The sequence below is a fragment of the Antechinus flavipes genome, chromosome 6 (genome assembly GCF_016432865.1).
Source record: "Antechinus flavipes isolate AdamAnt ecotype Samford, QLD, Australia chromosome 6, AdamAnt_v2, whole genome shotgun sequence".
Taxonomy (NCBI): domain Eukaryota; kingdom Metazoa; phylum Chordata; class Mammalia; order Dasyuromorphia; family Dasyuridae; genus Antechinus; species Antechinus flavipes.
Window position 1 is genome coordinate 174,325,436 of NC_067403.1, and position 288,358 is coordinate 174,613,793.

Below are 288,358 nucleotides of genomic sequence, written 5' to 3' on the forward strand. Positions count from 1 at the left end.
TTCTTTCTTTTCTTTTTCTTTCTTTTTTTTTTTTTTGTGTGTGACAGTTACATACAATTTGCTAATGGGGGGGGGGACTTAAAATACTTTGGCTATGCGTAAAATGTTTGTGTGATCAATAAGGCTCCCCTTGTCAGTCACTTCATTAGTGAGACTCATTCCTGGAGTGCTTGTTTCAACAACCTTTTCCTGGCAAAATGGGGGAAAGCTCTTGTAACCCCTTCTCCTTCTTTCCACCCAAACACCCAAGGCAGAAAGGAGAGCATTGTCTCCTGATTGACAGAGCCTATGACTGGAAACTTTCTTACTTAGAAAAAAACTGTGGCTACATTACCTCTGTGGGCCTGACTATAACATCCAAGGCTAGCCATTATCTGATTGCAGTTAATTATATGCACCAGCGTCTTTGTCCATCCTTGCCTTTGAGGATTCCTCTTCAATGGGCATGCCACATATCCAATGGACAGTTATTTAGCCATGAAAAACTTCAATCCCAAGGTCGGCTCTTTCTTGTAACTCACTTTTCTCAGCCTTACTTGCATGAAAACAGGAAAAGGTGCTCCTTTTCCCATGCCCCACACAGGATTGGGTAAAAAACCAGGCCAGCTCTATAAGGGATCCTGCTAACTATTTTCAGAGAACAAATATAGTCAACCAGTAGGACATAGCTCAGGTACAACTGTTGTGCACAGATTTTCCTAAAGATTTACTTTTTCTCAGTCTTTGGAATATGAAGCTGGACTGAAGATACTAACTTTAAATATGTGTGTTTGTATATGTATACATAGCCACATATGCATCTATATACACATATATGATACATTTCTCTTGAAGAAAAGTAGTCAGATAAATAATTTTTAAATGATTCAGATCTATCAACACAAATAAAAACTGAAGCAATATCCTAGAAAGTGTTAGTCTTCTTTATGATAGTTTTGTCCTAAAATGAGAATAGCATCTTGAGTAGACGAAGTCCTATTCCTTAATTCTCTCCTGATCCAATATTTTCCAAGTCTACTTTGTAGTCTACTCTATGTGTTCTAAGGATGCAATTTCCAATGCTTTCGCTTAATTCTTTATCAATGTTAAGTTGTTAAAAGGAACTAAGGATACAAGTCACAGGACCCCTGACACAAAGAATATTTTTGGTAGGAGTTTATGTTATCCTCCCAGAAAAAGTAGCCTTAGAATCTTTATATTGCCTTGAAATTTTGAAGGGGTAATTGTAGTAGACCTGACTATGAGAGAGTGGGTTTGGCAAGCACATGTTGCAACCGGGCTCACTGAAAAACATGACCAAGCAAAAAACCCGATGCCATATTTCATCATGAAAGAATATATCTGGGACTACTAGAGAGAGCAAAGCAAAAATAGACTCCCTGGTCAGTAATCTGTAATAATTAAAAATCTAAAAATATCCATTAATATAATGGTCAAAATACACATTTTTTTCATCAAAAGAAAAAATGTTTCAAACAACCAAAAAGAAAGTTCAGAAAACATGGAACCACAGTCAGTATCATCCAAGAATATACAGCAATTATGTAAGAAAAAAATCTATTTTTATCTTACATAGTTGCTGTATATTCTTGGATATATACACAGATATAATGTATACAAACTTATATCTATCTATCTATCTCTCTCTCTCTCTCTCTCTCTATATATATATATATACACATACATATATGTATATACAAATATGTGTATATACATAAAACATACCTAAATGCATATATATGTAAATGTGTGTATAGACCAAAAATCAAATAAAAAATTGGTGACTACAAAAAAACCTTCTATAAATGAAATAAAATCCTACAGTGACAAAAAAGGAAGTTTCAAGAATTTCTGATAATAAATAAACAAATGAATGAATGAATAAGTCAAAATCAGTGCAACTAGTATTAGGGAAAAATGGAACTGCTATACATGGCAGTGGATAGGGCTGATTTCAGTGACATATAATAGTATGAAGAAAAGGGAGGGAAAAGAGAATAGACTGGGAAAGAAATTATACAGATGGAGGAAATTAATATTTCTCATAATTGGGATGTATTCTAAGCATATAGAATCATATTTTATGATGGATGGATTATTCAAAAACTTCACTATTTTTTGATCTATGAATAAAAAAAGATTAAACATATACCTCTACAGTGCACTTCTCACCATGCCCCCATCCACAAACAATTTAATGTAAAAAATACACTAAAGGCAACTAGGGATTAGATAAACACTGGGAGAAGGAAGGGGTATGGATAAGAAGGTAGAATTAAAGGAGAAAGGAAATTTCATAAATGTTGAATTATAAAGTGAATTAGATTTAGAAATGGCAAAATTTAGCAAGTTAAGTCCATGATGAATGCAAAGAAGTGCAAAGGAATAGAATCATATTATTCCAATCATGCATTGCTAATGTTTATTAAAATTATTTTGTTTCATTACCTTCATTTCCTGTGTAATAGGAAAGGGATAGGGAACAAATAGAGAAAATATTTTAAAAATCATATGATGAAAGTAAAAAGACTTAATAATCAACCCATCATGGGATTTCACTTACCTTTAAGTATAAAAGAATATATTTTCAAAAGGACCATCATCAGAAAGAGGTAGATTTTCAAGTCAGTATTATCAAACATTCATAGAACTATGAAGTCTAATACTGCACTAACTATATGCAAACTCCCTCCCCCCCCAAAAAAAAAAAAAAAACATCCTGCAAAATTGGTTTTATAGAACAAATATGGGGAATAGGCCAAGGTGGTTGAGCAAAAGTAGTAATTAGCTTCAGCAATCTCCCAAATCCCTCAAAATACCTCTAAATTAAAACTCTAAACAAATTCTAGAGTGGCAAAACCCAATAAAAGGTATAAAGATATATCTTTATACATACATGCATATATATGTATATATATATGATATAAAAAGATATCTTACAAAAGATATAAACAGCCCAAGGCAATTTAGAAGGTCAGCAGGAAAAATCCTTTGCTCCAGGGTGAGAGAGAAGGTCCTGCCATAACAGCCTTAATACAAGCCAAATCAAAAACAGTCTTTGGCAGCCACTAAAACAGTAGCAGTAGAGATAGCTTCTGGAGCTCTCAGCTTACAGATGGTAAAGGGGTCAAATAATTAGTCATTAAGATATTACAGAAGTCTCTCTGCTAGTCTGAGGAAGAACTCAATTGCTTTTCCCATACTGATATCTGTGTCCCAGTTTTGAGTGGCAGTCCAAGGACAAGGAGAAGAAGTAGCACACTAGAACTTACAACCAGAGTAGAGTGGGAACCCTCCTCACAATTCTAAGGCAGAAAAGAATGCATATGTTTACTCACAAACCAGAGTATAAAACAAGAAAGCAATAAACATTTTGAATTAGATAGTATTATCTTGGAAGAACTGAAAACTTACAAAAGTATCTCTGAAACAGCTACACAAAATCTCTGAAGCTTGGAAAACAGCGTCCTTCACCCTGGAATCAAAGCCTTACTTTAACAAAGAATTAGGAGTCAAGTAATAGACTGGGAAAATGAGAAGATAACAACAACAACAACAATACCCACTACTCTGTTTTTTTTTAATATTTTATTTTATTTTATAATAACTTTATATTGACAGAATCCATGCCAGGGTAATTTTTTTTTTACAACATTATCCCTTGCACTCGCTTCTGTTCCGATTTTTCCCCTCCCTCCCTCCACCCCCTCCCCTAGATGGCAAGCAGTCCTATATATGTTAAATATGTTGCAGTATATCCTAGATACAATATATGTGTGCAGAACCAAACAGTTCTCTTGTTGCACAGGGAGAATTGGATTCAGAAGGTAAAAACAACTCGGAAAGAAAAACAAAAATGCAAATAGTTCACATTCGTTTCCCAGTGTTCTTTCTTTGGGTGTAGCTGCTTCTGTCCATCATTTATCAATTGAAACTGAGTCTTTGTCAAAGAAATCCACTTCCATCAGAATACATCCTCATACAATATCGTTGTCGAAGTGTAAAGTGATCTCCTGGTTCTGCTCATTTCACTTAGCATCAGTTCATGTAAGTCTCTCCAAGCCTCTCTGTATTCATCCTGCTGGTCATTTCTTACAGAAGAATAATATTCTATATCATTCATATACCACAATTTACCCAGCCATTCTCCAATTGATGGGCATCCATTCAATTTCCAGTTTCTAGTCACTACAAACAGGGCTGCCACAAACATTTTAGCACATACAGGTCCCTTTCCCTTCTTTAGTATTTTTTTGGGATATAAGCCCAATAGAAACACTGCTGGATCAAAGGGTATGCACAATTTGATAACTTTTTGAACACCCACTACTCTGATTGTAGACAGTTACTTTGATTACAAGGAAGATCAAAAAAGCTCCGAGAAAAATACGAATTGGTTTCAGACCATGAAAGAACTAAGAAAGGGTTTTGAAAATAAAATAAAAGAGGTAGAGGAAAAATTAGGTATAGTAAAGATAATAATGCAAGAAAATCATGAAAAACAAATCAACAGCTTGGTAAAGGAGACGCAAAAATGCTGAAGAAAATAAAACCTTTTAAGGAGAGACAGGGAAGGAAACAGAGAATAGACTAGAGAGAAATGAGTCAAATTTATTACAATGAGCACCGTTCCCCAACTGATAAATCATGAAAAGCCATAAATAGTCTTCAAATGAAGTACTGATAGCTATCTATAGTCATATAAAAAAAAAGTTCAATTCACTATTGATTGAAGGAATGCAAATTAAAACAATTTTGAAGAATTACATATACCTATTAGATTGGCTAATAGTACAGAAAAGGAAAATGACAAATGTTGGAGGGGATATGGAAAAAAAATAGACATTAATACATTGTTGGTGGAGTTGAAACCTGATTCAACCATTTTGTAGAGCAATTTGGTACTATGCCCAAAGGGGTATAAAAATCATGCATACCATTTTACCTAGCAATACCACTAATAGATCTGAATTTAAAAATATTTAAAAATGAAAGAATCCATACATACAAAACTACCAATAGCAACTCTTTTCTATGGGCTAAAAGAATTAGAAACTCATCAGTAGAGAAATGGCTGATTAAATTGTGATGCATGATTGTGATGTGATACCATTGTACTATAGAAAATAATAAGTAGGATGCTTTTCAAAGAACCTAGGAAGACTTCTATGAGTTGATACAAAGTCAAATGTACAGCATATAAAGTAACAGCAATACTGTGAGATGATCAACTGTGAACGACATTACTATTCTCAGCAATATAGTGATTCAAGACAACTCTGAAAGATTTTTAATGACAAATGCTATCTATACCCAGAGAAAGAACTAATGGCATTTAAATTCAGACCTGAATTTGATCTCAGCATATTCTCACTCTGGGTTTAATGCTTTATTTACCTGTATCACTTAGCTTCTTTTATTACATTCATTATATTAAATGTTATTGAATTTAATAATTATTATTTAATATTATTAGAGAGGGTACAAAAATATAATCAAAAATTATACACTACATCAGGATAAATTTATATCAGGAAAACAGGACCAGTTCAATATTAGGAAAATAATAGGTGAGCAAAGCTAAGATGGTAAAGGTAGGAACTTGCCCAACTTCTCCCCCAAACTGCTCCAAATTCCTTTAAATAATGACTAAACAAATTTTAGAGCATCAGAACATTTACCAAGACTGAGTAGAACATTTTTCAATTTAAGGCAAAAAAAAGGTCTATGACACAAGGGTGGGAGCCTTGTTTGCAGAACCAATGCATGTTGCACATGCACAAACCCAGACCTAGCCCTTGGAGCCAGACATCTGAATGTACTGGTGATTTCCAGACCTCTTAGCCCAAAGACATCAAAGATGGCCTGGTACAGCAGCAGAAAGTGTCTATGGAATCAGATCAAAAGCCCAGCAAGCAATCCCAGTGTGGAATCCCAATTCAGGCTTGGTGCCAGTCCCAACTCCAGCCTAGACCCCAGCATCAGTGAGGCTAGACCTCTGAAACAGGAGCAGTGCTGGATGCTTCTGGACCTCTCTGCCTGGGGACACTATGAAGAACTCAGAATGTCAGTGAAGAGGGTGTGTGGTAACAAAATCTGGGGTACAGTCCCAGCACAACTCCACCATAGTGGAGCCCTAGTCCTGTTCAGTACACTAGATTTTACAGGTATAGTGGAACTACGTGTTAGGAACACATCTAACAACTCTAAGGGGGAAAAAAGAGTGCTTGTGGTCAGATACTTAGAAGAATCTCTGAAAACAGCTGCACAAAACCCTTGAAGCTTGGAACAGTGCACCTTCTCCCCTGCAAACATGGCCCTACTTTAACAAGGAGTTAAAAGCAGAGTAATAGGCTAGGAAAATGAGCAAGAAACAAAAAAAAATTCCTGACTATTCAAAGATATGATAACAAAGAATCAAAAAACACACTCAGAAGATGATAACAAATTCAAAGCTTCTACAACCAAAGCCTCCAAGAAAAATAAGAATTGAGCTCAGACCATGGAAGATCTCTAAAGAGACTTTGAAAATCAAGTAAGAGAGATAGAGGAAAAATTAAGGAAAGAATTGACAGAAGTACAAAAGAAAATACAAAAAGCTAATAAGAATGCCTTAAAAAAATTGGCCAAATGGGAAAGGAGATACAAAAGCTCACTGAGAAAAATAACTCCTTAAAAACTAGAGTGGAGCAAATGGAAGCTAATGAGTTTATGAGAAATCAAGCTACAGTAAAGCAAAACCAAAAAAATGGAAAAATAGGAAAAAAAATGAAATATCTTTTTGGAATAACAACTGACCTGGAAAATTAATTCAAGAGATATAATTTAAACATTCTTGGTCTATCTGAAAGTTATGATAGGCAATATTCAAATCTCACTCTCATCAAAATTGGTTCAAAGAGGAAAGAGCACACACACACACACTTAGTTGGGTATAGAAATTTATCCTAATTAAAAAGGAAATAGAGAAGGAAATGAAAAGGAAAAAAAAGGGAGAGGGAATATTGAAAGGAGAACAGATTAAGGGAAGCAGTGGACAGAAGCAAAACAGACTTTTTAGGAGGGACAGGATTAGAAAAAGAAATGCAAGGATAAACAGAAGAAAATCAGATGATGGGAAATGAATAAATTAATAATTATAACTATTAATGGGATTGGCCAACCCATAAAACAGAAGAAAATAGCATAATGGAAATCAGAATCCAACAATACGTTATATACAAGAGACATACTTGAAGCAGAAAGACACACAGAGAGTTAAAATACAGAAATGGAACAGAAAAGGGGAAAAAAAAAACATGTGTAGCAAACATGATCTCAAAGAAAAAGAAAAAACAGACCTAATTAGAAGAGATAAGCAAGAAGACTAAACTTTACTAAAATATAGTATAGACAAAGTGATATCAAAACATTTTTGCAACAAGTGTCTGATAAGATCTCATTTCTTAAATATATAGGAAATAGAGTCAAATTTGTAAAAATGAGTCATTTTCCAATTGGCAAGTGGCAAAAACATATTAATATGCAGTTTTCAGAAGAATAAATGAAAGACATTTATAATTATATTTTTAAATTATTCTAAATTGCTATTTGTAAAGAAACAAATTATAATAACTGAGGCATTGCCTCTGAGATACAAATGATAAATGTTGAAGGAGATGATGGAAAATGGATACATTAATTAACCATTGGAGAAGTAGTGAACTTGTTCAGACACTTTAGAAAACATTATGGAACTTTAACTAAAGGACTATAAATTGTATATACTCTTTGATATAGCAATATCACTGCTAGGTCTATACCTCAAAGAAATCAAAGGTTAAAAAAAAGGAATTATAGATCCAAAATATTTGTAGCAATTCATTTTTATGGCAAAGAGTTGGAAAGTAAAGCAATGCCATCAATTAAAGAATGACAAATAGGTTGAGGTATATGGTTATGATAGAATACTATTAATATGTAAGAAGTGATGACAGGATGGTTTCAGAAAAACCTGGGAAGTTTTATGTACAGATAAAAAAATGAAATGAATAGAAGAACTATGAGATCCTTGAACACAGTATTTATTACCAATATTGTAATGATGATCAACTATGAAAGACTTAGCTACTCTGATCTGATAATGATTCAAAATAATTCTGAAAGATTCATGATAAAAATTGGATTTTCAATTCTTGAGAAATAAATGAGGAACTGAATGCAAATTGAAATATAATTTTTCAGATTATTTTTCTTGATTTTTATAATGTGGCTAAAATTGCAAATATTAATAAATTCATATGTATAATTGATATCATTTGGCTTGCCTTATCACTGATTGGAGAAGGGGCTAAAGGAAGGGAAAGAAATTGCAACACATTTTTTTAAATGTTAAAATAAACAATGTAACATTTTAAAAACACACCTGTTTATACTTTTCCTTAAAAACTAAATTAAAGGACTGAGTGCAAGATGTCTCACAATATCTTATAAGTTGCTCTACCAGAATAATGGAACTCTTAGTTCCTTTGGAATTTGGAGTATAGAATCCATTGAGCCTCTGTATTGCTTATCCACCTGGAATAATAATTTGACATGTTCAATGGACTCCACCTTGATCTTGGAGGTAGTACTAGTTAGCAGTAAGACTTTGGTGCATGACATGACCTATTACATTATGGTTGCACATTGAGCTAGAAATTGAACTGGAGTAAGAGAACCAAACTTGAATGAATAAAGTAATTACACATCTATTAAACATTTGCAATGGATAAAGCACTGTGCTAAATAATAGGGATCTAGATTGGAAAACAAATATAGCCTTTGTTACCAAAATTGCTGTTGGATGAGGATGTATTTTTCAGCTTTCATTTATGGAATTTAGGGAAGTTCCATGGCCCTTTCTAGTGCTGCCAGATGTAACACATTTTCTTTAATATTTTTTCTATTCATAATGAAATCATATCCCTTTATTATTTTCACAGGTACTAGAGATATATTAGGGATAATTTTCTTTTGGGTCTATAGAGGCTTGCATTTCCATAAAAAAGTATTTCTGAAATTCTGGTTATGTGGGCTAAACTAGGAATAGGATTAATACAGCCTTTGGTTAGGGAAGGAAAAACCAATACCTGGATGTTAATGGTTTGAATTATTCACTTTGATAATTGTTGTAGTGCAAGACTTAAATAGCAATGGTGATCTCAAGGCACTGCTATTGGGTTCAGAACTGGGCTGTCTTCAATGATTTCTGAAGGGTGGTGATCAAAATGGTGACTGTGATTTGACTTAGCACACATTGCCTGGCAACTTTTGTCTCATATTTTTCTGTTTGTGTTTCTCTGTCTCTGTCTCTGTGTCTCTATCTCTGTCTCTGTGTCTTTTTTCATTCCTTCCTCCTTCTCCACCTCTGCTCCTTCCTCCCTCCTTTCCCCTTTTCCCTCTCTTGTTTTTTTCCTTCTTCTCTTCCTTTCTCTTTTCCTCCTTCTCCCTCCCTCTCCTGTCCTCTTCTTTCTTCCCTCCCCATCCCTGTCTTTCTTTGTCTTTGTACACACACACACACACACACACACACACACACACACACACACACATATATATCTTTTATAAATCCCTCATATCACAATAATAAACTCGTATTCATAAAACATAATTTCTTAGGCAATTCTCACTTCATATTACAGGTCTTTGCCACTACAAAAGTTGTGCTTCAAATATTTTTGTGTATGCCCTTTCCTACTTTCTTTTATTCCTTTGAGTTTTTGCCTACTAATATTATTTCTGGTTCCAAGGATATGCCCATTAGTGAATTTGGGGAATAATTCTGAATTGCTCTCCAGAAATTCTGAATGAATTCATTGCTCTATCAGCTGTTCATTAATCTAGTTTTTGTTAAGGACCATGCCTAGGTGAAGGGACAGGTCAATTCTCTGAGAGCCTCCACAGCTGTGAATCATAACACTTGAAGGAGTTGCAAAGCAGCCTTTGCTGATGCAGATGTTGCTTGTGGATTGGGAATGAAATGAACTGGAGTCAAGAGGGAAGAGGAGAGAGGTCAGAGAATCCAACTGCCTCTTAATCTCCTTATATCATCATCATCCTCTCACATGAAGAGAACCATTCTACAGATCTGAGTTAGATCTTCACCAGCCACTGGCAGATAGCTCCCATATCACAACATGGCGCCAGAACATGGGACACAAGAATCACAAGAAGCCTAAGAAATAAAGAAGCAGCAGCGCTCGAGAGCTGTTCATGAGTGGGATCCTCCCAGAGTTCCTTTGGTAACCCATGAGGAAGGAAAGGGAGAAGAGACCCAGTAAGACTTTTTTAGTTGGGGTAATTAAATGAACCAACACATCAAAGGGTCGAGCCAGGCGACTGATTAAAAATTTATAAAAAATGCCTGTTCTGACTATAGTTTTCTTCTTTGTTTGATTTGCATCAGATATCTCACAAGATTCAACACCTGCTGTAGTACTATTTGCATTTTCTAGCATGCGGACTCAGATACCTTAGCATGTAGACTTAGATAATAGCCAATGCATAAACTTACTGACCATGGGTGTGGGGGAAAATATTTACACTTATATAAAACAAAAAAAGGGGAATTGTTAAGGACCATGCCTGGGTAAAAGGGCAGGTCAATTCTCTGAGAGCCTCCACAGCTATGAATCATAACATTTGCAGGAGTTGCAAAGTAGCCTTTGCTGATGCAGATATTCTTTGTGAATAGGAAATGAAATAAATTGGAGGCAAGAGGGAAGAGGAGAGAGGTCAGACAATGCACCTGCCTCTCAGTCTCCTTGTATCATCATCATCCTCTCACATGAAGAGATCCATTCTACAGGTCTGAGTTAGACCTCCAGCAGGCACTGGCAGGTGGCTCCTATATCGCAACAAGTTTTCTTTCCACAACCTCCTCAACAATTGTATTTTTCTCTTTTCATTATCTTTATTGAACTGATGAATGTGCAAAGTATTCTCTGAGTTGGCTACCTAATAATGTATTTATGAAATGCCTACTATGTGCTAGGTACTGGAAATATAAAATATAAATATAAGCAAGATAGTTCCTGCCTTAATTTGGGAAGATATCACATAGGGGCAACTGGGTATAGCATAAAGGGAGTAGCATAAAGCTGTTGTGTGCTATAATTGATTCATAGCTATTCATGGGAGCTAATTGTCAAATTTTCAGGAATATTGAGAGAAAGTTGTTAAATACGGCCAGTATACATTTCAATCAACAATAATGATTTTTATTGTTTTCAAAAATTTGATGTCAATCAGAACAGAACAAATTTTTCAACATACCATCATCTACTTTATATACTTTATATATATATATATTTCTTTACCAATAAATACTTAAAAGTGAAATTAATTGCATTTTGTTCTTATGGTATAATATTCTTCTATAAAATATAATATTCTCTTGGAGCAGGTTTCTTGGGGGGCTTCTGGAGGCAGCCTTCCTTTCAGTTTAATAATCACAAATGCAGCCAGGGATTAAAATCCAAATCCTTTATTATCTCCTTCAAAGTCTTGTCTCCTTCACTTGGGGCTCGGCTAGTTTTTCTTAGAGGCCTTCTGTAGTCTTGGTTCTGAGAGCTTAAAATGCCTTCTCTGGCTTCTGCATCTACTCGACTGAATCCTGGCTGAGGCTCTGAGAGCTTCTCTTCTAGTGGGTTTCTCCTTTCTGGCCCTGACAGCTCCCCCTTATATGTTCCACACTGAGTATATACCAATCATTATATCACTAGGAAACCATTATTTGTTGTAGGACTAAATCAATGCTAAACTAGATTTAACCACTGTCTCCCCAATTCCACTTACTTAGCACCTTGTAAGAATCCTAACAGTATGGTACTAATATAATGTTGATAAGAATGTCTGGAGTATTTATAGAGTTGGACAATTTTCCTAAACTCATCTTTTGGAACACTTTAAAATCATAGGTCATAAGTACCATGTGATTCTTCAGTATCTGAAACAAAACAAGTTAATCATTTTAAAATATTTCTGGATGAAATTTATTCTATTTATCAGTAATCTATAAAAAATCAAACTGTAGCTAAAGCGCATGAAATTATTAAAATTTATTATTGAGTGCTCAGAGTGAGATGAGCATCACATTTTCTATGAGCTTCTCTGCTTTATGGCATGCTACATTCATTTTCCACAATCTGTTTATTATGGTTTGGCAAAGAGATTAGTTAAAATTAATTTTTGTGAGATCTTAGGTCTTTGCTACTAGATAATCTTGAAGAATTTCCATTACTTTCAGCTGCATTACAGTCAAGATCAACTAACAGCACAAAAAATTAATCAAATGCAGCACAAGAGCTTTGGAAAATTGAAAGTTTGATGTTGGAATACATTAATCTCAAGTTGAAGATCTGATTAAGTCAGATGAGTTTAAAAATGTTCCTTTTATGATAAAATAAATGTAATACCCTTCCTAAGAATTTGTTATTGGGAAATTCATCACATTAACTTATGTTATTTATTAGACAGAAACAATGATCAAAGTTGTTTTTTAGTAATTGTTAGTATTTTGATTTATTAGAACCACTTGGTTTTATGAAGAATTAACTACAACATGGACAAGTGATGAAAATGCATCATTTGTGGACATGGCTCTCATCAACAATGAGATGATTCAGGCCAGTTCTAATGCTCTTGTGATGAAGACAGCCATCTGCACCTAGAGAGAGGACAATGGGAACTGAATATGGACAACAACATAGTATTTTCACTCTTTTTCTTTTTTCTTTTTTCTCCTTTTTGATCTATTTTTTTAAATTTTTGTGCAGCATGATACTTGTGGAAGTATGTATAGAGGAACTGCACATATTTAACATATATTGGATCACTTGCCATCTAGGGGGTATGTGCAGGGGAGGGGGGAGCAAAGGGGGAAAAAAAAACTAAAACATAAGGTTTTGTAAAGATGAATGTTGAAAAGTATGCATGTATATATTTTGGAAAAAAAAGCTTTAATTAAAAAAGTCATCATGGGCCATATTTAGTAAAAAAAAAATGCATCATTTAAAGAAAATTTTTAAATATGAAATTTAAATGAGTTTTCAGGATTTTATTTCATCTTTTATTTATTTCCAGTTACATGCAAAACATTTCTTGCATTTGTATTTAAAAAATTGAATTGTTTTCTCTTCTTCACTACCTCATTGAAAAGGTACGTAGGAAGTTATACAAAACATTTCCATAAAAGTTATGGTGTGAAAGAAAACATAGATCTTCCCTCCACCTCTTCATAAAAAAAAAAACCCTTGAGAAAAATAATTTTAAAAAGTATAGACTATCAATTCTTTCTCTGGGTATGAGATAGTTTTTTTTTTTTCATCATAAGTCTTCCAGAATAGTTTTGGGTCATTATTTTTTGTTAAAAATAGCAAAATCATTCACAGCTAATCATCCCAACACATTACTATCATTTTGTACATAGTATATCACTTTGCATTAGCTCATGGAAGCCTTTTAAAGTTTTTATGAAAACATACTACTCATCACATAGAAAAAAGAGTATTTAATCATAATTATGTATCACTATTTATTCAGCCCTTCCCCAATTTATGGGAATCCCTAAAAGATCTATTATACAATATAATTTCAGAAAGGCCTGGAGAGAGTTACATCAACTGATGCTAAGTGAAATGAGTAGAACCAGACGATTCAGTTTAATTCCAATGGGCTTGTGATGGAGACAGCTGTTTACACTCAGAGACAGGATTGTGGGGACTGAGTGTGAATCACAAGATAGTATTTTCACTTTTTTGTTGTTGTTGGTTTGCATTTTGTTTTGTATTTTGTTTTCTTTCTCATTTTTTTCCCTTTTTTATCTGAATTTTCTTGTGCAGCATAATTGTGAATATATATATGTATATATATAAATTGCACATGTGTAACATATATTGAATTACATGCCATGTAGAGGAGAGGGTGGAGAAAGGAAAGGGATAAAAAAGTTTGAAACACAAGGTTTTCCAAGGGTGAATGTTGAAAATTATGCATATGTTTTGAAAATAAAATTTTTATAAAAATTTTTTAAAAAAGAAAAAAGCTGATGTAAACATTTTGATACATATAGACCCTTTTCTGTTTTATAAATCTTTTTTGGGATACATGCCTAGTATTTTGGTATTGTTAGGTCAAAAGGGCATGCATAGTTTTATAACTTTGGGGACATAGTTCCAAATTGCTTTACAGAATAGTTGAATCAATTCAGTTTTACAAAAAATGCATCAATGCCTCATTTTCCCCACATTTCCTCCAAGATTTATCATTTCCCTTTTCTGGCCTATTAGCCAATCTAATAGATATGAAGGAGTACTTCAGAATGGTTTTAATTTACATTTCTTCAATCAACAGTGAGTTAGAGAATTTTTTTTTCATATAGATATAAATAGCTTGATTATTTTATCTTTTTGTAGTGGTGACTAATTGGGAAATTGAGTTGATACCCATTAGTTAGGGAATAACTGAATAAACTATGGTATATTAATGTAATGGAATATTATTGTTCTTTAAGAAATGATGAACAGGCTTATTTCAAAAAAGCCTGAGAAGACTTACATGAACTGATGATAAGTGAAGTGAACAAAACATTGTACACAGTGAAAACAAGATTATGTATGTAATAATCAAGTGTGATGGACTTGGCTCTTTTCAGTCATGAGATGAGCCAAGAAAATTTGCATAAACTTGTGATAGAAAATGCCATCATCATCCAGAGAGAGAACTATGGAGACTGACTGTTGATCAATGCATAGTATTTTCACCTTTTGTTGTTGTTTATTTTTTTCTTTTCTTATTTTTCCCCTTTTTATCAGATTTTTCTTCTGTAGCATTACAAATATGGAAATATTTTTAGAAAAATTAGACTTATTTAAACTCTCAGATTGCTTGCTGTGTTGAGGAAAGGAAAGAGAGGGAAAGAGGAAGAAAAAATGGAACACAAGATTTTGCAAAGATGAATATTGAAAACCATCTTAGTATGTATTTGGAAAAATAAAATATCATAAAAATAAACTTGATTCATTTCCCTATATGTTTGAGAAATAAGGATTTCATTAGAAAAGCTTGCTATTAAATTCTTTTCATAATTACTATTGTACCATACCATTTTTTCTACTTCATCTTTCTTTTCACCCTGTCCCTCCTTAAAAGTATTTTGCTTCTGATCACTCCTTCTCCCAATATGCCTTCTCTTCTATCACCTTTCCTTCTTTCTCATATTCCTTCCCTCTCCTATTTTTCTGCAGGATAAGATAAATTTTACATTCATTTTGAGTGTGTATGCTATTTCCTCTTTGAGCCAATTCTGATGAGATCAAGCTTCATTCCCTCTCCTCCTTTCTTCCTCTTCTCTTCACTGTAAAAGTTTTTCTTAACTTTTTTTTTATGGAAAATAATTTGCATCATTTCACCTCTCATTTTCCCTTTCTTTCAGTACATTCCCTGCTTATCCTTTAATTTCATTTTTTAATATATTATCCCTTCATATTCAACTCGATCTGTGCCCTCTATCTACAAATATATAAATAGATAGATAGATGATGGAGAGATAAATAGGTAGATAATGTTCTTTTAACTGCTCTAATAATGAGAATGTTCTTATGAGTTACAAATATTATTTTCCCACATAGGAATTTTTTATTCAACTCTGATCACAAATGCTTTAAAGTCCTCCATTTCATTGGATATTCGCCTTTTCCCCTGAAGGATTATACTCGATTTTGCTGAGAAGTGATTCTTGATAGTGATTCTAGCTCCTTTCCTTTCTAGAATATCAAAGCCCTCCTGTCTTTTAATGCAGACACTGTTAAATTTTGTGTTATCCTGACTATGCCTCCACTGTATTTGATTTTTTTTCTTTATTTCTGGATCCTTTCAATATTTTATCCTTCATCTGGAAATTCTGAAATATGGCTATAATATTCCTGGTAGTTTCAATTTTGGAGTTTCTTTTAGGAGATGATTGTTGGATACTTTCCATTTCTATTTTACCCTCAGGTTCTAAAATATCAGGGCAATTTTCCTGAATAATTTATTGAAGGATGATATGTAGGGTTTTTTGATCATGGATTGAAATCCATTGTAGAGCAATAATTTTTAAATTATCTCTTCTGGATCTATTTTCCCAACCAGTTGTTTTTCCAATGAGATATTTCACATTTTTTCCTATTTTTGTTTTGTTCTCTTGTTTCTTGATTTCTCATAAAGTCATTAACTCCCGTTCATGCAATTCTAATTTTTAAGGAATAATTTTCCTCAGTGAGCTTTTATATCCCCTTTTCCATTTGGCCAGTTTTGGTTTTTAAGGTATTCTTCTCCTCATCAGCTTTTTGCATTTCCTTTTGAGTCACTCTCATTTCTCTTTCTTCTTTTCCTTCCTCTTTTCCTTTTACCTCTCTTATTTGATTTTCAAAATGTTCTTTGAACTTTTCCATGGCCTGAAACCAGTTCTTATTTTTCTTGGAGGTTTTGGCGGTAGAAGCTTTAACTTTGTTATCTTCTTCTGAGTGTGTGTTTTGATCTTTTTTGACATCACAATAATTTTCTATGGCCAGAAACTTTTATCTCTTGTTTGCTCATTTTCCCAGTCCATTTCTTAATTTTAAATTATTTCTCTTAGATAGTGCACTGGTTCAAGCTTCCGGGTTTTTGTGCAGCTGTTTTCAGAGATCCTACCAGACTTCTGTAAATTTTCAGTTCTTTGAAGGTAGTATGATCTAGGAGAAGATGTTATTGCTCTCCTTTCCTATACTCTTATGTGTGAGTGACTACAAGCACTCTTTTCTGCCCTGGCACTGTGAGGATGACCCATGATCTATACTGTCTGTAAATTCTAGGATGCTAGTGCTCTTCCTTGACCTAAGACTGTGAGCCAGCACTGCAATATGAATCTTAGTATGAACAAAGCAACAGAATTCTGCCTTGGACCTAGCAAAGAGGTCCCTGCAAACTCCTTCTATCAGGTGTTTGACCTGCTTACCTTCTCTAGGCTGAGACTTCTTAAAGCTGCTGCTGCTACCTATGTTTATTCAATGGCTCCCAAGGCCCACTTCCAGTTTTCTGTAACTAGAACACAATAGTTCTCCTACCCTGGTGTAACAGACCTTTGCTGTTCAAGTTCTAAGTTGTCTTTAACTGGAAAATTGTTCCACTCCATCTTTTTGTGAATTCTGATAGTCTAAAAATTGTATAGAATCATTATTTAAAAGTATTTGGACGGATTTGGGGGAGATCTTTTGAGTCCTTGCCTTTATTCCACTATATTGGCTCTGCCTCCAATTTTCAGGATCTTATATGTAATATTGTAGAATCAATGTTCTAATTCCTGAAAGTATTTAAAAATAAATAACGAAGATAGTTAACACTATTAGCAAACAATAGTGTTAAAGCTGAAACAGTTTTAAGTTTAATAAATACAATTCATACTAAAAAGAGAAATAGTTTAATAGCAAATCACATATTAGACATGACAGATTTATGGGGAAGAGAACAGATAGGGATGTGAGTTCACAAATCAGATCATGGTGGAATTAAAATCATAGATTGTGTATGGATCAAGAGTTCAACAAAAATCAGTAATTGTGAGAAAACACACACGTATATTAACCATGTTAGATGCTATTTTCCAAACATGAGTATCATCAATATCCAACTATGAATCCAGCACACAATGCTGAAAAGAGAAGACTAATGTAGATGCAGATAATATCTCTCAAAGACCATATAATGCTAAAAGTTATGGTGATACTTCAAGGGAGGAGTTAAACCTAAAGTGATACCCAGGGAAATGGATCACAACAAATAGATTAGCATATTGGAGAGCTCAGAATTTCCAACAAACAAAAAGCAGCAGTGTACTTGAATGTGGTTTCCTTGAATCAACTTCCATGGTTGGCACCTAGGTGGATCCTCAAAAGGAGTGCTGGACCTGGAGTCAATAAAACCTGAATTCAAATTCAGTCTCAAATACCTATCAATTGTGTAACCCTGGGAAAAATCATTTAACTGCTATCTGCCTCAGTTTTCTCAAGTGTAAAATGGGCATGATAATAATAGCACCTACCACCCTGAGTGAGGATTAAATGAGATAATTTCTGTACAACACAGCACAGTGTCTGATGCATAATAAACAATTTTTGTTATATTAATGATACTTATTATATGCTTATCTCTGTTTTTTTTTTTTTTAATACCATAGTTATCTGAATGACTTATTGAGAGCAGGTAGTTTTTCTTTTTTTTTTAATTGGAGAAGTGACACAAGTCAGCTAATAGCAAACATTTACTAAGAGCTTACATGATCTAGGTAATATACTAAGCCAAGAAACAAAACATAATACCAAATGACTCATGTGCTATTCATAAAAATGATGATACATGTTGAGATGATGACAGAAATAATGTATCAGGAGGGAATTTATGCCATACATCCTGCCAGGAAGAATTTGGTATTTCTCAATTCATACTACTTTATAGCCATCAAAGTGTTACATGGCAACTTTGAATACATGAAGTAAGAAAGGACAATAAGATTAGGTTTAATAAAATGGTTTAAGATATCATCTAATGTCACTAAAATGTTAGACTTTTGTTTGATGTATACAGAGAAAACTGACAACATACATACACATACATGTGCTCATATATACAAACATTTTGTACTTAAAGGAAATTTCAAAAACATATAACATCTTAAAAGGTAACTGAATATTAATTAATTGCATAATATGCTACTGTTAGCGTATTTACAGGTCTATTGATGTATTTTCAATTTCAAATTTTCTGATGTCATGCTTTTTTGCTTCTGTTCCAAGGACATACATGTATTTCTCTGATATATGCATATATGTGTTGCTTTTAACTGAAATATGTAGTTAGTGAAACGTTCTGTTAAGTGATTTGCATGTACTATACTTAATATATATACTGTATATTTGAATGCAAAGCATATCTGATGTCTACTTTCAGTGAATGGTCATCTTAAGATTGTGGGATAATCAGTATTCTCTTAAGTGCTGGTATTTATTTTTGGTGCATCATATGAATGTGCATATTTTGAATATGTGATTTTATTTTTTTAAAGAAATTGCTTTGCTATAATATAGGAAAGTAGTATATATAGCTTCCCAATATTTTCCTATGTAGTAAATGGCATAAAAAGAAAATTTATTTTGTGTGGCCTATTCTTGATGAAATCTTCTGACTCCTCCAAATTATTGCTTTCTTTTTTGTATGCTCACTAATCATCTCTTTAACATTAAGCTTTTGACTTTTTCTAGTTTATTGACTTACATTTTTTTTTCAGATTTTCCTTATTTTTTGAAAGTTGAAACAATATTTGCCAGTCAATAGACTTTTCTCCTATTCTATGTGATATTTCAAAGATTACCTCAAGTGTTTTAACAATCACTTCAACTACTTCTTTCAATTTGGAGTATGGATCATTGATACATTTATTCCTCAAGGACAGTTAAGTAGTCTATCATTATGCCTTTGCTATCTTTCTTTTCAATTATGTATCATTTTTGGTATGTAGTTTTCAGTCCAAAAGTTATTCTTTGTGAAAAAAAAGATAGAATTAAAATAAGATTTCTACAATACCATTTTCATTCAATTGTTCATTATTATTGTCCAATTCACCTTGCTGAGGGAGTTTTAGATCTAAACTGATCTCCACCCCCATAAAATAGCTAAAAATAAGAATTATATCAACAAAATTCTAATCTTTTTTTGTTTTATTTAGTGTCTCCCTTTTGTCTTCATTCTATATTAGGGACCTCTTTGATATATACTTCTAAAATTTTATGTTGGTGCTTGAGTCCCCAATGCATCCAAATTTTTGACTATTCCCTTGAGTTTCCTTAATCAGAATTAACTCTTTCTTTGTGTTTTCATAATTTGATTTTTAAAGTTTCTGCTTCTTTCTAAATTGACTTTCCCTGTAAAACTTTGGTCAAGGGGATATTATCCTTTTCCTTAAGCTTCTGAAATCTATCTCCTCAAGATCTAAAGCAAACATCAGATGATGCTCAATTTTATCTTTACCCCTTTAGAATAAAGAACTTTTATTTGTAAGATCAAGAATCATGGATTGGGAGTTAGTAGACCTGCTTTGGAATCTGATTCTAGAATCTATCAGTGTGATTACATTTAATTACCTAACTTCCTATTATCTCAGTTTCTCCTTTATAAAATGGAGTTATAAATACTAAAACTCCTCTTTCAGAACTCAATAAATTCAACCAAAAGCTAAACAAGAAAAAAAAAAAAAAACTAAGAAGTTAAAATGTATATGAGAAAAGTTATATATGGCAGTCCTTTGGAGAAAACTGAGTGGGGAAAGAAAGAAATATACCTTTTTTTCAGCAGCACATGGCACCTACATAAAAACAGATAATGTAATAAAGCACAAAAACTTCAAATCAAATGTTAAAAGGCAAAACAAATTAAATACATTCTTTTCAGAACATAAGACAATAAAAATCACACTCAACAAAAGGCAATGAAAAGATAGAGTAAAAATGAATTGAAAACTAAATAATACATTCCTGGAGAATAAGTGGGTCAAAAACAAAGCATAGAAATAATTAATAATGTTATTAAAAAGAACGACAAAAATGAGACAAAATATCACAATTTATAGGATACAACCTGTAATATTTTCTTCGCTTGGTTTCTCTCGAGGACTCTGGGAACAGCCTTCTTTTTATCAGAATAATCACCACAATAGCCAGGTGTTAAAGTCCAAAAATCTTTATTGTTTCCTTCAAATTCCTATCTCCTTCATTTGGGGCTTGGCTAGTTTTCTTAGCGGCCTTCCGAAGTCTTGGTTTCAGTGGATAAAATGCAGGATCATAGGCCACCATGGTGTTGTGAGATGAAGTGAGTCCAAGGGTTTGTGCTTTAGCCTCCAGCCACCACAAAGGTGGACAATGGAATGATTCTGTCTCTGCCTTCTGAATAAATCTGGCTGAGTCTCCCAGTTTATATCTCTACACTGAGGATAAACAAATCATTATATCACTAAGAAACCATTATTTGATGTAAGATTAAATTAATCATATTGAACTTAGAGAACTATTAAGCACCATGCTAAACTAGATAACCATTGTCTCATCAATTCCACTGATTTAACATCTTGTAAGAATTCTTGTGTCAGAGTTCTGGCCCATAATATCTCCCACTTTATTTTGTTTTAGAACATAGGTGGTCATGCCCTCCCTGATGCCAGAACTCTGCTGCTCAGCTAGCCTTCTCGTGGCCTTCAGAGGGGATTTGGTTTCAGTGGAAAAAATGCAGGAGGACAAGCCTGCCACCACAGGGTGTGAGATGGGATGAATGAATCTGTCTCTCACTTCCCCAGGAGAGCCACCAGGAGCCTGACCAAAGATGGAATGAATCTCTCTCTCTTTGGCTCTGAGAGCTTGAACTCCTGCCTCCAGTTGGCTTGTCTTCTGTGGCTCTCAGTCCCTGCTTATGCTTCACACTGATTATAAACCAATCATTATATCACTAGGAAACCATTATTGTAAGATTAAATCAGTCATACTGAACTTAGAGAACTATTAATCACCATGCTAAACTAAACAATCATTGTCTTATCAATTCCATTGAATTAGCACCTTGTAAGAATCCTTGTTTCAAAGTTCTGGCCCATAACAACAACCAAATCAGTACTTAGGGAAAATTTATTTTTCTAAAATCTTATATATCAACAAAATGGAAAAGACAAATATGGAAATATGTTTTATTTGATATAAACTATATCAAACTGCCTACCATATTTGGAAGAAAGGAGAGGAAAAGGGGAGGGAAGAAACTTGGAATTCAAAATTTTATAAAAACAAATTCTAAAAATGTTCTTGACATATAACTGAGAAAAATAAAACAGTATTTAAAAAAGGGAATATTAAAAATAATAATAGTATAATAGTACTATGGACATCACAGATTTGTTTTGGGAAAAGGCTTTTGAAAGCCATAAACCTTTTATAAAATGTGTGTATTTACTTGTGAAGGTCATTCCTATCAGTTATACTTAAAGAACTCATTCCTTTCTGTTCTCAGAAACTATCTAAGACTTTATTTTCAGAAGATGCTCATATGTGTTAGAAGATAGAGTTTTCTCTTCTAGGAGTTCAATAAACCATTAAAATCATAAGTCCAATCACCATCCCTTCCTTAAATCAGCAGCAGTGATTAAAATAATGTCTATACTTCCTAGGTCTTTTATCATTTACTTGGTGCTATATAATTCTTAATAATGTTCAATGCAATTAACCAGAAGTGGAAAGAAGAAAGGAAGAAAAGAAGGAAGGAAGGAAAGATGGAAAGTTGGAAGGAAAGAAGAAAGGAAGAAAGGAAAAAAGAAAGAAAGGTTCTAAGAACAATTTATTGGTAAAACTCAAATTTACCAGCTTCCCCAACAAAGTTAAGACCCAAAATGAGGGAGACAGGTCTATATCATAGCTTTTAGGAGGACCAAAGCCAGTATTTGCTAGATGAGAAACAAGTTATGATTGGCGAAAAGAGAGAAGTATTATGAATGACAAGAATCCATGATAGGTTATAGACCTGTGACATAAGGAACAATATTATTGGTTGGAAATTGAGAATGAAAGTTAGCAACATCTCCCTCCTTCCCTCCTGTAACTAAGAAATATTTGTTGTTTGAGTCCATCTACAAGGTTAGAGATAGTAGATCAGACTTCGTTGGAGAGAAAATCAGATATCCTTGAATGATAGCTTGGCAGTCTAAAGCTACTACTTCAGATTCTTTAATGTCTATCTGCATCCCTCAGAGATAACAGATATCCTTGAGGCAAGGATAAAACAGTGATTAACAGGATAACTAAATTTCTGCATTTAACTCATTACAGCTGAATTTCCCAACTAAGTTCAGAGACAAATAGCTATGACTTAAGAAGTCACAGGACAAAATCAATTAACTTCAAATAGGAGTAATTAAAAGATGATACAAAGTCAATCTGAATATTTTAGGAAGTAAGGAGAGGGAATGAATATTAGATTTAGCAAATTAAGAGGAAAATACAAGGCAGAGAAAAGAGAAGAAAAGAAAGGAGAAGAGAAAAGAGAGGAAAAGAAGAGAAGTGGAGAGAAGAGAAAAAAAAGAAAAAAAGAAACATAATTAGCTTCTATTTCAGTTATTCTCTGAGGCTATCCACTATTTGGTGAATAGCCACCTGGATGCTTCTCTAACACAGGCCTACAATTCCAATTCCACATGACTAGGCCAGGAAATTTCTTCTTATACTATTGATTCAATCTTCCATTCAATAAAGATTTATTCAGGGCCTATTGCATTTGAGACTATGTATTGATTATATAGAAACAAAAATTAAGGAAATGGAAAACAAGGTTTAAGCCATAAATCTGAAACATATTGTTCATGTGACCAGGAATACCTAATATTTCAGTGCCCCACATGATTCTCTAAGGCTAGATTATATCCAATTTGCCAGTTTTCATCAATTAAATTATAGGTCTGAACCACCTACCTACTGTCCCAGAAAATGAAAAATTCCTACCTTCAAATTAAGTAATAAATTAATCAATTGATTAATCTAATTCTAGTGCTTAAATTAAATAATCAATAAATGTTTACTAACTATCTACTTATTCTGCCAGGCACTGTGCTACAAAGAAAGACAAAAAAAAAAAAAAAAAAAAACAAAACAGCCCTTGTCCTCAAGGAGCTTTCATTTGTTTGTATGTGCATGTGTGTGCATAAAATTCATATATAAATATTATTGTTATTGTGATTATGCTATCTGTGAGATGATCAGTAACATCAGGGGGTGGAGGTGGGAGGGTGATATAGAGGACCGCAGATATTGGGAAACTGAGAAAAGTATACTCTAGTTCACATATACTTAATACTTAGTGTGATATGGTGATGTAATGGTTCTACAGTTGGCACATGCTCAGTGTGCTATAGTGATATAATTGTATTTAGGTATTTAAGGTCTGAGAGGACTGAAGAGTGAGAGTAAGTGTGTGCTTGAGCTAGATCTCAGACTCACAGACTCCAGCCTCCAGACTCCAGACTCCAGACTCTGTCCCTGACCATTTTCCTAGTGACTTTCCTACTAAGACCAAGGCCTATCTAGAGATCCTCCAGAATGCTAGCCTGGACATTATGTTTTGATTTGCAAGTGAATTGGATTTAGGTGAGGCAGGGTTGTTTATTCATCAGTCTTATTCTCTTCTCCAGACTCAGCTAAGTCCAGTGGCTATACAAAAGTCAGGACAAATGGAAATGCTCCATATGCAAAAAGAAACCTTGATTTTTTTTTTTTTTTTTTTTAAGCTGAGGGCTTTTCTAGATCTCATTTTGTTTGAGATAACACCCATTCAGTGATTTAAGTCTAGGTAATAAATGAGACAAAAGATGGCCTAGTTTGTCTATTCAAAAAACTAAACTAAATAAAACAAAACAAAAACCCTGGTACTCTCAGGTACTGACAAAAATGATACATAAAATTCTCAAATGTCAATTATCAATGTCAGTCATTTTTTAAAAGATCATGGAAGGTGATAGAGATGTCATGAAACCAGAGAAGGGAAAATGTCATTCTACTTTTAAAAATGGGAAGAAAATAAACTCTTTGAACTTACAGACTAGAGAATTTGACTTCAATTCTTGGGAAAATTCTAGAACATATCATTTAAGAGGTGTATAGTAAAGATATAGAAGGGGAAGTGGTTGATCTCAAAGAGCTAGCATGGCCTTATCAGAGTATCAGATTAAGCTTATTTGACAGAGTTACTAAACAAAGAAATGCTGAAGACACTGTTTATATAGATTTTATCAAAGATCTTCATAAAATATCTCATATTATTCTTGCACTAAAACAATGAAGAATTTGGATTAGATAATTATATATAGATGAAGTCAAAATAGATTGAATGGCTAGATTTAAGTATAATTATTAATAGTACAATATTAATATTCTTGGAAATCTATGGTGAAGTACTTTGGAACCTGCACTTGACCCTGCTGCACTGCTTAAGGCTTTATCAATGAATTAAAGTCATATGGGAAATGTTCATTAAAATTATAACAAGCTGAGAGGAATAAGTAACTCATCACATAATAAAATCAGAATGCCTCCCTCAACCTCTGCAAAAAAAAAGACATCTCTATTAGGGTAAAGCATTGGATTTAATCTAACAAGATGTAGTTCAATAGAGACAGGTGTAAAATCTTATACTTGATAGCATCAATTTTTTTTACAAGGACAAGGCAGAAAATATATTGCTAGTTGTTAGCTTTTTTGAAAATGACCTGGTGATTTTCAGATACTACAAAATCAATGTGGGGCAGCTATATGGCACGATGGATAAAGCACTGGGCCAGGAGTCAAAAAGACTCATCTTCCTAAGTACACGTATTAGCTATGTGACATAGATGAATCACTTCACCTGTTTACTTCAATTCCTCGAATCTGTAAAATGAACTGGAGAACGAAATGTCAAATCATTCCAGCATCTTTGCTGAGAAAACCACAAATGAGATCACAAAATGTGATTAAAAAATAACTGAACAAAAAAAAATTAATGTGAGTCAATAGTGTTCATTTGTTTTTTGCTGAGGCATTTGGGGTTAAGGGACTTGCCCAGGATTACACAGCTAGGAAGTGTTAAGTGTCTGAGACTAGATTTGAACTCAGGTCTTCCTGATTTCAGGGCTGGTGCTTTATCCACTGTGGCTCTAGCGGCCCCCTTATTCCTTATTCTACAAGCAAGTGAACAGATCTTATAACAGATCAAGTTTCCCTAGTTCTCATTGGACAGAGCAAATACTTGAACATAGACCTCTGATTCCCAATGCAGTATCTATTATGCTGTCTTCAGTATCATCTTATTAAACTTTATTTTATTGATAAGAAAATTAAATTTTATAGAAATTATTTATCCAAGATCATAGTTCATCCTGGTACCCTGATTCCAAAATCCAGAATGTGTTTCACTATAACACACTATCTCTAGAAGCATGATTGTTGACTGGAAGTTACTAAAATGCGAATTTTGACCTAATATGAGGAATAACCTCCTAAAAGTAAAACATGTTTCCAAATGGAATAGGCTGCCTCATTACATAGAATGGAAGTTGCCCACTGCCTGTGGACTATATAATATAAAGAAGTTAAACAAAATGGCAAAAATGGACCTGTGTCTACTTCCTTCATAAAGAATTAATTAACACTGCAAAATATCTGTGCTGTTCACCTTGTTCTGCCATCCTATAATCACTTATATAGTTAAGTACTTGATGGTATTATCTAATTTTTAGATGTGGATACCTTGTTTCCTCAATGACGTGGAAAATTGTTATGATATTACAATCGAATGATAGAACTATGTCTCTTATGTCAGAGAAACAACATGGAGTACCAAAAATACTGAACTTGCAGTTAAGGGAGACATTAAGGCAAATCTCTTTAACATTTACTAGCTGGCTTTGTTATCTTGCATAAGTATCTTGACCTCTTTTAATCTCAATGTATTCATCTGAACATCATACTTCCATTAAAATAATTATTGATTGATTTTTTAATATTAATTTTAAAATTGATTTTGAACTATCTCCACTCTCTGGTCCTTTCCCTAAACATTGAGCAGGCAAGAAATACAATATTGATGATGAAATCGTGCAGATATATTTCCATATTGTCCAGGTTGCCAAAAAAAAGAAAGAAAGAAAAAATGAAGAAAGGGGAAAAGCTATGTCTTGATTTGCATTCAGACTTTTATCAGTTCTTTTTGTTGGGGGTAAATAGCATTTTTCATAGTATAAACTTAATACTTGTCCTATATTGTTGTGTTAAATAGAATAAATAATTTATTCACAATTATTATGCAGTATTGCTAAATACTAGTATTCTTCTGGTTCTGCTCACTTCATTTTGCATTAGTTTATATAAATTTTCCCATCTCATTTTTAAAAATTTCTTATGATGTAATAATATTCCCTCATAACCATATACTACAAATTGTTCAGCTTTTCCCCAATTAATAGACATCCTCTCAATTTACAATTCTTTACCACTACAAAAAGAACTAATATAGATTTTTTGGTATAAATAATATTTCTCTTTAACCTTTTATCTCTGTGATGCAGACTAGTAGTGATACTGCTGTATCAAAGGGTATGCATAGTTTGATAGCCCTTTGGGCATCATTCCAAATTCTCTCCCAGAATGGTTGCACAAATTCAGTTCTCCATCAGCAATGCATCAGTGTCCCAATTTTTCTACATCTCTTCTAACATTTATCATTTCCCTATTTTGTCATATTAGTCAATGCAGTAGGTATGAGGTGGGATCTCAGAATTGTTTTTAACTTGCATTTCTCTAATCAATAGTGATTTAGAGTATTTTTAATATGAGTGTATATAGGTTTTCTTCATCTGAAAACTGTCTGTAACATCCTTTAACTTTTATCAACTGGGAAATGACTTGAATTCTTATAAATTTGGCCCTTTCTATATATTTAAGAAATAATTAATTTATCAAAGAAATCCTGCAATTTCTCCCCCTCCTCCCAGTGTCCTGTTTTCCTCCTAATCTTGGCTGAATTGTTTCTATTTGTGAAAAATATTTTAATTTAGTGTAATCAAAATTATCTATTTTCCATGTCATGAAGAAATTAGGTATAGTCCAACATCTCATACTGCATATCAGGATAAGATAAAATGGGTACATGATTTAGATATCAAGTCACATCATAAGCAAATTTAGGGAAACAAAGACAATTTTATCTATAAAATATATTGTTTTTTTAATTTTTTTAAAGATATATTGTTAAGGGAAGAATTTATGCTAATAATACTTTGAAGAGTTGATGTGAGGCTTAAATGAGTTAATAATATGTAAAATTATTTGAAAATCTCAAAACACTAAATAAATATTAATTTCACATCATCCCCAGAATAGCTAGCATAGAATTATCAGATCTCATTTTTGCCAAAAGCATTCTTATATATCATCTAGTCTGATTTCTCACACGTCAGAATCTCCTGTGTAAAATTTTGTCTTGTCACAAAACATTTCATTTCTTTGAAGTTCTAACTAAAATCCCATCTTCTATAGGAATCCTTTTCCTTTTTCTTCTCTTGATTTTATCCAATTTATGCTGTACATATCTTTATTTGTACAAAGTTTTTTTGAGTTTTGCTTTCTCATGAGATTGTGCACATCAAGAGCAGGGACTTTCCCCCCCTTTGTATCCTCAGTGCTTAGCACAGTGCTTGGATGTAGTAAACACTTAATATACACTTTACAACCAGTGCTTGTTTCAATGCTACTATTGTAGCATTTTTGATTGGTCATCCAGACCTTCTGGAATCTCTCGGTAGCTTATTCCACTGCTGGAAAAATTCTAATCACTAAGTTACAACTACCACACAGTCATTGTCAAATAAAAACTCATTGAAGTAAAATCTACACGAAACTATGTAATTTATAGTGGGTGGGTCTGGCTTTGGAGTAAGAAAAACTCAAGGTCAAATCCTGCTTCAAACATTTACAATCTACTTGACTCTTGGCAAATTTTAATCTCTCTTTTAAATCTCCCAGTTTCCTCATTGAGAAAACGAGGGGATTGGATTTGATGGTCTTAAGATCTTTTCTACCTCTAAATTTATAAGAATATGATCTCTCCCTCTGAAGATTTCTTTTGTTGGCTTGTATTCATTAATTTATTTGTTTTTACAGATAAAGTGAGTTTTTTCATTTGTTTTGGAATAGTTCTTTTATGAATTTTATTTAATTCAATTGTTTTTCAGTCTTGTCTGATTCTTTGTGATATATGGGGTTTTCTTGGCAAAGCCACTGGAGTAGTTTTCCATTTCCTTCCCCAGCTAATTTTGCAGATGAGGAAATTGAGGCAAATTAGCTTAAATAATTAATCTGATAAGAGGGTCACTTTATTGACTAAAGGTTCTATAATGTGTTTTTTTGGTCTGAGTTGAGAGATTAAGTGACATGCCCAAATAATTAATTAGTAAGTGCCTGAGGCCAGATTTAAACTCAAAAAAGTTAAGTTTTCCTGACTTCAGGAGCAGTTCTTTATTTCTATACTGCCTAGCAGTCCTTTCATTGTGATATACAACTAAACTACTCAGAATGAGATCAACAAAGTAGCAATAACAACCTCACTGTAATACAACAACTTAGATGGATAGTGGTAGAGAATGGATGACTGCAGTCTATTCAAAGAGTGGTCCCTGGACAGACTATGATGGGATGAATACCTGAAGTGGTGATGCTTGATTTCAATACTGGGGCAATAGCTATAAACTGAAGAAATGCCAAGTGCTGCCAGGTGACTTTTCCCCTAAAGTGATGAAGCATAGAATAGCTCCATGAGAGAAAAGCTTCAGACTGTCTCTGAGTCCAAATCACAGCATCACAGATGACAGCAATGTTAGAGATGTCATGTAGAATGCCACATTTTACAATTTATAATAGATAAAAGCCCCAAATAAAAAAAAAAAAAGAAGAGGAAATTGTCTCTATAGATATCTATACAATATCATCACCTGGCATTATAATTTACATATTATAATTATTATCAGTCACATCCATAGGAAGCTTTTCTTCACCCATCTTAATTCCAAAGCCTTCCCTCTGTTAAATAGTTCCTAATTATCCTTTATATAGCTTCAGTTTCCTGGCATGACACTGGTAGAATGTCCAAGTTTCATAGGCATACAACCATGAAGTCAACATAAAAGCTCTGTAGACATTCAATTTGATAGGCAGTCTCGATCTCTTTTTTACCCACACTTACCTTTAGAGTTTCCCAAACACAGAGGTGACTTTGGCAATGCATGTGTCAATCTCATCATCTATGTGTACATCCCTGGAAATACAGTATAGTGTCAAGTTAAGTGAATTATCCATAGCCTTCAATATTTTTAATTTTAGTATTTAATATATTCTTATTTAATTCAGGCATAAAGAATTTTACGTTACCTTAATGAAGAATGAAAATATTAAAAGTATAATAAAAAATCATTAGTTTTACACTTTAAGTGTTCAAAAGTTTAAATAACTGTTGATTGATTTGGATTTATGTAACCAAAATTTAGAACATAGAAAAGTAATGAAAACTCACATTACCATCCATATATTTCTAAATATCTAACTACATCAGTTTACCATGAATCTATTTTGCAGTATAATCAAAGAAGAAAATGAAAGAAAGCAAACAAAAAAAACCTTCTGGGAATAACAGAATTTCTTTTTTTTAATTGAAGATTACTTTGCATCCCATGGTAATATGTAAACAAATTTATTCTGCTCAATGAGTTGTGTCCACTTCCTATATTAAACTGTTAACTGGCATCTGTTGTATAGCATTCGCTTCATTGTACACGATTTTTATGTAGGTAAATATTTCATTCATTATTTTTGCTACATTTTTAAAGTAGCAAAGAGGGTTAACCTCATCTATTATAGTTATTTTTAAAATGAGTTGACTGAATTAGGCATTTGTCATCAGAAAAACCAGCAGCATTTTTTGATGTACTCAAGGTAAGTGTTAACCTAAATCTTAAATACCATCCTGAACAGCCATGCAGTTAAAACAATCTTTGAAGACATCAGTATTCTTTATTTTTCCACTTATTATAACAGATGGTTCCACATATAGATGATGTGTGGTGGCTGGTAGAGAACCTGTTTTATTTGGTATTTATTGTTAGACCAAAATTAGTATAGGAAGCAGAGAAGTTTTCCATACTTTGTTGCATTTCAGTCTCAGAGGTCACATTGAATATGCAATTATCTATGAAAAAGTCATACACCAATTCTCCTTGTACTTTAAGTCTTGGCTTGTAGGCTTTTCAAGTTAAATAATTTGACTTCAATGCAGTAGCAGATGACAGATGCTGTTTTTTGTCCTCTTACAGGTGTTTGACAACTTTGATGATTTTCATCATACTAAAAAGCATGGGAGCAAGCACATGCTGATGCTTCAATCCATTGGTGACTGGGAAAGCTCATTTTGTGTATATTTGTTTGCACATTTTCTCTCCCATAAGATTTTAAGTTCCTTGAAAGCTGAGATTAAGCTCTCTTTTTTGAATCCCCAGCAATTAGTATAGTAACTGAACATAATAGGTGCTTAATAAATATTTGTTGATTTTTAATTATAGAAAGAGTATTTTGTCTTCCTGAGAACCCATATGTTTTAAAACATATTACAAGTTTGTTGGAATCTCTGGTCTCTTCTTTTAAAAAGCATTCTCAGGCTCACATCAGTACTTTCCTATGCAGGCGTTTTCATTTACTGTTCCAGTAATGACAGCAGGCATATAAACTTTAGAATATTAATTTCTGAGTTTTCCAGCCGCAGAAAAATCTGCTGCTTGGTCTTTTTCTATCTCCTAACAAGGCAGATTTGAAAAGACATATCTTTGAGACTTATGAATTTGATGACTAGAATTATTAGAACTACTGAGATTAAAAAAAAAAAAAAACCTGGTAAGAGGGTCACTTAATCAACTAAAGGTTCTATAATGTATTTTCTTGGAGAAGTCTGGATTGAGAGATTAAATGACATGCCCAAAGTTAACAGTAAATTTACATGAGACTTGAACCCAAATGTTTTTAATTCCAAGGCAGCTAGGAAGTATAAAGAGACTTTAAATAAAAAGAGCTCTATGTTTTTCCAGGTATTTCCAGGCTTTTGTTTTGACTCTCCCAAGAGTTAAGAGTTAATGTCAGAAGTATCATGACAATGGTAATCATTAAGACATTAGAGAGAAAATGTATTGTGGAATACAAGTTTGACCTTGGAGTCAGGAAAACCTCTTATGAACTAGTCCTATGACACATATAGTCTGTGTGACTGGGCAAATCACTACTTTTCAGGGTTCTGGGAAGTAGTAAAGGCTGCTGTTTATACAGCTCCTTAAAGTTTGCAATATCCTTTATACATATTTTATTTCATTTTATTCTTTTAACAACCCTGTGAAGGAGGTGTGATTATTGTCCCCATTTTATAGAAGAGGAAACAAACAAAAAAAGGTTAAGTGACTTCCCCTTTTCCCCATTCCATCAAATTGGTATCTAAAGCAGGATTTGAATTCAGGTCTATCTAATTTCCAGTCGCATACTGTTTACCACCCCACTGGCGACTTGTTGAGGCCATCCCTCTAGGACCATAAGCTGCAGAATGGGTACTATTCTGCATTGATAGACCCATGGAGGGCCTGTGACCTGAACCCATGCTGAAGAAATAATGGAAGAAATAGAACCATCAAAACAAAGAAATAATAACAGACAATGCCAAGTTTGCTAGAAGAAAATTGTGGTTGGTGAGAACAAAACTCCAAGGGATTTGATGCAATTCTGTTAGAGTAATCAGATACATACAAGTTGGAAAAATAAAAATGTCAAGAAAAGCATGAGTCACTTGGCTATCCATTTTTTCCCTTCAGTTTTGAATATTTCTTTCTACAAAAAATAACCATAGAAATCTCCTAAGACAAATAACTTGGGACATAGTGAAGTAAAACAGAAAATTGAAAACACTAAAATCAGAAGGCTAAGATCAATCAATCAATCAATTAGTTGTCAAGCATTTATTAGGCACTCACGATATAGCAAGCACTATATGAAACGATCTCTATTCTCAAAGATGATATATTCTAAGCACAATGTTTTGCACAGAGAAAGCTTTATATGAATGTTAGATACCATTATCTTACTTATTCTAATGGAAAGAGGAGACAACAGGAAGCACATATGCAAAAATTTACTGAAAAAATACAAAAAAGAATAGCTACAAAGCAACTAAATAGGAGAGTTCTCACTGTTGGGAATGTCAGGAAAGATTTCTTTCTATTTATTTGTTTGTTTGTTTTTATAGGCATTTATTTCATTCTCTCATTATCAACCTACCCACTGAATAATTCCTTTTTTTTTCTGATTACACATATACATTAATTTTAAATACACATTTCTTTATGAATCATGTTGAGAGAGAAAAATAAGAACAAAAGGGGAAAAAATTGAGAGAGAAAAAAAACAGAAGAAAAAGAAAAAAAATGAACATGGCATGTGTTAATTTACATTTATTCTCTACAATGTTCTCTCTTGATGCAGACAATGTTTTCTATCCAAAGTTTATTGGGATTGCTATGGATTACCGAACCTCTGAGAAGAATCAAGTCTGTCATAGCTGATCATCATACAATCTTGTTATTGCTGTGTACAATGTAATCCTGGTTGTACCTGTTTTGCTCAGCATCAGTTCATATAAATTTTTCCAGGCCTTTCTAAAATCAGCTTGTACATTATTTTTAAGAAAGGCTGCTTATAGCAGATGGCATGGTCAGCAACTAAATGTGACAGAATGCACAGAGTGCTAGGATTGGGCTCAAAAAGACCTCATTTCAAATTCTGACCATATTTATTAGCTGTGTGACTAAGTCACTTGATATTTTGTTCCTCTGTTTCTTCAACTGTTAAATGGGAGTAATAATAGTACCTATTTCCCAAAATTGTTATGAGGAGAAAACTAGCCATTTTTGTGAAATGTTTGGCACCATTTTTGGCATGTAGTAGGTGTTATATAAATGTTAGCTATTATTGTTATTAGAGTTTGATCTGTGTCTTGATAGAAAAGAATGATTCTATGAGTTGGGAGTGAGAATGGAGGGCTGGGTTATAGTTATTACAAAAGTAAGGCGATAAAGATAAAATATTGCATGTGAGGACTTTTGGGTTGGATCAGAGAATGGGGAGTAGTATGGGTAGAGTACTATCTAATGATATTTGGGGGGCCTAGGTTGTAAAGTGTTTAAAAAGCTAAACAGAGCAGATAAGATAATTTGTCAAAGGCAGTTACTAAATCATTGAAATATCCCAAGTTTTGCTGATCAGACTGGGACTTGAACTACTGTCCCTTGATCAGCATGTGACATACTTTATAGGTTCTTAGAACACCTGGGCTCACATAAGACCTCCAACTCTCAGCCTCAGTTACCTTTTTCTGAAATGTCGCACTAGGTAATTTCTGATGTTCTTTCTTCCTCTATTTCCATTGTCTTTTGCAATACTTGTGAATTAACATGTGAAACTCTCCATGGAGAGATTTTGTAGTCATATTAGAGTAATGCTCATCAGGATAGGGAGAAAATGATCTAATCCTATTAATTAAAGCATAGATTTTGCCAATGCAGAGAAATCTGATGACACTTTCTGCAATGAGCTGGTATGGGTAGAGCCATGGCTTCCATTTCTGAACAACTCAATCTCATTTTCAATAGGCACTGAGCAAATTATTTTGTTCAGATGAGGAAATATCCCAAGATTACCAACTCTTTCAAGTGCCTTAAAGAGCAATAAAATGGAGAGAGTTATGTATTTGGACTTGAACGACCCAGATTCAAATTTCATCTCCATTTCCTTATGCGATTTTGGAGCAGATCACTTCACTTATCTGGATCTGTTTCCTCATCTAGAAATTATGTACGTGGTCATTCTTTGCTCCAAATTTAAAATCCCATACCTTTTGAGCTATAAATTCAATTGTTTATGTCTCAAATGTTGACTAAATTATTTCCAAGATATTCGTTCAGGCTGACACATATTAGGTGCTTAATAAGTGTTTGGTTGATTGATCAATTAGCTGAAATGGATAACTATAATGATAAATAGGCATTCTTACCCTGGAGATCCAATAAAACTGTATCCTCACCCCTTTTGTTATAATCTTATGCATTTTATTTCAAATACTAAACACTACTACTCTGAGAAAAAGTTCATTAGCATCATTGCTTAGTGGGTTCATAATATGAAGTAAATAACCCTTCAGTTAAAGAATATATGAAAAGCTGTTTGATTCCACTGAAGAAATACCTTCTTCCAAGTTTGTCTTTGTCTTACTAGATAACTAATAGCAAGTTCTAGAAGACAAAAAAACAGTCTTGCCCAAAATCACACAATTAATTTATGTCTGAGGCAGGATTGAACCTGGTCTTTCCCCCTTCAATCTGAGTCCTTTATCCAGCAATCTAAGTTGCTTCTAAATGTGAAACATGCACACAAGAGAGTTGTATGCTTTCTCACTGAGAAAAACTTTCACACTTTCTTACTGACAAATTTTTAGTTTCAAAATATATTTTTCTTTTTTCCCCATTATGTCCCACTTTTCCATACAATCTTAAGATCTTCTAAATTCAGTGCCACCCAGTAGTTTGAATTCTCTTAGGAAGAGAAATGAACTTGAGGCTGCTAGGTGGAAAACACTTATATCCCAGGGAACCTTTCCAATTTCAGTGAGTTATCCAGACATTTGGCCTTATGGTGCTTGGGATATAGAACTATCCAGGCTTTTGAAAAGCCTGAATATGAATAAAGGCAAATGGATAAAGCTCCTTGTGAGAGGAATCTATGGAACATAGATCTAGTATTTCACAGATCCCATATGCATATTGATCAAAGAAGGTTTCCGTTTAGTGCCCTACAATGAGGTAACAGCATCAAAAGTAATAGAAGAAAGATGAATACACAAAGAAATATAACTTAATAAAACAGAGTAGATTCAATACACAAAGTATGAAGCAGTCTCCAAAATTCACTATCTGTAAAGTCTAGAAGCCAAAGAAATTGATTTAGATGGCTCCCTCTAGAATCCTTTATTAATTTGTGTAGTGTGTGCTACTGGAAGCCTTTTGCCTGGAAGAGAAGAAGCATTTTTCAGACATGAATGATTTCCTGTTAAATGGTGGATCATGGTCCATTTCAATTTCTTTATGACTATTCTGCCAAAGTTGCCTTCAGTCTTTTTTTTTTTTTCATTTTCCATTTATTTCAAGACTTTTCTCAAGAGTTCATCAGCTTTCCATAATGAGCATATCTCCCCATCACATTACTCACTGCTATTCCCTCCCATGCTCTTGCATTTTGTAATATCTATATGAGCTCCCTTCCTCAAGATGGAAGGAAGGAGACTTGTACATACATATAATGTAGCTGAGTCTGCTGAGGTCTGCATTGTAGTAACCACATTTTTTGTCTGACTGGTAATTTCCCCAGACTGGTTCCTGGCCACAGAGTAAAACAACAACAAACAACAGCAACAACAACCACAAGGTTCTGGCCAATGATGTCTTGGACAATGGGCACATGAAGGATGAGGTGGATGATAAGTCTTCTCTGGAAGACGGGAACATTGCTCCAATCAGTGTCTGTACCACATGGCCGTATGGCTTCAATTTGAAACCAGGAACTCAGTGACACTGCCAAAGAACTTAATACATTGTCAGATATTTTATTTGGGCTTAGAATTGTACACAGATTAAGATCCCAATCATCTGCCAGAATGGAGCTATGTCTGCATTCTGTCCTTTGTTTTTCGTTATGGGATTGGGAATTTGGACAAATTAAATTTTAGAATAATAGGGCTGGGAAAGGGACCTCTAGAGATCATCTGGTCTTGTACTCTGCCTTTAAGCAATGTGTAAATCATCCAGGAAACATGGCTGGCTTTCCCAAAGATCTTCAGACATGGAGACTCTTCCAGTGCTTTTAGTAGCCTGTCCAGTGAGTCTCTAGTGTTTTTAACATGAAGGCATGATTCTTGAGGAATGCTACAAACCAATTATTTATTTAATATGCACCATATGCAAGATACCATTTGAGATGTAAAGATTAAAAAATGATATCTGCTCTCAAGAAATTGACAGTCTTAGGGGAGATATAACATCTATGGATAACTACTATAAAAAACATTATGTGATCAGTGACATAATAAACCTTGAAAAACAGTAATATAAGAACATGTATGGAGTACGCAAGTGACAAATCAGTTTTGGATTTGAAAGCTTGGGATAGGAACATTCATATGTCTTAGATTCGGGAAGACCTTAGAAGTCATCTAGTTCAAACCCTCCATTTTACAGATGGGTATCCTAAAGTCCAAAAAAGAGAAATTGTGTTGTTCCAAATTGGATAGTTAAAAAATGATAACCTTAAATTCCAGCCTAGTTTTTTTTGGTGTTTGTTGTTCATTTGCTTCTTTTCTTTTGTTTCCAAATTGCTCTTCTAATTCAAATACCTGGTAGCTGAGTCTCTCTTAGAAAATGAATAGGATTTATTTACATAAGTAGAGATGGCAGGGGAAGGATTTCCAGAAAGATAGAATAGCATGAGTCAAGGCAGAGGGGTAGGAAAGGCAGGGGAGGGAGGGAATCAATTAATAAACATACATTCATCAAGTACTTATTATGTAAGTCATTTGGAAGAGGGATAGGGAATAATGAGTTCAGTTTTGCACATGATGTATTTGAGATGGAGATTTGCAATGTTTAGGAGGAAGTTGATGATATAGGACTAAAGCTTAGGAGAAATATTAGGACTGGATATTGATATGGGAATCATTAGCAGAAAGATAGAAATTGAATCCATGGAGACTGTTGACATTACTAAATGATTATAGTGTAGTGAGAAAAGAATAGAAGACTTAGGTCACAGCGTTGGAGTATACCCACAGTTAGCGTACATGACATTGATGAAGATCCTTTAAAGGAGACCAAGAAGAAAGCTTTGTTTTCTAGAGAGCTTTCCAGAATATTCCCAGGGAGAGGAGGAGATGAAATGTTGATATATACAAGGAATGGTATATAATACAGTTTGACTGGGACTTCGTGCATGTGAAAAGGTAATGTGAAGTAGCCTGCAATCAGAGTCACAGAAATAGGAGGAGAATGAAGAGAAAACAACATCATGAAAATTCAAAGAGGAGAAAATACTCAGGAGAAAATCAATTATAGTAACAAAGACTGTAAGGAGATCAAGAATGTTGAAAATTGAAAAAAAATAGATTTTTCAGTTAATAGATCCCAAGTAAGTTTGAGTCTGGAAGTCAGATTTCCAAGGGGTTAGAAGAGAGTGAGAGGAGAACTGGATACACCACATGTAAACAGCTTTTTCAAGGTGCATAGCTAAGAAAAGGGAGGAATGAGGTAGTTGGATGGGGTATTCAATTCTATTTTTATAAAGAGGGAAGAGATATAAATATGTGTGTTGGGAGCAAGGAAAGAGTCACTAGATAGGAAGAGATTGAATATGAGAGAGTAAGGATTATCATAGGAACAATCTGCAGTAGAAAAAATAGAAGAAGAGGAGAAAGATGAAATGAGGTTTTTTTTTTTTTTTGTGAGAAGTAAATGCTAGAGAGTGCTGAGTAGAACAGGACATTTTTAACAAAACATTATGAGTTAACTAGTATTTTTATATGCCATATCTTCCTTAAAATGAAAAATAAATCCTTGACCTGAAAGAATTTATAATTTACTGGGTAGATAGCTAGGTGTGACCACATTTGTCAATATAAAATGTAGGAATACTAAACAGGACCTGTTACATCGCTACATTTACATTGATAAATGGAACTTTTCAAAGGAAGAAATTTCCTCTACCAATGCAGTCAAGCATTGCCCTGTGCCAAGTAGCTTTAGAAATTTATCTAGAATATTGAGATGTTAAATGTATTGCCCTTAGTCACATAAGCAGGATGTCTCAGAGACATAAATAGAATTTAGTTTTCCTGGTTTCAGGGACGTTTCTCATGTAAATATATACAGAGTAAATGTAACTGGTTTGAAATTGTAATTTGGGTACAGAAAAGAATATTAATAACAGAGAATCAGGAAAGATTTCCTATGGAGGGAAATGAGCTTAAGCTTTATTTTCACAATGGTCAACTATGAAAGAATTGGGTCTTCTCAGTGGTTCAATGATCCAAGGCAGTCTCAATATACTTTGGATAGAAAATGCCATCTGCATCCAGAGAGAGAACTATGGAGACTGAATGTAAATCAATATATGTTATGTTTACTTTTTTTTCCTCTTTTTTCTTATGTTTTCTTTTCCTCTCATGGTTTTTCCCTTTTGTTCTGATTTTTCTCTAACAATATGATTCACAAAGAAATATGTGCTTAAAAATTATCATACATGTAAAACCAGAAAAAAGGAAAACAAAAAAGGGAGAAAATTTCAAATTGAGGGAGGAGGCTAATGCAAAAGTGTTTAAATATCCAGTCACTTTCATACAATCCAGTCTTGCAAAAAAAAAAAAAAAGTGATAATTAAAAATTTGTTTGTGTTAAAAAAAAAAAAAAAGCTTTGTTTTCTAGAGAGCTCAGAATATTCCCAAGTAGAGGAGGAGCTGGAATGTTGATATATATAAAGAATGTTATGTAGTCTAGTATGACTGAGACTTCGTGTATGTGAAAAGGTAATGTGAAGTAGCCTGCAATCAGTTTGGAAATATATCATAAAAATTTTAAAATATTAGACTTAATTTGTATTCTATACATTTAAAGCACAGAACATGCCTGAAAAATTGACTTGAGGAATAGAATATTTGAATTTTGATTATAAGTAGAATTGTTGATAATATTTCTGTTTGAATTTGCATCATAGGATTATAAAGCAGCTAGATGGTGCAGTGAACTTGAATTCAAATCCAGTCTCAAGCACACAGTAAGCTGTGTGACTTTGGGAAAGTCATTTAACCTTGTTTGCCTTGGTTTCCTTGTCTTTTAAATGAGCTAAAAAAAGGAATGGAAAACCATTCCAATATATTTGCCAAGAAAACTCCAAATGGGGATCATGAAGAATCCGACATGACTGAAAATAACTAATCAACACCAAACAACAATTATAGGTCTGGATTGGAATGAACCTCGGAAATCATGAAGTTTAACCCCATTATTTCACATATAAAAATATTTGGTCTTTGAGAAAAAAAAATATAGGGATCATATTTAGAGAAAAATTTGAAAGAAAATTTCCTGGGTCTCTTAGAATCAGAGTTAAATGCAAATAGAAAAAAATCTACTAGCTACTTCCTGAAAGAAAATGTAAAATAAAAACTTCCAGGAACATTAGCTTAAAATCTAAAGCTTTCATATCCCAAAACAAGCAAACAAACAAAATCCAAATAGTCAGAAAGAAAGAATTCAAGTACTGAGGAGAAAGAAACACATACCATTTATTAGCTCTCCTTCTGAAGGAGTGGAGAGCTTCAAATACAATATTGAAAGGTAAAAGATATAGCTTAAGAATAATTTACCCATCAAAACTCAATATAATTTTTTAAATATATTTTCTCTAATTTTGTGTTAAAACAATTTTAAAACTTTTTTTTAAAGGTTTGAGCTCCAAATTCTATTTCTTCTTCTCCTGCCCCTTACTGATACTCTAAGTAAATCAGATATAGGAAAAAAAACTGAATATAATCATAAAGGGGTGAAAACAGAATTTTAATGAAATAGAAGATTTCTAAGTATCTTTAATTTGTGATTTTTTTTCCCATGATCACACACAGGTTACATATAGAAGAACTGAGTTTGAAGAGAGTTCTCCTGGCTCAGAATTCATTATCGGTTCCAATTATTACCCTACACTTCTTCAATTTTATATTGTTCCTTGAGTTCGCTTTTAATGACTTGTTGTGAGGTAGAGGTGACTATGGATTCTCAGAATTTTAATGACAAAGTAAAAGTTTATATATATATATAAAGAGAGAGAGAGAGAGAGAGAGAGTGTTTCATTTTCCTTCCATATATTTCCTTCCATCTTTCTCCCTATTTTCAATTAGCATTATTTTAACCACCTCAAATAAACAACTTATGTCTTCTCTGATCCTCCTTTTTCCCCCAAAATTGCTAAAAACAAAACAAAACTCTTCTTTTCCTGTTTGTAATATTGTAATATTCTCTCTACATTTGGGAAAGTCATTTCCCAAAGAAATGTCCATTTCTCTCTATAGCTATACTTCCTTCTGAGTTTTAGCACCCTCAAGACTAACCTGGTCTCTGTGAAATTTTCAGCCATCATCATCATCATCATCATCATCATCATCATCATCATCATCATCTTTTAGTTATTTCTTTTGAAGCCAAACACAATTCTAATTGGTTTTACAAGTTAATGTTCTTCAAATATTTCAAAAGCCATCATGTCATTCTTTCACATGGTTCTCCCATGTCATGCCCCATCAACCCCAAGTATTTTTTTTTTCTTCTCCTGGCTAAACACCCCCAGTTCCTTCAAGCATTCTATTTCATGTGATTTTGTGACTCTTCACAGGCATTCCATTTACTCACCTCTGCCCATTCCTTAACCACAGTGTGGCATCTGGAATTGGATTACATATTTCAGATGTGGTCTGATCAGCACATTGGAGCTATGTCCTCCATGTTGAGGGTGCAGAATAACATTTTTCACTGTAATGGTTTGCCATTATTTAAGTTCAAAAGTGACTGAGGGCAATTTATAAAAAATCAAGCCATTCTCCAATTGATAAATGGTCAAAGGATATGAACAGACAATTTTCAGATGAAGAAATTGAAACTATTACCACTCACATGAAAGAGTGTTCCAAATCACTATTGATCAGAGAAATGCAAATTAAGACAACTCTGAGATATCACTACACACCTGTCAGATTGGCTAAGATGACAGGAAAAAATAATGATGAATGTTGGAGGGGATGCGGGAAAACGGGGACACTGATGCATTGTTGGTGGAGTTGTGAACGAATCCAGCCATTCTGGAGAGCGATCTGGAATTATGCCCAAAAAGTTATCAAACTGTGCATACCCTTTGATCCAGCAGTGTTTCTATTGGGCTTATACCCCAAAGAGATACTAAAAAAGGGAAGGGGACCTGTATGTGCCAAAATGTTTGTAGCAGCCCTGTTTGTAGTGGCTAGAAACTGGAAAATGAATGGATGCCCATCAATTGGAGAATGGCTGGATAAATTGTGGTATATGAATATTATAGAATATTATTGCTCTGTAAGGAATGACCAGCAGGATGAATACAGAGAGGCTTGGAGAGACCTACATGGACTGATGCTAAGTGAGATGAGCAGAACCAGGAGATCATTATACACTTCGACAACGATATTGTATGAGGATGTATTCTGATGGAAGTGGATTTCTCTGACAAAGAGACTTAACTGAGTTTCATTGGAGAAATGATGGACAGAAACAGCTACACCCAAAGAAGGAATACTGGGAAATGAATGTGAACTATTTGCATTTTTGATTTTCTTCCCCAGTTATTTTTACCTTCTGAATCCAATTCTCCCTGTGCAGCGGGAGAACTGTTCGGTTCTGCAAATATGTATTGTATCTAGGATATACTGCAACATATTTAACATATATAGGACTGCTTGCCATCTTGGGGGGGGGGAGGAGGGAGGGAGGGGAAAAAAAGAAACATAAGTGATTGCAAGGGATAATGTCATGTAAAAATTATCCTGGCATGGATTCTGTCAATACAAAGTTATTATTAAATAAAATAAAATTAAAAAAAAAAAAAAGAAAAAAAAAGTGACTGAGGGCTAGGGAGAGTTTATTGGATTAATTACAATTTGAAATCAATGGCAAATCTGGACTAAAGACTATCTTTGTTTTTCTTACTCCCTCTCTTCCTGAAGGGATTAAAATATATTTGTTTTTATCTTCACTTGGCAGATGAATGATTGTTGATATTTTTGACAAGTATGGCAAATGACATTCACTACGCTACCAGAAGCAAAATCATCAAGAGCAAAACATTGTATATTAGTATTTCTTTTAATAATTGAAGATCTTTCCCTTCCCACATATCACCTGTCTTCTCATACAATTGTTATAAGTATTAAACTCTAATTTATGATCATTTTTGATATAGCATTATGGTAGGATGGAAAAAATTCTTGTTTGAATTAAGAAAATCTTGGTTTAAATCTTATTTCTGCCCATTAGTTCCTGACTGATTTTGGAAAGTCAATTAATCTATTTGTGCCTCAGTTTTTTCATCTGTTATATAAAACGCTTGGTCTCAATGCTCAAAAATCCTTTCAGCAATAAGTTTAAGTACCTATAATGGTGTAGTCAATGCAAGTAGCCAAGCATTGGGAAACCAACCCCATCAACAGTTTATATATAAATAAATATGTTATATATATAATTTTATGTTATTGTTAATTATATTTTATATATTAATTGTAATAATTATTTTAATAGGCATTTTATGATCAATAATGTTTTTCTATAGATTTTCCTATAATAGGTATTCAGATTAATGAGATTATTCACTTATAGATATATTAATTATAATGAGAAACAATATTAAACAGTGAAAAACAATTATGTAGCTAGATTGCCTTAGGATTTACATGGCAATTTCCTTATCTGTAAGATAATAAGTTTCAATTGGATGATATTCAAAATTCCTTCTAGTTCTGTGCCCCGCGTGCTTCATACAATATTACTTCATGTGACCAGAATTTTCTTTTGCATAGCCAACATAAGTGAAATAGCATGAAGTCAGATTATCTCAGCTCATCTATTACAGCATATCTTATTGCAATTCTTGTTCTCTTCAGGTTCTCATATGAATTTTCACCTAGAGCTTGATTGGTCTAATTGTTTTCAGAATATCTCTAGTGAGGTATCCATTGAGATGAAGCAGTATTTTCTCAAATAAGAGTTTGAAAAGTGTTTATCCCGATGCCTATAATTTAGTAAATGCTTAATAAGAGCTTATTTTATGTACTTCCAAAATGAACAAACAATACAAGGGGACTGACAGTCCATTACATAATAGTATAGGGACACAATTAGAAGTCTGAAGCAATATGTGAGAAATAATGTCATCTCTATGCCACTTTTTTGGGGGGGAGGATGACAAAACCTGTGAGAATTCATAGGAACATAGATTTAGAGCTAAAGGAGATTTTAGAGGTTATTAAGTACAACCCACTTATACAAATGAAAAAAACTGAGGCACAGAGAAATTTAAGTGATTTAATTTAACTTGATAGGATCAGATTGCTAAGAAGTATCTCAGGCAGAATTTGAATCCAGCTCTTCCAAATTTCAAATTTTGCCCTTTATCCACTTCACCACACTGCAGGGCTATAATTACCTAATATGGAAACTCTTTCCATCAAAGTAGATCCATGACTTACCTTCAACATACGTCTTAGAGAGTATTACTACAGAAAACTGAGGATTGAATGATTTGCTCATAAAAAAAATTGGTAAGACCCGAGTCCATGTCTTTGTGACCCCAAGGATAGTCATTTCATTACTATTTGATGCTAATGAAAATTCAACTTTACATAGTCCTTTAAAATTTGCAAGGGACTTTATATACATAGAGGGTTCTAAAAGTCTTAGTGCTGTTTGAAGCTTTTAAGGTCAATGATTGCACCAAGACTATTATAATACCTTTTGCAATACAATTTGAAAATCAAAATTCTTAAAACAACCTTTTGATGGGGTATTATTATAAGCCCATTTTACAGATAAGGAAACTAAGGCAGAGAATTTAAGTGACTTTTCCAGGGTCACAAGACTAGTAAGTATGGGAAATTGGATTTGAATACTCAGATCTTTCTGCCTTAAAATCTATACTTTTCAAGACCTTATTGCTATCTAAGTACATCTATCTATAGCTCTATTTTAAAGTTTACAAAGTTTGTTGCTCTCAAGCACCATAGATGATTGGTAAACATCAATTATTGTCTCCATTTTATCAATGAGGAAAAGAAGGAGCAGAGAATAAAGAACAAAACTCTTTTCATTTCTCTCATTTGGAAAATGAGAATGTTGGACTAGATGGTCTTGAAAGTCCCTTACATCTCTAAATCTATAATCTTGTGGCTTCACTAGCATTCCATAGATAATCAATATTTGAGACTGGATTTTATTTAGAGAGCAGGATGCTGTATATGTTTAATAATGGGCTTTTGGGGTTGGGGTAAGGGATGTATGAGTGATATTTTATCTCTTTTTTATTAATTAAATTTTAAGTTTAATTTGCTTGAACATTCTTTGCATTATTTTCTTAAATGCAGAAATCAACAAAATAATAAATCAAGCTCTGATTTTTAGGTTTTCATGGTTTTTGAGATATAAATACTTGAAATGAAAATTTAACAATTGGCTCTCCCAAGCCAGTATAAGCTGGCTCCAGGACATTCCTGGATTCTTAGCCAGCTCCCATACAAATAATGTTTTCTATTATACCATATGGCAACAGAGGGTGGTACAACCAATCATTTCTTCCCAGAGCTTTTAACAATCTGTGAAGACTGCCACTCTTATTGATATGGTTACATTCATTTAAAAAATGCCCTCAAACATACATGTTTTCTGAGCTAGGCTTGGTCGCCCTCATTGATAGATGGAGCTCCATTCTCTTGTGTCCATCCAGGCCTTTATATCACGTGTTTTTTATTTGTTCTCCGTGCCTCTGACATGGCTGATGACAAATGGTTCTCTTAGTTGGAGGAGGGAATTGCCAAGCTGGTCTGGGGGTGGACTAGAAAGAAAGTACTTGGTCTTATTCCTAAAATCTGCCTAATTAACCAAGGGAATTGTGCCTCTCAATCCCCAAAAAGGAGCCTCTGGGGCTATAAAGATCATGTTTTGGCAGCAGGTACTTTCTCCTAAGTCTTGGACATGATCTGGTTTATCATTTTGCATTTAGGTCTGTTCTTAATCATGGATATGAAATCCTGTAGAATCCTGGGATGCTGTGGAGCTACTTGAGAAGAATGTTTTCCCCCCACTTTCTTTCTGATTTGAGTTATACTAACCATCAACTTTATTCCCATATTTGGAACATAAGTACATGATGCTCAAATTCATAAGGAAATATTGAAACATGTTGGCTCATTATAGGCGATGAAAAAAAAAGAAAATTAAGTTAGTGCCTTACAAATGTTCAGACTCAAAACCACATGAAAGCAATACTGTTGACTTAGAATAAAACCAAACTATATATCATTTGGGAGAGGAGAAGGGGGAACAAAATAAACTGATAATCTCAGAATTTTTAATTGACAAAATACAAACTCCAATGTGTTTTGTGTTAATTTCAAAAGATTTTGTTCACTAAAGCTTTTGCATATTATGAAAAATTACTCTTGGCTGTGGTAAAATCAGCATTTGAAGATAATATTCCACTCATGCTTGCAGGTCCTTGACAGATGTTTAATTACATCAGGTTCTGAAGATAATTTGTATACATCCTAGGATTACAAAGGCAATACTTTTGATATTGATGGGTAGTATTCTGGGTCATTAATCTCTACTAACTGGTTCCATTATTTTATGGCAGCTTTGAAAAACAAACTTCTCATAGGCAATAGAATATGAGTTTCTTTTGGATATCGGAGATGGGTCAGAGGAGAGTGACAGCTAACAACTAGAAGTTATATAGGATTTTAAGTTTTCAACATATTTTACAAATATTATCTCAGTTGATCCTTAGAACAACACTGGGAGATGGGACTATTTTAAGAATGAGGAAACTGAGATAGAATGAGATTTAATAAATTGTCCGGCAACATTCAGCTAGTAAATGTCTAATTTTGAACTCAGATCTTCCTAACTCCAGATTCAGTGTTATATCCATTGAATCAACTAGATAATTTCAGCTTGGCCAGTAACTTAAAAGGAAGGAGTATATGGGAAAATGTTCTATGGGAATCCTTCTATTCTGAATATTTAGCATTAGAAAGTACTGTAGAGATCAAGCTGCCTCAGATCATGGATAAGGAAATTAGGAGTCAAAGAGTTAAAGAAATTTGATGACGGCTACAGCATCAGATAATAGATTCAGAGCTGTAAAGAAGTTCAGAGGCCATCTAATCTAACTTCTTCACATTACAGATAAGGAAAATGAGGTTTAAAAATATGAACATCATGACTTGCCCATGGTCACATAACTAGTAAATAGAAGAGGCAGGATTTGAACCCAAATCTAACACTTTTTCTACCACACCATTTTGTGAATTCTAATTGAACAGGGGAAAAATAATGGGATTAAGACTTGAACCCTAACAATTTGGCTCCTAAACTAATATTGGGTTCTTTCTGATGAAGGGTTTTCCCTTCATCATTCTAAAAGCATTTCAGGCTAATTCCCTGCAAAATACCCCCAAAAGGCTTTGTTTTTTCATTTAGTTTTTCATTGACCCTGAATAATCATCATTTCTACATTTCTACAAAATTTCTACATGCCACAAAAACACTCTAGAAGAAAAACTCCAAACAATTGCTGAGTTGTTTCGCCATATATCATATCCCTCAGGTCTAGTCAGTTCATACTTCCATTTTATGGAGAACTCCATGGTCATTGTACCTTCAAGTAGGTTTCTGAGCTTCCAATAGGAAAGTCATTTCTGTTCTCACAATACTCTTGATTGGTATTTTTGAAAAACTTTTTATTGTTGTTCATTTAGGTTCACAGGATTTAGAACCAAAAAGGAATGAGAGATCATATTGTGCAACCCCATAATTTTATGGATAAGAAAACTGAGATGGAGAAGAGGAAGAAGAAATTTTCTCAAGCTCTTGTAAACTCAGACCCAGGTACTCCAACTCAAATCTCATTCTGTTGACTAAATTACACTTCCAGGCTTTTACTCACCTGTTGGCATGCAAAGAGCTTCTGCTGAAGGGCAAGAAATTTATATTTTAATATCCCAATAGACCTACCATCTTGCCAGCATGGCCATTCCCTCCAACTATCAAGATTGCAATACATATATGTCTATGAATTCCATGCATACAAATATATAATGTACTCAATATAATAATAAAATAAAAATATCTTTAAGAAAGTATTTTAAATAAATATTTAATTCTATTATTGGCATTTACAAGTAGAAAGCATACAGTATGTTACAATTATCAAATGTGAAAAATATGAATGTTACATAAGTAACAAATGTGAAAAAGTACTTTTCTTACTTTCCTGAAAGTAAGAAAACTATTCAGCATAGGAAAATATCAATATCAAAAACACAGCTTAAGTGTAAAAAAAAAGTTTTTTACACAGTACAAAGGATTTCCAAATGGACAGGGGGAAAAACAGTTTTTTTTTTTTGCCGGATTTCTATTTTAATAAATTCTACAAACATGGGCTATTTGAAAATGTGAGTCCACTAGAAAGCTCCCTTTATAACAATTCTTTTTTTTTTTTGAAGTCAAGAATGCAGCACTTTTTTTTTTTACAATAAATAATCTTTGAAAAAATGATCATCTGAAAATGCTGTACTGTTGAGAACAGTGCTCCCCAGTCATGGAGATAGATGGCAGTACTCAGGGGTGACTTCTACCCAAGCTCTTCTGGGTAGAAGACATCTCAGGGAAAGGAGGGATGGAATAAGTACCCACAACAGTTAGCAATAGAACTTGGAAGTCTTGACACAAATCCTAAAGTGCTGACCAGAAAGAACAAATTGCTTCTAGCACCACTTCCATGGAGAAGATCCATGACCCTACTACATGCAAACCATCCAATATATTGCTCTTGGACTATGCAAACGTGAGTTACAGAAACTGGACTTTTAAAGAGTGATTAACACTGCTCATTCCTTCATTCAGGCATTGGAGAACTCTTTTCTAGATTTCAAAGAGGAAATGAAATCCTCAATATTCTGGCGATTCAAAAAAAAATGAAATTATTGAAATGGAAACAACATAAACACTCCACCGTTGAAACACAAATTCATTACCAGAACAGGATTAATTTTAAAATCACCAACCAAATAGCAGTCAATAGGAATGAAACCCTCTTCAAATTCTGCATGCTGAATATCTAGTTCTAAAATGCAATGCATGCAAGAGAAACCAATTCCTCATTCAGTTAAAAAAATTTAAATCTGTTTCAGCAGCATAATGGTTATTTATTTATTTTTAAGGTGTCCCTTAACCAAATGTTGATTATGGCCTGTTGTAGAAACATGGGCCATCTTGTAACTGTAAGCGCAGAATGGTTTGATTGCATCTGGTGTTGCATTTTTGTCCTGCCAGTATATAAAGTCTATACATACTGCTCTGCTTCCCCATCTTTGGAGGCAGGCTTACTGGTCCGACCACTGCCTTCTTCATTGGCTGTTGTTTTTTCTGGGAGAGATGCCAAGTCTTTAAAAACATCTACATAATGCCCAAAACCAGGGCCCCAGTTTAAAAGGTTGTCCCAGTTGAAATTTCCTGCTTGCTGCCCAAGTTTCAGGGGCAATGTGTTTTCAGCAACGTTCATTGCTGCTGCTGTCTGTGTGCCCATGGACCCTCCCTCAGCCCGGCGGCCAGGGTACCTTCGAGTCTTCAATCTAGCCCCATAATTATCTTCATCATCTGCATCAGATTCATTGACTTGAGATAATTTGGGCATCCGGGAGGTGTAGACCATGGGTTTTTCCCTGTCATATTCCATCTCAGAGCAAGTGAAGGACTCATGAGAGTCACTATCAGATGAGGATTCTGGAGCTGGAATGCCATCAGCTGGGTTCCTTGTTCTGGACAGGGGTCTCCTACAATCCTCCTCTGAAGAAGACCTGCCATGGTCTGCGCTACAGATGCTTGGATTTCTAGGGCGAGGAGTGTTTAGTCTTTCAACCTCCTCAATTGAGAGTCCCACTGGAGGAGTGGATTCCAGAGGCATCTGTCCAATTGGCTGCTTTAGGCGGCTTCCTGGTCTGGAGCCAGTTGCCATGGTCTGTGGACTCTTGCTTCTCCTCCCTAGCCTGGTCGCATAATTGAAAATGCCAGGCTGGCATACATCACCATGCATCTCCAAAGGGCCCCCTTCCCTTATGGAAAGGTGCAGTTCCCTGGCAGGACTATTTCTGTAGAACGTTGAAGACTTAGAAAAGGGAGCCGGACTGTGACGAGAAAGGGGGTTGGGAGTGGGGCAGGCAGAGTGGCTCAAGGAACTGGTTCTTAGACCCTGGCTATAGGAAGGCTGGTAAGTCAAACTGCTTGCTCCCAAGGGCATGGGGGATTGCCTTGCAAAGCCCAGTGGGCTGTGTCTCTGGATGGAGAACTTGGGGGTATGGCTGCGGAACTGCTTGTAATGCTGAATGATGTCAGCATCTGAAGGGGCAATGCTGCTGGCGTTGTCAATATCATAATGTTCAATCTCCTGCTCAGGGGAAGCTAAGGGAGCACTGGGGATGGTTTCAGTGTTGGGAGGAAGGTCTGTCTCGTCATAAATCAGGTAGGGATTTTCCCTTTCAATGATGTCAGGCTTGGGGTTTCCCTCTGGTTGTTTCCTGACTGTCATATCATCACCATAAGGAGGGATGTTATCAGGGTCATCAAAAGCCACATTCTCACTTCCTTTTTTCTTCTTCTCTTTGATTTTCTTCTCTTCCTTGGGTGCTTTGGCCTTTTTGCTTCTGCACTGATTACACAGAATCAGGCTTAACACCAACAGAACAAGAAGTGTGGCACAGCTGCCCACAATTGCAGGGACGGCCCACAGTGGCAGGGAGATCTCCTCTGGGACCTTGGTCAAGATACAAACATGGCCCCCAGCACTGCCAGCTTTGCATATGCTTCCCTGGGGACACTGGACACCAAGGCAGGCCACCACTGTCTCACAAGTCCTGCCAGTATGGGACTCTGGGCAGCTACAGGTGAATCCAGAGTATGAGACTGGTTCACAACTGCCACCGTTCTGGCAAGGTTGGGAGGCACAGTCTCCAGGAGGAACACACTTATAGGCAAACCACTGGTTGATGCATAGTAGATCACCCCAACAGGGATTGCTGGCACAGATGTTGGGGCCTCGGCAGCCCAGCTTCACGGAAGGATCTGTCTTGGATATTGTTGCCAAGCTGTGTTTCCCACCAAACGGAAGACTCTCACTTCCATAAATCACAGAGGCTATGCAGCCATCAAAACCTGCTGAGAAGACAAAAAAAGTTTGTCAGCCAATGAAAGTCAGGCTAGAAGTGCCAGGGGACTGAGAGTCTAGAGGCTAGAAATACCTTTTTATTTTACTGCCATGGAAGAAGAGAAAATGGGGACCTTCTGCAGTCCCAGAAAAGTTACAAATTCAGAGGGGAGGCATAGAACCCAGGCTCCTTTGATTTTGGCAATACTGGATGTGCTAAAAACCCACAAAAACTGATTAGAACATTTGAGCATGGAATCATGATTCCTAGATGTGCCAAATCAGCAAGGCAGAAACCAAATTAAGTGGGTACTTCACTTCTTGGGGAAGTAAAATAAATGAAAAAAGTGTCAAGTTATGTGCTTTCATACATCAAAAAAAAAAAAAAAAAAGCAGGGCTAATACCACATTGATAAAGATTCCTAAACAAAGGATACAACATTGATAACAAGAAAGTAAACTTCTGACATCTCTAACAAACAGAAGACTATAGATGAAGACTGATGGTTCTTAGAAGAAAGGCTATTCCTAGAAAGAGATGGAATTGCAAAGGGCGGAGGATATTGTAGAAAGACTCTTCAGAGGGTCAAAGTATACTGAACTACTTCTTAAGAATGTCCTATGCTGATAAGTATTTTTGTAGCAACTGAACAAGCCCTTCTTGAATAGTAGCTTTTAAGTACATTATGTGATATTTCTCTTTTAGGTTATTCTTTTCTCTTTTGTTCATTGATAATTTTTATGCCTGGTCCTGCACTGTTTCCTTTCTTATTCCTTTTCCAATTTCCTCCAATTTCTCAAGCAAATAACAATTCTTTTATGGTTTCATATACAAGAGATGGATGGGGAAGGAAGAACAAGGTTCAACATTTAATTATTTTATCTTAAGTCTATTTGCATTCTAGGAATAAATTTTTATAGCTCTTCCTTTCTATAATTCTATATACAACATCTTTGAATTAAAAATTTCAAAGTTCATACAAATCTTACATTTTTCAGCTTGAGGAAATGATAAGATAGCTAAGTAACAAAAAGACAATGGAATGGAACTTCTAGTTAGTTCTACACATTGTAGCACACAACAAAACATTAAAAAAATTAAGTACCTTGAACTGAAGCAAATAAATACAATTTCAACCATGTGGGTGAATTGTAACCTATCCAACATAAGTCTGTCTGAATTTAGTCAAGGGGAAAGTTTTTTTTTCCAAATTATGCAAAGGAATATTAGTTAATGGGGATAAAAACATCAATGTCCTACCAATCTGTATTCTTAAAAGTTCTTTATATTAAGAAATAATAATAATAATAATAAAAGAGTAAAGTACATTCCCTCCTCCTAACCCCCACCACATTGAACTTCAGAATTCACTATGGGTCAGAACTTCTTGACTCGCAGTCTGTGAACTTAAAAAAAAAAGACTTTAGTTGTAACTGTATTTTAATAAAATAGGTTTCCTTTGAATTTCTACATTCTTTTTAATGCCTTTAAAAATATAATTCTGGAAAAGGGTCCATGAGTTTCAATAGACTGATGCCAAATGAATACATGATAGGGGAAAAGAAAAAGTTAAAACCTTAGACCCTCAGTCTCCTCTTGACCTTTATATTAATAATGAAAACTTCAGGTAAGTACACGTTGTCACATATGATAAAATTACTTGAATTATTTGACAAAAGTACCTTAATTGCTTATAGTTAAGCTGATTGGATGTCTCAATCACAACTCATATCTCTTAAAAAGGTGTGATGGCCCACCAGAAACCTTTTCTATGAATATCTTCCATGTCTATCAAAAAGCCTCCTCTAATACAGGGAAAATTGAGGAAAGACAGTTTACCATCCACTACAATTTGGCTTTCCACAAACAGGATTCATTTCATGAATCAGTGACTGGTTTAAATTTTTTCTGGCAAAGTTTTGGGGGTATGGGTATCCTGCCATTAGAGTTTTCTCTAGGAAAGAGGCCACAGCTGAGTGTAAGGGCCTCCAAAGATGTCTAAATATTTAAACTGGGTTGCCATTGATAAATGAAAAACATCTTTCTTTGTTATATGGTAAATATTAAAACATCACTTCAGGAAAATTTATATGTGTAATATTTTTAGAATGTTACAGAATGTTGGAGTTGGAAGGTCTTTTGAGATCATTTAGCCCAGTGGTTCCCAGACTTTCTGAGAATGGAGGCCCTTTTTTGATGTCAAAAAGTTTCTTGGAACCAGCCATGTGATATTTCTTGTGCTGTATCTGCTGACTGAGAAAATACATAATTATAAAAAGCTCCTAAGCATTTAGTAAGATTTTCAGTGATCTTTTCCTAATATAACTGCTACTACAACAACAACCATTAGCCAGCATTGCTATGCATTATGTTAAATGTTGTACACATATTATCCCAATTGATATCTCATTAATTTCCTTTGATCCTCACAACAACCTGTGAAGGTAAATGCTGATTATAGTTGAAGAAGCTGGGGCAAATAGAGAATAAGTTTCTGTATCTTAAGTAGTACAATTGCTTAAGTATCTGAGGTTGGATTTGAACTAATATTTTCCTGAATCTAGATTCAGCCCTCTCTCCTTCTTTATCTAGGTTCCTCACTAATCATAATAATATTTGCATATATTTGAAAAAATAATAAGAAATATAAGAAAAATAATTATAAATATAAATAAAAATAATGAATATATAAATAACAAATAAATATAGGGAATGGACCTGCAATTTAATTGCTATAGAGAACTTCTAAATGAGAAAACTCCCTTTACTAATCCATTTCAATACCTTATATACAATTTATAATTCATAAGTCCACTGGGGAGGAAGGGTAATGAAGAAGAGCTATTTGGGAGTCCATAGGGAGATTTTCAGAGGTCTATGAGTTTGGATGAAAAAAAAAATACTACTTCACTTCTCTGACCTTTGCTTTCTTTTGTAATTCAATGTATTTTATTTTATGCATATAACAAATGTTCTGAGATTGGAAGGGTCCACAGACTTCATTAGATTACCAAAGGAGTCTTTGATACACAATAAAGTCAAGAATTCCTTTCTTAGAGAGATTCCTAAAGGACTAAAAGGTTAAGTGGCCTGCTCAGGATATTATAGTCCATCAGAGACAAAACTTGAGCTCCAGTCTTTAAGTCTTCCTAGGTTCATGAATAGCTATGTATTCACCAGAATACTCTAGTTATACATATATGTGGTAGATACAATATTGTTTTTCCCTCTACATGCACCCCTTACCCAAACTTTCCTATTTCTGTTGAGAGTGCCACTATCCTCATATGAACCTAGTCCCATATAAACACAATCATCTTAATGCTTCATTCCCCCTGGCACTATAGCCAATCCTATTAACTTTACTCTCTATATATTTCTCATGTTTATCATTATTTTCTCTTCACTCATGAAGTCATCAATCCACCTCCTGTTCTCATAATCTCTCTTGAGTATTTTAATAGCATCCTCTAGAGGGAAGACACTAGATTTAATGTTACATCTAATAGATTCGGCTTTTCTCAGCAATAAATTGATTCAAGTCAATTCAAATAGATTTAAGATGGAAAATACTATCTGCATCCAGAGAAAGAGCTATGGAGAGTAAGTATTGTTGAAGCATATTATTTTTGCCTTTTTATTGCTGTTGTTTATTTTCTTTTTCTTTCTTATGGTTTTTCCTTTTGTTCTGATTTTTTTCCCACAACATGACTAATATGGAAATATGTTTAAAATGATTGTATACATATAACCTATATCAGATTGCTTGCTGTCTTGGGGCAGGGGGAAATAAGGGAGGGAAGAAGAAAAAATTTGAAACTCCAAATCATACAAAAATGAATGTTGAAAACTATTTTTATGTGTAATTAGAAAAACAAAATACAATTGAATTTTAAAAAAAGATAAAGTTAAATCTGAATTAAAATACTGACTGCCTCTTTGTGTGTGTGTGTGTCTGTGTGTGTGTGCCCATGCACCTGTGTGCACATGCTCCTAATTTGTTTTTCCAGCCTTAATGGACACAACTTCCCTAGGCAAATTGGGTTTTTCTCTACTTCCCAGTTTGTCTCCTATCTCCGTTTTTTTATACTGGCTAAACCATATGTCTACAATGCACTCACTTCTCATTCCTCCTTCATAGAGTCCCACTTTTCCTTTACATTATTCAACACCATCTTATATATGGAGGCTTTGTGGAACTCCTATTCCCTACCCTAAATGCTTCTATTCTTTCTCTCAAGCTATAAGCTGTATTTAACTAACTTGTGTTTATCTGTATTTATTCCATGAGGGAGGAAGAGAGGCAGAGAGACAAAGAGAGAGGCAGAAAGATAATATAGATACAGAGAGAAACAGAGAAAGAGACAAAGAGAGATTGACAGAGTGCTAGGTCTGGAGTCAAAAGCAATTGAGTTTAAATCTAGCCTCAGATATTTGCTAGCTAGAAGACTCTGGGCAAGTTATTTAATCTCTGTCTGCTTCAGTCTCCTCTCATACAAAATTAAAGAAAACTCTTCCTTCCAGGACTGGTGGAAGGATCACATGAGATAATATTTGGAAAGTTCTTGGCAAACCATAAAGCTATATAAAATTTAGCTCTTATTATTGAACTGATTTATTTATTTAGTCTTTAAAAGGTCTGTGATCTTATTTGACAATTCCCAAATCAAATTCAATAATTATGCAGATTGTTTCTCTCATTAGCTTGTGAGCTTCTTGAGAACAGGATCTGTCTTTTGCCTCTCTTTGTGCTTAGTACTTAGTATAGTGCCTGATCCATACCACACACTTAATGAATGCTTATTGACTGATTTCAGACATAATTGTTGGGAACCATTGATTTAGCCCAATTTCTTCATTTTATGGATAAGAAATTAAGACCACAGAAATTTGGAGTAGAATCTAGCTCTCACTTCTAATTCAGACTCTTTTAATTTTGCCATTCTCCCCTAGGATTTGAAACACTTTTTTCCCCTTGTGATTCCTCCAATCTGGCCATTTAAAATGCTGTATAATTAATTTCAGATACCCTTTATTGTAAATGCTAGACTAAATAATGTAAGACAACTATCAAAATTTTGCAAGAATCATTGAGGATTATGAATTTTGATTGTGATTCATACTAATATCCCTTTTAAAAATAGAAAATAGAGTGTAAATTTTATTGAAAGCAATTTTCTTTTTTCCCCCTCTTTGCCTGTTCCTGTTTATCCTAAATATGTCTTTTAAAAAATACATGTTGCTTTCATACATAATTGAGTCAGTATGTAGTATAATTTTGAAACACATTTTTTGTGTTTAAGTATTTCTTTTCTGAGTGTTTAAGTATTAAGATAAGTATTTTGATGCTTTAATATGACATTATGGTGAAGATAAAAAACATATTTTAAATGTGGGCATAAAACAGACATTGATCCTCTGCCCTAAGATTGTTGTTAAAGTGAGAGACAATGGGGTGTAGTGGAAAACATGCTGGCTCTGAAATCAGAAGCTAAAGTTTGATTCCTGACATTTGTGCTTGTTACTGATGAACTTGGGAGTCATGATATTTCTAAGCCCATTTCTTCACTCATAAAATGAAGGGTTAGAGCTAGGTAGTCTTCAAGATGCATTTCAGCCTGAAAGCTATCTTTTGTGATCTTGGACCTCTTCCTAGGACAAAGTCATAAAGCAGAAGGTAATAAAAGATGACTCTCAAAGACTTTATACTGCTCACAGACCTGACAAGGACTTGCTTTATAAGATTAGGTCATACAGCTTTCTAATGAGCCACAAGTTAGAGAAATTTGAGTGATGAGGGTTTTGAATTGAGCCTAAAGGAAGATGAGGGCTTAAAGAGAAGTTACCATTGCTATATATCATCAGATGACATGGATTCAGAGTCATCATGGGAACATGATACTACAGCTGGAAAATATCTAGTCTGATTTCTTTATTTTACAGATGAGAAAATTAAGGCTGAGGGAAGTTGTTACATTTTAAAATCATACAATGAGTATCTGAGGCAGAATTTAAACCCAGGACTTCTAAATTCTAGAACATTAGCTACAATATAGTGTTGTTTCTAAATGGACATTTTGGGGACCAAGGAAGGCAGTAAATATAGGGATCTAAAATTAGCTAGGGGTTGGATGTGGTGGAGTGAATTGGGAGACAATATGGGTCAGTTGTAGGAAGTTTCCTTTTTTAGCTAATGTTTCTTAATTATTATGTGCTAACTTATTTGTTTCTATGGTCTTTATGACATACACTCCCTCAATTCTGATCCTGCAGATTAAGCCTCAGTGCCGTTACCTAATTTTACCTAGAATAGAAGCCAATCTTAATTTTGAAGGGAAGAAAGTCATTGATTTGTCTACTTAGCTTAAAAACACATGTATACATCAATTTTTCTAAGGGGATATGTCATAGTTTGAGAAGCCAAATCATTTTGTTATTATTTTTTAATTTTCTTTTTACAAATGTTTCTTTCTATCATTAAAAGAATCAGTTTAACTAAAAAATATGAGTACCCTGTTGTCAGACCTTTTGGTTTTACCTAAATAATGTAAAATTTTTTTAATATTGGTGTTCTGTGCTACAAATTATTTACAGGCATCCTCAAAGAAACATGACACAGGATCATGGATTCTCAAAAGTCTTCACATGCTGAATTAATAGTAAATCCTCAAGGATATAATATTACGGTTTCATATGTTTTGGCTTTGTTCATTTAAAGTTGGTTCATAATGAAATGTTGGAATATTGAAAAAATAGATTAATAGACTTCATCCATCATAGCTTCACAGAACAAGCTAAGAAGAGGAAATCATGCTACCTGTTAAATGGCAGCTTGCCCACTCATATCCTTTATAGATGAGAATACATGGCTTGCCCAAAGTCACATATGGAAGTAACTTTTAGAGGCCAAAGTCTTTAAGGTCTTTGGCTCCCCAGTTTATAAATCGGGGCTATATCACTGTATCTTGGTAGGTAGAGTGGTATGTAGATGGAGCACTGCTTTTGAACTCAAGCAAGACTTGAATTCAAATCCCTTCTCAGACACTTATTAGTCATGTGAGCTTGGACAAGTCTTTTGATTTCTTTTCTCAACTCCAATTTGATCCTCAATAAAAGAAAGCAATTACTTTCATCTCACAGTGTTCTTTTGAGTATTGAATGAATTAAATTCTGCATAGTAATTTACAAAGTTCTTTGTATTTATGCAATTATACTACATAAGTATATACATATGTAGGGTATTCCATGATTGTTAGTGGATTTTTAAATTATCAAAGCTTTACTCTTGGATATCCTGCACGTGAATATATGACATGAATTAAATGTCATACAATTATACATAATTTTAATGTATAGTCTTATATATATATACATTTATTACTTAGTTAAATGAGTTAATATTTGTATAATAATTTGCATAAAATAATACATTTCTATTATAGAATATACATATGTTTATAGACGTATACAGTTATGTATATGCATTTACATGTATATATGCATACATACATACAGTTTAGCAAATCACAATGCATTGTGTATATATATATATAACATATATATATATATATATAAAACATGTGTATATATAGTTATATAATATTTACAAAAAATAAAACCCTTAACATCCTTCCATATTTTAAAAGAAGCTAAATATTTAAGAAAAGAAAGTTAGTCCATGGCTAGCCATAGCCCTTTTGTCTTGATTCCTTCACCTCTAAGCAAAAGAGGTTATTAGGGGTTTAAAAGAAATGGTCAGAAACTATAAGAAATGATTGTAAATGGATTCCTCTAATCTGTCCGAAGTAGTAATCTTTTGATACTTCAGTAAAAGTGGAGTTCACTACTGCCAAGATCCCTGCAATTATCCAAGTGGACATTCATTCCACTGAAGCAGATCATAGTCCCTCCTTTCTTTAGCAGATTGGCTTTATGAATTATTGCACCCAAAGGCCAACCTCCAGGTGAAAAGAATATGAACTTCATGAGAGAGATAGTCAGATGATAGACCTACATTATTTTCTCACCTGGTCCACATAAGTTCTAAATAGCTGGCTATGTAGAACATACATGAGCTCTACTAACATAATTTCTAAGAACCAATGGAAATTTTTGATGATTTGTGTCTTACTATTGTTTTTTCTGATTTTTTTTATTTTAAAAATGATACACATTTATGTCATCTTTATGTTCTAATGAAATATTTGGTGCAGGACCGATGTTTTCAGAGAATATGAAGTTTTGATTGTATAGAAGTCCTGCCACTTTTTTTTTTTTGAAAAGACACATTTTGTTATATCTTTACCATTCTACTGCATCTAGTTATATCTTTTTCACTCTAATTTACTTAGCCATCAACTTTCTGCTATCTAAAGTATTCCTTCTTTTTGAGGGTGGAGGAATCATATATTTGGCTCTATCAAGGCAATACTGTTTTATAAATCATAAAACTGAAGGAGATGAAGGGACCTTTTCAGAGTCACACTGCTAGTCAGGAACAGTTTTTTCTTGATCTGAGTCCAGAACCATTTCTATTGTATCACTTGTATCATCATTTTTGTTAAACAGATGTTTTTACCTGTATCTGTATTCCGAGGGGCTTGATTGGGTGGGATTCCACCAAGAGAAATAGTAAGCACATCAATTCCACCAAAATCCTGAGTGGGGTGCAAGATATCTCGACTATATATTCTGTCTATAGACAAAACGGTGGAAGAACCATTTTTTCCCATCAGGAGAGAATGCCAGTGACCATCAGCAACATAAACTTCAGGGATATGCCTCTCAACTTTCCCAGAAACTCCAGCGTCCGATGTAAAATGGATTTTGCCATTCTTTATCTGTAAAACACATTGAGTATTGGGTGAACTATCTGTAAAAACAGCAACTATGTTTAACAAAAAGAGAAAAAAATAAAGAGATGGATCATATAAGCCATCAAAGTATTTAACAGTTTTTTCAAGTTTATAGCTCATGGAAGAGTTGGCAAACTCTTATTAGACCATGCATCCTCTGATAATGTTTGTATAAGGCCATCTTCTTAGTGAATAGCCAAATAATCAATGTTTGAAAGAAGAAACATTGGCTATCTGTGCCATTTTAGAGAAGTCACCTAACATCTTTAGACCATAGTTTCCTCATCTATAACAAGAGAATAGTCTCTGAGGACTCTTCTAGAACTGTAGACCTGTGAACCTATGATTAGCCCCAGAATGTAGGGACAGGGAATGAACTTGAGTTTATGGAACTCCTGGATGAGTGAACTCCCTGTACTAACTTGCCTAGAGCAATGAAGGTTTAAGAGACACATTCAATGTGTGTCAAAGATAGTATCTGAATCCAGATTTTGTTGGCTTTGAGGTGAGCTCTCTATTTACTATAGTTTCTCATTACCAGGAATATCTATATCTATATCTATGTTGATATAGATTTGTTGTTATTATTCCATCATTTTTCAATCATGTCTGATTCTTTGTGACCCTATTTAGGATTTTCTTGGCAAAAATACTGTGATGCTTGGCCATTCCTTCTCCAGTTCATTATACAGATAAAAAAACTGAGACAAAAACGGTTAGGTGACTTTCCTGGGATTACAAGTACTAAGTGTTAGAGACTGGATTTGAACACAGAAAGATGAGTTTTTCTGACTACAAACCTGTAACTCTATTCATTGTGCCACCTAAATGCCTATGATTTAGATATCCATACTGATACTGATATCAATATCTGTCTCTATCTCTTTTTCTTTCTATCTTGATCTTTATCTCTAGCTACTAAAATATATATAAATAGATGCAATATATGTATGTATATTTAAGTATATATATTTATATACAATTATAAATATATTATATATGAAATATATGTATAAATTTATATTCATGCACACACAAATCAAAGATAACTATTTCTATGAGCATGTACATACACTTACATACATACACATATGGTTAGAAAAATGACCTGGGATTCTTAGTGGACTGCAAGTCCAATACCAGTCAGCAATGTGAAGTAGCAGTCAAAAAAGTGAATTAAGTTTTGGGTTGCATTAAGAGTTAGTGATGATCCCATGTCCTCGTGAAACATGGTTTAGAATTAAAATGCAAATACACACACACACACACACACACACACACCCCAAATATATATATATGTAATGTATATGTATATTTCCTTGATATCTATTATACTCTAACATACATATAGATGATCTATAAGTATGTACATATATGTATCTGTATTACAAATATATTATGTATAAATGTAGTGTATGCAGACTAAATGTGAAGAGAGGACATTAGAAATGTGGTGAATCTGTAAAGGTTTTAAATAGAAGAAAGTACTTCAGTGCCACCTTGAAGGAAAAAGAGGAACTCTATGATGCTATGATATGAATTGCAATCCAGGCATAGGGGACAACCAATGACAGTTGTAGAGACTGAGTAATAAAGTAACTGAGATTAATTAGATTGAAAAATGTGGAAAGGGGAATAATATCCAATGAGACTGTTAAGTTGGGTTAGTACCAGTTTGTGAGAGGTTTTAAAAGCTAAACAGATTAGCGATTAATTGATTAGAGGTAATAGGGAGCCTCTGCAAGTTATTGAGTCAAGGAGAGAATATGGTCACTCTACCCATGAAAGAAAATTGTTTTGCTAGCATTAGGGAAGATGGCCTGAGCATACACAAAAAAGATCCCTGCACTAAATCATTAAAAATGGGGTTGTTCAGCCTCCATTTGAAAAATGAGGCTCTAAGAGGTTATAATCCAATTGTATGTACAACCAGTAATGGATGGTACTAAGACTCAAACTCCAGTATTTTAACCCCAAATCCTAGGCTTCTTCCACTATATCATGCTGTTTCTCTTTTTTTGAGAATTATAGGCAGACTGAAGCATGCGGTTTATTTATATACTTTGCTGAAATGTGGAAAATTTGATATGTAAATGGTGAATTTTTAATAACAAGTCTGGAAAAGCATTAAGCTGGCCTGAGTGTTCCAAATTTTTGAACCATTCTATGGAGCTGGTCACACTTTGCCTTTTGGAGGCCTGGGTTGCAGGATTGTCCTGCTCCAGTTTTGAGGGCCAGCTCAGGGCTCTGGGCAGGATACAGGAGGAAGGGCAGAGTTCCAAGAATGTAATTCCATCACAACTGCCAGACAGTGTTGATGTCTTGGCATGAAGGTAGAACTCAGGGAACAGCTACTCAAATGACAGAAATGGAAAGACATAGCCATATATTTTGCCACTCAGACCTGTCATTTTTTTTAATGCAACTGAATCATGTGTTAGAATTAAAATACAATTAATATCTTTTCCTGGAAATACTGCCCAACAAATCTATAGAGTCATTAAAGAAAAAATAAAACAAAATAAAACAAATATCCTTCATTTCTCTACTGTAGAGAACAACAGATTTACACAATCTTCTTATATGTCACTAGTATTCAATGTACATGGCCTCACATCCGAGACAATAGCTAAGTCTATATGGTCTGTCCTACTCCCTTGCTAAATGAGAATTCAGTAGCATAGATATGGCACATCCCTGTTATATATTAGGGAATGGCATCTGTAGAAAGAAAACATAAGAATCATGAATGGAACCATAAAGTAGTAGATTGTCATAGTCTTTTCAATAGGAATGGTAATATTGATTTTATTATTTCTCTGAGCAAGAACTAGAAAAGGGAAGGGAATAAAAAGAAGAAAGGTAGACTTTTCATGTTCACTAGTAGCAGGGAAAAGGGCCAGATGCCCACCTGGAAACAGGATGAGTTGGGTTTAAATAGTATCTCATATGCTTTCTAGCTATGTGACTTGGCACAAATCACTTTATATCTCTCTGCCTCCATTTTTTTTTTCATCTGTAACATGAAGGAAGGGATCACATTCAAAGGGCTTTTATGATGGTTTCCACTTCAAAATTTATCAATAAGATCTAGAAAGGAATTCAGATCATTAAAGTCCAATGCCCTGATTTTTACACATAAGGAAACTGAGTTTCTGATAGGTTAAATATATGAAAGATGGAATTTGAACCCAGATTCTCTCACCTCTATCCTTCCACTGTAAAAAAAAATTGATTCTCCCTCCCCAGGAGAGACTTTAGGAAGTTCAGCTAATCCACTCATCATTGGGACTGACCTAGTTAGATCTGCTCTGGATTTTGGAGGGTGAATGAATCCTTTGTCACCTCAGTCCTGTTTCAGTCTGGTTCCAGATCATATTCATCTTATCCAGACATCCACAGGGACATAGGGCCTGGTCAAAGTGGGCACCTGGCTTGGGTCCTGATATTAGTGAACATGAAAAGCCCTCCTTTCCTCTTTCTCTTCCCTTCCCTTTCCTCTCTTGTTCAGAGAAATAATAAAATTAATATCACCATTCATACTGGAAAGACTGATGACAACCTACTATTTTATGCCTCCATTTGTTTATGTTTTCTTTCTCTAGATGCCATTCCCCAAGATGTAGCAGCATGATTCAGTGGTGTGAATCTTGGATTTGGAAATAGAGGCCCTGGTTTCAAATCCTGGCCCTGACACTTTTACTTGGGTGATCTTGAACAAGGCACTTCTCCTTCCTGAGCCTCAGGATCTTTATCTATAAAATGGAAGGTCTGAACAAGATAAAATCTAAGTTCCCTTCCTACACTCAATATTTGATTTACTAGTATAATGTAAACTCCTTGATGATGGAGCCTCTCTCATGTTTATATTGGTACTCCTAACTACTGGAACATAGTTTTTTCTTGTTTGGTTGCTAAAAGCATGTCTGACTTCCTGACCTCATTTGGAGTTTTCTTGGCAAAGATACTACAGTGGTTTATTAATTTTTTTCCTCCAGCTTATTTTACAAATGAGGAAACTGGGGTAAGTATGGTTAAATGACTTGTCCAGTTTCATGTGGCTAATAAGTGTCTGAGGATTTGAATACAGGTCTTTCTGACACAAGGTACAGCACTCTATTCACTGCATCACCTAACTGCCTCTCCTGGCACATGATAGGTGCTTTATAAGTGCTTGTTGATCAATTGACTCTGTTTAGAATTATGCCCTCCTACTTGTCTTCTTAATCCCTCATAACTTTTTTGTGTCCTTCATCTTAAGGTATTTCTCACCTGTCTGGAGATATAAGAAGAAAGTTTAGGGAACCAAGCTATTATTCATAGACATGTCTTAAGAATGTTTCCCTTCTGCCTTCCTTTTCTCCCACTATCCCTCAAAATGTCCAACAAAATTATCTCTTTTTTTTTCTTACTCTAACACTTTTTAATGGGCCTCATCTATAGAACTTGAAGTTAGGGACCAATATACTTCTAAAGTCTATTCTAGATGTAGTCATATTATCTCATTCAGAATATCATCAGCTTACTTTATTTTTATTTCTTCTCTCTACATACCTGTCCAGCTTTCCTTACTACTTGTAGGCATCTAGTTGATGCAGTGGATAAAGCATTTAGCTTGGGATTTAGAAGACTCATTTGCATGAATTCAAATCTGGTCTCCAACACTTTACTAGATGTGTGACCCTGGTTAAATTACATAACCCTGTTGTTTACCTCAATTTTCTTATTTATATAAAATGATCTGAAGAAGCAAAAGTAAATCACTCTTGTATCTTGGACAAGAAAATCCTAAAATAAAGTCACAAAGCATTAAACACAATTGATTAACAACAACTCCTTACCACTTACTCTCTCTAAACACTTCTCCATCTGTCAGGTCTCCTCTTCCCACAAAGTCATGGTTTCACACTAGACAACTTTACTCTTATATATTGTCATAGTTTCAAACCTAGACAACTGAATTGTTGGATTCCATTATTTGGGATTTATTTTTTTTATTAATATACTCGTTGATTTTCTATGACGGGAACCTTCTGATTCAGAAACTTACTCTAATGAATAGGGATAACTGGAGCATCAAGGCAAGTGAAGACATTTGACTAGGGTCCCGGAATCAGCTTATATTAGAGGCTAGACTCAGGTTCTCCTGTTTCCATTTGTATGAGAAGATTGATAATAAAATGCCCATGGAATAAATATGAAGTGACATTTTTTTTTTTTTTGTGAGAAAGATGGATCCAGGCATTGCAATTCTGGCATGAGGAAGGGAGATGCCATCTAAAATTTCTCTAATCCATTGAATTATACCTTAAATTATCTGCTTTATACAGATTATAAACTGAAATATTCAAAATTCAGTGAACTGGTATGGGGATTTGAAAATAAATGCATAGAAACTGCACAAATTGAAAAGCAAAAAGACAAATTCAATCAAAAAAATCAAAGCAAAAACATCTCAAACCACACAAACAAGGCTTTATGGTCTTTCAAAATTTTCTTTGAAAATATTAATTCTCTTATTTCCTCATTCTTTATGTTGTACCTAATGTAATATGTTTTGTAATTTGCCCAATTATCTTTTTTTTGTTTTACTTTTTTTCCCTTTTCTATTATTTAATAATCCAATGCATTAGCATGATGAAATGGAGCAATTCTGAAGAAATTAGGTTCAAAACATTTTCTGATACTTTTTTTCTGTGTGATGTGAACTTGTCTCAATTTACTTATCTGAAAAATTAAGATGAAAATAGTGACACTTCATTGAGTTGTTGTGAGGATAAAATGAGTTATTGTACATAAAATAATAGTTCTTCTAGAGGTTTTTAAGTTCTTCAAGCATTTTACATATATTAACACCACTGTGAGGGATGACCTATCATTCCCATTTTGCAGCTAACAAAAGTGAGGATGAGAAAAGTTATAAATACATAGCCCAGGGTCACATTATTAGTAAGTGTCTGAGGACACTTCATCATTTCCTATTCAACATTAGAGACACAAATGCTCAGAAGAAGTTTTATCTCAGTATATTTAGGTGATTCCTCCAATGATGCAAGTAAGCTGGCATTAATGTCCATACTTCTTTTATAAGGTTATGCACTGAACTTCCTCAGGGCCTTCTTTGCTTTTTTAATACATTGCAAGGATATCAGTAGTTCACTCCAGTGGTCCACTTCCTAACCATCATCCCTATCATGACACAAATATGACATTTTAACTGAATATTTAATGACATCCTTTATTCGTGTTCTTTGAAGTTGTTTATTTGATCACCTATCTTTTGCTTCTCCTATGCTCTCTCTACTATATTGTCAACAATAGAAATTTTTCATCCACTTTGTTTTTCCTTTTTAGATAGTCAGACTCTTTGGAGTTGAAGGCATCCCCCTGCTTCCCTCCCCCCCCAAAAAAAAAAAAAGACTGCATTATTCTGAGGCTTGGTAAAAGTAATCAGCATAATGTTAGGCTATGGTATCTCGTGATGTCATCATTTTAGGGAACTCCTTTTATTCATGAATATTAAGAATGCTTCTGTAATTTATAGCCTTAGAGAATCTTCCAATGTGATAAAAGACTAAATAACTTAGCAAGGGCTCAGAGCTAATATGTGTCACGGGCAGGACTTCAATTTTGATTTTCTAATCGGAAGACTAGCCTTCTATGTAGTAAGTCACACTCTCTCCCTATTCAATTAGTTATTCATCATTTTATTCTAGAATCGTTGAGCCCTGGGGACAGAGCACATGGGATAGAAGCCATGGAGAGAATAATTTTAAAGTTGGCACTGAAATTGTCTTTCAAAATTCTATATTTTTGAGGTAAGGAAAATGAAGTTCAGAGAGATAAATTAAAATGTGTCAGGCCTCCTTACCCATGGTTTCCCCCTTTCTTCCAAGACTGTTAGCTATCATTTGTAGATATGCTTTTGCATAGAATCGGGTAATTAGCATCTTGGGGATTATCAATTTTTAAAATTTATTTTGCTTTTAAATCACTTTACTTGGCTGTTGTTTATTCTGCCTCATAGATTTATAATCTTCCTCATTTTTATATAACCTTTCTAAATCATTATCTCTCATTTCACTTCTAGTGTTTCCCAGAAGTGATTCAGGAGGAAGAATTTTAGGGGATTGTGGAAGTTAAGCTTTTGCAGAACTTGGATGGAATTTTTAGAATTTTATTTAGGTCTGTTCTTGTCATAAAGGCCAAATCACATCTGTAATATCACATCCCTTCTCTCCTCTCACCCCCACTTTGCTCATGAATCTATCAATGACCTAGGAATCATTTTGCTCAAAGGAGAAATAGAACTCAAAAGATCTGGGCTCTTCCATTGAATTTACCAGGATTCATGACCTATAAAACACCACAAGAATATGTTTTCTGTCTAAAATTACATATGTGGAAACCAGACTGGAGTAGCTAGGCAAAGAAGCTAATAGTCTTATAGATGAAAAGTATTCATTGGATGACTTTTTAAAAAATTGTGGAAATTAAGGAAACTCCAAAACAATGCTTTGTTTCAATTAGTTGATATCTTCAGTGATACAAGGAAGGCAAAAGAAATCACTTCAACCATTGGATTCTTTTAGGTAATTTCTATTGAGCATTCTTGTTAGAGATCTCTTGGCCAATCTTTCAGAAAACCTGATTTAATTACAAATTTTAAAAACTTGAATGACATCTCTATCTCAATGCAATGAAAGCATTAAATTTTGTCATATGGAACAAAAAATGAGATTAAATTAAAAATTTTTTTTCTAACTGCTGAGTAATAACCACATAATTGGATATAAAAAAGAAGTAAGGAGATATGTCCCTCTACTTCATTTTTACACACACATATGCAATCATACATACACATATACTCTCACACAGTTCATATGTGTTCATTCTGTGGAGAGGAAAAAAGAAAAGAATGTAACACAGAATGAAAGGAACATAAACTTATTTTGTAAAATAGACAAGGGGAACAAATGCAGTTATGCTAAGCTAACAGTAGTCATTTTTCTTAATTTCAAATAACATACTTAAAAACTCAGTCTTTCAGACCTTTGTTACTGAAATGCATGCCTGGGGAATAAAAAAAGACAGATGAAATTGGACAAATGCCCAACATTCAACTAAGTTTTAATGGTTTGTAAAGAAAAAGGGTAGAACTTATCGGTAAAGTGATTTAAAGGATTACATTGTAGACAGTCCCATCAAATAAAGTCAGTATTAGTAATTTACTTTTACCTTCACAGTAGTGTAATTGCTGCTCTCCTGGATATGAATTAAAATCCCATTTTCACTTCTTGTTCTAAATTTCACTTCGAGACTGTTGACACCAAAAGGCTCTATCACATCCCCTCGGATGTTCTGTTTTAACAAATATTCCCACTTTCGACTCTGGCTCATATGGTAGTCCAGTCGTCCTTTGCCCTCTAGTGACAATGCTGTGTCAGGAGTCATTGCTGAAGGCAGAAAAGAGAAAAATGAACTGATTTTTTTTTTTTAACAGATAAAAAATCATAAGAAAGGTCAATGAATCCAAACCCTTTATCTTACAGTTGAGGAATCTGCTGAAGTGATAGATTTTGAAAAAGAACAAAAGACTAACAGAACTTTGCCAATGGAACAAAAATTTCTTTAGAAGACCCAAACAATATTTTTTTCCACCTTTGGATTTGTGTTCGTTTAAATTCTTGAATTTCTTTGCCTTGCAATGAAAAGCACTTTTAAAAGGGTCATCATTCATTGGTGAGATAGTCATTAAAATAATTCCAGAGATAAATCACTGACATTTGAAGAAGGAGCCACCTGTTGGGAATCAGTAGTGATTAAACTAGGCTGCCCCATGATTTATTAACATTTTTGAATGTCCCAGCTTGACATGTGGTTTCATACTTAATATACTTTGGGAACTCTTGATAGATTCCCATCTGTTTAAAGTATGTACAGAGAGGTATCTGACAAATACTTTCAGTTACCCACCACTTTATCAGTAGGAATCCTCCAGGTGTGAACACTATATAATCTCAGAATATCTACTTAGTTGTGAAACAAAGGATCCAAGAAAATAATAGGCCATTTTCCTAGCATCAATCAGGACATAAACTGGAAGGTGAAAATCAGAGATTGTAAGTATTGCATGATGACTGCACTTAAAAAGTTATTAGGAAATGGATAAATTAATGTTTTTCATTTTGTTGTTATTTTTCTCACTAGCTCATCTCCCTTTCCAAGGTAGTTGTTTAATCATTTTTCAATCATGTCTGATTCTTTTGGCCCCATTTGGAATTTTCTATCAACTGGACATCTAGCCCCAAGATAGAAAAGACTATGTTCATAAGTCCTCATTAACTTTTTACAAAGTAGGGAGCAACATATACTTTCTATTGAGATGTTGTAACCTAAATAATTAAGCCTAATTACTTCTGTCATAACTCAAGACACTTGATGACATAGGACCTAATTTTATCAAGGAATTTCTCTTTGTGTTTTGCATGAGTTGCCAATTCCTCTCCCTCCCAATTTCTGGTGGAATAACTGTGCTGATTTAATCACCAGAGATTAGCCACTAAATGGTAACATTAGTCATCAGCCCCACTCTCTCTTCTAACCCCAGTAAATAGTGATGAATGAGGAATGGGGTTTAAGAAGGCAAAGAAATTATTTTAAATTTAATTAAATGACTTTGAAAGAATAATCTTAATATCTTGAAACTGAAAAACAGGTACATTGCCAAATTACTGAAAAGGCTATTTAAAAATCCATTAACACAGTATTTACAACTAAGTAATTCATACCCTTCTGGTGACAATATGGGTTAAAAAGCTCAATGCTCTCATTTGTAGAATTTTCCACCAGACCTGAAATGTACACTAAGTATACAACTTCCATTTAGAACTTTGAGTTTGAGAAATCCTTCTTCTAAAATATAAGACAACCCACCTAGAACTTAACAGATTCATCTTGAAGAGATGTCTGAGGCTCTGGAAGGATACATGATTTTCTAAGGATTAAAGTTATGGAAGATATCAGAGGCAGGATTTAAAATTAGGTAGGTTTTGCTAGCTTCAATTCCAGTACTCAGTCTCCATTATACTGCTTCTCATCAGTTTATTCATTCGTCAAAAAAGCATTGTCATTTTGCTTGCAGATATAACATTACATTTAAGCTAATTATTATCTTATGGAAGAAAAAGCACTTTGTTAAATGTGACTCCATAATTAAGTGCTTAACCAAAAGAACAATCTGGTTTAGTGCTAAGTCTGGTTTGATGCAATCAATCAAAAGTCTAGGAATATGTACAAAGATATTGCCATACATACATTTCTCACAGTATTTCCCAGTCAATCCTTCTTTGCATTGGCACTGTTGCCATGACCAGTGGTCCGTACATGTGCCTCCATGTTGGCATGGACTGTTAGCACAAGCTCCTTCCAGTCTAGGACACCTAAAATAAAATGAAAACAAATCCTCAGGACCAAGAAATCAGCCTTGTTTCCCCTCTGTGATAAGATCTGCTAGCAAAAGTTTCTAGTTCTAATTAGCAGGGGCAACCTTCTTGCTCTTTTGACTAAAGATCCTCTGCCTCTTTGCACAAACATTTGAAGAATATGTAATAACCCATAAAGAAGAAGAAAGAACAAGAAGGAAGAAGGAGGGGAAGAAGGAGGAGGAGGAGGAGAAGAAGAAAAGGAAAGAGGAGAAGAAGAAGGAAAAATAGGAGGAGGAGAAGAAGGAAGAGGAAGAAGAGGAAAAGGAGGAGTAACAGCAGTAGCAGCAGCAATTTGTCTAGCAGAGTAAATATCAAGGAATTATTTAAGTCCTTATTTTTTAGTAAGTGGAACATTCTGAAATAATGTATTAAAATCTTAACTTGCTAGAATAATAATATTTTAGCACCTTATAGAATCTGGGGCATGGAAATATCTTTAGGCAATAAAACTCAGGAACCAATGAATGGGAATTGGGGTTTCATGCTTACTACTCTTAGTAGTTATATAAGAGGGTGATACTAAATTGTGTAATTTCCAATAGACACTTGATAGGTGGAGTCTTGGGCTCTGTCACTACAACTGTACTTTATCAACCCAACTGAAAATTCAGATGGGAACCAAAGATTTGATCCTCCTCACCCATGCATGGCTATTCTGCTACCATGATCACATTTTCTATTGTATTGCATGAATGGCAAACTGGACCATAAGTCAAGTAGAGATTGTTGTTAATCCCATCTGGGGATCAGTTAAAGTTCTGATTTGAAGTAAAATAGCTCTCTACTCATTGCACATTTTTTTTGGATCAAAACACTTCTGGTAAACCTTACCCAAGAGATGAATGAAGAGACAGGATAAAGTTAAAGGGTATCTAGTCCATTCCTTTATATATGTAGTAATATCACTTGCTTAAAGTTTATGCAAGCATCAAATGCAAGAATCTAGATTCAAATGCAGATTTTCTATTCTAAATATATCACTCTGGCACTCTAAAATTTTGCATGTTGTTTCCATAGAACTGTTTAAAGACACTGCACCATGTACATACACATGTAGTATATATCAAAGGAAGGATAGATAGATAGACAGAGAGATGTATAGATAGATATGCAAATACAGACATATATTTATATATACATATATAGTTATATATAGATACATGTGTATACAATCAAGCATATAATTTCCCATATTAAGATAAGTAGTTACAAAATAGCTCCAAATGCATGAGGAGTAGAAATGCACTGAAAAGATAAAATATGCATTTCTAGCATAAATATTAACTTAGTTTTAGATTTATTGTTTTTTCAATTTTGGAATCTTTGAATATAACAAATGAACTGGCCCAAAACTTGTTAAACAAATATAATTTCAAATTCATTTGAAATGTTTTCTCTAAGCAAAACCCATAATGATAACTTAAGCAAAAATCTAAAATGAAATGAAAACATTTATTAGAGATGAATAAAACAATAATGACAGAGATAATGAGTCTAATCTTCCTGGTAAGAATTAAGTCAATCAGTCACTTCCTTTCTTGAAGATACTGTTTCTTCCCCATCCTCTAGGAAACATTTAATAATTTTCTCCCCATGAAATAAATGCTACTCTAGAAGTGAGAGACATTCATGTTTTCAAGAGCATGCTATGTCCCTCGTTAATAAATGATCAAAATGTATGAACAGACAATGTCCAGATGAAAGAATTAAGACTATAGATAGTCATATAGAAATGCTCTAAGAAATTACTGATTAAAGAAATTTAAATTAAGGTAACGCTGAGGTTCTACTTCACATTTATTAGATTGGCTAATCTGACAGAAAGGAAAATGATAAATATGGAGAAGATATGGGAAAATTGGAACACTAAAGCATTGTTGGTAGAATTATGAATTGATCCAACTATTCTGGAGAACAATTTGTCATTATGCCCAAAGGACTATAAAATAGTGTGTACCTTTTAATCCAATTATACCACTACTGTATTTACATCCCAAAGAAAGGATTTAAAAAATGGGTGAGGTGGGGAAGGACTAACATGTTTGAAAATATTTATAGCTCCTCTTTTTTTGTGGTAGAAAAGAATTAGAAATTTAGGTGATGTCCATTAATTGGGGAATGGGTGAACAAGCTATAGTATATAAATAATATATGTATATAATATTAATATTGTGTTATAAGAAATGATGAGCAGTCATTTCAGAAACAATCAGGAAAGATTTACATGAACTAATGCTAGATGAAGTGAGAAGAACCAGCAGAATAATGTATACCATAGCAGCAACATAGTGTGATGATCAACTATGATAGAACTGGCCCTTCTTAGCAGTACAATGATCTAAGACAATTCCAAAAAACTTATGATGGAAAATGCATCCACATCCAGAGAAAGAATGATGGAATCTGAATGCAGATTGAAGTGTACTATTCTCCCCCCCCCCCTTTTTTTTTTTCTTTTTGATGGTTTTTCCCTTTTGTTCTGATTCCTTTTTTTTTTTTAACAATATGATTAATGTGGAAATATATTTAACATGCTCGTACATAAATGGCTCATATCAGATTGCTTGCTGTTTGGGAGAGGTGGGAGGGAGAACAATTTGGAACAAGAAATCTTATAAAAATGAATTTTGAAAACTACCTTTATGTATAATTAGGAAAAATACTATGGGGGGAAGATTATGCTATTTACTTATAACAGGTCAGAGATATCATTTGTAACTATAACTGAATACATATTCCCAAACATACAAATATAGCATTTCTTTGTTGTTGTTGAGCATAATTGAGTACAATTATAATTTCTACAATTTATTTCTCTCTCATAAAAATTAGAAACACAGCCAGCATACCGATCAAGGATCCCATGAGCTGCCAGTGCTTGACTTGGTTCCAAGGGGCGTCCATTAATGGCAAACTCCATTATGCAACCAACAAAATCATAGCTTTCTACTTGTCCTTTCCTTTGAAGCACTGGCTCCAGAGACCTGATGCCACCAACTGTAACTCTGTTTGGCTGCACATCAAGAGTCCTAAACAACAAAAAGAAAAAGTAATGTATTCTAAATGTTCACTCAATCATTGTACACCGAATAAGCAGTTTATGAAAGAGCATGTGTGTATTTTCTCTGCATTGTTTCATTATATTTTATAGTCACTTTGGGTCTAAATATGTAATATCCCAACCAACAAAAAGGATTCATTAAAGAGTGCTAAAGTTTGCCAATACTTTCTAATTGTGGTTGATGTTTAAATAATATCACAATTCTATGATGATAATAACTACATTTTAAGTAACACTTTAGGGTTTACAAAACTCTTAATGTATATTAATTTCATTTAGCCAATTGATCAGTGAGTCAGTAAATATTTATTGAATACCTTTGATGTGCTAGGTACATGGTGAGTGGTAGGGATACAAAAAGAGACCAAAGATAGTCAATAACCTCACAGTGAGGAACTCTCCTATGTTTACAAGAATTAGTCCAGGTGGAGGAATTCCACTATGGGAGATTCTTTCACAGATGAAATCCCAAATGCATCTATCTACACCCTATAGCCTCAATTAAAATCCAGTATTAAATTAGATCTTTATTTAAGACATTTCACTCCTTAAAAAAGCTTTTAAAAAATTACCAGTAAATGTAGCTTAAATGAAATAATAATTATAAAATACATATCACAGTACCTGGTTTATACTAAGCATTAGATATATGTTAGTCATTATTATAATTATTAACATTAATTTATAAAATTGATTCTGCTGCCTCATAAGGACCTCCATTTTCCCTTGACTTCACAGATGACCTAGAAAGTTTAATCTTATTAAAAACTTCTATAGTGATCCAATTTTAGTTGATGATGGTGTTGCTTCTTTTAATAGAAGAGATACTCTACTCTTTTTGTAGATAGAAACAAGAGATGAGATTTCATGGATCAGATGAAAAAATTCCTTTTGTCACTATAAATTGGTAACTTTTCTACAACTTGTAGTGGAAGTTGCCTAAAGCCAGAGAGATTTGATGATTTGCCCTTGCCTGGAATCACAGAACATAAGCAGGATTTAAATCTAGATCTTTCAACTTCTGATGCTAGCTGTCTAGCCAATATACTGTAGCTGTCATAAGTAAATACAGGATCATAGATTTTGAGCTGGAATTGAGTCTCAGAAGTCATCTCTTACAACTCTTTCATTAAAAAAAATCTTTACAACTTTTTCATAAGGAAACTGAAGCCCAAGGACATAGTATCAGAAGCAATATTTGATCCCAATTCCCCTAATACCAAAATTAGTAAAAAAAAAAAAAAGTATTTATTAAGTTTTATTATAATTATTATTTTATTAAGATATATTAAACTTTGTTTATTATTTATTGACAATATATCAGACTCTGGGGACATAGGCAAAAGTAAAAAGACAATCTTGCAAAGAGCTCTTATTCTAATAGGGGAGACAATGCGCAAACAACTCTATAAAAACGAGATGTAGTTTTTGATTGTACCACACTGTCCACTATTACAATTTAACTATTAAAAGCAAACTTGTTTTATAAATAAATATTATGGAAATCTTAACCATTCTTTGAGATAGCTCAAGTTCTAAATCCTTCACAGACATTTCACAATCACTGTTCCATCAACATCACTCTTTTCTAACTTCCTTTTCATTTTTTTAATCTTTGTATCCATGGTGTCTTTTTCACTGATTACATTAAATATATCCATAAGGTTCTCACTCAAGGAGTCACACATTCCACCACTTCCACTTTTCACAACACTTACTTCATTCTAGGCATGGAATAGGACTATAATATATATTTATTTAATAACTTTTTATTGTAATTGTAATAATTTATAGGAAAATTGTAGATTTTCTTTTAAAAATATAAAAGAAAAAAGGCAAATGCAATAAAAAAATCACCTCACCAGTCATCAGAAACAGCCATAGTACTGACAGTGCAGTAGCCTGGTTCTTGATCTTCAGAGCAGGAATCTACAGTTAGAGATGCTGCCTATAAAGCAGGGAAAAGAAGTAATTAATTTTCCGATGATTCTTTTTGTTATTGGGATAGTCAGATAGTTCAGGGATTTATTTCATGTAAAGATAATTAATATTAGATATAATTGTTTCTACATGGTATAGATACAACAGATTATATATAACTACCTCTACATGATGTACATATAACTATGTAGATATAACTAGGGGTGACATGCTTTAATTCTTAATGATATGACTTCACATCTAAAAGCACACAACACTGCATCTTTTTGAATGATCTGTATAAAAATGAAAAGTCAAAGTTCAAAGATTTTTCACCTGCCCTTCCATGAAAGTGGAGTTTCTCTCTCTTCAAAACATTATTTGAAGGAGCAATACAACATCACTGTAATGCTTTATAAAATATGTGGAACTTTCACTGTATTTAGACAGAATAAATAAAAGTCCTTTATTTGAATACTTTGAATCTTTTCAAGATAAAGAAGGCAATTTTATATATAAAGTTATGTTGGAAAATGACCTGTATATAGATACACCCCTAGTTTGTCGTATTATCTTGTAAGCCCCACTGATATTCAATTGAACCTATTTTAATAAATGATTAGTGTTTTGCATGTACAATAAACAGCTACTGATAACAGAAAAACAATGTGAAAAACAGCCTTTGATTTTTAAGTTTTCATTCCATTAGGAGTTTGGTACATTTGTATCCTTTTCACTTAACACAGTGATTTTTTTTTATTTTTATTTTTAATGAATACTTGTTGAATTTAAGTTACTAGATACTTGTTAATGTGAACTAAACTGGTGGAAAACTAAGGGTTTGGGAGATTTTCAGCTTCAGGTTCCAAATAGATGAGCTACCATGAAGCTAAAGGAAACTATTTCACCATTCTGGTTAATTAGTGTTTCTGACTTTTCAAACTGTTTTTTATATCTGTAACCATCTTTTATTCTCTCTCTTTTTTTATTATATCTTTTTATTTACAAAACATATGCATAGGTAATTTTTTCAACATTGACCCTTGCAAAACCTTCTGTTCTAAATTTTCCCCTCCTTCCCTCTACCCCCTCCCCTAGATGGCAGGTAGTCCAATACATGTTAAATATGTTAAAATATATGTTAAATCCAATATATGTGTACATATTATACAATTATCCTTTTATTTTCTCAAATCTGCAAAATAGATCTATTTCTTTTCAAACAGTCTTCCTAATTAAGATAGTAGGTGTGGTAGAATAAGTTGGTGATGAAATTAAAATATAGATCTTCTGGCTCTTTCATCTCATGTAAATATATATATATATATATATATATATATATATATATATATATATATATATATATATATATATATATATATAAAAGCACCGATATTGGAGGAAAGGTATTTGTTTTCAAATCCCACCCCTTCTATTGGGTGATCTGGGCCAAGTCATAATTCTTATTTCTTACAGATGAAAAATAAGGTAGATTCAATGATATCTAAGATCTCTTCTAACTCTAAAGCCTATAGTCCATGTTTATTAATAAGCCCGTTGATAGTAATCCATCTTTTCTTTTTCCATTGTTCTAGGTGTTTTCCATCTAATTTAGATTGTGAACTCCTTCAGGGCAAGGAATATGTTTTATATTTTTATATCCTTAGTGCTTAGCACAGTGCCAAGCACATAGTAGGTGCTAAATCAATATATATTAACTGTTTTTAGAAATGAGAGGATTGTAAAAATATTTTCTAATAGGAAATGTGCAATTCACCAGATTTCATAAATATCAAATCAATTTTTGTAGACATTCCATTTTATTAACTGAAATAGATTTTTTATATTTTTAGTTGATCATTATATTTCCATATAATACATCAGATAGATTTTTTTAAAAATGTCTTCTTTTCAGGAATATATTGTATATGGTAACATTTGAGGTAAATATTCATACTTTAATTTCCATGATAAATGACTAGGATCTCATCTACAAGTCTTTTTTAATAGACTGCACCCTTATGATTTTTTAAATGTTGCCTTAGTGTTCTGAAAAACTTAATGTGCTTCCCAAATATAAGTGGCATTTTGTCCTCAATGGCAGGATTAGGATGCAATGATTCATTTCCCAAAATTCTTAAACTGACTATATGCCTTGATTGATGAAGCACTTCTTTTGAATCTATTTTCAAAATGTAAGGCTTAAATCACATCTCTTCTTATGAAACAAAGGTAATACCTCTTCTGGGAAAGATCACTATGTTTTCTAAGAACATCACCCTCTGGAGTCTATGGAACATACGCATGTAGTTAGTTTATAATGATGCATTAAAACATATTTGTCAAGAGAAATAAATGATAAAGAATCTCAAGGAAAATGATTTTTTTAAGGTAAGTAGAAAGAATGACAGAAAGAGAAAGAAATGAAAACATTTTAGAATTCATAGGATAGCCATACATTTAAAAGGAAATAGAAAAGTGGAATAAGTGGATGAGTTTATCATATACATAAAAAGCTATGTGTAATGGAGATGCAGAATTTCATATATAATCTTTTCTGTTATCCTATGTATATCAAAGTGTTTATATTTAATATTATTTGTTAAGTTCAAAATAACTAAAAAAACAGTGTTTTCACAAGCATAGAAACACACACACATATATACATATATATATAACATGGAAATTACCATTTTAATTTTAGGTCTTCAAGTAATTCTATTTTCCTCAAAATTTAATCTTTATTTTCTACATTCTAAAAGCACAATGGCTGTACTTTCATCCAATAAAGTAGATATTTGAGATCATAGTCTATTTGGATCAGAGTTCCTATAATTTAATTTTTTACAGTCAAATATTCCTTCTTCTTAGGTTAGCATTTCTCTACAATTACTTCTTTGAGTTTAGATATTTCTATTTTGTTGCTGCAATATTTCAAAAGTGAAAAGTTAATGACTTTACCATTTTCCAACCAAATCCCTCTACACAGTAAGACATGACAGATGCAAAATCCAGTAGGATTTTTATTTTCTATGCCTTTTGACAAAAAAAGTTTTGGGGGGTGGGGAATCCATACTCCAGAAGTACGGAAGAGTAGGACGAATCTTTGCTTATTTTTCACTGCCAAACGGCATTTGGCAGCAGATGATAAAGAAAAGGGTGGTAGGCCTTCCTGAAGAGGTATTTTAATTTTTCCTTCTTCAGTTCCTCCACACACACACACACACACACACACACACACACACACACATTTTGTAGAGTCTTGGAAGCTGAGAGATAAAAGAAGTCATGGAGTCATCGAGTCAATTTTTTTTTTCACTTAATGAATTGACTCTTTCTACAATACATCTGATAGACAGTCTCCTCTTGAACATTTCTATTGGTAAAGAGCTCTAGAGTTAGAGGCAATCTAATCCATTTTTAAACAGGTCTAGTTTTTAGAAACAAAAGGGATCAAAGAAACACAGATTTAGAGCTTGAAAGTTCCTAAAAATCACTAGATACAACCTTCACTTTGTATTGATGAGGAAACTAAGTCATGGGGAAGTTAGATGACTTTCCTAAAGTCACATTTAAATAACTAAGGTGTGATTTGAATTCGTATCTTCCTGGTTCTAGATCTAGTGTCTTATCAAATATGCCGTATTTCTCTTGGGCTATTATTTCAGATGAACCTAAAATCAGCTAGGCTGTACTATCAATTCAATATTCTTAATGCTGATTTGTGAAACAATTTTGAATAAAATGTTTCCCTCTAGTAGAAAGAAATTTCTACAATATTTAATGATAGATATCACTCCATCTCAGTTTAATCAACATGCCAAACACTCTCCATTTTTTCAGTCATTTCTTATATGGCGTAGCTGGTTATCCTCTTCTATGTATGATTTACTGTATCTATGTCCTATTTAAAATATGGTCTTCTGAACTAAAGCCAGGATTCTGAATGCAGTTTGACTAGGTGAACCTTCAGAAGGATTCTTGATCTTATTGATCTAGGCTCTTAGATTCTATTTCTGCTTTTTCAACCAGTATATGATTTTATAACAGCTGCACCCAATTGCTGGCTCATGTTGACTTTGGAACTAATTAACATGGCAGGTCTTATTCATTCCAACTACCTTAAAGACAAATAAAACTCTCTCTCTCTCTCTTCTCTCTCTCTCTCTCTCTCTCTCTCTCTCTCTCTCTCTCTCTCTCTCTCTCTCTTTCTCTCTTTCTTTCTCTCTCTCCTCCCTCCCTCTCTCTCTCTTTGTTTGTCTCTCTCTGTCTGTTTCCCTGTCTTTACCACTTCATTATCCTTACTCTTGTTTAAAGACATTTTCAAAGTACTTTCCACACAAGTCTGTGAGGTATATTTGGCAAACAAGTGAATGAGAAAAGTTATGTCTGAGTTTACCTCTCTTAAGAAATCCCACAGAAAAGATTTAAAAGGATTGCAAACAAATCAATGATCAATAAAAGGCAAAAGAAATACCAGTAATCTTCTTGATCTAGTTTGGAACTTGCCTAGTTCCAAAGGCAAGGTAGAGCAAGAAGTATTTCTTAAACATTTCCTGAATGAAGGTATCTAGCTCAGATGCCTGGTCTTAAAGTCCTGAGTCAGGAACAAAAGAATGAAAGCAGGGAAGCTTTTGTTCCTCCAGTTCATAAATTAACCAAGCAAGAAATATTTATTAAGCGCCTACTATGTGCCAGGTACTATTAAGAGGAGGCTCCAGAAGGAACTCACAAAATAGAGAGAGGGTTGTCTTTTCAGAGGAATAGTCCACGTGAATGGACCTGGGAAGGTGGTAGAGTGTTTCAGAGTGAAAAGGTCACAGGCACTAAAGGAGTTTCCAAGAGGAGCCAACAGCGCAGAGAGCAAGGTTTTAAAGTACAAAAGAAATCAGGAATAGAGCACACTATACGAGAAGACATCCAGATGTCTGTGGCCTCCCTAGTGAAGGGATCCCAGATGAACCTGAAGATAGCACTATTTGGCATGAGAGGCCCTAAATCTAGCAAGATAATGAATCTGCTCTATTGAAGCTGCAGCAGAGAATAAAGCCTGCTCTTGGTCACTGGACAAGAGGACAGAGATGGGAAAGATGTTCATGGAGAACAGTGTATCCCTGGGGCCATCTTGAATTCAATACAATCTTTGATACTCTGGCCAAGTAATAATAGGGAATAAAGCCAGTTCCCAATAGAAGACTGCCTGTACAGACAGAGACGGGGCAGAAACAGCTTGGCAGCTAACCCAATGGGGGGGGTGTTCTTTAAAAAATGCCTGAAACCATCACTACTTTCAAAATACTGGGGCCACAAGAGAGGACTCAAGGTTTCTACTAGGACCTGAAGCTAGTATGGTCTCTACTCAGGACTAGTCAGAATTTGAACTCAGCTCTTCTTGATCCCAGGCCCAGTGCCTTAAGGATAGAAAAGACATAACTTGATAAAAATTCATGTGAAAATATTCTCTCTGACCCCTTCCTCTGAACATCCTGACACTTTCTCTGCTCCCTTGAGAAACACCTAAGGTTGTATTTTCCCTATAAAAAGATGTGCCCATAATGAAAATCTTTGCTAAGTTTTGCAGGTCTAAGACCACTATGAGGTTCTCTCTCTTTCCCTCTCTCCCTCCCCTTTCTCCCTCTAACTCCCCCTCTCCTTTCCTGACCTCTCTGCCTATGTCTGTCTCTTTCCACCTCATAGTGCCTTCCCTTTAATGGCATCTCTCTCTCTCTCTCTCTCTCTCTCTCTCTCTCTCTCTCTCTCCCTCTCTCTCTCTCTCTCTCTCTTTAGATAGCTCAAGTTAAACTCTTGCTAAATCCTTCTATGGATTGAACCTCCATGTCAATAGCATATCCAGGTCTCATGACATATTCCTTTAATTGATTCTTTCAAATTCCTTTTGTTTTTGATAATAAACTCTATTACTCTCCCAACTCTATTTTATATTTGTCACTCCTGGTGCCTACTTTACCTCTATTTTGTCTGTAACCTCTTCTCCAAAATAAAGCTACTTTTTGACAAAGAAACAAAAAAAGAAAGTTCATGTGAAATAAAATAGAGGGAAATTAGGGGACGACAAGCTTAATAATTATTAATTAATAATAGTTAATAATGACCCCAGAATGTCTTTTTAAAAAAAAAGCAAATGTAATCTTAAAATGAATTAAGAAAAGCACAGTGTCAAAAAATGGGGAAATCATTTTTTCTCTAGTAAGACAACACATTGTAATGTAGTTTAAGAAGAGTGTTGCAAAATTGGGGTATGTCCAGAGGTCTGTGGGCAGAATGTTGCCAAAGATCCTGGGTACCATGTCATGCTAGAATTGCTGAAAGCAGCTAGTGATATTCAGTTTGAAATAAGGAAAATTTCTCTTTTTAGGACATACATCTTTCTTCAAAAATCTGAATAGTGAATCTTTGGAAATGGGATTTGACCTTTCTGTTTGAGCCCAGAGGATAGAACTAAAAACAATGAGTGAAGGATTCAGAGGGACAGATTTGGGGAAATTCTTTGAAAAAAATATCCTAGCAAACTGTCTAAATGTGGAATGCACTGCTTTGGGAGATGTGAAATTATTAAATGATTATTTGTCAGGGATACTATTATAGAGATATCTGTTCAGATATGACTTGAAGTATATGGCCTTTGAGATTCCTTTTACATCTGAGATTCTGTTATTCTTGGTACCTTTGGGGAAATATTTCTTTCAAAGTCACATGCTATAATTTTCCCAAATTGGCACTATAGTGAATATACCCAATTTTATGAAATTCATGTGAATCTTGCAGGCCACACAGATCTGGGAATGCTTTTATGCTTCATACAGCAGTGCCTTCATCAGAAGGAAAAAAAAAAAACTGCCCTTGGGAAAGACTGAAAACAAAACAAAAAGGAGATGGCAGGGGAATGAGATGTATAGTGTCTCTCTACCGTGAAAACAACAAACATGAGTTTGCACAAACTTTGGGAGATCCATGGGATCACAAAGAGTTGGATATAATTGAACAACTGACTAACACACCAATGTCTTACCATTCCAGCTCTTCGAGCAATCACAGTGTGAAAATGTCCATCAGACACCTTTTTCATAGTGGTCAGTTTGTATGTACCACTGCCAATGTTATAGGAGAACCTCAGTCGCTCTTCTGCTATTTCCAGGGCCAAGAACTCAGCCCGTTCTCCTGTCTGGTTGTCATAGTTATACAGGAGCAAGGCATGGCTTTTTATGGTTGCAAACTTCACATATATATAATTGTTGTTGGGGTCCAAGCTTGGAAATTCCATGTATGACAATTCCTCAAATCCATAGCTATTCAATTCACAGTGTTTTCCAAAGACTCCTATAGTTGAGAAAACATATAATCAATGAGACAGTTTGAACACACTAATCTGAGTCTGAATAAGTTTTTTTTTAATGAGATTATATTCAAGAATACTTTTTTTGCAGAATTGTGATGGAGCCGACTTATAAAGTTGCATGACAGCTCGTTGTTAAAATTTTAGTGTGAACATTTACACCTTAAAAGTCAGCAAATTTTAAAAATCAGGACTTAATTTATTATTTATTGATCATATAGATTTAAAGGAATGGAGAAAACATTTATTTTTGTTTTTGAAACATTTTTCCCCTAGGGTCTTAGTTCTTAGAAATTTACCAGTATCTCCCCAGATTCACATGGCTAAATGAAGACTTGTGATTGAAGAAATCAGTCAAAACATGTTTGCTAAAATCTGCTACTATGGGTCAGGCAAATAGTTACTTTGAAAAGTCTCTATTGTCAATGAGATTTTATTCTAATGATGAAGATAATGTGGACTCTAATAAATCTTTTGGTAACATGATAAAGTACTGAAGAATTTTTATCTGATGGTCGGGATCACAGAAAATATTCCCTGAACACTCATTTTTACACTTTCTCACTTAGGTCACTAGGTGGCACACTGTACAGACTACTGAGCATGGAACCAAAAAGAGCTAAGTTTGAATCCTGTGATCCTGGGCAAGTCACTTAATTTTTGTAGGACTCAGTTTTCTCATTTGTAAAATAGGAATAATAATAATAGTATCTACCTCCTAGAATTACAAGGATAAAATGAGATATATTTGTAAGCACTTTGCAAAAAGCTCTTTTATATATATAATATGTGTGTGTGTGTATATATATATGTAATGTTTATATTATATATAATATTAATTAAATAAGTGAAATAATATATAATTAATATTACGTATTATATAATATACACATAATACAAAATATAAAAATTACACATATAAGCCATGCATTCTAATTATATAAAATTAATATTATATTTATACTATAAACATTATATAATGTTGATTGTTATTAATATTTATTGTTTTTGTTATTTCACCCTTTATGTTTTCTTTGGTGTAGTTTCCTTGTCCTAGCCCTTTGATTGTAACCCCTCTATTGCTTTAGAGATTAGATACATGAGCTGCTATATTTAAAGTCTTTGTTCCCATGAGGCCAGTGTGGCTTTTAGCATCTTTAAATTTAGCCAATCTTGGGTTTAGCAGATTAAAAGATATTCCAAGATGGGAAACCTTTGCAACTTGCTAGCATTTGAACAAAAGGGGGGCTCTTATAATATAATTTTCCGTAACCCAAAGGTTTCTCAAAGACATGATGAGGTATGGTGATTCAATGATAATTTGTGGATGTGCCAGATAGACTTCATAATCTTCAATTCACTAATGATTTCATTTTATTCAAGCTGCCATCAATGTATGCGTTTTACATTCTCCCAATATCTTGAAACACATCTCTAACATGAATATTATTTTGTGGAGCAGCCAGGACCAATCTTGAAAATAACAACAAAAAAAGACAAGCTATACTTACCAAATGGACAATGACAGTAATAGGACTCAATTCCACTCTGACAAGACCCTCCATTAAAGCAAGGATTACACTCACAGTAATTGACAGAAGACTCACACATTTTCCCTGAAGTGGCAAAGAAAAAAAGATTTTAAAAATATGGAAATTGTCCTTAAATTATTTTGCTATAATCAATTAGAAAACTTTCCCCCCACACCTTAAGCTAAAAAAACGTATCGTATACCAAATGTCTTAAAATTCTTAATGCAGTCGTAAGCTGTATTTTAAATTGCACTAAAACTTTGAGGACACCAATTATTAGTTTAAAAAAAGAGGGGGGGAATTATTTTGTGAGATATGTTTTATTTAATATTTAAAATGAGATCTATTTATTAATTTCTCTATTTATGCATTTATTTATTTGAATAAGAATTTTCTATTGTATTTTGGGGAAAACATTTTGACTAAACCTCATTACATTTTAAGACCAACTGTAAAGTAAAGGTACAATGTTTTTTTTAGATCTGAGTTCAACCTTTCTTCTATCATGAGTAGGTTAACTGGATAATTCCCTGAACCTGTCTTAACTTTATGAGGTCTGTAAGACAGGGGCTCAAAACTGTCTGTTTATCATGGCCCCCTTTGGCGGTTTGGTTAAGACTACAGATCCTATGTATTCTTTAATAAATTGAAAGGAAGGCTAAGTGATGCAGTTAGATTATGCAGTGGATAGAGCAATTAGTCCTGGAGTTAGGAAGATATGAATTTAAATCCAGTATGAGATTTACTAACTGTGTGACTCTGGGCAACTCGAAAGAAAGAAAAAAAGAAAGAAAAAAAGAAAGAAAGAAAGAAAGAAAGAAAGAAAGAAAGAAAGAAAGAAAGAAAGAAAGAAAGAAAGAAAGAAAGAAAGAAAGAAAGAAAGAAGGAAGGAAGGAAGGAAGGAAGGAAGGAAGGAAGGAAGGAAGGAAGGAAGAAGGAAGGAAGGAAAGAAGGAAGGAAGGAAGGAAGAAAGAAAGAAGGAAGGAAGGAAGGAAGAAGGAAGGAAGGAAGGAAGGAAGGAAGGAAGGAAGGAAGGAAGAAGGAAGGAAAGAAGGAAGGAAAGAAGAAGGAAGGAAAGAAGGAAGGAAGAAAGGAAAGAAGGAAAAGAAGGCAGGCAAGCAAGATTTCAGTTAAAAGTTAATGAAAATAGTTACAACTTTTTTTTTCTCTCCAAGTTCAAAGACCCAAGATTAGAACTTTTGTTCTTAGATATCTACTAAGTTATAATTAGGAGGGTGTCCCTTCTAATCCATAATGAAAATCATAGATCCTCAATAAAAATAAAAAAATTTGAATGTCAAATATATCAGAATTTTGCTATGATCTCATCTCCTGCCACATTTTACCTCCAGTCTGGGGAATGTGCTGTGTTCTTTGTCCTGAATTTTTTTTTCTAGACACTGAGATTTTTACATTATCCACAACACATTCATAGACCAGATTCACTCTATCTGCCAAACATTTCCCTCCTTAGATTCCAACATTTCCAGAATCACATAAACTCAGTGCTAAACTCCAAGCAATTACCATGCATCTTCTGCTATCAAATATATTTTCTGTCACTTCTCCCCTCAATTTCAATTTGTCATTTAATCAAAAGGGGAGGCTGATTCAACTTCAAACACCAGAAAATGTCTTAAGTTGACTTTTGTCAAATTTTTGTTAATTTGGCTTGACTCATCCCTAGAACATCAACAAAAACATATAATGGACCATTCTAAAGACAAAGAAATCATAGAAGAAAAAGTAATCATAGGAGATTCTTTTAAAATGACTTTTGTTGTGTTTTCTTGGAACTGGGTCTACAGTGGAACTATTGGGCTGATTTCATCAGTTGTGTTTTTTTTTCTCTCACATGACATATGATTAGCACATTTGTTTCACTCATTTAGGATGGTCACTCTGTGTCTTGACATAAACTACTTTCTAGTTTTCTAATTTTAACAGTGGAGCATTTCAAAAGACTCCTTTAAGCCAGGCTAGCCCTTGAAGGCCACAACTGTCTCTTATTTGTACTTTTATAGAAAGTAAAAATCATTGTGCAATGTACTAATTTTTAAAATGCTCATTAGGTTAATTAAGTGACTTATTAATGAGTCATTACAAAGCTTGCTTAATAATAGTTCTTTATCTCAAAGACTTACAACATGTATGTCAATATAAGATCATATCTACTGAATCATATCAATATGTTTTTTTAAGAAAAGCTAAAAGATTACACTCTCTACTCCACAAGTGACTTTTTCATTTTTTAAAATATTTCTGTGTAAAGATATAAGTCAAGCTCTGTGGATCTCTCATTCTATTTTTATTGTTGAATCCTGCTGTCATGAGAGATATGATTTTAAATGAGGATAAGTCACAACTCAAAACACTTCACTAAACAAATCAATTTTGCCCTCTTCTCTCCCTCTCCTCCTTCCTCTTGTCCTCCCTCCTTCCTTCCTTCCTTCCTTCCTTCCTTCCTTCCTTCCTTCCTTCCTTCCTTCCTTCCTTCCTTCCTTCCTTCCTTCCTATCAATTTCCCAAGTTGAAATTCTGATCTGACTCTATCAGCTATCCTATAGAACAGGGTATGGAAGTAGGTGGGAGAGTGGTTTCCAGTAACAATGCTTACCTGTATTTTTTAAAATTTAATCAAAATAACAATGTATTTGTATTTAAATAAAACACATATAAGAATTTGTATACAATAATATTTATCAAGAGAGCTTGCATGATGTTGAATGGGGTCAGCAAACTAGGGCCTTTTCTTATAGACTATGAGTTTAAAATGTTCTCCATATTTTTTTTTTTATTTTACATTTTAAAATCCTCCAAAAAAACCCCAAAAAGAAGTATAATTCTTCATGACACATGAAAAAAAGATATAAAATTCAAATTTCAGTTTCCATAAGTCAAGTTTTATGGGAATGCAGCCCTCTCATTTTTTATGTATTTTCCATGGTTTCTTTCAATCTGCAATGGCATAGTTGAGTAGCTGTACCAGAGATTGAATGTGGAGCTCTCATCTCTTTCCATTTAATGCCCAACAACTACAAATTGCAACAAGGTGCTCAACAGTGTTTAAAGCGCCAGATATATTGCCATACTCTACCTCAACTTAAAAAAATTTATCAGTGCATTCCCAACATGTCTATATAAAAAAGAAGAGATAAAGCAAAGGTTTTATGATGACTTTTTTGATTTCAGAGCCAAAAATGACATTTTTGTGAAGAAAAGGAACCACTCTCAATAACTATTATTGATTGCTGACTGAATGGATTTGGAAATTAACTTTTAACATTATTTGTTCTTGTTTCTTAATGACTTCAACCTAAAATTACAAGGCAAAACAGCAGTTATATGTGAAACTTATACTGTTATAAAATTAATTCAATGACAATTTAGTATTATTTGAACCATAAGCAATATCAAACTGCTTTATATATTTTCCATGTTGTCATGTTGTCAGAAGTTAAAACAAAAAGCAAGATCACGATTCTAGAACAAATGTTCAGAGGATATATTTTTCAACCTCGTACCACAATGCAAGCACCTTTTTTTTTTTGGAACACAGCGCATGTGCAAAAAACCCATATTTCAGTATCATTTTAACAGTGTAATTTAGTAGCTTCCATCTAACTTCAATTGGAAGTGATTAATCTTCAGTGTAATAACATGCTAAAAGGTAAATATTTTCAAAAGAAATGAATCAGAGTTCTATAAATGTCATGTAAGCAACGAATATGGTCAATTAAAATTATATGCTCATAAATTATAGCAATATATCACAAATACAATATATGAAGACCAGGTAGGAATCATACCAGGAATGCAGGGTTAGTTCAGTATTATGAAAATTAAAACATAATTAGCCATGGCAAGAACAACACAAGTAAAATCATATAATTATATCAAGAAATGCAGAAAAAAATGGTAATGCTGCTTTTAAAACATTAGAAAGCACAGGAATAAATAAAGCCTTTCTTAAAATAAAATATAATTTATCTAAAACCAAGAGCAAGTATTTTCATGAGGATAAACTAGAAGTCTTCCCATTACAATAAAGGGCGAAGTGAGTATGTGCATTACCACCACTATTATTCAATATTCTATTAGAAGAGCTTTTTATAGCAATGAGACAAGGAAAAGAAATTGAAGGAATTAAAATACAAATAAGGAAACACAATAATCACACTTTGCATATGATAGGATAGTATACTAGGAGAGCACTAGAAAATGAACTAAAAACAAGTTGAAACAATCACTTTAGCAAAATTGCAGGATATAAAATAAATCTAAACAAATCATCTCCACTGTATATGTTTCCAAGAAAAATCAACAGGAAAAGATAGAAAGGAAAAAAAAAGTTTTAAAGTAACTGCAGATAATATAAAATACTTAAGAATCTGCCTGCCAAGAAAAACTCAGGGACTATATGACCATAATAACAAAATGCTTTTCATGCAAATAAAAAGAGATCTAAATAATTGAAAAGTATTAATTCTTCATAAGCAAGCTAAGCCAATTGAGTAAAAATGACAATTCTATCTAGGTTAATGTACTTGTTCAGTGTGATGATAATTAAGTGATTAAAAAAATTATTTTATAGTGATAGAAAAAAATAACAAAATGTATCTGGAAGAATAAACAAGGAAATCATTGAAAAAAAGAATTTAGGAATGAAGCCAAGTGATACAGATTTCAGACTATAGTAAAAGCAATAATCATCAAAACAATATGGTATTGGCTAAGAAACAGAATGATGGATCAGTGGAATAGATTAGGTATATAATATAAAGTAGTGAATGACCATAGTAATTTAGTGTTTAATAAACACAAAAATCCAAGCTTTGGGAGCAAAAACTCATAATTTGACAAAAGTTGCTGGGAAAACTAGATAGCAGTTTGACAGAAACTAGGCACAAATCAACATTTCATACTTATACCAAGATAAGGTCATTTATCTAAAATGGATAAAAGATTTAGACATGGAAGGTGATAAATAAGTAAATTGAGGAGTATGGAAAAATTCCCCTGTCATATTTATGAATAAGGGAAGAGTTTATGACTAAATGAAATAGAGAGGATCATAGGAAGTAAAAAGTATAGTTCTGATTACATAAAATTAATAAGGTCTCATTTCTCATATATTTAGATAATTGAGCTAAATGTATTTAAAAAAATAAATCATTCCCTAGTTGATAAATAACCACAGCATATGAGCAAGCAGTTTCCAGAAAGAGAAATCAAAGCTATCAATAGTCACATTTAAAAAATGCTCTAAATCATCACTAATTAGAAAAATGCAAATTGAAACAAGTCTGAGGTACCATCTCACACCTATCAGACTGACTAACATTACAAAAAAAAGAAAATAACTAATGCTGAAAGTGGTGTAGAAAACTAGGTATGGCAATGTGATGTTGATCTAGTTGTAAGCTGCTTAAGTATTTTAGTTTGAAATTTGTTATTATGCTCAAAGGGCTATAAAAGCATATGTACTCTTTGACCCAGCAATACAGCTAATAGGTCTCTATCCTAAAAGGTTCAAAAAGAAAAAAAAAAAAAAAAAGAAAAAGGTCCTATTTTTACAAAAGCCTTTATTTCAGCTCTTTTTCTTTTTTTTTGTAGTGGTAATGATTTGGAAATTGAGAAAACACCCATCAACTGGGCATTTATTCTTTATTCTTTTTTCCCTCTTTCATTCCTCCACTTCACAGTTAAGCATAGATACATTTATATAGATAGATATAAATTCACACATTCATACCCATCCACAGACCCACACACATATACATATATCTATATAAACACATACATAAATCTACAATTCCTCATCAACTGGGGAATGACTGAACAAGTTATGTTATGTGATTATAATAATATACTATTGTGCTATAAGAAAAAATGAAAAGAATGGTTTCAGAAATACCTGGGAAGCCTTATATGAACTGATGCACACTGAAGTAAGCAGAACTAGGAGAACAGTGTACACAGTAACAACAATATTATGTTGATGACCAACTGGAACAGATGAACTCGGAGTACCCAGTGAAGCATACTGTTTCACACTTTTTTCCTTGTATTTGATTGTTTGTTCTTTTGCAACATTTCTAATACAGAAATATGTTTTATATGATTTAACATAAATAATTTATAGCATACTGCTTAGCTTCCAAGGGCTAGGAGACAGGTGGAAGAGTAGAAAATTTCAAATTCAAATTTAAAAAAAAATGAAAACATTTTAAATGAAATTTAGAAATATTTAATAAAATAAAAATATAATTAAAAATTACATGCTCATGGTTTGACATGAGTATTTGAGTACCTATCTTGATGATGAAAAGTTATTTTAAAAGAAGAAACATAAAATTTCATGACAGATCAACATTAACAGAAAAATGTTGATAGATTTTAATAAAAAAGAATACTAAATTTAAGCTCCAATTAGGTGAAATGATTTCCCTCAAAAATATTCCATTCTTCTCATTATTAGGTACATAATTATTATTGCTATTGTATGAATTTCAGCAAAAAATTGTGGGAAACTTTGTTTCCTCTTTTGTTTATAAATACTTACATATGTCCTATATTTTGTCTCTGTCCACAAAGCCTAAGATTTTGGGTTGCCCATTACAGGAAACATTCTTAAACCCTCTAGACTAGAACATAGAAGTTCTATGGCAGATCTTGGGATAAAGAAGACTTGGGTTGAAGTTTTGCCTCTGACATGACTGTAACCATCAAAAACTCACTTACCCCTTCAGCAATACCAGATAACTTTCTAAAACTTTCTCTTGCAGATGAGTTGCTATTATAAATTACTGAAAGGGGTTTTCATATGAGGAATTCCCCATTTAATGAAATCTTGGATAAGCTAATAAACATTCATTAAGCATTTGCTACGTTAGGCATAGTGTCAAGCACTGAAAATAGAACAAGGGGCAAAAGATATCCCCTTCCCTCAAATAGCTCAAAAGCTAATGGGAGAGATACAACAAATATAAAAATGAAACTAAAATGAATCATACATTAGGAATCTAAGGTTAATGTGAATCTTCTTATTGCATCAACATAATGTTTTTACTTGGTGGTGAACTGGCCCCATACTCATACTGTCATTTGATCTCAGTTACTATCTCTTTAACTTCTCTGTCTAAAAGACTGTGTCACTTTTAATTTCATATACTTTTAATATATACAATAGACCAAAGAGTGAACCTTATTTTTAAATGAATATGATGCTATTTTTATTTTTCAATTTATTGAACTAAATACAAAATAAGAAAAAACAGAGTAGAAAAAAAGAATATAAAGAAAAACAAAAAGAAAAACAACAAAAAATAAAATATTGTCATGTGCCCAGCAGAACATCAGGGAGAATTCATAATATATAAAAATAAATTACCATTTCAAGAAAGCATATATATTAATGATTACATTTGAGTGTTTATTCTTTCTTTGCTTCCTTGTAGATTATTCTTTTGTTCTCTGCTATTCACTTTTTACTTTATTCTTTTTTCCCTCTTTCATCCCTCCACCTCACAGTTAAGTACAGATACATTTATATATATATATATATATATATATATATATATATATATATATATATATACACACACACACACATATATATATATATATATATATTCACACATTCACACCCATCCACAGGCCCACACACATGTATATATAAATATATACATAAATCTACATGCATACATACCCACAGATTTTCAGACACATATATACCCATATGCATTTACCCATATGTAAACATGAATCAAAAATAATAATATAGTTGACATAAAATCTCTCTTGCTTGAATCTTTAAGTTTGACTTTGTCTAATATTAATGATTACTAGTCTTACTTTTTTTGCTCATGTTAAGTTTCTTGAAATTAATCTTTGATATTGACTCTTATATGTTAAATTTTCTATTAAGTTTGAGTTTGGTTGAGAGAAAGTTCTGAAAATCTGCAAGTTCATTTAATATCCATTTTTTTATTCAATAATATGGAAATTTTTTCTGAATATGATATTTTTAGCCACAGGCCTAATTCTTTTAATTGTCAGTATAAATGATTCTAGGACCTATGTCCTTTTATTGTGGCTGCTGCTAAGTCCTGTACAATGTTATTTTTTTAAAGTTTGCGGTTGCTAAATAATGCATTAGAAGGAAGACCATATACTGGGGACCAAACATGCACCCTGTAAACACTCGACTATCCAATTATCAAAAATGAAATAGTGGAAGAAATTTTTCTCTATATGTGATGATTTTTCCTATCAGAATCTAAGTTCCTTGAGGGCACTGACTAAATTTTTTTTTGTTTGTTTTTGTTGTATCCCCCAGTATTCACTACAGAGACTGATATACAGTAAATATTTGATAATTTATTTTTTTCTCATTGATTCCATTCACTCTTTTATTAAGGGCCTACATCCACTAGTTATTTTAGAGGATGTCCAAAATACCTTCTAAGCAAAATAAATTCCCAAGTGTATATGTCTCTTTTAGGATGTTCTTTAACTGGATTAAGACATACCACCTGGGAGGGATAATTTGGCAGAGAGTTGTAGAGATGATTAATCCATGACAACTACCCATGTTAACTAGCAAAGACCAAAATACTGGAGTAGTAATGAGAAACAGACCTGAGAAATGAGCACTGAGAGAAGAGAAAGTCTATAAGTCTTTGCAGGAGGGCAGGAGGCTCATTTGGGTAAGGGGAATGCCAAAAAGGCATGGGAAAGCACTAAAGACAACATTTATCTATTTGATATTGTTTCTCCCACAGGCCAGGGCTATTCAGGGTTCTACAATCTAGAATCCCTGATTTTCCTCTTTAATTGAAACTCCTCACCCCCATTACATGTCCAATTTTCCAATAAACAGGTAAAAGATAAAATTATTGTATCCAATGCTGTGTCTTTTCTCCCATATTAAAGTATAAAATAATAAAAATCAGAATTCTAGCCATGTATATTTTACATAGAACTTTCCGATTTTCAAGGATTTTTCTAAACTCATTTGAACTTCATTGAAAGCCTGAAAGAATGTAAAATACAAAAATCTGTCTTTTACCATCTTCTCTTTTGCAAAAGTCTTTGCTTTGTTTTACTTTTTATTGTTTGCATTTTGCATTTTCTCCAATCCAACTATTTTTGAGGTACCAGGTGGCATAGTGGATAGAGAATTGAACATATAGCCAAGAAAATCTGACCTCTAATAGCTGTATGATACTGGACAAGTCACTCAACCTTCTCAGAAGTTTAGTCAACTCTCTAAGACAGGGACTCTTAACCAGGAGTCCAGGTTCTGTGGACAGGTTTCAGGTGTATTTATGAACATAAATGGGATAAATACATCTTTAAATTCACTAACTTCTGAGATTTAGCATTCTTTTCAATTATTTAAAAACATTATTCCAAGAAAAATTCCATAGACTGATTTCACAAAAAAAGTTAATCACTTATGTAAAGCTATAAGTTGGCCAAAAATACCAGCCTAAATTGTAGAGGTTGTGAAATTACCGGTTGAGACCCATCCTTATGCCTAACATTTACACCTGAGTATGAGAGCTAGGCCAAATCCAGCTAGTGACTACTGTACTAGAAAGTGGCTGAGGTCTTACAATCAAGGTGATACTGGGTTCTACTCAGAGAGGGATGGCCTCCAGGAGTAAAGGGTTGATTCTTTTCTTGTCTCTGCTCTGGTCAGAAGACATTGGTAGCAATATGTTCGATACACAGTATCATCACATTTTAAGAAGGGCATTGATAAATTAGAAGGCATGTAAGGGAGTGCATTCAACATGGTGAAAGGGCTAAAAATCATGTCATTAGAATATGTTGAAAAATTAGGATGTTCAGATTAAGGAAAGGGAATAAAAATCTTGGGGTCAGGATAACTGTAGGGCATAACTCCTTGCCTAGAGATATCATTTTTGAACTTGGGAAGAACCACTGGATATTAGTATTTGTTTTATGCATGAAAAAGTCTCACATGATCCTGATTCTTCCAGCTTTCATGTGGAAGTTCCTTTTAAAGTCACCAAAAATCAGGATTATTTGAAACTTCTTCATGCATAACATATATACTAGCAATCCAGTGGTCCTCCCCAGATTCAAAAATGATATCTCTAGGCAAGGAGTTATGCCCTACAGACAATTATCCTGGCTCCAAGATTTTTGTTCCCCTTCCTTAATCTTAACATCCTATTTTTTCAACAGATTCTAATATTCCTGGAGGCTCTGCTGACTAACTCCAGGTGGCTTGGGATTACCTTTGCTTGATAAGATGAGCAAGTGGGAAGCATAGTAATGGTCCATGGCCTCTGTTCAATCTGATGATTATGAGCAAAGGCTAGAAACAAGAGGATTCTAAAATCATAGCTGAAAATCTGAAAGAGACTTTAGAGGACATAAGTCCAATCACTATCTCCTTTTACAGAAGAAAGAAAAACTGAATTTTAGCAAGGAGAATGTGATTTGCCCAGGGTCACCCATTAATAAATGTTTGAGGCAGGATTGTAGATGAAGTTCTGATCCAATACCAGCAAGAAGTGGGTGGAACCTGGACCTATCAGAAAACTAGACAGCAGACTAGGCCAAAATACACACAAATGGTTGCCAGGAATCCTGTCCATAGCCACTTTATTTTCCATTCCCTTTTCTTGGAGCACTACTCAAGGGATACCATGATCCCCTTTATTTGTCTGATCATTTTACTTCCCATTATTCAGAGGGTGAATGAGGAGTGGGAGGGCAAGTCAAGCTGCCCACCCCCCTGACCTTGCCGGGATCTCCACTGTTTGTGTTCCTTTTTAGGGCTTATTTATGTGCATATGCTATTTAAAGTATTTGAACCTTTACAATGAGTCCTATCTATCAGCATGTGATTCGATATAGAAGGAGAGGAATAAACCCAAAGGGAAATGAGTTTTTTTTTACCCAATACAGACTTGGTTGGGGGAGAGCCAATAAGAGAAATTTACCACATTTTGAATAAATTTCAACATATTAGACTCAGTGCTCCCTATGAACCTGGAAGTGACTTAACAAGGAAAAGAACCTATAAGCACATTGGAAAGGATACTAAAAGGATGTGTCCTGACATATTTTGGACACATTGCTCTGTATTAACACAGAACCTGGAATGTTGTAAGAATCTAATGAATGTCTATATGTCAATCAATTAATCATTGATCAATCTGTCTATGTATCTTTGTATCTATCCATTCACCTCTCCTTCTGTCCATCTGCCTATTCATCTATTTGTCTATGGATTGGTCAAGCTGTTTTTCTGTCTGACTATCTGTTTTGGGTCCTAGATCTGCTTGATGTAGGAAGATTTCTACAATCATATATCTTAGACATACTTACACTTCCTCCGCCCCCTAAGAGGAACTCCCTTCATCCTTGTTTTTTTATTATATATATATATATATATATATATATATATATATATATATATATATATATGACTGGACTGAGAGCTGTGTTATAAATGAGCAAATTAATGAGAGAAAAAACAAAAGGAGTGTCAAGAAATTATTTTTATCATTTAGTTGTGTCTAAAAATGGAGCTAGTAGATCAAGCAAAGGTTGCATAACTGTGTGTTAAATGTGATGTGAAGGGGCTTCTATTAGGAGGTAGTTGAGCTAGATGGTGTCCAAAGATGCCTTTGAATATTCAGATCTTTTGATCTTATGAACCAAAGTGTAAATACCTTGGAGTTCCACATTATTGGAACATGAATTTTTACAGGGATAAGGTGTTTGCAAGAAACTTAAAAGTCTTGACACAGGTCAATTGGGATGGTTCATTTTTTTAAACAATGCAAATTTATTGGTATTTTTCCATTATACTTGGCATGAAAAATAGCCCTAAATGCTGATTTTTGAGGTCCAGTGATTATTATCTGGCTGGAGGAAAGCTATGTCCATTTGCTCTATGCCCATAGACAAAAATCATTAAAAACTCAGTTCCACTGCTTTCTTAGAAATGTCTCTATTTAATTGCACTGGTAAGTTTGGAGAAGTTTGAAAAAACAACACTCCTCAGGCAGTCTTTTTTTTCCCCCTTTCCCTCTACACGATCTCACAGCTTGTAGATTAAGAACACATGTATCCTGCTGCAGAGTTAGATGAGCAAGGATGCTGATTGGCCCAAGGAATCCATGTTTGTTTACATTTGGACCTGAAATTAAACATGGTGCCAAGTGACTCATTTTATAAACTTTCTCCCCCTTCAGAGTAATTCACCTTGTTTGAATTACCTCTCCTAGCCAGGGGGTGGATTATTTTTCATTTGAATACACAATATAAAGAGAGGTTAATGTCAACTTTACATGCTTGGGAGCCCCAAGATACCAAACATAATGTACACCTAATGTAGTTGTTCTTTTTTCCCCCCTAATATAGAAATGTAGTTTTATTTTATTTTGGTTTTTTAAAGGGGAAGTAGAAGGCTTAGAAAACCAGAATTCCAGTTATAGTCAGTTTTATCTTAGTAACTGTCACTTATTCTCATAAAGTCTTATATTTTTAAAAATCTATAAAAAGGGAATCAAAGTTTTTTTTTTTTAAAAAGTGTGCTATCTACACTATAAATACTTAAACTACAATAAAATGTAGAGATCACAAAATATTTCTTTAAATCAAAATGGCTCAACTAGATCATATCATAAAATGTTACACTTGAAAAGATCACTTTTTTAGAATTTATAGTCTTATCATTACTTTAGCTAATTTAGCTATGTTCATTGAGAGGGAGTTACTCCTTATAGTATGTAAAACCTCACAGAGAATGTGGCATAAAGGATAGAGTCCCAGACTATAGTCAAGAAGATCTATGATCAAATTCTGCCTTTTATGCTTATTAACTATATGACCATGAAGATGTTATTGAATTTTGGGCCTCGGTTTCCTCATTTGTAAAATGAATTAGATGACTTCTAATGTGCTTTCTAGGTCAAGTCTACATTCTTATGTTCTACTGCCCAAAATGATGAATATTATCACTTTGTTTATGAAATTTTGACTCTACATGCTGCTTACCACTCGACAAATACAAATTTGAAAAGGATTTTATTCTCAATGAATGTGGAGTATTCATGAGTAAAAAGATAATCACTACAATTTGTGACAATAGAAATCTATGAAGTAAAAAATGGAAGTGAGCAATCAAATAAGAGATATACTTTGAAGTTTTTGATACTCGAGAAAAAAAGTTGGGGAATTCTGAATTTCAAATACTTCAATACTTTCATCATACAAAGAAATGGCAACTAGGATGGAAGATTTTAGAGGAGGACAGAAAAAAATACTGTAAGCCATCAAGGATTCCTCATATAAAGTTATTTTTTTCTGCTAATTAAACAATTGGCCAACATTTATACATACATTCTATAAATATGTATATATGAGCTACATATATATATATCATACATATACATTTATGTATCTATACATAGACATATGCTACCTAACATGCGCTACCTAACTGTTTTATATCTATATCTATATCTATTTATCATCTATCTATCTATATTAATATATGTACATATTTATCTATATAACATATATGTATGTATGTATGTATATATAGATATGGAGAGAGAGAGAGAAAGAAATCATTTTCAAAATGTTAGTGAGGTTACTCTGAGGCTAATTTGTTTTTTTGAAGCTGTATGTTAAAAGGTTATGATATCCTACTATCTGATGTCAACTGAAAAAGTTTTATTAAAATAAAATAACTTCTCCATGATTTCTGTTCTGATGTAAGTCACGGTAGTGAACAATAATTGAAAAGTATTTTTAATGTATGGATATATTCATTAAAGTAGTATAGATCTAGAATTTCCTATTGATGAACACAGATCATTTATGAAATTAATAAAAAAACCTCTATCTTTTGCAGTAACTGTAGCAAATTTTAATGCCAATGAATAGTCAATAAATCTCAATATTCACAAGATTTAAAACAAAGTATAATTAAACATTGTCTTCTGGACTTTCTAATGATTAACAAAAGATAAGTGATCACATTTATTTATGACTACTAGGATGACTTTATTCAGAAGCAGTATGACTGTATTGTGGTCGGTGATAACAATGGAAAGCATTTATCAGGATATTTTCTTAAGACATCAAGGCTATGAAAAATTGGACATGACTGAACAATAACAGAAACTAAGGAGGATTGGATTAGGTAAACTCTAAGATTCCTCCCAGGTCTGTGATCCAATTAATCTTAACTAGATTATACTAGAGAATTGACAAAAATTATATCCAATGATTGATAATATGGTATTAGTTAATGGACAACTGGAATACATGTGCATACCAAACTCTTTCTCTTTATTGTTTCTGTTATAGCATGGAAACCACATGTTTAGATATTTCTGTGAATTATATTGCACTAATAAATCAATTGATTAACAAGCATTATTACTTCTATACCTACTCTTTACCATGTGCCTTGCCAAGGATTAGAACTTCAGAGACCAAGAATGAAACAATCTCTATTCTCAGAATGATTACATTTTAATGGCGATATAGTTATTAATTCTAATATTATGAATTTCAGCTCTCCCATGGATTTCTGTCTGTCTTGTGAGATCCTCAGCCCTGTTGATCACAAATCTACTATAGAGGGTGTATGCAAATTTGGGGTACCTTTATATCTCTTGGTTTTATGTGGATATACTAGGAAGTTCCGTGACATTAATAAAACCATCGACATCACTGAAAATTTTTTGCAACTTACAAGAATGAATATGCTCAAGATGTCATTTAAAATCATCCAAATTTGCTATAGAAAGGTCTGTAGAAGAAAAGAACTTCCTGTAAACAAGAGTCATTGTTTTCCGTTTAGTCTTCCAACATGATGGTAAAAGGGACAGAGGGCAAATATTAACTAGTTTAAATGGTAAACAATCACAAACAATCAGTGAAGGTGACTAACATTCCCAAAGGAATAGAAATGATAAAGAGATGAAGATATTAAAACACTTAAAGGCTTTTTCAAAAAGCTTTGAGAATAGTGACTTCCCTAAAATGTTTCCAAAAGTTATCATTGATGGGAGAAATTCTTGTTGGAAAGGTAGAAGCCAGTGTGGTCAAAAATACAGGAAGAGCAATGTCCCCCAGACCACCTCTCTGCAGCAAACTATGAGGAAGCCCTGGAAGCATGGGAGCAACCTGTATAAAGAAAAGACTCACTATCCCAAGCTACTTCAAACCTACTGAGAAGATGAACCAACTTGGCTGAAGCAACAAACAAATTCAACAATCGTCCATCTTCTTTCTCTGACCTAGAAGGAGATAGTCCAGGGTCTTATGCTGATCCCTGAGAATAGCAGCACCATCCAGATCATTAGTATTACTTTCATTCCAGTACTTGCAGCCATCATCCAGGGAATGAAACCTTATAAAGATACGACCTAGTATCTTTTCTCCACAGGTGCTGTTGTCCCCACTGCCTCAGCAACCATAGTGACTGAAGATCCAGAAAAGATCGTTCTGTCCACCAAATTCCTTCTATGGTTCAACATCAGAAATGTCTATGTTTATGTTTTAATCAATGAAAATGTCAATAAAAAAGATGTTTAACTATTTGGTTTGCTATTTCATCCCAAGCACCTTCTGACTTACAGTGAAAGGCTCTTCTATGTGCTGTTCTTTTCCTAGGGCATGCGAGCTCCTCGAGAGAAGGAATTATCGTGTTTATCTAGTTGTGTCCCCAGTGTTTCCTTTACATAGTGCTTTGCTCATAGTACATATTAAGCACATAGTAAGTACTTAATAAATGTCCATTCATTCATTCATTTATGAGAATAGCCTTTCTATCCTTAGCAAAATAGAGAAGACTGTACCATTGAACTGACTAATTACTGGGTGGAAATTGGAAGGGAAGAAAATGAAATAAAGCAGGGACAATGACCTGGGAGATTACTGAGGGGTGGAGAGATTGGAGGTCAAGGTGAAAACAAAGAATAGACTTCAGAAGAGAGCAGCACAGAGAGAGATGAAATGACAGGAGGTCATTTAAAGGAGCCCTAAATCCCATGACCTGTTGTCTCTAGTACCAAGGAGACTCCAAGAGCTACAATCATTCAGTGGATTAGTGATCTCATCAATGTAGGTCTTGTTTCACGGGTGTCAATCAAAGCCTGTCTGCGCCTTTTCAGTCTGAGCTTCTCTGTGTAGAAGCCTTTCCCTAGGTCTCTTAACATTCCGTGGCTATAAATGCTAGATTGCAGCTGTATGTCTGTTCTTTCTTGCTCTGGCTACACAAACCCATCACCTCATTTTCCCATCATGCATCTCCTGCATGCCTTTGTTATCACTGCTAATATTTCATCTCATCTGCTAATATCCTAGTTACAATACACACCAACTGAGACAAACACACAAAAGTGGGGAAAATGTTTTTAATTGAAAGTAAGCAAACAAAAATCAGATCACAATCTTTGGCGGGAGGGGGAAAGGCGGGAGAAGGAGGGGAACTAAAGCTCAATTTTCCTGAAGAATCAATCTCAGCACAAAATTGTTTTGGGGTTATTCATAGGAATTGAATCATGGCCTCTTTACTTTAAGTAGCATTTAATATCAGATACTGGTAGAAGAAAATAATTTGTTACTTGTTGCTAATTGCTTGGCTAAGTCAGCTCACTCTTCTGGGGCTAGTTTTATCAATCTAAATGATATGGTCTTTCCCACCCCCCCATTTCTGAATTTCTGAGTCAATGAGTGATAATCAATCAATGAGATATAATTTACACATCTTTTTAATTCACTTTTTGATTAAAAATACACTTATGTTATTTACTGTTTCAGTGTTACAGCCAGGTAGAATAGTGGATAGGTAGAGTGCTAGACTTAGAATCAGGAAGACTCTTCTTCCCGAATTCAAATCTGCTTATTACTAGGTTACCTTGGGCGAGCCACTTAATTCTATTTACTTCAGTTTCCTCATCTGTAAAATAAGCTGGAGAAGAAAATGGCAAACTAGCACCTTTGCTAAGAAAATCCTAAATAGGGTAGAGTCAGACAAAACTGAAAAAAAAAGATGGATAGAGGGCATGGAATCAGGAAGACCTGAATTTGAATCCTGTTTCAACTACTCACAAGTCTGTATAACCCTGGGCACATCACTCAGCCTCAGTTTCCTCACCTGTAAAACAGAGGTAACAATAGCATGTACCTCCCAAGATTGGCATGAAATGAGAAAATATATGTAAAGTGCATCGTAAATCTTAAAGTACAATATAAATAGTAGGGATGATGATAATGATGATACAAATCACAAGGCATATGGGGTAGAATGCTGAACTTGAAGTCAGAAAAACCCAGTAGTAAAATTTAAATTCACATATTTTCTAATTGTGTGACTGGAAATGTAACTTGACCTGAGTCTCAATTTCTCCATTTGAAAATGGATCACAATTTGTTTTGGGTGATCAATGAATTAAGTTAGTTAACTGCTTTATAAATCATAAGGTAATATATAAACAGGTAGTATTATAGTTAACATTATTGCCATTATTATTTCATTTTTATTTATTATCTAATTAATTATTAGTTATTTAATCATTAATAATCATTTTAGTTTTCAATTATAATTTAATTTAAAATAGCCACTATCAAGTATTAGTTAATTGGTTAATTAAAAATTTAGTTCTTATTTTTACTCACATTATTTTTTTTTAAAATTCATTTAGAAAATTGTCTTAATTCTAAAAATACTTTGTAGAGCAATACCAGAATAGTGCTTACAGTGATAGCGCTGTATTTCACACAAGCAATTGGTTTCTTCTAATGGTGACAACTATGTAAATCTGATCCTTGGAACAACCCAGAGAGATTAGTACTACTATTATCTCTTATTTTATAAATAAAAAAACTGAGGCAGAGAGAATTTAGATGATTTATCCAGGGTCATACAGCACTTAAGTCTTAGGCAGGATTTAAACTCAGGACTTTCTGATTCCAAGTCCAGGACTGTACCCACTTTGCCACTTAGCCTTCATAGAATCTATTTTAATTTTTTTGGTAATTAAATGGGGTGACCCCTATGGATATTCAAAGAAAATTTATGCTGAAAAGAATTCTTTGGGAAAATTTAATGAGAGATTTTTTTGTTAATTTTCCAAATTGGAAATATTTTCCCTATTTAAAAAATCCACTAGGTGATTTGGCTTAAAAAAAAATTGGTTCTTGTATCCTTTTATTAGGTTGCTCAGACTTAATAAAAAGAGTTATACACTCTCTCTTCACATTGCCATAATATTCAGTAACCAAACTATTATATGCCATAAGATTGCTTTGAATGACTCCACAGGAAGGCAGACTATATTTAACATTATTTGGCTTTGTGGGCTAATGACTTAAAGAGTTTCAGAGGCTGTAGAAGCTGGAATTAGCCTGACATACTTTTGGCCACAAAATGTAATGTGTTGCTGCCTTGTGAAATAAAATCCTCAGATCATTCACTTAATTAGATCTGCCAGTCAATTAACAATAACTGTCAGTGACCTGAGGCTTTAAATTATGTGGATAGTATTGGCTCTGCCTTTTGAACTCAAGAAGCTCTTTGCAGGGAACATATGTTAACTTAGGGAGCTATTTGGAAGTAGAGAAAAACAACAAGGGGATCTCATTGCTTTCACATCCATCAATTTGTCTCATTGACATATGTTCCATCTGTGACAGGGAACAGGGGAGCTAAGGGAATTTGAGATCTTAGCACAGTGGGGATGCTAAAGAAATCTGAACAACTCAAGATTCAATTGCATGAGAAATGCAGAAATTGGCTTGGGGGAGATCAGCGAAGTTGTGATTTGAGGATTAAGAAGTGCTCTAATTACATTTATGGAAGTTACTTCCCATTTTCACCTCTCCATCTTGAAGCAGTTGCAAACATTCTCTAATGATTTCCTAAAACCTATAAGAACACTTTTAATTGGCTCCTAAACTGGACTCTGAAAATATTAATGGAGTGATGCTATCTAGCTGATCTGTTGCTTCTTGCTAGTAGACAGGATGTTAAACATATAGTCAAACATGGATTCAAATCTGATCTCAAACATTTAACTGTTTGTTCTTGCATAAATCTATTACCCTTCTTTGCCTCTCAGTTTCTTTGTCTGTAAAATAAGAAGGGATTGGGATTAATGATTTTTAATTATATGATACTATGATCTACCAGTCCCAGCTCATCTATTTTCTATAACTATAGAAAATGAATTCCCTATGGGAAAATTTTGTGATGACAAAATGGACAAGAATTACACTGGTTGAAAAGTTACACTGGTCACAATATGACTTATAGGAAAGAGTATACAAGACTATTAAAGAAAATAACAATTAAATTATATTACAGGTACATGAAAATTCCAGGAATTCCATGGGTACACTTGAAGATTTCTTTTTGATATCTTCAAATTACCATTTATACCAATTAAGGTCCCTTACTGACTAAATGTCAACTATTTTCTTAGCATCTTTGGTTCCTACAATAAAAATTTCAATTCTGGCTTCAGACATTTACTATCTATGTGACATTGGGCATTCTTTCTCCTTCAGTTTCCTTTCCTGTAAAATGGGGATAATAATAGCACCTACTTGCCAAGGCTTGCTATGTGAGAATTAAGTGAAATAATGTTCATGAAGTTCTTTAAAAATCTTAAATCAATCCATTAATACAAATTATTATTTCATTTTTTTTTTTTTTTTTTTTTTTGCTGAGGCAATTGAGGGTTAAGTGACTTGTCCAGGGTCACACTTTATAGGGAGGTATTAAGTATCTGAGACCAGATTTGAACTCAGGTTCTCCTGACTTTAGGGCTGGTGCTTTATCCACTGTACCACCTATCTGTTCCTCAAATTATGATTTTAAATATTATTGTCATTATTACATGGGGGCGGAATAAAAAAGTGGGCCTTGATGAAAAGTAAAACTTATCACTTTGACACTTTTTTGATTATGCTTCCATGTGTTTCTATTTTTTATAGTCCATAACCTCTATCATGATTTAAATCATAGACCTGTAGGAAATATTCCTGATTCCTAATGCAAAATGTGTTTGCTCTGTCTTCTGATTTGTACTGTATTTATTTATATGTTTAAATACTATATCTCCTTTTCAGGATGTAAGTTTCATGAAGACAGGAATTGATTGTATGTATTTCTGGCCCATTTTGACTTTGCACAATGACTATCAATGGTGAAGCATAATGTTTTTTTAAATTAAATTATACATTTACTTTATCCTCCCACCTAGATCATAAATTATTTGAGGGAGGAACTATATCTTTCTAAGACTTTGTATATCTTATGCAATTTCTAGTATAGTGATCTATGCATAGAACATAATGGGGAAATTCTTATAGGAAAAAAAAATTAACATTCAGCAAAATCCCCCCACCCTTACCTCTATCCCCTCTAAGCATTCCCAACGAAGTAAAAATGAATTACTTAGTCAGATTACTATGTAAAGAATGTAGATATCTTTTTATGTCTGAAAAAAAAAGAAATCCACATTCACTGTCAAATAATGCAAAAGTGATGAACGGCCAAACAGCCTCCTTCTCTGAAATTTCAGGGCTTACTTTAGTACAGAGGAAAAATTCTTTATATGGTAATAATCCTCTGGCCTTACTCCTGATACCACACCTAAAACATATCCAGATGTGCAAAAGTGAATGGGAGAGGTTAAGCAAGACTGTGGAAAAACTCTGTTAGGAGAAATCCACTATAGAAATAGAACTTTTATACACTGTGCCTTTTATGAGACAAATTGTGTCTTTGGAAAACTTAACCTTATGGATGAGATGATATATGTAAGTTAAGATATATGGTGCCATGAAGCCTAGGGCTACAAAGAATAGCCTTATCATTATTACTATTACCTCCTCTATTATTATTTGTTAGTAATTGACACACACAATATGTGAAAAAATGATATATCTTTTTTCATTTGGAATTCACAACAATCCTGTGAGGTAAGTACTATTAGTATCTCTGTTTTACAGATAAGGAAATTGAGACTTGGAGAGATGAAGAGAATTATTGAAGGTTATAAAGTCAGTAAAAGAGAGAAATAGGATTTGACCTATTGCTTATCCAAGACTGTCCTGTACTACGTTGCCTCTCTCATTAAATGTTATGTCATACTTTCATATTTTAGATTTTATTCAAGATCTGGAGAGGTCTATTTTGGCTGATATTTTGTTATTCTCCATATTTGTTCACGAGTTACATAAGAGTCATCTTTTCTTTCAGTTAATGGGTCCTTCTTCAGGACCATGGAATTATCTGAGTTTTTGTGAAATTCTGAAAAGTTGGAAATTATTATTTTTTATCTGTCTCATGTTGACTAAATAAAATCAGGTTTCCCTTTCAAAATCGTCTGCATCACAGCAGATCAAAACTCAAATTTGAAATGTCTAAGTTACCCATCAACCATATGAAAATAATCTTTGAAATATGAATCAACCCTATTTAGAATATTTGGCTTTGGACATTTTCCATCCCCTAAGAAAATCCATTTATTATAGTTTCTTATTCTGACATTGTCCTTAGAAGATGTGATCTAAACATTAGTCTCAGAGGAGTTACTTCCTCCCAACCATTCATTCATTCATTCAGCAAATGTTTATTGAGAGCCTAACATGTGCAAAGCCCAATGTAAAAGGAACTGTATAGTGGGGAAAAACATATTTAGGATTAAACACTAGAAATATTCTGATAGTCAAATCAAGTTTACCCTCTTTATAACTATAGGTTTTTAGTTTCTTTTGGTTGTTGTTTTTGTTTTTGTTGGTAATTTTCCAGTCATGTCCAACTCTTTATGACACCATTTGAAGTTTACTTGGTAAAGATATTAGAAGTGCCATTTCCTTCTCCAGTTCATTTTACAGATGAGGAAACTGAGGCAAATAAGATTAAGTGACCTGCCTGGGATCAAATAGCCAGTAAGTGTCTTAGGCTAATTTTTAACACAGGAAGGTAAATCATTCTCTCTCCATGCCTAGAACTCTATCCACTGTGTCACTTAGCTTTTAGTTGTGATTATAGCATTCAACTTTATGTTTCTAAGTAGGTAAAATATGTTTCTAGTTATTGGTAGAGTATTTCCTAACAAGATTCACAGACCTTTAGTTACTAATTAGTTATCAATGGGGAAAATTCATCTTCTCTAAAATTGCAATAGATGTTAAAGACATAGACTTCTTATTTTAACAAAAGAAAAAAAGGAGACCAGAGAGAAAGTAGATATAGAGTAGAGGTGGGTTCAGAACTCAGCTCCTGTAGGTCCCAATTCAGACCCTTTTTTGTGTCAACTGCTATTTATCCCAAAGCCTTTCACTGTCTTCTAACTCTAGGGAATCTTTAGTCCTTCTTGTAGTTCTACTATAGATATTAAAGTTTGAGAGTGGCACATAGAATTATTTCAAACAAAGGAAATATTTGTCTCGCATAGGTCCAGATTGTAAAATGGAGGGTGAGTGAAGTCATGGAAAAAAAGCAGACAACTTGTAGTTTGAGATACGTATTGATTTGGGCAACTTAACTTAAGCTCTAGTCACCTTAGCTCCCTTCCTGAAACATAAAGATGATGTACTTATTGGCTCTAATTCTATTATTTGACATTCATAGATGGAATACTGCAGATTTCTACAATGGGAGTTCTCTCAAACAAGAAATTCACAGATCTAGACAAATACAAACAAAAATAGCTCTTTGACAAAATTAAAGGAACATTGTGGGTGACTCCAAGACACTAATCTATTACAGTTAAAAATTGTGCTTGATGCAAGGTAAACAGAAATAATTTATCTACATTCATGCTGTTTAGGGTCCAAGATTCACTAGAATCCAATAATCTAGCCCATTCTCCCTGAAATCAAACCTATGTAGCATTAGTGGTTTTTCAGCTCTATGGTATGAGGCATACACACATGTGTAAGTATGAATTATCTGTGGGGTTCAGGAAATTATTTCAAGATGTTGCATCTTATTCACTCAGCCTTCCTGAATCAGGCTTCTCCAGCTGAGAATGACTTGAAAGAATAACTTAAATGTCCCTTCAGGAATTCCACTAAAAACAGCACAATACACATATAAAGAAATTCATAACAATACATTCTTTAGTCTATGAATTAACAACTCTGCACCCTGTATGTTCCATGTCTCTGAATATTGATAGGATCATATCTCTAGAACTGGAAGGAATCTAAGAAGCAAAGTAGTCCATTCCTCTCATTTTTCAGATAAGAAAACTGGGGTCCAGGAAGATTAAACAATTTCCCAACATAGTAATTATTAGCTGTGGGATTGAAAATCAAGTCCTTTGACTCTAGGGTGGATGTTCTTTCCACATATACTTCCCTTCCTCGTGATTTTTTTAGTCTCATGATTCTTAAAGTCAATGCTGACTAGGATATATTTGATTTAATTAGAAAATATGTCTATTTTTTTAAAAAGGAGATAATGATTACATTAAAATGCTATCCCTTCCAATATCATTACATTCAATATTATTAAATTCAAAAGATATTAATTGTTGCATGTTCTTGGTACTGAGCATGTAAACATGATGTTATTATTTAGTCAAATCCTGTCTTTGCAACCCTATTTGGGGTTTTCTTTTCTTTTTCTCTTTTTGTCTATTTTTTTGGAAGGCAATTGACTTTAAAGGACTTCCCCGAGGTCACACAACTTCTAAGTCTGAAGTTGGAATTTCAACTTAGGTCCTCCTGACTCCAGGCCTATTGATGGTTCTATCCCCTATGTCACCTAGTTTCTCCCTCCCATTTGGTATTTTCTTGGCAATGATCCTGGAGTGCTTTGCCATTTTCTGCTCCCTCTCATTTTATAGATGAAGAAACAGAGCTAAACAGGATTAGAAGACTTGTCCATCGTCATAGAACTAATAAGTAACTAATGCCAGATCTTCTTGACTCCAGACTGATACTGTCCTATACCTTATCCATATGATATAGACATATGGACATATATATATATATATATATATATACATATACATATATTATGTATTATAATATGTATATGTGGCTTTATATATGTATATGTATATATACACACATTTTCTTTAGCTTTGAATAAAAACCTATTCAAACTAGATATAAAGAGTGTGAACAAGGCTAACTGAAAAAAAATTATGAAATTAGAGATGTTTTTGTTTGCAAACTTTTTGTAAAGTCATATTGTGACACTGCTTTTACTTAGAATGTACCTCTCCATATCCTCTATCCCTGTCTTTTGAAATCCTGATTGTCCTAAAGGCCCATTTGTAATGTCACTATCTCCAGGAAAATGTCCCATATTTCCCCTGGTTACAAGTAAATTGTTCCCTCTGGTTCTTTCCTAGATGCTTTTTGATAGCTGTCCTATTGTTTTTCCTATAGAATATTTTCTATTTTAGTATTTGCATATATCCCCGCCTCTCCTATTAAGAAATAGGCTTTTCATAATCAGCATGCAAGATTATTCATCTGTATCTCCTCCCCTCCCCACAACCACCTCCTTACACACAACTAGAAAGTTTTCCCTTCTCATCTCAACCTCTTAGAATATATGGTTGCTTTCTGTTCATTTCAAGCACTACCTTCTACGTGATGCTTTTCTCAATTTCCCAGCTATTGATGCTCCTCCCTGTGACATTACCTTACATTTCCTTTGTATGTTTTTTTTTTTTTTTTTTGGTATAGACAAATATCCACATATTACATATCAGCTCCTTAAAGGAAGGAAGTGTCTGATTTTTGTCTGTTTTCCCAGAATCTAACAATAGCAGATAATTACTTTTTTTAAACAAATGATATAAAATGCTTCACAAATTTTAAAGTACAATAAAAACGTTAGCCATCATCAGCATTTTGACTGATAGACTAATAGTACATACTATGTACTTAATAAATTATTATTTAACCTAATTAAAGCTGGCACCCTCAATCTCTTTTTTCTTTTCTTTTTGTCTCTGCTCCTGAAGGGGCTGATATCTTAAAAATAAGTTCATGGCATCAACATCTTTGGAGCTGCCAAAGAGATCAACAATAGAAAATAATATGGTTTTATTAGAAGCAATTACATTAAGGAAGATTCATTAGCATCTGCTTGCCATTATATTTCTAGGACATATGGGCCCTGAGCCTTTCTATGGGACTTGAAGCTGACATTGTTTATTAGAATGAGAGTCCCTTGAGAGCAGGGACTACCTTGCTTTCCTATTTTCAATCCTACTGCTTTGCATCTAGTAAGCATTTATGAAATGTTTTTTTCTTTTTGTTCTTTCATTTTGTGTCTCACTTCCTTGGTGGTACATTGCTACTTCCTCTCACTACTAAATGATATCTCTGCTCTCTGTCTCTTTTGCACTCCCTCCTCCCCAATATCTGCTCTCAGGAAAGACTATAAAAAACAAACAAATTCAATTCTCACCAGGTAGTAAATCGATAAAGCTTTATATGTGTTTTCCTAGGGGTACTAACATTTTACTAAGATCAATAACAGACCTTTAACTGTAAAATTTTTAGAACTAGTGAACCAATGGAGAAACCATGGGGGAAGGGAGAACTGGGAAAAGACATTTTAGCACTCCTGAAATATCTTAATAACTCTTAGATGGTTATTTTCCTTCAGCTACTTATAAAGCTCATTTGGGGCCTTCATCAGACTTCAATATTGATCTTGTGTTTTTTAAGGACTATGTGGAAAGCTTTAGTTCCACCTTTCAATTCACTTATCAGGCAGGTCAAATTTTTACAAACATTTCAAACTTTTCTATAAAATAACAAAACATCTCAAAATTATGTAGCACTTGAGGTTTTCAATATAATTTAAGTGTGTCCTCTTATTGAAGCAAGGATCTTACCTTCATTTTCAGATTGCCTATCAGATACATTTTTTTTGAAATGTGGCAGTATCCCAAATGATGAAAGATAAGCAAACTATGGCCCAAGGGCCAAATCTGGCTGATCCCAGTTTTTGTAGATCCAGAGACCTAAGTGTATTTTTTTTAAAACATTTTCAAATATAACAAAACTATTTTAAAATGTGAAAAATGCATTTCCTAACTCTTTGATTGTACAAAAAGACATGGAAGGCTAGAGTGGGCCAGAGTTTGTCAGCCCCCGTTTATATATGAAGTCCTAGGGTCAGAACACCAAGAACAAGCATTGTCTTTCCTGTGGGGAATTCATACTTAATTCTATATGATCTCCATGTAAGAATCCCATCCGCCAGAGAAAATGGAAATTCAACTATGATTTAGAAGCTAAATTAATAATTAGCAAACACCAAAGGCTGTTGAATTCTCAAATCAGTTCAGAAAAAAAAGAAATGATGACCCTACCTGTAAATCCAGCTTTGCAGACACAATTGAAGCTCCCAGGGAAATTCTGGCAAATAGCCCCATTCTTGCATGGCTTGGGCAGGCATTCATTGATGTCTCGCTCGCAGGCCCGTCCGGTGAATCCTTCTGGGCAGCTACAAGAAAACCCTCCCACCAGATTGTGGCAGGTGCCGCCATTGTGACAGGGAGATGGCAGACATTCATCGATGTCTGTCTCGCACCAGCTCCCAGCATACCCTGGCAGACACTTGCAAAAGAAAGGCTGGAGAGGCTCGTTGGTCACAATGATGACTGGGAGACTTTCGTGGCTCTTCATGGTGGGACTCACTGCCAGCCTCCTGAGACAGCTCCCTCCATTCTGACAAGGGCCATGGACACACGGGTCATGATCGACAGACTCTACCCTCACTCCGCTTTGCCGGAGAAGGATTTCCTTAATGCTCTCAAAAAAGGTGGCCACACCACTTGGATTCACATATTGGTTGGTATTTCTTTTCACAGCTGCCAATAGGAAGGTCCTATTGTTCTCCTCATAGGCTCCATACAGCTGTACAGCAGTCCCGAGACCCGTCAACTGGGAGCTGGCAATGCGTAGAAAATGGAGGTAGTGGTTGGTCAGAAAATCCCTCACGGTTGGCACACTGAGGCGGAGGAGGATGCTGTTATCCACAGTAGCATTGGTAAAACCAGCAAAGAAGACCCGGATGTTACTGCTGACTGCACTGTGCAAGCCATCATTACTAAGGACCGTCAGGTCAAAGGTGCCATCTGTGGACCTGGCTTGGGAATTCAGGTCACAAGTGCCACTAGGGATGCTAAAGAGACTTGTTACTCCAGAAGTCAGGGAACAGTGAAAACTGTCCAGCACATCTGGATCCTGAGGCTTCACACTGCCTAAAATCCCACCGGGAAACAAGTTATTGAAATAATGCACAAAGATTTCGACAGTTCTTGGTTCGGATGGATTGTCATTCTGGTCTATGATTCGGATATGGACAGTCCCTGTGGAAGACATCTGAGGAATGCCAGAGTCTCGGGTAATCACTGATAGATAGAAATCACCAATTTGTTCTCTGTCAATCTCTCTGGTCGTAGTCAGAACTCCCGCAGTGCTGAGACTAAAATAGCTGGTGGCTGGTCCTGTACTAAGCAAATAATATGTAAAGGGACCTTGATTTGGAGGGAGATCAGGGTCTATGGACTGGAGGGTCATCACCAAAGTTCCTGCACGCTTGTTTTCCATGACCTCACCTTCCTTAGTAGATAATGTGGGTCCATTGTCATTGATATCTTCCAGGGTTACCAATAAGGAAGCACTTCCTGTAGCTGAGGGGGTCCCCAGATCCACAGCTAAGACAGTTAGATTATAGACAGGAAGGGTTTCTCTATCAAGCTCAGCAGTAACGGTAATCTGTCCTGTCTGAGGATTAATGGAAAAGACACCATTTTCATTCCCTGAACCAATAAAATAGGAAAACCTGCTCCAGCTGGGTACAGAGTCTGAGTCAAAGGCACTTACAAAGGTCACATGTGTTCCTATGGGCACACCTTCACTGATTTGTACATTATAGATCTCCAGACTGAAAACAGGTGGATCATTGGCATCCAGGATGGTAATATTCACAGTTACTTCATCCACATCGGCACCACGGATACTCCCAGAATTTTTGGCCAGGACCTTCAAAGAAATCCTCTCTTCTTTTTCTCGGTCAAGAAATCCAGATACATAAATCTGCCCTGTCCTTGAATTAATCTGAAAACCTTTCTTTCTGCTAGTACCAAAAATCAAGTAGTGGACCTCCCCATCAACTCCCATGTCACGATCACTAGCAAACACTTCTCCAATGACAGTCCCTTTGGATGCTGCCTCAGAGACTTCAAAATAATAGAGTTTTGAAACAAAACGTGGTACATACTCATTGGTTCCTTTCAGCTGGATGTTCACCGTCGCAAAACTGCATCTCTCTTCATCGGGGACATTGAAGGCTTTGACTGTAAGATGGTAACTCTGCTTTGTTTCATAATCTAAGAATCCTTGAGTAGTGATGACTCCAGAGTTGGGGTCAATGACAAAGAGGTCACTATCTGAAGACTGCAAAGAGTAAGCAATCACAGCATTACTACCCGAATCAGCATCTGTTGCATTGAGGCGCATGACTGTTGTTCCACTGGGGGCATTTTCCAATACTGTGGGAGAGTACTCCTCTGGAATGAATATTGGAGAGTTGTCATTCACATCAAGGACATTAATAATGATGCTGCAGTAGCTGGTCCGTGCCCTCCATCCTCCATCTGTAGCACTAACTGTCATTTCATGTTTCTGGTGTAGCTCGTAGTCTAGGGGTTTCGCTAAGGTTAATGTACCTGTGGACGCATTAATTGCAAAAAGGCCATTTTCATTTCCTGAAGAAATATGGTAAGTGATTAGGCCATTCATTGCTGCATCTCGATCACGAGCAGATACAGTTCTCACAATGGAACCAACACTTTGGCTCTCAGGGACTGTTGCACTAATGTGGCTTTGAGAGAATTCTGGGCTGTGATAGTTTTCCTCTGTAACAATGATTTGAACTGTGGCTTGAGATGAAAGTGGAGGGTTTCCTTTGTCCCTGGCAGTGACCGTCATCAAAAAGTTTTGGTTTAGATCAGACATGAGAGAAGAAGCAACAGAAACCCACCCTGTAGTGCTATCCAACTTGAATTTCTCCACAGGGGTTTCATTTGAAATGAAGTATTCAATTTCAGAATTTAACCCAAAATCTTTATCATCTATGGCAGTGACTTTGATGAGTTTTGTCCCAACTCTTACATTTTTGGTAACAGGAGTGAAATATTTACTATTAAGAAACTGAGGGGCATTATCATTACTGTCTACAATATTGATGGTAACAGTTGTCTCACTTAGCAAAGAAGGACTTCCTCTGTCTGAAGAAGTCACAATAAAACTATGTCTATTTATATTTACATTACTGGAACCAGTGACATTTCGGTATCTTAAAGCCTGCTTATTGAAAATTTCTCCTGTGGTGGCATTAATCCTGAAAAATTCAGATTGAGATTTAATGAAATAGAAAACTTGGCCATTGGACCCTTCATCTGGATCTGTTGCAGAGACCTGAGCCACTTTGGCACCAATTTCAGTGAGCTCAGGACAGTCCAAGTAGTAGGATGGCTTCTTGAATCGTGGGGCATTATCATTGACATCTGTCACAAAGATAGCAACATCTGTACTGACCGTCCATCCAGAGTCATGGGCAGAAACTCTGATCCTGTAACGATCAGTATCTTCCCGGTTGAGAGGCCGACTGATGATGATGTCTCCTGTGCTAGGGTTGATGGTAAAAGGAAGACTTGTATCCGTTATAGAGTACCTGCTAACAGCATTCACACCGATATCTTCATCTGAAGTCGTGACTCGAGTCACCGTATAACCCAGGGGGGCATTTTCAGGCACAGGGGCAGTAAAGATTTGAGAGAATCTTGGGGCATTATCATTTTCATCTAAGACATTGATGATAACTTTCACTGTGGTACTCTGGGAAGGAGTGCCTTTGTCTGAACATCTCACCGTGAGTACATATTGGGATACTTTTTCCCTATCCAAAGACCTGATACTTCGAATTTCTCCAGTGCTGTGATGTATACTAAAGCTATTTTCAGTATTACCATTGACTATGTTATACTCTAACTGCCCATTGGGTCCACTATCCTTATCTATCGCAGAAACAGTGAGTATTGTACGAGGGGAAAGATTTTCTAATATTTCTGCCACAAACGGGTCATCCTTGAAGACTGGTGCGTTGTCATTGACATCTAGCACTGCTATAGCCAGTTTCTCATATGATGAGAAAGGAGGGAAGCCAGCATCCCTGGCTTCTATCCATACCACATATTTCTGTACTATTTCAAAGTCCAGCTGTTGACTGATGGAGACTTGTCCAGTCAGTTGGTCAATGTGGAATGCACCTCCAAGATTGCCACTTGCAATAAAATAGGATAAAGGTTCCCCTCTAGAAGAAGACCCAGTAATGGTGGTAACGAGAGTGCCAATGGGTTGGCTTTCAGGGAACAGAAACGTGTGTTGTTTAGCTCGGATTTTGGGGAAATCACCTTTATTCCCAAATCGAACAGTCACTGTTGTTGAATCCATCTTTGGAGATAAGCCACCATCTTTCACATGTACAAAAAATGTCATTTCTGAGGCTGTATTTAGGAGTTCAGCTGCCATAATTGCACCACGCAAGGGGTCAATGTGGAATTTTTCAGAATTTCTGCCAGTAAGGGAATAATGAAGTTCAGAATTGGGTCCAGTGTCAGGATCAGTTACAGTAACAGAAAAGACAAATGAACCTACAAAAGAGAAACTAAAGTTACTGTCAATGCCACACAAATTGAACATTTTAGGGGTAAAATATTAGGAGAGTAAAATATTGCATGGATTTCTTGAATTTAATTTTCCCAAGGATAGATGCTCTTTTCTCTGCCTGGTTATTCTGGGCTCCAAAGACAAGAATACATCCTAAAGTGGGGAGAATGTGTTTGGTGGCCCATGTTCTCTGCCTTAGATTTTATGAAAGTTAAAACTCTATTTTCCGAAAAGTCACTTTTGCTTTTACTATATATAAAGCCTACACCTACCTAGGCCATTAGGTGAATATATTTAATGGCCTCTTTGAAGATCCTTGGCAATCAAAATTTTTGGAAGACTATCTTGGAATATTTAGCTGTCCACAAATAGAACCTAAATGAAAAATTGTTCTGCTCAGGGATTCAAATACTTCTGAAAGTCACTATGTTTGCATATGCATAATCTTGATGAATTAAAATAAACTACAACAATGATGCAATATCATTCATTTTCTCATTTGACTGAGTCAAATCATTGGATTACCTGAAGGAGTAGGTGATGGGATATGAGTGACATAAGGATGATGCTGGAATCTCGGTGGGTTATCATTAACATCTGTTACAGTGACAGAGACACTGGTGGAACTGGAAAGGGGTTCTGGGAATCCACCATCACTGGAGACTACTATCAATGTATAGTTCTCTTTTGTTTCTCTGTCCAATAAGGCACTGGTGATGATCTGTCCTGTAGATGGATTGATTGTGAATTGGGAATTTCCACCAATGAGTCTATAGCTAAAGAACAAGAAGAAAAAAAAAAAAAAAGAAGCACATTCGTCACATAATTTTTCAACAATAAAAGTCCTATGAAATCCTGTCTCCAGCCTCCAACAAATATTAACTATTTGATCCTTGCCAAGTCACTTTCTGCTCAATGTCACAGTGAACTCTGACAACAAACCAATTGCTGATCCGATCCATGGAAGGGATTTCCATAATGAATTTCCCTACCTTCCATCTCTGCTGAAGAAATCATAGATAAAGATTAAAAACAAAACTTAGAATTTTAGCATGGTTCTTAAATGGGCATAAGAAGTGCAAGTTAATACATTCTAAATGCTTCAAAATATAAGAAATTGCATACAAGCGAAGACTATGAGTATAAGAAAAAAATTCTTAAAAAGAGATGATACATTGAAAATCTTTATTCAGAAAAGTCTAATGTCCTGAGATAGGATTTTAACCAAGTTATGAAGTGTTCTAAATTGCGAAGTACTTAAAAGTGAGTTTATTAAACATGTTTAATAAAATTAGATTAAATGTAAGCATGTATCTGTGAATTCATGATTAAATTAAATATATAGTTTCAATTCTGATTTCAAATGTTTATTTCTTAAATGAAAATAAATTATTATTGATTGCAATGAAAAAAATTGCTGACCTCCTACAGGGAGACATGGGTTAAACTGCCATTTCTGAGATCTGGGAACACACATATTGATTGTGTGATCCTGGGCAAGTCACTTAACTTTCTTATTGTGGTAGGCAATTCTCTTAGAGTCTTAGAGAAGACTATAATTTATCTATTTTTTATTTTAATAGCATTTTATTTTTCCAAATATATGCAAAGATAGTTTTCAACAATTGCTTTGGCAAAACTTTATGTTTCAAATTTTTCTCCCTCTACTCTCCCTTTATGCTCCCCAAGAGTGTACAATCCAATACAGGTTAAACATGTGCAGTTTGTCTAAACACATTTCCATATTGTAAGAATGTAATTTATTGAAAATGTTCTAGCTTATACTGGTGAAGTGAATTTTTTCATGGAGATCCCCATATCAGTGAAATCTTGTCAGTTCCTATCTCTATCCAACAGCAGATAGTTATACAGTTCCAGAGAAGATGCATTAGAGTTTTATCTGTAAATAACAAAGCACTCTAAGAAATGTAAAATTTAATTCACTCACACAAATGTATTGATGGTTACTAACGTCTTCATTTATCATCCTTCTATTGACTTCTTATTATCAAGAAAGGTCAAACATCTTGTTATGCATTTTCATATTAAGCAGATTGCTGAATTAAGTTCTAAAGTGGAAGACTTTTGATTAAAGGTGATTTTCTTGTTTATTGTTTAAGAAAAAAAAAATTACTGTTCTAAACTGATAGGTAGTTCATGGAGCATGGGGAAAAAAAAAAACAAAAACAAAAACAAAAACAAAAACAAAAAAAAAAACTTGAGAAAAGAGTAAAGGAAAAAATCACCAGTCTGTAAAATTTAAGTTATGGCTATAATGATATCTTAAAATATCATTTTCTTGATTTTTTTTCTTTCAATTTATACAAATAAATATTTCTTCCTATTTCACAAGCTATAAATTGTCATGGTTGTTATTCAGATGCATTTTAGTCTGAATTCATAGAAAAATGGTAAGACTAATCAATCATCGAGAATTTATAAAAAGATCTACTATGCACCATCTATTGTGCTACCTGCTGGGCACATATATAAAAAGGACTATGCATTTTCTATTCGCAACTTCAAAGAGCTATGAAAATTCCAGTCCTTATCATATTGTTGTTTTTGTTGTTAGAAATTTGTCTATAGGATAATATATTACTTTTGCTACAATCACAAACCAAGAAGATTATAAGCTATTCCATTCACTCTGCATTGAAAAGGGGAATGCCCACATTGATGAGATAACAAATTCAGAAGAGTATTAACTGCTTATTAAAACTTGGGTTCTTGCCAGTGATATGTTAGTCCCTTGATCTCTCTCTCCACTCTTGGTGATCAAGGCACTAGGAAAGCAGTTATCATCCCAGTGGTATTTCAGCTCTGTGAACACTATTACAAAACAGTATGATACAGATTTGGAAACTGTCCAATAACTTTAAAAAGAGAGAAAAACATTGATTTCTTGCATTAGAACTTTCATCACAACCTTTAATGATAAGATCAAGGTCTAATCAGAACTCAAGTGCTGTAAATAGTATAGCAACTTTTTCTGTTTACAAATTAATCTGAGGAAAAGAAAAATCAAGCCAAGTGAATGCTAGCCAGGGTCATTTTGAGCTATTTTAAAATTAAAATAGTGATAAGCATGACACAGCCCAGAGCTGTTTTAGAGGTTTAATGACTCCCTGGATAAATGAAGATACAGTTCTTCAAGGTCCATTAATCTCCCATAAAAACCCTATTATCAAAAAAACATTATCAGCTAATTATTTTCTAGTGCATTAGCCATTGCATTCCCATTTTTACATGAAACTGTTGTAGTATATTAGAGGGCATTCTGAAGGAGAGGTCTCAGCCTTAACTCTGTCTACTAGCTGCATGATTTTAGCCACTTGCTTTCCTCATTTGTAAAGCAAAGTCCTCTGTTTAGTGTTTAAAGCTCTTCATCACTCACAGTATTTGAAGTTTACAAAATACTTTTCAGACATGATCTTATTCAGGCCTTCAAACACCCTGACTTAAATAAAAACTTCTATCTCTAGAATTACCAATGGTCTCTCAATTGATACATGTGATAGTCTTCTCCAAATTTCAAACTTACTCTCAACTACATTTGACACTGTTGATTCACCCTTTGCTCTTGAATACATTCTCCTTTCTGGATTTCCATCACTCTATTCTGTCTTGGTTTTCCTCTTATTTCCCTTCTGAGTCTCCTGTGTTGGCTCATGGTCCAAAGGATACTCCCTAATTGTAGTGACTCCTTAAAGTTTTTTTCTAAGACTTCTTCCCATCTTCCTCTGTACTTCAGGAACTGGTAAACAACAGTTTCCATGGGTGCAGCTATCACATTACAACTCTTAATTCTATATAAACAGCCCATCTCTCAATCTCATATCATCATTTGTCCAATCAACACTTCAACTTGGCTGTATCAAGAATATCTCAAACTTAACATGTCCAAAAACTGAATCAATTTTATTCTTTCCAAAATCTTCACCTCTTAAAAATTTCCTATTTTTTGGCAAAGATCCCAGATGGATTTTGTAGCAGTCTTTTTTAAAATTAAATTTCTTTCCTTTATTTGTTTGTAGACAATTTGAGTTGTGTCTTGTCCTCAGTTACAATTAATAAAATGAATTTAGGTCTTCCTAGCTCCAAGTACCATAATCATTGTGCCATCTCCCTATCCCTTTTCTTAGATTTCTAAGGTATTACCAAAATATATTTTAACATATGATTAAAGGCATATTTTCAAAATAACCACTTCACGTCAATCTACTCTTCAAGGATCTTTTAAAATAAATATTTAAAAGTTTGAGCTGGTTTGAATGGATAAATGGTCAAAACATTAAAAATCACATAGACTTTAAAGCTTTGTTGCTTCTGAATTTGAAATTTTTTCTTTAATCCTGCCCATTTCCTAAATGAGCCCTGCTGAGGTCATCTTCATTCCCATCTTCAGAAACTTTTGTTCTCTTTGCTTATCATGGTGTCCCATTCTTCCTATTTGCCTCCAAAAGCTGCCTTTGAATTTCAAATTCTAATTCAGAGCACTTTTCCTTCAGAAAGTCTTTTTAGCTTGTGCCATACTTGAAATGCTGTCTGAGAGATGGGCTAGCTTTTCCTTACAAAAGGCACATACTTATATATCATTCTATATTATTCTTTACAAGGTTCTTGGTCCATAATAAGATTATAAGCTCTTTGATAGTAGGACCCTGACTTGTATGTCATTTATGAGTTTTATTCATTCATTCATTATATTATACATGTTTTATAATATATAAATATCATATATTTACATATTGCATGAATATAAAATATAAATATATTATATAAGTATAAAAATAATATGTAAACATAGATTATGCCTTTCATTCTCCCTTATTTAATAGCAAACTCATTGAGGGCAGTTTCAATAAATATTTTTGAATGAATGAATGAGTGACACCCACAAATACTTAATATACATTATAATAAGTATATTTTTAAAACAAATCCCATACTTTCACAAATCAATAGATCTATTTTATTACAATTGTGCCATGAAGGTGATGAAACATTCTAGGATCTCCTGGTTCAAAGGAGAGGGGGCAAAACATCCTTTTAGGATACTTAAGGAAGGCTTCATGGAAGAAGAGACATTTGAAGGATGGATCAGATTTTAATAGGGCCAGCAGTGAAAGAAAAAACTATGTAGGAAGAGATAATGAGACATGACAAAAGACCCAGAGACAGCAACAGCGATATAACATAGTTTGGAGAGTAATATGCAGATAGAATAAAGTAGATCTGTAAAGTAATTTTGGGGAAAGTATAACCTTGAAAAGAAGATAAAGAATTGCGTACTTTATGTGTTTTCTGATCTCTCAGTCTTTGCTGATTCCTGTTATTTCCAGAATGTCATCCTCCTGTTTTTACCTAAAGTCTATCACAAATATCACTTCCTTCATGTAACCTTTCCTAGACAAATCATCGAGAAACTTCCTTTCCAGAACTCTCATGACATCTAATGGCACTAATTTAGACTTTGTAATTTTCTTTGCACTATAATTTTTAATTCTTTTATTTCCTTCCTTCCTTCCTTCCTTCCTTCCTTCCTTCCTTCCTTCCTTCCTTCCTTCCTTCCTTCCTTCCTTCCTTCCTTCCTTCCTTCCTTTCTTTCTTCCTTCCTTCTTTCCTTCCTTCCTTCCTTTCCTTTTTCCTTCCTAGAGGAGGGGAGAGTTCTGTAATTTCCCTTCTTTATTAACTATTAAGTTTCTGAAGGGAAAGTATGTTTTATTGATATTAATACTCATCTTCTTCCATCATGACAAACACTCAGTAGTGTTATTTATTTTCAGCTTGAGACTTTGCAACTTAAATGAACCTTTCCAGGTAGATTCTTGGAGTAAATTGGTGAGATTTGAGAAACTTTATTATTATCCATTTAAATAAATGTGGAATATAGATGGTTTCCAAGACATATAATTTTCCATAGCCTCAGGCATTTTATTTTACCTTTAACATAATTAAAAGTAAGACTCAGTGCCAGGTGTGGTAGCATATGTCTGTAATCCCTGCCACTGGTAAGGCTGAGGCTGGAGGATCTCTTGGGGGTGGGAGTTCTGAAGTATAGTGGGCTAAGCCAATAGGTGTTCACATTAAATTCTATCTTATATAGGGAGTTGCTTTGAATAATGGGGTCACCAGGTTGCCTAAAAAGGAACTAATTGGCCCTGGTTGGAAACAGAACAAGTCAAAGTTTCCATACCAAAGTGGAACCAGGTGTATGAGTGACTTTTGTACTTCCAGCCCAGGGGAAATAGAGAGACCCAAAAGAAAGGAGAGGAAAAGAGAGTGGGAGAGAGAAGAGGAAAAAAGGCAAGGATTGAGTTGGTGATGGATATTAACAAGCTATTTCACATTTCAAATAAGGATTCTGCAGGAGAAGCTGAGTAAATTATATCATCAATGGAACTTTATGTGCAGAAAGGTTAGGCTAGTTGAGATTAAGGGATAAACTGATATATTGTTTAGGGGCTCCATTGATATAAATGTAATAGCAAGATAAAGAGAGAAAGAACCTCATCATGTTGGGTGCTCCCCCTGTGTCATAATTTTGGAAGGACAAGGAGAGGAGATACATGGGGTAGACAAATATGGATGGACTATAAAAATATCTTAGTTAATGAGATTTCAGATCCCCTTAAGTCTTAGAATACTATTCTATCATGATCTTTGGTATTATCTTAGTTAATGAGATTTCAGATCCACTTAAGTCTTAGAATACTATTCTATCATGATCTTTGGTATTTTTCACCAATATTTGTGAATTCTAAAAGTTCATATCCTTTAGAAGAAAGAAAGTGGAAAAAATGAGAACGACATTTTTGACTACACCATGCTGGGCTGTTTTCTGCAGGACTGAATTAAGCAGCATTAATAACTAATGTAAAGTCATTTTGAATTCCCCAAAGAATTCATCAGCTCACTGTGGGTAACGCTGAAGCTGCCACTACCATTTACTGTCTTCATTATGTCTATCCAGAGAAAGGTTTGCTTCAAAAATAAAAACTTATCTAAAAAAACTAAACTAAACTAAGTACAGAAAAGAATCATATTTTGGTAAATAAAATTAAACTGATGTCTTGTGATTGATTTCAGAGGAAACCTATAGTCTTATTTTGGCTTTTTCAGTTTTGCATCACAACTCCTAACTCTGGATATTACCATGGAGACTTGATGGAGCAGGACGGCTTTTGGCATTATCCTGAATTTCTCAGATTGTCAGGGCTTTTGACCTAGGGGGAACTTCCTTCTGCTGAGAAGCTCTGTGGGAGACATGCAAAGAAGTCAGGCTTAAAGGCAGAGAAAAAAAGGAAGGCTATAAGTCCACTGGGCCTTCAAGCTTTTCTTTCTGGCTCAGTAGAATATGAGAGGGAATAGAAGCTGACTTTGCAAAAGAAAAAACAAGGAAATCAAGTGGAACCAAGAATTCATGGCTTGGTAATGCATGAAGGGAGGGAGAGACTGGAGCGCCAGCAAGAGTGTACTAGAGAGGTAAGCAGAACATTTGAAGAGAAAAGAAGTATTAATGAGATTATTAGAATCTAGCTTACAGTACCTGTCTTTCCCTTACACTCCTGGAAATCTTGGAATTCCCATACACAAACTACCCTTTGCCTGTCTGTTTACTTTCTGCCCTGCTCTCCTTCTCACAGGTAAAAAGAAGGAGGAAAGGAGAAGGGAAAAGAAGAAATTAAACTCCTCTTGGCTTCATATAAAATTCAATCCTGTCTTGTTTGCAATGATTATTCATGTTCTTATTACATTTAAAATTGCCATTTGAGTACATTGGATGTAACCATTAAAGTTATTTTAATCCAAGCCTAAAAGCCTTGCAATTTGAAATTGCAAGATGGAAAGCTAACCCAGAAGTAAGAAATGATTTTCCCCAGCTCACAATGAGGTGGGCATGAAGTTTAAGCAGGGGGATAACTGCAATTGAATTTATTTTAATTCATATCTCTGTTTATATTCCCAGACAATTTATGAAACTAAAGAATGATTTAACGAGAAAATGAGCCAGTAGCACAAAGAGGTGGAGACTGGTGTGTTTGTTCAGATAACTCTTTTGCAAACATCACCCCCTGCCAACGATACAATATGTCTCGATAAATGCAAGTGTAAAATTTAAATCTCCAGTAATCCAGCAAGCTGTGAGACCACAAAAACTGATCCATGTGGAGACCTGACACAGAAAGGTGTCTGAGAGCTCCATCATAGCCTGATATCTCCATGCTCAGGGATATTACTTTCCATGCCTAACAAAATTGGGTGATCCCAATATAACCAAGTCTTTGACCTATTTTGGATTAACAAATGCTAACTGAAGTGTTTATCTACAATAATCACTTACACTAAGGTATTTCTGATAATCTTTGAAAACAAGTGAAATATCTGTTCTGAAACTATAGCAAAAGAGAAAAGGAAAACTTTGGAATTATGATCAGTGCATTCAACAATTTATACTGACTTTGCTGATGACATAAAGTTTGAAGATAAAAGTTGCTATGATTATATTACATGGCACAAGCTGTCTTCTACCTCACATGAACTTAAACAGTATTTTATATGGTTTTAGTAAAACCAAGATGCATCTATCTGGACATCTAGTTTACAAATTTTGAATTCTATTTATGATACATGAAATACTGTGCTCTTAGCTCATACCTCAATTGTATTTTGTGCTTTCCTCCCTTCCATTTTCATGTCTTGTAAATATCTTGTATAGACTGGATTCAATTCCAAATAAAGAATTGTAATGATGAATTAAAAAAACAAACAAACAAAAAAATGCTGACTACTTGCTAATTATAGCAACTCAGAGTAGATCATATGTAATTGGAGTTAAGTGACTTGTCCAAGGTCACACAGCTAGGAAGTATTAAGTGTCTGAGATCAAACTTGAACTCAGGTCCTCCTGACTTCAAGACCGATGCTCTATCCACTGCCCCACCTAGCTGTGTTGATCATATGTCTTTAAATTATTTAACATATATGCATTAAACATGGCAGACATTGGCATTAGAGGATAGCTAGTAAGCTAAATAAGCTGTAGTTGTGTCTTGAATCTGGGGTTAGGAAGACCAAGGTTCAAATTCTACCTCTACCCTCCAACACTGTGTTTTTCTTAGAGAGAATGTAAGATTCTTGAGGACAAGATCTATTCTGTTTTTGTCTTTGTATCTATTACACAAAACACAATATCAGATACATAATAGATTTTTCATAAACGATTGACTCTGTGTGCATGGGCATGTGTAGGTAAGTCACATTTGGAATCTCAATTTTAAAATCTTTAAAATAAAGATTATATCTGTAATACCATCTCATATGATTGTTGTGAGATTAAAATGAGCCTTTAAGGTGCTATTTAAATATTGAAATTTTATGAATAGTTATAAGGGAAAAACGACTTAATCAAATTATATTAGTCACTACACATAAAAATGATGTCACACAAATGAGATAATGGGTATAAAACTTTTGCCAACATTAAGACATTATAATCCCAATAGAGTTGGGATGTAAAGTTTCATCCATATCCAGAGATAGAATTAGACAGACTGAATGAGGAGCAATTCTTGGTATTTTCATGTTTTGGTTGCTTGTTTTTTGTTTTTCTTTTCTTTCTCATTTTTTTTCCTCCTTTTGATCTGGTTTTTCTTGCTCAGCATGATGAATATGAAAATACATTTAGAAGAATTGCACATGTTTAACTTATATTGAATTGCTTGCTGTCTTGGGGAAATGGAATTGGGGAGAAAGGGAGAGAGGAAAAACTTGGATAACAACATTTTGCAAAGGTGAATGTTGTTTTCAATCTATCTTTGCAAATATTTGGGAAAAAAACCTATTAAAACATTAAGGCATTATGTAAATATCAGCTATTATTATTATTGTTGTTGTTGCTATTGAAGTCATCTCATTCTTCTAATTTGCTTTAATGGAGAACAAATAGAAATTATCCAGGATTGCTATTATTGTTTTGTGCTGAATGTTCTCTGAATATTTGTGCAGGAGGATAAAGAGACTATGTTTTTTCATTTGAATAAAACATTAATATAAGTGTTTCTTCTATCATTTCATTGTAAGCAGTTTTAGGACTCTTCTAGTATTGGACAGGATGATAGGATGACATGTGCTATATCTTTCTCTGACATGATTTTAACTTCTCTTAGGTCTTTCTGTTTTGCGAGATTCACATTCCACATTGACTATTTGGCATAGCGATAGCTAATAGGGTTTTTAATGGATTATTCTGATGTCTTGGCCACTGTGGGCATGAATTCTATTAGTAGTTTATTTTTAGGCACATATTTTAAGCCTATGTGTGTAGTGTAAGGTTTTCTTAGCAGTTTATGAGACAGTAATATATGATTCTAGACACTATTTTGTGTTTTGTTCAGTAAGTGCTAAAAGTTTATAGCCTGTAAAGATAAGTTGCATAGTTTCCATCATTACCTTGAATAATCTGAACTGCTTATTCTATCTGTACTCCCTAAGAATTACCTTTTCGTTATGATGATGTTAATTATGATTTGTAGCTGGAGATACAGAAATATCCCTTGGTCTAGACTTTCTTGTATTACGAGGCCAATCTGCTTCAGAGGAACTGTAACCCTATTAAATGTGTTGATTATTGTCACACAACCTTAGTTGACATTTAAAACTCTTATTAAAGAGCTTTGAAAGGTTATTCTCTATATTATTTCTTCTGCCTCTGAGCCTTTATGCAGGGTAAATTGAATGTTCTCCTTCCTCATCTTTGTGCCTTATATTTCCTTGCTTATTTCAAGACTCAATTCAAACACAAACTCTTACGGGAAGTCTTTCCTGATACCTACTTATTAATTCCTATATTTACTTATCTGCATAGAAGGTAACCTAGGTGGTACAGTGGATAGAATGCTGGGCCTGATATCAGAATATTCAGAATTCAAATCTGGTCTTAGAAATTCACTAACTGCGTAATACTAGACAAGCCACATTATTCTCTTTCTCTCAGTTTGTCATCTATAAAATGAGCTGAAAAAGGAAATGGCAAATCACTCCATTATCTTTGCCAAGAAAACTCCAAATGGGATCATGGAGAGTTGGACACAACTGAGACTGAAATGGCAATGTCATATCTACTTCTTAATGATGATTTTATCTCTCTATTGTTTATTTCTGATTTGTCCAGTTTAACTTGTTTGCACATATGGATTTGCATGTTATCTCTCTCATTAGATTATGAACTTCTTCTAGCCTTTCACTGTATCCCTAGTACTTAACACAGGGTCTGACATATAGTAGGACCTTAACAAATGGTCATTAACCAAATAGCACACATAAGATTATAAATTTCTTGAGGATAAAGACATTTCCATTATGCCTTTGAATCCCTTATGCCTAGCATTGGATCTTCCCATACATTGGGATGATTAATTAATGTTTGCTTAATTGAATTGGATTTATAAAATATTTTTATATTTGTGTTTTATAATGATTTTAATATTACACTGAACAAGAATCTAGTTTTAAATGTAAGCACTATCTAAGTAGTAGATTAAAGGTCTAGGCTTTGTGTTAGTCCTAGTATCAATGAAGAGAAGAAACTGGCCTTTAGTTTTTCTCTGGAAAAGAATGTGCTTTGCTCACCTCCAGCTAATTCAAGGCCATTTAATTTCTATTTATGGAAAGAATAAAAATAAAATTTTATCAAGCAAAAAACATCCAGAGAAGGGAAACCCAAGGGGCCTTAAGAGCATACCACAGGAGGATTAATTGAATGAATAATGAATGGTTCACCTGGAGGAAAAAAAAAGATTTGATATGTACTAGGAAGTGAGTTAGGGTAGACAAAAGCAGGTTAGAAATCTAATATTGTTGAGAATCTGTAAGTGGAAGAATTTCCCTTCCTTATCCCAAAAAGCAGGAATAAATGAAATGGCTCAAATTTGTGTTTAGCTAGATGAGAATCAGATTGAGACAAGGTCAATCATTCAAAAAATATTTATTAAGAGGCAGGAACTTATCTTCCTAAACCCCTCCAAAAACCTTTATATAATGATTCTAAACAAATTCTAAAGCAACACAACCTTAAAAAAGATGAAGTGAAAAATTTTCCAGCCCAAGACAACTTAGAAAGTCAGCAACAAAGGTTCATTGCCCTTAGTTAAAAGTGAAACACAATCCAGCACAGGCCCTCCAGCACATCTTGGATCCCAGCAAACCAGAACCAGGCCTTGGAAACCACTAAAATAGTAGCAGCAGAGATTGCTTCTGGTGCTCCAACCCACACATGGTAAGAGGGTCAAACAACAGAGATTACAGGGGTCTCTTTGCACTGAGCAGGCCTCTATTGTTTTGCCCATCCTTGCATCCAGATCACAGTTCTAGATAGCAGTGCCAGGGTAAGGGAGGAACATTGGTACACCAGAGGTTGCAATCACAGTGGGAAAGGGACCCTCCTCATAGTTCCAGGGCAAAAAAAGAGTGCATGTCGTCACTCACAGAGCAGAGAACAGATCAGAAGAGTAGACCATACCAATTTAGAAAAACTGAAAACTTACAGTTCCTATCTCTGAAAACAACTGCCCCAAACTGAATTTTTTAATTTGCATTTCTCCAATCAATATTGAGTTAGAACAATTCTCACTCATACCTATCAGACTGGCTAATAAGATAGAAAAGAAATTGACAAATGTGGAAAAAATGAGACATTAGTGTGGTGTTAGTGGAACTGTGAACTTATTCAACCATTTTGTAGAATAAATTGAAACGATACCCAAAAATGCAAATTCTTTGATCTAGCAATACCATTACTACTTTGTTATACCATAAGAGATTTTTTTTAAAAAAAGGTGTGAGGGAGAATCTTTGCACAAAATACCTAGAGCAACTCTTTTCTGGGGCCACGAATTGGAAATTGAGGAGATATCCATCAATTGGGGAATGGCTGAACAAATTTAATAAGTGATTTTGATGTAATATTATTGTATTCTAAAAAATGAGGAGTAGTATGCTCTCAGGAAAACCTATATGAGCTGATGCTAATTGAGACATACTGTGTGCAAAGTAACAGTAATATTATATAATGATTGATTAGCTGTGAATGACTTAGCTATTCTAAGCAATACAATGATCCAAGACAACTCTGAAGGTCTTATAATGAAAATGCTATTTATCCCCAGAAAATAACTGATAGTATCTGACTACAGATTGAAGCAACTTTTTCTTTCTTTATTTTTCTTGAGGCTATTTTTAGTCTAAATTTTCTTTCACAACATGACTATCATGGAAATATTTTGGATGACTACACGTCTACACATTTTGGATGACTACAAACTATACATTTTGGATGACTAAGAAAGTGATGGGAAAATGTTAATAAAACAGATTCAACTTGAAGGGTTTTTTGTGCACATTTCTCCTGTCTCCCTGCCCAGAGAGCTGGTTATTATACACATATCAGAATACCTCTGGTAACAAGGGATTAGAGGGAACATCAAATGACCAATAGAAAGATGTCCTACCTGATGACTGCATTAGTTGAGGCATCTGCATCTGAGGCACTAACAAGCAGCACATCTGACCCAGTTGGAGCATCTTCTGAAATGGTGGCAGAGTATGTCTTATGGGCAAAGGTAGGAACGTTGTCATTGACATCACTGACTATGACATTCACAGTGCCAGTGCCAGTGAGGGCAGGAGATCCTGAAGGAAAAACCCAACAAAGGCAAGTATTAAGGCTAATATAGTATATTGATAATGCTAAAAAACTGTCTTAAATGAGATGACAGGTAGTTTACAGTCACATGAGCTATTGGCTCTTTTCTATGGAGAACATTTTCTCTCCCATTTCTACCCTATATTATCTACCATGTCTGGAATTCACTTCTTTCTTTCTTCATTTTGGAACCCCTATCACTCTATTAGGCCCAGATAAAATGTCACTTCCCAAATAATGTCTTACCTCATTCCTCCAGTTGTTAGGATTTCATTCCCAACCCCTCTAAATAAATTACTTGAACTTATTTTCCATATTGTTTATATTTTTTCTCACTTTACACATTATTTCTCCCAAAAAAACTAAATTTCTTGAGGGCTGAGGTACTTTCATTTATTTTTTCTTCCTATTATTAGCTTCTAATATAATGTTTGACACTTGGCAGACACAAATTATTGAATTGAATTCTGTGAATATTTAATCTGTAGATTAAAACACAAGTGAACCAACCTATTTATAAGAGACTATATGAAAAAAGAGTGATGAGCTGGAACTTAGGAGAATTAAATCAAATCAAGTCAATAAGCACTTATTAATGATCTATAACAATAAGAATAGAATCACCATTCAAATATTTGTAAACCAGTATTCCCTTTAACCAAAACATGGTCTCCTCATATATATATATATATATGTATGTATGCATGTATATAGATATAGATATGTGTACACATGTATTTATGTGTTGATTTATAAATTCATATATGTATATATGTATTGATATATAAATTCATATGTATATAGATAGATAGATAGCTATTAGAATTAGTATGACAGGATGCATGGTATAATAGAGACAGAACTGGCTTCATCATCAGGAATATAGGGATTTAAATCCCACAACTTCTGTGAATATGTTTGTATATGGTGTATGTGCGTATGTATGTATTTGTTGGCATTCAATTGTTTAAGTTGTGTCTGTCTCATTATGACTCCATTTGGGGTTTTCTTGGCAGAGATAGTTCATTTTACTAAAGATTAATTGAGGCAAATAGGGTTGAGACAAGGTCACATAGCGGGCAAGTGCCCGATTTGAATTTGCATTGATGAGTCTTCCTGACTCCAGACCTAGAATTCTGAGTTACCAGGCTGCACATATGTATGTATGTATGTATAATCATGTAATACATGTGTATATGTTGATAGCATGCGTATTGGTGTGCAAACAATTACGTATTTCCTCATGGAGAATTTCCTATACCAATAAAGCCACAATTTGGCTAGCCCCTGAGAGTGGGTCAAAAAATGGGAATAAATAAACATGAAACAAAAATTTCCAGTGTGCTCTGAGCCAAGGATTGAAAGAAATGATACCATATGTAAGTTTATATTTTCTCTCTCTCTCTCTCTCTCTCTCTCTCTCTCTCTCTCTCTCTCTCTCTCTCTCTTCTCTCTCTCTCTCTCTCCCCCTCCCTCCTTCCTTCCTTCTTTATGTCTCTTGGTGTGTCTCTCTCTATCTTTCTGTTCTCTGTCTTTCTCTCTCCCTGTCTGTCTCTCATTTCTCTACTCATCTTTCTTTGTCTATGCCTGCTTCTGTCTGTCTCTTTTTGTATCTCTGTATTTCTTTGTTCCTTTCTTTCTGTCTCTCTTTCTCTCCCTCCCCCTCACTTTCTTCTTCTTCTTCTTCTTCTTCTTCTTCTTCTTCTTCTTCTTCTTCTTCTTCCTCCTCTCCTCCTCCTCCTTTTCCTCCTCTTCTTCCTCCTCCTCCTCCTCCTCCTCCTCTTCCTCCTCTTCTTCCTCCTCCTTTTTCTCCTCCTCCTCTTTCTCTTCTTCCTCCTCTCCTCCTCCTCCTTTTTCTTCTTCTTCCTTCTCTTTCTTTTTTTCTTCTCTTTCTTCTTCTTCTTCTCCTTCTTCTCCCCCTTCTCCTTCTTCTTCCTCTCTCTTTCTGTTTCTTTCTTTCTGTTTCTGAGTCTATCTGTCTCTGTCTATCTCATTTCTCTCATATCCTTCTTTGTCTGTGTCTGCTTCTGTTTGTCTCTCTCATTCTTAGGGATTAAATACAGTTAGAAGACTGTATGATACTTAAAGAATCAAGCCCCTAAATTAACAGCAAAAATTATAATTTTATTCAAAATAAAATATTTCATCCTACTATTTCTATTTTCTTTGCTTTGGGAATTTTATTTGCAAGCAGGATTGTGCCAACTGATGCAGCCTGGCCCTTAAAAACATTTTAAAATTCTAATCCTTCTTAAGCAGCAGCACTGTTACGCATTGGGTATTGAGGAATGCTAAAGCACACTATAGGTTTTGTTCTTTGAGATGGCTCTCATACTGAAGTACTAATTTCTGTAAGGCTGAAAATTTCATCCAGAAATAAGGCAATGGAGGAAGAGTAAGCCTAAAACATAGGTTAGTGATTCAGACAACAGAGGTCAAAGGTGTAGAGACAGTTGGTCATTGTAAACATGAGGCTCTAATTAATCCCAAGTCACTTCTGGTGAATCCCAACATAATTGAGGGCAATGTTCAGCTTGGGTGAATCTGATCATGATGGATGACATGGGTGGATGCCTGTTAGGGAAGGATTATGTAGTTTCATCTGGGATTGATTTACAAGAACCAGATGCAATCAGAAAGAAGGGACAAAAGGCAGTGGCGTAGCTGCGGTGTAGATGGAAAGTGAACTCACAAGGAGTATAGAATGTCAAAAGAGCAGCAAAACTTGCCTGACAGCTGTTGAAATGTGAGTGACTGGGTTAATGCAAGAGAAAAGGAGGACAGGAGAGAAATGGGATTCAAAATTTAACTATAGCATGTGGGTGGATGATGAATTTTGTTGATATGCCTCGACTAAGCATGTAAGAAAACCATGGTGACAATTTGCTACAATTGATAACAAAAAATTTACAGTGTATATAACTTGTTAGTAGAAAGGGGATTAGAGATAAATTTGTATACTTGTATAATAACAATAGATCACATCTAAATGGACCTGTAATGTTTTCAAAGATCTTTACCTGTGTAACTTCACTTCATCATAGTTAAGAACAATAGCTAATAAAAATTAAAGCACTTTACATATAAAGGGTGTCCCAAAAGTCTTGGTGCAGTTTAAAGCCATTTTATAATAAAATAGAAAATTCATTAAGACTTTTGGGACACACTACATTATGTCAGAAGATCTTCATAACAACTTTTTGAGATAGTGCTATTATTATACCTGTTCTGCAGATAACAACTAATAGCAAGTATTCACGTAGAGCTTTAAGGTTTACAAAACACTTTCTAATATTATTTCATTTGGATTTCATGAAAACCCATGAAGGCAGAGGCTATTATTATTCTTCTTCTCCAGTCAGGAAACTACCCCAAATCACATAGCTAGTGTCTGAGTCAATATTCAGACTCAGGTCTTCCTGACTACAAATTTAATCTTCTGTCTATTGTGCACCTAGATTCCTACAAGTGTGACTATAATGAGTCTGAGAGACTAAGGGCCTTCCCTACCCACATCACATAGTGGATGTCTGATAAAAAATTCAAACTCAGGTTCTCCTGACTTCCAATCCAAGATTCTATCTGCTACTTATATTTCCCCATAGTATTCATGCTATAACCCTTGAGTTATTTCCATTGTACCAATATACTTCTAAATCTTATATAGGTAATAGTATATAATTATGGGAACATTCAAGCCATTGCTCCCAGTAAAGGCTAAATTTCATGCTTTCATATGCTGAATATATAAATGCAATTCAATTTAAAATATGTTTTGAGGTAACAAATAAGCAGTTAATAAAATCCAAAGAAATATAATTAAATTAACATTGATTCAGGCCTATGATTGGTATGAGGTGAAGTATCTTTTGCAACACAAATTCAAATCACAAACAGGAACTTAAAAAGAAAAAAAAAGACCAATGTGGAGAATTAAATGTCCATCCAAGATAAATATTGCAATAAGAATAACCCAGGAATGCACATCTGTCAGCTGCCTGGATTGAACTGCTAGAGGCAGAGGGATTGGCATTGCTTTCTGGGACTTGGGCATAACTTTGGAGTGATTTGTCTTCTGTAGTCACTAGATTTTATGCAAGGCTACAAAATATTTTTCTAATGGTGGATCATTGAATTTAATGCAAGCATCCTTCAATCCTATGCAAATACTATTTTAAAAAGTGAATCTTCCAAAGGCAAAGATAGGATCATCAGTTTAGATAATGAAGGATCCTTACAGTCCACTGAGTTTAATCAGCTCACTTTATAAATGAAGAAACAGGCTAGAAAAAATAGGTTACCCTTAACACTACTTTTCTTCTCCATGCTTTTGAATAATTCTCTTCTAGCAATACTCATATCCAACATAAGGACTCTATGATATGTTGTCCTTCCTTAGGTTTTAGTCCTCCAAATCTCCATGCCATACAAGACAATGTGAAGCAGTAATTACAAAAATGTGCCTTCACATCAGTACTCAATAAATCAAGGCATGATGACTAGTTGGAAAAGCTTTTAGTGAGGACCTTTGCAGAAGTATCAGCACCTCCCTCCCCCATTAAACTGCAATTTCCTTTAGCTGCTCAAGGCCAAGGTTGACCCTGGTCCTGCTGGCAGATGTTCAAAGTCTCTCATTATAAATGCTAATGAGTGAAATTTCTCCCTCATCTACTGATCATGCTGTCATAGAAATGACCTTTAGTATATCAAATTGACCCCAAATTTCCAACAGAACAGTTCAGCAACTCTTCTGCCAAGCATTAAATACACAAAAGAATCAAGGAAGATTGAGTAAATGAACAAACATAAATTTTATATGTGTGTGTGTGTGTGTGTGTGTGTGTGTATTTATGTGTATTTGTATATGTGTATATTCATATCTATGTTTATATATATGTTTGTACATCTATATCTATCTATGTGTGTGTATTTGTATATATATCTGTGTATGTACGTGTATTTATATGTTTATATATGTATATGTGTGTATATGTATATTTATATATCTACATATGTATGTACACAAACATATATCTACACACGCATATAATTTTATATATTTTTATCATAGAAGATCATTGAACTTGGAATGAAAAGACCTAGCTATAAGTCCCAACATTGTCACTTGTCCAAGTATATGATTTTTAAAGATTCAGCTAGAAAGTGCATTCAATTTAGAAAGAAGTTTGATTCAAGTTTAGTTGAGCACTTCAGTTTCCGTGGTCAGTAAACTATGGCCCAAGAGTCAAATATGGTCCACCACATGTTTTTGTATGGCCCATTAGAGAAGATTTTTTTACACTTTAAAATAGAGCTTTATTGTATTTTAAAATGTAAAATACTTATAAAAATGTCAGCTGATTTGGCCTTCAGTTAATAAGTAGCTTGCCAAATTCTGCTTTAAATCTCTGATCCAAAGACCCAGGGCAAGTCCCACTATGAAACTCAATTTCCTCTACAAAATACTGATTGAAATACTTTTTACTGAATTGATCCCAGGATCTTGTGGGGGAAAAGAAGTACTTTGTTTACAATAAAGTTCTAAATGTGAATTTCTATTATCATCATTATTATTATTGCTGTCATTAATTTTATTCTTATCTTTTTCCATGGAACATAGATTAAAGGATATTGGAGGAAATTGCTTTTCTGGTATGTGTGTGTGTGTGTGTGTGTGTGTGTGTATGTGTGTATACTTAAAATTCTGCAGACATTTTCACAGATAGATAAAATAGCTGCTTTTTGCAAATGAATAAAAGTATTAGAATAAAAACACATTTTGTATGGGTTCACAGAAAAAATCCTTGATATAACAATCCTAGCAGACAAAGCAGCAGGATAAATTAGATTTCATCTTGGTTTCACATGATTTTGGCTTTTTTTTTTCTAGGTATCTACATTCTGAAACCTTTTCATTCTGTAATTTGGAAATTGTAAGAAGTTGATATGGCAACATCTGTTAAAATATTGTTCTTAATTGTTTGTGGGTAAGTATTATGTGAGGGCAATTGCGGGCAATAATTATGACTGTGTTATTGGTCCACTTTTCATAAAATTTATTGGTTGAATTCTATGTTTATAATCCAGAAATTTGTCATCCATCAGCATGTAAGAGATAGCAAGCTTCTGACAAATAAATCTAGCCTCCAGATCATGTATTTTTATATCTTCAGTGGGGACCATATTTTTATAGCCTTTATCCATGGCACATTATCACCACCATTTCCTTGTATGATCCACACTGATCACTAAGTTTCAGATCCTTAAAAATAAGTACTGTTTCTGCTGGGAAAGATTTTTTCCTACGTTACCAACTTAGAGGGTGATTTCCTCCTTGAAGGGTGGGTTTCCTCCATTTCCATGGGAAAAAAAAAAAAAAGAAGAAGATTCCCTGGAACTTAGCTATTTGCTAGATGCTTTAATGTCAAAAAGCTAAATACCTGGGAAGATAATTCGGAGCATACAGAATATGATCAAATGATGATTATAGTTCTTACAGATTTGTTTGACCTATTTAATATGTACTTTTAAAAATATTGATCAATGCCCTTTTTCCTCTTTTCCTGTGGAAATATTAACTATTCTAATGAGGCATAGGTTTCCTGAATACCTGATTTTTTGGGAGGGAGGGGGGATGCTATCCAAATCAGTTATCATCTATTTTAAAGATCAATAGAGAACAATGAACTATTACAACCACTAATTCTGTCAATGGATGCACATTCAAAGCCTTCAATGTCTATTTTTCTTTGGTGTATCTTATGTATTTTATAATCATTGAATCCAAATGACATTTTGATAGCAATAGAGAAATAGTCTGTTCAGTATATTTTGACTGAATGACATAATGACAATATCTATTCATATATCAAATTATTTATAAGATGTGTTGGTTCAACTCCTTTCATTTGGAAGTCATATTTACTTTTACTGAAAAGATAACAAACTCTAGGCAAAAGCACAGTGAGCTTAAATGATTTCATTGAAAAATATCATGTATTTACATGATTGCATATGTATAGCCTACATCAGATTATTTGCCATTTCGGGGAGGAGGAGGAGCAGGAATAGAAAAACTTGAAACTCAAAAATGAATGCTGAAAATTGTCTTTATATGTAATTGGAAAAAAAATTTTAAAAACTTAAAAAAAAAGAAAAATTTTAAAAAGAGGAAAAAATGTGTTTCATATCTCCTGTTTTTGCTGTGTTGTATGGTGACATGGTTTAAACAGAGAGCATTTTTTCCCAACTGGGAAATTAAATATTATAAGTTTTTCACTATATTTGAGTCTTTTTTATATATTTGTACAACACGAATGGGCCATGGGTGTGGAACAGAGCCAAACATTTTACAGCAATTAATAAAGTCAATAGTCAAATGCCATAGAGCTTTTGAGTAGGTTGTTAATACTTGCCAAATTGATAGTCAGTTGTTCTTTACACCCCTGAGATTTTCTGGCACACCTCTTTTGATCCTTGGGAAATATATTGTTTTCTTGTAAATGTTTAATAGATTTTTAAAAATAATGTAATCTGTGAATGCTTTGTACAAATAAAGTACATAAAATGTAATTAGTCTATTTTTGGAGAGAGCATTGGTGTTATTGTTTTTATTATTATTTTACTAAAGTGGATGTCTCATTGTGGTATAAAGGTGACCCTATGATCTTGACAGTTATCCCAGGGGTTCTTAAATGTTCTGCCAAGTTGAAAAGACTTCATGTGTGGAGGATTAGGAATAGATTTTATGACTGTTGTCCAAAGGGTAATCTAATTGAATGCAGATTGATTCATTCCAAGAAATTAGTTTACTAAGATAACAGATTTTTTTCAGTTGCAAAAACTTACATTAACTACTAATTTAGACAATCATCTCTATTGCTGGAGGAGTACCCATGAATGAAATCATATATTCCTTTTTTCCCCCTTAGGCAATTGTGCTTAAATGATTTGCTCAGGGCCACAAAGCTAGAAAGTATTAACTGAGGCCAGATTTGAACTCAGGTCCTCCTGACTTCAGGGCTGATGTTCTATCCACTGTACCACCCAGCTGCCCCCAAAATTATATATTCTTTAAGCATAACACTAAAGAAGAAAATAGTAGCTGTAGCATTTTTCATGAATTTCATTTGGTGTTAGTGCACTGATAATTAGAGAAATATTCACTGATTAAGTTATTGGAAAACATATATTGGAAAACATACTGATGGAAGCTTATGATTGACAGTGTTTTAAAAGAAACAAAATTCCTCAACACTATTCCAAGAATACTGAAGAGAGATGTAGCCAGTTTCTCACCATGGACCTGCTTTGCTAATATAAATAAGAGTTGGGAGAGTGAGTCCAGAGTGTCTATGCAAAATATACATGTAAATCCAACTCATGAAATACAATAATTTTGTAGGGGACACCAGCAGTGGGGGGATTTAAAGGATTTTTAAAAGTTTCTGAAAGGCAGAGGTTTGGGGGATAGTTATTGCCAAGGAACGAAGATAGAATATAAAATGTGAAGAATATTAAGACCCTTCAGTGTGGTTCACAAAATATGGTTAAAGATAGTACTATAAGACTGGAAACATACATTTGGATTGCTTTGTGAAGATTTTTAAAAACCTAAAAGGAAGAATTTATTTTTGATTCCAAGTGTCATAGGGAACTGTTGGAGTTTCTCAAGTAGAGGAGTAATATAATCAGAGTGAAGATGAGAAGGAATAGAACTAATAGTAAGGGAAATCTGCTAAATAAGATAGGATAGGAGCAAGTTTGCATGAAGTTGGCAAGGAAATAGGTCATGAGAGAAAAAGGTGAAGAAAATTGTGGGAAAACGTGTTAGGCAATGCAAAATGAGGAGGAGGTTAAAAAGAAGGATTAAAAAAAGCTATTTTCATGGCCAGATCTATCACGGGCATTTTCATATTATGAATACCATAAGGATCTTAATGAAGGATACACAATCTCCCAAGCTCTCATGCCTACCAGCATTAATCTAATACAACTCTTATATTCCTAATTACTTAACATTTAGAGTATCTAAACTTTTGTTTATTTTCAGTGTACTTTAAAAGAAATCTAACTATAAAATTGAAACTTTTCTAATTTTAGTCTCATTCCTAAAAATCAGTGCTAAAACATTTAGTTATTGGGTAAAATAAAAAAGTAATATTTGTTCTTTTCTTTTTCATTGGAGTCATAGGGAGGGTGAAATGTGGTTTTGAACCAGGGATTCATTAATATAGGCATCTTCCAACATAAAACCATCTTCACTACTGTGGATCAGCAATTTATTGATAACATAGTGTATTAGAAAAAGTTGTCTGAGGCCCAGTAAGAGGTTAAATGACTTGCATATGCTCATATGGCTAGGATGTGTCAAAAAAAAAATGTGGTGCTTCAATATTCCAAGGCCAGTCTTCTAAGGCACTATGCCATACTGCCTCTCATTTGCCCACTGGTGTGTGTAAAATGTGGGAAATGACTTTTTAAAAGTTTTGTTCTGTTAAAATTCATGCCATATAGAGAAAGGAGGCACCCTAGAACCTAGGGAAATGTCATCCACGAAAGACACGATGGAAACAGCCCTGGGATGGGAATTCAAAGACTTGGATTTTCATCTTGGCTCTGCCATTCAACTAGCTGTGGGAGCTTTGGCCAAGTCACTAATACCTGAAAGGTATTGCCTGGATGGCTTCACAAATCTCTTCCAGCTACTAAATTATATGATTCCAGACCATCTGCCTCTTTCTGAGTTTGGGTTAGGCTGAAATTCTCATTAAAAAATTCTTTTTATTGAATTATTTTTAAAATCTATTCACCTTTCCAATTATTAACACACACACACACACACACACACACACACACACACACACTACAACCTCCTTACACACCACTACCAATAACTAGTGCTTGCCATATGGCCTTGTTTTATGGGTCTTACTCTTGTAGTTAAACTTCCTAAAATTATAGAGGTTGAACTGCAAAATTAACTTGCAAACAATGACTTTATAAGGTGTTATATGCTGTTTAAGTAAGAGTTTACCTCATGACTGGAAATTTTTATTATTACTTAGGAAAAAAAAAACTAGGAAAATATATCTATTTAACATTATGTCTCATTTCATAGGTTCATAGATTTGGAGCTGAAAAGGACCTTGGGGGCCACTGAGTCCAACTTGTTCATTTTGTTCAGTCATTTCAGTCATGTCCAATTCTTTGTGACCCATATGTGGTTTTCTTGGCTGAGGCACTGGAGTGGTTTGACCCTTCCTTCTCCAACCCATTTTACAGATAAGGAAACTGAGGAAAAGAGGTTAAGTGATTTGGCAACAGCTAGTAAACATTTGAGACTGAATTTGAACTCAGGCCTTCTTGACTCCAACACTGGTGTTCTATCTGCTGTGCCACCTAGTTCCTCATTCAATAGATGAGAAAACTTAAGTCAATGAAATGATTCCCTAGCAGTTCTAGCATCTGAGGTGAGATAGGCTTTTCTGACTCCAAGTTCAAAGTCCACATTCACATTCAAGGCTGCCACATGCTAGAAGGTGGAATAAAAGTTAAAAACGAACAATAATATTTCATGGAGTTTTCCTGAATAAAGCGATTATATTTTGAATATATTAAATCAGATACATTTTCCATTTCCTAAAATTTGGTATCCAAAACTGAATGCAAGCCTATTACATTATTTCATTTCAGATTAAATTTCACCATACAAAATTATTAACAATCTAAAATTTTGAGAATGGGGATGATGGACGGTGACCATTTGATATAGAAGCCCTAGATAAAAAGAATCCTCTCCCTAAGCCAGTTGAAAGATATTTTCTTTGGGATGACTGGTCAAAGAGTTAGCATTCCTCAAGAACATTAACTCTTTTTTTGTTTCCCTGCTGAATGTGGCAATTATGAATTCAATTAGAATGAAGTGGGCAATAAAAAAGGATAAAAATGAGATCAAGAGGCCACATTTAAAAATATCATCAGTAGAAAGAAAGCAGAGGAAATCCAAGGGAAGACAAAGGAATGTTGCTAAAACCTTTTATTTTTTTCTCTTAATCACTCAAAATTAAATCAAGTTTATAAAATGCTTCAAAGGGTCACTGCTTCCTAACGTATCCCGCTGAACATATCCTATCTCCCATTAGACACTTTAGACTTTAGTAAACTATCAAAGGGGGTCTTACATACAAATACACATACCACACACACACACACACACACACACACACACACAGAGAAAATCCTGGGCTAAAAAGAACTCACATTGGTTCCTCAAAGGTGATATGCAAGATTGAGTGGGGGGATTGATGAAATTTTTCTGTAAATGCTGTAAATAATAACAAATAGTGGAAAGAGTTTTAAGCTTGGAGCTTCTAGACCTTTTAAATGAAAGCTAACTTCATAAATCATCTTTTTTTCTATTCTGATAATAAACATTCAGAAATATACATTTTCCTCTGAGAATGCTTAAATATTATCATTATCTTTCATGTGATTATTATTTCTATGATTTGCTCCTTGACATGATCCTAATTTTGTTTCCATTTTGGTTTGCATCTTTTATTTATATTTCCTTTTTCCTTTACTCTTTTAGTTGTATTTTATATTTACATGACTAAAAATAGAAAATTATATATTAGGGATTAATAATTAACAATATTATAACATAAATATAACAAATTATATAAATATATTACCATAATTTATTGTATTGATTATATTTAATTGTCTTCATATGATATAATTATAATTTCTAATTCTATATGTTTGATTATGGCTCCATTTGGGACTAGCACATTATCTTTTTTGCATGTATGTAACACAGATTTTGGATATATGGGTAATCTTTAATATTTCCATTTGTAAATGGACATAGGTCAGTCAAATCTAATGCTTCCAACAATTGTTTGATATTTTCCTTCTTGTTTAAATTTTTTTTAGTCCTCTCTGTGTATCAACTCTTATAGGTCAACTGTTTCCTCATTCCTGAAGGAATTAATACTACAATATATGTTCCTGTCCTTAAAAATTTGATCTCTTTATAAATAAGCTCTCCTCTTCCTATCATTTGGGGTAAAAACATACCACACATACATATTCACAGGAATTTATACAAATTTAGAACTAGAACAGACATTAGAGGCTATCCAAGTTAATTCCCTCATTTTACAAGTGAGGAAGCTGAGATCCCAAAAGAGGAAAAGTTACTTGTCCAGGGTTATAGAACTAATAAATATCAGAGACTGGACCCAAGTTGTTTGTTGTTTCCTATATATTTCATGTCCACTACTCTGACCACTGTGCCTGCTACATATATTCTCTCTCTACCCTGTTCCCTCTCTCTCTCTCTGTCTCTCTCTCTCTGTCTCTCTTCTCTCTCTCTCTCTCTCTCTCTCTCCTCTCTCTCTCTCTCTCTCTCTCTCTCTCTCTGTCTTTCTCTCTCTCTCTCTCTCTCTCTCTCTCTCTCTCTCTCTCTCTCTCTCTCTATCCTGTTCCCTCTCTCTCTCTCTGTCTTGCTCTCTCTCTCTCTCTCTCTCTCCTCTCTCTCTCTCTGTATATATATACATACACAAAGAGCCAGAATTTTTTTTCCCTCATGGTGGCTATGAAACTAAATATGCAAAGTATATATAGTATATATATATATGGATAGATAGATATAGATATAAATATCGATATAGATAGAGAGATATACACACACACATATATATAATGTGTTTGGAGGAGTAGTTTGTGTGCCAAGTGTCATCCAAATTTTCAGTCAACCAGGCTGATGGTATAATAAAGAAAAATTACTGCTTTGCGATGCTTGAGAAAGGTTTTACACAGAGGATTCCCTACTGTAAAAAAAGCCACAAGCTCATACTAATAAACCTATGCATAGCCAATACATTTTCATCCTCAAGTAGTCTAGCTTTTGTTTCTCTCTATTCTCTCTGCTAGAAAGAAGGCTCTTTCTTTCTGGTAGAAGTATGATTTTTGAACTCTACAAGAGTTTGCCAGCAGAGCATATTATTAAGTCCTTGAAAGCTAAAATGATTGGTCTTTCTGCCTATCACCTGAGCATCAACCTGCCTAAGTAGGATGCAGAAGTAGATATTTTTCAGTTTTCACAATTGTTGATGACCACTTTCTAAGGTGTAGAGAGCTGACGGTTATCAGTAGAGGCAATATTTACCATTAATCATGTAGGTCCTTGAATTAATAAAATTAATTAATAAAATACCTATTTCACCTCTATTTATATTCATTGGGAAGGGGAGCCAAATACCCAAATTAACAGAACCTGCATAACCTCTGGCAAGATCTTTAGTTGCTAAAATGCAAGAAAATCAATCTATAGCAGAAAAAATAACCTTTCACAGTCTCTTCCTTGCTTTTACAGATCATTCTTATTTTTGTAAAGCTGTGACTTTTTAAAATCAAGTACATCAGAAAGACATCTTTTTAAAAAAAATTTCATTTCCTAGAATGCTAGGGATTGAAATGCTAGGGAATATGACAGAAAGGCAGAATTTTTTTTTCTTTATTATCCTGAAACCTTTTAATGCTTTGAACATTTTTCTGGAGAAAATACTAGCTTTCAGCTATCCTAACAATTATATTTCCACGTTGCATGCAACTATGGGAAGATTTCATTTTTGTCTTTTCATACTTCCATGAGCCATTGCTAACTATACTATGTCAAGTAAGTAAAACCAAGTGCTCCAGGGCTCACAAGCAGAACCACAACTGAACTTCTGTTTCTCTCCATGGATGTCAACTATATAAAAGAACACTAATTAGTAAAAGGTTACAATAATAAATTGAATATGGTTGATTTCATGTGTGATCTTGCTATAACTGACATTTTTTTCTGTCTCTTACATTCATGCTTTTATTACCAAAGAAAAAGGTCTTGCCTTCTTTAACATAATCACAAAAGACCAAATAATTGAACATAATATATTCCATGTCCTAATTAGTAGGTTATTGGAATTTGCTGCTTCGCATATTTAGTTTCATAGCCACCATGAGGGAAAAAAAATTCTGGCTCTTTGTCTTGAGAGCATTGCAATCAAAATTTATTAAATCTTTAAAGAAAAGTTATACTTAGTAGAAGACAAAGATTTCTTTCTTTTTTAAAAAGTAATAAAAACTAGTATATATGAAGATTTCCAGACTGCTCTCTATATATTATACCATTTGATTCTCACAACAACCCTGGGATGTAAATGCTGTTATAATCCCCATTTTACAGATGAGGAAACTGAGGAAGAGAGAAATTAAGTAATTTGACTACTATCACACAGCTATCAAATATTAAATTGTCTTTCTGACTTCAAGTCCAGGAACTTTCATTTATAAATATTTATATTTCATTCAAAGCTGCTGGAGCTTTTTGAGTGGGGGAATAGCTTGGATAGATAGACCTTTACTCTAAGAAATTCATTGTGATAGCTGTCAAAGAGGGATTAGATTGAGGATAAACTTGAGGCAGGAAGACCATGCAGCAATGTGATTATGATATCAGAGGAGAGAAGAGGTATATAGGAGAGATGTCATTAAAATAATATCAATTGGCAACAGATTGCATATAATGAGATAGAGAGTAAAGTATTGAGGAGGTGACTAGTAGGATGATAACCTCCACGCTAATAGGAAGCTGGGTAAGAAATGATGAGTTTTGTTTTGGACATGATGATTTGAACATGTCTATAGAAACTCACAATATGACCAATTACTTTCATGCCTGATTTCACTATTATTATCAGGACAATATCATTCACCTCATTTCCTTGTCATACTAGACTCTTTTCTTTTCCTCATTTCCCACCTCCCAGCAGCTTCCAAGGTCTATTCATTCTGTTCTCAAACTACCTTTAGTGTCTGTCCCTATTCTCCAGTCCTACCCACTCATAATCCATGGCAATTTAAGCTTATATAAGAATTTATCCACCTTGGACAATCCTGCTTTCCAATCAATCAATCAGCATTTATTTAGTACTTATCTGATAGGAGCCATGCTTAAATGCTGGGGATGCAAAGGAAAGTAAAGATAATCATTTCTCTCAAAGAGCTTCTATTTTAATGGAGAAGACAATTAACAGATAGATACATAGATTGAAAGGGGGAAGCTCTACTATTCAAGGCTTTCTGTAGACGATGGGCTTTAAACTTGTTGAGGTTGGGAAGGGACCCCAAAAGATTGGAGGCTACACCATATCAAACTGAATATGGAAGCCCATAGCCATTTTTGCAAAAGTATAAAGATGGGAAATAGAACTGTTTCAAAAATAGCAACTAGATCAGTATGAATAGATCAAAGAATATATGGAGGAAAGAAAAATGTATAAAGAATGGAAAGGCAGGAAGGAGACTATGATGAATTTTCAATGTCAACCAAAGTATTTTATATTTGTTCCTGCAGGTAATAAAGAACAATTGAAGTTTACTGAATAGGGGAACTAACGTGGCCAGATCTAAGTGAAACAAATATTTGTAAAGAGTAGAGAGGAAGCAGGTTGACCAATCAGGAAGCTATTACTATCTTCCAACAAAGGGGAATGAGGGGCTGCTCTAGGGTGAAGACAAGGGGATCACTATAGGGTATGAAGGTGGGTTCCAAATTTCTGAAACTCGGACTCTCTAAGCACTCTCCAGATTTTTCAACATACATCCCAGGACAGCAGCCTGAAGTGCTTTGTAAATTAAGTGTTGTTAAATCAGGGAAAGAGTATTCAATAGAATTTCAAAACAGTAACTTATTAGAAGATAAAGAATATCCCATACAATAGGCAAGAAAGTTCAATGTCCTAATTACTGCCTTTCCCACAGGAGCTGTTTTAATAATAAGAATAAGATCATGTGCAAGTAGCTGGACTTGGCGTTAGAACAATCTAAATTCAAATTTCACCCTTTTCCTTTTCCATGTAAATTGCTAGCAAATCATTTTATGAGACTCACTTTGCTCATCTCTGAAATGGGGACAATATTAGTGGTACTCATTCATCTGTAACTCCTAGGGTATTGTGAAGCTCAGATAGGTTAATTAATACGTTACAATGCTTTACATAATTTAAACTGTTATAGAAATATCTGTTCTGAATAAATGTTTGATTGATTGTAACGAGTTGAATTAAATTACTAACAGATAGTAAACCATAGCTTCGGAAGTACTCTGCCATATCCTATTTCTTTCAGTGACAGAGTCTAGCTCACTATCTTATCCTTGCATGCATTCTAGATCTTTCTTTCTTTTTTTTTTTTCTTTTCCTCACATATGCTAATATGTGAATTTGTTTTATTTGACTAAGTATATTTTGTTTTCAGGATTTTTTTTTTTCCTTCCCCCTCTTCCCAATTTTTCTTTTTAAGGAAACACTAGGGATAGAATCACATTCAGAAAAAGAAAAAAAAAATCAAAAGAAGAATTGCAAAGAAGAGAACAGAAAGTTCTCTTTCTGTAAAGTCACAGATAAGGATAGCTATATAATCTTATATAATTGACTACATTATTTTATTTAATGTACTTTTTTTACTATTTTGTTATGTGTAGGGAGTTTCTGGTCAATTATGGATCATATGTGGAAATGCTCATTTGAATTTATTTTTGGTAAGTAAAGACGAAAAAAGAAAGAGGAAAAAAGAGGGCAGAAAGGAAGGGAAGAAGGTAGAGAGAAAGAGAGGAAAGAAAGGAGGAAGGAAAAGAGGAAGGGAGGAAGAAAGGGAGAGAGAGAAGAAAGAAAGGAAGGAAGGAAGGAAGGAAGGAAGGAAGGAAGGAAGGAAGGAAGGAAGGAAGAAGGAAGGAAGGAAGGAAGGACATTTTATGGAGTCAGAGAATCTGGAATTAGATCTTGCCCTTGATATTTACTGGCTGTGGGTTGTGTGATCTGAGACACTGGATTTCCAGTTCATCTAGAACATGAAGGGACTGGACAAGATGATCTTTAAGATCTCTTCCAGCTCTAACTTTTGATCTATGGTGACAATGACGATATCATAACACCTTGGCCTGGAAGGATCAAGCTTCCAAATCTTCTCCTACAGGGGAGTGTATAAGGAGCATGGAAACAAAATGGAGTGACATTCATAGAGAAGTCCATGCGCTAGTTTTTCTAGACTTGACACAGGCTCCTTCTTGAGAAAAGAGCAGTTTTGGCTTCTTGCTAATGGAACATTCATTGTCAATTCTTGTGGTCTCTGAAAGAACTTTAAAAAATGGAAATGCTGAATCACACTAAGGGCTGTTAAAGAAAATCCACATTCCCTCAAGTTTGACTGCCTTCAGGGAAAGCAACACACTAGGCCTATGAAAAGACAGCTCAGTTTTTTTAGTTAGGCCCAAATTTCTTGTGCCAAGAAATGTTTACAGGGCCAAGGATCAACTGAAACATCTCCTCAAGACTTGTAAAAATTTATAAGCTTCTGGAATATCATTTTTAGGTTTCCTAATATTAACATTTCAAATTTAACCAGATTGAAAGGGAAATTAGTTTGTGTTCCTATATGGAAAGAAAAAAAAAGATAGAAAAATTTTAATTCAGCAGACTTCCATTAAATGAGGAACTTTCAGAATGATTCACCTGAAAAAAAGCTACAGGAGAACTATCCATGTAATGACAAGAGCTCATATTTCTCTAACCCTGGGATTCTTAACTTGTGTGTGTGTGTGTGTGTATGTTTGATGGATGTCTGTAGCAATCCAGTGAAGCTTATGGACTGTTCTGAGTTTAAAAGCTATCATTTAATGTTTACTAAGCATTTTACATGTGCTATCTCATTTGATATTTGATCACAACCCTTCAAAGATAGACACCATTAGTATTCCCATTTTCCAGGTGAAAAAAGTGATGGACAAACAGACTAAACTGTTAAACACAAGAAGAAATGGGAACCATTAAATCACATAAAAGTATGCCTGCAAGCTTCAGTTTCCTCATTTATAAAATAGGGGCCTTGAACTGTTGACTTCAAATTCCCTTCCAGCATCAGATCTATTATCTGAGGGATCTAAGCAGTCCAATCCATCTCTTCACCCATAACGAAGACATGTCTCCCCTTCTGATTTTAAACAGCACTGTTGGACCTCTAGATTGATGTATGCATTATCCAATGCCAGCTGCCTTAGCTACTTCTTTTACTCCTTTTAATCACTTAGATCCATAATCAGTTAAAATTATTCACCATTAGGGAAGGACTCAAGGGCTTTTCACTCAATGACCCTTTCCCTAATAGGAACAAAAGTTTAGACAGAGGAGGATTCTGTGGGGTGAGAGAGTTGTATGATTGGCAATCTTAAAAAATAATTTTATAGTTAACCCCCTTATAAGTCAGGGCTTGGCTCACATATTTCCTCCTACCCTCATGAGGGTATTCCTAGGGATTCACTTGGGCTCATTAATACATATTTTAAAATACAAAGTCTTCCCAAGAATTAAAATGCATATACAACTTAATGTTAAATATGTTCATCAAACAATCTCCTCCAATCTAGCAGAATCTAGCTGTTGAACCAAAGAATAATAGAGCAAGAAGGAATGCTGATGACCACCATACCAGAGAATCACAGAGCTGAAAGAGACTTTAGAATCCACTAGTCCAAGTTCTCTCTCCAGAGTTAGCATGGAAAGAGCCATGTTCAGTGCCAGCAATGAGAAAACTTGTGTTCAAAGCCAGGTCGACACCTTTCTCTGGACCTCCTCCATAGGCAACTTCTTAGAGGGCAGAACTCTCTGAGGATTAGGTACCTCCTCTGAGAAGCACTTGGATTGCTGACTTCATGGTGGCTACATATATATATAGCACTGTATTGCCCTATACAAATGTAAGGAAGGGTTTTTAAAGGTGTATATCTTTTTTTTTTTTCACTTAATAGTATTTTATTTTTCCCAGTTAAATGAAAAAAATAGTTTTCAACATTCATTTTTGAAAGATTTTGAGTTCCAGATTTTTTTCTCCTTCCACCCTTCCCAAGCCAGAAAGCCATCTGATATAGTTTATACATGTATGATCATTTAAAATATATTTCCATATTAGTCTAGTTGTGAAAGAAAAATAAGGACAAAAGGGAAAAATCATGAGAAAAAAAAAGTGAAAATATTATTCTTTGACTTGCATTCAGTCTCTGTAGTTCTTTCTCTGGATGTGACTGGCATTTTCCATTCCAAATTTATTGGAATTATCTTGGATTACTGTATTGCTGAGAAGAGCCAAGTCTATCACAGATGATCATCACATAATCTTGTTGTAACTGTTTACAATATTCTCTTGGTTGTACTCATTTTATTCAGTATCAGGTTATATAAGTTTTTTTTTTTTAAAAAATCTTCTTGATCATCATTTCTTATAGAAAAATAGTATTCTGTTACATTTATATACCACAGCTTATTCAGCCATTCTCTAATTGACAGGCATCCTTTTAAGTTCTAATTCTAAAGTTATATCAAATAGGGAAAATATCATTAAATGATACTGAATATTTTTAATTTATGCATTTTAATTTATATCAATTCAGTGTGGGGAACAATGGATTTAACATTAAAAGGACTTGAAATCTGCTTCTTACTTCCTAAAAGTCATTTTTACCTCTCTGACTCTCAATTTCCTCCCCTCCCAAAGGAGAAAGGGTGGAATCTTTCCAGCTCTGATAAGCTGTGATTTGTTTGTCTGTGTGAATTCAGACTAACAACTTGCCAAAAAAAAAAAAAAGAACATTGATTATTATCTTAAAGATAAATTGAAGCTTCATTTTTCTCAAATAACAAATTAAGCAACTTACACAATTACCTGCAAATCTAGGACTGGAATGAAAATTCTTCATAATAACTTGAGATCCTTGAAAATGTATACATTCTGAAGAGACCAGAGAAGGGAGGGGGTATTTGAGAGTTGGACCAGAGGTAATAGTGTACTGGAAAATGTTTAACAATCAGTTCTCAGAAGAAAAATAAATACATCTTATAATGTAATTGGGGAGATAATTGGGGTTAAGTAACTTTCCCTGGGTCACACAGCTAGTAAGTGTTTGAGGTAGATTTGAACTCAGATCCTCTTGACTCCAGGACCAGTATTTTATCCATTAACTAGATGCCTTGTCAGGACATAATCTTAAATTTAATCTGTATTATTTACATTTTACAGTAGCTAGATAAAATAATAGATATAACACCGTCTTATAATCAGGAAGACTCATCTTCCTGAATAAAAATTCAGCCTTAGACACTTATTATCTTTATGACCTTGAACAAGTCACTTAAGCCTGTTTGCCTCAGTTTCCCCCTCTGTATAATGAGCTGGAGAAGGAAATGGCAAACCATTCCAATACCTTTGTCAAGAAAACCCCAAATCAGATTATGAAGTCCAGAATGACTCAACAACAACAACAAAAATTACATTTTCTTCATCTAATTCTTGAGATTACAAATAATTAAAATAATAGATTCATTTTGCTGATTTGTAGCTTTGATGATTTTTGAATTGCAAAAAATATACATATACATACAATACACACAATCATGTACTTTCTGTTTTATTAAGAATGTGTCATGCAAATCACATAATATTCACATCAAAGCAAAACAAAACACTTTAATTGACTTTGTTATAGATCAGATAAAATTAGTGTTTTAAAACAACATTAAAAACAATGGCTTGGTTAAAACCTAACTGATCCCTTTGGACAGACAAAATGTAGTTATCAGAAACCATCTACATGCAAAATAATAACACTTCAATTAAACATTCTATTAAAGTTTGGCTTAGAACTGAAATGCTTTTGAGGTTCCACAGTAATTGCTTTGGCTTTCCAATTACTTTTAAATCCATAATAATATAATCCTTTATTGGTACTTAAAGAATTATACTCTAATTATAGCAGCCCTTCTTGTGGTGGCCAAGAACTGGAAATTAAGGGGATGCTCATCAACTGGTGAATGACTGAACAAGTTGTAGTTTATGAATGCAATGGAATATTATTGTGCTATAAGAAATGATGACCTGGAAGATTTCAGAAAAACCTGGAAAACTTACATGAACTGATACTGAATGAAATGAGCAAAACCAGGAAAACATTGTACACAGTAACCGCAACACTGTACAATGATTATTTGTGAATCATTTAGATGTTCCCAGCAATACAAAGACAATATAATTCTGAAAAGTTTTATGATAAAAATGTTATCTACCTCCAGAGAAAGAAGTGATAGAATCTAAATGCAGATCAAAGCATGTTATCTTTTAACTTTCTTAATTTTTCTAATATAGAAATATGTTTTACATGACTGAACCTGTAGAACCTTTATCAAATTGCTTGCCTTCTCTATAAATTGGGAAGTGATGGAAAATAAGAGAAAATTTGGAATTCAGACTTGTAAAAAACAAAATTAAAAATTTATTTATATTTGTAACTAAAAAAACAAACTATTAATTTTTTTAAAAAAAAGAATTACACTCTGAGTTGTGAAATGATTTTCATAGGTGAATAATTCTTAACCTTTTTTTTTTTTTTTTTGTGGCATGGACTCTTTTATTCATCCGGTGAATCCTATTTCAGATTAATGTGTTTTAAATGTACAAAATGAAATATTACAAAGCAAACCAAGTACATTGAAATACAGTATTAAAATATGAAAAAAGTTCATGGATGTCAGATTAAGAATGCTGGTTTAGGTAATTCATGTATCTTAAAACAGTTTTTTATTGGTTGTTATCTATATAATATAGATTTGGATCAGAAAGACCCTCAGACAACCCCTCATTTTGCATATGAGGAAACTGAGGTTCAGATGGGTTAAGAGATTTAGACAAGGTTATAGAGCCAATAAGTATGTACTGCAGGATTTGAATGCATTCCTGACTTCAAATCCAACATCCTTTCCACTATTCTCCTTTTTAAATTAAAGAATAAGAAAATCATTTTAGAGAATTTGAAACAGGATTATTTCAGGAATTAGGAAAAAATTAGAATCTATAATACTGGCTATAAAAAAGTTACAATATTCTTTAGTTATTCTTTTTTGTAGGGGAGGGAAAGGCACTTGGAGATAATTGAGTCACTCAGGATTATACAGTTAATTAATATCTGAGGTCGTATTTGAACTCAGGTCTTCCTGACTTCAAGACCAGTACACTATTTACTGCACCATCTAGTTGCTCTTAGACATCTACTGTTTTACTCCATTTTGGAAACAAAGGAACCCATCTGAAATATCCAAATATGATTAAGATGAATCACATTATGAACTTTGATTATTATCATCACTTAAGAAAAAGCACAGATCAAATAATGGCTATAGCCTACTGCTAGGAACAACCTCAACAGATTTCTTCCCCAAATTGTTATCATCTGTTGATGTAATGTCAGCATGGCAAATAATCCTATAAAATTGAAATTAGGGCCTACCATGTTATATCATTGCCCTTCTCACTCTGCCCCCAAACCTAAGAATATCTACATTAATGCCATAAGTGTATCAATTGTCTGATTACATTAATAATTTGAATTTCCATGTCACATCAAGGTGTATAAAACAAAAAAAGATTCTATAAAACTTATACTGTTAAGTATTATTATACCACTTTGAGAGAGAGGAAGGAGAGAAGGAGAGAGAGAGAAATAGAAAGTATGTATGTATGTACATTATTTTCTGAAAATGGATTTTGATCAAATGAGGAAAAAAGCTATTAGTTATAGTTATTATAATTAAAATTAATTCATTTTTGTTATTAGGAATTTAGTGAAAATTGTAAAAGGAATAGATCTTCAATATCTCTTACATATCAATGAGTTTGTGGAATAAGGTAGATAAATCTGGAAATGCATTCTAGTGTCATCCACTTACCTGAATCAGTCGCAGTAATCAATAAGATGCATTTCTCCTTTGTTTCTCTGTCAAGTCTCTGTCTCACTTTAAGTTCCCCACTGGCTGAGAGAATGAAGGCATTATCTTCATTTCCACCAATGAGCGTGTATGTCAGTTTGCTGTTGGAGCCTTGGTCATCATCTCTTGCTACAACCTACCAGAAGGAACCACATATAAGACAGCTAATTCTGAGGGGAAGAGGGAGTGGAGGGAAGGAAGTAGAGAGGAAAAGAATGTTATAATAGATAATACAGGAGTCTATCCTGAATGAAAAAAGAAAACAAACATTATAACCCTAGGAGTTGTGAGGCTCAAATGAGAGAATGAATGTAAATAAAGCACTTGGAAAATTTTAAACTGCTGTCTTAATACCAGATAATAATGATTATTATAATATTATTAATTAATTCTAATTCTAAATTAATATTGTTAGTTAAAAATGTTAATATCATTCTCTGAGTCTTTTACTGCCCTTTGAGCTCTGAGCCCAAACTATGTTCATGGAACAATACCCCACTTTGAATCTGCTGTTGGTTTTAACTCCACAGATCAAGCAGTCCCTTTCAGAACATTTCATCTCTGTAACTCACCAATGTGCTGCTAACTCAAGTGTTGATTGACATCACTTCCTTCAGCCTCTGAATGTCTGGAGAACAGAGTATCAAACTCCATCTAGTACCCTTCTTTATTGAAGGCAAGAAACTGGACTCTAGATTACTTTTTTTTTTTTTTTTTTTTTTGCTTTTGCTTCTCTGTCTGGTTGAAACTCCAAAGAAGAAAGTGCACTGCCTAACACTTTTAAGTAACTCCTGTGGAACTTTCTGGGGACAAAGTACATACATACTCTTTTAAATTTAATTTAAATAATTGATTTTTAAAATCTATACAATCAACAATACAATAAATCAAGTCCTGATTTGTACCAGTTACTAATTTCTGAATTGTAATGCTTATGCTAAAAGTTTAATAATCAGTAGTTAGAGATAATTCTCTTATTTAAACCTTATTTAAGCACATGCCTTATTTAAACCTACAAACAAAAGTGCTAAGTATTTTCTAACAGAATATACATTCCTTGAAGGCAGGGATTATTTCATTTTTAGCTCTGCATACAAAGTACTTAGCACAGTTTATTCTGAAGAGTAAGTGCTTATTATATTTTTATATCTGTTAAATTGAATTTGTTTTGTTTCAATTAAACCTGTTGTTTGATTTGAAATTCTAATCTGTCATTTTCAACAACATGCAGTTAGACAAATATGTGGGTATGGATTATGTGTGTATATATATAGATATGTGTGTATACACATATATATGTGTGTATATATATAATAAAGAGTGAGAAAAAGAAAGTATGAAGGATGTGTAAATAACTTTATAAAAAACTAATTCCTCCTGTCTCGCATAGGATGAAAGTGCAGCTTCAGTTTCCTTATTAATTGACATGGAAGCTTTCACTTGATTCATTTCATAACCAAGCCAGTTCACCCCACCTTAGGCAACCTGCTACCCCTTCACTCTCAGGGATTCACAATATTAATGCCAAACTTAATCCAAACCCCTGATTGGTTTAATTCTCTTTAATTCAAAATACCCAAACTCAAGAGGCTGCAGCCTCTCTAATAATTGGGTTTTTAAACCTTTGCTAATCATGCACGACACAAAAAGATTTGGGGAGGGGGTGTGTGGGGAAAAAATTGCCTTAAGATAAAAATAACAATAATTGCTTTATTTCAGAATACTGACCTGAAGAATTGTTTTTGGCAGGGCTTCTAGATTCTCAGGGATATTAATGGAATATGGTGATAGCTCAAATACAGGAACAAAATCATTGATATCTAAGAGAATAATGTCCACTTTGGTGGTGTCCATCCTGGGGCTGCTGCCTCGATCTGCTGACTGAACAGTTAATGAGTACATTGCTTTCTTCTCTCGATCCAAAGGCTTAGCTACGGAGAGGATCCCTGTCACAGAGTCAATTCTAAACTCCTGGTTTTCATTTCCACTGAGGAGGGAATAGCGAACCTGTCCATTGGCCCCTTCATCTCCATCAGCAGCATAAACTTGTACTATGTCCGTCCCAGTTAGTGTGTTTTCATTAATTTCCACTTTATAAAGGGCCTTTGCAAAAACAGGGTTATTGTCATTGATATCAAGGATGATGACGGCCACTTCTGTAGACGAAGAGAGAGGTGGTTGACCTTTGTCAGTTGCTACCACAGTGAGAGTATAGTTGGACACCTCTTCCCTGTCTAGCTCGCCAGTAAGTCTCACTTCTCCATCAATGGTCCCAATACTGAATCTGTTTCCCAAAGGGTTCAGTAGAGTGTATTCAATATAGCTGTTGGGGCCACTGTCTCGGTCTGTTGCTTGAGCTTTGAATACAACAGTATCAGTGGGGGTATTTTCTGGAACATAGGTCAATTTGGGGGAAATGAAAGTTGGAGCATTATCATTGACATCCAGTAGAATGATAGACACTTGAGCAGTACTGGTATAGCTAGAAGTTGAAGAAAGTGGCATATCATGGACCTGGATAACCAGGTTGTAAAAAGATTGACTTTCCCTGTCCAGAGTCTGCCTGATTTTTAAAATACCATTTTTGTCAACAGTAAACTGACCGAGACTGTCCCCTGAAGTGATGCTGTATGACAACTGGGAGTTAAGCCCTGAAAGAAAAAAAAAAAAGAAGAGGAAAATAAAATTACTTTCCTTCAAAGACATTAAGGTCCTAATAAATATGTTGGCAGTTACTTTTGCATTCTTGTTAAATTCTGAACTAAGAAAAATAACAGATTTGAACTGAGTATTTCTAGTAAATATATTCATAAATAAAAGTAGTTACATGTTATATAGTGCTCTTAAAAGTTATGCATTTTTGTTTCATTATTCATTTTCTTTCCTTTTTGATCTGATCTTTCTTGTGCAGCAAGATAATTATACAAATATGTTTAAATTTATTGGAACTAACATATTTTAACATGTATAACATATATTGAATTACTTAACATCTAGGGGATGAGGTTGGGAAAAGGAAGGGAAAATTTGTAACACAAGGCTATGAAAGTATCAATGTTGAAAAATTATCTATGCATATGTTTTGAAAATAAAAAGCTTTAATAAAAATTAAAAATAAAAAGATATGTATGACAGCTCTATATATCATTCTCCATATTGTAGTATTAAAACACTATTAATAATTTCCAATAAATAAAGGACAGGGGAACAAAAGTGTCCCAGAATAAAAATATACTAACTCCAATCTTCTTTAGTTCAATGACCATAGAAAAGCAACTTAGCTTTAGTTTCCTCATCTACAAAAGGAGAATAAAATACCTGTAGTACTAATTCCATACGTTTATCATGAGATTCAAAAAGAGATAATATATGTAAAATATTTTATATAGTTATCAGCTATCCTACAACTTCTTCAGATCCTAGTTGTTAAGCAAATGATATAAATATAGCATGTAGCAACTTCAGTAAGTTCAGTCTAACACATTTTCAGAGATGGATAACACAATTTTCTGATGTGAGGCATTAGTTCTGGATGCTTTTAAGTTTTTTAAACACTTGGCTAAGAAAAGGTTTTTGAGAAACTTTTTTTCAAGCTAAATTTTATAAAATCAAACCATTTTAAAGGTCTTCTTTGAATGAAACGATAGTAAAATTATGCTTTTCTTTTACTTTAAGAAGCTTCTATGTTTAATATGATTGCTTGTTAACTTGTTACTATTTAGATCACATTACAATGTGTCGTTATGTGAAAGCATTTCAGAATAACTTATTTTATTTCAAATAATTTTACAAATGATAGTTATAAGGATCTGACTGATGCTTCCATTTGCATAATTTGCCCAAATGGGAAAAATCCATCTCTTACTGAATCTTGATATCTTTTCTACAGCTGAGTCAATGCCTACAGCATTGAATTTGAGTGACTTATCCAGGGTCACAGAGCTAATATGTATTACATGCAAGACTTGAACTCGGGTCTTCCTGATGCAGAAGAGAGTTGTCTATCCACTATGCCTTAGTGGCTTCTCTTTTATAAATGAGACCTAATTAATATTGATAGAAACACCAATGAGAGCATAATTCATCTTAATTCTTCCGCTAAAAATGGAAGTATTTTGTCAAGTGAGAGGATAGTTGAGGAAGGAGATACTATGCAGAAGGAAATATACAAGACTTGAGAATAGATAATCTGAGTTCAAATCCTCAGTATGCTTTTTATAGCTTATGTCATCTTTGGTAAATCACCTAGCTTTTCTGTGCCTCATTATCCCTCTCTTTAAAAGGGATTTAGTTAGGAAACTTCTAAGCTCTTAAAGACTTAAAAACAGGAACTAATGGAAACACTGAAAGGATGAGCAGTTAATTTTTCTTTCTTTTTTTAATAGTATTTTATTTTTCCAAAGACATGTAAAGATAGCTTTCAACATTCATCTTTGCAAAAGCATTCTGAAATGCTTTCAAATAAAGATACATTGTGATGTGATCTAAATAAGAACTTAATATATTCCAAATCTTTCTCTCTTTTCTCCTTCTTCTCCATCTCTGCCCAAGATAGCAAGCAATACGATATAGGTTAAACAAGGGCAATTCTTCTAAATCTATTTTCATATCCGTCAGGCTATAACAAAAATATCAGCTCAAAGGGGAAAAAACATAAGAAAGAAAAAAAAAAAAAGACAAGCAAACAAACAAGAAGAAAAGGTGAAAATACTATGCTTTGATCCATAGTCGATCTCTATGATTCTCTCTGGATGCAAATGGCACTTTCCAAACCAAGTCTATTAGAATTGTCTTGAATCATCTCATTGTTGAAAAGAGCCAAGTCCATCATAGCTGATTATCACAAAATCATGTTACTGTGTACAATATTCTCTTGGTTTGAGCAGTTAATTTTTCAATGTACATTACTAGTATGTACTGAAAGCAAAAAAAGAAGCCTGGCCCTTTCACACCCAAGGCCAAATTTTTCTTTTGAGTTTCTGAAGCCAGAGGTGCTTGATCCTAAGGATGAAATAGAGTTTGGCATTGGGTCTTGAACTATGGCGATCATACCAAGAATAATAGCTCTAAATCCTAGGAAATAAAATCCAATCATTCATACCTACCTGAAGGGCAGATGTTGTTAGTATTCTAATACCCATTTATCTTTTAAATACCACCTTAAACCAACAATCCACTCCAAGTAGCATTTATTAAATATCTACTATATACAACAAACAATGGAATCTGGACAGACAGAGATGAGATAGATTAAATTGTCCCTTCCCTTACCACTACTTACATTCTAATGAGAAAGTGATATAGACATGGAAAATGAGTGATATACAACATATAAACACAAACACAAGAAAATTTAAGGATAAAGAAACAGCTAACAGCTTGAAGGATTAGAACTTTTAAAACGTCATTCTCATCTCTGACTCTATTTTTGTCCATCCTTATGGCTTCTTACACACTTCACTTTCTAGCAGGTCATGCCATTACACTTCATTTTCTTCTAGTTTGGAGTTGTTTTTAATTTTTACCAACTCCCAAAACTACTTCTCTGGCATCCTTTCTTTCCCTAATACATAAACTAATTGTTTTTCCCTGACTCAAATACACCCATCTTCTTAACAAAATTTTGCCTGCTCCTGTACGTATATACATGCATACATGTGTGTATATATATAGATATATACATATATATGTAGCATGAATGGAGTAACATATACTAAGATCTCTGCCGATATAAGTTAATGCGGGTATTTTTTTTTCCTTAAAAAGTTAATTAATGTGCCCTTAGATTGATCTAGGGGACTAAGATTTTGGTTTTGATGTAATTTTTTTTTTTTTGGCCTATGAAATGATAGAACCTTGTGTCTCAGGCTGACCATCATGGCAAACATAAATGTAGGTAAGTTCAGCTTGGCATTACCCATTATTACATTCTTACTGGGAAGCCATTTCCTCTTAATATATCCTCTTCTAATCACTAGATGATCTTTAGGCATTTCATTTTACTACAATTTTGTACTTGAAGTAACAGAGCCCAGGTCGTGACATCAAGAAGATGACTTCAAATCCTACCTGGGTACATTTTACCTGTGTGACCCTGAACAATTAACAACTTTTCCAGGACTCAGTTTTATCCATAATATTGAGAAGTTGGATTGGACAGCTCTATGAGCTCTTTTTGCTCTAAATATATAACTCTATGAGTCTCTAATGAATCAAGACACAATCTATCTTACAACTGATTATTGTATAAAATGATCTGAACATCCAATTTCATGTCAAAGTCTTGGCAATATATATTTTCATACTCTTTGTTTTTTCATTGTGAATGGTTTGACTAAATTCTTTCCCACTGTTGTATATCTGTGGAGGAGGATTTGAGAGAATTTCACCATTAAAAGACAATTCATCTTTTGTTTGAATTATGGATGGCACAAAATTATGGGAGGACAGAGTTTTGAATAAAGAACCTTAACAATGAACTAAATTTTATCATTTTTTTAAATCTATGAAATCTAGAAAGATGTTGTTTGCCCAGAATGCCCTATATAATAAGCTTCGGGAATCACAATTCAAATCCAGGTCCAGTTAACTACATATCTAGCCCTATACCATAGTCCTTGACCGTTAATCTTTGATCCTCACAGTATGTATTTTAAATGTTCAAAGGGAAATGCTTCCTTTTTTTAACAGTAATCTCTCATATAGCTAATAAGAAAAGAATCTTGGAATGTATTATTTAAGAAAAATTTTCAACATTCCTAATGATCCCAAACAACTCTAGATCACAAATGAACACATTGGTAGCATCTTTATTCTCCTGCCCATGTTACATGATTGCTACTTGTTGAATGACATTATTTTGGAAGAATCAAAACTATGACATCCAAGGGGCAATAGAAGCTCATGGTAAGTGAAAATCATGTGGAGGTAAGAGGGAGAGATTTCTAGCAAGGGAACACACATAAGCTTAGTTGTTGTTTTGGTCATGTGGGTATATGAGTAATTTAAAATACATACTATGAGAATCAAAGATTAATGGTCAAAGACTATGGTGTAGAGTAAAGAAGGTTAGATATGTATTTAAGTATGTAGTTTAAATTTCTCAGTTGTACCCATGAACTCTATGACTAAAGCCAAAACTCTAAGATCTTTTCCTTATTTATGCATGCTGTACTGATTGTAAAGGGCTACTAAGGGTCAAATGAGAAAAAATAAAGCATGTAAGGCATTTTGCAAAACTTAAAAAGCTATAAAAATGTCAGCCATTTATATTATTGAGGCAGGAGAAGCCTTGGACAGGAATCCCCAAGAGAAATAGCAACACAAAAAGAAGCCCATTTAAAAGAAATATATTTCTAAGTTGTCTGTGTATAGATGGGTGGTTACAACTTGTCTTCAGAATTGATATATGACCATTAACTATGAAAGAATGTCCCACCCTGACACACACATAAATGAATTCATTTGGAACCCTCTGATAGACTGATAATATTTCTATTTCATCATTTTACTTCAGTTGTATACTAAGTTTCTGTTGTGACAACAAATAATGAATGAGGGGGAAAAAAAGAAATTGTTAATGGTATTTAAATCAACTGGGGTTGGATCCTGGAAGACAGTGCTAAATACTAGGGTAAAAAAATATATATAATAATGATGACAACAAAAAACCTAACAACAACAAAACAATCCCTTTCCTCAACAACCTCATAATCAAATTGGGGAGACAATATGCAAACAACAACGGAAAACCAAACTATAAACAGTATAAATCGGAGATAATTGACAGAGGGAAGTTCCTATGGTTTATTTTTTTTATTTTATTTTTTAGAGACAGTTAGGGTGATATGACTTCCCCAAGTTCACACAACCAGTAAGTAGATGCGGATCATTTAAACGTAGGTCCATCTTGACTCCATGGCTAGCTCTTTATCCACTGTACCATCTACCTACACCTGGATTTAAAACTATTAAAAAAATTAGAATGAATCTAGCCCAACTTCATCACTACACTGAGAATCAAATTAGCATCCAATAAGATTGGGACCTACTCATGGTCACAACAAAACAGGTAATGATGACAGATTTAGAAGCATCTTCTGAGTCCAAATGGGGCTCTTTTTAACTAACTAGACTATGCCGAAAATGACTTAACTAGTATTTCTAGGCTTAGCAGCAGACCTGCTTATAGTAGAATATCACTGACTTGAACTTTGAACCTCTTTGCATCTCTACTGTTATGATCTTCTAGACCGAAGTTACTTAATCTCTTTGTGCCTCAAATGTAAAATGAAAGGATGAGAGTCAGTCTTTATGATTCTTTCTGGTTCTAATTTTATGATCCCATGAATCCAAGATGGTAGCCATTTTTAAGGAGTGACAAACTGTCAATCTGTTTAAATTTTAGGAGTTAGGAACCATGTCATCACTTAGCAACTTTGGTTATGGAATCAACACATGACCTATGTTGTACTGGGCAAATCATCTTTCCATTATAGGCCTTAAATTTCTTAATTGTAAAATGAGATTATGAGGTTTAAGAAAGGTCCCTTCACATATCATATGTCAAGAATGTAATCTCTACTTAATGGATTCTCTAACTTCTTTCAAAGCTCAGGTGTTACCTGCTCTGATACATCTTCCCTAATCTCTACTTATCTCTATCTGGAAAATATTTCAGATACAATTTTTTTAAAATGGCATATAAGTTTTATTCTGTCAATAGAATATAAGCTCCCTGGGGGACTCAAACTGTTTTGTTTTTTAATCCTCAGGGGCTGGCTTGGAGCCTTGTCTATATGGGGTATTTACTATTTTTAATTAATACTTACATTTTGCTAAATTGGATGAATATGATAGCATTCAGCAGATCAAAGGATAGAGACATTTTAGAACAAGGCAAAGCAGTCATGCATGGAGTTAGAAATTGCTATTTTGCTTAACTTGGGGTTACATTAGGTTAAGAATACAAACACCAAAATAAATGGCAAGGGGAAAGGAATTCCCTGTGTTTGAATCACATTTGTTCAAGCAAACAGCTTTAGAAGCTGTACTAATTAAAGAAAGAGAGTCAGAGAGAAAGTTAACCAGTGGAGAAAGCTTCATAAAATTCTACATTTCCATATAAGGAAGATTCAACAAAGGCATCGAATGAACAGTACTTATCCCATGACTATAATTGAACCTTTGCAATTATAGGGCATAAAGCCATCTCCTTGTTCTTCTTTTCTTTCTTCTTTCTTCCTTTCTTTTCCTATTTTCTCCTTTCCTTCTCTCCCTCCCTCCCTCCCTTCCTCTCTCTCTCTCTCTCTCTCTCTCTCTCTCTCTCTCTCTCTCTCTCTCTCTCTCTCTCTCTCTCTCTCTCTCTCTCTCTCTCTCTCTCTCTCTCTCTCTCTCTCTCTCTTTCTCTCATCATTCTTTCTTAAAGAAAAAAAATTAATTTTCTTTCCTAACAAGGTCAGTTAGTGATTCTATACATATGCTGTACACCTAGAAAATATATGTTGACATTTTAAAAAGCAGAATTACTTATGAAAATTTGTGTTATCTTTCAAGAAGTGATGAAGTGATGCTTAGAACCAATTTTCTTTGTATAGAATGTTCAAACCACAGAGTAAATGTATTATTTTGAAATTCTATACTTTGTCCATCTATGTTGGAATATACATTTAGTGGGGTTTTATGTTCTACAGTGCCCCACTAAAAACAATCCAGTATTCTATACTTGCTGGTCAGCGTACTGAAAATGTTCCCACTGAATGATCATTCTAATACCTTTGGGTTGTATATAAAATTATAAGTAAGCAGCTATGGCACATTTTATTATAATTCACACATAGTAGCTTTTAAGACTTTAGACTTATAAAGTGGTTTGCTTTGATGCAAATGGTATAAGTATCTTTATCATCTCCACTTATACAGGTAAAGGAAAGTGAAGAGAATTGAATAAACACTTATTAAGTACCCATTGTGTACCAGTCAACATGCTAAGCACATTAATTCTTAACAACTTAGAAGAAAGAGGTCATTATTATTCCAATTTCACAGATCCAGAAACTGAAGCAGACAAAAGGTAAGTGATTTAACTATTGTTAAATAACTAATAAATGTTTGAGGTAATATTTGAACTTGTTCTTTCTGACTCCAGATCCAGTGCTCTTTAATTGAGAGCCAAGAACTTCAGAGGCACTCTAGCCAAAGAAGTAGTTGAACAAGAATTCTCTGCAAGTGGTTTTCTACCTATTCCACTGTTTAGAACTGTGTCATACAATCCATTGAATGCTAGATAAGGGTAAAGAATTCACATTTCATCTCCAACACACCAACAGATATGATATTAGGAAAAGTTATTCAGCCTTTCTAAGCTCCATTATATTTTAACATTTACAATGAACTCATCATATCCAGTCAATTATATGATTTATAACTGACAATATGGGGAAAAATGAATGAGTTTACCTGTATTATCTGGTTATTGTCATCATTTTTAAAAATCCATGAAATCAAACCAATTTACCTCCATTACATTTCTGTTGACTGCCAAATGTATAGGATTCATACACTTAGCAATGCTAATGAGGGCCATATATGCAAAGTATTCTACCTCAATAACTTGGCTCTTCCATATCCTGAAATGTATACGTGTTGACCTCTAAAGTCTAATATATAAAGTCTAGAAAGTCACTGCAATGTTTAAAGACCCTCTTGACTCAAACCAGCCCACATCTCTGAATTCAAATTCCACCAATGACACTTCCTATGTGATCTTGGGCAAAGAGTGTAACTTGCTGGATCTCAGTTTCCTTGTTGATAAAATGAGAATGTGGACTAATATAGTACAAGTTCTCAAAGAGAAACCATGCTGATTAATATAACTGAGTGGTCAGTTTTTAGTAAACAAGCTTATCAAAATACTTTTTTTATCATTATTTTTGGATAGTATAAAGAACAGGAACTCTGTCTTATAATTCAGGTCATTGGACAGGAAACTATTCTGATAAAGCATTCAGTACTGAAACAATGACCCATTTATCCAACAAATAAATGTATTCCTCCAGGAACTATTCTGGGACTTTTTGTTTTCTTTCTTTACCTTCTTTCATCTGATGATCTCACCTTCTCCCAAGATTATAATTATCTCTACATAGGTGATTCCCAAATTCCTATTCACATACTTCATATCTATATCTATATGTATCCTAAACTCTTGTTGCATCTCCAAAAGCCTGTTAAACATCTTTGTGTAGATATCCTGATAGTTCCTCAATCTTCCATGTCCCAATAAGCTTATTATTGTCACTCCCTACTCACAAACTTTTCTCTCTGTTGATTGAATTTTTCTGTACCTGGACATATAGGTTTATAATTTTAGATGACATCATTCATACCCATGATCTTCTTTACATACTCAAATGTCATTTGTCATCTCTCAGAGTAGTTAGTTAATAGACTTGATTAATGTCACAAAACTTATGTCACATTGTAAATCTTAAAATATAATGACACCAAGTTTTCCTGACTCCAAATCATTCTTATTCACTGTTACATAATGTAGTGATTTTTATAACCATCAATAAGATAAAAGAAATCTGATCTTATCTTATATGAAAACAATATTACAGAAATTACCATCATCAGCATCAATGATATTAAATATGAAAAAAAATGGATCTGAGAAATAGGTAATAGAAATAGGAAACAGAATAAATAGAATATTTGGATTCCCTCAAATCATTTCTTTCTCCCTCTCCCTTTAATCTACACTTCATTGAAATGCTAAAGCTAGGTCTGACCATAACATTTTTCTGCTCAAAACTTTTTTGTGGTTCCCTACTGTCTTCTCGAAAAAACTGAAATTTCTCAACCTCATATTTACATCCTCCATAAGCTGGATACAAATTACCACTTGAGTAATACTCTTACACATTCTGTATTTCAGAAAAATTGGAATATTTGCTCTTTCCAGAACTTGGTATTCCATTGTTTACTATCACATACATGTAAAACACTTCATTTTTGAATTTCAGAATTTGTCTTCTCTTAAGGATGCCGATAAGCCCAGTTTTCAGTAATATCTTCCAATCTAAATTTCTTTGTCTGATCTCTCATATGTTCTCATAATTTTCTATCCTTTATTACACTTATTAGGGTACAAACAATAAAATATATCTTTTTAGGAACATATATATTCCTCAAGTATAGGCCATTACTTTTGCCTTTATATTGTGGGACCTAGCATAGTGTCTGCATTTAAGGGCTGTGTATTTATATTGAATTAAAAGTTTTCAGTACACAACAGGTTATATTGATGGAGGAAGATCTGAGATGAAATCCTATTTCAGGTATTTATCAGTTACATGACCCTGAATAGTTATATAACCTCTCTCAGATCACTTTTTTAAATCTATAAAATAGGGGGATACACTTGATAAGCCCTTAATCTTCAAAGTTATGAAAGTAGGATTAAATTCCACTTAATTTAAATTCTCATTTTGCAAATGAGAAAACTAAGATCTAAGGAACATACATTTTTTGCCTGAGTTATCATGTCAAAAATGGAAACTGAGTCAATTAAAGAATAATTTTACTTTGCCTCTCTACCTTCCTCTTGGGAATATTAAAACATTTTAAACATGTACAGATTCTTTGATTTCTTATTGTTCTACACCTCTGTCCTTTCTTGCCTTCATTAATTATACTGCTTTCTAAATAACACTTATAACTGACCCTGAGAGGAAATAGCAAAGCACAAAATAACAAAGATAGAGTACAATAGTGAGATTGCCTAAAGGTCATCCCAATCCACACGAGGCAAAGCAGTCTAAGTTATAGCTGATCCTGCAATATTTAGAATATCCTGGGGCTCCATGAAACCTGTTAAGTTCTTTCTAGAGACTGAGCCTCCATTAATTCTTACTGGTGCAGGATTGACTCTTATAATATTATGAGAGAGAAAATAAGCACCTCTCTTCTCCTTGACTTAGAGAAAGTCAAAATATTTGCATGAGATATCTAAACTATCTTACTCTTTAGCATTGTGTTTATTTTGCTGGAGAATGGCCAGTGAAGTTAGGTGTCAAAATTAAATTTTTAAAGTTCATTTGCAAAGACCTCAAAAAAGATGAGATTGTTACAAGTCATAAATTTTGGAGCTGGGAAAGATCTGTTAAAATCATCTTTTCCAATCCCTTTCATGTCACAAATGAAGAAACAAAGCACAGATAATTTTTATGGTATAGTAGAAAGGGGGCAAATAACTTCTAGTATCAGAGAACCATGGTTTAAATTCTACCTTCAAAGTTTAAAAACCAATTTGGACCTCAGCTTCCTCATTTGTCAAAATGAAAAGGTTGAACTGGATAAACTTTGAGAGATCCCTTATAGTTTGAGATCGGTGATCCTATGTGAGTTTCATAAAGTAACATAACCAGTTAAAAGCAGAAATAAGATTTAAACCCAGATCTTACCTAAAAAATAAATGATAGAATTAGACTTGGTGGTCTCTCTTCCAGTTTTAAATCTAGGATACTATTATTTCCTAATTCTAAACAGGGAGGTCTCATTATTATGCTAATGTGCTGAATAATTCAAAGGTACACAAAATCCCAGAATATAAACTCCTTGAGGGCAGGGTCACTTTGGTTTTGTCTTATATCCCAAGTACCTTACATAGTGCCTGGCACAAAGCAACTCTTAAATAAAGGCTTGCTAGATTGGCTTAAATTGAACTGTTAGCATTTGGACTCTAAAAGGACAAAGAACATGCTCAGAACCAAAGGACTCATATTTGAGAAATGATCATGAAGGTGAACTATGTTCAAAAGTTCTGTTATTTTCCTAAGGATTTTTAACTCCCAGTGGTAAAATTAGGTATGGATTTGCAAATATTTATTTTTAGGCTTTCTCTTTAGCCTTTATTTTTTGAGAACTTTATTTATTTATTCTTGGTATTTTATTTTATTTATTTATTTAATTTGCTGAGGCAATTAAGATTAAGTGACTTGCCAGGATCACACAGCCAGGAAGTATTGTGTCTAAAGCCAGATTTGAATTCAGGTCCTCCTGACTTCAAGGCTGGTGCTCTATCCATTACATCAACTAGCTGCCCCCTTGGTATTTTATTAAACAACTCCAATTTATAGCATTTATAGCTGTCAGAAATCTAAACGAAAGTTCATAATTATAACTTCTACCTTGAAAAATGGAACTCCTGTAAGTATGTGTTACAGTAAGTCCACAAAAGAAAGGAGAAATACATTTTAATGAGCATGAACAAGAAGAAACTATTTTATAACAGCTAATAACATACCACAAGCAAAGCATAATGATATACCAATCACTCACCATCATCAGCATCAGTGACATTGAATATGAGAATTGTGGATCCAAGAGGTAGATTCTCCATTAAGGATGTGCTATATGAAGTCGAGCTGAAGACTGGTGGATTGTCATTCACATCAAGAATATTAAAATAAATGCGGATGGTCATGAATTGTCCTCCCCCATCTTCTGCACGGGCAGTGAGGATATAGTATTGCCGTGTTTCATAGTCTAAGTTTCGAGTCAAATTAAAGACTCCAGTAACTGGATTCAGGAAAAATATCCCATCTTCATCATCTTCGCTCACAGTGTATGTAATTTCTCCATTCACACCAGAATCATCATCTGTAGCTAAAATGGCAGCCACTAGAGAACCTAGAAAAGAATTTTAAAGTCCCCTCAAATTAATTCTCTAAGGATTATTATTTTTGCAGAAATGAAATATAAATCTGTGATTTCATCAGTGTGAAGAACGCCATAAGTGTGGAAATTCCATCAACTCAGATAAGTCATCTGCCAAAATGTATTATCATAGAAAATTTAATAGAAAATTAAGTTAAATGATTTACCTGCAACACTGGCTTCTTGATGTCATACAAAGAAGACACCTTAACTCTCAGCTCAGAGATTTTTCCTGCCTATCCCCCTGGAATATCATTTTTCTTTTCTCTGTTTACTGCCTTCCCTGACTTCCTTCAGATAGTAAATTCCATCTTCTCCAAGAAGCCTGAACCAACTCCACTTAATTCTAGTAGTCTCCCTCTATTAATTATGCTCTGTTTATCCTGACTACAACTTGTTCATGTATATTTATTTGTTGTCTCCCCCAGGAAATTGCCTCTTTTTGTATCCCCATCACTTAGTAGAGTGCCTGGTTCATAGTCTTTGCTTAATAAATGTTTATTGATTGATTGATTGATTGACTGACTGACTGACTTGAAGATACTGAGTTGGCATTCAATTCAACAAATGCCATTTTAAAAAAATCATTAGGCACCTATTATACTTCAGATGATGTGCTAAGTACTGAGTAAAAAAGGCACAAATGGAAAAAGCATCTGCTCTCTAAGAGCTTATATTGTATTAATATGTGTTAAAGGTTATATTTGAAACTGGGGTTTCTGGAGTACAAAACCAGCTGGTCTTCTTACTACTTTACTACACTGATTGTTGGCAAAATGAAATTATCCAAATAATGAAAGTTTTTAAATGAAGTTTTAACTAATATTAAAGTCCTCACTCCATCCTAGGAAGGAATGTGTATCTATATCTAGTGTAAATATGTTAGCTAACCAACACTCATTCTGTAAGCATCTAATGTATTAGTAGAAGTAGGTGATACAGGGGATAGAATTCCTGAACTGGAGTCAGGAAAGGCTGAGTTCAAATCTGACCCCTGACACTTATGACTCTGGACAAGTCATTAAAATCTATCTGTCTCAGTTTTCTCAGCTGTAAAACAGGGAGTACCTACTTTTCAGGATATTTGTGAGGATAAAATGAAATTATAACAATTATATAGCACCTACTATGTGTCAGACACTAGGGATGTATATATTATGTAAGCATTTTACAAATATTTCATTAATTAACAAAGCATTTAACACAATGCTTGGTGCACAGTAGTGTTTAATAAGTACTTATTTCCTTCATATTAATAATATCTCAGTATTCCTAAATTGTGCACAAAACATAATATATCCATATCAAAACATGGATATATATTCAAAGAGCAAATTTAATCTTTGTAAATTATGGAAAGCATTCTCTTTGGCAAATAAACAAGATGAGTCATATATGGTGTTATTTCTCATATCTTATTATCACAATATAAAATGGAAAGAAAACTTGACTAGGAGTCCGAATCCTTGTGTTCCAAGACAAACTCTATCATTTCCAACCCTATGACTTCAAATGAACTATTCAATTGATCTCAGCTTCAGTTTCCACATCTGAAAAATGGAAATGAAATTATTAGAACCTTCCTGACTCACCTTTTGTAATTATTAGGAAAATCTTCACAATTTGGCTTCAACCTCCCTTTTGCCTATACTTATCTCAAATTACACATTTTCCTGTATTCCATATAACAACTAAACTGTAATCTGTCAGCTCCTCTTCTGTTTTAATCACTTCCCTAGTCTTGTTGACCTTCTCTGACTGGATAGACTGGATAGATTTGTTAAGGTCCTTCCCTCCTCTTAGAGACAAGTCTTCCCACATGAAGCCTTCTCCTAAATACTCCCACTTCCCTCCAACTCTCTGTCTAGAAGAAAATGACTTCTCTCTTTAAATATCTCTTAGAACTTTTCCTTTATTTATGCTTGAACTCATATCATGACATGATCCCTTGGATCGATGATTTGTGTACATGTACTAACATTTCATGGGGAAAAAGGATAAATCCTATGTACTGCTGAAGTGGTATCAAGAATGCTGTCAGTAAATATACAGGGGATGAGTTAGCAGAATAATTTTTATTGTCAAACCTTTTTAAATTGTGGGTGGCAATCCCATATGGGATCATGTAATTGAATGTAGAGGTCATGAAATTATTATTTATTATAATTAAATGTGTGATTTATATTTTTATTTTATATATCAATATACCTGTAAAAAATGTTTTGGTCATGAGTTGAAAAAGTTTCAGAAGTTCTGGTTTAAATCCTGTCTGACTCTTTATTACCTCTTGGCAAAGATTCTGCAGGTGTTGGACATTTACTTCTCCAGCTCATTTTACAAATGAGGAAACTGAGGTAAATTGAGTAAAATGACTTGTCAAAGGTCACATAGCTAGTAAATGTGCAAGACCAGATTTAAACTCAGAAAGATGAGTTTTTCTGACTCCAAGCACAGCACACTATGCACTGCACCACTAAGGTGACCATAATACTTTTAGTCAACAACAAAGAGCAGTTGTTTTATATATCTATACAACTGCTCATAAATCATTAGACTGCAATGACAACAGGAGAACAACTTATTCTAGGATAATTTTTGCCTGGATCTTATTAAGAAAGATGAAAGAAAAATAACAATAAATGACCTAGACTGAATAGGTTAAAGTTTGCAAAAGATCTTATGTAAATTAATTCATTTAATTCTCTAACACTAGAGAATGAATGTTCCCTACAAAACACATACTCAGTCATAAATATTGCTATATAAAGCATTAAAACATTTTAAGAGTTGTTATGAAGAACCTTGTGCTTTGTAAATCTAGAAACCTCAACTTTCTGTGTTGCCAGAACTTACAATTCTGTCAAGAATTTTCTTTTATGATTTAGTCCAATCTCATCACTTTGACTTCATATTGTTGTAATAATCTCATGCTATGTTGTTAAAAGTAAAAGTGAAATTTCAGGATTTTTAATAGGTAAGACACAAAATTTCTATTTAGGCAAATAACTCAATTTCCAAAATAAAAGTAACATTAGTCACTATCTTCAAGTAGAGTCTGATAAATTAGTGTGTGTGTGTAAGAATAATTCAAAACATCAAATCCATTTCAAACTCTCTTCTAAGAGATTAGATAAATTTGACTTAATCAGTGTTACATTTATTTTAGATGGAGTAAAATATCAAGTGACTTTCATACTAACAACAAACATTTGCATTGCTCTTAGTGTTTTTCAAACATTGTTTTCTGGAAAAAAAACTTTAAAAATATTATACTTACTAATTTGTAATCAATTTTCTACTGGTAGTACTGCACAAAAACTATGACTCAACACAGTCACCAATACAAACTAAGGCTATACACTAATATTCTTGTGCATAGTATCATCATAGTAGAGGGCTAATCCAAAAGTCCTATAAGCTTTGTCAGCAGAATACAAGCTTTGGAAACTTCTACCATGATGAAAATAGTAGCATGACTGGATAATTAGTTTTCTCAACTAAGTGATAACCTTGATTAAAATGGAGATGTTCATCACAAGTTGCCTGTAGAAGGATAAGTACTCTTAGTTATGGCCAAATGAAAAGTTAGTCTTAGGATATAGAAAGACATATAAAATATATAAATATGGAATATTATGAGGAAAGTTGAGGCTGTGGCAGCAAATCATAGAACTCTGAACTATATCCATAGTAAACTAATAAGTAATTTAAAATCTCAAACACTTTTGTGAAGGGATTCTGATGGAGGCATAATGAACTAATAAAAAGGAGAATAATCCCAGCAATTAAGTAATTTCCCAAACGATGTGTAGTCTTATTGATCACGCTACTTTTTGACAAAATTTCATCATGTATAACCTCAAGCAAAAATTTGTCTGTTAGAAAATATAACATATATTTTATATAGTAAATAACTAAATGATATTCTAGCTTTCATATAAACTCCTCTAGAGCAAGGATAATTCATATTTTTCTTTTAATTGTTATTGTCTAGGATAGGCTTTATATATCATAGAAACCTAACATATTATTGCTAAAATGACCTTTAAAATTTTAAAGATATTCTGAATTATCCTAAAGACAGGAATTGAATATCCAAAAAAGTGATTATTATCATCATAATTTATGCAATAATATATTGAAAAGCCAAACAGAATTTTGGGATAGGTTATAATATTCATGAGAAATTATTGTGGCTCAATGGCCAGAAATAATTTTATGGCAAGTAGTTTGTAGCAAATCTTAATTAAAATATATTAGCAATAGCAACTGAAGAAGTAATGACAAGGGTCAAAAAAGGTAGCTACAGAAAACTGAGAGCTTGTCTATCACTTACCAGGTGTGGTATCTTCTGGGATGTCAAAAGAATACACAGGTCTGGAGAACTTGGGTATATGGTCATTCACATCACTAATGGTGATGTTTATCCTCATATCTGAAGACTGCAAGCCATCATCTGCTCGGACCAGCAGGGAGTACTTAGAACGGCGTTCTCTGTCCAAGCGCTTGGTGGCAATCAATTCTCCTGATTCAGGGTCAATATGGAAGCTGTCATCGGCACCACTAATGATTGCATAGGTGACAAGAGCATTGGCACCCTAGAAAAGAAAGGAGAAGCCCTTAAATTACCCATGAGAGGAAAAAAAAACTTCTTGTGATTAAGTCATCACTTTCAGACTTTGGCTAATGTATTGATATCTTGACTTGTGCTTGACTTGGATTTAAGTGAGGTAAAGCTGCACAAAGTCCCCAGTTCCAATCTCTCTTCCTATGGATTATCAACATCCCATAACAAGACAAAACTCAAGGAAATGGCCTGCATGCAGTTGGTGATCTGGACACCTTCAATGCCTAACCAAGCTCTAAGCTCTCCATAGTACCTATTTAAGCTGCTTTCGTGGCTGTTGGAACAATTTGTTCTCATTTACCCATCCTGCTGAGGAAAGTCTTCACATGCTTAGGGAAGACATCTCTCTAACTCAAATGGAACTGATGGTTATTTGTTACACTCAACCTAGGTTAGGCTGTCTGCTGAGACAGTTTTACCAACCAAGATGTGGTTGCTGAGAATGATATAACTAGTTGGAGCCACAGTTGAGTTGGGTGAAGAGGAACACCAAAGGTGAATAAACAGCCCTGAAATGGGCTCAGCAGCTCTCACACCAGAAGTGCTAGTTTTCTTGAATACCCCATACGCCCCTTAAAATGTCACACTATGGAAACAATGGATGATTACTGTTTCATTTAATTAATAAAAAATAAGCTTTTAAATCATGTGTTAACACTTTTAGACATTCAACAAAGATATTTAGTTAGCTATCTATGTCACACAGTATGTCTTGAAGGCTACTGTATTGAACCTGGAGTCAGAAATACTAAGTATCTACTATGTGTCAGGAAATGTGATAGACCTTGAAGACATTAATGCAAAACTGAGTCATCTCCTAACAACCAGGACTTTACACTTGATGAGACACCATATTCACAGATAGGTATTTATGGAAGATATAAAAAATAAAAGGTTTTGTTTTGTTAGGATGGGGGGAAAGTTGAGTTCATCAGTAGAAAATAGAAAGAAGAGAGGACCCATGATAAAGCCTGGGAATACTATCAGTAGACCTAAATTTAGGTGTGAAGTATAGAGAGAAAGTATAGAATACAGAGAAAACGGAAAATGATCTGCCTAGTAGGAAGGAAGAGAATTCCATCAAGGCAGAGCCATGAAAATTCAGGATATACAGCAGATGTAAACCACTAAGAAATCAAGAGAAATGAGCAAAGATGATAATTATCGATAATGACATCATCAATGGCTTTGGAGGAAGCAGTTAAATGGAATAAAGTGGACATGAGTCAGATCACAATGATTGAGAAGGAAATAGGAGGTGAGAAGATAAAAGGAATGACCTTAGAGAGCTGCTTTTTTCCCAGTAGTTTGTCTTTGAAGGAGAGAAAAGGTTTAAGATGATAGCATAAAGACAAGATAGACTCCAGTGAGGGTTTTTTCTTAAAGGATAGAAAAGTCTTGAACATGCCCAGAAAAAGCACAAGAAAGTCTGTGGATCAGGAGAGGGTGACAGATAGGAAGAAAATAATGAAAAACAAAGGAGCAAGCTCCAAGGAGGTTGTACAAAGATATAGGATGAATATGCAAGTAAAGAGGCCAAAATTGTCAACAAAAGGGACCACTTTATTCTCTGAGAATGGAACAAAGGAGAAATTCAAGGGATAAGTGGGGTAGGAAGGACTTAAAGGGTACATTTGGAAAGGACCAAGTGATTGAATAGGTGGCAACAATGGATTGATTATCGGACTTGACTGAGGAAGACATCAATTTAAATCTAGCCCCAGAATTTATTAATTGGATAACTATGGGCAAATAACTTATCCTCACTCATCCTTCATTTCTGCTTTTGTAAAATGGGGATAATAGTACTTTATTGGACTATTTTGAGTATCAGAAGAGGTCATATAGGTAGAATGCTTTGAAAACCTTAAGGATTTATATATAAATGCTAGCTATTATAAGAAAGAGTGACCGGCAAATGTTCTCAATTTTTTGAATGAAGTATGAAATAAATTGCTCTGCCAATTAGTCAGAATTAGGGGATAGAGTAGGTAAATGGAAAGGAGGCTTGGAAGAATTGGATTCAAATGTGTAACTACTGTCCAAGTTGCTTAATCTCTCCTATCCTAAGACAATATAATAGACAGGGTGGGAGCTACAGAAGTAATTCCAAATCCTATGGAATCATATGCTATTGATGGTTCAGATTATCCCAAATGAGTATCTATACTAGTGGAATGATAAGTCATTGACATCATAATCCATAGGTGAGGTCCTTGACATTAGTGATAGACAGATAGATAAACAGAAAGATAGACATACGGATATAAACATAGATATAAATAATGATACCTATATTTGTGTGTATATATGTATGTCCATGTATATTTACATACTATATTTTTCAATGACTGAGGGCATGGAACACAGATAAGATCATTATGTGTATGAATGTGTGTATATGCATATTTGTATTGTGTACATATGTGCACATGCATGCATACATATTACAAATGTATGTGAGATTATATCTCTAAATTCCTTGGGCCTGGCATATAGAGAGTTATGTGTTCATTGTGCATTATAGATGCATGTAAATATTTATATATATGTATCAATACCTATATGTATGTATGCATGTAAGTAATTTCAAGAAATGTATAATTTATGGAAAGAAATAAGTCATACATATGAAAAGATAATTAAAATATTAATGAAAGTCTAAGTATCAAATGAGTAGTATAAACAAGATGACATATATAATGGGGACAGAATTCATGGAAAGGTATTATCTGGGTGAAATTTTAAAGGGTGGGTAGTAGAATTTAAAGGAGCAGAAACATGGTATGTTGTATTTGCATGGACCTTGCAAGGAAAGAAAGCAACACGAACAAAGTCAAGAAGCAAAGCAATTAGACTTTTCATGTGGAAACAAGTCTTAATTTAGGGTAATGGTAGGAGACTGGAAAAGTTGGTAGGCATTTTTTTGTTTTTGAGAACAATGAATATCAATTTAATGTTTCATCTGGGGCAAGTACAGGGTCTTTAACATAGTAGGTATTTCATCAATATCAGTTGAATGCATGAAGTCATTATTTCTCTGGACTCTTATTTCCTCATCTGTAAAATGAGAGAGCTGAATTAGATGATCTCAAAGGTTGCCTCCAACTCCAACATGCAAAAGTCTGGACAACATTATTTTGAAGACAAATCATAGTTACTAATAGATTCTGAGACTAGGGCTGCCAAATGGACATATGTACTTTAAGATGGAGGAATGATATCTTAGAGTGAAAGGATGTGCAAAATAAAAGAGGAAGAAGGGAATTCAAAGGCTTCTTTCCTTATTCTAATACCAGATGATACAAAAGATTATACCCTACCAAGTAGTTAGTGTTTTTTGAAAGTACAGTTTTGATACAAAGGAAGCCAGGTAACATGGCTCTTCAAGCTATTACATCAGCTTCTATGGTTACTGATTTTTAAATCAAAATCAAGTCCTCAGCAGTTCCATTTTTTAGTTTGTTGTTATCTTTATTCTCCTTAAGTAATCACATCACAGTGCTCTTAATATTAAAGGCTTTAAAATCAACTGTTGTGTTTTGCTGACCTCCACAAGTAAAATCAGAAGATTAAAACAGATTTGTAAGACATCTATCTCAAGATTCCTCTGTAACTAGCTGTTAATGATCTGGATTTGTTCTGGTTTCACTAATTTATCTGGAGTCAGTGATGCTTCCAAAATCTTGATATTGTCACAGCCATAGCAATAAAAGCTTGAGAGGAGAAAATTCTTGCCACCAAAGTTCTTGGCTCTGTCAAATTGTTCAACAACAGAAACTGTTATTTCATCAGTGGGAATTACATGACAGAAGGGCTAGGACCATCTGCTTTGCTGCTTACCCCTAAGGACCATGAGACCTTTCCATTTGACCTGTAGCTGAAACTGTCCATGTATGTTATCTCCCTTATCAGATTTGATCTCCTGGAGATTATGAGCTGGCTGCCTTACTTTTCTATTTGTTTTCCCAGTACTTTACATGTCATAAATGCTTAATCAATGCTTCATTGATTAATTCATTTACCCTCACGTCCAGAATGCTTTTAACTAGAAACATGTAGGAAAACAAAGCTTAGGAATTCTCAAAAGTTAATTAAACAAAACATGGACATTTATGGAAATCTAAATATAAATTAAAGGCTAAACTCATAATAAATAATTTAATATCTCATAGACATCTGATCCATCCACCATGTTAAATGTTCACAAAGATCAGATATTTTGAAAACTTAAAAAACAATTATTCAGTATTTTAAATGGTATTGCTTGGAACATTTCATTTCATTCTCTCTTAGGCATTCACTCTACATTCTATCTCTTGTCATTGTGGTTCTGTATAAGCTCATGCCTAGAATGCTCTCTCTCTTCACCTCCACTTTTTGGAACCTCTCAGTTCCTTTAGGACTCTACACATTAACGCTACCTCCAAGCCACATCCATTTTGATATTTGTACCTTAGAAATCATTTCATATGTACTTTAGATTAAAGCTGCATTAAGACTTTTTAGATTCTCTGTCTCTTTCTTTATCTCTGTGTCTCTGTCCCTACCTATATATATGCACATATATATATATGTATATATATATATATATATACATAATATACTTATACACATATATACATAGATATACATACACATACATATATAATAATATATATTATAATATATAATATACATATGTGGTATAATATAATTATGTATATTATGTTATATATTATTAAATTACATATAATATATTATATGTAATTATTATTACATACATATAAATGTACATATTTGTGTGTATTGTGTACACACACACACACACACACACACACACACAGACATACACACACAGAAAATGTTAATAATATAGAAAGAGCTTCCTGGAGGAGAAGATCAAATCCAGCAAATTTTGCTTTAGAGATGACTTGGTTGGGTATTGAAGGGTGATTACTTTGACTAGTCCTCAAGTCTGCACTGGTACACCTGACTTGATCATTATGCAAGACCAGGGATTTCTCATGTATTCTCCTGCTGGCTCTTGCTTAGAAAATGATAATTACATCAACATTACCTTTACTTCTGTAACAATCTACTGTTCTAAGATTCTTGAAATTTTGAGTTGTGAGCTGCTTAGGTCAAAGTTCCTAGACTCCTAGATCCCTCATAATCTTCTATGTTAGTCCCATCTTCCTCATGTCCCTTCTCCTGGGGCAGGAGGTTGAGCAGCTGGTAAAGGACAGAGTAGGAGAGTCTTCTGTTTTTCTCTCTCCTTCCTATTTTCAAATGTGCTTTGAAGTGCTCATCCTTGCTGGATTCTTCTTATGTCTGCTGAAACCTGATTTTTGTTATTAATAAGTTGATCTTAACATTAGACCCATGGAAATGAATGTAAACTGCTTGCATTTTTGTTTTTCTCCCTGGCTTATTTCTACCTTCTGAATCCAATTCTCCCTGTGCAACAAGAAAACTGTTCGGTTCTGCACACATATATTGTATCTAGGATATACTGTGATCTATTTAACATATATAGGACTGCTTGCCATCTAGGGAAGGGGGTGGAGGAAGGGAAGGAGGGGAAAAATCAGAACAGAAGTGAATACAAGGGATAATGTTGTAAAAAATACCTTGGCATGGGTTCTGTCAATAAAAAGTTATTATAATTTAAAAAAAGAAAAAAAATTAGACCCATGATCTCCCCCTAATAATTACATCTTATATTCTATGTATTAGGAATTAATCTAGCATGGTTTGTAGATAGCCATGGTCAGATCCTCAGATCAGAATCCAGAAATGGAATTCGAGTCTCACCTCTTAACACCTACTGTGTGATCCTGAATAAGCAACTTAAACCACTACTCCCTTATCTAAAATTTCTAGAAGAAACACTCATCTTCATTGGTAGAGAGAATTTTCTTATCCAGAATTTACAGACCCAATCTCTACCCCTATATTTTATATTTAGATGTTCTTGTTTATATTGTTACCCCAATAGCATGTAAACATTATGAGAGTAGAAACTTTCATTTTTATCTTTGGATTCCTAATACCTAGTTACATGTTGATTAAATAGTAAGTGCTTAATATATGCTTACACAATTGGATTGAATTTAATTGTAATATGTATGTGTGTGTGTGTCTGTATGTATGTATTTTAATTTGTGACAATCCTTTTTCAGTATTCCATAGGATGACCTATCCAGCAAGATGAGTATCTCAAAGCACTTCTGAAAATAGGAAGGAGAGCTAAAAGCAGAAAATTATCTTACTCTGTCCTTCACCAGCTGTGTTTAACCTTCTACCCCATGCAGTGCTTGTGTACTCAGGTGTATCTGGGGCACGCAAAACACTTTTCTCTAATTTTATGGCTAAGCTAAAACATTCAATGAGAATTTTAGATTTCTGAGCTGATTGCATTTTTAAAAAATCATTAATTGCATTTAACAAGATATTTCACTTTTATTTTAATCACTCCCAGCTATCAAAGCACCAGCATTCAGGAGTGATTGATAAAACTGGTAAGCTGTGAAAATTAGGTAAAATGCAAAGAAAACACAAAAACCAAAAAAAATGGTACTACTGAATACTTTTTTTTTTTTTTTTTTTTTTTAGTTTTGGAAAAGCCTTGCCTGCAACCTGACTCAAAGAATAAGGAAACTTCAAGATGTCCAATAATTAATGCATATGAGAGAAGGATGCTGGGGAATATGAAGGTGAAAATTTCTTGTTCTTTTTTTCCCTCCTTTCTTTCCTTTCTTCCTTTCTTTTTTCCTTCTCCCCCCTCTCTTTCCTTTTTCATTTCTTTCTTTTTTTCCTTCCTTCCTTCTTCCTTCTTTCTGTCTCTGTCTGCCTCTGTGCCTGACTTGTCTGACCCTGTCTTGTCTGTCTATCTCTCTGTCTTTTTATCTTTCTGTGTGTCTCTGTCTTTCTTTGTGTCTCTGTCTCTCTGTGTCTCTCTTCCGTCTCTTTCTTTTTTCCTCTTTTTATTCATTTTTCCATACCAAAGGACAACTAATGTGGCAAACTAAAAAATGTTTGGTGGATGGTTGACAAACTTCTGGGCAGGAGCAATGATTTAATTAGCTCTTATGAAAGGTCTCCTTATTTATTTAATATTCCCCAATACACAACATCAGCAATACCGCAAGAAACAAATATCACGTTTCTCTGGCCAAGCCATGGAAATAATGTTGCTTGAAAACATTCTGCTCTCCAGAGGAAACCCAGAGACAAAGGCATAGGGGAAGGAATTCTCAAAGTAAATAGCTATAAATTGCAAATGCATTTTACAGCTTTAAGTAACATTTTAAATAACAAGTCCAGCCCTAGGAAACACAGAGCAATCAACCCAGTCCAATCCATTAGGGTCTGAATCATTCTGTTTATACAGAGATACCCAAAAAGTCACATGCTTCCTTAAAGGGAGGGTGGGAGGCAGAGTGAGGTGGGGAGGGAATCAGTATCCAACACATGTTTCAAATGATATTTAAATGAAGCTCCACATTTACACTTTGCAAATCTAAAGCCATAATTCTTTTCCTTTGGGATTCTCCTAAAATGACTTAGATATATAAGCTTCAAAGACTGAGAAAATCTATATCTATAGTAAAATGAAAAAAACAAACAAAAGTAAAAACTTGTCAGCACTGATCTCTGGAACTGTTGTAAATGAGCATTGCATTATGTAATTAGTAATATGTAACAGTGCAGTCATGTCTACACTTTTTTGAGATCCTTTTTGGAATTTTCTTGTCAAAGTCTTGCCATTTTTTTCTATAGTTCATTTTATAGACAAGGACATATGACGTTAAGTGACTTGATCAGGATCAAACAACTAGTAAATGTCTTAAGCTAGATTTGAACTCAGGAAGATAAGTAATCCTAATTCCAGATATAGTGCTCTATCCACTGAGTCACATAGTTCAAAAATGATTTGTAGATGGAAGAATTGGGTTAACCATGGATATACTATAATGCTATAACAATCTCCATTTTGCAGATGAAGAAATTGAGGTTGAAATGGGTTAAGTGTCTTGTCTAGGCTAAAGCAGGACACTAAAATAACACTAAAATAACTTATTTTTTTGATTCCAAGTTGAGCATTCTGATAAAAGCAAGCTTCCTTATATTTAAATATAAGCTCATTTTATGGCAAATCTTGTTTCATTTTTTTCTATTCATAGCTAGTATAGCTTAGCACAGTGTCTGATTAATTAAATTGACTAATAATTACCGAAATCTCAGTCCTCCAACAAATATTGATTCTATCATAAGGTCCCTTCCAGCTTCCATTCTATGGTCCTAATGTTTCAGTGTGTATAAGTATACCAAAAAGAACACACATGAATATTTGTACAGAATAAAAAAGAAAATGGTGCAATAGGTAGCTCTGAGCATTGCAAAGAGTTTACAATTATCTTTTAAAATCTTCACAACAAGCCTGGGAAAGAGGTGTCATTTTGAACTCCATTTTTAAAATGAGGAAATATATAAAACATGTATTTGAACATTCTCTCCATGGGTCCACACATCTAGTAAGTGTCCAAGACAGAATTCAAACTCAGGTCTTCTTGAAAACATAAATATTTCCCTTTGAGTTTCTACATGAAAGGCCTTTTCTTTCTTCCAATATGTCTTCAAAGACAGCTTTGATGCTGAGTTGTGATTGCAGCTCTATCTCCAGTTCCCAAAGGAGCCATCTAAAATGAGCTGCCTCCATTTTGCTTTCTTGGAGCTGTCCCATACAGAAGACTACTTCTCAGTTCTTCTCTTTCTTTGGTCTTCAAAGGAATGGATTGAAAAAGACATTGAAACCCCTTTGAGGTTATTAATTTGAATAGGCAGGATAGGGAAATAGAGCTAGAGGTCCATCTACTCCCATCCAAACACTCTTTAATGCAAAGGGTCAGAAATACTTTTCACTTTTTTATGCCCCACCTCAAATGAATTTGTAATGAGGACTTTTCCTAGCTAAGAACTTTTTATAGCTTAGCGATGTTTTTGGTAGGCACATTGCAATAATGAACATTGTGCCCACATAACAGACTATGATAAATTTGTGATTTATACTTTTAATTCTAAGCACTATTTATGTTTGACATCACTCAACTGAGCCTCAAAGTGGCCAAACATGGCTTGTATTTGGGCAGGCTGTGCTCCTTCATAGGTTTCCCTTTCTTCCAGTGTGTCTTCAAAGACAGTTTTCATGCTGAGCTTTGACTGTAGCTTCAACTCTAGTCTCTGAAGTGTCTATCTAAATGAGAAGCCTCCATTTTGCTTCTTTGGAGCTATCCCCTATAGAAGGTTTCCTTCTCAGTTCAGCTCTTCTGTCTTGCTAGTGAACTAACCCACAGCATCTTTCCTTGTTCTATCAGTTATAACCTTATATTGATTTCTCATGTCAGTAAGTTATTCGGACAATTTGATGCCCCTTTGTGACAATCTGGTTATCCATTTGTCTATTCGGTGCACTCATTTCCTCCTCATGGTTGTTTCTGAGGAAGCTTTAATTCCTCCTTCAAAACTTTAACCTACCAGACCAGGTTCAGCTCATCCAGTACCCCAAACTGCTGATGTCAGCCTCCACTCTTAGGTACAGAGACTGCTTAGACTCAAACTGATTCAGAATAATCTGTAGAACAAATCTGGAGTGCTTAATAATAGCAGCAATCAAGCATCTGATCCTAGAAGTCCTCAATAGCCAGAGCAGTGGCTATGGTCCTGGATAAGCCCATTATCTTCAGTTCCAAGTTCCCCTCAGTCTCCTCCAGAGCACACCTTTTCCAGAAAGAAAGCCAGGCAGTCACTAAACATTTCTTTGTAAAGGGCAGGAACACCTCCAGAAAACTAACCAGAACATTAGTCATCTTCTCTTTGCTGGTGAGAAGCCTGCTGGAATCCTCCTAGCCCACACTGAAGCTGCTACTGCCATTGCCCCAAGTAGTCCTCACTCACTTTTAAAGAGAGAAACCAGAATGGACAAACACTCCTGTCCTAGAAGGCCTAGGTATTCTGTGTGCGTTGTGTTCATTCGGGCCTATAACACCAAACATTGAGATGGAAGGAGAATTAGAGACACAGAGAATACCGGGAGTCAGGACAACTCGAGTACAAGTCCAGTCTCAAAATGTACGAGCTGTGCAATCCTGAGAAAGTCACTTTATCCCTTTCTGCTTCATATTCTGCGGCTGTCAAATGTGCATCATAATTGCATTCTTCTCACAGATTTGTGAAAATCAAATTGTAAGGTGTTTGGCAAGCCTTAAACTGCTATATAAATGCTAGATATTATTATTAGCTATTAGTCCAACCCTCACAATTTGGAAATAAAAAATTAAAATTCAATGAGGGGAAGTGGTTTTCCAGGGCCACCTATGTTGGGATGGGAAGAGAACAAACATTAATTAAGCAACTACTATGTGCCAGGAGCTATGCTAAAAGCTTACACATGGAGTAAATAGCAGATCTGGGGCTCCAATCCATGTCTTCTGACTCCAGATTCATTGTTCTTTTTACTGGATTATTTTGCCATCCATTAGCATTTGTCAGATTATGCCTTAGTTATTAACTTTTATTAATGAAATGGAATCTAGTACACCATGAGATTATGAGTTCTTTCAGAGCAGAGATTTTTTTTTTTTTCCCTTTCTTTATATCCCCAGTGTTTAGCAAAGTGTCTGGCACAGAATAGTCCCTTAATAAATGCTTGTTGATTTAACTTGCATAGGAAAAATAAACATTTTATAAAGCTATAAACCCCTAAGGTACAGAGAAACATAATGAAGGTTCTAATTCATAGCTCTTGTGTGCACGCAAGCAAAGCAGATTCCCATAGCATAAAGTTAGCAGGCACAATTGTCCTTGTTTTTTGAAAATAATAGTAATATGAAAAGAAGTGGATGCAAGCTCACAGTGAACTTTGTCATGGCCAGTGATCAAAGAAACAAGAAATGGCTTTATCTTTATTTCCAATCATAGGCTTCTTCCATCTGGATTCAGGAATTAATGGTCTTTGGGAAAATATGCCCAGTCCTTAACCTTAATGAACATGCCCATAAGTGGTTCAGACCATTAATTACATGGGAACCTTAAGAATCAAACGTAATGCTACCTCATCAGCATCCATAGCAGTCAGTTGCATTATCCTGGAGCCATCTCCAATATTCTCTTCTACTGTCAGATCAAGTGTATCTGTTGGAAATACTGGTGGATTGTCATTGATATCCTGGAGTGTTATTTCTACCTGTAAGAGAATAAATAATGTAATAATTAATATTTATATGACAAGTGTACTACTTATTTTATGAAATAATTACAATATATTTAAAACATTAATACCACATTAAATATCAGATTAAACATGCACACCCAATGAATGATCCTAATTTGACAAGAAGCACTCAAAATGTAACCTTCCAAAGGAATAAAAACCTTCAGCAGAAACATCCCTGGGAATAGTATTAAAATCTCCAAAGAAAAATCCCAAAGAGCCTAAAATTTATACTATATAAAATTCTTGAAAGACCTGGAATATTTGGTCTGGAGAAAGAAAAATTTGAGAGTAAATAGCGACTATTTTCAGGTAATTGAGGTTCTGTGATGTGGAGGAAGCATTGGACTTGTTCCACTTAGCCTCAGAGACCAGAACTAAGAATGACATGTGAAAATCACAGAAGTAAATTTATTCTTAAAGTAAGAAATACTTCCTAATGATGAAAGCTATCTGAAAATGGATATACTTTCTCAGGAGGAAATGGATTTGATAACATTAAAGGACTTGAAGAAAGGACAGATGAGTACATTTCAAGAATGTTGACAGGTATGGATCAATAGATAGAGCAAGCATTTATTACATGTTTACATACCAAGAAATGTGCATAGTATTGGAATATAAATGTAAGCAAAAGAAAGTACCAGACCTCCAAATAGTTCTAAAGATTTGTCTCTTTGTTTTTAATTGTATACCATTCCTTTATTATAGGTCTTTGGTTAAGATAACTATTTAAAAGGGATGAAATATGAAAAAGGCTAAGATTAGGTTAAATGGCTTCTGAAAGCTTCTGATCTGACACTCTGTGACATGCTAATAAGTGTACTCTGACATGTTTCTTGGAACTGATTTAAATGATCTTTCCAAAGAAGTTCTACTTATAAACTGTCATTGTTACCCCTTGTTTTGACCTCAGTGAAGAACCACTGAGACTGAAAACTATGCATCCTTTAAAGGCACATAATGTAAAATCTTCTCCAAGATGGCCACTCATTGGCAACAAAGTTCTGGGCAAAGAAAAAAATTCACATTTTTAATGGTTGAAAAAAAATCTACATTCTTTCCCTCTTAAACAGCATACCTCAACTTTGGAAAACAAAACAAAACAAAACATTTTCCTTTCCTCTCTCCTTTTTCACTTCCATCTCCAGTACTGATTTTCAACTCAAGCTAAACAAACATTCCTTTAACATGTAGTGTTTATAGATTTTTACAAATATTAGCAGCTTTGTTTGAGTGATCCTAGCCAGGGTTATTTGCTTGGTGCCCTACCTAAGCAAAATTGTTTAATTCAAAAGATTGCAGAAGTCTGAGTAAATACTGAGAGACATGTGCTTCCTCTTGGAACTTGTCCCTAAAAATTCAAACCATAATGGGGGGACACCAAGCTGAATTACTGATAAAAAAGCAAAAGTTGCCCAAGAAAAATAAAAAAAAATATGATGGCTCAAGATGTTGCTTTGCTGAGTTCCAACCAGACACTTTGTCCCATGAACTGAACTGAGAATCATCATATGTAACACAAGCACAAATGGATTCAAAGTTTGGAGACCTAGATACAAACTCCAGCTGTGCTATTAAATACATTTGTAATCTTGATCAAGTTAGCTCTCCTTCATGGGGCCTCAGTTTCCCTGGGTGGTCCTCACTCTGAGTTCTCTCATCATGTTTCTACACTCTCCTGGTGATGTCTTCAACTCTTATGGTATTATTATGAGTACCTCTAAATCTAAATTTCTAGCCTTTATCTCTCTCATGAACATCCCTAAATGCTTGTTTGAAATCTGCACTTGAATTTCCCTTAGGCATCACAAATACAGCATGTTCAAAACAGAAATCCTCATCTTTCTCCCTAATCTTATTATTCCTCCTAATGTTTTATTCTGAGGAATCACCATAGTCGACTCATTTTCTTATCTATGTATTCTCTAGATGAATGAAATCATAGATCTAGTCCTTTGTCTAAAACTTATTTAAACTTCATTCATGTATGTATATGTATGTATGTAGCCAATGGTATATGTGTATGCACTATAATCACAAATCAAAATCCAAAATCCAGCTCTACCCATTTTTGCTAGAGCCTCTCCTCTAAGATTAGCTCTCTATACTCTATATATATCATTTTTATGGACATAATTATTTCAATTTCTTCATATTTTTGCCTTTTTCCTAATATTCTGGTTGTGACATAAGGGTAATCAAGATACAGCCAAGAGCAAAAGAAAGGAAGGTAGGTATCAGAACTAATTCAAAGGGCTTGGAGATCAGAATGAAAGTGCTGAAAATCTCTGAGTCAGTGAACAGTGAGTTGTATAGTAGTAGTTTGTCAAAAATTAAAGATCCTAGTGTCAGTAACTTTTGCAGAAGTAACCAGGTCTTCAATAGGTCAGCACCAGAATCCAAATAATTCAAAACACAATAGGAATAACAACTATAACCTCATAGTTATCTTAGTCTCCCATATATAACTGATCACCAATATATAATTAGCATATTTCATGTCCTAAACATCTCTTACATCTGTCATCTTCTCACTTCTCCCTTTTCATCCTTTTCTAGGTCTTCATTCCCTATTGTCTAGTTTCCTACCTGAATTTTCTGTGTTGAATAAATAAGACTTTATTCTAACACATATATTAATGCTCTCTCCATTGATAAAAACTATTTATTCTTTAGTAGACAGTTTCTGTGAGTTTTTTCCCCTATGTGGGAGAGACAATAAATTCTTGAATTTGAGTTAATCCTCTGATACTGAGCTTCTCAGAACTTCCCTTATTCTGCAGAAATCAGAAACACAGTCAGGTCTGGGTCTTTCATACTCGTATGGCCTACTAGAAACTGAGTTTCCTAACATGGATTTCTAGAACCCAAGTTTACTGATCAATCAATCCATAAGAAGTTATTAAATACTTTATATGTGCCAAACAGATATTTGGAAATATAAAGACTGAAACAATTTCTATATTCAAGCTTATGCTCAATTTTCATAGTGATGTCTTGAAGAAAAAATAAAAGAACAGGGGGTTGCTATGTGGTGCAGTGAATAGAGCATTAGCTCTGAAGTTCAGAAGACCTGAGTTCAAATGTGACCTCAGACACTTAACATTTTCTAGCTGTGTGACCCTGGGCAAGTCACTTAACCCCAATTGCCTCAGCAAAAGCAAATAAATAAAAGGAGACACCAATTCTATCAGATGAAAACAAATTCTCAGTATCCGAAATGTTTGTGGCACAGCACAGACTTCTCCAAAAATGGTTAATATTTGATAGGTGTGGCAATGGAAGCGTGATTAAAGAAAGCCTTCATTAACTTAGGATCTGTTCTTCTCTACTTGGAATGAGTTTTTCTGCCTTGTGGTTTCCCTCAATGACCAAATTCCACCTTCTGAAAATTTTATTTTGTCCTCCCGCCCCCAACTCCACCCACTTTCGCTAAGCCTCTACTCTAAGATTACCTCTCTATACTCTGTATATATCATTTTTGTATGTACATAATTATTTCAATGTTGTCTCCTCCCATTAGGATGTGAGCTTCTTCATTACAGGGATCATATTTTTGCCTTTTTCCTAGTATTCAGCACATAGCAAGTTCAAATAAATTCCTCTTGGCTTACTGACTAGTAACCCTAGAGCCCAAGTTCTTCTGTGCCTTATATATAAGAACCAGAGCACAGCTGGAGGTACTCTGTGTCCATTAGATACTATCTCTTTCTTCACCCATCACTTCTTAGTTTCCCAAGTCCACAAGAAGTAGAAGGTCAAAGAGCAATCTCTGATGTAGTATTAGACTCATGTCTCTGTTGCTATTGTATTTTGAGTTATTTGAACTTACTGGATTCTGGTGTTGATCTGTTACTTCTGCCAAATTTACTAGGATCTTAAATCTTTGACAAACTGCTTATGCTATCTAACTACTCACTCTATTCACCAATTCCCTGATCATCAGCACTTTTTTTTTGTGATCTCCAAGCCCTTTGCATTAGTTTTGCAACCTACCTAATTTTTCTTGCTTCCTGACTGCATCTTTGTCACAACTACAGCCAGACTTGGGTATTTTGTCTTTTGATCTTTGTACCATTTGCCACACATGTATACAAATACACATGAATGAAATTTAAATAAGATTTAGACAAAAGAATTATAATGCAAAAAAAAAAAAAAAAAAAAAAGACTAGATCTATGATTTCATTCATCTGGTGGATACATGGATAAGAATACTACCTCAACCAGCACAGATCAGGCCTTCTCTCCAATGTTTAGTCTAGGAGAGTTGCCGAGATCACAGAGACGAGTGACTTGCCTACAATCACATAACAATATGTGTCAGAGGGAAACCTCAAACTCAAGTGTTCATGGCTCAAAGGCTGCAGTGCTGTGACTGCCTCTTAATGAGACAGCACCATCTTAGAGGACTTCTTTAGCTCGAAACTTGTTTTCTTTAAGAATATATACAAAATGAATCATTGAGGTTCACTTTGAATCCCTGGAATGCTGAAGCAATGCTTAAAGCTTTATAAGAAAATTTAAACTTCAGACCATGGGTCACATGCATGACATTTTTGCAAAGGCAAAAGGGATGAAAAAGTAGACTAGTCTTCATGACTATTAATCCTCTGTATATGTTTGCCTGTGGGGACCAAGCACGCAGGTTTTCTGGAAGGAATTTGGGCATTAATAGCATGATTGACCAACTGGCAAGGGAACAGATTGTAAAATTCAAAGGTTTCTTTTCACTCTTTTACAAGGATGGAGATGATCCTAAAAGAACAATGGAATTGGAGACTTTAATGAAGTCACTTAAGTAGAACTCTATATTGATTGAATTAAAGGCTTTGATTAATGAAGAAGGTGCTCATATCATAGTAAAGGGAAAATTGACTTTCAAGAATTTTTGACAATGATGGTAAATGACACAACCAGAAAGCAAAGAAAAATTGAAGAAGCAATCATGTACCTTATAAAAATGGCAATTGCTATAATTCATGCAGTAGAACTTTGCCAAATAATGAAAAATTTTAAAGAGAAATTAATAGATAAAAAGGTTGATAACAGAAGAGAAATGACCACCATAGTGTATTTGAGCAAATGATGATAGCAAAGTAAAGAAATCTTACTGAATATATTAAATTTCTTGTACAAAATTATCTTTTCTATGTAATTTATCTACCTTTCTCTCCCATAGATGGTAGTTAAATCTTCATTTCTCCATGATTTTCTTCACTTTTTCTTACCATCATTATCTGCAAATTCTACTTTGGGAAAGTGAACAAATTGCATTCTATCATGTGGCTGGTTCTCTCTCACTCTCTTTCTGTGTATATGTATATACACATATGCATATATATATATATTTAAACTTAGGTAGAGTTTGTTAAATGAAGGAATACCAAGCTATGTTTTTTTTCTTTCTTCCTTTTTTCTCCCTCTTTTCTCTCTGTCTCTTTCTTTCTGAGTAGCAATACTATTTTGGATCAAAGACACTCAAAAATATATACTTTAGGTTGTACTATTTGCAAAATGGGTCTATGCTCATATACTATTTTTGTATTGCTATTTCTGTACCAGAAAACATTTTCTTCTATTGTCATTTATTTTTAAAACTTTAGTTACCCACCCACCCCAATTTTTAAATGGCATATTTCTAGAATAAATTCAAAGTTGTATGTTTTGATTTAAAAGTACAATTTTTAAAAATCTTCTATTGAGCTAATTAAATATACTTGCATTAATGGTGGTTAAATAAACTTATATATTTGCATATGTACATAAAATATATATATAAATATATATATATACTATTTATATTTGTATGTATGTATATATATACACATATATACATATATGTGTGTGTGTGTGTGTGTGTGTGTACGCGCGCGCTATTGTGTGCATATACATGTTTACATACTTGTCCTAAATAAATTTAATCTTGGAAAACATGTTTCTCATCATATGACACTATTTGGGATCCAGGCAAAGTAGAGAACAAAATGTGTCAATAATCCACTAACAGGTATCTCCCAAGGAGTCATCAGTCTAAAGCCCAGATAAAAAACTTATAATTGAAAGGTTGTGGCAGATTGGTAGTGGTCAGCCTGAAACATTCTCTGTAAGCCCGTGATGGGAGTCATAAACAGACGTACAAAGATGGATTGCTGTAGAATGATAGATGAAGAAAGTGGCTAACCTGGTCAGCCGCAGAGAGCTGTGAAGTCAACATTGCAGATGGTAGTCAGTGAGATCCCTTTTCCACCTTCTCTATTTTAAAGCAGGAAACTGCTTTTGTTACCTGCCTCTCCCATCTTCCCTTCTAATAGTGAGGTAATAAAGGAGATATAAAGAAACAAACAAAAAATACTTTTGCCCTTTCAGAGTAAGTAACAAAACAGCTGGCATTTGGAAGCTCCATTTATAATACTTCTTCAATTTCATTTCTCTGCTATTTGATTTGTTTTAATGAAACTAGATAGCAACCAAACTTGATTCTCTTTATGTATGTATGTGATGTGATTAAGAAAAGAAAAGCTAGAATCCGATGGAAGGTGATTTGGAGTCTTCTTTTCTCAGTAAATCAGAAATTGATTGATCTAATTAGGGATAGAGTTTATGAAATTTATAATCATACTGTAAAGACAATCCAGACAGTAGACATTTTGCTTTAAGTGGTTATGAGAAAACAAACAAATAAAAATGAATTTGGGGGATCGAGTGGGGTAGGAATGGAAGGATCAGAGTGAAGATGAAAGCTATTTCTCCTTATGGGATCTGAGGTAACTGGAACTTGCTGCCCCTTTTAAGCTAAGAATACTTTGGCATTAGTTGCTATTTCTTACTGTTGACTTTGACAAGGCAGAGGGATGAAGTTATAGCACATATCTCTGCTTTGTAGCAGTCATGGTTGGCTAGTTAGCTGACTTTGTATGGAGCTAAGGAGTCAATTCAAGCATTCTTTAAAGTAAAAAAATACATTCTATCTAAAAATTTTGTCATCTTATTATATGATCATAACAACAGGTCACATTTCTCTATCCCAGAAACATTTATAAATTTCTTTCCCTTCAACCAGCCTATCTATCATCCTGGAAGTAGCTCTTTTCTCAAGCAACAAACAAAGACTAATATCCTATTATATTAGCTCATTTTTAGTAAGAATCAGTAGCATGCATTTAGATTCAGTAGGATGCAGATCACATTTATATATGTCAAATACAAACCACTGAAATCCAAATCTCAAAGGGAATTTCAACATTTTATCATTTAAGATTTAAATCATCCCAGTTTCTTACCCAAAATTACTTCATTTGCTATAAAAAGTGTCATAATTTGTATCTTTCCTTATTTTTATACTCCTCTCACCCTCTTTTTCCTTTTAAAAACCACTGGACATTACTTTTTCATGGGCTTCAATTCACTGTTTCAGCATATCCAATACAATCTTCATGTACCATAGCCAGAATCTATTATGGTTTTCAAGTGACTCATACTTCTGCTATGAGAAAGCCAGAATAAAGAACACTTACATTTTTTTAAAATGCCTCAATGGTCAGTACAGGTAATTTGATCTTGGATTCCAATAGGTATGTAAAGGATTTTGAATCCAGCATACTCCTACACATTATTATCTTCCCATTGATCTAAAAGGAGGGCTACCTCAAGGGAAAAAAATAAAACATTTGGGGGAGGGGAGATTGTTTGCATGGAGCCTCTGTACAAAAGTTTGGGTAATTTGGGCAAGAACTGTAATTTTCTACCAAGAAAAATAAATAATGCAACTTCTCTCTGAGGGAAGGAATTCTTTGGAACATGCACATATGTATGTTAAATAGAGAACTAAGATTTCAATATGTGATAGGAAATGTATTCTATCCAATTCAATAAGCATATATTAAATGCCTATTATATGTCAGGCACTACACTAGGAAGTGTAGAAACAAATTCGCAGACAAAACAGTAACTATCCTCGAGGAGTTTATGTTCTATTTATATTTTATCTAACACAAAATCTTATTTTCTTTACAAAACTCCAGATAGTTTTATTTAAATGCCAGGCACTGCCTTAAATTCTAGGAATACACAGAGAAGCAATGGACACTGCCTACTCTTGGGGAGCTCACAGTTTAAACCATTTATAAACATGTCATTGCTTAATGACTGCCACCCAGCAGTTTTTATATTTTCTAAGACAGTAATCCAAACTTTTAATCATGTTTTATTAAAGGCAAAATCCTCATTTTTAGGATTTTGATATATAATTTTGTAAATATCGGTAGATTATAATGCCTTTATCAATCAACAGAGAAGCTTTAGACAATTTCCTGATCATTGAGAGGGTAAGTGTCTTCACCAGGGTTATATATAAAGTAAAACAGATTTGGAATTTTTAAACATTTAGTGTAGGAAAGCAAAAACTGGTATGGACTGGACTTAAAATCAGAAGATCTGGACCAGATAGGTGACATAATGGATAGAATAATGGTTCTGAAATCATGAAGATGTGAGTTCAAATCTCTCAGACACTTGACATGTACTAGCTGTGTGATCCTGGGCAAGTCACTTAACTCTAATTTCTTTGCAACCAAAAAAGGAAATAAATAATTCAGAGGATCTGATTCTAATTCTGCTTCTTTCTTTATTATATAGCTTTAAGCTAGGTAATTAACATCTCTAGGCTTCAAGAGGTTGAAATAAATAAACTACAAGATCCTTCTACTTCTAAATCTAAGATCCTAAAATTCCAAGTCAGTTTGCCTCAAATAATATAACTTTATATATATATATATATATATATTATATATATATATATATATATATATATATATCCAATTTACAAATGAATAAACTGATGCTTAGAGGTATCAAGTGACTTGCTCAGAGTCACACAGCTTAGAAGTATCCAAAATAAAATTTGAACTCTTAACTCCAATTTTATCCAAAATGCCACATAGTTATCTCCACAAACATTAATTAAGAAACTATACTGATTAGCTGTACTATTACTGGGATACAAATTAAAATAACTCAGTCCTTCCTTAAGTAGTTTATGTTAAAACAAATGACAAAAGATATATTTTAGAACAGATCATTCATCTAACTTTCATATATGTAATAACTATGACAAACTGAACAGCATTCTCAAGTAAAGTCAAAATGTTTCAGCTTTCTGGCAGCCAGCAGCATAAGCTCATGGGATTTTAGTATATTTATACCAGGAAAGAACATATGAGCAACAAGCAAACCTGGAGAGAAGCCAATCATTATAATAATGATCAGAACTGAGAGCAGCACACAACTCCACTTCTGATAACCAAATGTTTGTGATGGGGAATCTGAGTGTGTGATGACATAAGAGATTGTGTGCTTACTATGTTGTTCAAAAGTTAGAACCAAATAAGAATTTTTATTTTTGAAAGTAGAGACAATCATGTGCAGCCACATCAACTTTTTTCATGAATCAGCATTGTTTATGTGTTGTGTAATTGATTCTGCTTTAAAAAAAAAAAAAAAAAAAAAAAGACAAAGTTTTCTATTGTAAGCTAAGAATAACAATTAAGTTAAAATATGCATACTATGGGGAAATTTGTGGAAGTTATGACACTGTACTTAAAAATACACACCCCAGATTTTGTATAAAAGCCAGAATTCATTTAAATGTAGTGGACTTGTTTTCAAATGCAGAACATCTTACAAGAATTAAAATGTCAAAAAGATGTCCCAAAAGTTTGTTGTAGTTTTTTTTTTTTTTTTTTGGGGGGGGCAGTGATTCTTTCTCCCTCTTCTCCTATCTTTCTCATTCCCACTTTCTACCCACCTACCTTCTTCCATTTTCTGTCTCTGTCTTTTCCCCCTCCCTTTTTCCCCTTTCTGTCTCTGTTTCTGTGTCTTCTCTAGTTTTCTCTCTCCCTTTCTCTTTCCTTCTCTATCATTCCCTTCCTCCATCTTCCTTCCTTCCTTCCGTCTTTCCTTCTTTCTTCCTTCCTTCCTTCCTTCCCTCCCTCCTTCCCTCTCTCCTTTCTTCCTTCCTTCTTTCTTTCCTTCCTTCCTTCCTTCCTTTCTCTTTTCTGTAATTTCCCTTCTTCTACCATCTTTAAGCCTGTTCTAATCTTCTTAATCTCAAAAGAATTTTACTTTAACAGTATATACTCAAGCTCCCATCCTCCAAGCAAAGCCTCTATTTTCCCTCAAAACTAAACTGGTGTCATATAACAAAGATCACCGAATTTGAGAATAGAATCCAGAAGCTTGAATATCAACTCTGCTACTTATTAGCTTTGTGGGTCATCTCATCATTCTGATTCTCAGTTTCTTCATCTACAAACTCAATTAGATGCCTTGTAAGGTCACTTTCTACCCTAAAAAAAGGATAACTCTGGAAATGGTAGTCTACAAACACTATTTGATCACTTAACCCTTTTTGCCTCAGTTTCCTTACCTATAAAATGAGGTAGAGAAGGAATTGGCAAATCACTTCAGAATCACTGACAAGAAAATCCCAAATAGGGTCTTGAAGAGTTGAACACAATGAAGAACAACTGAACAATATGATAATGAAGTATTTAAATGATAATGAAGAAAGAAAATTTCTATTTTACAATTAACAAATTTTAATTTTTGTCTGTTTTACTGATCTATATTAAATTAATAAGAAGTAGAAGTCTTAAGATATTTTACTTTAAAATCATTATTTGCCATACAGACAAGATGGATTAATATGAATAATTAACCCTTGAAGAGAGTTTATACTATGTTAGAGTTTATACTATTTGAAATTATAATTTTGTAAAATATCATAATTGATTCCAATCAGTGAAAATACACAGTGCCAATCCAAATTATGTGACCATATAAGAAAGATTTCTTATTCACTCTAATCAGGACCTACCTAGACCAATTAATTGGTAAGTACAAATGTTAGGAGGTACAGAGTGGGATTATAAGCAAACATGACACTTATTTTTTCAAAAAAAAATGCACTGGTCCTCAACTAGTGATTTTTTTTCAGTAGTTTAGGATTAGGTTTTTTCATCTTGAGGTCAGGGAACTGCTATACCCCCACATGTGGCCAGAATCAGATTAAAATATATTTTGAAATGTTTAATAAAATAAAATATTATACAACATGGATAATGTTAATTTGTGGTTTCTCATGTAAATATGTAGCCCACAGAGATGTATTTCTATTTGAGTTTGACACCATTGATTTAGGGAATCCCTAAGAAGGAAATTCCCTAATGAGGAAATTCCCTCTATCAATGCAAATTGCCAACCATTCTACAACTTATAATTTTAAAATGTTGCCCAAGGCACTAAGAAATTAAATGATATGCCCAGGTCATTTAAGCTAATATGAATAAAAAATACACTTGAACCAAGATATCTTTGACTTCAAGACCCACAAACAAATACAGTGATAAGAAAGGTGCTACTTCTTAAAATTATTTAATAATCTATGTCTGTTTTCTGGCAGAAATGACTCTCTCCTGTGATGATATAAAGACAGTATAAAGAAAAAACTCATGAATTAAATAATAATAATAATAATAACAAATTTATTAAGCAAATGTAGGCAAAAATATTTTTTTAAAACTTCATGGATGGTTTTCCAAATAATCTCACATTGCTAATTACCATTTTCCAGGCTTATATAATTTATTAATTATTGAGATTTCCAACTTTCTCTATGTATAAAATTATATATATAATCATTTAAGGAAATCGAAGAATTAGAAACCACAAATCCCTCAGGTCTGTGAAAGCTAATGAAAAGAGGAAAAAATAAACATAATAGTTCCTTTCCCTTGACTGCCTTTGGTTAATAAAATCAGTAAGCTGACTCCTTTTTATCTAGATGTTTTATTGGAATATTTCCAAATAAGTTTCTTTAATTACATAAAAGCAGTTTCTTAATCCATTAAAGCTATTAAGAGCTGTTGCTTGCTGATTTTTTTAACTGGGAATAAAATGAAAACTCCCCCATCCATTGATATCCATCTCTGATAAAACATGTACAAGAGTAACAATTATGTTCAACCCCCTTATTGCCCCAGGTACTCCTTTTCATCCTTAGAAATTATTGAAGATCCTCCAAAGAACATTTTTATTTATATGGGTTAGAATTATTGATATTCACTGTCTTGGAAATTGAAGTGTTTCTATATTATTATGAAAATAGTTTTGACCTCAAACAACCTTTGTAAAGGTCTTGGAGACTCCAGGGATCTTATTTGTTGTTGTTTAGTCATTTTCAGTCATGTTTGATTCTTCCTGATGTCATTTTAGAGTTTTCTTGGCAAAAATGGTTTGCCATTTCTTTTTCCAGCTCATTTTGCAAATGAGGAAACTGAGGGAAAAGGGTGAAGTGACTCCCCCAGGGTCATACACTAGTAAGTTTTTGAGTTCTTATTTGAACTCAGGTCTTTCTGACTCTAGACCCATCTAATCACTGCACCACCTGGCTGTCCTAGGGGGTCCCTAGATCACAATTTGAAAAACACCTATACCATATAATAGAGTTAAGCTTAAAACACAATATAATAAATAATTGCAACAAAGTCTTTTTTTTTCTTTTATAAAACATCAGATCTTTTTAAAAAGTATAATCTTATCTTTTGTAGATTTTGATTATTTTCACAAAGGCCTAAATTTTTCAAATAATTTCTTCATTTCATTAAAAAAACACATTGTTAATGTCTACAGTGATGTGATATCAATTGATTCACAAATCAAATATTGAGGCAATATGAAAAAGTGGATAAAAGGCTAACCTTAGAAGGGGAAAGGATAAAGAAAGAAGCATTTGCACATAGCTATAATGTGCCAGGCACTAAACTATGTATTTTATAAATATTATTTTACTTGAGACATAACACCTGATAGATGCTATTATTATCCCTATTTTGCAGTTGAGGAAACTGAGGCAAATCGACTTTTCTGAGGTCACACAGGCATTTACCCTCACAACAACTGAGGGAGGTCACTATTACTGACAGTGGGAAAAAGAGTTTAAATGACTTGTCTAGAAACCCACAGTTATCTGCAGTGTTTGCAATTGGATTTTAATTTATATCCTCCAGATTTAAACAAGACCTAGTGTTATAGCCATGTGCCATCTAGTTACCACTAGAAAGATCTGAGTTCAAATCTTGCATGAGACACATACTAACTGGACAAAGTTCTTAATTTCTCAGTGACCTTAACAATTCAATAAGAATGTAAATTAGAGGAACATTATTAATCTGTCTCAGTGGCAGAGTTTGAATTTAGGTTGCTCTCTAAACTCTGAAGCAAAGGTCTAAATAAAACAATAAATGGAGGAAGGGATCTCTAGGGATATGAGAAGGTTCTCACTGAGATTTCTTTTCACAAGAATTTGAAGCTTGAATATGTGATTGTACTGTGGATGAGGTCATTCAAGAGATAAATCAATAACGATGATCATTCTACTATCAATGGATAGAAGAAACGCCATAAATACAAGCGTGCCCCCTGCTGGATAAATATACGCAGTATTACCTTTAAACCTATAAGACAGCTCTCTGACTGCATACAAGTAAAAGAAAAAATAAATAAATAAAATGCTTTAACCCGAGTATAATCATAGTTTCTCCATTGATGTGTATTTTATATGCTGCTTGGTTTTTGTAATAAAATATAATTGGGGAAAAAGATGGGATACTTAAAAATCCCAAAGTATTTATTTTAAGATTGTGACTTTTTGATGTTATATATATCTTTGTGACAAGAGTCTGCTAGGATGGAGGGATGACAAGGAAGACCTCCAGCTCATTAGTTGAATCTTTTGTACTGAATATATGGAAGGCTATAAACAACCACTTAAACAGGATGGACAGACATGGATGAGTTGTGTGATCTAAATCATTGGAGGTAACCGGTCTAACCATCAAGATCTACACATCCAGCCTCATCTCCCTCCCCTCCCCCAAGCTTCCATCCCACATCACCAATTGCTAATTGCACATTTGAAACAAAACGTCCCAGAGACATTTCAAATTCAATTTGTTCAAAACTGAAATCTTAATCATTCTTTCCAAATTTTCTCTCTTAAAAGCTTCCCTCTTTCTGTCAAAGGTGATATCATCTTTCCCATATTCACAACTTTATATTCAAATACTGCCTTTTTTCTCTTTATAGAATTTCTCTTCTCTAACTACTTGCCTCCACTCACACAACTATTGCCTTGATTTCAGGTCCATATTTTCTTTCACCTAAATTATTGAAATAGCTTCCTAATTGGTTTCCTTTCTGCAAGTCTCTATGAACTTCTGCTGAAGTGATTTTCCTTAAACATTAATGTAATCGTGCTGTTCTTCTACTTAATCAACTTCAGTGATTCCACATTGCCTTTAGGGCAAAGTACACTTTTCTGTTTCAGCTGTTAAAGCTCTATTCAACTTTGCCCCAACTTATATTTCCAGACTCACTAAACTTCTCCCACACTCTCCAAATCTGCCAAATTTCCGGATCTTCTCTTCTTCACACAGGACATTCCATTGCCTATCTTTCTGCCTCTGCATTGGCCGTAACCCATGTCTTAAATGTACATTGAGATTTGAGCCCAAGCATTCCTTAGTACAGTTCAACCCTCTACCTGCTACATGATGTGGCACTCAAGAGATCAAAGAGAATTATATTTGGAAGGGACATTAGAAACCATTTTCATTAAGGCATTAAGTGACTTATCTAGTATCATATAGCTAACAAGGGTCTATGGCAGGATTCAAACTCAGATATGTCTTCAAGTCTAGGATTCTAATCACTGAGTCACCTAAACTCAGAAGTTCCTGGTTCAAATCTCAACTCTTCTCCATACCTCCTCTTTGGGAGACCTCTAAAATTTTCTGGGATTGCTGTTCCTATCTATAAATTGAGGGAGATAAACTTTGGTGGTTATTTTCAGTTTTCAGGGAAGAAAATAAGAATCATTTGAAATGAGGGACTCCGATTTGTAACTGGAGTTCATTTTAGGATTAAGTAATCTTTGGTGAAGTAAACAAATTGATTTCTTTCTTTTTTCTTTTCTAGCTTTATTTTTTTTTTTTTTACAGAGGTGAAGAGGGAGTTGAAGATGACTGTTAGCCCCAGTATAGTGATGAACAAGTTGTTTTGCTTTTTAAAAATAAACATGTATATTCTCAGATAAATACCCATTGATAATAAAAAGAAACTACAATTAAAAATAGACCATTTCTTAAGCCATCCATCAAAAATAAGGTGTAATCTTTTAACACCTTTAGCTAGAGCCATAAAAATTCACCGGAGGCCTCAGTGCTACTGGGTGGCCAACAGAGCTGACATTTGCCTTCCCTGCAGTTGCTGAAGGATATTAGAACATTTTATATTGACTAGATAGAAGTGCTGATTGACAGAGACTTTCCAGATCACTACCCCAGAGGAGAGACATACAATTTCCAGCTGGGCAGTGAGAACTTAAGAACTATTCTAAAACATAAACTTGCTGGGAACACAAGGACAAATATTAGGGATTTATTTCTAAAGGAATTGGTGTTTGTATTGTTTGTGCTGAATAAACAGTGATTGTATGCATTGATAGAAGCATGAGTCTGGCCAGTATAGTTTGGATCCTGATCAGCATATGGAATAATACATTGCTTTTGGTCATGAACTGTGGATTTAACAGTTTTAGGTCCTTATCCTATTTATGTACATTCAAAAATTTTATAAAGCATGAAAAGGAATTTGCTTCCAAATAAGAAAAAAATAGAACAACTTAATGTGTTATTGTTGTTATTATTTTGTGGAGATAAAGATTAAACAGTTGATTAAGTAACACAAAATGTAACTTTCAAAATTCTCCTCCAAAAAAAATAAATCTTGTGTATGTTTTCAAGTTCATGCAGTACTCCCTGAAAAATTAGACCACAAAGACAACTTTCCCCATTGAAACACTGATTATCAATATCCACTGAGGCATAAAGCAGAGGGAAAGAAGAAGTGAGTCATTGGGATATCCAACTCCAAGTTTATATGAATAAGTGAATGCCCTGTGGAGGGTAAAAGCCATCAGATGCCCCTAATTTGGGTTGATTCTGGAAAGAGTATATCAAGGCTTAGACAATTTCTGAACCTTTTAAATGAGATGCATCAATCATTTTCAGGTATTCAGTCTAATTGTCCATTTGGGAAAAGAGCAAATGGATACAGAATGTTTATTGTCCAGACTCTGACACAGACTTCAATGGAAAGTCCAAAGAATTGATCAATTTATATATATATATATATATATATATATATATATATATATATATATATACAGATATAGATATAGAGATAGAGATAGATATATAGATAGATAGAGATAGAGATATAGAGATAGATATATAGAGATATAGATATATAGATATATATATGTATATATAGATAGTACAAACAACACAGATGTACAATACATTGGGCCAAGTTAGTAAGCGGGAGAATTGAAACTCCAATCCAAAGTTCTGCCTCTTGTTCTAATGTTCTTTCCACTAAATCATAAACTGAAGAGATTATATATATATATATATATTTGGAGGGGTCAATTTTATCCTCCGAATAATCTTTCTTTAACCAAAAATGTTGTCTCCTTTACACAGTCACATTCTTAATTATGTCAGGTCCCTTAAAAGTCACTTTTCACTGTTGTTCCTACTACTACTGCTGCTGCTGCTACTGTTACTATTACTGCTACTACTATTACTACTACAACCACTAGTGAAGATGAAGATGGTGATTTCAAATTCATAATAATTATTATTTATATAAAATCTTAACCTTAAAGATATCTTTATAAATATTTCATTAAATTATGACAATTTTGTTTTAAAGCTCTCCTACCTTGTTACCACCAATATTCTCAAAACAATCAGTTTTCAGTTAGGAGTCCTATTGCAAAAAAGCAGTTGGTTGGACAGAGAGCTATAGGACCTAAAAATCAGAAGGAATTATCTGGAGACTATGTACAAATAAACGGGTAGATTTAATCAGATAATCAGATTTCTTCTTTTTAGTGGGTTTGGTTGCTCCTGTCTATGAGATAGACATTGGGATAAGTTCTGGAGAGCAATAGAATCAACCAATACACATTAATTAAACACCTACTATGCTCCAGACAATATGAAAAGCAATGGAAATTTTTTTAAAGGCAAAAGACATTACAAGATAGTATTAATGACAAGTGAGGGACAGTTAGATTACCTGCCCTATATCCCCAGCAACTAAGACTTCAACAGATTTTGTAGTAGGATTTTACTATGAAATGTATCATAGGAAAAAAAAAAGAAACTAAAGACTTTTTCAGTCAGTAATTTTTTTTCAGTTCTGTTTTGGGGTTTTCTTGGCAGATGCTGAAGTAGTTTGCCATTTCCTTCGCCAGTTCAATTTACAGTTAAAGAAAATCAGGCAAATAGGATTCCAGGGAATATAGCTTATGAGTGTCTGATTTGATGATGAAATCTTCCTGCCTCTAGATCCAATCATCTTCTGGCTTCAAATAAATGTGAGAAGCAATAATTTTGCATTATATTACAAAGGCTGGGTTAGGTGATCTAGTAAGTAGCATGTTAAACTGGAAGTCAAGGATAAGTCAGTTCTAATCCAGCCCCAAATATTTCCTAGCTATAATTCTTTTGATAACTCATTTCACCGTTCTCAGCCTCAGTTTCCTCATCTGCACAATAGAGATAATAGTAGCACCTATTGCATTAATTGTGTGAGGTAAACTAACTGATTCTTCTGTTTTGTCTTAGAGCTGTGATCTACAAAGTAGAATAAGTCTACTTTATTGGAATTTCACAGAAGATTGCTATAAGGATCATTTCATAAAGCATTTTGCAAATCTTAGAAAGCTGTGAAAATGAGGTGGTTCTCGTTGTTCATGTGGTTATTGTTGACGGTAGTGGCTTTGGTGGGGATATTGGTGGCAAGCAGCATATGTGTCTGCAGACAAAAAAAGACTGATCTCTAAATGAGAGCATAAGGTAAGATGGCCAAATATCTAAATCTCTATCCTCTAAAAGTAAATTACTGATCATCAGAGTAAATTAAGATTTCTTAAAATAATGGATGAGGTGATTCAAGGAAGAGCACAGGAGAAACAATGTAAAAAATAAAACTTTCTTCTTTTTCAGTAGATTGGAGAGTAAGTGAATATGACATAAAAAGTAGAAAAAAGCAGGAAAAAAAAAATATTCAGAAAGAAGAACTCATCTCTGCCTATAAAAGAGAGAGTTAGACCATCTCATACCGGAATCAGCTCCTGAAGTTCCAAGGTATGCTCCTGTGGCTCTACAGATGCCATTGGGTCAGAGGCCATTCATTAATGGCCAGAAAAAGAAGAGATGAGGAGTGATGATTGCCCACTCCCCACAGAGGGGCACTGATGCAGCTGACATAAACAATAAATGGGTCTTCTGCCTTCCAGGGGCATGCATCTGCTGCATAACCAAGGGCCTGCTGAGACTTGTCAAACTTGATGAACACTATCCATTCCCAGTAATTCATTGGTGAAAAATGGAGCCCTCAGGAAAATCCTCGGATGGGCTTCTAGGGCCAGAGGTGGAAGCTGATTGAAGGGAAGGAAAGGAAGAGAACAGCAGGCTAAGAAGATGCCATCTGAAAAGGGAATTTGGGTTTCTGGACCATAGCTGGCTATTGTCCAAGGATGAAATTCACATGATAAGATCAGTATTTTTCTTCCTAGAGCCTTAAGAATCAGAGGGAGGACTTTAAAAGACAAAAAAGAGAAAGGAAGCCATCCACTAAGGATCTGCCAAGCCACATATAGAGAGAAGAGCTGATTTGTATATCCTAATTAAAATATTAACAAAAGAGAGAATTAACAAATCATAGCACACAATATTTTCCTGAATTACTTTGTCATTTAGTAAAATAAGGTAGACTTTCACACTATGTTTGAGCGAATGTGACTCATTCACTGCCCCTGGAAGAAATCTAAAATGCATTATTAAGAGAGTAATGTGTACTCTCAGAAAAGGAAATTGTGATTGCTATGATCCAATATGGGCTCAGGACAAACTGTAGCCAGTCCAGGGGAGGGTAATTGAGATGGGGAGGGACTCAAAACCACAACATGTGAGGATCATTTGAAAGAAGTGAGGAGAGGGTTAGAATGCCCAAAGTAAGATTTATCATGGAATAGGTGGGGAGGTTTCAATTTAATTCAACAAACATATTAAATGCTTATTCTATGTTAGCACATGACGCAGCTATCTTCAAATAGGTAAAGAACTGTGATGTAGAAGACGGATTGGACATGTTTTGCTTGGCCCCAAAGGGCAGATTTAGAACAATGGGTGGAAGTTACAGAGAAGCAGGTTTTAGCTAATAGTAAGAAAACACTTCCTAGCAATCAGAGCTATTTCAAAGTGAAAGGCAGTGCCTTGGTAAGCACTAGAAGGCTGGACAACAGGATTTTTTAGGGAAGCTGTGATCTCTTAGAGTAGTCACCATGGCTGTTTGTTAAATGAAAACATTAAATGATTTTTATTTAGAATTAACTTCTATTACAGGCCTTATCTAAGATCCTTCAGGTTTTTTTTTTGTTTGTTTGTTTGGGTTTTTTTTTGTGCTTATTGTAAATGTGTAGGTGACACAGTAGGTAAAATGCCAGATCTGGAGTCAGGAAGACTCATTTTCCTGAGTTTAAATCTGACCTCAGACATTTACTATCTGTGTTACCCTGGGCAAATCACTTAACCCTATTTATCACAGCTTCCTAATCTAAAAAATGAGCTGGAGAAGGAAATGACATACCACTCCAGTAGTTATGCCAAGAAAACCCCAAATGGGATCACAAAGAGTGGGAAATGACTGAAAATAACTGAACAACAACAAAGTATATGTATACATTAAGATAATATATGCATGGCATGGCATAACAGAATAATAATAATGTAATGCAATATAATGTGACACATGAATACAATATGATATATTATAAATTATATGTGTATATATCCCATTATATGAATAATGTGATATAGTACAATTACTATAATATTATATGAGATTCCCCACACTCCAGTGGTATCCTGCAGTCTGTTTCCTCTCTCTCTTTGTATGCCCAATAACTAGCACCATTCTATCATATAGAAAATATTTTAAAATGTTAATTGAATATAATTTAAGTGAATTAAGCTAAAGTAAAAGAATAAGAAATGACATCATCATCATAGCTAGCATTTACATCGTACTTTAACATTTATAAAGTGCTTGGTAGAGATTATCCCATTTGATCCTTGAAATAACTCTGGGAAGTATGTACTACTTTATTGCCATTTTACAAATGAGAAAACTGAGGTTAAGGGAGGTTAAGTGACTTTGCCAGAATGTTTCTGGGGCTGAATTTGGACTCAGTTCTCCCTGAGTCTAGGCTTGGGTTTCTATCCAATGCATCACCTAAAATGTTATTTCTGCTTAGAATATCTTTAAAATATCAGAGGGAGAAAGAGATCATAAAAATAGGAAAAGGACTCAAATGTGTAAAAATGTTTGTTGTTGTAGTAACAAGGAACTGGAAACTGAGTAGATGTCCACCAGTTGGGGAATGGTTGAATAAGATACGGTATATGAATGCTGTGGAATATTATTGTTCTATAAGAAACAATCAGCAGGATGATTTCAGAAAGGTCTAGAGAAACTTGTATGAATGGATGACAAGTGAAGTGAGCAGAACCAAGAAATCATTGTAAACAACAACGTCAAGATTATGTGATGATCAACTTTGATAGACTTGACTCTTTTCAACAATGAGGTACTTCAGGTCACTTCTAATAGACTTATGGTGAAAAGAACTATCTGCCCCCAGAGAGAAGACTGTCAGGACTGAATGTGGATTACAATATAGTATTTGCACCTTTTTAATTGTTGTTAGATTTCTTTTTTTTCCTTTTATTTCTCTTTTTTCACCTTTCTGATCTGATTTTTCTTGTGCAGCATGATAAATGTGGAAATACATTTAGAAGAATTGCACAAGTTTGACATATTGGTTGGATTGCTTGCTGTCTAGAAGAGAGTGTGAGTGAAAGGAAGGAAGAAAAACTTAGGACACAGAATTTTGCAAGGGTGAATGTTTAAAACTATCTTTGCATGTGTTTTAAAAATTAAATGTTATTATTAATTTTTTCTAAATCCCAGAGGGAGGTGATTCAAGGGGAGGAGATAGTATACACAAGAATACAATCTGAAGTACAATAACCTGCTCAAGAATCCCTCATTTAAACAAACTCTGGAGTTAGTTTTTAAGATTGTTGTTGTTATTGTTGTGAACTTGATGAGTGGAGAAATTCATGACTCCCTTTTCAGAATTGTGTCACAAAAAATGATCTAACCATTCTGGAGAGCAATCTAGAACTATGCCCAAAGGGTTATCACATTGTGCATAATGGCACTCTGCAGTGCTATTACTGGGTCTGTATCCCAAGGAAATCATAAAGAAGTGAAAAGGAGCCACATGTGCAAAAGTGTTTGTAGCAGCTCTTTTTTGTAGAGGCAAAGTATTGATGAGTGGATTCCCATCAATTGAGGAATGGCTAAATAAGTTGTGGTACATGAAGGTAACGGAATATTATTGTTCTATTAAAAAATGATCAGGCTGATTTTAGAAAGTCCTGGAAAGATTTACATGAATTGATGCTGAGTGAAACAAGCAGAATTAAAAATACATGGTATACAATAAAAGCAATAATGTGTGATGATACACTAGGAAAGGCTCAGGTCTTCTCAGTGCTTCAGTGATATAAAGCAATCCCAAAACCTTTGGTCAGAAAATGCCATATGCATCCAGAAAAAGATTGAATGTAAATGAACACATGCTATCTAGGTTCACTTCTTTTTTTCATTTTTTTCTCTCACATGGTTTTGCCCTTTTTCTCTGATTTTTCTCTACCAACATGATTCATAAAGCGATGTGTATTAGAAAGAAATATTTTTTTAAAAAATTAAAAAAAAGAATTAGTGGCAAAATGCACAAAATAAAATATATAAGATTTGCAGAGGAAATCATACTGAAATAATGTCATGTTTATTTTTAGGAAGTACGCAGACACAGCATAAAAGCCCCTATGCTCATGATTCCTTTGATTTACAAGTGTTCCTTTCAGACTTAAACTGTCCCTGTAATGTTTGGGCAAGGGGCAGGAGTTGGGGGGAAGAACTACATGAAAAACTAATCAAATTTCATTTGGGATCACATTCAGGCATTTTAAAAGAACCAGATATAAAGAAGTCTTTTCAAAAGTTAAAATGATTGATGATTTGACTCAGGGCTTTGGCACAGAAGCATATCAGACTTTTCTCTGGTGCTACTGGCCAGTCTCTCCATTATATTACACACACTCTAGTGCCTTTGGGGCTAGGACTGACTAATCATCCAGGCAGGGCACTGGCCAGTTGGGAATTATGCAGAAAAACATGACCAGGTTACAGATGATTGAGGGCCGTGCCAAACCTGAATTTATTGAAGGAAAACAGGATGATAGAATCAGGGCTAGAAAGGGGCTCTGCAGACCATTAAGGTCAATATGCATATTGTGTAGATGCATGTGAATGCATATATTCACATCTTTCCTCAGATATGTCACATATGTGTGCATATATATGAATGTATCTGTAGACACATACATTCCTTGTCTCAGGTATATATTGTGTTAGTATGTATATGTGTGTGTATACAATATAGATATAGATTAATATATAGATATAAAATGATATAGATAATCAGATCTACAACTTCATTATGTTAGAAAGTGGTGACTCCTGGTGTGAAAACTCCCTCCATTCATTTTCTATTAAGAGTTATTATAGAAGTCCTCAAACTTTTTAAATAGGGGGCCAGTTTACTGTCCCTCAGACTGTTGGAGGGCCGGATTATAATAAAAACAAAACCTTTGTTTTGTGGGCCTTAAATAAAGAAACTTCATAGTCCTGAGTGAGGGGGATAATCGTCCTCAGCTGCCTCATCTGGACCGCGGGCCATAGTTTGAGGACACCCTGTACTGAAGGACAGTAAGTATCTGACTTGTCTACAATCCCAATGTCCATCATTGACAGGACTTGAATCCAGGTTTCCTCACATGCTCATTAGCTGTGCAACCAATAACCAATTACTTCGAATGCTTAAGCTTCTATTTTCTTATCAATCAAGGAGCTGTTTGCATGTTCTGTAATCCCTAACATGATCTTCAGATATGAATTTATGCTTATTGTCATCCTTATTCCCCAAACTAAGGTTCATTTCTACTACACCACACTGTCTTATGGCAGGCCAACTCTACATCTTTCCAATTTGTTTCTAAAGAAGAAAAACTTCTTTGTGAAGTGAACAGAACCAAAAGAACATTTTATATAGTAACAGCAATATTGTGTGATGATCTATTGTGAATGTCTTGGCTATTGTTAACAACACAATGATTCGAGACAATTTCAAAGGATTCATGATGAAAAATGCTACCTACCTCCAAAGAAAGAACTGCTGAAGTCTAAATGAAGATTGAAGACTGAATACTATTTTTCACTTATTATTTTCTCCTAGTGGTTTTTTGGTCTGTTTTCTTTAACAACAGGATAAATATGGAGATGTGTTTTGCATGATTGCATGTGTATCATCTATATCAAATTGCTTACCATCTCTAGGAGAGGTGAGGAAGGAAGGGAGGTAGAGAATTGGAAACTCAAAATTGTGAAAAATTAGTGCTAAAATTGTTTTTACATATAATTAGGAAAAATGACATATTATCCAGCTCTGGGTTAAAAAAAGAAAAGACTCTGTTAAAGAACAAATGCATAAATATTATCACCAAGTCTTTCATTTCATTATGTTAATTTACATAAGGTAGAAAAGTGATATATTCCCTTTTTTTTTTTTCTGCAAAGAATCCCTACAGGTAATATTGTCTTGCAGAACCACAAGATCTAGTGGGAAAAGTTCTGCATTTGAATCTGAGTAGTCTTCCATGCTACAAGAGTAACTAGATAGGTTCCATTCACTGCTCTAGACCGCAGTTTGTTCATCTGTCAAATGAGTGAATGACTGCATAGAACAATTCCAAGGTCTCTTTAAGCCTTGAATCTTAACTAATCCCAAGAAAGTTTTATTGGATATATTTAAAACATTGAAAATGCAAATGATCAGTCATCTTTATTTATGGGAAGGGGCATGAAGTGGGCCCTGCTTTCTGGGGGAAGTGTTCCATGTTCCAACTCTGGATGCCACAGCTGGCCTGAAATGTGTATGTCTCTCAGAGAGATGATCAGTTATGGGACCCAGAGAATAGCCTTTAGTAGAAGTCTGTTTGGATGCCTGAGCCTGGAAAGTACATTAAAATTCAAAGATTCCCAGCAGGATTAAGGAAGGCAGTGATATATGAGGAAAGCAGCTTGCCTGCCTCTTTGTGCTCAATGGCAGGAATTTTGGCTTCTACACCAAAAGCTCACCTGCATGTGGATGTAGCCCCAGATTCAACACTGATTCTGTTACCTCACTTAAAATGAATTCAAGTAATGTACTTCAAGGAAGTGTCCTGGGGGTTATATTGGAAAACATTTTCTCAAAACATATACACTTCAGAAGGGAAGGAGCTAGTGAAGAGGAAGATTGATGAGGGAGATTTTCAGGGTCCGGGATGGGGGGGGGAATGTTGGTGTTTGTGTGCATGTGTGTGTATAAGGATAAAGGGAAACACCTGGTATATAAACAAGTCAATAATAAAACAACAAACATGTTCTTTGAAGATAGGGCTTTTTTTTTTCGATCTTTGATAGTGATTTTTTTTTATCCTCTGTGCATATAAAAAGTGCTTAATAAATGCCTATTAAATTGAATTTGTATGGAATTTCTATGGGTAAGGCACATTTAACAACATACACACACACACACACACACACACACACACACACACACACACACACTGAGCCTTCCTTGATAACAAGTAAAAATATTTAATCAAAATTTTTTTTGACATTTTATACTACCATCCATGTTCATAAAATTCCCAACTCTCTACTAAGAAAGGGATGATTTAGCATGAATTCAAGAAGTTTACATTCTACTGGCAGATACAAAATGCAGAATTATGCATATGTGTGTATATCATCTCAAAGAGGGTAAATGTCCAGCTTGTGATCTCGAGAGGTAGGACACATGTATATGTGTCTGTGTATACATGTATTTTGTATGCTATATTATTAAAATTAAGATGAAATTTATTAAAGTAATAGCATTGAATGTCATGATGCAGCTGTGTAATGAAAAGCCTAATAGAAAACTTGTAGAAAAACTTCAATTAAGATCTGTATGTTCAGATGAAGCTCTCTTACATAGGCTGGAAAATAATTTGTACCTAATTTTCTTAGTTATAATAAAATATATTGCTGAAGAATTATATATATATATATACATATATGTACATATGATACATATACATATATATAAAATGCAATGTATATATATATATATTTTTTCTTTTTCTATATACAGACAAACAGAGATACAGAGGAAGGAAAAAAAAACAAAACTAAAAACCATGGAAAACAGGAAAATCTTCCCCAAGGAATTGGTACTTGTGATGTGTCTGGAAAACTGAGTGTCAAGGAGAATATGAAGGAAGCTTGGAAAGAATGTTTAGAGCTAGATTTTGAGGGTTTTCGAATGCTATGTTGAGGAGTCATAGTGACAATAAGGGAGCACTGATAGAAATGCCATGTGGTAGACAGAGAATGGTATGAGGTTAGTAGAGTTCTGATTATTATTGATTCTGTCCCTGAAATCTGGGTATCCATAGTTTAGACACATCACCTCCAAAGCCCTAATAGCAGAGAGCTTAGATGAGAGAGTTCATCTAAAGTTATATAAATGTTAAGGCTCCTTTAATATCATGAGACTATGATTTCAAGGTTCCTGAATAGGGTCATGACATTGGCAGTTTTATCTATCAGCTAGATGGCCAATCCTGAAGTGAGGAAGAATTGAGTTCAAATGCTGCCTCAGATACTTATTAGTTATAAGTGCAACTACAACTGGGCAAGTAATTTTTATCTCATTCAAATGGATTTCTCATCTTTAAATGAAGAGCATACTTCATAAGGTTATTCTAAAAATCAGACTGAGGTAGCATATGTAAGGCTCTTTGTAGACTTTAACAGGCTATATAAATGTTAACTGTTATTGTTCTTCAAGAAAATAATTTTGCTGATATAGAGAGGTTGTAATTTATTCTATACATTCAATATAAAATCCTCAAAGTTTTTGAGATGGGAATGATATCAGATTGCACCTTAGGCAAAAATAAATAAATCAATGCAGCATGGAAAACAGATTGCAGAAAAGGAGATAGGAAGTGTTAAAACCAATTAGGCACCATTACAATATATCCCAAATAAAAGTAATGAGGGACTGAACTGGAGTAATGTCCATGTAAGGGAAGACAAGGGGTCAAATGAGAAAGAAAGTTTGCAGAAGCAGAATTAACAAGACCTGGAAATTATCAAATATAGATCAGGGTTTGTAAAGGAGAAGTGTAAAGGATGACACCAACATTAAACCCGAGAGTCTGGAAGGCTGGAGAAGTCCTTAACAAACATAGGGAAATTAAGTTGACAAGAATAAATAGATAAATAAATGATAGATAGATAAATAGATAGATTAATGATATATAAAGATTTAAAAACACACACATGTACACTTGTATATTTATATGGGTGTGGATAGTTAATAGAGATATACATACACTCTTTTGGCTATTATCAACTGTGTGTACAACTCTCTCTCTCTCTCTCTATATATAAAATATATGTACATATATAATATATATATGTTCATATATAAATACATATATAATTTATTTACATATATATACACACATACACACATAAATATATGTGTGAAATCAGCACCCACAAAAAAAAAAATAATCATTGAAAATTTCTAAGAAGAGAGTGGTAACTGCTGGTTATTCTGTATTGAGTGAACTAGAATATCAGGACAGAAAATGCAGTTCCATCTCTGATTTTAACTGCAATTCAAATTGCATCACCTTCTCAATAACATGATTTTCCATTCTTGAAAGGATAGATATTGCAGTAGGAACTGTGACTTCAACTGTACAGGTAATTTACAAGGATCTTACCCTTTTAAAGCTATGGTCTTTCTCAGGTCTCAATTTGTCTGAGGAAATAGCCGTTCAGGACTAGACAAGGTTAATTAGACTTGTAGGCCTGTAGTGACTGTTTTCAAGAATTGTATACGATTATATACCGTGGATATGGGTGTCATTAGCACTCCAAGGTAAATATCTCTAATTGCACAAATACCATCGACCAAATTATGAAGAGTATGTTTTCTTCTTGTCCATTTCAAGACATTATCCATAGCTTCACCATTCCCTAATGAATTTAGGCAAAATGGTCATTTAACTAGTTAAGTTAATGTAAAAGCTAATTGAATTTCTACTTATACTAAATCGAACCCCTGCAGATATGACCTGTATCAAGAGAGCCTCCTGCAGAACATGAATATTTAAGTGCCCTCTTCTTTCTAAAAGTTCATTTAAACTTTTTAACAAAGAAAGAGAGTGTTTATGTGGAATCACCCACAGATAGGGCCCTGTTGTACCACACACTGACAGATAGGATTCTGTGAACACAACAGGACATTCTCTTTGCCGTCTTACTTCATGAAGAATTTTTGAGATTGCACGATGCCAAGCATAATATTTTCCTTTGTCATCATGCCAAAATCAAACATCCCCATTGAAGTCTAGGAGGAAAGCACTCATCAATAAAGCATAAATGGATGAGTGCTCCTGAGAGGAATGCTAGGGGCAGTCAGTGATTGGAGCAAGCATGGAGAACAGGATTACCTCAGAGGGTGCCGCTTCCAGAAACTCTCATAAGAAAGCCTCAGCAGGAACATGGCAAGAGTCCAATATTCCCTCAGGGATGGGGGATGAGGGGAGTTGGGGGTTGGAAGGGCTGGAAGTGTTCTTATCTTGACATTTTAGAGAGAACTAATATACAACCAAGCATACTTTTTTTCATTTTATTTTGCTCTTGGCTGTTGACTTTTGGATCAAGTTATATCTTTTACCAGAAAGAGTTAACTTTTTTTTTCTTACAATAGAAAAAAAAATTGCAGAACTAACCAGAGAAATATCACAGACTTCTTGGATTCCCTCCCAAAACTTTACCAACCAGGCTCATTGGCTTAACTCCCAATCTGACTTTCACATTTTTCCCCCCTCCTTTCTCTCTCCTACCACCTCTACCCTAAAAGGCACTAAAGGTTTCTGATTGGCCCTTAAAGTAATTCAGGTAAGACTCAACTCTGCTGTAATAACACATTCATAAATGCAAAGAGGGATTTTTTCATCCCCTTACCCATTCTATGCTACCAATAACAGACTTTTCACTAGCACCAACTGAAGCTTTTTGCTTCTTTAAAATGCTGCTTCAAGCTCCCAGATAAAGTGCCAAATTCTGTCTATAAATACTTAACACTTCATCTTGGCTCTAAAAAGAAGAAGAAGGAAAATATTCAAAAGTAGGCAGAAAGACTGAATTGACCATTTAGAGACTCCTGTAAAAAGCTGGACCAGAATGACAGAATCATGCTGGCATATTTAGAGAGTTCAACACCTTCACACAGGAAATTTCCTTTTCCTCATTTGTCCATGATGCCTACCTACCTGAGGCAAGATGGAACTTTTTTTTTTTTTCCCCAAAAGACAGGACATGGAAGAAAGAACTGGTTAAATATACAAACATATAACTTGATGCATTACAAACATTTGTACAAGCCCAGTAGTGAAACTCCTTAATATTGATTTCATGATGACTTAAAAGTCTCTCTTCATAAAGAACTTGCAAATAGTAGTTTGCAGCCTACATTAATGTGTTAATTAACATCTATTAAGAGATCATTTATTATTTAAACTGCTAAGGTATTTCTTAACTTGACCAGATAATTTGGCCATTTCTGTGCACAATTTTGCTATCATATATCTACCACATATCCATGGTTTGCACATAGGTGCTCTTTCTCCAGTAAGAATTTAAGATCCTTTGGGGTAAAGCCTTTATCCTATGTTTAACAGGTTTTCTGATTCATTAACAAGTCTTTCTAATACTCTAAGAAAAATTAATTTGAAATAGAAAGACTTTGTGGGTCTCTCTTTTGATACATTTAGACTTAATTCAACTCTATTCAGCAAACATTTATTAAAGGTTTTACTCTATGCCAGGCACTGTGCCAGGTAGGGGAAAATAAGAACAAAAAACTGCCTTTTAGGAGCATTTAATCCATAATATTCTTTCAGGAGATAAAGAGTGCATAGTCAATAAAATTCCGTCCTTGGAGGTAGAAAGGCTAGGCTTCAGACTCCATCTTAATCACTTGCCAGCTAGCTAAGTGACCCTGGTAAAGTCAGCGCCTCATCTAGAAAATGAGGGTTTAGACTCAAGGACCTCACAGACTGTTTACAGCTGTAAATTTGTAGTCTAAGTTTATATTATTTTTTCAACTAAAAACATGCCTTCTATGGCTAACTATAGATTTTTTTTCTACCATTATAAAAGTTCACCAGACTACATTTTGCTATTTCATGCTTTGGCTGACAAGGGTTAAAGAGTTGTCGGATTAATAACAACCTTGTGACTTCATTAAAAATGAATAAAATAGAATGTGTTTATTTCCCCATTGTCTGGGAAATGGTCGCTATTTCTCAGTGGTTTTTACATATATGTATGTATGCATACATGTATATATTCATATATGCAAATACACAAACAAAAAAACCCGAAAAATAAGGGAGAGGTTGAAAGGGATAGACCTATGAATTCTCTAATATGGAGAACTTCTGGTAAGAAAAATTTCTCTTTCAAATTGAGGTCAACAATTCAATTCTAATTCAGACCTGTAAAAAGTCACCCAGGGAGTTGAAAGTTTTAGATTCTTGCTTATGGTAACACAGCCTTCATGGGTAAAAGGCAGGACTTAACTTCATCATTTCAACTTTAAAGATCATTCTTTATCTATTATACCAATCTTCTCTCCTCTACAAATAATCCAGTTATTGTAAAATTTTAAAACAATACTCCATTTTTGAAGAAGGGATAATTTACTTGCAAATATTATGGGAAAAAAAAAGAATTCTTAAGGAAAAAAAAAACTTTTTAATTTGATGTAGTGAGTATAATTCTAGACTCGGACTCAGAAAGACCTATATTCAAATCTCACCTCAGACACTACCAAAGTCACTTTACAATTTGAACCTTAATTTATTCATCTGGAGATAGGAAATGAAAATAAATGCATTAAATGGTATTAGTATACCTGCTTCCTAGGGCTATTGTGAGGATCAAATGATGTAATATACATACATACATACATTTGTATATAGGATTGGTTGCTCTATCTACTGACCCCTACTTGCCCCTATGGTGCAATAATTTTAATGTACTTTGTAAATTTAAATGTGCCATGTTAATCTGAGCTGATGGTGGTGGTAGTAGTAGTAGTAGTAGTATATGATTCAATAGTCCTTCCTATGAGTTAAATAAGTAACAATAATTAAAAAGTTCACCAAATTATTGAATCATTCATAACCTTGGAAATCTTTCATGCCTGCTAAAATACAAAAAATGAAATAAAATAAAAAATCTGCCATGTCTAAAAGTTGAAAAATCATTAAATTATATCAAAATCTTTATTTATTCTATAACTTTAAAATAAGTTTACTCTTCTTACTCATCCTCCCTGTATCCAACCCCCCTATATACATACACACAACGAAGAAAAAGCCAGAAGTTCCAATGGAGCATAAACTAGTATATGGGCACATGCTGTGGAAACCCCTGCTGATGTATCAGCTTTCTCAGATTAAGAAGGTCAAACAATGCAGGCAAAAGCTTCTTATTTCATTCACATAGTTGAATATTCTTTTATTATATTCCTTTCCTTCAATTGAAGTGAGGTGACCAAGAAACTCACATCAAACTTTGATAAAACAACCAGTAAATATTCATGCATATATTTATGCATGTGCACATTCTAGATACATATAACTATATAGATACATGTGTATGTATGTATATGTGTTGGTCCAGATTCGCAAATTTAATTTTTTAGGAAACTCCTAGAGAGAAAATTTCCTCTACTGATACATAGTGATAATTCACTTATAATAACTCACCAAGTGCAACACTTTGTTTTGTTTTGTTTTTCCTCAATCTTTATTCTCTTTGATTGTTCTGTAACATTGGACACTACTGTTACCACTTCTCTTTGATATTCTTTTCTCTCAAGAAATCTATTCTGTCCTAGTTCTTCTTCTCCTTCTCCCTCTCTGACTGCTCCTTCTCTGTTTCTTTTGCTGGATCCTTCTCCCGATCACACCCTCTGACCATAGGTGTCCCTCAGGGTTCTGTCCTATGTCCTCTTCTCCTCTCTCACTCCTACTTTATTTGTGATCTCATTGGTTCTTATGGATTTAATTACCATATCTATCTTGATATTTCTCAGATCTGCCTTTCCTGCCCAAACCTCTCTGATGATCTCTAAACTTGCATCTCCAATTGCCTTTCAGTCATATCAAATTGAATGTACAATAGATATGTTAAATTCACTATGTCCAAAACAGATGTCATTATCTTTTCCCCTAAATTCTTCCTCCCCTTCAACTTTGCTTGTTACTGTAGAGGTCAACACATCCTTCCAGGCCCCCAAACTCATAGCCTAGAAAATCATCCTAGATTCCTCACTATTCACATACCTCCATTATCCAAACTATAGCCAAGAACTATTGATTTCAACTTTGCAATACCACATGAATATGGTCCCCTTTTCTCCTTTGATATTGCCACCCCTCCCTAGTGCAGGCCTCATCATACCACGTCTGAACTTTTCAACAGCTGCTTGATCATCTACCTATCTTAACTCTATCCCTACTCCAATCCATCTTATATACAACCACCAAAGTGATTTTCCTAAAACCCTAATCTGACCATGAGATTCCCCTATTCAATAAACTCCTATGATTCCCTGTCACCTTCAGGATCAAATATAAAGTGCTTTATTTGGCATTCAAAGCCTTTCATAATCTGGTCCCTTCCCATCTCTCCAGACTCCTTATCTCTTATTCACCAAAATGATCCAATGACATTGGTCCCCTGGCTGCTCCATGAATAAGAACCTCTGTTTTCTGGCTCCTGACATTCTCTCTGGCTGCCCCACCACTGCTACCACCACCACCACCACTACCACCACCATGCCTGGAATGATCTCTCTCCTCTGCTCTGATTACAAACCTCCCTGTCTTCCTTTAAGTTCCAGTTAAAATCAAAAGTTTTACAGGAAGCTTTCCACAGCCTCTCTAAAATCTAGTGCTTTCCCTCTCTGTTAATTATATCCTATTTATACAGTATATAAATTGTTTTGTAGTTGTCCACCCCATTTGATTATAAGTTCCTTGAGAGAAAGGACTGCCTTTTGTTTCTTTTTTGTATCCTCAGTCCTCAGTACGTTATGTGGCACATGGTAGGTGCTTCATAAATTTTGATTGAATGATTAATACAAAGTCTTTTTTGGAGCTGAGATTAACCCTGAGAGATTAACCCACTTTCCCATTATTACAATTAGTGATATAGTAAAGGGACATTTGGGGTCAGGAAGAGTCATCTTCCTGGGTTCAAATCTGGCCTCAGAAACTTACTAGCTAAGTCATCTTGGGCAAATCACTTAATTCCTTTTGCCTCAGTTTCTTCATCTGTAAAATGAGCTGAAGAAGGAAATGGCAATTCATCCCAGTATCTTTGCTAAGAAAATCCCAAATGGGATTATGGAGAGTTGGACACAACTGAGAATGAATGAACAAAAACAATAATAAAAATAAACAAAAAAACCAAAAACAAACAAACAAACAAACAAAAAAAACAAGTTATAGAGGTAGGAATGAAACTTCTCCCTTAGCTGTCTCCCCATGAGACAAGCTTCATTCCTTCCTTGATTTATTTTGAAGTGAGACTGAATGCAGTTTTCTGGGAGGTAAATGCCATGGGTCTGATATTCTGGAAACTTCTCTGAGACTATGAGATACTGAAGGAAACCTTCTAGGATTCTGCCACCTTCACAAGGAATCTCTCATCCCGTAGAGAACTGTTATTGGACCCTCAGACCTTGTAGCTTCCCAGAGGCTTCCTCTTTGGCTCAATATCTTGGGAAGTGGGTGGCTGTCTATCAGGGAGTATTCTCTTGGGAGATCTCCTTTGGGAAGATCAACTGAGTCCATTCAAGTAAGAATATGTCAAGGAATCTTCAGACTCCAATTCTGCACCTTTAGCTTGAATGGGGGAGGGGAAATAACACAATTTAAATTGATTTCTTGGTTTATTTGTTTTGTTTTGATTTAATTATAGACTTGGAATTGAAAGGTACCTTCCAGGACTGAGTACAAGCCACTACTTTTAAGAGAGGAGAAAACGATGTCAAGGTGAGGTTATGTGACTTGACCGGGTTCACACAGCTAGCAAGTATGTGAGATGGGATTTGAACCTAGGCTTTCATGGCTTCTAACCCATTGCCCTATACACTGTGATAAGTTGCTTCACTCTAACAATTGGCTCAGGTAAAAAAAAAAAAAATCTGGAATGAGTCACTTCCAGATGCTTCCTGTTGGCGCTCTCTTTTCAAGATAATTCAATGCCCAGATCCCTAGAATTCTAAAGGATTTGGTCCTTCAATTGTTTTGTTTTGTTTGTTTTTATCTTGGTCTCTGCTCTACCCAATTTTGGCCTCTGGTCAGAGGTTCTCATATAAAAAGTTTTCTTAACCTCCATTTCATGTTCCCAAGGCTACAATCTCTTTTCTCTCTGAACAATAGCATCAGCTAATATTTATATAGCATTTTAAACTTCTGCAAAGCATCTCATTTGAGCATTGTAATAACTCTATGAGCTGGGTATAATGGACCGTATTATCCCTTTTTTTATAGTTAAGGATCAGAGTTGAAATGACTTGGCCAGAGTCATACATTGGTAAATATCAGAAGGGGGGATTTGATTTCAGGTCTTCCTCATCCAAACTCAGCACTCTTTCCTTAAGCAACGCCCCCCTTGTTTTCTCCCTTCCTTTCAACTATCCTCTTGTCTCCTGCTTTTAATTTTAAATATTAGATCATGCTGCATTATTTTTCCTTTTGAAATCTCAAAGGGTTTCCCCAAAATTTTTTTTATTCTCAACATTTTCTCTTTTTCCCATTCCAACATTACACTAGAATTTTTGTCTCCTTATTAGAAACCATCACATTTCTCTTTCAGAGTCAAAGAAAACCTTCCATCAGACATTTTTAAAAAGTTATATGAGCAATATTTGCATAAACCAGTAGCTCATCTGCATTTAATTATAATTCAGCTGCCCTAATACCAGCTGTGCTGGTAACCTCCAAATCTATTATGATGTGGATGGGTGAGTGATGCATTTAAAACCCTTCACGGTCTGCTTCCAGTCTCCTCTTCCAGGTTTATCTCTGTAATCACTCCTCTCCACTTATTCTTCATCCTGAACAGACTCATTCATTTATTATTTATCATTTAAAACATCCCATATTCTGTGTCCTTGCCTCTGCGCAGGCTGCTTACCATGGTGGGAATATATTCTCCTCTTACATCTGCCTCTTGGAGTTACCTCTACTGCCCTTTAAGATCCAGCTCAAATGGTGCCTCTTTCAAGAGGCCTTTCCCTATCTCTCAAATCATTTAGCGCAAGCCTCCCACCTGTGTCAAATTACCCTGACATTATTTCTAGATATACTTAGATGCATAACACATACTTACACATTTTCTTCCCACCATCAAAATGTAAAACCTTTGAGGGCAAGCACAGGCTTTGTCTTTGTATCCCTAGTACCTAGCATGCCGCCTGGTATGTGGAACTTGATTATAAACTATGCAGTTATTGGAAATGGAAATCTCTAGGTGAATAAACTCTATGTACTGATTTAGAGCAAAACCCTCCAGTTCCAGAGAGTTGTCCAAAGCGCCAAGCCCCTGAATGGGTCACACATCAAATCTGAGTGAGAACAAAGCCTGGAGTCCCTGGCTTCCAAAGCAGCTCTCTATACACCAAAGTATGACCTCTCTTTGGAACATTTTAGGTCCCTAAAAATATACTTGTTGAACTGAATCCAATTTGAACTGGAAAAAAAAGACTCATTGGAGCGTACTTTTAGAGCAAGATCTAAGAAGATCTTGCCCATCATGGTTCCTTTCCCTTATGATATTAGAGACATAACTGACTAACGTGAAAAATCGCCCATATATGGAGGTGATAACTTCACTTAATTGCAATAGACTATCACTACAGTGATCACGAATGGTCTCCCTTGCCTACAATTTATTTCACTCCCAATCCACAAGCAATATCTGAGTCAGAAAAGGCTGGTTTGCAATTCCTTCAGAGGTGTGATGATTCACAGAGTCATCTTTCAGAGACTCATCTTTCAGAGAGTCATCTGCTCCTTCACATTTAGGTGTGGTCCTTAATTTCTTTCCAAAAGAGTTACTGTCCATTCACTGCAGTGACTTCTCTGACCTTATGCCCTGACAATGTTTGGTCTGCACAATGACTTTGTGCCAATAGTGGTATGGGGAATGTGATAATCAATTATAGTTTAGAAGCAAAGACTAAAGGTAGCTTCAAGCATGATGAAGACACCAACTCCCATTTTAACATAGATTTAAAGAGATCCTTGCAGAAGTAGTGTGAGCATCCAATACAAGTATAATTATCATGCCTAGTTTATGGGCAAGGGTACAAAAAATCCAGTTAGAAGGATATAGTAGCAATTCAAGCAAAAGATGAAGAGAAGGGAACTGATTGCAAAATAATAGGAAAATAGAATTCATAGAATTTAACAATTGCAATAATGTGGGAGATGGAAAGAGTGGGAAACCACAAAGAGGTCCCTAAAGTTTTGGGATCAAGTGATAGAGCAGATTTCCAGAATAAAAGAGTTTGCAGGGGCAGCAGACTCCTACTCCTTATCCTCTGTCCTCCTACTCTGAAAAAAGATCCACAATCCTCCTGGTTAATTACTCATTGCTTTTGGACAGAAGCATCCTTAAATGAAGGAACCAGCATCCCACGTCTGGCAATGGGATCAGCTAGAATACCATTCTCTCCAAGGAGGAGCTATGGGGGAAATACCACATGGAGAAAATATTCTGCCTAAAGAGATGACTAGCCAAAGCCAGCACTATTTTTTATGAATCTGCCTATGAATCACAGAGTGATATTTAAAGTTACCACTTCTTAGTATACCATTGGATAAAACTGAGGTGACACTGTAGATAGAACCTTGGAAAATATGAATTAGAGTGTTGCCTCAGACATTTAGTAGTAGTGTGACATGAAACCAATTACTTAATATCTCTCAACCTCAATTTCCTCACCTGTAAAATGGGGATAATATTGCACCTACCTCTCAGGGCTATTGTGAGGACCAAAGGAACAATATATGTAAAGCAACTGACCAAACTTAAAGTAACATACAAATTCTAGCTATTATTATGATTGTGAATGAATGAAAATAGTATATATTAAATGCTTACCATGTGCTAAGTATGTAGGAAATGCATCATTTGGGAAGCTCCCCCATCCCCATAATCATGACAGCATTTGTATGTAAGTAGAATTTATTATTCTCTATTGCCTCATCCAACTACAATTTATGAAACCATGTCATTTTTGTTGATGATAAATGCCTGTATCTTCACAAAAAGGGGAAAAGAATAGTGCTGATGGGTGATCATCATGAGATAAGCAGAGTCATTTGGGGACAATCCAAAGACACAGTAGCAGCATCCTCGGAAATCTCTCTGCAAATTCTCTTTCTGACAACCATGACAACAACATAAGATTTTAAAACATTCAACATGACATTTCAAATGTAAAAACATTAACTTCACTTTTGCAATTTTGTGAGGATTGTCTGGAGTCATTTTTCAGTTCTATCCAATTCTTTGTGACCTCCTTTGGGATCTTCTTGGCAAACATGCTGGAGTAGTTTGCTTTCCTTTTTTAGCTCGTTTTACATATGAGAAAACTAAGGCAAACAGGGTTAGATTACTTGCCCAGGGTCACACAGCTAGTAAGTGTCTGTAAACAAATTTGAATTCAGGAAGATGAGTCTTTGAGTCCAAGCCTGGTGCTCTATGCACTATGGTGCCGTTTAGCTACCCCTATAAATTAATAGGAGAGGGTTAAGAATGGAGTCCTATAGGAGGCAAACTTTGAGTTTGGGCTTTGAAGGAAGACAAGGATAATGAATATAAGCATGGATTCCAAACAAGAACACTGGGTTGAACTCAGGAAAAACTTGGATTTGCTTCCTGGCTCCTATGTTTAGTTACTATGCAGTGTCAAATGCATCACTTCATGACTTCAAACATTGGTTTCCTTATCTGGAAATGGTGATTAAAATCTGGGAACCATCTACAGGTTTGTCATGAACAAAGTACTTTGTAAAGGATCAAATAATACAGAAATGGGTGATCCTATTTGCCACGGAAGCAAGACTATTGCAACTTGGCCACTGGATTTTGAGAATTCAGATCCCGATTAAGTGTTGGAATCAAAGCCAGAAAGGCTTAACTCCCACTAAAACCTCATTTCCTTTTTGTTTGCCCTAAATAGACCCTCATAATAGTAGCTTTGCCTACTGATCTATTTTGGGGGGAAAATACAACTTCTTTGGTACTTAATATATTTAAAGAATAAATGACTTCAAAAGAAATTAGTGTGGGATAAAAGAGAATCATCTCTTAGCTAGAACCATGTAAGCCAGATCACTGATGTTTTCATGAATATTGGAAAACCTTAAGCTTGGCTGATTCTTTCACCAAGTTTATTTAATAATCACTGTCTAGGGACTTTCTAAGAATCTTTTCGGTGATGGAAAACAGTGTCCACAATGAGTGGCAGCTCCCCTTGGAGGCAGTAGGTGCCTTTTGCCAAATTGAGTTGCAAACAGATCAGTGTGATAAAAACCAGTGTTCAACAGGTCAGGCTTTTTGTCTGACTCAAATCCTAACTGCAAAGCAGAGGAAAGAAAAGGAGCTGGATGCTCATTAGGGAAAACATTCAAACCTGTGAAGGGTAGATTTCTCTTAGAATATCCTCCCTGTTTGTATTGGAAACCCTAAATGTGTTGAAGATTCACATAGAAACTGATAACACAGGAATTTAAGAATCCAAATTCAGCCCTCCTTCCATTATATCTTGACGAAGTTCCCTTACTGACAAAATCATATATATATATATATATATATATATACATATATTATATATATAATATGTGTGTATGTGTATGTATATATTATATATATGTGTGTATGTATATGTGTATATATATATATATATATCTGTAATGCTCAGCAAATAGCTTATCCTCAACCTCTCTGGGCTTGAGGAGCTGGGACTCAATGACCTTGGAAGTCTCTTTTCATTACCTATGATCCTGGGTTCTGTAATTAGAGTAATTTTTAACATCATTCATTCTTTCTTTTAGATAATACTAACACAGAATCATAGGGCATATGGCCTCCTCATGCTAGCAGCTGAATTTGCCAAATCTTTGACATTGGTCAGCTAACTTTGTCCTGTCACTGAGTTGCCAAACTGCCTGGATAATGCAAAATTTCATGGAACTTCATGGAACTAAGAATAATCTGGATCACAGGAAATATTCTCTGACTCTGACTTCTCATTTCACTATTGTCTATTTTTGGTCCCAAACCAAATACTAGAAACATACACACACACACACACACACACACACACACACACACACACACACTAAAATCTAGAGGAGAAGGAATGCCAGAGATTATCCAATCCAACTGTCCTTCATTTAACAGGCAGAGAAACTGAGGGTTATAAAGTATGAGTATTCTGTAATCACTTAACAAGAGTGACAGAATCTGGGTTGGATCCCAGGTTTTCTGACACAAAATCCAGAACTCTTTCAACTAGGTCCTGAAATATAGCATGATATATCCACATGGTTCCAAGATACAATTCTGTTATACTTTCCTTAAATGGGTTTTTGTTGTAGACCAGTTCTGCGCCAAAGGGGTTTGCTTTGGATTTCAGTTGAATCACTCATCATAGGCAAAATATAAGACCCTAAATTGCTTGAAAACATAGCACTGTATTATAATACAAGACCAAGTTTCATTCCCAGAGCAAAGCATCTGAAGGGGATGACAACATATATATTGATGATATTGTGAACTCTCATGTGAAAAGAAATCTTTCTACCAGTTCAATTCAGGTGGGCAGCTAAGTGACTCCACACCTGGAGTCAAAAAGACTCATCTTCCTGAGTTCAAATCCAACATTAGATATTTACTAACTATATGAACCTGGCCAAGTCACTTAAGTCTGTTTACCTTAGTCTCCTTATCTGTAAAATAGCTGGAGAAGGAAATGGCAAACCACTTCAGTATCTTTGCCAAAAAAAATTTCGAAAAGAGGTCATGAGTAGTTGGGTAGGTCTAAAAAAACAACCTGAAAACAATTTTAAAAAATGGTAGCCCCTTCTCTGAAATGTATATTTTTAGAGAATTGCCTTCAGCACTGAAAAGTTAAGTGATTTGCCCACAGTCAAACATTAATCTGTGCCAAAGGGAACACTTGAACTTAGAACTTTCTGATTTGGAGTTTAGCTGTCTTATCTACTTTATTTCTGCCTTTCTTTCTTATATAGATTAGGAACCTGAGACACAGATGAGTTAAGTGGCTTGTCCAGAACCATCCAACTAGTATTTGAGGCAAGATTTTAACCCATGTCTTCCTAGCTATACATCCATTAATCTATCAATTACAACATGTTTTTTTTTTCTTTCTTTTATCCTAGTTAAAAATTAGTCATAATTTGCCAAGCTGGGTAAAAACCCTCATTAGCCAGACCACCATTCTCAAGTGAAAGATTCTTCATTTCTCAAGATTTAGAAGTGAAGAAGTCCAACTGGAAATAATAAAAACTAGTAGGAGCTTGCTGCTATTATTCATTTCCACAAAGGTAGGACTACCGTAAGGAACCTCTGTGAATCTGGATCTTGCTGCTTTTCCACTCTTTGAAATCATGCAAATCAAAAACTCAGCAGGGTCTGACTTAACCCACTAAAGAGAATGCTTATGGTATGCTTTCAGACAGAAGACCAAATGCACTCCTGGCAAAAGGCCGACTACTCCCAAGACATCCCAAGGATGTCAATCAAGGGATTCAGTTGAGAGAGAAAAGACCTTGAATTCAACTGTGTCTTTGGTGAGAGACAGACAAGGTAAAAGTTGTGAACCAGGAGGCCATCCTTAGTCCAGTCTATTTTCAGCACACAGTAGTAATATACAAAAAGAAAACAAATTTTCTGGCTCACTGTACCACTACTACTGTTACTGCAACTAATAACAATAATAAGAATTATTATATAAGTGATAAACATTATTAATAATCATTCTTTGGTATTTCAAAATTTGTGAAGAAATTGTATGGCATATTAAATAGAGGATCAGACACGGAGCCAGGAAGATGAATACAAATCCCATCTCTGATTCTTAAGAGTTCTGTAATTTTACACAAGCCCTTGTATTTCTTTTTGCCTTGGTTTCCTCCTCTGTAAAATGGGACTAATAACTGTAGTATAATCTCTTAAGAGACCTAATATGAGACTCATATGAAATAATGTGTTAAGAGCCTTGTAGACCTCAATACCTACATAAATATCAGTTCTTATTCTTCTCATATGTTATTTGGTAGAATTAAAATATAAAAGTTCTGGGACAAGTTTTTATTTTACTGTCATTCACATAGAAGACTATGGAATATAGATTTAAAAAAACACTGGAGAGGAAAAGGAAGCAGGAATGGTGATAGGTTGTTGTTTTTTTTTGGGGGGGAGGGGGAGAGGCGTTGTTTTGTTTTGCAATTGAAGAAAATTGTTGGTATATAAAGCAATCTTCTCTAATCTTACTAGAAGCATCTTTGGGACAACTTCAGTAGCAGATAAGATGATAGGGGTCATTTATGCTTCATTCATTTCACACCTATTGTATCAGAAATCAGCTCTGATTTCTTCCAGATCTTGGTATTATACAATCTTTTTTATCCTGTGTAGTTTGGAGATTAAGAATATGTATGATTATACACACCAAAAGGAATTTTAAGATTTTCTAGCTCAATGTTTCCAACATTTTGTTGGCCATAATGTTTCAGGTTTAGTGCCATCTACTTGTCGTTAGAGGACATACTGGGATTTGAATTTGAAAGACAAGGATTTGTCATTTATTCACTTATAAAACAGAGAGTTTCTAGTGATAATTCTGGCCACTAACTCCTATCTTACCAAGTATATTGATAAGTGGTAAATTTTGGCAACTCAAAATGATATGGTGCAGCATCTACTGCTTGCTTGCAAAATCCATGTTAATCAATAATTTGAACTTCTTGAGAATGACTTTTCTGTAATTTCTGATGGTAAAGACCTATTTTAATCACTGTTATAAGTCCCTCTATTTCTATAAATAAATTTCTTATTTGGGGAGATGAATACTTCCTTGACACTTCATTATTATCATTATCATTTTTATCATCATCATGTTGTTACTATTATCATGTTTTCATTTTTTTCTAATGAAACTGAGATTTGTTCTGGAATACATTTCTATATTTCCCAGATGTTGTTGTTTTTTAATAGCCAACGGAGATTTTTTCTATAGTCTTTCCCATTTTTCCATCATCAAGTGCAAACTCCTTGAAGAAAAACTTCACAAAATTTTGAGCAGCAATGATACACTTCTCAATTACCACAATAAAATCTATCATTTCCAACAGCAAATTCAAATGCCTTAGCCATTTGTTTGATTCTCATTTGTTGACATATACTTGGCTGAGCTCATGCAGATGTCACCCATGGAGGGTCTTTTCATTCCATTTTTGGAATTTGGCCACTTTATTGGATAACCATTTTCAATTGTATTCAACAAATTTAATATCATGTAGCTCCTTTCAGCCCTTATTCATCCCCACTGAAGAGATATCTGATTATTGCAAAATATTCCTAAAGGTTTATTTATTAATAGTGGGCTCTAAGAATATCTATCAATCTCCTACCATTTTGGTGAGGAAGGACTGATGACAATATCATGGTAGCAGACACCACTGATCCCTACTACCTGATGAAGGTGAGAATGGAAGATTTCTTGAGTTTAGGAGTTGTGCAGGCTGGATGCCTGAACAAAATTAGGTAATAATTTGTAGATACTAGGAAGAGATAGTCAACAGTTTGTTGAGGAGTGAACCAAATGGGCTAAAAACATAATAGGACAAAATTCTAACATTGATCAGATGAGAACTGGCTCTTGAATAGAATTGGGCAAGTTGAGAACTAATTTAAAAATAATAATAATATTTGGTAGCTGACAAATGATTATAGAACCTATATGAAATTTTTATTATCAGGCCTCATTTCCAAAATATAGAGAGAACTGACTCTAATTTTTAAGAAATCAAGCCATTCTCCAATTGATAAATGGTCAAAGGATATGAACAGACAATTTTCAGATGACAAAGTTGAAATTATTTTTAGCCATATGAAAAGATGCTCCAAGTCATTATTAATCAGAGAAATGCAAATTCAGACAACTCTGAGATACAACTACACACCTGTTAGATTGGCTAGAATGAACAGGGAAAGATAATGTGGAATGTTGAAGGGGATGTGGGAAAACAGGGACACTGATGCATTGTTGGTGGAATTATGAATTCATCCAGCCATTCTGGAGAGCAATTTGGAACTATGCTCAAAAAGTTATCAAACTGTGCATACCCTTTGATCCAGCAGTGTTTCTACTGGGCTTATACCCCAAAGAGATACTAAAGAAGGGAAAGAGACCTGTATGTGCCAAAATGTTTGCGGCAGCCCTGTTTGTAGTGGCTAGAAGCTGGAAAATGAAAGGATGTCCATCAATTGGAGAATGGTTGGGTAAATTATGGTATATGAATGTTATGGAATATTATTGTTCTGTAAGAAATGACCAGCAGGATGAATACAGAGAGGCTTGGCGAGACTTACATGAACTGATGCTAAGTGAAATGAGCAGAACCAGGAGATCATTATACACTTCGACAATGATATTGTATGAGGATGTATTCTGATGGAAGTGGATCTCTTCGATAAAGAGAGCTAATTCAGTTTCATTTGATCAAGGATGGACAGAAGCAGCTACACCCAAAGAAAGAACACTGGGAAATGAATGTAAACTGTTTGCATTTTGGTTCTTCTTCCCGAGTTATTTTTACCTTCTGAATCCAATTCTTCCTGTGCAACAAGAGAACTGTTCGGTTCTGCACACGTATATTGTATCTAGGAAATACTGTGACCTATTTAACATGTGTAGGACTACTTGCCTTCTGAAGGAAGGGGTGGAGGGAGGCAGGGGAAAAGTTGGTACAGAAATGAGTGCAAGGGATAATGTTGTAAAAAATTACCCAGGCATGGATTCTGTCAATAAAAAGTTATAATTATTAAAAAAAAATAAGGGAAAAAATAAAATAAAATAAAAATGGAAAAAAAAAATTTTATTATCATCATCATTATTTTGATTATTTCTAGTGGTATTAATATATTTGAACCTGTAATCATCAGTCACACCAAATGAAAATCTCTGATTTATTTCATTGAACCAAGTCAGATTTTTAAAAGAATATCAAGCCTTTAAAGAGAGAAAACTTCCAAATTTTGGAATCATGAGCATGAATGCTCCCTGTGATGCTATACACTATAACCATCCCAGCCTTCCACCTATCTTGTGAATGCTTTTCCATAAATCTTTCACGGAGGATTTGTTTAATCTGCTGATATTCCTCTGCTTTGGGAGAAGACCTATACAACAGATGAACTACTCATCTATTAAGTCTTACTCTTACTAGGTGTCTGTCACATTCTTGCTAGTTATATACATGCATACACACACACACACACACACACACACACATACAATGGGTATGGGTTCTATAATGACTATTCTCACACAATGCTTATGGTGACACTACATTACAGATAAATGATAATGCCAGGTTTCTTTTGTGGTGATATATATGGTAGGTGGTCCACTTTCCTTTTGCGTTTTCTGATGCAGTTGCCCCACTAAAATGAAAGCTCTAACTACTTTTCAGCTCACTCCAAACCTTTATCATCTTCCATTTTCTGAAAAAGACTAGCATGCATTGGGATCGGCCTCAAAAATTCATTCTATGATGTGATGAATAGTGAGTGGGAAATCCTCTGAGGTCATGTGCTCCATCTCATATTGTTGCCAAATAATCTCTCAATTCTACAGCACTATATCTTAATTCATCTTAATAAATAAATGAAATAATCATAAAATAAATAATTAAATAGTGCATACGTAAATACATAAACAAATGAATGAATGAACAAAGAAATAAATAGACAATATGAATAAATAAAATAATTATGTAATTTTTAAAAAATCATACAGTACTTTAAAAAGTATTTCTTTGGGAAGTTTTGTTTTTACCATTATTTGTTTTAACAAATACTTATTAAGCATTGTGTGTCATGTAAGAGTAGGTAGGTGGGTCAGTGGATAGTGCACCGGGTTAGAGTCAAGAAGACCTAAGTTCAAAGCCAATCTCAGATATTTACTATTCGTGTGATCTTGAGGAAGTCATTTAAACCTTGTTTGCCTCAGTTTTATCATCGCTAAAATGATTTGGAAAAGGAAATGACAAACCACTTCAATATCTTTGCCAAGAAAGCTCCAAATGGGGTCAAGGAGCCTAGGAAAAAAAAAAAAAAACTGTTCCCTCTGTAATGTCAGAATGGGTTAACATTTTGCTTATTTTACTGGATTGCTCTCTCTCTCTCTTCTATCTGTCTCTTTTTCTCTTTGTCTCTGTCTCTATCTCTGTCTCTCTGTGTTTAATTGAGTTTTTCTCTTATTCTTTGTTATAAGAAACAGCCCTCTGTGGAGGAAAAAAAGGATTTATTTAGAAATGAAAATGACATATTATACACACACATTTCCCTATATACATATATTATATAAAATATGTATGTAAAAGTTGAAATTGCTTACAATCTCATCAAAATTTCAGAAGATTAATTCTGTTTTAGTGGAGATGATTTTCCCCGCTGGGAAGAATTATACCTGTCTTGTCCAATAAAACTATTATAACCCAGTGAAATTTCAGTAAATATACACCGGTGTGTAGACTAAAAGCCACTAATTATGTAGAGGATGCAAGCAATTGACCCAAGTTTAGGAGGTGAGGGAGAAGAGAGTGATGGAAACAATTGGAGCAAAACCAAATATTCAAACAGTAATTTCCACACGTCTAGCATCTGTGATTTCTTTGGTAAACCCCTTCCCCCCTCTATTGCCACAGCTCATGACCCCTGCACAACCCAGCAGATGGTCTACAAGATCTGTTGTGATTGGAAATCTCACCACCCTACTGCCAATCTCGAGTAACGCTAGTGACAAATAATCTATAAATTTCACATCCTTGAACTAACTTTCCCCTACAGGCAGATGAAGCAAAACAGTGAGAAGAGACAAAAGAATATATTCTGATTTTTATCTGCAAAATTATTGTTAGGCTAACATGACATTATTTTTACTTTAACTCCAACTTCATGAAAGACTCAGAGGCTTATATTTATACCATACAAGGGGAAACATTGCAATTACCCAGTGAATTTGGGCTGGGTCAAGAGTCCCACCATAATATTTAGATTAAAAAGTTCTAGGTATTCCAAATTCCATGTAGCTAATCCATACTGAGAATCATCTCTTTGTAAAAAATTGAACACTGAATAGACTTTGTTCTTTATTACTGAGTCTCCCCTAAACTTATGGCTCAATATTTTATGGAATGTGGAGATTACCCTGTATTTTTAAAAACCATGCCAGTGAAGGACAAGTCCAGTCATACATAAATTACAAGATGAATGGATTTCAATGAATGACTCATAAACAGACTCAATAACCAACCTTACTTTGTTCAAGGATGCTCACAGTCAAGAATTTAATGACAAAATAAAGAATGTTTCTGGGCTTAGCAACTCATGAAGAGTGTTTACTAAAGTCTAGAGGGATAGTGCTCTGGGTTGTAGGAGTTTGAACATAGATAAAATCAATGGACTTTGAAATATTGCTCCAAGAATTATTATACATATACATATGCCCTATATGGAAATGAAAACTAGAGGAAGAGAAAACTGCTTGATTTTTTTCCTTATCTGGGCAAGACACTGTTTATCTCAGTTTTCTTAAGTGTAGCACCTCCTTCAAGTTGCATTATCTTCTGGAATTCGCCCATTTAGGCAGTTAGGTAATGTTGTAGATAGAGCATAAGTAACAAGATCTGAGTTCAAATTCTACTTCAAATACTTGCTAACTGAATGGCACAGGATCTGCTTTTCTTTTTTCATTTATAAAATGGAGATAAAAATAGCACTTTCCTCCCACAATTGTATATGAGGATCAAATGACACAATATTTCTAAAGAACTTCGCAAACTTCAAGATTCAAGGCTAGCTATTACTATTTCTCCATAGTCTTACCAAACTGGGATGAACTGGGTCTTGGCAATGACCTGTAAATAAAGAATAAGATCCCTTGCCCAGAAAAGGTCATGGGCTTTATGCTGAGGAAAGGGAAGAGAGTCATACTAAAATGACTCATGAGATCAGACATGTAAGAAACTTGACCAAAATTCCAGACCAGTGCTGGGGCCAAACCTCCACGTGACTGGAGATAACATCAGAAAGTTATGTTACCAATATGAATAATCATATGTAAAACCTCTGAAATGATGAAATAGGGGATGTTTGCTAATAATAGGATTTTTTTTTTAAATCTGAGGCAATTGGGGTTAAGTGACTTACCCAGGGTCACACAACTAGGAAGTGCTAAGTGTCTGAGATTTGATTTGAACTCTGGTCCTCTTGACTTCAGGGCTGGTGCTCTATTTACTGCACCACTTAGCTGCCCCAATAAATAGGGCTTTTAAAGGAACTGTATCATATCCCAAGTACACCAACAACAAAATAAATTAGGACACTCAACAAAGACCAACTCTTAACATATCTTAATATTTTACCTATCTTAACATAAACCTAACTCAGCTAGATATTTATTTCGGGATATGCATGAGAAACAGACCTCATAAACTCCCCCTTTTCATTTAACTCACTATGTAGTTTAACTTTTATGGAAAAAATCCCTATATATTCTTGAATAATATCATAGACCCAAAGTGCTTTGGATAATGTCAGTGTTTTGAGTCAGAACATATTTGATTGCTAATGTTGCTGTTTGCTTTTTTTTTTTTCTTTTAATTTAGGACCTGCATCTCTGACTCCATCAGCCTGGGAAACTGTCAGTGTAGGAACCCATTCCATTGAAGAAGATCAGCAACTGAACTGTAATTTACAATTCTAAGACACCTGGGGCACTGAGATGCCCTGTTCATAGTCACATAGAATATATCAAAGATAAGATATGAACATCAATCTTCCTGATTTCAGCTACCCCTCTAGTCACTGCTCTTCTGAATTTCTCATTAAGTAAATAATAAAATAAGATTATCTTCCAACTGGATCCCTGAAAAGCAAAATGATAAAAACAACTTACTGACAAGCAAAAGTCTGAATTTACTCTGTAAAAAAACATTCACAAGTACTAAGGATAGAGGATAAAGTGATGGATTTTGGAGTTGGAAAGATCATAGATTTAAAATGAAAAGAAAACCATATTTATCAGACTAGATTTAGACTTGAAAGCAACCTATAAGGTCATTGAATCCAGTTTCCTCATTTCAGAGATGAAAATGTGAGAGGTTAAATGACTTTCTCAATCATGTAGCTAGTAAGTATATAAAGCAAAATGTTAACCTAAGGCTTTCTGATTCTAGGATCATTGTTCTTTCACTACACAAGCAATCTTCATTTAGTCCAACTTCTTACATTTTATAGATGAGGAAATTGAGTCCAAGACAGGAAAAATTAAAAATGAATTCAGAAATGAATAGGAGGAGAGAGAAACCAGTTCAGAGAGATTTTGACACAGAGAACTTTCAAATTTCAGTACTTAGCACAGTACTTGGTACATAGTAGGCATTTAATAAAAGCTTGATTTACTGAATGATGAAGTATTTTTTAGTACAAATAGAAAAAAGTAAAATAGTCAATGTCTCTATCTTCCTTACTTCAAACATTCCAAATTAATATTCTCTCTCCTAATTAGTGTACAAATCAGTATTTAAATATAATTTAATCTTAATGTTGTTCCCAACGTCACCTCAACTCAAAAAAAAATGTTTTTTTTTTAAGTCACTATAACTCTGGATCCCAAGTGAAGGCTAATTAAATACAATCACAGTATAATCTACAAGCTGAAAACCCAAGGATGATTTTGGCCCAGAAAATCTGATGTAATTCTGCGATCTCGTTCCAGTACACTAGAAACAAGCTGAGATGACCTGCCAAATGGTGTCAGCTCTAACAACAAGAATCCTCCTCCCAAAACCTCACTCCCATCCCAGGCCCTCACATCCAATAATGGTCAGGATTCCAGCAGCCCATCATTCCAATGGTCAGAGTGGGATGTATGATGAACCACCATGGATCAAGGGTCAGACATTCCTCTTCCAAAATCATGGTCTACATAACCAAGATAGAAGAATAGACACCATAGCCATCTTTGTTCTTGGTCTCTGTCCCCAGTAAGATTAAATGGCCCACTGGGGAGTTTGAGGACAGAGAACTTTCAAGGAAATCAGCAGGAGTTCTGTAAGCTCACTGGGTTTTCCAATGGATGACAGCCAGTACCCATTTCTGCAAACTTGTAAGTATCCAAGCCTTCCTGGAGGCCAGCACTGTGGACAAAGGTGCTTCTCTAAAGCCTGTTATAGATAGGAACATTCGAGCTGAATGAGAAACACAGTAAACAAAGGCAAAAATTACCAGCTAGAAACATTGCCTATACAACACACACTTCCTTCCTCGCTTTTCATGCTGCACAAAGACCAAACTGGATTCATTCTGTTCATAGAAGAAACTCAGTCATTGAGCTAGAGGAGGGGAAAGAAATATATATTCAACATAAGTAACAGGATTTTTGAAAGGTCATCTAAGTAAATGAGGCCACTGCTCTGCACTTGGAAAAGCGAGGTTCAAACAGAAAAGATCACAATCAGTTCCTCTCCTGTTTTCTTGCCATCTTTCAACTGATGTTTCATTGAACGGGTTGGGAGATGAGGTGGGGATGGTTAGGGAGAAACTCAAAACCTTGGGAATCAAGATGAAGAAAAGGAACAAAAGTGTCATAACCACTTATAGAAGGAAATGATCTGTTTCCAAATACCTTATTTCTTTTTAAATGTAAATTTCAGGCATTAAGATATGCTAATCTCCTTTGCCTTACCAAGATGAAAGGGTAGAGTAGAAAGGGGGAAAAAAGCAAAAAACAGAAAACAAAAAGATAGAGTTGAGAATTATTCATCATTTTATGAAATTCACATTATTTCAGAAGTATCATGCTGTCTATCAATTGAAAAGTTAGTGAGGAAAGAAATGGTTTGGATCAACAGATTTTTAGGTGGAACACTGGCTGATATTTGTAATTCATAATTACAAATTCATCATTGTGGAAGACCAATTCCATTTGTCAGGATCTGAGTTTTTAAAGCATCTTAAATTTTCATGTTATAGGGTTTTTTATAGTAATCGCTTCACTTTTCCCCCCAAATCCTAATTGACTAGAATTTTCTTAATATAATCCTTTTTGATACTTTTTTGAATAACTTTCCTGTGATAGATACATAGTAAAAGATTAATTAATTAATAGCTTTCTATGTGAATTCTCGTGTATATTAGTACAATTAAATTCCTGCTATTCTATAAAATAGAGTAGTTGTTATTTGTGGAATATGATATATGCCATATGTTCAATATTACTTTTATTCATCTTCTAAAAATTGCCAGCAGGACTACCATCTGTAAAGTCTACATTAGGAGAGATAATCTGGAAACATTTATATCCACTATCCATGTGACACCATATTTTGTCTCTTCCTTGGCTTCTAAAATATTTTGGATATGCATTAAAACTTAATTAATAAACACATTTAAAAATTTTGTGATTTTATTTTTATTTTACCCTATGGTACTTCTAGTTATAATGGGCTGAACGTTAATTATACAAAATATAGTGCAAAGACCACAATAGGAAGAATGTGGGTTTGTAAAATGTTTTACATATACTTTCTCAAGATAGAGACAGGGATATTAGCATATAATAGGAACTTAATAAAAATGCTCATTGATTGAGTTAGTAAGTATACGAAATCTTCCTAATTCCAAATCCATCTTTCTATATACTATATGACATTGCCAAGCCAATATCAACATCCTACATTAATTGCATATCTTCTTTCTGCTAATGTGTCTTTTTTACAACAGGAGTATAAAGAGGCATGATCAAGCCTATAATGTTATGAGGCCAGTTCAAATAAATATTAATCAAATATACTCAAATTTTGTTTTTCTCTTCTAATAAGATTTTCTTTATTCTCTCAATCCCACCTCCTCATAATCCTCTTTCTTCTATTATCTTGTTGTTGTGTCCTGCTTTCTAGAGCCCCTAAGTTGAGGTGAAAAATGTACCATGCTTTCTAGAGCCCCTATACCAGGGTGATTAAAATATCCTGCTTTCTAGAGCCCCCAAACTGGGTGACAAAACATACCATTGCTTTCTAGAGCCCCCACACTGGGGTGATTAAAATATACCTTCCTAGTGGAGAAGTGATGAGGTGGGACTCCATTTTTCTCACCATCTTCAGGAGTCCCGCCTCATCACTTCTTTACTAGGAAGGAACATTTTAATCACCCTGGTGTGGGGACTCTAGAAAGCAATGATGTTACGTTTTGTCACCCAGGCTTGAGGGCTCTAAAAAGCAAAACTCAAGATTTTAATCACCCCAACTTGGGGGTTCTAGAAAGCAGTACACAACATCTTGTGACATGGCTCAATTCAGCCTTCTAGTACTTTTTACAGCATTCCAACTTTATCAACATTCATAGATTTTTCTATTTTCTTCATGAAAGGAAGTTACTAGCAGGTAGAAGATATCTGTAGCAGTCTGATTTAGAAGCTTGTCTACCTGTCTGTCTGTCTCTGTCTCTGTCTCTATATCCCTCTCTGTCTGTCTCTTTGTGTCTGTCTGCTCCCTCTCTCCTTCTCTCTTCTTCTTCCCTCTCTCTCCCTCCCTCCCTCCCTCCTTCTTCTTCTTCTCCTTCTCTCTCTCTCTCTCTCTCTCTTTCTCTCTCTCTCTCTCATACACACACACACACACACACACACACACACACACACACACACACACATTCAGGTCTATTGATATAAGCTACCTGACTATTCTGCCATTCTGACTGAGCTGGCCAAACACTGATCATATCACACACTGACAAATGAATTCAAAATGGTAAAGCTCTTTGTGTACTTATCTGTCAGAGGTCAAAAAATGAAGATAAAAAAGTAAATGTTATATAGGGGACAAAATGCTGATCCTGGAAAATCTGGTTTCAAACCTACTCTTTAAAATATATTAGCACTGTGACTATTTTTGTTGTTCAGTCATTTTTCAGCCATGTTCAGCTCTTCATGACTACATTTAGGGTTTTCTCATCATTTTCTTCTCCAGTTTATTTCACATATTAAAAAACAAAAAAACAATCAGTATTAAGTGACTTGCCTAAGGTCACAAAGCCAGTAAGTATCTGAAAATAAATTTGAAATCAAGAAAAGGAGTCTTCCTTGATACAGGTCTGGAATTCTATTTGCTGTGTCATGTAGCACGACTATTAGTCAGTCATTCAACTTTGTTGTGTCTCAGTTTTCATATCTCTAATGAAAGATGATCACTCTGCTGCCTAGATTATTGGAAGACCCAAAAATGCTTATGCATATCATGCATTTTTGCAAATTTTAGCACACTAATCCACTTGTAAAAGATAATAGAATCATAAATTTAGAGCGTTCCTCTCTCTCTCTCTCTTTCTCTCTCTCTCTCTCTCTCTCTCTCTCTCTCTCTATATATATATATATATATATATATATATATATATATATATATATATATATAAATTTAGAGGTTCCTATAAGGAACCTTAGAACTCATCAATAACAACACCCTCATTTCATAAATGAGGAAACTGAGGGCCAGAGGGTTTAAGTGACTTAGTCACATAGCTGATAAATAACTGAGCTGTATTCAAACCTGTTTTTTTTCTGTCTACAAAGCTGGTGTCCTATAGGCCTGCCTATGTTGTTCAATAACAAATCCAATGTTCAAAATATACATATTCGTATAGAATGTACTCACTAATAATAAGAGAAACTTGCATAATGCTTTTTAGTCTGCAAATTATGTGAAATTCATTGTCTCATTTGTACAGCATGATAACCTATCTAAGGTCAGTCCTACCCATTTTACACTCCCCATTTTGTGAATGAGGATTTGAGATCTAGACAGGCTGTTATTTTCTGTTGGTTATGCAGCAAGTAAATATTTGATGTGAGATTTAAATCCCATTGTATAGCATTGCCTTTCTAAACAATCAACAGAATGTCAGTCTTGTCCTACCTGAGGGACACAGGCACAGGCTTAGGGAGCTCTGTGCCAGAGGGTCCCATAGCATCAAATCAACCATGTGGGAAAAGGGACAAAACAGGGAAATTAAACACCTACCAACTGATTCTGCCTCAAATAGAAACAACCACAAAAAGAGGATTGGAAAAAATTATTCTTTTATGTTTTCAATAAAAGCCATCTCACTTCTCCCAACTGGAGGAAAACACTTTCACCAAAATAGATACATTTGCAGAGAAAATCCAGGCTACCAGATTATAACTCACTGGATGTAAAAATATGCTTCATTTTGGCAGAATTCAGGAATTCAGAATTCAAGGGAAAAATCAACCTGGATATTTGTCAGGCATTTTTTAAAAAATTATTCAATCTGCTTGTATGAGCTTCTTCTACCTGAAATCCTGAAGCAAATCCAGATGGAGATCTTTCTCATCATCCAGAGCGTTGGTACTTTTTTCAGTTATTTCAATGGGAAGAATGACCATGAATCCGTCATTCCAATCTTTCTCTTTTCACAACTATACTATTTTTGAAACATTTAGCTCTCATATATTTACCAGAATTAAATCAGAGACATAAGAGCCACAGATAGAAAGAGACAAAGCAATGGAGATGCATACATATATAGCTATATGAACAGATATACGCACAGATGTACATTGATAGATTGATAAACAAATAGGTAGGTAGATATATACATATATACATCCATGCAAAGATAGACACATAGCTAGGTACATAAATACATGGAGATACATAAGTAGAGATAGATTAAAAGGCTGAATATAAAGAAAAATATATATCTTTTCATTTATTGAACAAATATACATTACCTATTACATGCAAAGCACTGTGCTAGGCATAGGAGGAAATATAAGGATGAAATAAGAGACTCCCCTTCTAGAGCTCAGAGTCCAGTAGAGCTAACAAAAGAGATAATTTTAACACCATCTTTTATCACATGGTGAAAGCATTGGAGATTTTCTAAACAAAATGCTTTTAAGTTCACAGCACCTAAACTTGAAATATTTATTAGCTTTTTTTCCCCCACGTGAATCAAAATAACTAAGGACATAAGTATATCCACAAATTGCTGAAACTATGACTTCGGAAACAGAGCCCACAAGAATCCCACACTTTAAGAATAAAACCATTTCATTTGTGAAAACCAAACATGAATTTCAAGTGTTTCGGTAAGGTCCTTGGAGACCAATGGAGCAGCCTCTCTCCTGGCTCTGCCTCTCTTGTGCCATTGGTAAAGTGTTTTTGTCCTCACTTTATTTTCTTTCAATGAGGGTAAATGCTTTCACACACGAGTCACTTAATTATAACTTAAATATTTCTCCTACCACAGTCTTCGCCCTCATTCAGTGCAAAGGGGAACACTTTCATGAAGCCCCAAAGAGGACTAGCCAGTCAGCTCTGGGACACAAGGCTCACTGTTTCCATTCCATTCAGAGCTTTGTTTTAAATTTCCCCTTGTTTTTTCTCAACAAACCATGGCACGATGCTGCTGCCGGCTCCCCTCCCCAAACCACAGCTGTCAATACTGGGGTGTTCAGTCACTGAATATGCGAGCAGGCCAAAGTCAGTCTTCCCATGAAATCAAGTCAATGGCCAGCCTCTGCAGCTCCTTGTGAACTAAAGAAGGGCTGTAATTTTTCATCCCCTCCATTCTCACGTGTTGTCAATGTTCACTCAGGGCAGAATCCAATACAAAACACGTTAATTCCTCCAATGTGAGTTTACCATGAATGATTTAATTACCACCGATTAGACATACTTTCCCACTAAGACCTTGGAAAAAATAAATAATTCAGAGAATCCCAAAAAGTTTGTCATTCAAAACTATGTGATCTGTCTTAGTAGTTAATCAGGTGGAAGGGGAGAGAGCCTATTTGTTCTCTTCCCTGACTTCTCTAGGAGGCTACAGGAAAGTTAAAGGTTTTCTCCATCTTTGTTGATATGCTCAGGCCCTTGGGTAGCCTTTCCACTTCTCAGCTCCCCCTGCTGCCTGCCCAGAGCCCCTGAAAGAAGAAAATCTGGCAGTAGCTTCTTTAGTTTTCTCCAAAATCTCAAAGGAGTCAAGTCCCCAGAATCATACACTGACTCTTCCAAGATTTGCATTTAAAAGATTGCTTCTAGGCCTCAATGCCCTGGCTTCCCGGTGACCATAGAAACATCCCAAACTGTTAGAAACCTTAGAAAATTCAGTCCACCGGACTGCAAATGACTTGATTAAAGTGTCACTAATCAGTGCCCAAAGACATAGGGTCTCAGTGCTCAGAGCACCAGTGAATAACCTTCCAATGTCCAATAGTCTCAAAGGAACATGAGTATAAAAAGGAAAAAAAAAAAAAGAAGAAGAAAAAAACAACAAAACAAAACTCTTGTCCAAAGCAAGTGAAATAAGAGAACCTCCACTGCCCTCTCTAAAAGATTAATCTTATACAGATAACAAGGGCCCAGCTGAACTATGACTTGAAATACAATACAGTGTGGTTGATTCACTGGAGAACAGCCATCCCTGCTTCACTGATCAATCCAGCATATGCCCAGCCACTAAGAACTTATGTTTATATAGCAGTTTCAGGTTTGGAAATATCTAATGTGCACTGTCTTATTTCCAATTTGCAAAACTCTTGACAGGTAAATACTATGAATATTATCTATTATCCCTATTTTCTAGGTGGGACAACTAAGGCTCATTTTTTTTTTTTTTTGCTCAGACCCAAATGTCCAGTAAATGACTCTAAGGTCTTTGTACACCATACCATATTGTCTCTGAGATAAATAAAAGGAGCTTTAAAATGGTCGTTTGTTATGGGAAATGCTTATTTAAAGTGCAATATGAATTTCTAGAAAAAACAAACAATAGGTTTATAATTCAGGGATCTGGGTTCAAATTCTAAGTCAAAGATTAATTATCTGAGTAACTTGAGAAGAGAGGAACCACTTCATATTCCAACCCTAAATTCATGATTTTAGATAAACACCATTTCACAGAAGTTCCTGAAGATGCCATCAGCTATGGGCTTAAACTATGAATTTCTGGAATAAGAACCAAGACATGCCCACCTGTAGCAACAGAAGGGGAAAAGTGTCAAATGATTCCCTACTATATTCCCATCTGGCCACTTGTCTGAATCAGAAGCAAGAAATACCATCCAAACAGACTGGACACTGAAGAATTTATTTTTCCCTCCAAGTCTCTCTGCAACATGAAATAACAATCAATGAAATATATGTTAAACTTTAAAGACTCCAAAATATTTATCCCTAAGTGTCTCATTTGAACGATACAATAACTTTGCTTTAAAAAGTAGTACTACAGGTCTTGGAACCAGGAAGAGATGTGATCAAGTCCTTATTCTAATCCATGTTGGCTGTGTTATTTACTTTCTCTTTTTTAAGTAATAGCTTTTTATTTTCTTTCTTTTTTTAATTATTAATAATAGCTTTTTATTTCCAAAATACATGTAAAGATAGTTTTCAACATTTATCCTTGCAAAACCTCCAAATTTTTTCCCTCCCTTCCCCACATCTCCTCCCCTAAATGGCAAGTAATTCAATATATATTAAACATATATAATTCTACTATATGTTTCCACATTTATAATACAGTGCATCACTTACTTTCTGCATAATTCACTGAAATTCTCAGTATTCCAGGCAGTGTTATAGGACTAGAAGTTTCAGAGAAGGTACTGGTGGTAGAAGTATCCCACCTGACAGTGCCCTCTTTATGTCAATTAATTCACAACTTCATTCCCTATCTTTATCTATACTTTATTTATTGTCCTCCTCATTTTACAAATAAGAAAACTGAAATTCGGAAATTAAGTGAATTGCCCAGGGTCAAAAAGCTAGTAAGAATCAAAAGGAGAATTCAAACCCAAGTTTCCCTGACATTAAGGAAATTTAATTAATAAGTAAACATGTATTAAGTACCTATTATGTGCCAGGCATTGTGCTAAATACTGAAGATACAAAAAGAGACAAATATTTTTCAAGGAGCTTACAATGTACAAATAAATAAATACAAATATAGACATGCAGATACATAGACAGATAAACAAAATAGGCAGGAAAATAAAAAGATAGATAAGAGAGAGGAAGAGAGAAGGGGACAGAGAGATGGGGGCACAGAAAGAGAGAGGGAGGGAGGGAGAAAGGGAAGAAAGGAGAGAGAGAAGGAGAAGGAGGGAGGGAAAGAGAGAGATAGAAGAGAAGAGGAGAGAAAGATGTATAGAAAATAATTAACCAAGGGAAGCCATTACAATTAAGAATGGTTAGAAAAAGCTTCCTGTAGAAGGTAGGGTTTTATTTGAGATTTAAAGGGAAGCCAGGGAGATCATTTGTCAGAGCAAAGGAGAGAGAGCATTCCAGGCATGGCAGAATGACTAGAGAGAATGCTGGAAGTAAAGAAACTTGTTCTTGAGGGACTCGTCCATGAAACTGTTGGGAGTCTAGTGAACCGGAATACATATTGGAGAGTAAGGTGTCAGAAGACTGGCAAAGTAGAAGTGGACTAGGTTAAGGAGACCTTGAGGACAACATTATCAGTGTGTGTTGCCTCAAAATGAGGAGACTTTTCCAAAATGACTCTTTGCAAATTCAGGGACTGTGATTATGGCACTCCTTCAGCTGTCCTCATTTCTATTGTTTTTTTGTTTTTTTTCTGAGACCAGGGAAGTCAGGGGGGAGAGATAGAAACGGTGTGCAAATCCATATGACAGAAGAGGAAAGGAGTGTATTTTTAATTCCTTGTTTGACCAATAGCCAAAAGCATTCGTTTCCTTTCCCACTTGTTTGGGCCTATTTTGATCTTGGCATTTATTTGTCCGTTGCACTCTTATGTTTTGTCCTATTTTGTGCTTCTTCCAAAATTTGGAGAATGGTTGTGAGCACACTACACAAAGAAGACACAAAGCCATCCACAAGTAGCAAAATAGGCAAAAAAGAAAAAAAGAAAGAAATCCTTCTTTTCTGCCGCTCACAAATCCCAAGCGTGCCCCACACTGCTTGCCTACAAGAAATATCACAATGCTTGTAACAAAGAGAACCAATGAAATCTCTCTTGGAGAAAAGCCCTTTAGTTCTTAAGAGATTCTACCTCTCCAGCGGGAAATTCACAAAGGATGGAAAGCCCCCTTTTGCATCAGCCACTAGCAACTCTGGCAATCCTGAGCTCATGTTGGCAGAAGAAAAAAAAAATCTGCCTAACAATAAGTTCTTCCTGAATCCCTGAAAAATTACTATGTATAACTGGGCAAATACACTTTAATGATCTGGGACTGGGGGTGTGGAGGATGGTGGGGAACGGTTGATGCTAAGCTTGTTTAAAGTGCACTCTTCAAAACTAGTGATCAAAATGAAAATATGCTGGCAATAGGGCTGAAGGCTGGAGAAAAACAATGGATACACTCAGGCAGCTGGGTAATAGAGATTAAACCTCAAGCTTCTGCTAATCTGCATTAGGTAGCTGCTAGGGTGGATAGATAAATCCAAATTCCCCTTACTAAAATTTAAAAATCCATAATCAGTTTGAAGCTTCATTTTTTTGCCAGCAAAGACTATCACTCATCACCAACCCCAGGATTTAATCCAAAATTCTATTCCCAAATACCCATATTCTACTTATTTCTGCCTTTACTTGCTATTCATACTAGCCTATTCCTTCCTGTCAACCAACATAAACAGAAATGTTGACTCTAGAGACTTACTTGATTCACTTGGGGAAAATAGCTTAATCTCTCTCAGCTTTTGTTTCTATCTGTAAAATGAGGGGTGATGGAATTGAACTAGATGGCTTCTGGATTCCCTCTCAACTCTAAATTTATAATCCTATGATCCTAAATCACTTAACCTCCCATTGTCTCAGTTTCCACAAATAGAGTACAAGGGAAATTTTCCTGGTTCCTTAAAACTCTAGATCTATGATGCTATAATCCAATGGGATGGTGTTTGAATTTATTAAAACTAAGAGTTTAAGTAGTTTAATGAACACACAGATTTAACAGTCTTCTACTTACCAAAAAAAAAAAAAAAGAATGAAAGAAGGAAGGAAGGAAGAAAAGAAAGAAGGAACAAAGGATCGAAGGAAGGAAGGGAAGAAGGTTTTTAAATGTGAATCCTTCACTAATAAAGTTAATTAGCAATTTTAGGTTTGAACAAAATTTTAAATATCCTTAAAAGCTGAGAAGGCCTTCAATTCAAAGATTCTATCAGGACTTCTTAAATGCTCTTAGAATTTTTATATTATTAAAAATGTTGAAGATCTGTCCAAAGAGTTTTAATTTATGTGAGTTTTTCTATTATAGTGGGTTATACATATTAGAAATTAAAACTGATTTTGAATGTTTAGACCCTCTGAAAGGGATTCAGAATGCACCAAGATCCCCTGGACCACACTTTGAGAACCCCTGGACTATATCATATTGCCATTCTACTTTCATGGAAGATATGCCAAAATGAGTTTTTCTATTGAGTTATTCTCTATTTTTTATCCTGGAAAGCAATGGAAGATATTTTAAAAAAAAAGTCAAATGTTATATTAGAAAAGGAAAATGCTGAACTCTGATTTGATTATTTCTTTCTGAAGGGTATGATATAAGAATATCAAAGAACGAGGCCGAAATATGAACAAAACCAGATGAGATTTTAAATGAAAGCTTTTCATTTTTAATCCAACAGAAATTATCTGTGGCCTTGCAAACTAACTGGGCCTTGGGTCTGAGACAGAAAAAAAAAAAAAAACAGTTTAGTTCAGGCAGAAGGGTGAACTTCCATCAGATGCGTCTCTTAGGAGTTAGAGGATATCTGGAAAAAAAAAATGTAACTGGGAATCACAGAAGATGAATGAACAAAGAGTAGAAACAAGTGGCCTCAACATTGTTTTCCTTCTGGGATTCCTGATCTGAACGTTTTTTAAACATTTCTCTTCATGTGCTCTTAGAAGGCTAAAAATTGAAGCCAGTTATTGAATGACAAAGTAATATTGTAAATAACAATATGCTATATTAGTGTATATATTCCACTGAGGTAGAAGCTGCCATTCGCAGGCTTGTGGGCTCTACTCTATATCCAGGATAGGCAGACCTGGGTGAGATCTCATACCAATCAAAGCCAGCCTTGATCTAGATTTTTGTAGAGTAACTCCTTTTATTCATTCAACAAAATTTTAAGAAATACTCTCATTTCAAAATAATTTAAAGATGTCTGCATTATTATTACACAAGAGTGGGGAATAATGAATTAAGCTAAGTTACTTTTAAAATGCCTTCTATTATGATTATGGTAGGTAAAGGGGAATGTCAGCTTTTCCTAAAAAGATGAATAGATTCTTATATAAGAAGGAAGGGGCTGGGCCTAGAATCAAGAGAATCTGAATTCAAATTTGGCCTTGGATACTTATTAGCTGTGTGACCCTGTGTAAGTCATTTAATTAACCCCATTTGACTCAATTTCTTCATGAATAAAATGTGCTGAAGAAAGATATGACAAACCATCCTACTATCTTTACAAGAAAACTCTAAAAGTTGCATTTGACTGAAATGACTGATCAATAACAAAAACACATGGTGTGTAAATGTCAGAGGAGGAACTTCTGAAAGTGAGAAATTAAAAATGATCCAAAGATCATAAATCTGACTAACTAGAAGGATGGTGGTTCCTTCAACAGAAATAAGGAAACTGGGTGGAAGGGAAGGCTTAAGAGTGTGGAAGTGATGATGAACTCTTGAGTTATCTTGATCTTAAGAGACCTGTAAGGCATTTACCTGGAGATATCCAAGAAGTAGTTTAATTTGTGGTATTTGGGATGTTTGGCAGAGACAATAGTGCTGAATATAAAGAGCTGGGAAGGCACAAAAAGAGGGAAGAGGAATTAACAAGACCTTCAGTCAAAGAACTTATACTCTACAGCAGGGTCACCCCGTGCAATCAGAGAAATAATGACAGGGTGATTAGGAAAAGGAAAGGGTGTGACTAGAACCAAAAGGAAAAATGTTCAGTAAGAAGCACCATATGAATTAAGCTTAAAAGGAACCTAGAATTTCTAAAAAGAAGAGATAAAGAGAAACAGGGAATTATAGAAATGGAAATCAGACCATGTGGAAAGCTGAGTCTGTATAATATTTTGAAAAGCTACATCCTTAATTATACAGAATTATAATCCCAAAATGGCAGTAGCCTGTGGTTTTTAGAGCTCAGGAAAGCTTCAGTGTTATTTTATATATGTATTAAGGGAAAGAGTTAATACATGGGAGAAATGAGAAATAAATAACCCAAGTCATTGCTGACCAGATTTTGATCACAAATGATAATATATATAAAATACTTTCAAACAACCTTACAATGAATGCTATATGACTGTGAGCTTTTTTTGGGGAGGGGGAGGAGTTATTCATTTTTTTCTAGTTTTTCAAGTGTGTATATTAAAAGCATGTATGTATGTGAGTGTGCATGCATATGTATGTATATACACATGAAGATCCATATTGTATATGTGTCTATACATATTATATGTATATGTGTGTGTCACAAATTTAATGTAGTTTTAAATTTTAATAGCTAGAACTTTGGGGACACCCTCTGTATGTTTTATGTTATTATCTTTAATTCAATGTAAGGAAACTCTCAGCTGAAGAAACTTTCAGCACAAATGATGAGGAAATTAATGGAGGAATGGATAGAATACTAGAGTCAGAAAAACCTGAGTTCAGATAATTTTTCAGACATATATCAGATGTGCCCTATCAAATGTTATGAACAAGTGACTCTTACTCAGTTTCCTAAACTATAAAATGGGGATCATAATAGCACCTACCTTCCAGGGCTGTTGTGAAGATGAAGTGCAATCATATTTGAAAAGTGCCTGGCATTTAGTTTTGATCAGCACCTTTTCTGCAGCTTATAATTGATGAAAGGAATCTTGGCCATTGAAATGATACATGACCTGCCAATGATCACACAGCTGGTGGATGTCACAGGCTGTCCTAATCCCAGCACACCTTTATCTTCCCCACTACCTTATCATCATCATCATTACCCCCATCAGCATCATCACCATCATCATTGTCACTACATTTAAAATATGTGAAAAATAAATGATTTCCTCAATAAAGAGTTCTCTCAACAAAATAAGTCGCAATTTGTCTATGGTCTCTGACTTGTTAGTTATGTCCTAAAAAGTTGCCCCAGGTACAAACATGTCGCATAATTTTTCAGGTTCATATAGCTAGTGTCATAAACAGGTCTTCCTGATTTCAATGCCCAATAGTCTATCCCTTCCCTGAAACCTTTCTCTAAATATCTAAAACTTTTCTTAATTAATAGTCAAACGAGTGACTATTCAGGGTACTTCAAAAGTTTTATTGCAGTTTTAAATTATTTAAATTAGAAAAACTTTGCCAAGACTTTTCAAGACTTCACATAATGAATCAAAATCATTTCTGGTCAGGAAGTCCAGAAACCTTGCTTTTCCTAAATGATATGGAGAGGATCTATGATTTCCTTGATATAAGAACCTCCCAGAAAAGAAAGAACTCTTTCCCAATACAGTTTATCACCTTCTCTGTGTAATATATAAATTTATAGTGATACCTACTATTTAGTAACTAGTATTTGTTGAAAGCAGGACTGGAACCTATGATATGTTGGAAGCAGCTCTCACAGGCTCTTGAAAGTCCATCATTCCAAAATAATCCCAATAAACTTTGTATAGAAAACACCATCTACATCTAGAAAAGAGAACTATGAAAATTGAATGTAAATCAACACGTGCTATTTTCACTTCTTTTTTCTGCCTCCTTCCCCCCTTTCCTGTGTTTTTTTTTTTCTTTTGTTCAGACTTTAAAAAGTGATGAGAAATGTTAATAATGAAAATTAAATTTTAAAGTTTCTCTGGTATACATTTCTATTCTCCCCCCCCCCCCAAAAAAAAAAAAAACAACTTATCGGTACTTGATAGGATTTACTCCTGATTTGAATCTATCTCTTCCTAGCTTCAAGGGTATATCTCTTTCTATTCACGATATACAACACTGCCTTCCAAAAAGAAGAAATGAAAAACAATAAGTTTTTTTTGGAAAAACAAAACAAAACAAAACAAAACAAAAACACACATTTTTCCACCATATCTTCTTTAGCTACACAATCAATTATATTTCCCACCAAGTATTTTTTTTTTCTCAATTAGATGTCTCTGTTTCAATGCTGTTCTGGACCCATTAATAGTGATGTCCTCAGGTGAGGAAATTTTGTTTTACAAATGAATGCTTTGGATGAAAAAAAAAAGAGCTTTAAATTCTGCTCTTTCACCCTATAATGACAGCTTAAATAAATGGGGGCTTCTGTGATGAGGGCAAGTTTTTGGAGAGAGGAGGGAAGAGGGGAGGAAATATTCATGAAGCATATGAAGAAAAGATTTATAATGTTGATTAAAATTTATTGCCTGAAGCAAGAAATCAAATCATGGAGAAAAGAGACAATTTGACCATCACTCAGTAATTCTGAGGACATTCTAAAAATCAAATGGAGCCAGACAAAACCTAGCAGCCTGTAACACAAATAGGACTCAGAAAACAAAAAGGCAGAGCCCAGAATCCTTCATTGGCCTTTGAAAGTCTCAAGGAACTCACAATATCAGATAACAAAGGGGAAGGAAAAATAGGATTTCTTCTTCTACATATAAGCTCCACAGTGTCCATGCTTTAAAAATAATCTCTAAAGGTTTTTTCCTGTACTTTTTCTTTATCTTGATTTTTGCACATTCTAGATCACTGCAAAAAAGTTAAAACCACAGAAAAAAAGCATAAAAATAGAATCTGTAGCACATTTTTTCCCAACTCCATGAGAAACTGTGTCAATGAGAAATCTAACTGCATTTAGAGTAACTAGTAATCTTTGGCTAGAAAGATTTCTGTAACTGCTCTGTCTACATACAAAGTGTTTTGTATTGTGAGTGTCTGAGTAGATTTGTGTAGGGTGGGGAGAGGTGGTGGTAAGTAGTGCAGGACAATTAAGTTCAGCTGAGTAGCTAGTTATTTGAAAAAATAAGAATAACATTTTAATTGAACCAAGAATGATTGACTTCACTGAATTTGACCATTTGCTGATGGGAGAAGGGAGCTTATGTGTTGTTACTGTTGCTTTAAATAACCACTCTTAAAAAAAAAATAATAACCTCCTTTCCCTCTTCCTTTTCCTCCTTCAATGTGTAAGCAAAACTACTGAATTACCTTATAATCAAATTCACAAAATCTCAGTTCCAATGGATCTCCACTTTAATTTAATGAAACACAAGCTTATGCACATTTATACAATATCATTTATAAACTCACAGGTCTAGAACTAAAAGGACCTCAAAGACCAATTAGTTTTATCCCCTCGTATTATGGATATGGCAGATGAGTCACAGAGAGGTTAAGAGATTTGCCTACAGTCAAGTGTATCAGAGAAGGGGTTTAAATCTAATATTTTTCACTCTAAAACTAATCCTTTTTACTTAAAAAACATAAACTAATTTGACTAATTTATTTGACCAATAATAAATATGCTTACATAATTCTTTGTGGAGGCACAATGGATAGCCTCGAGTCAGAAAGATGTAAGTTCAAACCCAGCTTCAGATATTAACTGTGTAATACTGGACAAGTCATTTAACTTCTTATTACCTCAGTTCTGTCACTTATAAAATGGGGATCATAATAGCGCCTACTTCCCAGAGTTGTTGTGAGGATTAATTGAGGTAAGATTTATAAAGTCCTTCATATAGTGCCTGGTATATATTAGGTGCTAGATAATGTTAGCTATTATTATTATTAGCTCTTTAGATCAATTATTATTCTCTCTTAAGGTTTACAAACCAAGTGTTATCTGCCTTGGTGGAAAAGATTCCCATACCAATTAAATAAATCATGGAAGCTTGAAATAATGACTAAAGTGCTAACACACCAACACCAGTGTTTTTCTAAAGTATTGCTGAAAAAAAGTTGCTATTCAAAAAGATCATTATTTATTGCAAATGAATATATGCCTGGTTTCTATAAATTTCACAATAATGAATCAACAAAAATAAACAGACTTTTTGTATGTACAATTATGATGATGTTGATATGTTTTTGTGTGTGTGTGTCCAACTCTTCTCACCCTAACTTGGGGTCGACACTATCTACTGCACCAATTAGTTTCCTAAGTAAGTTCTTTTTAAAAAAATAACAGCTCTTTGTTTTCAAATATATGCAAAGATATTTTTCAACATTCATTCTTGCAAAACCTTGCATTCCAAATTTCCCCCCCTCCCTTCCTCACCCCCTCCTTTAGATAACAAATAATACAATATATGTTACAGATGAACAATTCTTCTATACATATTTTCACATTTATCATGCTGCACAAGAAAAGTCATATCAAAAAGGAAAAAAAATGAGAAAGAAAACAAAAAACTAGCAAAACAGCAAAAAAGGTGAAAATACTATGTCGTGATCCATATTCAGTCGGGACAATCCTCTCTCTGGATCACAAGTCTTTTGGAATTGACCCAAATCACCTCATTGTTGAAAAGTCATGTCTATAAAAATAGATCATCCCATAATCTTTTTGTTGCATGTAATATTCTTTAGGTCTAAGTAGGTTTTAAAGAGTTGCCTTAGACTCAGAAAAAGCTATAGGGATTAGAATAACGGTTTTTGGCTACCTTGGACATTGGTGATACTAGTTAATATCAAAGGCACGATTTAACCTCGTCTCCTTGATTGCAAATATTAAGCAGAATAATACTCTAACCAGCAAGCCTCTCAATAATTTATGAACATAGCAACACCTATAAATTTGAGATTAATTAGCTTATCTTTATAATCACAATAATATTATGCTTATAATTTTACCTAAATTTTGATCACTTCAAGAAATTATTCCTGAGCTTCTGTTGTCTGATGTTGCTTTTGTTTTTCTTTTCCATAATTTTGTTTTTGAAATTTCATCTTTCTTACCCAGACTGGAAGAGTGCCAGCTCTTCACAGGCCCCCATGAAATTTTTGACTTGCACAATTTCTGTCCTGGGCACTTTTTTCTTTTTAAGGCAGCCCGGTGGTGACTTTCTCTCAGTGGTTTGCCATAGTGGAACCAGACATAATGTAGACGTCTGATTAGTTTTATCCCTTCTATAGCTCAACATTTCAATAGCTAGTAGGCCCAAGTAATCCACTAGCTTCAATCTTATACTCGGGATTTCTAGGAGCAGGTGCTAAAAGCCTATCACTATATTGGGCCAAAAGTGAAAAGGTTTTAAAAGATCAAAGACAGAAGCAAATGTTTCTTATTTTAATTTTCATTATCTTAAAGTTACATCCACAAAATTTTAAATGGTTGATTTAAAGCACTTATGATTTCAGGATAAATTTCCTTTCTCTCCCTTCCCCCCCCCCCCAAAAAAAAAAACCCTACATCATCAAGTGTAGATTTGACTACAAGGACAATAGTGTTGTTTTTATTCAATCGTGTCTGATTCTTCATGACCTATCCGAGGATCTTCTTGGCAAAAGTAATAGAGTGGTTTACCATTCCCTTGTCCAGTTCTTTTAACAGATAAGGAAACTGAGGCCAACAGGATTAAGTGACCTGAACAGAGTCACTCTGCTAGAAAGTATCTGACACCACATTTAAAGTCAGGTCTTTTTAAAGACTGGCACTCTATACCACTTAGTTGCCCTCATTAATTTACATTCAGTTACATCATCATCATCAAGATTAGATTTGACTGCAAAGACAGTAAGATTTAGCAACATGCAAAGACATCTATCTAATGTATCAACTTCATTTTATAGATGGGGAAATTGGGGCAAAGAGCAAGGAAATGGGATTTCCCAGCCTCATAAACTTGCATGTAGTAGAGGACAGAAGCAAATTCTTGTATTTTTTCTAGAGCCTTTCATTTTCCCATATCAGTTTTTAGATTTACTGAAGGCTTAGACACCTTTTTTGGGGGGATGGAATAATTATATATTGATGGCTATTGTATGTGAGGCACTGTGCTAAACATATTACAAATATCTCTTTTGAGCCTCACAATTTGTAAGGTAGATGTTAATATTATACCATTTTACATTTGAAGAAACTGAGGCAGAGAGTGTTACTAAGTGATTTTCTCAGGGTCATACAGCTATTGAATGTCTGAGGTTTGATCTGAATTCAAATCTTCCTGATTTCTGGCCCAGAAAACTATCTTTCCACTGTATTACCTCGCCGCCATTTAGGGAAACTTTTTTTTTTTTGCACACACTACCTACTCTTCACTGCCAACCTCCAAAATTGGACTTTTTAAGATTAAAAAAAAATAGTAATCTAAATTTGAAATAAAAGCCCAACATTTCCTTAAATGGAAAATGAATAAATTTCAAGGAGACATCTGATATCCAGATGACAAAATGGATCAATATCTCTGGGCATGTAAGCAATTACTGAACCAAAATGTATTCTGAGATATTTGTCTGCCTCCTTTGTATGCTCAACTCCAAAGATGTCCCTGCACCTTTGTATGTGCAAGGGGAAGGAGTGCATGGAAATCTGGTCTATCCTTAACCTTTCTTATATGATGAGAAAGATGTAGAGTATCTCCATAAATCAATGTCTTTGCAAGATACAAAAGAAATCTAATTCAGTATGTCTTTAATTCAAAATCCTTTATTTAAAATGTCAGACACCTTAATATTATGCAGAAGTGCTCCAGATGGCTAGGCATTTGGGACAATTATGGTAAATCTCACATCCCCAGTTTCTGCTTTGCTCTTGTCCAGGAACATCAAGAGAACAACAGAGGCAGGGAAATGATGCTTACTGATATTGATTCCCTCTGAAGTAAGGCAACACAAATTTTATGTACATATACATGTGCGAATATATGCATATTGTTAAAATTTTCCATCATACCTTCTATGAAATTTTTTATTGAATCAACAAATGTATATGTAGATATTCATGTGCATATATGTATAATTAAGCTATATTTATAAATATATATGTATATGTACATATACATATTCACACATATACACACTTTAGATTACAATTACATAGCTCTTGCTGGTTTTTCTTTTTCTAGACATAGGACACCAACATATTAATACCTATATGCCTCAGTGAAAATTTTCTCCTAAAAGTAAGATCTGTGATAGGTTATTTTCTTGAAACTTATCTCTGAGGAAACTGAGCTGAGTGCTTCTGCAAATATTGTGTAATAATAAAAGTTTCAGTTATTATAGAAGCCAGTAAGTACTTATGAAAAGTCTATGTTTCTTCCTGTAAGGGAGAAAGTTGGGTAATGGTTAAAAATATGTTAAATATTCACAATCATCATAATCCTTTTGCATTAGATTGGAAGTTCCTTGAGGAAAGAGAATATCTTTTGCCTTTCTTTTCATCCCTATAAATTAGCACAGTGCCTACCTTATTGTAGATGCTTTAAAAAGTATTTATTATCTTTAAAATAATAAGCTTAATGGATAATCTTTAAGGAACAAAAAGTACAAACCATGAATATTTACTACATATTTTAGTCATTCATTGATTTCTTGGCAACAATAGTAACTGAACCCAAATGGCAGTGAGTGTACTTGCTCAAGTGAACATAAGCGTGAACTTTAGTTCCCTGACTGCCTTTTCTGTTCCCAAGTCACAAAACAGTATTTCAAGAAATACTTGAGATTTCTTTCAAGAGGTCATGAACTGGTTGCACAGAAGCTGAGTTCCATAGCAACTTCTCAAAGGTATCATCTCCTAGAGATGCAGAGAAAAGGGCAAAATAACAGTGCTCTGTTGGTCAGAAATTTGTATTGTACATTTCTCTTATGGTATAGAATCAAGATAGATTTTAGATTATCTATTGAGTACTCCTACCAATGTGTGTTTACATTCCAGGAGATGATAACAAGAAGTGACAGGTTACTTCTTCATTTTTATTTATTCATTTAGTTGTGTTTTAAGCAATTCTTTTCTAGCAGAGGAAATAAATAGTAGTCCTATACCTGATAGCTGATTTCTTATTGAATAGCCTTTTCTAGAAGATAGTTAATTAATCCCTTGGAGGGATTTACCTTCATTCCCTTCATTATTTAAACATAAACTATAACTTTGTTTTTTAGAGTTTTCCTTCACCTCTAGTGGCCAGCACAATGCCTGATACATAATAGGTGCTTAATATATGTTTACTGAATCTAATTAAGTGAGGGTAGCAGGGAGTATTTAGGATTAGGAAGAGAAAGAAGAGAGAGTAGATCATGATGTCATATCAGTAATATAGAGGCTATCACAAGTACACAATAGAGCTTAATAGAAGGCTGTATACAATCTGCACGCCACGGCATAAATGGGTAAGTTTCTAGTTCAGTTAATTTGTATTATATTTATCTCTGTGGATGTCCTTTTGATCTCTACTGGATTTTAAATTTCTAGAAATTGGGAACTTTGTTCTATCTATCCACACAACTCCCTAAATACCTATAGTGTTTAGGGTTTGCAAAACACTTTACAAATTTAATTTCATTTGATCCTCCCAACAACTTTGTGAAATAAATGCTATTATTATTCCCATTTTGCAAGTTGGGAAACTGAGGCAGATAGTGCTTAAGTGAATTGCCAACAGACACAGCTGGTAAGTATCTAAGGTTAAACTTTAATTTTTCCTGACCAGAGAACTAACACTCTATCACTAGCTGCCTTTTCAGATTTAGAACCATGCATTGACAAATATCTAAAAAATATAACAGTAAATGCTCATTCCTACTATATTCTCCTGGGAGGTAAGTATTCTTTGGTAGGATTGCTCAATAGATGGCTCAAGTTCATTTTGAATCTGGACCATTTGAGCAACTCACAAGTCTTTACTAACAGTTTATTGAGTGTTAAATGAGTCTCCCTATGGGAATAGGAGGCAGAGGAGTGGGAAAGATCCCAGATCTCATGCTTGCAGTTACTCCCTCTCCAACTCCAAGCTCCTTTGTCTCCTTCTGACCCCTGTAATTCCCTTCATGTGTTATGGATGCAGGAACAGAGGCTTTTGTTCCACATTTAGGGGCAAGAGGCTTAACATGCAAATGTTGGCTTAAAAGAAACACACTGAAACTTAATTCATGCAAAAGTATAATCACTTAACCAATTAACAAGGGGAAAAATTAGAAACTAGATTGTTAGCAGTGGGAAAAATTATTGAATTTTAGTGCATTGATGATCCCCTTCACTTTTAAAATGAGAAAGCCCAAAGGAAAAATGACTTGATTAAGGTCGCCCAGTTAAGTACTAGAACTTTAGTTTGTTCAAGAGAAGGGATGTAAGAGAACAAAAGCAATGTTGATTAAAAGCTTATTAATTTTATCTTCTTTTACTCAATTATTTACAACTTTAGCCCCAGGACAATAAAATTTTTCTCTGTCCTGCTGACATCTCTTTTTCTTTAATGTGCAGATTTGTTTCGCTCATATTTGACATAGAAGAGCAAGATAGGACAGCTAACCCTTTCCAAGGAGTAATGCATTAATTAGATTTTCCAGTGGTTTGGAGAGTATGTGCATGTTCATCATTCCCCAAACAAATAATTAAAATCTAATCATACTGCAATTTGACATCTTAGCAAAAGCTGTCCTTTTTGGGTAATATATTTCTGTTTTCCCTTTCATCTCTTCATTTCTTTCATAAGCATGAGCAGATAGAAAACTTCTAACAGCTGAACTGATCTAACTTCAGATGTTTAACACATTGGAGAGATTATCTGACAAGAGAAAACTGCCAGTCTACCCTATTCCACCACCACGATCCCCCTACCCTTTGTAAGAAAATAAGGTCTTATTTAATTTTCCTTATAAAACAAAATAGGGCACTGACATGGAAGATAGTGTATTGTCAGAAAAGTCCAGGTTCATATCTGCCTCAGATGCTCACTAGCTAGGAAATCTTGAGCAATTCACTGAAATGATTTAAATAATTGAGGGCTACACACAAGGATCTGCTTCTATTAAACCAGAGACATTTGGTGTAAAAGGCATAAAACTGCTCAGATGATGTGATTTTTCCCAACTCTAGTTCCTGCCTCCCCATAAATTAACTACATGGAGTCCCCCAAAGTTCTCCTAATATATCCTAATAAGTCTCCTAATATACCTCTCTATATATACATATACACAAATATAGACATCCATTTATATACATAGCTATAGATATTGATATATCACTATATAAAATGACATATACTTTGAAGGAAAAAAAAACAAAATCAAATGGATTTTTTTTAATGAAAACATTTAATGGAAACACATGATATTTCTAGAGTTTAATGGCCTTCCTAAAAACTATTAAATGTAAAATGAAGTCTCTTTCATAGTAAAATTGCTAATAACTCTGTCATCAATTGCCTATTAAAACTGTAGTTCACATAAGCTATTTAACTGCAGGCAACGGGATGTCTTCAAAATTTGATACTCAGCTATTTGAAGTCTTCAAGTTGGATAATGTTTATCTAGCATTGAGTAGTATTTAAAAAAAACAATAGTCCTGTCAGTTGCTTTAATTAGATTAAATTCCAGTATTTTACAAACCACATCAATTTCTCTGTCTTCCTGAACAGTATTTTTTTTCCCTTTTCTGGCTAATTTTGTCCTTCATCAACTGATTGAACATGTCTAAATGCAGAGCCTAGATGACAATAAGAAGGGAAGGCCTGGATTACAAATAGGGGGTAGGGGGCAATAATTTCTATCCATCCTCAATAATGCCCTTCTGCCCTAGAAAACAACTTTTCAAAGCTCAGTAGTGTTCCGAATCAATGGAAAAACTCCTGCAACCATTCCAAAAACAGTAGCTGTTGATGTGCCCAGGGGCTGTTGTTTATTTTTCTATGATCATAGCCTTCTGGACCACCCAAGAAGTGGGCAACCCAAAGAAAGCTGACTCATTCTTCAGCAAGGAGGTCTGGTGGACAGCATTGCTTAAAATCCAAACATTTTAATAGATGTTTGATGCTGCTGCTGCTGATTAATAGGGTGAATAGAGATGGAATGCATGTGTGTTAAGGAAAGCTTTCCTTTCTGGGATCCTCAATTCCTTTACCCAAGCTTTTAAGGCTTTTAGAAATAAAATAACTACCCCATTTGCTCAAAAGAGGAAACAATGAGGATAAGATATTTCTCTGAATAAATTACTATTATATCTAGTATTTTTTTTTCTAGGAGAAATCTCTTACAGCATCTTCTTATTGCCATTCTTTTTTTCACACAAAAGAAATAGTTAAAAATCTGTTCAACAAATGTATTGAATTCATATGATGCCTTCTAAGTTTTTTTTTTTAATCCAACTATTAAAAACATATCAACAGATTAAGGATAAAATATAATTGTCAAGAAATTGATTTAAAATTATGTACATTTGGAGAAGGAGGACTTGTAGTTTTGAAAACCTATTCACATTGGGAATGAGTTCAATAGGTAACATTACATATATGCCATGAAGGATATCCAAATATCTATAAGGAAATAAGGGAGAAGGGATGGGTTGATGGGGAAAGCAAAGGTGAGGAAGAAGATAAAGGAGAGATCCATGGATAAGGGCAGGTTAAATAATATCAAGGCAAGTTATAGAGCAGAATTTAATTAAAGAGGCAGAAAGGATAGGAAATATGGGGGGGGGCGGTATGGGTGTGAGTGTTTGTATGTATCTATATACCTATATATGTATACATAAATATGTCTTTTCTTAAATGTAGCTTGCTTAGGAGTGGGGGGGAGGGGGAAATGAAAGGGGGAAATAAAGAATAAAATAACAAGTTAAACAGCAGAGAACCAAAGAATAATTTACAAAAAAGTAAAGAAAAATGGTCATTCATGAATATAATTTCTTCTACTAATAGATATACTTTCTTGATCTGGTGATTTGTTGTTATATGTTTTGAATCCTCCCTGATGTTTTGCTGGGCACATGACAATGTTCTCTTTTGTTTTGCTTTATTTTGTGTGGTATGTTTTTTGTATTTTCCTTTTTTTCTTACTCTGTTTCTTTGAATAAAAAAATTATGTACATTTTTAAAGTTAACTATAATTAAGAAGTCAGAAAATTAGATCTGGGGATAAATTTACAGCATGATCAATAAGGTTTGATAGGCGGGCGGGCGGGGTGAGGGAGATAATGTACTTGGCCTCCGCAGGCTTGGTTTTGCATCTCACTAGCCACATGAATTGGTCCTTAACATCGGAGCCTCAGTCTTTACTTCCACTAAATGGGAATAATAATAATATTTCTATAATCTACCTTTGGGCAAGACATTTAATCTTTGTCTACTTTAGATTCTTGAGGTAATGATAGCAAATACCTCCCAGGGTTATTATGAAGATCAAATAAAATATTTTCATGACACTTTGAAAACCTCAAAGTGCTATGTTATATTATGTTCTATGATATTATATCTTTTCATATTATATCATATCATATTATATTAATGACTATAGTTATTATTCTAAATTTTAATAGCTAGTATAAAAGCACAGAAATAGAAAATGGTATATTATATGTAAGGAACAGCATGAACACCAAGTTGGCTGGAACCCAGAACAGGATTATGCCTTGTGTCTATAGAAGGGGCAATGAAAGCTGTCAGACACCTCCCATCTGTGGTCTGCTTGTATCTGTATGTGATCAGAGCCAAGGTTTTGTCCCCAGAGGAAGCCTACTTTTAAGAAGCCCTAAGAACACCTGCATTCCTTTAGTAGTGGAGCTTAGCATCTGCTTAGTAAGCATAATTAGCTAAAATCAGAAGTTATCAGAGGGAGGGCTTCCTCCTTGTGGCTGCTCAGTATCCCAGTGTCTGTTGATGAGGTGCCTGTCACTATGTATCTTGTGGTGGTTATTGTTGTTCGTTCTTTGCTCTCAAAAAGGACCATGGCATAAGGGAGGTGATGCTATGAGAAGTAAGTGAACTGGATTTAAGTGAGAAAGGGACTGTGAAGATGGCCAAGGACTCTTAGATGCCAGACTCAAGCATGAGCTTTTTCTGTGCTCAAGAGTCTTCTGATCTCCAAATGGAGAGCTCCCAGGTGCTAAAAATGTCTTAGTATAGCTCTGGCTCCAGGTTTCTCATTTGTGAAGTGGGTGCATTGAACTAAATGACCTCAAAGGTCTCTTCACATTATAAATCTATGATACAATATGAACTGAGTGTTTACTCTGTTCTTGCATTCTTTAAAAATAAGTTAAATGTATTTTATTTAAATAAAAACAAAAATGATAACCTTCTCAGAGAGCCAGCTCTCCTCTTTTCTGGGCAGCAGATATTCTTCATACAAATATAAACACAATGACTGAATAAAAGTGCTGAGAATAATAAACAATAATAGACACCTTTATCAGGCCCAGCCATCTGGGTTGACTTTGACCCAAGTTTTTTGGCAAGCTAACCACGTCCTCTCCTCCCCAATACAAGCTTAACCAGCAAAGAAAATTTGCACTCCCACTTCCTTAGTTTTCCAGCAATTCAGAGGTCAAGGGGTATTCTAAATCTGTCACTGCTTAGACCTGAAATAATAAGGAATCATTGCTTATGTTTAATTAATTATGACCTTAGTGGGATAAATTCATCTTTTTTCTCTCGTGCTGTATTTCCAGGCAATAAAAATGTGATGGGATAGTAAAATCAAAAACTGTTTCTTCTCATTTGGACATCTGAATGAATGGATATTTTAGACTTTTTAAAAGACAAATTAATGGAGTGTCTTTAAAATATAATCTTTGGGTAACTGATTTGTGGCAATTAAAACACTACCAAATAGCTACCAGGGGGAAAGTCAGGGGAGAAATGGATAGCTGAACCCAGGGTAAGTGTCTACAAAATGGCCTTTTAAAGTGATAAATGAATTTCCTAGTAACTTGTCATTTCATGGATCTGCCCTTAGTCAGAGACAGCTGCACTCCCTTTTATTTTCCCTAAGGGAATCTGATTTAAAATCCAAAGCTAAAAAGTAAACAATTAATAATAAATTAAATTACAAATAAATATATGTATTTATAAAATACATATCTCACCTATGAAATAACATACATCTCAGCTATGTGTAGTTATAAAAAGATATAGATATAATATATATTTAAGCCTTCCATTTAAGGCTTTGAATAATTGAGTTTTCAAATCGCATCTCTAACCTACACTAGCTATGTGACCCAAAGAAGTGGATTATAGCATAGATTCAACCTCTATCTAATAACATTCAGAAAATTATTCATAGGGATTTTTTAGCCTATATAATTGACATGAATTATAAGTTAATATGATTGCAAAGATGATGATTAAATCTGAAGGCTTTAGATCTCTAAGAGGGTGAAATGATTCATAAACTTAACTTTATCTAATATCTGGTCTCACCCTAATGTGCATTGTGCCTTCCTCCCTCCTTCCTCATTTTGCATGGTTCTAAGGCTGTCTTTCTTACTTCTCCTCACCTATTAAACATTCCTTTCCATCCATTAAACATAAGCTTTTAAAACTTAAAGCTGAAGCATAAGAACCATGTTTTCCACAAAATGTTCCTGAACCACTTGGTCGCTAACAATCTTCCTTCTCTAATTTCCCATAGCACATTATTTTATAATCAACATGCTTAGTATATAAAGTACTACAATTAATTGTGCTTGTGTTTTTGCTTTCTATTTGACTGGAATGAGACCACCCTTAATGAGAATAGAGACCACGCTAAGGTTAAACTCTGTATTTCCCCCAGTGCTTAGTATGGTTATTTTGAGAATGGGAGCAGCTTAATAAGTGCTTAAATATGGGATCTAATTCTGTTTGAAATTGTGGGTAATCCAGATGACTATATTTTCACTGTGATTTTAAAGCACTCTATTTCATTAATCATTGAACATTGATTCATCTTCAAGTGCTAAGTTAGCTGAAGAATCAGGTAATTATGGGTTTGTCATTTTCAGTCATGTCCAACTCTTTGGGACTCTTCTGGGTTTTCCTGCTAGAGATGCTGGAGTGGTTTACCACTATCTTCTCCAGCTCATTATAGAGCTGCATCCAGCATCTCATTATAGAGATGCGAAAACTGAGGCAAACAGGATTAAGTGAATTGCCCAGAGTCACAGTACATGTATAGGATTGGATTTGAATTAGGTTTTCCCAACCTGAAGAATAGGCTAATAACTATTCTTATATGGATATAAAGAAAATTCTAACAGTAAGTGTTTACCAAAAATGGGATAGACTGGTGGTGAATTCTTACCAATCACTGAAAGTCTTCAAGCAAATGCTACCTAATCAATCAGCAGAGATTATTTTTAGTAATGTTTAGGTAGTTTCTAAGACTTATGGGGAACCTTTCATCAATCGAGGAATGGCTAAAGTATATGATATGAATGTGATGGGATATTATTGTACCATAAGAAATTATGAAAGATATGGATTCAGAGAAACTTGGAAAGACATATATAGGGGAAGTTAGATGGTGCAGTGGATAGAGCCCCAACTCTGAAGTTATGAGAATGTGAATTCAAATCTGTTCTCAGACATGCAACACTTACTAGATATGTGACCCTAGGCAAGTCACTGAACTCCGATTGCCTCAGGCCCCAAAATGAAAGCATATATGAATTGATAAAGAGTGAAATAAGCAGTACCAAGAAAATAATTCATACTTTGACTTTATCACTGTTAAAAAAAAAAAAAGAAAAAGAAAAAAAGCAATGGCTCATCTAGATTCTAAAAAAATAATGATTGAATATTAAATCATTGTCTAATGTGGCAGGGGAGAATATATATCTGTTCTTGTAGACATGATCAATGTGTATTTGTTTTATTTGTCTTATTTGTAACTTTATTACTGATTTGTAACATTTTTTAGAGGAGTGGGAAGATTTAGAAGAGGAGTAGTACTTGATGCTTTAAAAAAAGAAGAAAAGAAATAAAGACACACTGTCACTGAGGGGGGAAAAACACATAAAAGAGAAAAGAATGAGGTTCACCAAGAGATATAAACTAGTACAGTTTTGAAAACAAAAGACTACTTTGAAACTGTTGAATTCACTATGTACATTTTTAAAAAATAAAAACTATGTGAAATAGAGACTTGTTTCAGTTTGTTTTTGTTGTTGTTTTTTAAGTCTCTGAGGTACCCTCCTACTCTGAGGTTCCATGATATTTTTAAAAATTTGTCAGTCTGTTATTTTAATGGGCTAAGGAATTTCTAGTATAGAAACTTCCTCACTCACTGCATTAATAAGGATCAGAAACTCATCCAAAAAATTATACTCCTAATAAAGTACCTTAACATCCTAGTGAAGCGACTAGCCCAGGATATTTCATTGGTGTCTTATAGAAGCAGGACAAAAATTCACTGATTTTTGACAAGTTCTCTCTCTATTACACTATATTGGCTCTCTGATCCTGCAGTATATCTTTTCAAAGTGTTTAATTTTACATCATAGGATCATATATATCAGGGTTGCTCAAACTACGGCCCACGGGCCAGATGTGGCAGCTGAGGACATTTACCCCCTCACCCAGAGCTATGAAGTTTCTTTATTTAAAGGCCCACAAAACAAAGTTTTTGTTTTTACTATGGTCCGGCCCTCCAACAGTCTGAGCTACAGTGAACTGGCCCCCTATTTAAAAAGTTTGAGGACCCCTGATATATACCCTAAGGACTAAACACATATCTTGAAAATCATCTCCTGAAGGGCAAATAAAGACAAGCCATTTCTCATTTTTTAACAAGATGATCCTATGTTATATGATCCTATGATGTATAACATAGGATCAATAACAAGGGCATCTAGGTGGCACAGTGGATAGAGAGCCAGTCCTGGAATCAAGAAGATTCATCTTCTTGAGTTCAAATCTGGCCTTAGACACTTTCTAACTCTGTGATCCTGGACACATCACTTAATGGTGTTTGACCCAGTTTCCTTATTTGCAAAATGACTAGGATCAGGAAATGGCAAACCACTCTAGTATATCTGCTAAAAAAAAAAAAAAAAAAAACCAAAGTGGGGATAAAAGTCAGATATGATTGAAAAATGAATGAATAACATTGACAAAAACATCTAAAACCTTTTAATTTAATTTCTTTTCTTTTCAAATCTCACTGCACCACAGGACTATTGTTTCAACTTTCCCTACAAAATACTGATCCCTTAAAATTCTTATTAAAAATAAGAGAATTAACATACAACATACTTTCCCCACATCTGGGAACTTTTTCTTTATGCGTGTAAGATAAAATACTCACAAAAGCCCCCACGGTCATGTTTATCCTGTGTGGTTCTGTCATTCTGTTGATAATACATTAATATATTCATAATGAAAACCCCTGTAGTAATGTTTGTCCTGCATAATATTCCAGTCCTTTTGATAATATATTCATACTAAAAATAATAGCCACACACAAAAAAGCTCTTTACCAGTGAGTGAAGAATGTCTTTTATAAAATAAGATACTTTTACATAATAGCAAAATGTAGTGTGATGTTAACTCTATAAATGAGGATGCAAATTAAATAATACCCACGCAGTTCTAAAAAAAAAACTCAGTGAGAAAGAGGATGATACCTTTTGTGGAGGATGATACTCCATAGCTTCTGAAGCTTTCTAGGCTCCCTTTGCAGGAGGTTTATTCATTTTCCAATTAAGAAATCTTTCTGAAATGCTTGTGGGGAGATATAGAAAGCAGGAGAAGTTCAGAATTAAAATGTCAAGCATTGCCTTGATGTCTAGAGAGCATATTGAACACAGGCCACTTGGAATGGGGAACCCTTCCTCTACACAGTCAAGGGGAAGGAGTTACAGATGTAGTCTTTGGTACTTGACTTGCCATCAGATGCAGTTGCCATGTTGGTTTGCTTAAATTCTGTTGTTTTATTACAAAGGTTCAGTGGTAAGGTTGAGCAGTAGAGAAGAGGTAATAGAATACAATGCAATAACACTATTTTTAATAAAACTTTTTAAAGTGACTTTAACCTTATTTATAATGACTTTCATGTGTAGGAACTTTTAGGTATTAGATTCCCAGGAAATAAAGCATGAATTATACTAAACTCCAGTTTTGCCTACATATAGGGAATGCCAGATAATAATAAGGCAATCTCTGGCAGTATACATGTGTGTTTTCTGGGGGGTAAGGGAAGATAGTGGCAGCATAGAAAAAGCAACAATTTAATAATATGTTTTGAAATCAGTGAATAACAGTTAAAATACTATTAAGTTAGTATCTTGGGCAACCAGAAGACCAAAGTTTATATTCAAGCTTTCTGTCTGACAACCTATGTGAACTTGGGCAAGTTTTTGTATCTCTCTGATTCTTAATTTTCTTTTCTATTAAAAAAGAGGGGAATCCTCTGAGATCCTTTCCAGATAGACTTCTGCTACTTCAGATCAACCCTCAATTTCCACTTTTATCAAAAGAGAGGGGAGACCTCTATGATCCTTTTCAGGCATAAACCTCCACTACTTCAAATCAATCATTCTAATGAGAGATATCCTAAAATTGATAAATCATTTTTCTTACCAAAATAAATATATCATTTTGAACCACAAAAGAATGTGCACATATATAAAATAAAAGATTTCTCTATCACTTTAGAAGACGCCAAACATTTGACATCAATCAAATTATTTGAGCCTTACAACAACCGTATGAGGCATTTATTATAGGTAGTATTATTCTCACTTTTACCAATGAGGTTCAGAAACATTAAGTGACTTGTTTAGTCTAAATAACTAAGTAAGCTAAGTAACAGGTATGAGATTTGAACATAGGGTTGCTTCCTATCTCAAATCTAAATAATTATAACTGAATTATGCTTCTTCTATGTGCTATATATATGTAGAAGACAATAATTTAAATAAAGTTGACATTTTATTAATTAATGTTCATATTTTGGATTATAAATTATATAAATAAATGATATACATAGAGATATTAAGATATAGAAACATGTGCACTATTGACAAGGGAAAAGTTACTGGTTAGATTAAATAAATTAAAATAATATATCTTAATAACAGCTGAAATTTGACTGGCTCACAAAATGTTTTATATACTTTGTCATATTTGATACAGACAATAATTCTGTAAGGCCAATATAACAGGTCTTAACCTGATTTTAGATGAAGAAATTGAAGCTCAGAAAGATTATGATTTGTCCATGATCCTCTAGCTTGTGAGTATTTTAAACAGGACTCAGACCTATCAGATGCTAAGCAAAGCTAGGGTCTGCTATTTTCTCTGTCACCTTTTGTCTCATCAAAAAAGTCCCTTCCAGCTCCTTGAGAAGCCTGTGAGCTCTTAAGTAGATCAAATTAAATTCACAAATTGGGGGGTTTGCATACATTGGGGTTTATAATCTTTATTACATAAGAGTGAGCTGCAAGGCTTTCTGATGCCTTTTCATTGCTTTAGAATCACTTCAAACTTGAAAACTGAGAGATGAACATAAAGTTTTCAAATGATAATCTGGTTGCTTGATGTTCGAAGGAAGGAAGGAAGGAAGGAAGGAAAGAAGGAAACTTTCAGTAATACATCATATGATATATTCTTGCAATTCAGAGGCTTTGGGTTCAAATACTACCTCAGATATTCACTAGCTAGCTACATGACTCAGAGGAAATCACTTAATTCTTCTAAGACATAGGTTTTTCATCTTTTTCTCATAGGACTTGCCTCACAGAGTTGTTATGAGAATCTAATGAGATAAATAAATAATGTGCTATATAAATGCTTTTATAATTGTGTTATTAATATTATTATTTTTAACACAACAGACAAATTATCTGACCTTTGGCAAGTTCATTTCCCCTGTCTAAGTTTCAGTTTCCTCAAGGAAGTATTAGGAATCAAAGGTCTCTGAAATTTCTTTAGTTATGTCTATGACTGGCTCTCCGTTCTTCTGAGCCTGCCCGGCATCTGGCTTGTAGCACAGGTTTCAGAGTCAGCATTTTCATGAGCTCATTATTAGAGCCACATTCCAGGTGCCCTATATGAGTGCTCCACTAATGAAAGCCCATAACTTCTGTTATATTCCCTTAACTACTTCCTTTTCTGGAGACCACTGACATCCACAGGTTATTGCTAAATAGTGTTGTTTTTTTTTCTTAGAGAGTTCACATCACATCATATTATAGGGTAATTGTTCAGATATGATTTAAGAAATAAAGTAATTAGCTAATAATTTTTCAACATTTTGTTCATAGTATTGTCGATTCAAACATGCAAGAATCTATATTAAATGAACTTTATCTTATTAGAATGTTAAAAGACTCTCAAATAAATATTGTATCATTGATTACATTTATACCTCAAAGCTGGCACATAATAGACACTTAATAAATGCATTTTTTTTCAATCAAGCTCTCTGAGGACACACAATTGCATAGTCTATAAATTATAATCTTAGAGAGTTCCAATAGGCACTGAAAAGTTAGATGACTCATCCAAGGTCACACAGTAAGTTTCAAAGGCAAGACTTGATTTGAGTGCTTCCTGGCTTGAGGGCCAGCTCTTTATTCACACACCACATTTACTCTTTCTGGTTTCTCTGTTGGGAGTAAATGCATATTAAACAAGAAAACTGTTTTTGACTAGAAAGAAAATCCAGCATTTTTTAAAACATAACATTTAAAACAACCATAAAGAATGGCGGTTATGTTCTGATCCTTATTGGAAAATAGATCCTAATCCATTGGATAACTCCCCTCAGAATTACTCTCCTGACCCTCTTTCTTCTTCTCCCTCATCTCAAAAAAAAGCTAGGGAAAATGAGAAGAAATAAGGCAAAGAATTTTCAACAACTTATCACACACTGTGCTCCCTGAGATCACATGCCAAAGTGAGATAACCATCCCATAAGTTTCAGTTTTGCATAAATATATATAAAATAAACATTGAGAAGCATATAATGATCCTGGAGGGAAATCATCCCGGTCTATCACTAGCTATAAGGTTACAACAGATTCTATTACAAGGGAAGGCTCCTGGCCAATCAAAACAGGCAGCTACTGTCATATTATTCCAGAAAAGTTCTCCCTTGACTAATTAGTTCATTTCACTAAATTCGGAGGAAATCAAGTGTGTTTGTCATGGGACCCAGAAGGAAGAAAACTGCTCAGCTTTGGCATATGGAGCTGATCCAGGCTCTCAGTACCAAAATATGAAGGATCCTTGGGATTTGAGTACTTTACTAAAGTGGTGAAATTACTGAATCAAAGAACTAGTACACCAAGCCTAATGCAAACACAACTGATTGGGTCTAAAGTTAAAGACACCACTGGCCAAAGCAGGTTGGATTTTATATCAGAGGATAAAGCCTTTGCTAGCATAGTTCTTATCTATGTATTCTTTAGTAAATTACTTCTTTTCTCTTTATATTGGTTTTGTTGACTGTTACATGTGGGGGATTGAAGTGGATATCCTCTAAGATCACTTCCAAATCTCAATTTATGATCCAATTAATGACCTAAATTTGTATAGCACACTAAAAGGGTAGCTCATTACATTGAAATAATGCTTTCTATTTTTTTTTTTTTGCTCAGTTGTTTCAGTCATGTCCCACTTTTTATGGCCCCATTTATAGTATTCTTGTCTAAAATACTATTTCCTTCTCCAGCTTATTTTACAGATGAGGAAAACTAAGGCAAATAAGATTAAATGATCTGGCCAGGGTCACATAGCTAGGAAGCATCTGAGGTCAAGTATGAATTCATGAAGATAGTTTTCTTTACTCTAACCATGGCATTCTAACCACTGTACTACCTAGCTACCTCTGTACTTTTAAATTAGTAATTAAATTAGTAATCATGCTTTGTAGATCAATCACTAAATAAAACATTTATTAAGTGCCTACTTTTTGTCAGGCATTGTGTAAATATCAGATAGTCCCTGCCCTCAAAGCACTTATAATGAAATGGAATCTTAATCTAATGTAAAACATGGCATCTTAGTGAGTACTGCATCGTGCTGTGTCATGCTAATCCCACTGCTGATGTCTTCTTCCAAAGTCATGTCTCCAAATGAGTTCCTTTGGAATATTCATCTCAAACACTGATCCCTCCCAGAACATTGCTAACTTCTACTCATCATTCTATTCCTTAATTGGCACAAGACTTCTCAAGCTAAAAATTGAGAGAAACATTTTAGCCTGCATTTAATGTTTGCAATGTGCTTTATATCCATTATCTCATGTATTCTGACTATTACGTGATTTTGTTGGGATAGGTATTCTAGGTGTGAACAATCCTTCCAGGGAGGTAATGCAAATAGTAGAGACAAATTTAGGGGACTAGGGGAATGGAGCTATTATTTCATTTATACAGGGGACTATGTGGAAACTCTATTAATGCAGAAGCATCCATTCTCTGAAATTTATACAGATAGAGACTTTTCTACTACACCTGGAAGTTAAAAAACCTACTAGGTTCAAAACTAATATGCACATATTCTCTTTTTTTTGGTCAAATATTATTATTCCCATTTTATATCCAGAAAGATTGAGATTGAGAAGTTTGTTTCTTTCCCAAAGCTACTTAGCAAGTTAGCAGCAGAACAGGACTCAAACTGAGGTCTTGAAACTCCTAACTCTGGCATTTTTTCTATTCTACAACATAAAGAAAATTATAGCAAATAACTTATTATCGAAAGGATTGGGGCAAAGGGGAAGAATGAGATACAACAAAATTTACCCATTCTGCTATGCATTTGAAAATTATTCTATTATATCAAAGCATTTCTCCTGCTTCAACTTGATTATGCACTAAGAAATTCTATTTTCTAAACATTATCTTTGGTTGCTGCTCTTGCTCAATTGTCCATTTAGTCTCAAGATTAGAATGCAATCAAAAATAGCTCAAGGTTAAGCACAGAAAGGGTGTTTCCAAGAGCATTAGAAAATAAATCTAGCTATGTGTCTTCATATATGGGGCCATGTGCATCTCCTGAGACACATTTTAAATAGGATTATAAAAGATTAGTATGGTTTAATGAAAAGAACACTTGAATCAGGATGTTAAAAAAAGCCTGAGTTCAAATCTCTCTTTGGACTTGCCAGCTGCATGAATGTGGAGGATTCCTTAACCTCCTCAACCTCGGTATAGTTACCTGTAACATAGGAAGTTACGTTATATGGTCTCTGTGGTCTCTTCTTGCTAGAACTTGATAACATTAGGATTTAGTATGGAATTTTTTTTATATATCCCCTGCCTTTTCTCATTTTGATCAACAAAACAGCTAAGAAATGACTGCCCCAATTAAGAACAAAAGTTAGATTATCTCTTTGTGTTTAGTATTCTTTAAGAAAACTATTCACTCAACTATCATTCTAATTTGCTTTTTTTGTTTGTTTTTTTGTGAGTTTCCATGTCCACTTTTTCCCCCCTGAGGCAATGAGGGTCAAATGATTTGCCCAGGGTTACACAGCTAGAAAGTGTTAAGTATCTGAGATCAAATTTAAACTCATGTCCTCCTGACTTCAAGGCTGGTACTCTATCCTCTAGGCCACCTAGCTGCCCCTCCATGTCCACTTTTAAAATGAAGAATCAAATTATGAGCCAATGATATGGATACTTGGATATACTTATTATGGATCTGTTCTAAAAAGGAAGGAGATTATCATTACAGAGTTCTCAGCCACACAATCAAGACTCTTGATTCCAGTGATATTAAACCAACTGTTTTATCACTTGTCATTGAGCAAGGTATTTATCCTCTGTGGAGCTCAGTTTCTTCATCTGTACAATAATCGTATACAGGACCATGTTTAAATCTATGATCCTAAATTCTCATATCTCTCTATGACCCTAGATGATCACAATTCTCAGATTCAGTGAAGAATGAACTCCTTGCACATGCTTAATTAAAGCCTAAAATGATAGAGTGACATACATGGCATGGTTAAAAACACCCTTTTTTTATCTCAACTAGACCCAGTTTGAACAACGATTTTTTTTTTTTTAGTAGATAGAGCCTCAGGCCTGAAGTCTTGAAGATTTGAATTCAAATCTCAATTCAGATACCTAGTAGCTATGTGACCACAAGCAAGCCACTTAACCTCCTTTTACCTCAGTTTCCTCATTTGTAAAATGGGCATAATACTCCTTGCAGGGTTATTGTAAGAATAAAATGCGATAGTTGGCATAGTGCCTTGTACATAGTGATTATTATGTCAATGGAAGCTCTTATTTCTGTTATGTAGAAACACTACTGAGAGACTATATAGTCAGATGTTTTAAGATGCTTCTTCCTTATTAGATCCTATCTTCCTATCTTTTCTCTAGTCATTCATTCTGACTCTAGGTTGAATGTTTGTCTGCAATTGCCCTGATCTTGCCAGACTTATTTCCTAATCCTTGACCCTCTTTGTAAAAAATAATAATAATAATAATAATAGTTATTTTCCAGAAAATCTGTCATTGGGCTTCAGACACTTTCCTTTAATGCTTTGGAAGATCTAATTTATAGATATGATTCTACTACATTCTATCCTTACCTCAACAACCCATTTTTAAGAGTCTAGTTCAATTAGATTAAAGCATACATCCTACCTACTTCAGCAGGTCCTTCAGTGAGGTTTGACTTCTTTAGCTGTGCTATAACAACTGATTCTCTGATGATTATGTGATCTGGATCTGAAACGTCTATAGTTCTGGGGACCCATATCCAATCCATGAACTTTTGCCAAAGCCAAAAGCAGTCTCTGTGTCTACCTCTGATTGTAAAGCTTAATGTGAAGTTGGGCTGTTTTGGGCAAATTGGGTCAGATTCTAGATGGCTGTGTTCTGCAGAGCAGCATTGTAGCTGCCTTCTCTGCTAAACCACTGATGTATGCTAATAAAGAAAAGGAAGCAAATTTATTGGCTGGATTGGGATGATGAAGTGTCTACCAAATTCTGAAACCAAAAGACAGGCAGGAGTACATGAACAGGAGCAAAGTTGCTCACAATGAGGGCTCTTTAATCCTAATAAAATTGTCCTCTGCTCCTGACTTGAAAGTAAAAAGAGAATAGCTGGAAAAAGAAATGAAGGTGTGAATAGTTCCTCTTTGGAGAAGTAGCCTAAAGTCACTCCCCTTGGACTTAAAAAAATTAGGCATGAAACACTGTAGTTCTGAATCTGTAAAGAAGAAACATTTTTGGAAAGATAACCAAGGAGAGAAGGAAAGTAGTAAAGGAAAGCTAGAGGGAATGAGGGGAGGAGGAGAAAGAATGAAAAGAAGCAAAGAACAGAGGCAAGAAAGAGAAGAGACAACAGGAAGGGAAAAGAAGAGGAGGTAACAAGGGAGGAAGAAAAATGGAGAAGAGGAGGAAAATTAGGAAGAAATGAAGAAAACAATGGAGGAAAAGTAAAATGAATGAGGAGAGAAGAGAAAAGGAGAACAAGGGAGAGGAGGGAAGAGAGGAAAGAAGAAGAGAATAAAGGAGAAAAGGGGACAGTGGGGTTAAGGAAGAAGAGCAAGATGGGAGGGAAGATGAACAGGAAAGAGAAGGGGAAAAAGAAAAGGAAAGTAAAGAGGAAAAAAGGGGGAGGGAGAGAGAGAAAAAAGTGAACAGGAGGAGGAAGGTGAGGTAAAAAGATGGAGGGCAAAGGAAGGAGGAAAAATGAAGGACAGGAAGGGAAAGAGAAAGAGGGCAAAAGGCTAGAATGGATGGGCCCATGACTTTACAATCTTCTGCTTCCAGTGACAAAGTAAAATAAAGAATGCAGCTGAAATGACCTCGCTGGTTTGCCATGGAATGTAATATGCCTGGGTTCTTGCTTAGCACTCTGAAGCAGCAGCCAGAGCCCCTTGCAGTGTGCATTATCAAAAGCATAGGAGCAAAGATTGCAAAAGGGAAAGAATTTTTTTAAAGCCAGCTCTTGACAACTGGTGATAATTTATAACTTATTCCTTAAGAATCACAGTAAATTAATTATGTTTGTGCTGACAAAAAAAGAGGGGATTTTACTGTATATACTCAGAAGATGCGACCAATAATAACATGAAATTCTAGCTCCCAGCAACTGCTTTCAATATTCTGGGGGCAGAAACACATTTGCTTTTGATTTTAGGAGTGGTTTCTGCTCAGTAACTTAAACTTGGTTTACAATTTCAGCACTTTAGTTCACAGAAGTTATTTTAACCCTTACAATATTGAGAGAACTGAATAAGATCACTTTATTTATTCCAATCAATTTTCAATATGCAAGTGAACAATAGTAACAATTCCGCCCAAACTATATGTGTTACTTTTAACCTACACCTGAAAAAGATTCTAACTTCAACCTTTAAGAAAACTTACCTGCCATTGTCTTTTAAAATATTTGCCCAGTGTTCTATTAAGGTAATAGTTAGACATTTTTCAAAATGAATATATAATGTAGATGATCAAGCTCATCTTTTAATGATAGCAGTTCTGTTCCAATTGCCCTTCGATGTTCTCATGCTCTTTAATGCTTGGCTTAGCAAGTGGTAAAAAGCACCTTTAAGTGGTTTTACACATTTTAGCAAATTCATTCTCAGCTTGGGATGATTTAATTTCTTGCACAGAGTAAATAATTCTGTTTACAAACTAGTCAAGAGTTTTCCATCCTTAGAAACCATTCAAGTGGGACAAAAAGGGCCAAAGTTAAAAAAAAATCATCATTCCAGCCAATAGCACATAAACAGAATTCTATATCTTAGACTTCTATCCTTAAGAAACAAAAGACAAGAACTGGTGACTTAGAAACCAAACAAGAGAAGACATAATCTGAGAAGGAAACTTGGCTTGGAGACTAACTTCCAGACTTAAACCAGGAGACTGGGGGGAGAGGGGGGAAGAGGGGTTAGAAACTTGCTCTCACAATTCCTGAGTATGCAGCATTGTCCACAGAGTACCACAGATATATCTGGCTCACTTAACCAAAGTACAGGCAGGCTAAGTCCTTGAGAGGAAGAAAGTTTAAAAAATGAAGACTTAAAAATGAAAAGGCTACCCACAAAACAATGCAAGCATAGGCCCCAGTATCATTAGCTCAGGGGTCTCTGGTCCTCTGCCAAGAATCACAAACCACACTGATAGTAGAAGTTTTTGGCTGGTTGACAGAGCCTTCCACTAAAGGACTGGAGGAAAGGAATACTTCCAAAATAGCAAATGCGAAAAAAAAAGGTTCAGCTTGAGTCTATTTCAGACTTCTCTCCATTTTGCTATTTAAGATAATTGTACATGTATAATTGTTTTTTACAAAATACAATAACAAGTGACCTTTTGGCCAAAAATATCCACTCCTCAACCATCACAACACACACACACATATCCTCAATTTTTAAGAGTATTTTCTAGATGGCCTTTGCTATCAATTCAAAGAATATAAATTCCAATTATAAAAATACCAATAGAGAGATATCCTTTGGGAGATAGTGGACTAAACTGATGTCCAATAGTCTCATGACAGTGTAAAACACATGGAGGTATCCGAGAAAACTTATCACAGCCAACTATAATTATGTTGGTAATACAACTGTTGAGACTACAGTCTTGCCTATTCAAATTGTCATGTTGCACAATTACATTTTCCAAAATCTTTTTAAGTCTGATGCTAGTCTGTAGAAATTTTGTCTGTTTCAAAAGGGAAGTCTTCTGACTAACAATGAATATGTGTGTGACTTAGTGGACCCACCTGATAAAAATGTGGAAATTATCCATCTGGATCAAGGACTTCCACCAGACCACTTTGGGGGAAAGGATCATGATCTGATGTTCCAAATGATGATCTGATAGCAGTAATGTTAACTCCTCTGGAGCTTTTTCAGTTTCTTTCAGTATAATAATGTCACATTCAAAAGAGCCCTATATTACATTTTTATATATTTAGAACAGAGAAACTTTTAAGGATATAGATATTATATATTTTTCATTAACCCTTCACTTCTGTGTCTTAATTCTTCTGAGACTGCTAAGGAACTGGATTTGGCATTTGACTAATAAATTCAATATATTATAATCTTTAAGATATAAAAAGAAGTGAAATAAACAAAGTCTTCTTTGATTGGAATTTTTATCATTACAGAACCTCCAAATCACAGTTAAAATCCTTTTATCTTCAAGACTATGTAATCCAAGCCTTACTTGAATAGTTATGCCATGTCCTTTCCAATTCTCTACCTACCTGAAGACCTTTTTTTGACCAAGATTAAATTTTTTTCTCAAGCAAGTACTTAGAAAATAGTAATAACCAACCAACAGAAACATAATTGTAACAAGCATTCCTGCTTTGTTACATGTCTGCTGTATTCTCTAGAAATTCCAAGAAAGTTGAATAAAGGCATACAGTTATAGAAGAAGAAAAAAGACATGAAGCAAGTGATGTGTGTAGAAAACCAACACAAGAACAATGAACAAATAAGATGAACAAAAATATTACCTCAGCTCTTTGGGTTCTAGGGAAGACAGTTGACTTTTCAATGGCATAAACATCCACTAAGTAGAGGTGTGCTCCCTGCTCTCGGTCAAGAATGGCAGCAGTCTGGATGATGCCTGTGTGACGTCCAATTGTAAAGAGGCGTCCAGCAGCTTTTTCCTGACACCGCACTGCAACTATATAATACTCCACTGGGGCTTCAGATCCTCTAGGGCTGGCTGCTTCAATGGAGATGACATTGGTACCGATGGGCTCTCCCTCCTTTAAAATAGTTATATATTTGGGTTGAGTAAAAACAGGCCCATCAAGGCCCTGAAGAATGATTGTCATTTCAGTGGTTGATTTCCTTCTTTCAGGACCAAGGTCGGTGGCTGAAATGATGAGGCTGTAGATCAGCTGAGAGGGTACTAGGGCTGAGGACACCCTTAGGTCTCCACTATACCGATCTACCATAAAGGTCTCTGTGTCACCATTGATTATTTCATACTCCACTTCTCCATTAGCCCCTTCATCTGGGTCAGCAGCAACAATTGTTGTAAGGATGGAGCCAATCATCACTGAAGGATCTGCAGCCAGGGCATTTTGGGATATAAACATAGGGACATTGTCATTGAGATCTGTGACCAAAATAGTCACATTTTTCAAAGCAAATCGCCGAGTTTCTATGGGTACAGCCTGATCACTGGCTTTTACAGTTAATTCAAAGAGGTTTGCAAATTCCCGGTCAATTTCAGCATTGGTATATATGGTCCCTTTGACTTCATCTATACCAAAATGGTTACCTCTTGGCATCTGCTGAATGATGGCATAGGTTAGTTGCCCATTAATATCAGCATCAGGGTCACGAGCAGTCACAGAAATAACAGAGCTGCCAATAGGAAGGTTCTCAGTAATTGATTTAAAAATGTCTCCAGGAGGGAAGGTAGGAGGATTGTCATTGAAATCCCGTACGTGGATAACCACTGACATTGTGGATGATCGAGGGGGTCTCCCTTGATCTTTTGCTGTGATGTTCAACTTGTATAAAGGCTGTGTTTCAAAGTCCAATTTTTTGGCAAGAAAAATACCCCCTGTATTTGGACTGATGCTGAAGGTGCCATGGTTGTTAGTCCCAGTGATGCTATAATGGATGTCTGCATTGTCCCCTGAATCTGAATCTGTGGCTGTAACAGAGGTTACAAGCTCGCCAATCCTCATATTTTCTAACACATCCACAAACAGGGTAGACTTGGGAAAAGAAGGTGTGTTGTCATTTTCATCCAAAATATCAATGCTTAAGGTACAAGTTGAATTGAGAGAGACTGTCCCAGAATCCACTGCTTGAATTAAAAGGGAATAAGAAGCTGTGGCTTCATGGTCCAATTGACCAGCTAGTATCACCTGACCTGTGGCACTATCTATTGCAAACATCTTCTCTTCATTTCCTTTGACCACAGAATAGTGAATCAGCCCGTTACTGCCTTCATCTACATCAGAGGCAGATACACGCAAAACTTGGGTCAAGTTGGCAGCTAGTTCTGATATGGTGGCTTGGTAAAAGTCTTTTAAAAATTTTGGAGCATTATCATTGATATCCTTCATGTACACCTGAACTGTTGCCTGGTCCTTTAGAGGTTTGGGGAGGCCCTGATCGGATGCTGTCACTGTGAAGCTAAATACAGCAGCTCCTCTCTGCCTCATGAGGGATTCCCTGTCAAATTGGTGAGTGCTAGTGATTTCCCCACTGATGGCATTCAATTCAAAATCAGGCTGCATGGTCTCAAATGAATACCTTACCTCACCATTTGGCCCAAAGTCTTTATCAATAGCATTTATCATCCCCACAAATGACCCACCCCTCTGCTCTTCTTCAAAGTAAAATACATAATTAGTGCTGTTAAACAGTGGCCTGTTATCATTTACATCTTCCAAAATTACAGTCACATTCACAGTAGCACTTAGAGGTTCCACTGCTCGATCAGAAGCAACCACCAGTAAGACGTATCGATCTTGAAGCTCTCGGTCCAATTCACTTTTTACATACAACTGCCCATCAGGGAAAATGCCAAATGCATTCCCTGTGTTTCCTTCTGCTATGCTGTAAGCAATTTCACCATTGGCTCCTGAGTCTTGGTCAGAAGCTTGTACCTTGAAGAATAGGGAGTTCACAGGCTGTGCTTCAGAAAGGGTAACCTCATAGGAGAGTTGGTCAAACACTGGAGGATTGTCATTGACATCATGGACAGAGACAGTTAAAATGAAACTGGAAGAGAGCTGTGGGACTCCCCTATCTGATGCCAGGATCTCAACCTGGTAGGAGCCAGCATGCACATCCAAAGGTCGGAGCAAACTGATGTTGCCATTTTTTTCATCGATGGTAAACAGATTCTTAGGATTTTGTTTCAGGCTGTAGAGCACCATGCCGTTGATCCCTTCATCAGGGTCCAAGGCTTTGGCCTGAAATATACTATGCCCTGCCTGCCAGTTCTCAACCACATTCACCCATTCAACTGCTTGAAGAAAATGGGGGGCATTGTCATTCAAGTCCTTGACTGTGATGTTCACTATGGTTTCTCCTGTCACCATGCCCCCGCTGGCTACCACTTTCAGCTGATAAAAAGATTGCTCTTCCCGGTCAATGATGCTGGCTGTAGTCAGATGCCCTGTAATCTGGTTGATAGCAAAAACCCCTTTCTGGTCTCCAGTGGTAATCACATAAGTGATGTTTGTGTTAAGATCCATAGTAGAAGCAGAAACACTTCCCACATGATATCCTAAGGCCACATTCTCAAAGACCACAAAGCTATAGACTGCCTGACTGAAGACAGGGGGGTTGTCTTGAGTGTCCAAAACAGTGATAGTCACAATGGCCTGGTTGGGAGACTGCAGGTGCCCCCCATCTGTAGCCACAACTTGCAGCTGATAAGCTGTCTTTTCCTCTCTGTCCAAGACCATCTTTGTGGAAATCACCCCAGTGTGGCTATGGATTTGGAAACGAGAAGTATCTCCAGCTGATATGCTGTACTTAACAGTCCCATTGGGGCCTGAGTCTGGGTCACTGGCAGACACAGTGGTAATATAGCTGCCAGCTGGCTCATTCTCCTGGATATGAGCAAAGTACTGAACTGGATAAAACACAGGACTGTTATCATTCACATCCAAGAGACTCACATTGACCCGGGTCAGAGAAGTCTGGGGAGGAGAGCCGAGATCTACAGCCAGGACCAAAAGGGAATAGAAAGCCTGCTCTTCTCTGTCCAAAGAGGAGATGGTGCTCAGTCTTCCAGACACGGGATCTAGGCGGAAGGACCTCTGTTCAGTGTCAGCCTCCTGGAAGGAGAATCGAACAGTTCCATTGTCGCCTAGGTCCCCATCTGATGCCTCTATGACCAACAAATCTGTCCCTGCAGGGGCATTCTCAGCCACAGACACTTCATAGCCTGCTTCCTGGCTGAATACTGGCTTTTCATCATTCACGTCCAGGACAGTAACTACCAGCTGTGCATAGGATACTTTGGGGTGGACACCCTGATCCCTGGCACTAATGTTCAAGACCACCTGGGAGGCTCGTTCTCTGTCCAGGCCACCAGCAGCCGCAGTTGTCACCAGACCACTGTGGTCACTGATGTGAAACCAGTCCAGCTCATTGCCAGAGATGATGCTATAGCGGAGGTTAGCATTGAGCCCTGAGTCACCATCCGTGGCAGAAACCCCGCTCACATAACTGCCAGGGGGAGCTTCTTCACTTAGGTTCACCCGATAGACCAACTGGGAGAAGACAGGAGGATGGTCATTGATATCATTAACAAAGATCACAAGGCTGGCGACGGAGGAACGAGCCACTGCCCCGGGGGGCGCCCCATGATTGTCTGACACGGAGACTGTCAGGTTGTAGGAAGGGATACGTTCCCGGTCCAAGGCACTGGCCACCTTGATCAGGCTCAGATTGGGCACCTTGCTTCGCTGCACCTCAAAGTGGCGTTGTTCGTTGCCGCCCAGGATCTGCACCGAAATGTTGCCATTGGCCGCAGGGGAATCAGCGTCCGTGACCGTGAGCAGGGCCACGACGGTGCCCACCTGCGCGTTCTCGTCCACTGAGGCAAAGCGCGACGTGGCGGGGAAATAGCGGAACTTGACCACTGGATCATTGTCGTTCACGTCCAGTAGCTGGATGAGCGCCTCCGCTCGACCAGTAAGCGAGGGCACGCCCCGGTCGTGTGCCTGCAGAGTGAGCGAGTACTGGCGCCTGGCCTCGTAATCCAGGGGCTCCCGCACGGTGATGAGCCCGGTCTCGGGATCCATGTGGAAGGGACCCCCGTCCTCCTGCAGCTGGTAGCGGATATCTGCATTGGTGCCTTCGTCTGCATCAGCCGCGGAGACTTGCAGGACGCTGGAGCCCACGACCGCATCCTCAGGTACTCCAGCCTGGTAGTGGGAGCTGCCGAACACTGGGGGGTTGTCGTTGATGTCTTGTACCGTCACGTTCACTTGAAGATAGCCCCGCCGCTTGGGTTCGCCCTTGTCCTCCACCTCCACCAGCAGCTGGTAGTAGGCGGTAGCCTCGCGGTCCAGGCCGCCCCTGGATACTAGGTGCAGGAAGGCCCCCTCGCCGCTCGGGTTGAGGGTGATATCGAGGCGGAAGCGTCCGGCTTCGTTGCCGCCCACGATTCGATAGGAACGGTGATCTACACCATTGGAGCCGATGTCTGCATCGGTGGCAGTGTCCAAGATGACCTGGCGTCCGCTGCTGCTATCCTCCTTAAAGGTGACCACGATGGAAGGCTCCGGGAAGACTGGCGCATTGTCATTAAGGTCCCGCACCAACACTCGCACCTCCGTGGGATAGGTGGGAGCGCTGGACAGAACCACTAGGTTTATCACGTCGCTGGGTAGGCTTTCGCGGTCAATGGTGGCCGTGGTATGCAGAGCCCCGGTGCTGGAGTTGATGGTGAACAAGGCGTGGCTTTCACTCAGCCGGTAGGTAAAACCTGGCCGCGTCTGAATGGTGCCCACCAAAGTGCCAGGAGGTTGTTCCTCCAGCACCTGGAAAACCTGACGCTGCTCCGTGCCGGCGCTCCCTGCAGCCTGGCCTGGCAGCGCCCACAACAGCCCTAGAACGAGGGGGGCAAGCGGAGGTAAGGAAGGGAGCAAGAACCCCCAGCGGCCCCGAGTCCCGGGGGCGCACAGGGGCATGTTGATGACCACGATGGTGGCTGTCCACCGAGGGCCAAAGAAAACAGACCCACAGGAGTGGAAATCGCTACCTCCTCCCCTAAAAGCAATGACAATAAACAATAATAAATCCAACCACTAGTTCTGAGGAATCAGGCAATCGCTCTTAAGGCGCTGTAAATCCGGGAAAAGCAAACCCCATCTGCAAAAAGCTCAAGGGATCGGGAGAGACAGTCCCGTACATATTGTAGTTGAAGAGGAGACGTGAGGGAAACTGGGGCATACCTCGGGGCACGACTAGGTCCTGGTAAGCCCCAAGAAAGTTCCTTAAGCCCTCTAGTTGGCTGCCTTGTTTTTCCCCTTTCCCTTTTGTTTTTAATCCAAAGAGTCTGCGGTCCCTGGATGAGCGGGGAATCGGGGGAAGATGTCTGTACTCACAGTATTGGAGGAGACTCTGAATGTAGTCCGCCCTCTCTAAAGCTTCAAGTTTCACGCTTCCAAAGGAGAGAGAAGGAGGTGGAGGAAAAACGAATGAACAGAAGACAGACGTTAATCGTCTCTCCTCTAGTCCAACTTCCCCAAAGCAGGTCCCGGGATGCTGCCCCGGAAAGCTGGGAGGAGGAGGAGGGAGCCGAGCTTTCTGGCAGCAACAGCTCCAACGCGGCGTTCTAGGCTTCCTTGGCCCGGGTCCTAGCTCCGGGCTCCCGGCTCGGCTCAGTCACCCACGGCGCCGCCGACTCTCTTGGGGCTCTATGGCCCGGAGCCAGCGGCATTTTTTTGTTTGTTTCAGTGTTTCACCTGGGCTGGGGCGTCTGTGCGCCCATCACTTGTTCCTCCAGGGAGAGCGCACGTCCCTCTTTCCTCACAATCTGGGCGGAGTAGGGCCGAAACTGGGGCTGGCTCCCCTCGAGCCCTTCCTTCACCATGCCCAGGGAGGGCCGGGGTAGCTCCGCTGCCGCCTTGGCTTCGGGCTCCCTGGCTGGGAGAGGTGGACTGATCCTCCAGGGGTCAGTAAATTGCGTTTTGTAATCCGGTGGCTCTAGGGTCTGGTTTGCCTGCCTCTGCCCGGATCCCGCTCCGGCAACTCTGGCTAGGCGCACAGGGCGGCTGTCAGCTCGGCGGCGGTCGCTCCCACCTCTTTCTGCAGGGCTCTCTTTGGTACCCCGGGGTTGCCCCCCTCTCTCCCTCTGTTACACTTACACACTTACACACGTACACAGGCACACTCACGGTGCATGCACACCAACGCCGAGGAGGGAAAAGGAGTGACAGACACGGGCACGGGCACCAAGAAAGAGAGGAGAGAGAGAGCTACACAAACTTTGCTCGCTCGCCCCTCATTGATCAGCGCTCTTCACTTCTCTCCGCTGCTCTTGCTTCGGGCCAGCTCCCCTGCCCGCCCTGATCCAGTCCCATTGGATCGACCCTAACTTTAGTCCCGCCTCACATTCCTGCCTGGGGCTGTCGATTGGAGAGCCTGCGCGTTCATCAAAGAATCTGTAGGGAGGGGTGGGAGTCACAGTAGGCGGAGAGAAGACAGGGGGTGATTTCTTTTCTTTCTGCCTGATTTTTTTTTTTTTTGTCAACTCTTGGCAGGCGTCGGAGCAACAAAAAGGGCTTGCCGGCGAGAAGAGGGGGGTGGGTCAGTTTTGCTGAGAAATAAGTTTAGTCCTTGGGACAAGGGGGGCGCCATTAAGATGCTCGAATGATCATAATTCAAGGGGAGAAAGAAAAAAAAAAAAGGCAAGGGGGTTATGGTGGGAGTGGGAGGGGGAATTAAGCAAAGCTTATCTGGGAATACTCCCTGCAAATATGAATTAACTGTTTCCTATCCGTTTCCTGATCAGGACAGGGAAGTTGCTGTCCAACATCCCTGATACAGTGAAACTCCAGGTATCTGTCACCTGCCAGGTCACCTGGGGCCGCCCAGCGCTGTCCAGAGTGCTGCTTACCTGCGCCTTCAAAAGCAGTCTTACTCTGCAGGAAGGGCACGAAGTCCCAACTGTGTCTCAGGTTTTCTAGCTGTCAGATTTGTATAAATGAACTCCCACAGTCTGGACTCGGAAAGATCGTGTTCTTTGCCCAATGGGAGGAACCCCAGGGGTGGGGAGGCAAAGCTTGGTATTTCAAACAAGCATAACAATGAAAATCCTTTGGAGGGAGATTTTCCTGTTACTGACCAGCTTGGTGTAATGATTTGGCTTCCGTCCTGACCTCTCACAATGGAAACAATCTCAGTGTACTAGATTGGTTTGTTGGTGGCGGAGAGGGGGATGGGGAAGAGTGGGTGAAGACAGAGAGAGAGAGAGAGAGAGAGAGAGAGAGAGAGAGAGAGAAAGACAGACTACTGAGGCAGAGAAAAGGAGAAACTAAAGAGGAAAAGAGAAAAGCATACAAAGACAGGAGACAGAGAAACAGAAAGAGAATTAGATAATATTAAAACGAAAAATAAATCTTGTTGCTCTATGAGGATTAAATGGACATTATTCAAGCCTTGGAGGTAGCGTACTACTCTATTGTCCCATTAAGAATAACTAAAAAATGTGTCAGAATCACGTGGTTTTGAATCGGATTAGTTTTCTTTTCCTTTAAGAAAAAAAAAAATTTTTAAAATACGGATTAGGCCAACCATTTCTGCCACATTAAACTCCTCTGGACATCTTCGACCCAGTCATGGATAAATACTGCCCTCTGGTGTCCTTTCTTAGTCTTGCATCTGCAGTCACAACCATCTAGTCCGCCTTAAAAGATTGAAGCTGGAAGACTGTAGTTGCAGAGATCATCCCTTTTTACTGCCTTGGCACAGAGGAAAAAAGAGATCACAAGGAGTTCACCTCCAGGGAATTCTCTTTGATTAGAGCCTCTTTTTTAATCATAGAAAGGACTAAGTACTACTTCAATGCAACCTAATTGGACAAGAATTTATTAGCACCTACTATTATTTTCAAGGCATAGGGTTAGAATTTATAGATACAAAGACAAAAACCACACACACAGCCATTTGTATTTTCCTGGAGAAGAAAGACACATAAACAGATAAGAATAAAGAAGATAATGTGAAGTAAGGGAGATAACTACAAATCAAAGGGTAGGGAAAAGCCTCATTCATTCTTCATTCAATTAATTTTTAATGAAATTCATTCAATGTTCAGTACACTGTACCACCAAGCTATCAATTTTCTTTCTTTGTGATCTGTTACAATCTAGAGCCTCATTTTTATTTATAGAACATGAGTGTTTAGAATAAACAATCTTCTTCTAGATCTAAATCTATATTCTTTTAATCCTAGCAGCAGAAATAGGATGAGTAAATGTAATGAGAGAAAGAAAACACTATTGAAAATCAGAGAGGTCCTGAGTTAAAGGGATTATTCCAGGATCAGGAAGAGGGGGGAGGCAGTTAGGCCTAAGTGATTTGTTCATGATCAAATATTAGTAAGTGACTGAGGTCAGATTTGAACTCATGTTCTCCCGACTCCAGGGTTGGTGCTCTTTCCGTTGGATCATCTAGCTTGATATTTAATAGCTATATGATCCTAAGCATGTTGTTTAATTTCTCTGTAACTTAGTTTCCTCATCCATACAATGGAGATTTTAAAAAGAGCCTTTCTCAGAAGATCATTATGATAAAAGTATATTTTATAGTTACATTATTATTATTATTATTGTATATAGTCTAGCTCCAAATTATTTCTCACAATTTGAACTTGAGTTCAGTTTCAGTTTGGGTCCACAATAGTGTCTGCTCAAAGGGGTACACTATTGATACCCCTTCCTAAAACTGCAGCTCAAATGTTATCAAAGTTGTAGTTCCCACTAATGGTCTATCAACAGATGCAATTAATTCTTTAACAAAGGCACTTAATAAGATGACATAGTAAGAAAAGCAGCCAGGAAATATTTCTCTGTAAATCAGGACAGCAAAGACCTTCCCACAAATTCGTGTTCGTGAGGAAAGGGTGCACATAGAATACACAGGTGGTGAGGGATACATGGCCAAGCCAAATCACAACTTGAATCTTTCAAGTCTTCAGTTTCCTTCTGTTTTTAGTATAGTCCTCATCAAGTTTTCCCTGGAAGTTCACTTAATTGACTCCAAGTATTTTTGCATCTCTGATTGACACTTGAAGATCTTTTTTGAGTCTAGAAGCACCCTTACTGCCAGACGTTCCACTTTTGAAACTTATTCCTAACCTCCTGTGACTGTTTGTGTATCTATGCTTGTGTTGAGAGTGTGCTTCTCCCTCAACCATGCTTCAAATTCATAATTTGCTTTCCAACTGCTGGATAGGCCATGATTAATGGCAGGAGAAAGAAGAGAAAACCCCCTCCCCTCTTTCAGGTAGCTTTAATTTAAAAGCAGGAATTGAAAATAACCCCAAGCTGGGAGTGAAAAAAAGGACTTTCCTTTTCCTGGAGACAGCTATTTTTTTTTTCTTTCTAGTTCTTAAAGAAAAAAAAAGACATACCTTATGCCTCATAAGGGAGGGGGATATGTTATTTTGAAAGGTAAAATCAACACAACTAAAATTGAGGTAAGCTGCTCAGGAACTCCCATTCACAGGAAGAAAGTGGGGAACACATTTCCATTCAGATCCTCTGGCTCAGGAAATTATTGATATCTTAGTCTACCTTCTTTCCAATGCCACAGATTTGCTAGATGATTCCCAAATCTATATATTTAGTCCTCATCTATTCCCTGAGCTCCAGTTGCATATTTCTAATTACCTCTTGAATATTATGATATTCCAATATATCCCATAGACTCATCAAACTTAAGTATTCCAAAACCAAGATTATCTTCTTAAAATTTTCCAACTTTATTATACTAGACACCAGTGATATGGAAGGCAAATAGAAATAGGTCCATTAATTCACATGTAATTATTCCTGAGGGCCACCTATTGGTTTAGTTTTAAAATATGTTATTATCTGAATATCGTTGTATTTTTATTTATTTTGTTAAATATTTCCCAGTTACACTATTTTTTAAAATTATGAATCAAATTATCAACAAAAAAATCACACCATTTATTCAATACCCAATTACATTTTAATCTGGTTCAGACTGCATTTGGGAATATTGTGTTATACATGTGACCCATGGACAATGTGCTTGACACACTTTTATATATAGTAAATACTCTTGGGGTTCTATGATCCATTGACATTAACTTTCCATGCCATTCCATCTCCTATCTGTATGTTTTTGTTTTGATTGTTTTTGAACCCTAACCCTTCAATAGTGTGCCTAAGCAATACCATCTACTTGGTGATTTTCCAACTTCTAATATCTTCTTCCCTTCCAAAAATTACTTGATATTTACATATGTGTCATCTTCTGTGATAGAACATAAGCACCTTCAGGGCAGGTATTATTTCATTTGATCAACATATTTGATCAAATTGTTGATATGTCGATCAACTTTCCTGGTATATATTAGTCATTCAATAAATGCTTATTAATTTGACTAATTGGACATCAGAAATTAGGCCTACTCAAATCAATTCCACAATGATAAGTTTGTTGGAGCATTGGAGCAGGACTCAGAGGAAAATATTTCATTTATGTAGCTCAAGAAATTGGGAAAAAGACTGCACCTGTGATTTCATTGAAATGAGGAACTCCCAAGAGATACAACACCCTCTAACAATCCAGGTCAGCAACTTCTCTGCAACTTATTTTCTTGGAGAGTTGCCTAGAGGAAACTTTTTGGTCTCAGGACCCCATTACATGCCTAAAATGTTTTGAGAGCTCCACAAAACACTTTTCTTTTTGAGAGTTGTATCCAAGTGTGTGCTGAAGCTAGTTCACGAGATCTAATTGTTAAATTGTCAGTATGAGCATTTACAGTTCAGAAATTGGCAAGCATGAAAAATCAGGTATTGATTTGTTGTTTTGTTAATTGTCTAGGCTTAAGAAAGTGATTGAAAAGAATGTTAATAATTATAATTAACTTAAAAATATATTATGTATACATTTTCCCCCCAAAGCAGCCTAATGTCAAATATCTACTGGTACACTTCTGGTTATATCTAGTGACATTTACTTATTACAAATTGTTTTTTAAAATATCATTAAGAAAATTATTTTGACTTTACATATTCCCTTAAAGGGCATCAGGGACCATGTGATGACCCTAAAGATCTCCAGATAATACTTTGAGAACTATTGGCCTAGAACACTGAGAAGTTAAATGATTAGCCTAGGATTACAAAAGCAATATATGTCAGAGGCAAGATTTGGAATTGTCTTTCTGACTCAAAGTCCAAGCTCTCTACCCACTGTCTTTCTAGTCTAAGAAAATTTGTTATCTTCCTTCATACCAACCATATGTCAATCTCTTCTCTTGAGAAATGTAACCACCAGGGCAGCTAGGCAGCACAGTGGGTAGAACACCAGCCCTGGAATCAGGAAGGGCCTGAATTGAAATTCCGCTTCAGTCTAGTTGTGTGAGCCCTAGCAAGTAACTTAACCCAGATTACTTAGCAAAAAATCCAAATAAGCATTCACAAAATCATTTAGACCTTAGTATGAATAACAAAAGATCATATCATCACTTTCAGGAGCATTAACAGAATAATACACTTTGATTTACAGTATTTGTAGCATGATAAACATTGATAAACTGAAAAGCTGAAGCCTCTGTTTGGAATTTCAGACAATGAACAGATGGGACAGGTATTAAAGGCGGGCATATAGCTTTCTCAGCAATCCTGAAGCCTACTAAAATCATTTATGACCATATTTATTAATCTACACAGTGATAGATGAAGATCAATTTCTTGCCAAAAAGGCAAGAAATACCGGAGAATAAGAAAAGCATTGAAAAGGGAAGTGAAAGCATGCCAATAATAAAACTCCCACTTTTCCAGTTTTTCAGTGAGCTAGCCCAGCTTCCATATCTTATTAGAAAAAGCCTAAATCAAGGACCTAATCCTGCTGGACCTTAGACCTTGTTATTTTGAGCCACCTTCATGATACTCCACGCTATTTACCTTTATGTACCAACTCATGCCTTTCTCTAAACAGAATGGGCCTTGCAAAGCTCCTCTGCAATTTATCATTGATCTAGATTACCTCTCACCCTCCATCTTTTCTGAGACTTTTACCAGACTACTAAACTCCACCAGAAGTATTGAAATAAAGATTATGTCCATAAGTATCTATCATTACTTTATCTATGCTCTTGCTGCTGCCTTTCACTCACTGTTCGATTGCCATTGATTGTTTCTCTCAGTCCCAATATGACATAATGAAGAAAGAGTTGAATATGGAGCCAAGAAGATTTTTATTAAAATTTTGATCTATCACATATAAGCTAGGTGACCCTAAGCAAGTCATTTAACCTATGTGTATTTTTGTCAGCTCTCAGATGTTTAATTGCATTCATAAAGAAAATTTCTTCATCTAGAAATTACAGGTTCAGACCATATTCCCTATCTCAGTCCCAATATTAGCTATTTAATAAAGGAAAGAAAAATAATAACATCAACAACAATAATAACAGCTATCATTTATGTAGCATTTTAATGTTTGCCAATAGTTTTACATAGCTATAGATATAGACAGAGATATATAGATGAATAGATAGATAGATGATAGATATTATCTAAATTGATCCCCATAACAATGTTGGGAGATGGATTCTGTTATTAACATCAGTTTACAGATGAGAAAACTGAGGCATAAGGGGATTGAATGACTTGCTCATGATCACCCATCCAGTGTCTGAGATAAGGTTTGAAGAAGAAATCTGACAAATGTATTCTAATATAATCATACTGTGCCTTCAGTTACATTCTCTTGTCCTTTTCAGCATTTGTGTAAACTAACACAATGCATCTAATGAATTGTCAGTTGAACTAAAAGTACCCTGCAAAACAAGGCCCCCAAGGATTTTATGGGAGTATTCAATGGTCTACTTTGGTTACTTTAGGGTACTGAAAGATGAGTATATTCAGATAATTTTCTTGTATTCATGACTGTGTTAGGTTATGTTCATCATCCATTTTTCTCCTGCAAGCATTCAGTTTCCAAAGATTTAAGAAAACCACCAGTGTGTGTAAATAAACGTTGAACTACATGATGGAAACCAGCATCTTCTTTTTTAACATTGCACTTAACGCTAGGAATAAAATGAGTAGTTTATTCGAAAATGCTTCATTATCCAGTCCTTGGGGGAATGGGAGCAAACCCACTGGAATGGAAATTGCTATTGCCAAATGGAAGACTAGGCTCTGGCATAATGGGGCATGTGCCACAAATGAGCAGGAGTAAAGTGTGATTTAGAGGAACTGGCAGAGACAGGCAGTGTTCGTGACAGCCGGCCATTTTGTTGACATATGTGGTCTTCCTCAAAACTCACTTGTATAATCATGGCATGCCAAACTAGAATCTGTCATTATTTCTGAAGTGTATTAATCATTCAACATTTAGAGGTACCTAATTACCTACAATTGAAAGAACTCAAAGGCAAGTAGATTGGTGTAAGGACAACATTTCTGTGTCTTCAGTCAAAATATTAAAATGTACACAATGTGTTTCTACAACTTGATAAAATTAGATTCAATAGACTGACCAGTTAAAGGGGGGGAGAAGGGGAAGGAAACTATCACATATCATCTGAAGATTATGGAATACGTTAACCAGTCATGTTAGTTGATTACTAGAGTTTGAAAGGTCTGAGGTACAGTGGGCTAAAACCTTTCAAACATCCACACCAAGTCCAACATCAATGTAGTGAGCCTGCGGGAGCTGACAATCACCAGGATGTCTAAGAAGAGGCAAACAGCCCCAGGTCAGAAAAACAGAGTCAGTTAAATCTTCCATATCAAATAACATTGAGCTCAGGCCAATGACTGGCCACTGTACTTCCAAATTAGCTCAGTCAGAATGTCCTAATCTCAAACAAATAAAGGAAGGATGGAAGGAATGAACAAAGACACAAACAAATGAATGAATTAACGAATTGTTGTTTGTCCTTGATTTTCCAAGAGGACTAATGAATGACATCATCAGGTGATGTCTTGACTTGAAAATGAATTAGATTTAAATGAGGCAGAGTTGCACAAAGTCATTTGCCTCTCTCTCTCTTTCTTTCTCTCTCTCTTCCAGTGTAATCAAAGTCCAGTGACAAAACAAAAGCTAGAATAAATGAATAACAAATATTAAAATGGACCCCTAGGGATTGTGGTACACTTCCTTAGAAGATACCAACCAAGTTCATTATTAGGAGTTTTCAAGTGAAGACTAATTAGCACTTCTTGAGTATGTTGAAGAAAGAATTTCTTTTCCAGTATAACTTAGACTGGATGGTCTTTAGGGTCCCTTCATAAACTAAAATTTTTAATTATTGATCTCGTGATATAGGAAAAGACATAAAAGAGAAAACTTGAGAAGGGCATAATTATCGTCTTCAAACATTTGAAGGATTAACATATTGAGCAAAGGTTACATTTAGTCTAGATTTTTTTGAAATGTCAGAATTTAATAATTTACTTTAAAAAATCTATATTCTGATATCCATTAAAATATAATAAAACTAAAGCATCAATAATACAAATAAAGAACTATCTCTTAGAATTTAGTTATTTTTTGTTATAGTTTTTTTTTGTTGACAAAACATCTACATGAGTAATTTTTCAACATTGACCCTTGCAAAAACTTCTTTTCCAACTTTTCTCCTCCTTCCCTCCACGCCCTCTCCTAAATGGCATGTAGTCCCATACATGTTAAAAATGTTAATTTATATGTTAAATCCTATATATCTATATCTATATCTATATCTATATATATATCTATACACACACACACACACACACACACACACATATATATATATACATATATATATCTACATATTTATTCAGTTATCTTGCTGCTCAAGAAAAATCGGATGTGGAAAGAAAGTAAAAATAACTTGGGAAGAAAAACAAAATTGCAAACAAACAATAACAGAAAGAGTAGAAATGCTAAGTTGTAATCCACACTCATGGATTCAGTGTTCGTTTGCTGGGTGTAGGTGGTTTTGTTCATTACTGATCAATTGGAACTGATTTGGATCCTCTTATTGTTGAAGATAGCCATTTCCATCAGAATTGATCCTCATATAGTATTTTTGTTGAAGCATATACATTTATTCTGTTTACCAAAAGTGAAAGTTATGAAAAAAGTTGTTCTTCATTTTTATTTTTTTTTACAATTTTTAGAGGTGCCAATTCTGTTAAGATTTTCTTTATGAATGTTTTATGCCATTTTCTACATATATGTTTAGCATTCATATTGATAATCATCTATGATTTTAAGCAGACTATCTTTTCTCTTCATATTGTGAATATTTATTTTTGCTTTGTCTAATAGTAATATGCTAACTCCCAATTGATGAAACCACCCAAGCCATAATAAATTTTGTTTCACTGTCTCACTGTATATGTTTGCTTTTGTAATATGTGTTTTTAAAAAATAGTAGAATATTTTTGTTTTATCCCACTCTTCTAATCTTTTGTTTTATTATATTGTTAAATCCATTGACATTTAAATTTATGATTAAGATTGCTTTACTCTGTGTATTTCTATTTTTGTGATCTTTATCTTCCTTTTATGTCAATAAATTGTTTCTATTAGTTTTTCTTACTTTAGTTTATTTATTCCAAAGTTTTTCTCCTTAATTCTTGACTTGACCCACTGCAAATTCTTTAAATTTACTTAGATTTGTCCTTTTTTTCACATTTACCTACCTAGCTATGTTCTTCCTTTTCCTTTCCCTCCTTCTCCCTCTCCTTTCTTCCCATTCTCCCTTTCTCTCTCCCTCTCCACTCTTTCTTTCCCATTCTCCCCACCTCTCTCCCCCTTTTCCTCTGAATCTTCCTTCCTCTTCCTCCTCCTTTCTCTATTCTTCTCTCTCCCCCCTTTCCCTCTCCCTCTTTTCTCCCCTCCCTCTCTCTTTCCCTTTCCCTTTTGCTTTTTCCCTTTTTTCTCCTTCTCCCTTTCTGTCATTCTCAATCTCACTCTCCCCTTTTCTCTCCCTCTCCCCCCTCTCTCTCCCTCTCCCCTCTTTTTCTCTCTCTCTTTCACCTTTCTCTTTCCTGGCCCAATAAATCAAATATTTAAAAACCTTTCCTACTTCTATCCTTTTGTCTCTTTTTAAAGTTTCTTTCTTTGTGCCCTTTTTATAAATAGTTTCCCTTTGAGTAAAAAATTAAATTATACTCTTCATTTTTTCAGACTTGACCTACTTTCATTATTGGTGGACACATAAGGAAAATTAGATCATAGACAGACAAATGGCTGTCACAGCCAAATTAAAGGATGTGTGGAATATCAATTTTATACTCCTACAACTGGATTAAAAAGACAAGGATAAATTGAGAGTGGTATAAAGTTGAAAGAGAAATGGGGTTCGGTTGGGAGGATAGTGTTGAAGTACAATAGTGAAATGGGGAAAATGCAGTTAGGAAATTGATAAAGATGTGTTTATTGGGTTACAATGACAAAGTTGTAATGGGAATATTTTAGGAATAAGTATGGAAAATTCAGTAACTTTTCCATTACTTTGCCAAAAGTCGGCATTCTCTACCATAGAGAATGTACCATAGCAACATGTTTCCCAATAGTTTCTTCATGATAACAATAACTAGTCTACTCCTAGGTATTTGCAGTTATGTCATTCCTCCAGATGTTCAATTAAAATAGGCCCTAAATCATGCTTCCACAGCTTTTTCCCCTTCATTATTAGTCTTCCTTTCTAGTCTATTCTGATTTTTATTTTTTCATTCATAGATTGTGCACTTAATTATTCTTTATTTTCTCTATATCCTTTATGAACAATTAAGTTTCTGAGTCAGATTTGAGCTCTCCTCTTCTCCCTTCTCTTATGTTGCTGTCTTTGTTGATTTTATCCCAACCTCCATGATATCTAATCATATTCATTCTTAGAAATATCATTTCAGGAAGGTAGCAATGCAAGATGGATTGTTGTATAAGAGGGATTGCTTTGTGTTCCAAGTCATAGGGCCTAGTTGGGTCCTCCATCCATTACCATGATAATTTTTCATTCTCAAGTCTATTTATGTGGGACAATCTGAATCCTCCTAAATTAAAATCTTATCTCAGATACTTACCAACTGTGTAACCATGGATAAGTCGCTTAACTCTGCTTGCTTCAGTTACCTC

The 288,358-nt window shown here is 34.8% G+C and overlaps 1 protein-coding gene across 1 annotated transcript; it reads right to left on the reverse strand.

The window, feature by feature from the left end:
* Positions 1–47,698: 47,698 nt before the first annotated feature.
* Positions 47,699–200,185, reverse strand: FAT4 (FAT atypical cadherin 4). Its single transcript, XM_051966725.1, has 20 exons — positions 200,132–200,185; positions 196,314–196,400; positions 181,685–181,848; positions 176,876–176,979; positions 171,045–171,193; positions 170,331–170,592; positions 165,617–165,967; positions 153,002–153,924; positions 151,235–151,409; positions 128,221–128,401; positions 115,235–115,485; positions 110,344–114,693; positions 83,949–84,053; positions 82,114–82,421; positions 75,026–75,111; positions 72,799–73,131; positions 69,933–70,057; positions 67,854–68,071; positions 59,339–59,600; positions 47,699–50,770 (listed from the first exon to the last, which is right to left on the reverse strand). The coding sequence occupies exons 1-20, from the start codon at positions 200,183–200,185 to the stop codon at positions 48,903–48,905; spliced, it is 10,356 nt and encodes a 3,451-aa protein (XP_051822685.1). The 3' UTR covers positions 47,699–48,902.
* Between the last annotated feature and the right edge of the window lie 88,173 nt (positions 200,186–288,358).

Excerpts from the sequence above, each read along its gene's own strand:
- FAT4 (XM_051966725.1), bottom strand. The coding sequence starts at position 200,185 with ATGGCATCTGTAGAGCCACAGGAGCATACCTTGGAACTTCAGGAGCTG. Across the intron at positions 181,849-196,313 it reads GAGAGTGTGGGAGAAGTTTA|GTAGAAATAACACTCCAGGA; the intron begins GTGAGTCTGGAA and ends ATTCTCTTACAG. Across the intron at positions 50,771-59,338 it reads CCCTCGGAATACAGATACAG|CAGGTTTTGATGGCTGCATA; the intron begins GTAAAAACATCT and ends TTGTCTTCTCAG.